Source organism: Staurois parvus, unplaced genomic scaffold (genome assembly GCF_062004578.1).
Source record: "Staurois parvus isolate SC_StPar_1 unplaced genomic scaffold, SC_StPar_1.0 ptg000087l, whole genome shotgun sequence".
NCBI classification, from domain to species: Eukaryota; Metazoa; Chordata; class Amphibia; order Anura; family Ranidae; genus Staurois; species Staurois parvus.
In genome coordinates, this window is record NW_028317883.1 from 1,029,072 (window position 1) to 1,305,333 (window position 276,262).

At 42.8% G+C, this 276,262-nt stretch overlaps 1 protein-coding gene and 1 long non-coding RNA gene across 3 annotated transcripts; one reads left to right on the forward strand and one right to left on the reverse strand.

The window, feature by feature from the left end:
* The first annotated feature begins 3,957 nt into the window (after positions 1–3,957).
* Positions 3,958–233,659, forward strand: SIK3 (SIK family kinase 3). 2 transcript variants are annotated; one of them, XM_089670146.1, is made up of 25 exons: positions 3,958–4,168; positions 105,731–105,847; positions 112,999–113,062; positions 130,760–130,921; positions 144,202–144,326; positions 146,833–146,956; positions 149,170–149,288; positions 149,413–149,523; positions 152,280–152,420; positions 152,515–152,592; positions 154,471–154,580; positions 155,265–155,421; positions 159,579–159,734; positions 160,690–160,760; positions 180,759–180,905; positions 190,450–190,603; positions 194,104–194,229; positions 198,490–198,590; positions 204,682–204,791; positions 204,881–205,202; positions 207,264–208,048; positions 215,797–215,963; positions 217,803–217,938; positions 222,428–222,579; positions 225,391–233,659. In XM_089670146.1, exons 1-24 carry the CDS (start codon positions 4,016–4,018, stop codon positions 222,571–222,573), a joined length of 3,882 nt encoding a protein of 1,293 aa, XP_089526272.1. In that variant the 5' UTR covers positions 3,958–4,015; the 3' UTR covers positions 222,574–222,579; positions 225,391–233,659. The 2 variants fall into 2 exon arrangements, with proteins under 2 accessions (XP_089526272.1, XP_089526273.1); XM_089670147.1 differs by having other exon boundaries at positions 155,268–155,421.
* LOC149468392 (uncharacterized) lies at positions 141,794–143,209 on the reverse strand. The gene is made up of 2 exons (XR_016311722.1): positions 142,985–143,209; positions 141,794–142,059 (listed from the first exon to the last, which is right to left on the reverse strand). It is a non-coding gene; the product is annotated as an uncharacterized LOC149468392 (long non-coding RNA).
* Positions 233,660–276,262: the final 42,603 nt, after the last annotated feature.

Below are 276,262 nucleotides of genomic sequence, written 5' to 3' on the forward strand. Positions count from 1 at the left end.
CAGCTGCTCAGCCATGGAAACCCATTCCATGAAGCTCTCTTTGCACTGTTGTTGTGCTAATCTGAAGGCCACACGAAGTTTGGAAGTCTTTAGCTATTGACTCTGCAGACAGTTGGCGACTTCTGCACACTTTCTACTTCAGCAGGCACTGACCCCGCTCTGTCATTTTATGTGGCCTACCACTTCATGGCTGAGTTGCTGTTGTTCCCAGATGCTTCCACTTTGTTATAATATCACTAACAGTTGACCGTGGAATATTTAGTAGCAAGGAAATTTCACGGATGGACTTATTGCACAGGTGGCAACCTATCACAGTACCACGCTTGAATTCACTGAGCTCCAGAGAGCGACCCATTCTTTCTCAAATGTTTGTAGAAGCAGTATGCATGCCTAGGTGCTTGATTTTTTACACCTCTGGTCATGGAGGTGATTGGAACACCTGAATCCAATGATTTGGAGGGCTGGCCCAAATCATATATGTATATCGAAGGCCATTCTGTATGGGTACTTTGTCTCCCTTTTTAGACATCCCATTCCAAAGCATAGGCATGTTGCCACTAAGCCCTCACCGCCCTTTCCCGGCTTTGTGGCTATAACCGTCTACATTCTTCTAGGAAGGCTTTCCATGAGATTCTAGAGTGTTTCTGACATTATGTGACAGCAACTGGCTCTCAGAAAGACATCATCAGCAGTCACGTCCAGTTCATGTGTATATATTCAGCACAGTGGCTAAATGGTTAGCACTTTTGCCTGACAGCACTAGGGTCATTGGTTCGAATCCCAGCCATGGCACCACCTGCCTGGAGTTTGCATGTTCTCCCTGTGCCTGCGTGGGTTTCCTCCTACACGCCAAAGACATGCTGGTAGGTTAATTGGATTCTGTCTAAATTGGCCCTAGTATGTGTATGAATGTAAATTAGGGACCTTAAATTGTACGCCCCTTGTTAGGGACTGATGTAAAGTACAATATATATGTAAAGCGCTGTGTAAATTGACAGCGCTATAAGTACCTGAAATAAATAAAATATTTTGGGAGGGTCTGGTGCAGAAGTCATATCTGGTGAGCAGCAGGAAGGTGAGAGGGTCCGGACCAAACAACACTCATGGTGTGCAACATGAGAATGCTATAGCAGAAGGTGAGAGAGTACTGAGGATCAGCAGAGCTGGGAGGGCCTGAGCAGGAGATACTAGCAATGTCACAGGTGCTGTGCTGCATGGGAGCAATATAGCTGGAGGAGAGCGGGGACCAGAGAGAGAGAGGAGGAATGGCAAACCGGAGGAATGGCAAACCAGAGGATCAGCAGAGCTGGGAGATACTACTGAGCAGGTGATCTACTGCACAAGAATACCAATGAGCTGAGGATCTGCTGAACAGGGGCACTAATGAGCTGGGGATCTTCTGCACAAGAGTACCAATGAGCTGGGGATTTGCTGAACAAAAGTACCAATGAGCTGGGGATCTGCTGAACAGGGGTAATAATGAGCTGGAGATCTGCTGAACAAGACTACCAATGAGCTGGGGATTTGCTGAACAGGGGTACCAATGAGCTGGGGATCTGCTAAACAAGAGTACCAATGAGCTGAGGATCTGCTGCACAAGGGTACCAATGAGCTGAGGATCTGCTGAACAAGGGTACCAATGAGCTGGGGATCTGCTGAACAAGAGTACCAATGAGCTGAGGCTCGCTCAACAAGGGTACCAATGAGCTGGGGATGTGCTGAACAGGGGTACCAATGAGCTGAATATCTGCTGAACAAGAGTACCAATGAGCTGGGGATCTGTAGAACAAGGGTACCAATGAGCTGGGGATTTGCTGAACAAGAGTACCAATGAGCTGAGGATATGCTGAACAGGGGTACCAATGAGCTGGGGATCTGCTGAACAAGGGTACCAATGAGCTGGTGATCTGCTGAACAGGGGTACCAATGAGCTGGGGATCTGCTGAACAGGGGTACCAATAAGCTGGGTATCTGCTGAACAAGGGTACCAATGAGCTGGGGATGTGCTGAACAAGGGTACCTATGAGCTGGGGATCTGCTGAACAAGGGTACCAATGAGCTGGGGATCTGCTGAACAAGGGTACCAATGAGCTGGGGATCTGCTGAACAAGAGTACCAATGAGCTGAGGCTCGCTCAACAAGGGTACCAATGAGCTGGGGATGTGCTGAACAGGGGTACCAATGAACTGAATATCTGCTGAACAAGAGTACCAATGAGCTGGGGATTTGCTGAACAAGAGTACCAATGAGCTGAGGATATGCTGAACAGGGGTACCAATGAGCTGGGGATCTGCTGAAAAGGGGTACCAATGAGCTGGGGATCTGCTGGACAAGGGTACCAATGAGCTGGTGATCTGCTGGACAAGGGTACCAATGAGCTGGTGATCTGCTGGACAAGGGTACCAATGAGCTGGGGATCTGCTGAACAAGAGTACCAATGAGCTGGGGATCTGCTGAAAAGGGGTACCAATGAGCTGGGGATCTGCTGAACAGGGGTACCATTGAGCTGGGGATGTGCTGAACAGGGGTACCAATGAACTGAATATCTGCTGAACAAGAGTACCAATGAGCTGGGGATTTGCTGAACAAGAGTACCAATGAGCTGAGGATATGCTGAACAGGGGTACCAATGAGCTGGGGATCTGCTGGACAAGGGTACCAATGAGCTGGTGATCTGCTGGACAAGGGTACCAATGAGCTGGTGATCTGCTGGACAAGGGTACCAATGAGCTGGTGATCTGCTGGACAAGGGTACCAATGAGCTGGTGATCTGCTGGACAAGGGTACCAATGAGCTGGTGATCTGCTGGGCAAGGGTACCAATGAGCTGGGGATCTGCTGAACAAGAGTACCAATGAGCTGGGGATCTGCTGAAAAGGGGTACCAATGAGCTGGGGATCTGCTGAACAGGGGTACCAATGAGCTGGGGATGTGCTGAACAGGGGTACCAATGAACTGAATATCTGCTGAACAAGAGTACCAATGAGCTGGGGATTTGCTGAACAAGAGTACCAATGAGCTGAGGATATGCTGAACAGGGGTACCAATGAGCTGGGGATCTGCTGGACAAGGGTACCAATGAGCTGGTGATCTGCTGGACAAGGGTACCAATGAGCTGGTGATCTGCTGGACAAGGGTACCAATGAGCTGGTGATCTGCTGGACAAGGGTACCAATGAGCTGGTGATCTGCTGGACAAGGGTACCAATGAGCTGGTGATCTGCTGGGCAAGGGTACCAATGAGCTGGGGATCTGCTGAACAAGAGTACCAATGAGCTGGGGATCTGCTGAACAGGGGTACCAATGAGCTGGGGATCTGCTGAACAGGGGTACCAATGAGCTGGGGATCTGCTGAACAGGGGTACCAATGAGCTGGGGATCTGCTGAAAAGGGGTACCAATGAGCTGGGGATCTGCTGGACAAGGGTACCAATGAGCTGGTGATCTGCTGGACAAGGGTACCAATGAGCTGGTGATCTGCTGGACAAGGGTACCAATGAGCTGGGGATCTGCTGAACTGGGGTACCAATGAGCTGGGGATCTGTTAAGTGGTAACTACTGCGCCGGGGTTCCGCCGGGCCCTCTGTAACTAAATCATGTCTACAACTTCCATCCTGATAAAGTTCCATCAGCTGTAGAAGGTGTTTGTAGCCGGAGCTCTTTACATGAAGATAATGTTGAGGATTCCTCCATGGCCGATGGGAAGTTGAGTGCTTGCGGCCACACACTCCTCCCAGAGCCCACATATCAGTGTCCCCATCCCGTGTGATGACTGTATGGCAGAATAACAGGAAATGAAGGTTTATTATGAGCGATGAGCCCGGCACACAGCACCGCTGCTAGTCCTGAGTGGGAGGAGCCACCCGGTGACAAGCGCTCCGCACCGCCCCCCTCTCTTCCACTGACACAACGCTCACCCACCAGTCCCGCCCCTCTTCCCTCTGCCGTCAGCAGGCCACGCCTCCGTGACGTCAGGCCGCGGTGTCCGCCGGTCAGACCGGGACTTGCTAGCAAAAAGATGGCGGCCACAGCGCCCGGGGGTCCCGGGACACAACTCCCGCCGCACCGTGCGTCCCCGGCTCGGATTGGGTATTACGAATTAGACAGGACCATTGGCAAGGGCAACTTCGCCGTGGTGAAACTGGCCACGCACATCGTTACACGGGCAAAGGTAAGAACACGGGGGGGAGGTGAGGGGGGCACCGGGCTCCTGTCTGGGGGAGGGGTGCGGGGGACGGGCAGTCATGGGAGGGGGGTTAATGGAGGATTGTGGGGGCTCCGGAGGAAGCGGGTCAGGTGATGGGGGGGTCACATGGACAGGGTAGGCCCCGGACATCGGGGGATCCGGGCTGATCTGCATGGAGGATGGTCATGTGAGAGCCACTCATCTACATACAGTACAGTGTGTATGGGGGGGGAATCACCCAGTGCTGGGGACACTTATCACCGGGGGACCAGGAAGGTGGCACTGCTGCTGGCGTTGTCACCTGTTTATTATCCTGTACCTGACACTACTGCACCTCCCTGACAGCCAATGGGATGTCTGATCACAGCCTGACCCTTCTCACAGCACCTCCATTGATCACACTGCGTGCAGCTGCTCCTCCACCTCTTCATCCTCCTCCTCCTCATCTTCTGCTCCTCGCCATCCTCTGCTCCTCGTCATCGTTATTCTTCCTCTATCATCCTCCTCGTCCTCATCTTCTCCTCCTCCTCGTCATCCTCATTCTTCCTCTTATCATCCTCCTCCTCGTCCTCCTTTGGTCCTCGTCCTCCCCCTGCTGGCCCTCCTCCTCTGCTCCTTGTCATCATCATCGTGCTCCTTGTCCTTTTCCTGTGCTCTTCGTCCTTTTCCTGTGCTCTTCGTCCTTTTCCTGTGCTCTTCGTCCTTTTCCTGTGCTCTTCGTCCTTTTCCTGTGCTCTTCGTCCTTTTCCTGTGCTCTTCGTCCTTTTCCTGTGCTCTTCGTCCTTTTCCTGTGCTCTTCGTCCTTTTCCTGTGCTCTTCGTCCTTTTCCTGTGCTCTTCGTCCTTCTTCTGTGCTCTTCGTCCTTCTTCTGTGCTCTTCGTCCTTCTTCTGTGCTCTTCGTCCTTCTTCTGTGCTCTTCGTCCTTCTCCTGTGCTCTTTGTCCTTCTCCTGTGCTCCTCGTTGTCCTTATCTTCCTCACCCTCATCTTCCTCCTCTGTCACCCTCATCTTCCTCCTCTGTCACCCTCATCTTCCTCCTCTGTCACCCTCATCTTCCTCCTCTGTCACCCTCATCTTCCTCCTCTGTCACCTTCATCTTCCTCCTCTGTCCTCCTCATCTTCCTCCTCTGTCCTCCTCATCTTCCTCCTCTGTCCTCCTCATCTTCCTCCTCTGTCCTCCTCATCTTCCTCCTCTGTCCTCCTCATCTTCCTCCTCTGTCCTCCTCATCTTCCTCCTCTGTCCTCCTCATCTTCCTCCTCTGTCCTCCTCATCTTCCTCCTCTGTCCTCCTCATCTTCCTCCTCTGTCCTCCTCATCTTCCTCCTCTGTCCTCCTCATCTTCCTCCTCATCTTCCTCCTCTGTCCTCCTCATCTTCCTCCTCATCTTCCTCCTCTGTCCTCCTCATCTTCCTCCTCTGTCCTCCTCATCTTCCTCCTCTGTCCTCCTCATCTTCCTCCTCTGTCCTCCTCATCTTCCTCCTCTGTCCTCCTCATCTTCCTCCTCTGTCCTCCTCATCTTCCTCCTCTGTCCTCCTCATCTTCCTCCTCTGTCCTCCTCATCTTCCTCCTCTGTCCTCCTCATCTTCTCCCTCTGCTCCTTGTCTTCGTCCTGCTCCTCATCCTCATTTTTCCTGTGCTCCTTGTTGCCCCTGTTCTTTTCCCCCTCATTCTCCTACTTGTTGTCATCCTCTGTTCCTTCCCATCATGCTCTTCCTCCTTCTCCTCCTCTTCCTCCTTCTCCTCCTGTGCCTCTTGTTGTCCTTGTTCTTATCCTCCTCATCCTCAACCCTCATCTTCCTCCTCTGTTCCCCCCCCTCTTCTTCTCCCTCTGCTTCTCATCCTGCTCCTCCTCTTCGTCCTACTCCTTATCCTTCCTGTGCTCATCGTTGTCCTTGTTCTTTTCCCCCTCATGCTCCTACTCATCGTCCTTCTCTGTTCCTTCCCTTCGTTGTCCTCATCTTCATTGTGCTCTTTGTCCTTCTCCTCCTGTGCTCCTCATTGTCCTTGTTTTTATCCCTCTTATCCTTGTCCTCATCTTCCCCATCTGCTCCTCGCCGTCCTCTTCTGCTCCTCGCCGTCCTCTTCTGCTCCTCGCCGTCCTCTTCTGCTCCTCGCCGTCCTCTTCTGCTCCTCGCCGTCCTCTTCTGCTCCTCGCCGTCCTCTTCTGCTCCTCGCCGTCCTCTTCTGCTCCTCGCCGTCCTCTTCTGCTCCTCGCCGTCTTCTTCCTGCTCCTTGTCCTCATTCTTTCTGTGCTCCTTGTGGCCCTTATTCTTTCCCCCCTCATTCTCCTACTCATTGTCCTCCTCTGTTCATTGTCCTCATCTTCCTCCTCCTCTGCTCCTCGTCTTTGTCCTGCTCCTCGTCCTCATTCTTCCTGTGCTCCTTGTCCTCATCATCCTCCTACTCATTTTCCTCTTCATCCTCTTCCTCTGCTCCTTGTCCTCTTTATCCTCCTCTTCTTCTCATCCTCCCCCACTCCCTGTCCTCCCCTAGTGGTTCCCCCAACACACTGCAAGAGTTTATTGGTTGTGGGGAGTATTAAAAGATGAAAGATTTGCTGTTCGTCCCGGCCCCGAGCTCTCCTGTGTACGATGCTTTGCGTTGTGGGTGGGCCCTTGGGGGCCCATTGTACATTGGCACGGTCTGCACTGACCATCCTAGCGGAGAGATTCTACGGTTTCCTGTGGCTAGGATTGACAGGTGTGTGCAGATGGCTGCGGCCGCTTTGTGTGCATCCAGCCATGATCACAGGTAATCGCAGGCTGTGTGAACAGTCACAAATGGCTACAGCCGCCAGCAGCTTGTCATCGCACTGTACGGGCTCAGCGGCTGCAGATATCCTCATACAGCTCCAGGAATCTGATCCTTGCTGCTGGGGTTTGCAGTGTGGTTAAATGTCCATGTGAATGCAGCCCTATTGAACAAGATGAAGACAGAAGCTGATTGGATGCCACACAGAGGTGCTGCAGCTTTTATAAATTCCCCTCATTGTTTTCTCTTTAGGACCCAACGCATTACAAGGCAATCTGCCTCCTGTCCTGTTTCTGTTCACACCAACATGCTGCATTGATGCACACTGAGAAGTAGGACAGGTTGCATTTTTGCACACTGGACTGCATCATAACATGCTGAGCTGCAGAAGGTTGAATGAATTGTCAATTTGTGACATGTCATTAAAGTTGAAAACAGTAAACGGTGCGATTGTTTCACCTGGTGATTCTGCCACTGACACACTTCATATCCTAGGCTGACAACACTCACAGACTGTACTGAATGAAGGAGCAGTGTTGTCACCCTAAATCTTCTTATTTGGACTGCAGACAGCACCAACTATCTATTAGATAGGGATGAGGGGTTTGTAGTTCTGATAATGGCTGGAAAGGCTGATGACATTGAGATTTCAGCTCGCAGGAGATGACCAGGACACTAGAATTCAGGCAGAATTAACAGGTACTTCTGTACTTGTTGAGAATGTTGTCAGCCTGAAAAAAAAAGAAGAAAACTAATGCAGCCACTACACCCAGGACTGGTATGCTGCAAAATATTACATTTTGGTCCTGGGTAAAAACAGCATTTCTCAGCCATTTTACCCCAGAGGAACTCCTAAAATATCTTTGAGGACTCGGGGAACCCCCTGCTCAGAAAATATCTTCCAGTCCCAGTATGTTAACTTGAGTATTTGAAAACCAGAGCAGATTATTTTACATCAGTCCTCTGCTCTATATAGCAAAAATAATGTCCAGAAAAGAAACACAACCTGTGAGGTTTGTAGTGTCTGTTTACACTACTTGTCAGTGGAAATCTGTCCACTCTGGCGATCAGTGGAGAGGTGACCCCTTGAGATTGGCGATCAGTAGAGAGGTGACCCCTTGAGATTGGCGATCAGTGGAGAGGTGACCCCTTGAGATTGGCGATCAGTGGAGAGGTGACCCCTTGAGATTGGCCATCAGAGGAGAGGTGACCCCTTGAGATTGGCCATCAGAGGAGAGGTGACCCCTTGAGATTGGCCATCAGAGGAGAGGTGACCCCTTGAGATTGGCCATCAGAGGAGAGGTGACCCCTTGAGATTGGCCATCAGAGGAGAGGTGACCCCTTGAGATTGGCCATCAGAGGAGAGGTGACCCCTTGAGATTGGCCATCAGAGGAGAGGTGACCCCTTGAGATTGGCCATCAGAGGAGAGGTGACCCCTTGAGATTGGCCATCAGAGGAGAGGTGACCCCTTGAGATTGGCCATCAGAGGAGAGGTGACCCCTTGAGATTGGCCATCAGAGGAGAGGTGACCCCTTGAGATTGGCCATCAGAGGAGAGGTGACCCCTTGAGATTGGCCATCAGAGGAGAGGTGACCCCTTGAGATTGGCCATCAGAGGAGAGGTGACCCCTTGAGATTGGCCATCAGAGGAGAGGTGACCCCTTGAGATTGGCCATCAGAGGAGAGGTGACCCCTTGAGATTGGCCATCAGAGGAGAGGTGACCCCTTGAGATTGGCCATCAGAGGAGAGGTGACCCTTTGAGATTGGCGATCAGTGGAGAGGTGACCCCTTGAGGTTGGCGATCAGAGGAGAGGTGACCCCTTGAGATTGGCGATCTGCGGAGAGGTGACCCCCTCAGATTGGCGATCTGCGGAGAGGTGACCCCCTCAGATTGGCGATCTGCGGAGAGGTGACTCCATATATTGGATGTCAATGAGAATTTGTCTCTTTACATTAGTAGTCATTGTATGTTGGAGAATAATCTGTCAACAGCTCGATGAACCTTACTTGAGGCCTTGCAAACTTTAATCACAGTTGATCTTTGTTTAGAAGGTTTTGTTTTATGTTGTTGAAATGTAAAGGTCAATTTAAAGAAGATGTAAACCCAATTACTAAAATCTCCTATAATCTTTTAACATATTAAAGTAATTTCAAATAGTTTTATGTCTACTACTAATATAAAATACCTTCTTATCCTGACACGATAGTCCTCGTTCAAGCAATTCCTGGAATAGGGTGACAACACTTTGTCCCTGTATCCCAGTTTTGTTTTTTTGTGGTCATCCTCTCACATGCACACCTATTGAAGACTGCAAGTGGTTGCACTGACCCTCAATGTGCAGGTATGTTCTACTGATGTCTTTAACAAGAAGCCTGCCCTGAGCAATATGTAGGTACTGCTGGAGTGTTGCATATGCATATAAAGAGGCTGCATGAGAAATAATAAAAAAAACAAAAAACTATTTTCTATAAAGGAATCCTGGCAATTGTTTGGCACACAGTGCTTTGCAAGCTACATGCCATCTATTCAGGGTTTACATCTACTTTAATATCTGGGCTTTGGCTTTCATTTTCATACAAAATAATTTATTTAAATACACACTGCTCAAAAAAATTAAAGTAACACTTTTTAATCAGAGTATAGCATCAAGTCAATTACACTCCTGGGATATTAGATCTGGTCAGTTAAGTATCAGAGGGGGTTGTTAATCAGTTTCAGCTGCTTTGGTGTTAATGAAATTAACAACAAATGCACTAGATGGGCAACAATGATATGACCCCCAAAACAGGAATGGTTTTCCAAGTGGAGACCTCTGACAATTTTTTCCCCTACTCATCTTTTCTGACTGTTTTTCACTAGTTTTGCATTTGGCTAGGGTCAGTGTCACTACTGTTAGCATGAGGCGATACCTGGACCCTACAGAGGTTGCACAGGCAGCCCAACTTCTCCAGGATGGCACATGCGCCATTGCTAGAAGGTTTGCTGTGTCTCCCAGCACAGTCTCAAGAGCATGGAGAAGATTCTAGGAGACAGGCAGTAACTCTAGGAGAGCTGGACAGGGCCGTAGAAGGTCCTTAACCCATCAGCAGGACCTGTATCTGCTCCTTTGTGCAAGGAGGAACAGGATAAGCACTGCCAGAGCCCTACAAAATTACCTCCAGCAGGCCACTGGTGTGAATGTCTCTGACCAAACAATCAGAAACAGACTTCATGAGGGTGGCCCAAGGGCCTGACGTCCTCTAGTGGGCCCTGTGCTCACTGCCTGGCCCCATAGAGCTCGATTGGCATTTGCCATTGCACACCAGAATTGCCAGGTCCACCACTGGCACCCTGTGCTTTTCACAGATGAAAGCAGGTTCACCCTGAGCACATGTGACAGACCTGAAAGGTTCTGGAGAAGCTGTGGAGAACATTATGCTGCCTGCAACATCGTTCAGCATGACTGTTTTGGTGGTGGGTCAGTGATGGTCTGGGGAGGCATATCCATGGAGGAACGCACAGACCTCTACAGGCTAGACAATGGCACCCTGACTGCCATTAGGTATCAGGATGAAATCCTTGGACCCATTGTCAGACCCTACGCTGGTGCAGTGGGTCCTGGGTTCCTCCTGGTGCACGACAATGCCCGGCCTCATGTGGCGAGAGTGTGCAGGCAGTTCCTGGAGGATGAAGGAATTGATACCATTGAATGGCTCCCACGGGGACTTGCCTGACCTAAATCCAATAGAACACCTCTGGGATATCATGTTTCATTCCATCTGACGATGCCAGGTTGCACCTCAGACTGTCCAGGAGCTCAGTGATGCCCTGCTCCAGATTTGGGAGGAAATACCCCAGGACACCATCCGTCGTCTTATTAGGAACATGCCCCAATGTTGTCAGGCATGCATACAAGCACGTGGGGGCCATACAAACTACTGGGTACCATTTGGACTAGCCTGCTGCTTCATTTTTTTACTTAGATTTTCAGGGTGTCTTTGAATTCAGTCCTCTGTAGGTTGATCATTTGCATTCCTATCAAGTGACGGGGCATTGTTACGTTTCTAACACATTACCCAGTCCATATCAGTATAGATAACCCAGCATGATACTTTTCCCCATTGAGATCTGATGTGTTTTCAGAGTGTTCCTTTAATTTTTTTGAGCAGTGTATATATTTTATCTGAGTATAAAATAAAAATAAGGCAAATATGAATTACGGTATATGGTAGGATCTTGTGGCTCACAATTCTGAGAAAACGGAACACCATTAAGTCCTAGTCCTAGTGTATTTGCGCTGAGCGTACTGTTGGCGCTTCATAAATACTGTATAATAATAATTTGCGATATTCTGTAATTAAAGTAGGAGTTCTAGCTCCTTAATCCTGGCTTTATGATTGTATTATATACTGGGCGAAAGTGTAATAATGACAGCGGTCTATGTATTTAGGAAATCCTGAATCTTCCGGTCCATTGAAGTAAATTCCTATACTGTTGAGTTACACGGCCCAATGTTTGTGATCTGTAGCCAGTGGTGGCGGATGGGATTTAGTTAGAAATAGCATCCTCCTAGAGAAAAATGAATGGTATGCTTGGTCTAGAGGGGAACTCATGTTCTTTAGTTTAGAATTGAAGGTGAGATCTGATGTTGGTAGAAGTCAGTGGCAGTCTTGTATAGTCGAAGCCGGCCAGGCATTGTTGGCCCACTGCTTGTCCTGTGCTGTTGGGTCCTGAATCCTGCTATTTCCCACCACTGTGATTAGGGTCCCCAAAGTATTACCGTTTGAGAAAGCTGTGCCAAAAAAAATATAAAGATTCCTAATTGCCAAAGCTAACCATTTAGCAATAACTGTGCTTTATAAGACACATGGGAGAGATCAGTGCTGATCACCTGTGTTAGGCGGGTTGTAGCTCTTTACTCTTCTACATTGAGGCCTCATGCACACAGGGCGTTTTTGCAGCCACTTATAGGCAGTTTTTTTTTTCTTTTTTTTTACTGCTTCCAAACAGCCCTCCATATTATCCTGTGTCCATACACACATATACTTTTCGAAGCTTTTAGGGTTTACTAGCAGGATAAAAAAAAAACATGGCCAATGCGTCCGGGAGCAGCAGTGTTTTGGCAGAAATACGCTTGACGCGTCTTAGGTGCGTTTAGCACTTGAGCGTTAATTGATTTCAGTGGCCAGAATAAATTATTATTCTGGCCAATGAAATTAATTAACACCCAAGCACTTGATGCCTGTAAACCCACCTAAAAGTTTTTAAAAGCAGACACTTCAACAAGCGGCAGGTGTTTTTCTGCCAAAATGGCGCTGCCAAGAGGAGGAGCGTAAAATGGGCAGCACAATGGCTAAATGGTTAGCACTTCCGCCTGGCAGTACTAGGGTCGTTGGTTCAAATTCCAGCCACAGCACCTCCTGCCTGGAGTTTGCATGTTCTCCCTGTGCCGGCGTGGGTTTCCTCCGGGTACTCTGGTTTCCTCGCACACTCCAAAGACATGCTGGTAGGTGAATTGGGTGCTGTCTAAATTGTCCATAGTATATGTATGTATGAATGTAAGTTAGGGACCTTAGATGGTACACCCCTTGAATGTTAGGGACTGAAGTGAATGTACAATATATATATGTAAATTGACAGGGCTATATAAGTACCCGTAATAAAATAAATAAAACCTCCTGTGTGGCCGGATACATATTTGTATCTTCAGTACTATACCATTTCAAAAACCTATAGATATTTGAAAACAAAACTCACTTCAGAAAAATGCAACTTACCTATATTTTTTATGAATCAAAGTTTAAAGTCCCCCCCCCCCCCAAAAGAGACTTACAGAGGTGGAAAATGTGTAAACAGTGGCAATGTGACCATAAGGACTTGTTTATCTGCTTGAGATGCATTGTAGAGATGTTGTTATTCCCGGTTCACACTGCTGTTACTTATCATGCGACTTGCAAAACATGAGAATGTCACCAGCACACTACGGATCTCCAAAATGGGTCCAGAACCTTAATCAACGATCAGTTTTACAGCAGAAGACGTTTCGGAGCCTCGCAGGACCTCTTCATGTGACCATGCCTGGATCACATATGTGATGAAGGGTCCTGCGAGGCTCCCAAACGTTGCTTCTGCTGTAATGAACTGATCCTTGATTAAGGCTTTGGACCCATTTTGAAGATCCGTGGTGTGCTGCTGACATTCTTTCATTCTGATTGTCTTCACTTCCAGCAGATAGTCATAGTTAGCTGCAGCCCCCGTCTACATACATAGTCATTTCTACAGGAATGTGTGCGTTGGGAATAATATGCTAGAATCGCGCAAGACCTAAAGTCGCATGACAAGTCAAAACACATTCAAGTCTCAATCAAAGCTACTCAGATCATAGCGACAAAAAAAAAAAAAAGGTTCTTGCACTACTTTTCTGTAACTTTGGTGCGACTTGAGTGTCTTAGACAGCAATGGTAAATCACAAAAGTCGCAAGGAAATTGCAAGCAAGTTGCACGAGCAGTGTGACCTGAGCCTTAGGAACCCAAGTTTGTGTTCACTACTTCTTGTGGTTGAGGAATCGGTAGTAGGCTTTGTGGGAGAGTGGTGATCATATGTAGGCTCGGAGATTGATCTTTGTTGGGTCTTCAGCAGGGTGGTGGTGTGGTTTATCTTGTAAAAAAGGAGCATAAAGGGGGTCTGCGTTGAGAAGGAGGGATTGCTTTGTTGGGCTTCTACAACTCTCTATAGCAGATCGGCAGTAGAATTGTCCACATACTATAGATTCAGGACGGTGTGGAAATTTATGGGTTAGTCATGAGGCGGTTGTATTGATCTGAGTAGTAGAACAATAGTGACGGGTACCATGTGGCACAACGTTTTTCTTCTTGATTATTAAGGACATAGTCACATCTGTAATTTGGATTGAATATTCTAGTAGCATTGATCAGGAGTAAGAACTTCCTATACGTATTTGTTGGGCTTCTGTCCTTCAAAGCAGGACATATGTGGGGTCTTTGGGAGGAATTGGGCTAGTTAATGTGGTCATTATGGGAAGGATAGCACACCTCAATGTTCAGATTTTTGAGTAGGACTGAAATAAATGTCTTGTAGGCGTGTTTAATGTGTATGTATTGCCAAAATGGATTTTTTTGTATTTTGGGTACAGCAAGGTTAAAATCGAATCATGGTATTTTTGATGTCTGTTGTGCTGGGGAGATTTTCCTTTACTTATGTCCTGCAGTCACAACAGGAAATGAATGTAATTTCCAGCTTAGACAAATGACATCAGAACAGGTGTCCTCATTGGATAATTTGTAACCACTTGTTCTGGTGGCAGCCCTAAAATGTTGGTCACTTTTGGTTTTGTTGACTGGGGTAACCAGGACGAATAGAGATGTGAATCTCTCCAGCTGGGACTTGGCAGTAAAAACTTAACAAGACATGCTAAGCCTTCCACACTCTATGCAAAACTAAAAAAAACCTTTGACTTTACTGCCACCATCCAGTGTTTTTCTTCTGCTTGTGAGTGGGTGGCCAGTTTCATGAGTATGTAAGCTCAACATTTCATATTCCTGATCAGTGCCTGCTGTACCATGTACTTGCATGAAAAAGTATCCTGTTCTCTTTTTATTGTTTCCTTTGTGTGAAATCCCTGGTTTTACTACCAGTCCCTCTGCTTTTCTATTAAAAATTGACCACTCTAGGCAAGAGAGCACAGCATGGTCCGTTCTCTAGCTGTTCTGGGAACTCAGCCTGCTCTCCTTCAGGTGTTGGCAACACCCCCAACCGCACAGTCTTTCACTGGGAAGATCGGTGTTCTGCTGTTTCTCTTCCCCTAGCTCTCTATTCTCAGCTGTATAAGGAGCTTCGAAGCAATGTAATCACTTATTCAAAAAATACTTTTTTTTTTCCCTTTTTATATCTATGCACAAATGTGTTGTCTTTCATTTCTATTTTTAACTGAATGGGTGGTTTTACAAAGCCAGGCTGGATATACTTTAGGAAATGTTGCATCTCCTCTGCTTCTTTCATAGCAATTAGCAGGAAAAACCCTTGCTTCTCATCAGTTTCTGCCACCCAGCAGTAATGGTCTCTCCAGTTATTTTGGTAAGTAGCATCCCTTTAGGAAAGGGTTGGAGTGGATGTTGTGAAGACCGTAGCACATAGGTTTTTGGTATGTTAGTTATTTCCCAAACCCCTTATTCAAAGAAAATAACATAGTATATACTGCGATTCCAATTTAGTACATTTGAACTCCTCTTGAAGCGTAAAGTACCGGTAATTGTGCTTTTATTCTTACAACTGTTTTGTTTTTTTATACTGAATTTAGCTTGGAGAGGGAATTAAGCAATTGCTTCAGTCTCCTTCAGTCTGATAAGGGTTGCGTTTTCTAAATAGATCAGAATAGTCCTTTTAGTGAGTATAATGTGTGCGATCCTTGTGGTGGTCCTTCCTAAAATAACACAGAGGTACTTTGTCCCTTCTACTTAATAGGAGCAAAGCTGAATTAGAGATCTGAGGGCCAGGAGTGGGTCATTCTGAATTCCAGATAAAGGAACTATATTCTGGGTTCCTGAAGAACATTCTGTTTTGTACTCGCCTGAACTGAACAACAGTTCTAGGGTGGGAAACGCAGTGGCCTGTTTTCGTATTGCTGTGGGCCAGGCTTTACTGTGCTAGCTTTAGACATTTGCAGAAATAGAGAATTTGTGAAAGCTCCATCTGTATCAGATCTTGTTGGGTAATGTTATGTCTGTGGGCCTTCTCCAACCAATGGCCCTTTCCTGAACCTGTTTGGGTCATGCATGGATGGATTTTCCTGTCCTCTTTACTGTCTTCCCCCAACATAGCCGGAGTTCTCGGTTTTCCATGTGCATGATGTGGGTACAAACATGGAAGTCTTCCCCGTGTGTGGTCATTACTGGTAATAATCATTTGGATGATGGATTTTGCACCTGTATCAGCTCCAATCTAACATTTTATAGGCACAGTCCATTTTAAAAACCTTTGATTTGGATTTCTGCCTAGATAATACCCAGATGCAAACTTAGGTCATGCTAAGGGGGATTTATTTCTGTCGCTTGTATTAAGCCAAAAAACTGTGGCCAGTGGCCATGACTTCTAAGGGTATTAAACCCAAAAACAATGTATTAAATTGCAGCTCACCAGTCCTTCGTTATAGTGGCTGCATTCGTTTCCTTTTTTAGGCTTTTTTTGGCCAGTAAGTCTGTTATTTTTTAACGTTAACAGCCCAAGCCATCCAATAAAAGTGGCAGTTAGAGCGGGGGTCTCCAAACTTATAAAGCAAAGGGCCATTATTGGGAGTCAACAATGCTCCAACTTTGGTATTGGGGGGGGGGGGGGGATAGTTCCCCATGGTTGGTGTCAGTGGGAGAAATATGCCCCATCATTTGGTGTCAGTGGAAGGCATAGTGCCACAGGGGCCAGATAAAAGCAAGCGTAGGGCCACATTTGGCCCCTGGGACACGGTTTGAAGACCATTGAGTTAGAGGTTTTAGACAAACCTTTAATCTTGACAACCAGTAATGTACCCATAGTGATTATATGCAGGCATCATCGTGGTACTGTTTTTTAGAGCCAATGGTCAGCTTTCTTGTAAAGTTCCTAGTGGCTAATTAGCCGCTGGATTGCTTTTACAATCAGCAGGAAGGGACATTTCCACCCAGCCATTTAATGCAACAGTGTAAAAAAAAAGTACAGTGTCTTCCTTCCGGATTCCCTGGCTTCCCATTTGGCCGAGGCACGATGATGTCACTCCCACACATCTCGGCCGCAGCACGCTCTCTCAATGGACGGCACAGTGCACACGTGCCGGTGCTGCTCAAGTAAATATCTCCTGAATGGTGCACGTTTTAGCAGATATTTACAGTACCCACCTTACTAGAGGTTTACCTGCAGGTATAACAAAAAAAAAGACTTTACTTTCACTTTAAGGGCCTCATGCACATCAGGCATTTGCCCAGCGTTTCTGAATGCCCTTTATCCTGGCAGGAGAAACGCAGTGTAAAAAACATGATTAAAGCCGTGTTTTGCAGCCTCTTCTGGTTGCCTTATGGTGTTTATTCTGTTGGTTTATTCTGTTTTTCTGGCAGTGGAAATGAATAAAGGCTCAAGCGCTAAACACACTTATTGTTTAGGTATGTTGGATTTTTTTTCTGCCGCAATGGTCCTCTCCTAAATATTAAGGCATTTTTTTTTCCTGCCTTCATAGGGATTCTAATTGGTCAGCGCCATCACATGGACAGCACTGAGCAATCGGAAGCAGTCTAGCCCGTACTGTCAGCACTGCAAGGGGAGGAGAGAAAGCTGCAGGGATTTCAAATCTCTGGACCTGTGAAGCGGCTTTTCTGTGTCTGACAGCGTGGGGATCGGCAATCTAGTACAGCGGGTTCTGGAGGGATGGGGAGGATGTCCGGTGGATGTCTGGAACCGCTGGAGGCTGGGGGGGGGGGGGGGGGGAAGAGCCTTGGGAGAGGCAGGAGGAATCCAAGCAGCAGCCGCTGATGTCCACAGTGGGACCAGGAGCATGTAGAGATGTTTCCCACACCACTTCTGTGTGGCTCAAAGTCACTATGACAAGCCTTGGTGCACACAGACGCTGGGAGGGAAACCACATGCGATTCAGACAGGAATTACACTACAGCATTCCTAGTCAAATCGCATGCAGTTTTTTTGTAGTAAAATTTGAGCCCATTTATTTTTGTATGGGCGAAAATCGCACCGCAAAGGTTTTGTCTTCGGTATCGGGAGAATTTGCGCGAGTACTTGTGTAAGTACTCGATATTGGCACAGATAGCGATATCAGTGCATCTCTACTAACTGATTGGAAAGTGTTGGCTGGAGTTCAGCTTCAGTGTGTTGGTCTAGTCCAGGGGTAGGCAACCTGCGGCTCTCTAGCTGTTGTGGAACTACATTTCCCATGAGGCATTGCAACATTACAAAACTGACAGTTACAGCTATGACTTGCAGAGGCATGATGGAACTCGTAGTCCTGCAACAGCTAGAGAGCCGCAGGTTGCCTACCCCTGGTCTAGTCCATCTAAACCAGCTATTCTAATACTACCTTCTCCCCAGACTGACAATGCTCCTGTCCAAGGTTGTCTCCATCACTCCCCCATCCAGAATGGGAACGCCTTACCACAGGCCATGTGTTACTGGCCGGATCACCAGGAGAAAATATCGGGAGAAAAACTCCCCTTCTACCTCATTTCCTGGCTGGATGGAGGATGTCTCTCCCACCTGACTGTCCCTGGCCTACTCCTTCCATTTATTAGATGTTGGTTCTTTAGGTCATGGAGGGTCAGCATTACATGTGGGCATTACCTAGGGCAGTCTGCTTGCAAATACAATATGTTATTTGCATTAGGGGTGCACCGAAATTTTGGTGGCTGAAATGCTTTGGCTGAAAACACCCCTATCGGCCGTCAGCTGATATGAAAAAAAAGCACCGATACAGGTGCCGATAAAACCCTGGCCACCGCTCGGTCATTCTCAGCCTCACCAGTGAAACCATCAAACGATCCTGGCGCTGGGCATAGAGATTAGTGAAAGAAAGATGGCCTCCACTCATCTCTATGCCCTTGGAGGACCGGAGCGATGTCACTTTCGGTTACGGCTCCTTGTAAACAAGGACTTTTTTTTTTTTTTTTAAAGCACTAAATCAATGCTTTTTTGATCTAATGCTTTACATTGCAGAGGAGAGATGTGGGGTCTTATTGACCCCATATCTCTCCATAAAGAGGACCTGTCACTAATTATTTGTATCACTATGGCCGTCAGCTATGGCCGTCAGCAGTAATCACTGTATTTGGATGGCGGGAAAACCTCCCACTGTCAGAGTACAATACTGCAGCGGTAGGGATTTACCCAACAACACCGTTGATGGGAATCGAGCGATTTTCTTTCCTTTAACCTTTGATCGAAGGTAAGTAATTTGCATAATGTATGTCCAGCCTAAGGCGTGTTATTTGAGTGTATGTTGACTGAATGTGATGGATTCAGGTGTGATCACAGCAATCCGACTACAGGCTGCACAGACACTGTTCATCTCGTTGGTGATTGCGGATGTCAGAATGGGTTGTCACTATTACCGTTCACTTGATGAGCTTGAAATGGTGCTGACAGATACTATGGTGTGTCCAGCATTTGGAATGCTGACAGTATGTGGTTAACACTGCTCTCTCTTGAATGAACAAAGTTTCATTGTAGAGATCTATGTTATCTACTATGACTGTAGCCTGTGGGCAGGTTGATGTAGACACAGCACCATCCAGCACAGTTATTATGTATGGGGCCTACAGCTATGAGCTGTCCTGCCTGAGTGCTGGGTTGCAGCAAATGGCTGGGCAGACGTTACATTGCTAGAATAGAAGCTGGCTGGTGACACATTGGAGTGCTGAAGGGAAGGAGTAAAGCGTCCCTTTGTGTGTCTTCTTTTTTTTTTTTTTTTTAATCCTCCTTGCTGTATCTCTGGTATTATAAAAGAGTGAAAGCGAATTATTCAGTCGGGTAAAAAAGATATGATGCTGCGGTATTACATCAAATCCGAGATATGTATCTGTCCAAATAAAGAAGTCCTCTGAAAATCGAATGTGTGACCAGAGAAAGTTATACTTTGTAAGACCTATTGCATATCTTTCCACCAATGTCTATGTAGCTGTTTATTATAAAATGCTAAATTGTTTTAGGTCTTACTGTCACTAAACCCACATCATTAAAACTGTCCGTAAATGCTGTATTACATACTAGTCATACTCCCTCAGTCACTAAGGGATTTATTTTCTGTATTTGCAAAAAACCTAGTTGATTCTGCCGTTCTGTCTCCACCTTCTGTCCATGTCCCCACTGCAGTTAGAGATTGTGCAGAGCAGTGTTGGCAGCTAGTGCACATGCTCAGTTTTCAGTGAGTTTCAATACTGAGCATTTCCTCCCTATTAGATGGGAGCAGCCCATGTGACTATAGAGTCACAAATGTGGGCGTATACATAGTGGGAAATGACAGCCCACTTCCTCCCTCCTCCTCCATGCACACTAACCAGCTGAACACAATGAGGTCGGGTATTACATCTTGATAGGTGGAAGCTTCACTTCCCTGTTATTTTAAGACACAGGCTGGAAGGGCATGACAGCTTGTGATTGGCAGACGTCCTCCCCCAACATGCTATTGCCAAAAAATAATAAAGATTTGATATCAAATATATATTTGTATGACAATATAAAACATTTTGATATTATTTAATTTTACTTTGTATCCCAAAGGGTGTTTTTTTTTTTTTTTTTTTTTATTTTGAACATATGACCAGCGGCAGAGGACGAGAAGCTGCTCCTGCCTCTGTTTTCTCTACTGACAGGCTGGGAAAGAGCTGGGTCATGTGACAGCTATATATCAATTAGGATCAAAGGTACTTAGATTTTTTTTTTTTTTTATTAGAATAAAAACAGTGCCATCATTTATATACAGAAAGAGAAGGGATAATGTAAATTAAACAGTGTGCGTTTAGTATCACTTTGAGTGTATATCCATGTAAAGGGCTGGGCTTGTCTGCAGGGGATAAACAGATGTCCTATACATCCATGTGCAGACAGTCTCATTTATATCTATTGGGATGCAGTGGCTGCATGGACACAGCCACTGTTCCCAATTTGACACCTGTGCCGGTATATGTCCTCCAACTCGTACTGTGCCTGTTCAGGGACACACGTGTCAAATTGGGAGCAGGGGCCCTTCACATAGATGTACGAAGTCTGCCCATGTGCCTTAACCCCCTTGGCGCAGGTGCCTCCTGGCCCTTTAAGGAGTATTTGATGTGGGGGGGTGGAGTTTAGTGTCATGTGGCCACCGTGATTGGTTATTACAGTGGTCACATGTTCACAAAGCTCCTGATTGCAAGCTTTACGTGAGGCACCGGTAACTGTGCCGGGTGCTTTCTTTTGGCACATGTTTGTTTACATCGGGTACGCAAATATGCTGCCTCTCGACATCAAGACCCAGTTGCCTAGAGGCCGCTTTTGCATACTGTCGGTGCCGGGGAGTTAAAGTGGTTCCCTGCAATAAGGTAACAAACATTTCCCTTAACTTACCTGAGTCCTATTCTGATCCAGCGTTGTGCCTGGCTGCTGCAGTACAGATCTGTCTCTGTTATCACAGGCACAGAGGCAGCAACGGGAACCATTGGCTTCTATTGCTGTCAATCAAATCCTGTGTGGAGGAGTGTGGGTTGGGGCTGAGTCGTGCTGTGTGTGTCAATAGGTGCACATAGCCCAGCTCGGAATCAAGCCCACACATTTGCCTCCATAGCAAGCGGCTTCCTATGGTGGCACACAGAAGCGTAGGAGCCCAGAACAGAAGGATTGGGTTCGCTCTGTGCAGTACCATTACCGGTAACCATTACATGTTTTAATGAAATAAAAATACCCCTTACAACCACTTTCCGAGAGTGAAATTTAATTGTATGTACTCTAGCAGAAAAGACTGGATTTAGCTCACCAATTGAACTTACTATTATATAAAGTCTTTTATTTATTTTTTTGCTTAAAGTTATCCTATATTTTGATCTCCATGGCTCCTCCCTCCTCCTTTCATTAATATACTAATGCAATTTTGAATGAAATCTTTTTGGTTTTATTACATACTTTATTTTAGACCCAATGGCGTTGCCCAATCGTCTCTGTGGTTATGTATGCAATTTAGGCAGATCATGGCTAGTGGGGGGAATGTCCATAGATTCCTGAAAACGTCTCAGCACTCACTTCAAGAGCCCTTAGTCCTGATGCAGGCAGTGGTCTGGCTTTTCGGTTGGGTTCACACTAGGCTGCAGGCTGTTTGCGGGTGTGGGAATTGATGTGATCCCCCACCTGCAGCCGCATTGCACTTCTCTTGCGAGGGGGGGGGTTTGCTATTCATTCTGAATGGCACCCCAATGCATTTTATCCCGCTGCATGATTGCAAATGTGGGAGCCACATGGAAACAGCATGGTCAAAAAGACCATGCGCTTTCTGTGCAGATGCGTTTCATGCACCTTTTTCCTTGCGTGAAATGCGGGCACTGCTGCCAATTCAAATGACTGGACTGCTGTGCCTGTGCAAACGCAGGTCACATGGCCCACGCTAGTGTGAACTGGGCCTCAAGGGGAGATGTGCAAATATCAAAGTGCCTTGATGGGCAGGTGTCAGGTTGGAGGTGGGGGTGTTGTGCTTACACCTAGGTGATGCTGAATGTCCGGATCTGGACACAGCTTTGTGTGCGTCTACATTTGAACAGTTGTCTGCCTGGCGTTCATTTCTATAGGTTGAGTGGTCGCTGCTCTTGACTCTGGAGGTTGCATCAAAACAGCCGTGTGAAGGAGGCCTCACAGCTCAGGCTGGATGCTAACGTCAGCAGTCATCATCCATGGCATGCCTTGATTGTAGCTGTCTGAGAAACTGGGGGTTCAGTTCCTCATGTATGTAAGGGATGTGCATCTCCACCTGCATGCAACATGGATTTTTGTATTGTGGGTAAAGGTCCACTTTAATTCTCCAGCTGCCTTACTTAGAAAATGCCGGCTGAAGTTTTTATTTTTTTTCAGAAAACAACACTTCTAGCGTAGATTCCCCAGTGATTTCTACAGCTGACCCCTATACCACTACAGGATGCCTTTTGTCCAGGTGATCATTTGTCATCAAGTCAGAAAGTGATGGGAAACCCAAAATTTGATATTTGTCCCCAAAGGAAGGAAAGGTGAGGGTGAGGGCCCTTTCACACAAGCGTTAAGTCTGGATCGGTCTGTCAGTTTTTTCAGCCCGTTCCAGACTGAACCGCAGTGTATGTCTATGAGAATTTACATCCGAGTCCGTTCAGGTCTGTGGAAATAAACTAAAAAGATCTGTGGCCTTTTCCATTGTGCGGACATAAACTGATGGCGTCCGTTCCGTTTACATCCTTCTGTAGACAGTCTTTGCTTTAGTCCTCCGATTACTTTATTCCTCAACACCAAAACAAAAAAAAAACACAAGACAACTGAAAAACAGATCTGAACTGGAGAAGGATGTACAAACTGATGGAAAAGGAATCGTTTTCATGCATGTTTTTATTTTTGTGATGGAACCAATGGCGATAATGTGGTAGGATCTTAAAGGATAAGTTCACCTTTAATATTCAGGGTGTACCATGTTAATACAGCACCTGCCGACACCCCAACCCGATCCCCAATTGTGACAGCGGGCAGGGGTTCTTCTTCCTGGACCTGCTGTCACAATTCATGTGGGTGCACCCACACAGCCACGTCATTCATTCACCGAGTTCTGTGAATGAATGGACTACAAGTACCATCTGCCACCGCGGCTGATAGTTTGTAGTTCTCATTGAACTGTGAGGGTGCTGGTGAGTAATTTGTGGTTCATTGATACTTTTGCTCATCAGTAACTGTCTGCCTGTAACCAGTGTACTGAGAGTCTACAGGACCCTGACATTGCTTTACGGTGCAATGCATTACAGGCTCCTAAGAAAAAATATAAATAAATAAATGCACATTTTTTTACACTTTTTTTTTTTTTTTTTTTAAGGTGAACACAAAGAGGAGTTCCACCCAAAAAGGGAAGCTCCGTTTGTCTGCCTCCTCCCCCTCCCTGCCACATTTTGCACCTTTTTGGTGGTACCTGGTTTCGACAAGTACCCATTCCCTCTTCCAGCTCTGTTTGCTGAGGTGAACTGACCTGGAAGCTTTGCCCCCCCCCCCCCTTCCACAGTCTTCTGGGATGCGCAGTAGGAAACCGGCTTTGAAACCACAAGGCTTCACTGCCGATTTCCCTTAGTCAAGATGGCGGCACCAGCACCTGATAGCCAATTGAAGAATCAACTTGGGTGAGGACACCGCTGGATCCCTGGACAGGTAAGAGCCTTACATTAAAAGTCAATAGCTATAGTATTTGTAGCCACTGACTTTTAATTTTTTTTTTTTTGGGGGGGGGGGGGGACTCCTTTTTAACTTAAAGCGGAGCTCCACCCAAAAGGGGAAGTTCTGCTTTAAGGACTGCTCCCCCGCTCCCCATTAAGGATTGGCACCTTTGGGGGGCGGGCTGGTACCCGAATTTGACAGGAAGGTGTCCTCCCTTCCTGTATTTTTCTGGAACACGTGACAGGTCCCAGAAGGCTACAGGACCATTCATGAAATGCAGCGCTACTCGCGCATGCGCAGTGGGTACCCAGCTGTGAAGCAACAAGCTATCACAGCCCGGGTGCCCATAGTAAAGATGCTGGCCTCCTGGAATCCAGGACGGCCAGTGAAACGGGCTACAGGGGACACACCGAGGGACAGGTAAGTGGCTGTTTTTTTAAAAGTCAGCAGCTACAGTTTTTTTTTTTTTGACAGGTGGAGTGGAACTCCACTTTAAATAGACCTCCTCTCATGACAGCTGTCTGCGAAGGGAATTCCCCTTACTCTGTAGAGATTTTCTCTCACTTCCTGATGTGACTGGTAAAACAAAAGGGGAATCTCCCCAATGGTACACAGAGAACAAAAAACTGACATGGATTTAACCCTTCCCTACCCTATCCAAAAATAAGTTCTGGCTGTCCATGCATGTCTTGGATTGCAGAACTGGATCGGTGAGCTGATGGCAGAGGGGATTTTTAGTATTTGTTCATGTCTGGTGAAGATATTTTTAGAATTAAAAGAGCCATAAATTTGCAAGAATCCAAGTGCACTGATTTGCAATTTTTTATTATTTTTTTTTTTTTTGTGTATTTTTTTTTTTTTTTGTTTATGTCAAACCACAGTTGAGCATGTAGTCTGCTGAACAGAATAAAAATTTTCTTCTGTTTTTTAAATGGGCCATCTGAAATGAATAGTAACATGACATCAGTCATTCGAATAAACAGAATGGGGAAAGAACAAAAAGAGGGCGCACAGGCCTAGTGCATTACCATAAAAAATGTTTAATAAAAAATAAAGTAGGTGTTGTACTCACAAACGACAATATAGTCAAGGCACATCATAGAAGAACAGCTGGATCAACACCGCGCTGAGTAACAGTCCACAATAGGGAGTTTAGACATCCAAAAGGCTGACGCGTTTCGAGGACTTGCCTCTTCCTCAGAGCCAACTGACCAAATGTCTGCTCCCTCTTTTATATGCTCACTACTAGTTAACTAGTAGTGAGCATATAAAAGAGGGAGCAGACATTTGGTCAGTTGGCTCTGAGGAAGAGGCAAGTCCTCGAAACGCGTCAGCCTTTTGGATGTCTAAACTCCCTATTGTGGACTGTTACTCAGCGCGGTGTTGATCCAGCTGTTCTTCTATGATGTGCCTTGACTATATTGTCGTTTGTGAGTACAACACCTACTTTATTTTTTATTAAACATTTTTTATGGTAATGCACTAGGCCTGTGCGCCCTCTTTTTGTTCTTTCCCCATTCAGTATATTTGGATTCCCCCGGTCCATTTGAGGGCAGCAAGGTGTGCATGTTCCAGGACATTCTTAATGTGGTTGTAGCATCGAGTCCATCCCCAAGCGCAGGAGCATTTGTGTTTGCTGGTTCTTTATTCGAATAAACAGAGGCTGCTTGGAGTTTTCCAGGCACCGCACAAACGCTGTATTTTTCAGCAGTTCAGAATTTAGTTGGGGACTTCCTAGAAAACAGAATAAAATACAAACAAGTCCCCTTCATTTTTGATGGCCAGGATTGTGGGGGTTATTTTTTTTTGTAAACTAGGTGAAATGTTTGCCAATGGCTTAGCAACCACCGAGGAGTAGGAAAGGTCTGAGAAGTGAGGGGTTTGCTTTCTGTGTTGCACTTTGTATCTTGGATGTTTTTTCATAGGAAATTACAGGACCCAATACTGTTGTGAAAAATATCCATCTGCAATGTTTCGGAATACGAAGATGAAGAATAGCCAGCACATTGACTAAGGCCTGGTTCACACCTATATGTGTTGCAATTGCTTAGTTTTTCCAGTGTGTTTTGCATTTCTAACAGGTGTTTTTGATGCTTTTTTTATGCGTTATGCATTTTCTTTTGCCAATAGAAAAGTATTGAGTGTGACTTTGATGCAGCTTTACATTCCCTGGCACACAAAGTTGCAACAAAGTAGTGCAGGAACTTTTTCAAAGTTGCTGCAACTTTGAAAATGTTCCTGCACTAATTTCAGGTGATTTTGGTTCAACTTTACACTCTCTGGCAGAAAAGTCACATCAAAGTAGAATAGGAACCTTTTAGAAGTCGCTGTGACTTTGAAAATGTTCCTGCTACTTTGAGGTGACTTTACACTCTCTGGCACTGAAAGTCACATCAAAGTAGAATAGGAACCTTTTAGAAGTCGCTGTGACTTTGAAAATGTTCCTGCTACTTTGAGGTGACTTTACACTCTCTGGCATTCAAGTCGCATCAAAATAGTGCAGGAGACTTTGCAAAGTCGCTACAACTTTGAAAATGTTTCTGCGCTTCTTTGATGTGACTTTATACTCTCTGGTACTCAGTCGCATCAAAATAGTAACATTTTCAAATTCACAGCAACTTTGTAAAGGTTCCTGCACTACTTTGATGCAACTTTGAGTGCCAGAGAGTGTAAAGTTGAACCAAAGTCACTTCAAAGCCGCACTCAATACTTTCCTATTGGCCTAAAAAACCTGCAACAAAATGCATACAAAATGCAACACTTGCATTTTTAGTCCTCATGCACACTGGACATTTTTACAGCTGTTGTTTTTGGCTTTTGGCATTTTTTTCTACAGCCAGTAACCCCCCCAGCATGTTATCCTGTGTGTCCATGCACACACAGACTGGAATCAACTTTTTTTTTTGGCCGGAAAACCCCCCAGGACTAGTGGGTTTCTAGAGGAGTTTTTTTAGCTGTAAAAACTCTCTAATGCTGAAAAACGCTGTAAAACACAGCAAACCTGCGTTTTTAGATGTTTTTTGAGCAAAAAAAAAGGTTTTTTTTTTTAGCAAAAAAATAGTTTTTTGTGGTTAAAAATTTAGAAAAAACTCAAATGCAGCAAAACGCCGTTAAACGCGAATATAACAACGCTAAAAAACACTGAAAAACTCAGGTTTTCAACGTGACTTTACACAGCTAACATTACCAGCGTTATTAAAACGCCCCGTGTGCATGGAGCCTTATAAGTCTATTGCACTAAAAATGCAGTCTGCTGTGGGGAAAAAAGTCCTTGACCCTTTCCAAAAATGCATCAGATGAAAAGACATAGATGTAAACATGTCCCATAATAAACTGTTAAATGGACTGTAGTGCGTTTTCTGCAAAATGCATAGAAAAATACATGGATGTTAAACAAGCCTAAGGGCTCATGCACACAGGGCTTAAAATGCTCAGCTTTCAGAGGCGTTTGGTGTTTTTTTGTTTTTTTCCTGCCTGTGAATGCACCTTTTATGTTAGCCTATGCGTCCATGCACACATGGGTGGTTACGGGCTGGAAAATAACCCCAAAAATATCACCACTGTGTCCAGGAGAGAAGCTGTTGGGCAGATGTGCTGAAACGCGTGTAAATGCTCCTTAACGCTAGATGCGTTTATCTCTTGAGCTCTCATTCCAATGGCCAGATAAATGGATAAACTCTCAAATGCTTGTGTGTGCAATACGCAGCTTTAGGTTTGTGCGTTAAGCTGCTTTCTCCTACCAGGGGTAAAAGGTGTTCCGAGGAGACATACAAACACCCAGTGTGTATGAGCCCAAAGGTGTTGGAGTTCTGGATTGATCTATCCGCATGATATTTTGTATTTTCTCTCTTTAGCAGTGTGGGTTCAGGTGTGCTGTGCTTTTTTTTTTTTTTTTTTTTTTTTGTTCCAATTCAGACAAACCATTGGCATCTGACCAAATGGCCTTGGAAATGTGTGTGCCTGGGTAGACCGCCTTTAGGAGATATCATGTGTGTCTTATCAATTCTACACCATCATCACCCATCTCTCATCCTGAAATATATCATTCCATTCCTGCTTGGAACCGATGATCTCTATGTATGCCGTTTCTTCATTCTCTTTCCTACAGATGCCTGGACACATAACTACTAGTGAAATTATGGTTTGAAGTAGTTTACTGGGGACCATAGTGGTTGTCTGGAAAAGCAACAAGTTACTACTCTTTTCAAATAGTCTTTTTAAAACCGAGCTTGTAATATTTCCTCCCCCTCCCATCCCCCACTCATGACTTTAGCATTAGGATTAACAGCATAACCATTGGTCCCTCCCCATATTCCAGGGTGCTGGGTGTAATCCTGGACTCTGACCTCTCCTTCGGGCCCCACATCCAATCACTGGCTAAATCCTGCCGCCTCAACCTCCGAAACATTTCCAGAACTTGTCCTTTCCTGACCAATGACACCACAAAACAACTTATCCACGCCTTGGTTATATCCCACCTCGATTACTGAAACTCCCTCCTCACTGGTCTACTTTTACACAGGCTTTCCCGTCTTCAGTCTATTATGAATGCTGCTGCTAGACTCATACACCTTACCAACCGATCAGTGACTTCTGCCCCTCTCTGCCAATTCCTCCACTGGCTTCCACTAGCCCAACATATAAAAAGAAAACTACTAACCACAACGTACAGAGCCACCCACAGCATTGTCCCTAGGCACATCACCAACCTCCTCCTGCAGATATCGTCCTCTCCGCTCCTCCTAAGACATCTTGCTCTCCAGCTCCCTTGTCACCTCCTCCAATGCTTGCCTCCAGGACTTCTCCAGAACCTCTCCCATCTTCTGGAACTCCATACCCCAGTATGTCTGGACAGCCCCCAGGCTGTCCATTATTAGGCAATCTTTGAAAATTCGCTTATTCAGGGAAATGTACCCTACCTCCACCTAAGAACTGTACTTGAGTCCCCTCCATCAGATCATCCCCTGCGGCTATCACCTTCCTTTAGATTGTAGATGACCAGGACCCTCCTATTCCTTTTGTATTGTAAGTGTACTTTCCCCCCTTTATATTGTAAAGCACTGCGCAAACAACTAAACAATTAATAACATTTTGAAAATCGTTTCCATCGGAAAGGTCCCGATCTCCTCTTTCGATTAGGACCTTTCCCGATCATGTGACTGCTGTGACAGCGAATCACAGCGGTCACATGAACCTAAAACCCCCACCCTGGCTTCTGGAACCCTTAAAGGACCGGGAGGCGCCGGTGCCAAGGGGTTAAGCACTGCAGCTTACCTGAAGGCAGCATTGCAGTGTGGACAGTTGTTTTCTATGTGCCCTTGCTGTGACTGGTGTTGATCTGGTGCATAAAATTATAGGGCCCGATACAGAGTGAATGGGCCCCAAAGGATTCCCATCACTGGCTCCTAACTCGCTTTTGTAATATTTTAAATGCTCATTTTGAGTCAATAGTTTTCCTCTATAGTACTCTTTAATCTGTTCATCATAGGCTTCTTAAAATGTAAAGTATCTGGCAGATTCCCCTTTTGAGGTTGTGCTGCCTGGTTGTATCTCGGCGTTGCCTTCTCTCTGCCAACATGAGAGCCGCTGTGTAGGGGAATGCAGGAAGCTAAAATTAAAGGAAACTTTTCCTGAGGGAAACTTTTCGGTCTCCAAATGTTAGCTGCCTTGTTTATGTTGACCCTTTTGCTGTAGTATTTTGAGTCACTAATCCATAAAAAGCACGCACTTTCCTAATGTGCATCTACTGTAGTCTTGGTGACTTGGCATTGACGTTAAAGGGACGGAATCTTCCAAAGCAATGGCAGCCGTCATACTTTACTTCCAAGACAGAGCTGTGTTTAAAACGCATTTTTTTTTTGGGTAAGACATGAATGGGTTACATGGTTATCTTTTATATCTGGTTGGAGCTCTACTCAGCCACACCCCTCAATCTGCTCCAAATCACATACTGCACCCCCCCCCCCCCCATCGAAAAATAAGCCGCTCCAGATCTTGCACAGCGCATGCACTGATCCCTACACAGACTCTCAGAGAATAACAGACAGCGTTGAATCCCGTACAGCATGTGTGTGCGATCAGGCAAGATTTCCTTGCAGTATAGGTGGTGTAGCCTTCCCAGGGGACATGTGTGTGGCTTGGGCTTTGTCTTCAGTGCCTTAGGAAAACCTGGAAGTGTGAACCAAGATCATGACATAAAAAATATTTTGTTTCATAAAAAGCTATGAGATGATTGAAAGGCTAAGTTCTCCATTGGTAGCATGTTACACCCTTATGCAGAGAGTAACATGTTGCCAGAGAGCACCTACCCACACTCCCCTGATCTCTCCTTGTATCGGCAGACAGGGGATCCTCCCCCTGAACCCGCTGTCACAAGTCAAAAACTGCGCTGTCACACGGGGCTCTTCCCACACAGCCACATCGGTCGGTTTATGAAATTTAAATGGACTACAAGTCTCGTCTGTCGTCACAGCTTGTAAGTTCTCAGTGAACTCTGAGGGTGCTGGTGAGCACACTTGTAGTTCAATGACTTCCTGCAGTTCAGTAACTGTCTGCCCATATGGGGACTGACAGCTATACGGACAGGAACCTGTCATCGCATGTGCAATGTTTTACTGGCTGCAGTGTAAAAAGGAAAGTAATGAATGCATATCTGTTAACCTGCAAAAATGGTGTGCAATTTCTTAATAATAATTAATAAATATAATTATTATTAAATTGTATTTATTTATTTTACAAAAGGTGAACTTATCCCTTACTATCGGCATATAGAAATGCATGTTCAAGGGTTTTTTTTGCTGATGGGGATCCTCTTTAAAATAGTTGGTATATGTGTGTAGATTTTTTGGAGAGTGTGTTCTTTCTCACCATGTTAGACAATACATCTTTGACACATCTAGGTACACGGGGTTCTGTGCCATCCTGCATTTGGTGTGCCTAGCATTTGGCTCTCGTCTTGGGTTGTGGTTAGCATATCCTAGTCGGGTTTTCAGGTTTCTGTTGAGCGTCCAGAGCTGATTTTAATAAAAAGAGTCTCTGTTTGAAGCAATGTAATCAGAAGTAATGTATTTAGTCTTCTGTAGCCCTCTATGTATTTTCTGTCAGTTGTGAGCATTGAGATAATATTAAAGCAGGATATAGAACCGGGAATCCTGTTATGGCAGGCTGGTTTTATATAGATTTTTGTGATTAAGATGGTTCTCCTTACAGATTAGACCAGAACACTTGGGAAGCACTCTTCCCATCTGTCAGGTTGATGATGACATTGACAATCGTTCATTGCAAAGTAAGAGGTTGCTCTGTGTAGTGATTCATGATTTATCCTTTTTTTTTTTTTTTTTTTTCCTGGGAATGTCAACAAGAAAGTACATATCTGAATGCTTAACTGTAAATGTATTTTTGTCTGTGAAAATTCTAGAAGAGAACACGGTCTAAATACAAAAACCAACTGACTCATGTTTTCTACTTCACACAGTAGTGCAAGCTAAGTAAGTATTTTGGTTCTTCTAAATTCCTCCCAATAAATGTGCCTGTACTGCGCATACAGCCGGCCGTAGAAGTGAACGCCGATTCTCCTGTACATCTACGATTACCACACTTGTGTACTTCACATTTCCCTAAACATGAAATCGTCGCGTTTGGGGAAAATATGCCATACATGCATGTGCAGGTAGGCTCTGATTCAGAAGCTATTATATATTATATTAGTGCGGCCACATACAGCCTTTCATTTGGATGCACGCTCCACCTGTGGCTCCCTGGGTGGAGGAAAGCGCCAAAGATTTTATACTAGAGCTACAGTCTCTAGATGTCCATGGGCATTTATCCTGTGATGAGTATTCCAAGGGTTCCTAGTAGAAACACCTGCAAATGCTTGAGCCAACATGCATACATTGCTATGCGTTTTCAATCTTGAGTGCCTTGCATTTTGGAAGGAACCTCTTCCATTGACTTACAGTGTCTTGAAAAAAATATTCATATCCCTTGACACTGTCCACATTTTGTCATGTTACAACCAAAAATATAAATTTATTTTATTGTGATTTTATGTGACAGACCAACACAAAGTGACACATAATTGTAAAGTGGAAGCAAAATGATAAATGGTTTTCAAAATGCTCTGTAAATAAATATCTGAAAAGTGTGGCGTGCATTTGTACTCGGCCTCCTTTACTCTGATACCCCTAACTAAAATCTAGTGGAATCAATTTCCTTCAGAAATCACCTAATTAGTAAATAGAGTCCACTTGTGTGTAATTTAATCTCCATATAAATACAGCTGTTCTGTGAAGCCCTCAGAGGTTTGTTAGAGAACATTAGTGAACAAACAGCATCATGAAGGCCAAGGAACACTCCAGACAGGTCAGAGATAAATTTGTGGAGAAGTTTAAACCAGGGTTAGGTTCTAAAAAAAATATCCCAAGCTTTGAACATCTCACGGAGCACTGTTCAATCCATCATCCGGAAATGGAAAGAGTATGGCACAACTGCAAACCTACCAAACCGACAGGCCAGGAAGGGAGAGCATTAATCGGAAAAGCAACCGAGAGGCCCATGGTAACTCTGGAGGAGCTGCAGAGATCCACAGCTCAGGGGGGAGAATCTGTCCACAGGGCAACTATTAGTTATGCACTCCACAAATCTGGCCTTTATGGAAGAGTGGTAAGAAGAAAGCCATTGTTGAAAGAAAGCCATAAGATGTCCTGTTTGCAGTTTGCCAGAAGCCATGTGGGGGACACAGCAAACGTAGAAGAAGGTGCTCTGGTCAGATGAGACCAAAGTTGAACCTTTTGGCCTGAAAAGCAAAATGCTATGTGTGGCAGAATGCTAACACTGCACATCACCCTGAACATGCCATCCCCACCATGAAACATGATGTAGGCAGCATCATATTGTTGGGATGCTTTTCTTTAGCAGGGACAGGGAAGTCCCGTTTGTAGCGAAGTCTTTTCTTTTGATCTACAAAATCACGGAGATGTAAATTTTACAGATGTAGCTTAAGTTGACCAGGAGGGCACAAGGCCACAGAGTCTGCTGAGAATAGTGAGGGCAATACTATATTGGGCAAAGAAAAGTCTAGTTTATCTGTTTGTGGTTCATTCAAAGGATGCCTTGACATGCTAGCACATTGCCTCAGCTGTCATGTACTTTTGTGGGTACTGCAAGCGGATCCTTCATTCTACATCAGAACCTCTGCATTTGCTTGTAGAAGTTTATCAACCTCCTAGTATGATGGAAATGTAGTGTTTTGTAGAGATTTTCCCTGGATCAGGTGATTGCAATCTCTTCATAGGCTGCCTCTTCAGGAAGCAGGACAGTGGGATTGCGTTACCTGGCTTTAGAGGATGATTGTATGGTACTTGACAGTTTTTATGTGTGCGGAGGTTTTTATGGCTCGTCCCAGGGGTTTCTCTACTGAAGTAGCCTTCATTCTGTTTTCTTCACTGCTGACTGTTCAGCTAATCTGGAAATGGCCAAAGGTCGGAAAAAAGCGGGCACCTTACTGTCTTTCTTGCTGGATTACATTCTGCTTCTAAAAAAATTATCCATACGTTGTTGATCAGACTAGCTGTTGTCTGGAATACAACTTTAAAGCAGAACTCAAAGTACAGCTATAGGCAAAAATTTGTTTTTTTAATTTTGGACAGTGAGGGAGGGTTATAACCTCATCAGGTATTTTTTTTTTTTTTTTTGCCATCTGTGTCCCATTGGGGAGGCTTCCCTTCACTTATAGATCTTGCCAGAAATCCAATGTCCTTGTCACTTAGGCTCCATGCACACGGGGCGTTTTAATAATGCTGGTAGCATTAACTGTGTAAAGTCACGTTAAAAATGTTTTTCAGCATTCTTTTGCCGGGTTTTTTTAAAATTTTTTTTTTGCTTAAAACAAGTCCAAAAATGCTGGCTTGCCGCGATTTACCACGTTTTACAGCGTTGAGTGTTTTTACATCTAAAAAACTCCTTTAGAAACCCACTAGTTCTGTGGTTTTTTTTTTTTTCGTTTTTTCTTCTTCTCCCCAGCCAAAAAACGTTGATTACATTTTATATGTGCTTGGACACATAGGATAACATGCTGGGGGGTTTACTGACTAGAAAAAAACCCCCAAAAGCCAAAAACATCAGCTGTAAAAACGTCCAGTGTGCATGAGGACTTATGTCGGCACTAAATTATGCAGTTTTCTTTCCTTCATCCACGGGTTGAAGGAAAGAAAATCGTTCGATTTCTCCCATCAACACAGTCAGTGTTGATGGAGGAATTCCTCCCGTTATTGTTTTTTGACAGTGGGAGGCTTCCCTGCTGTCAGAATACAGGCTATAGCCGCTGGCAGTGATGGAATGAAAAAACCTGACAGGCTGGTTGTACTGAAGTCAGTCAATAGATCGACTTCAGTACAACCAGTCTGCCCATAGATGGATTGAAATTCGTCCGGTTCAGCAGGAACCGTGTATGGCTGGCTTTAACGTCAGCTGGAAAGGAAGCACAAAGAACCTTCTTTCTTGCATAAACGAATAGTCCCATCAATCCACCGTGTAATGTAGGTGGACAAAGGCGGACATTCCAGTGTGACAATCATGGCTCCTTTCATAGAGGAGAGATATCCGTGTAACCACAAAGCAATAGAAAGTGTTATTCTAAAAATGACCAGATTAAAAAAGGTAAAAAGTCTGAAAACTATTGCGGCCATCACATATATTGACTTACATTTAATGTATTTCGACTTACATTTTCTCTTTGTTTAGGTACAATTTAATACAAATCGGTCATGTTGGCGTAACATTTTTTTCTGAACTGAAAACAAGTATACTTACCATGGATAGGTGCAAAAGGTTTGAAATAAACTGGAAAGAAAATGTTGAGTGTGAGATGGCCATTTCATTTTGCAGTCGCTCAGATTTTGTTGACATTATTTACCTCCCTGTCCCGTGTACTGTAGACAAGCAGGCTCTGTATTTTAATAAATGTATATTTTAGCTGAGTGACAGAACTTTCATGATCATTTTGGGCCTATAAACATAGACTTTGTGCTCACACTGCTCTGTGATTACAGACCTTCCTTTGTTGCAGTCTTCGGATACTATGTGCATTTATTTCTTTAACCTCTTATTGGTCTCTGCGCTGCAGAGCTGTATCTAGGCTCTGCTAATGTGCGTTGGGCTTTGTTGTGCTCACCTTTCGTTTTCATACTTGTAGTTTAGGTGCTTACCCATGGTTGTGCAGTTGTTTGTCCTGTTTTTCGTTTTTCAGTGCTTTAACATTTTTTGCATTAGATTCTGATCATTAAAATGGTTGTAAACCTCAAACATGAAATATGAACAAAGTGCAACCTTCTGTAGTGTGTATTTGTCACTATCCAAAGCACTGTCATTTCTCTCTGTTACCTAGTTCCTTTGCTATCTGCATGAGTCACTTCTGACCAGTTTTTCCGACACCAAGAGATAAAAAGGTGACGGGGAAGAGAGCTTCAGCACACATCCTGATATTGTCAGCCTCAGCTCTTTTCCTGTGTGCTGTGTGAAGGGCAGTGTCTCTTCACTCCAATCAGCTCTTGGTGCTCTTGTACAGTGTGTAACTTCAGCTCCTTGCCAGTTGCTTTGTGGGTCTGTTGAAAATCATCTTTATCTCTACATTTTACAGGGCTGAAGAGAACAGATGGCTGCAGATAAACAGATACAACTTTTTGTAGGAGGATTTGTTTCATCTCCGTGCATCACCTGTCACTTCACCTAAATGCTTGTTTGGCAGGGTCTGAGGAAAAAAGTGCAAATACATACCTTATTTCTCGCTCCCATAGGCTTTTCTGCTTTCTGTTCCATTCCCCTGAAGACCCATTTGCTTCACTGCCCAGCTGCTCACATCTCATGGTGTCATTATTTACTATGCAGGGCAGCAAGAGACTGCCTACAACCCAGGGCAGAGGGATCGAAGAAAAAGATAAGTACTTGTACCTATTCCTTCCCCATATAGTTTGTGGGGGGGTGTAACCACTTGACCTCAGGAAGGTTTTTACCCCCTTAATGGCCCGACCAGTTTTTGCTATACAGCACTGCGCTACTTTTAAATGGCTATTAAGCGGTCATGCAACACTGTAGCCAATGAAATGTATATCATTTTTTTCACACAAATAAAGCTTTCTTTTGGTGGTATTTAATCACCACTGTTTTTTTTTTTTTTAATTTTTTGCTATATAAACGAACATTTACTGAATTTTTTCAAAAACGTTTTCTGTTATAAAACATATCAAATAAATAAAATTAAATTTCTTTATATTCTTATACATATCTTTGGTTAAAAATAACCCCAATAAGTGTATAATAATTGGTTTGTGTGGAAGTTCTAGCGTCTACAAACGTTGGTATATATAATGGAATTTATGCAGCTATAAACTATACTTTTAATGGTGATGATCAGCGACTCGTGTGATTACAATAGTGTGCAGGCAATCTAGTGCTAACTGACCCTGACGCTATGTGGTGTCACATGTGACGCTAATATAGTGATCAATGATAAATACACTAACACTGTACTAATGGCACTGACTGGATGACGGGTGACCAAAGGGTTAATTGAGGGTGATGAAAGGGCTAAATGTGCCTAACTAGTGTGTGTAAATGTGCTGCTTCAACTTGCTGGGATCCTGCTTTATTCTCTTCCTTAACCAAAAATGATGCACTGAGAAGATCCTGTATCTGTGTTTACAACAAAGGACCCTGCTGTGATTGGCTACAGCCGATCAGCAGGGTCTTGGCTAAAATCATTGGCCGGGACCTGATGACAAATGTGCTGTAGCCAGTGACAGCGCTCCCGCAGACTCAAAAAATGACATTCACGTGTATATATACTTGACTGTGCCTCCACTTTCTGCAGTAAATGTACTGTGGTGGGGCAGCAAGTGGGTAAAAGCAGCCAGAGTTGGGCTGTAAGAGGTTAGGTGTAATGCTTTTACTTATGAAAAGACCTAAGGTTTTGCAGTTTGGAATAACACCAAAGTGCACGTACTTCCCCAAATTCAGAAATATGGGTTTTGTCAGACGGCTCCAACTGGGATTGTGGAAGTGAGGGAGCACCAGGAATATGTGTGCACAACTGAGAAGGTTTTGCATTGTGTCTCTGTGCCATCTGGATAGAGGGGCTGAACTTTGCTTCCTCATGTCAAAACTTCCCCAACTAGTACCTGCACCCCCCTCTCCAATCATGACTGTTGGAGTAATGAACAAGAGAACAGTAGAGGTGTACAAAGCACACATCAACAGAATGCAGCAGAAGCAGGGAGATCCTTGCACTGCACATCATCAGGTGCAGCTTTCTCTCCAGCAAGAAGTGTAAGCAGCAACAGTATGGACATTTTTTGGGTTTTGCTTAGACATAAGTGACACTGACAAAGTAGTATTTTAAGAAGGGAAAAACCAGCAAACCCTTCATGAGGTCTTTTTATTGATTAATCTGCCTGTCCATTGTCTTTTTTTCTTAAAGTGGTAGTCAACTCTAGTTCAAAACACAAAAAAAAATTTCTCCTGCAAGACGAAGGCATAATGTGCTTGTGTGCATCACATACTAGCATATTATGAGAGACGTACCTTAAAACAAAGCCCTCCAGTGGCGCGCTGTCACCGTTGATAGGGCTTCCATCTTCACTCTATCCATCCAGGGTTTGCAGGTTCCCTGCGGCTTAAATGGCTGAGCTATGATGACGTCAGTCACGCGCATGCGCGCAGGAGTCCTTTTTTACGGCACACAACTTTATTATAGGCTTACCTGTAGGTACAAGTAAAAAAAAAAAAACAGACTTTACTACTACTTTAAATGAAGTCAGAGCACCTGGAAGGAATTCATTCATACAGGCAGACTTTACAGGCTTCATAGTGATAATCTCAATAGTAGAAATCAAGCTATGGACTCCGGAGCTGCAAGACAAGGTCGACACCATGTGCTTCCTTCCTCCAGCAAGGAGAGACCTAGTAGCGAATAACGAAGGGATTTTACATGCCTGGCTTTACATTCCTTAAGGTAGTGAAATCTGTAACTCGTGCTTCAGTTAGTAAATAAGATTTTGCTGCTCCTAAAAGTTGAGGTCACATTGCTTCTAATCTCAAGGGCTCACCTTGTGCAGTCATCTTGATTAAATCTTCCAGGGAATAGGTTGTATGTTTTATCCTTTTTTTCTTTTTTTTTTAATTATATCCTTTTAGCCACCATTTAAATAAAACAGATGATTAAGCCCTGGTTAATACTGAATGCAGCTTTGAAATTGTGCGACTTCACATCAAGTTATGACCGAAAAAATTGATCTTTCAAGTTTGCCCATTGTTTTTTTTTTTTTTTTAACCTTTTTTTAATGAGATCCATCCATCTGAATGACTGCTTTTGTTTAAATGTTAGTTGTCAGTGTACTAACTGCTACTTAATAATAAATATGTTCATTAGGGTGGTTCTAAAGTCAAAATGTTTTTTTTACCTTAATGCATTCTGTGCATTAAAGTATAACTAGGGCTAGATTCACACTTACACAGTTTGTTTGATCTGTTTCTGCAGTGTTCTTTTTGATGAGTTTTGCATTTTTGATGGGTTTTGTGTTTTTATGGTTTTTTTTTTTTTTGCCAACTTGTTGCTGAGCAGATTAAGACGCAACAATGCAAAAAAAACGCACTACATACATTTCTGCAACTTCTCCATTGACGTCTGTTGAACCAAAATGCAAAGTTTTGTGTTTAAAAAAGTCCCTGACCCTTTCTAAACAACTCACTGGATGAAAATGCAGAGATGTAAATGTGTCCTATAGGAAATCATGTTAAATGGACTGTAGTTTGTTTTCTGCAAAATGCACTGCAAAACACTTAGATTTGAACCTAGACTAAAGGCAATTTTTAGTTTGGGATAGAATAAGGAAGGATTAGACCCCCCGTCCGTTTTTATTGTTATCTGTGCCCCCATTAACGAAAATCGCCCTCTCCATTTGTCCTGATATTTATTTATTACAGGTACTTGTATAGCGCCATCAATTTATGCAGCGCTTTACGGTATAATGTATCCTTGAAAGTGAAGTGAAAATCCCAAATTTTGGGTTGTCCCAGAAATGTAATAGGGGAGGGAAATCTTCCAATGGGGGACACTGTTTCTGGTGACCAGGGGGGCACCAAGGAATTCTCATAATTTGCAGGGATTTCCTTCCATCCTATTTGGCTATGGGACAGGAAGTGAAGAGAAATGTCTGAAATTGGAGGCAGGTATTCTAACCCTTCCTTTCTCTACCCATAATGAAAAAAGTTTTGCCTGAAGTTCTACTTTAAGGCAGACCCGCTCTCCTCTCATCCTTTATTCACGGGACACAGAGGCAGCAGCAGCCTGCTGTCAGTCAAATCCTGTGAGGAGAGACTGGGGGGCAGGGCCAGGCAGAGCTGTGTGTGTGTCTATGGATGCACACTACCTGGCACAGGAGCACACCCATACAAGCAGGGGCGGACTGACAACTCATGGGGCCCCCGGGCAATAGGGTATCATGGGGCCCCTGTGTCCTTGCCCAAACTCAAAAAAGCCTATGAACAAGGTACCAGGGGCATCTCATTGGGCCCCCTACTGACCCTGGGCCCTCGGGCAATGCCCGAGTTTCCAAATGGTCAGTCCGCCCCTGCGTACAATTGTCCCCTGACTTTAGCGTCGTTTAACTTGGCTGACAGGAGTGCAGAACTAAGTGCACTCCTGTGACCCACAGGAGAAGTATGGACAAAAGATCCTGTTTTTTTGTAAACCTGTTTTGTGTTTTTTTTTTGTTTTTTTACAAGGAGAAATCTGGCCAATCACCTTAAAATCTGTTTGCAGTCTTTGATTCTTTTTATGGACTTTGCTTTTTGTATGTAGATTAGGAAATTGCAGTGTTCGTGATGCTGAGATTTAGTCTTTTAAATAGATGACTGCCAGCGAAGGTGGCTCTTCATCTAAGTGAATTATGTTGTGTTGATGCTGCACTGCAGATCTTCGAATGCAGACATTCCCCACTGCAAGAGGCCCAGTGTACATATATTATTACTATGAAACAATGGCTGGAAGATGGAAGGAATAGGCTACCTGGTTTAGGCTCCATGCACACTGGCTTAAAAATGTGCCAGTGCTCTTGGCAGAAAAAAATGCTGATTTTGAGTGTTTTTGTTCTAGCGTTTAGGAGTGTTTAGCTTTTTTTTCTGCCAGAAAAATGCTTTAAAAAACACAAAACAGGAAATGATGAGCTTAAAAAACGCCTCTAGACCACCTAATCTACATGGACACACAGGGTAAGATGAGTTGCTTCTACTGTCAAAATGCTCAACTCCTCTAGGAGCAGGGTTTGCCTAAGCCGGTGTGTATGCTTTAATTTCCAGCATGGGGGGTATGCATGCAGTGGTCATCCAGGGTGTTGGCAAGCTGCACACAAGTTGATCTGGTCTGCAGTAAATGACGGCTCTATATATGTAGTGCTGAAGGAACTGGACCCCCGCAGCTTGGGGAGGCACATGGGGCCCACAAGTCCATATATACACCCCCCCCTATCAGTTTAACCACTTCCTGACCACCCTATAGCAGAACTACTGCTACAGGGCGGCACAAAATCACATGTATATATGTGATTTTGTATTTCCGGGTAATGGCGCACACCCTACCCTCGACATCATTGGTGGCTACAGCTGTCGATCACCAGGTCCAGGCTGGAGATTCTCCACTGGCACTCGATCGCCGAGGAACACTGACAGGGGAGAGGTCTGTATGTAGACAATACAGAACTCTCCCCTGTCAGCACCAGCATGCTGCTTTGTATGGCTCTGCTCTAGCAGAGCCATACAAAGCGGTGTGCTTACACAGTAAAACACAGCACACGGTTAACCCTTTGATTGCCCCAGATGTTAACCCCTTCCTGCCCAGTGCCATTAGTACAGTGTCAGTGCTTTTTATTAGCACTGTTCACTGGTGTTACTGGGGATGTCAGTGGCAGTTAGTCAGTACCCCCCCCCCCCCCCCCCCAGTGTCAGAATGCCTGCCGTAGTCCTGCTATAAGTTTCTGATCACCGCCATTACTAGTATTTAAATCAGATAAAAAAAAAAATTGCAGCGTGTATATACCGTCATTTAATTTACACGTATTGGGATTTTTTTTTTCTTCTTTAGCAAAGACGTAGCAGAGTACATTTTGGCCTAAATTTATGCCAAAATTTTTTTTTTTTTTTTTTTACTGGATGTTTTATAGGAAAAAGTCTAAATTTTTTTTCTAAATTGTCAGTCTTTTATTGTTTATAGTGCAAAAAATAAAAAGTGCACAGGCAGTCAAATACCACTGAAAGAAAGCTCCATTTGTGAGGAAAAAAAAAGACATAAATTTCATTTGGGTGCAGTGTTGCATGACCGCGCAATTTTGAGTTAAAATAACGCAGCGACGTTTCGCAAAAAATGGCCTGGTCAGGAAGGGGGGTAAATCCTCTGGATGGCAAGTGTGAGGGCAAATTGCTCTTCAGGGCATTTTGTGTGTAGAGGTCCCCTGTGCTGACATGTGACCTGTACACCCCTCGTTCTCTAACACATCTGGATGTCAGAGGCCTGGAGTACATACGCAGTACATGTCCCCTGCCTAGAGGTGGCAGAGCTGTGAAGGAAGGATTATAAGGGTTGGGGGATTTCAGCGGAGGAGGGAATAGGGAGTTCACCTCAGATCTACACTCTAAAGTGACACTAAACAATATCCTTCTCCAAGAAATAATCCACGCACATCCACTATGCAGTGGCCTGTAATCTGTTTTTAATGAAATGGTTTCTGACTGTATTTTTCTGCCTCTTTGTAGCATCCTCTCAGCTCCCAATCCTTTCCTTTTCTCTCTCACATTCGTTTGTTTGGAATGAGTAGCGCAGGTTAGTTTCTACAAATCCCATTGGCCATAGTCCATCTCGGGGGGAGAGCATAGAGGGTGGCTGTGTTCCTACATACAGTGGGACCATGGAGGATGAATGTAGCCTCCCTGCAACAGGATTTGAAGATTTGGAGGGGGGGAGGTGAGTGATAAATAGTACTTTTTTGAATGCGGTAAAAACTTGGCTTTTATAGTTTGCAATTCTGTGAGTATAAAAGTTGGCAAAGTATGTGTGATACATAGGCAGGCTCTCATTTAAAGTGTTACTAAACCCACAACCGTAAAATCTGTCTGTATATGCAGTAAAGCATGCTTGTTATACTCACTGTGGAACCTAAGGGGTTAATCCTCTGCATTGTGTGAAAAGGCTGTTTGATCCTGTCTTCTCTAATCCTCCCCTTCTTCCTGTGTCTTCCTCTTATCTCCTGATTAAGACATATGGTGTGGAGACACTCTGCACATGCTCAGTTTGGTGTATTGCTAGAGAGGTTTTTTTTTTTTTTTTGGGGGAGAGTGCATGTGATCAGCACAGGGCCAATCAGCACTGTCCAGACAGAGGTCAGGGGTCCTGCATCCTCCTAGAGAAATTCCTCCTACAAGCTTTAACTAGTGCTTTGCTGGACACTAATAGAAGTCACAAGACCGCTCTAACTGCTGATGAGAAAAGGTATTTAGCAGTTTATATTTACTAAAATAATTGCATTTCCATGTGTGTACTGTGGGAGACCAGATATAGTGAATGCAGGGTCCTGGGAGAGCAGATATAGTGAATGCAGGGTCCTGGGAGAGCAGATATAGTGAATGCAGGGTCCTGGGAGACCAGATATAGTGAATGCAGGGTCCTGGGAGACCAGATATAGTGAATGCAGGGTCCGGGGAGACCATATAGTGAATGCAGGGTCCTGGGAGACCAGATATAGTGAATGCAGGGTCCTGGGAGAGCAGATATAGTGAATGCGGGGTCCTGGGAGACCAGATATAGTGAATGCGGGGTCCTAGGAGAGCAGATATAGTGAATGCGGGGTCCTGGGAGACCGGATATAGTGAATACAGGGTCCTGGGAGACCGGATATAGTGAATGCAGGGTCCTGGGAGACCAGATATAGTGAATGCAGGGTCCTGGGAGACCGGATATAGTGAATGCAGGGTCCTGGGAGAGCAGATATAGTGAATGCAGGTTCCTGGGAGAGCAGATATAGTGAATGCGTGGTCCTGGGAGACCAGATATAGTGAATGCGGGGTCCTGGGAGAGCAGATATAGTGAATGCGGGGTCCTGGGAGAGCAGATATAGTGAATGCGGGGTCCTGGGAGAGCAGATATAGTGAATGCGGGGTCCTGGGAGAGCAGATATAGTGAATGCGGGGTCCTGGGAGAGCAGATATAGTGAATGCGGGGTCCTGGGAGAGCAGATATAGTGAATGCGGGGTCCTGGGAGACCGGATATAGTGAATGCGTGGTCCTGGGAGACCGGATATAGTGAATGCGGGGTCCTGGGAGACCGGATATAGTGAATGCGGGGTCCTGGGAGAGCAGATATAGTGAATGCGGGGTCCTGGGAGACCGGATATAGTGAATGCGGGGTCCTGGGAGAGCAGATATAGTGAATGCGGGGTCCTGGGAGACCGGATATAGTGAATGCGGGGTCCTGGGAGACCAGATATAGTGAATGCGGGGTCATGGGTTTAGTTACACTTTAAATGTGCCTTTTTGATCCTCACTACAAGTTCACCTGACGGGTGAGTCTGAAGACATGGACACTGCAGTTTATAGTGATCTCAAACCCCCACAACGTTTCTGGTAGCCAGAGATGATGGGATCTCTACTTTTTGGGTCTTTGTGATGCGAGGGAATATTTCGTGTTCATTTCAAGAGGTAGATTTTTGAACTCCAAATACTTGTGTAATGTAATGCTTCCATCATTGTAAATTTGAAAAATCGGTCTTTATAATGAATAATGTTCTAATAAAGTGGTTGTACACCTCAGACATAAAATATGAACAAAGTATATCCCTCTATAGTGTGTACTTGTCTCTCTCCAGAGCACAAAGTGCCATTTCTGTCTGCTGCTTTGTTCCTCTATCAGCATGAGTCACTTCTGACAAGTTTTCCTGACACCAAGAGAAAAATGGTGATGGGAGGGAGCTCCAGCAGATTGACAGCCTCAGCTCTGTTCTTGTGTGCTGTATGGAGGGGGGGGGGGGTCACATTCCTCCAATCAACTCTCAGAACTCTCCTCACTGAGCTCTGCAGAGTGTAATTTAAGCTCTCCACTCCCTTTTTTTTCCTGAAATCTCAGAGAAGCTTTATAAATTCTGCACTTTGAACGTATGTGGAAAAGAGAAGACTGCAGAGAGACAGGTACAACTTATGTAGGAGGATATTTTCATCTCTGTGCATCACCCAAGGCCAGTCACTTCACTGGGTATATGGAAGGGTTTTCATCACACATTAGTATGTTGGTTTTTTTTTTTTTTTTTTTTTATCTGACCTGCCACAGACCTTCAGCAATGTGGCTGCAGTCTTCTACTCTCTGTAAATTGGTGTTTGAGTGGAAAATGAATATCCGAATTCTACAATCTGTACAGTGACCACAAACACATCCAGCTTTAATGCAAAGACTGTAAAAGATGAATTCTGATTGGTTTCTGTTCAAGTATGGTTCCTATAGTTTACCTGTCTCTTGGTGAATCCTGTATGTGGTACTGATTACTCTTCTAAGGTTCATATGCACAGCCGTCTATTAAACTGCCTGAAAGGAGATGTTCATCTTTGAATGAACAAACTACAAGTCCCATCGGGCACCATTGCCACCTGCTGCTTCCAAGCTGACCATCCGTATGAAGGAACGGGCAGAAAGCTGCAGAAGCCTGACCACTGCTCCCCATGATCCACTGATTACAGGTGCAATGCTTTCCAGGGTTCTGCAGGGAAAAATAATAAATGATAAATGTAAAACACTAATTTTCCCAACTATTTATAAGCACACTTCACCTCTACCCTTAAAGGTGTACAAATATAAATACAAATATGCTCAGTGATAATTAATAAAAGAACTTTTCTTATTATAATAATCTCAAAAATCCAAAATCTATAATTTTTCAAATTAAAGTCCAATTTCAAATTAAAGTCCAATAAATAAATAAATACGTGTAGTCCAAAAATTGATTCAAGTGTAAAAAACTCTCCGCTGCTTGCAAAACCTTGATTACCTCAAAAAAACAAAAAAATATACATAGTGCATTATCCTTTATAAATAAAAATTTACATATAAAATCAATCCAATAATATTCACCCAAGTGAAAACACGTGTATATATCAAACCACATACACATGCGATGTACTGTGCAAAACCATGCATGTGAAACACTCTACTGTGCTAAAAACTCATGACACAGGTGCACACTTCTGTCAGGGTAAGGAATGGATACCCTTACCAATATTCGAAGAAATTTATATTTTTGATCTCAATCCACAGAAAATTGTCTGGTGATATAAATCCTTTTAGAGATGTCCTCAGGGTTTGCTTTGTGTGGATTCTTCCACCCTAGCAACTGAGATATGCTTCCACCATATACGCCAGCCAGATACCCATATACAAGGAACAAATCATAGCGTGATACTGCCACATACTAAGGTGAAAAGCTTTTAATTATCCTGCTTACATTAAAAACATCTTTCATCGCATATAGCACATAAAGACCTGTCTGCCATCCGGAATCCGGAGTCTTCTCTGTATTCGGATGATCCTTATTTGGTCCAGCAGATTGTCTGGCTTTTGAGATGATCGATTGACAAAGGGACCTCTGCAAACACTGGCTGGGCAATCTCGAGGACAGAATCAGTCAGCTGGGTTGGCCAATTGACTTTGAATGGCCAACCCAGCTGACTGATTCTGTCCTCGAGATTGCCCAGCCAGTGTTTGCAGAGGTCCCTTTGTCAATCGATCATCTCAAAAGCCAGACAATCTGCTGGACCAAATAAGGATCATCCGAATACAGAGAAGACTCCGGATTCCGGATGGCAGACAGGTCTTTATGTGCTATATGCGATGAAAGATGTTTTTAATGTAAGCAGGATAATTAAAAGCTTTTCACCTTAGTATGTGGCAGTATCACGCTATGATTTGTTCCTTGTATATGGGTATCTGGCTGGCGTATATGGTGGAAGCATATCTCAGTTGCTAGGGTGGAAGAATCCACACAAAGCAAACCCTGAGGACATCTCTAAAAGGATTTATATCACCAGACAATTTTCTGTGGATTGAGATCATAAATATAAATTTCTTCGAATATTGGTAAGGGTATCCATTCCTTACCCTGACAGAAGTGTGCACCTGTGTCATGAGTTTTTAGCACAGTAGAGTGTTTCACATGCATGGTTTTGCACAGTACATCGCATGTGTATGTGGTTTGATATATACACGTGTTTTCACTTGGGTGAATATTATTGGATTGATTTTATATGTAAATTTTTATTTATAAAGGATAATGCACTATGTATATTTTTTTGTTTTTTTGAGGTAATCAAGGTTTTGCAAGCAGCGGAGAGTTTTTTACACTTGAATCAATTTTTGGACTACACGTATTTATTTATTTATTGGACTTTAATTTGAAATTGGACTTTAATTTGAAAAATTATAGATTTTGGATTTTTGAGATTATTATAATAAGAAAAGTTCTTTTATTAATTATCACTGAGCATATTTGTATTTATAAAAATAATAAATGAACATTTTTTTTTTCTGCAAAAATGTGTTTTGAGTATTTTTTCTAAAAAGAACTTGTCCTTTTAAAACCATTTATAAATTTCATACATTTGGAAAAAGATACTCTGATGGGTTTGTAGATGATTTTGGAAGGTATGTCTGCTAATGTACGAAGCGTCCTCCGTTCTCTAATTAAATAGATGCTGGAATATGGGACTCTTGGGAGGCCGCTAATAAATTGAGGTTTTGGTAATGTGCAGGCGGTAAAGGAGGACAATGTTCAGCAAGTCGTATTAAACACATGGCCAGGCCTGAGCTGGTTTGCTGATAATTGATGGAGGTTAGGACTGCTGGGTGTGGAGACCTTTTTGGCATTTAGCTTAGTCTATGCTTTTTTTGTTTGGCTTTGGTTTTAGAAATTCTGGTTGGCCTCAGATTGAAGAACATTTTATTCCAACATCCAGAATTGTCTCTGGTGTGTATGAATAAGGTAGGGATGTAGATTGCAAGCCTCTGTGGTTGATCACAAATTATGTCAATGATGTCTCTGCAGTCTGTAAAGTGCTTTTTAAAATGTTGGCACAATATAAGTGTAGGAAATATTTTCCAGAGAGGTAGCCCAGCTTCCAAAATCTATATATTCTGGAGAAAATATTGTGCCTGTGATGTTTAGTTTACTATTAAAAGTTATAAAAAAAAATCTTATAAAAAAACAAGTTATATATATGCTCTTAGTATTCCCTCCAGCCTGTGCCCCCTCCCCTGACTTCTCCATCAAGATCAATAACACAATCATCAGCCCCCCCCTCATGCCAGGGTACTAGGTGTAATCCTAGACTCCTATCTGTCCTTCCAGCCCCAGATCCAATCGCTGTCCAAATCTTGTAGACTTCACCTCCGCAACATCTCCAAGATACGCCCGTTCCTAACCTCGGAAACCACTAAGAAACTTATCCACTCCCTTGTTATATCTCGCCTTGACTATTGTAACTCCCTCCTCATTGGCCTACCTCATCGCAGGCTATCCCCTCTTCAGTCTATCATGAATGCTGCTGCCAGACTCATCCACCTTACTAACCATTCCATATCTGCCTCCCCTCTCTGCCAATCCCTCCACTGGCATCCCATTGCCCAACGGATAGAATTCAAAACATTAACAATACCATATAAAGCCATTTATAACTCTTCCCCAAATTTCAACACCAATCTTGTCTCTAAATATCACCCAAACCATACTCTGCTCCTCGCAAGACCTCCTACTCTCTAGCTCAGAGAATTAGCCGTCACTTTCCCCAGAGCTAAAGGATAGTTTGTTTCTTTTATCTCTGGAAACAAATTAAAAGGAAACATTTTATCTTTTAACTCCGGGAAATAAACTAAAAAGGTAACTTTCTTTATTTTAGCTGGGTGAAAGTGACAGCTGACTCTCTGAGCTATAGTGAAGAAAAAATAAAAAGCCGGTAAGCGGCACAGACCTATAGTGACAGCGACTTTTTTTTTAAACTTTTTTCTGACCTCCGGAATGGATTAATTGGTTTTCAATGCATCCCTATGGGAAACCACATTTTGGTTTATGAATTTTTTCGCACTACGAAACATCCCGGAGAACGCATTAAATTCGTAAACCGAGGTACACCTGTATCATTGAAGGTGACAGTAAAAGAAAATTTTGGGCTTTCCCCAGAAAAGTAAATGAGGGGAAATCTTTCACTGGGGACACGAATTCTGGTGACCTAGAGCGACCCAAGGAATACCCTTAAATTTTCCGGGATTTCCTCCCATTGCCTGCTTGGCTATGGGACAGGAAGTGAAGGGAAATCTCCAAAACGGGAAACAGATGGCAAAAAAAATCTGGTTAAAAAAAAAGTTTTCCCTATACAGTTCACCTTCCAGCAGGATAACGACCCCAAACATACAGCCAGAGCTACAATGGAATGGATTAGATCAAAGCATATTCATGTGTTAGAATGACCCAGTCAAAGTCCAGACCTAAATCCAATTGAGAATCTGTGGCAAGTCTTGAAAATTGCTGTTCCCAGACACTCTCCATCCAATCTATTTTGCAAAGAAGAATGGGCAAAAATGTCCCTCTCTAGATATGCAAAGTTGGTAGAGACATCCCCAAAAAGACTTGCAGCTGTAATTGCAGCGAAAGGGGGTCCTACAAAGTATTGATTCCGGGGGGCTGAATACAAATGCACACCACACTTTTCACATATTTGTAAACAAGTTTGAAGATCATTTATCATTTTCCTTCCACTTCACAATTATGTGCGGCTTTGTGTTGGTCTATCACATAAAGTCCCAATAAAATACATTTATGCTTTTGGTTGTTACATAACAAAATATGTAAACTTTCAAGGGGTATGAATACTTCTTCAAGGCACTGTAGTTCTACTTTAACACTCCTCTCCCCACAAGACTGACAATGCTGCTTTCTGCTGTGCCCCCTGTGCTCATTCCTCCAGAATGGTGTCTCACTAATACCGGTGGTGTGTTACTGGCCAGATCACCTGATGAAAACAGAAGGATAAAAGCCAAAGAAAAGAAAACTAATGCAGCCACCACATCTAATGATTAATAGGCTGCAATATAATATATTTTGGGTTTAATACCACTTTAATGCAGACCCTACCTCCGACCCTTACCCCTTTGCTTACTACATAAGAAATCTTCCTCTGCTAAAAAGCTGTGCTCCTATAACCTCCTGGAGATCTGGTGCTGGACCGAAAGGAGCCATCTGCACTCCACATACAGTGTAGAGAAGACACTGCTGCACCCCAATGGGATCTATAGATTTTAAGGATCTTTTGGTTTTACCAAGGTTAAAGATTAGTTCTATATATATATATTCATGTACAATATAAATTGGATTATCAAATGTACGGATTCATGAGTGATTTATATTTGGGTTCATGAAATGTGCATATTTATTCTGATCCGAAGTTGATGGGGAAATTGCACAATTTTTTTTCCTACAACCCGTGGCTGCAGGAAAGAAAATCACATTGTCTATAGCCTACCGAATCCTTTAAGGCATGAACAAAATCCTTTGAGGAGAAGATCACCAATTCCAGGACAGCTGGTTTAAAAATCATCTGCGCCAGTGGACTCCAAACGGTGGCCCAGGGGTCAGATGTGGCCTTTGGGTTGCATTTACCTGGCACTATTCCTCCCGCTGACACCATCAATGGGGCGCTATTCCTCCCGCTGGCACCATCAATGGGGCGCTATTGCTCCCGCTGGCACCATCAATGGGGCGCTATTCCTCCCGCTGGCACCATCAATGGGGCGCTATTCCTCCCGCTGGCACCATCAATGGGGCGCTATTCCTCCCGCTGGCACCATCAATGGGGCGCTATTCCTCCCGCTGGCACCATCAATGGGGCGCTATTCCTCCCGCTGGCACCATCAATGGGGCGCTATTCCTCCCGCTGGCACCATCAATGGGGCGCTATTCCTCCCGCTGGCACCATCAATGGGGCGCTATTCCTCCCGCTGGCACCATCAATGGGGCGCTATTCCTCCCGCTGGCACCATCAATGGGGCGCTATTCCTCCCGCTGGCACCATCAATGGGGCGCTATTCCTCCCGCTGGCACCATCAATGGGGCGCTATTCCTCCCGCTGGCACCATCAATGGGGCGCTATTCCTCCCGCTGGCACCAATGGGGCGCTATTCCTCCCGCTGGCACCATCAATGGGGCGCTATTCCTCCCGCTGACACCATCAATGGGGCACTATTCCTCCCGCTGACACCATCAATGGGGCACTATTCCTCCCGCTGACACCATCAAAGGGGCACTATTCCTCCCGCTGACACCATCAATGGGGCACTATTCCTCCCGCTGACACCATCAATGGGGCACTATTCCTCCCGCTGACACCATCAATGGGGCACTATTCCTCCCGCTGACACCATCAATGGGGCACTATTCCTCCCGCTGGCTCCATCAATGGGGCACTATTCCTCCCACTGGCTCCATCAATGGGGCACTATTCCTCCTACTGGCTCCATCAATGGGGCACTATTCTTCCCACTGACGCCATCAATGGGGCACTATATCTCCCACTGACGCCATCAATGGGGCACTATTCTTCCCACTGACACCATCAATGGGGCACTATTCTTCCCACTGACACCATCAATGGGGCACTATTCTTCCCACTGACACCATCAATGGGGCACTATTCTTCTCACTGATACCAACAATCAATGGGGCACTATTCTTTCCATTCAAAGAAAGTTTGGAAACCTCTGATCTGCACAATGGAGATGATGGGTTCTTCAAACCAAATATTGGCTGGTTTTAAAAGGTAGTAACTGTGAGGGATGGACTAGTTGGAAGAGTAGAAGATTCCATTAATAGCTGAGGGCAGGATAGGGTTCCCTGAAGAGATAGGTTTTCAGAGATCGCCTAAAAGTTAGCAGAGTAGGCGATAGATAAAGATAAATTGGGGTAGAGAGTTCAGGAGGATGGGAGAATCTCTGGAGAAGTCCTGGAGACGAGATTGGGAGAAGGAGACAAGGGAGCTATAGTGAAGAAAAAACCCCCCAAAAAACTGGCAATTGCATTTAGAAATCGGCACCGACATACACTTCGTATTGTGAAAAAAATTCGTAAAAAAATTCATAAACCGAGGCATTATTTTCAGTGGATTTTCATTCGGAAACCGAAAATTACGTTAACCGAGGCATTTGTAAACCGAGGTACACCTGTAATTGTAAACAGGAAAAATAGAGGGGGAATCTCCCCAACGGAATCTCCCCAACAGGCGTTTTTATTCTCCTGCACTCTCTCCAAAAAAAAAACAAAAAAAAACGAAAACGTTTTGCCTTTAGTTATACATCAACTGCACCATCAGATTTAAATACAATAACAAATTGAAGCCAAACTTCAGCTCACACCTTATCCATTACAGTAAACGGGCTTTTTCCTTTTGGGATAAAGGTTTTCCATGAATAAATGAAAGCTGACCATTTAACCACCCCTGCCAGTGGTAAATGAATGTCATCCATGTAAACTGATACATTCCGTAGGAGAGCTTGGGTTTTTTAAAAACCACAAACTTGCTGGCTGGATCACCAGATGAAAATAGAAGAAAGAGAGCCTAAAAAGGGAAATTATTGAAGTCATATCTAAAAATTGTTAAGCTGCAGAAAAATAAATGTTTGCTTTTAATACTGCTTTAGGAATTCCTGAATTTCTGTGTCCCAAAACGGATTAAAAAACAATATTTACAGGAAGTATTACAATTTTTATATATATATATCAGGGACGGACTGACAACTCATGGGGCCCCCGGGCAATAGGGGATCATCGGGCCCCTGTGTCCTTACCCACACCCAAAAAAAGCCTATGAAAAACCCACTGAAAGGTACCAAGGGCATCTCATGGGGCCCCCTACTGACCCAGGGTCCTCGGGCAGTGCCAGAGTGCTCAAATGGTCAGTCCGCCCCTGATATATATATATATTTATTTATTTAATTCAGTCTGGCTGGAAAAACAACAAGGTTTTGATTGGGCTTTTCTAAATGTGTCAAGTTTTCTGGGGAATAAAAGATTTACATAGAAACAGTTATTGCAGAGAAAGTGATCTTTCAGGTTTGCCCCTTTTTATTTATTTTGTTCTTTAACTTTTTTGACTTGAGATCCAGCCATCAGAATGCCTACTTTTGTCTACATTTTAGTTGTCATACCTTCCTTTGACTTCCCAGCCACATTTGTCCACCGAAAAAAACTTATAACTGATTTGAAAGTGTACAATCCCAAGGCACACGTTCCTGCATTGAGTAATGGCTGTGTATATGAATGGGTGCTGCAGTGACCGTTGGTTGAACTGAACAAAATCAGCAAGGGAGAATGTCACCATCACACCGAGAATCACCAATATGGATCCAAAAGCTTTAATGAACGATCACATAGTTACAGCAAGGCAACGTTTCAGAGTCTCCCGGGACCCCTTCATCAGGCATGTGACGGTCATTAAATCTTTGAGACCCATATTGGAGATCCTCAGTGTGCTGGTGACATTCTCCCTTATAACTGATTTGAAGCCCATTTGACATCACTGGCTGCCCGAGTGGCCAATATCCGAGCGCCAGTGTTGTCATGTGGGAGGGGAGGAAGTCACATGGTCCCTGTACCTGGAAGTATTGGATATATCTCAAACTGAATAATGGGGGGTCCTAGTGAGCCTGTTATGGGCAAAGCACTGGTTCACGTTCAGTCCAATCTCCGTAATCTGTTTATTTCACAGATTGTGTTGAAATGCCACCACTTGGGCGGGGTTGATCTGCGTTTTTGCCGCCTACCAAGCTTTAATAGTCATTGGATGGGGATGTTTACATGCCACAGGCATGAACCTAAGCAAGTTAATTAGGGATGCACCGAAATTTCAGCCACTGAAACATATCGGCTGAAAGTAGCCCTATCGGCACAAAATTTAGCCGATACAGGGGACTGTGTGTCCTGCAGATGTTAGGGGGGGTGGGGTGGAGAAAGACAGGAGAGGAGCAGTGTATACAGTGACTGGCTGTCACTATATGTCAGTGCCAGTTTTTAAATGTAATTACCGGCTTTTTTTTTTATAGCTCAGAGAATCAGCTGTCACTTTCCCCGCAGCTAAAAGAAACAATGTTTCCTTTTAGTTTCTTTCCCAGGATTAAAAGAAAGAAAAAGTTTCCTTTTAGGTGCAGGGAAAGTGACCGCTAATTCTGTGAAGAAAAAAAAAAGCCGGCAATTGCATTTAAAAATTGGCACCAGCATATAGTGTCAGCCAGGGAGGGAGCCTCTCTGTATACACTGCTCCTCTCCTGCCCCCTCCACTGCTCCTCTCCCCACCCCCTCCCCCCTACAAAGAGGACCTGTTACTCATATGCTATCACATAGGGGACTATTGGTCCCCTATGTGATAGCAATAAAAGTTAGCAAAAAAAAAAAATAATAAAAGTATACATGAAAGTAGAAAAAAAAAAATAAAAAAATTGGAGCCTCCCCACCCCCACATACGCAGACAGTTCGGTTTGGTTTTCAGCCACATGCATTTAGAATTTTCGGTATCCGTTTTGGCACCAGAATTTTCATTTTGGTGCACTACTAAAGTTAACCCCTCATTTAGCGATACTACACATTCAAGTAAATGGGGGGGGGGGAACATGGTTATATCAGGTGGCGAGGAGGCGTCGCATTGCTTCCTCACCTCCTGTCTATGGCCTATGGAGCGCGATCTGAACGTGGATCTGGGCTTCAGAGGCTAGGGAGATTTAGGAGCATATCTAAATCTACCCTAAGGATGAGTTTACATTGCTATTTCACGTTATATGTAATAATATTACAATAAAACAGTATATGAATGGGGTTTTCAATTCTTATTGACTCTCATTGCTGAAAATACCTTTTACAATGTGTGTGTGTGTGTGTGTGTATGTATGTGTGTGTGTGTGTATATATATATATATATATATATATATATATATATATATATATATATATATATATATATAATCTCCATCCATCCCCCCACTATTCGTATTGTAACGGTGTGGTCCAGGTTTGTGAGCTGTGTCTTTATGATTCATAGACTTTGTAGTTTGTCCGTGGTGTTTGCTCGCAGCTCCATACAGAGGAAGACGCAGCATGAGCATGTACTGCTGTGCGTATACAGTACGCCTGCTCTAATATGTCTGTATGATGCTCGGTGCCAGCCGTTAGCTGCATTTATTGTGTGTTTGGTTTCCTGGCAACGTGTAGATCAGATGCTCTGACTCTTCCTGGAAACTGCATTCCTGGTGTGAGACTGACACAGTGAACTGCCTCGGTTTTCCTCCAAGCCTCCCTTAGCTGCTTGTCCCTCACTGCCAGCTGCTGCCAAGGCCGAGGCCTATGAACTAGTGACTGTGGCCGTAGTCGCTCCCTGCTCATCCTGTTCCTAGTATCCAGGCCTTGTGCACACATCGTAAAAACCAAATCAAGAATATAATGAATTGAAGTCTACCACTAGTGACAGGTTTTCTTTTTTTCAGGCATTTTCTTTCTTTTCACATGAAAATAGCACACTTGTGGTGGCTACACTCACTCCACTGTGTCTGTGGAGGGAACCATGGTTGTCACCCAGGCTGGCCTTCACACATTTTCTTCTCCATCTCCATTACATGGGGGGAATTAGTTTACATGAGATGGATAACATTGTGCTTTCAGTTCCGCTCACAGGGAGTCACAAGGACACTACATTTCTGGCAAGATTAACAGGTATTTCCTATGTTCTTAGTCTGATAGAGGAAGACTAATGCAGTTGTTTTTCTTGGGTATTTTGTAGTGATTCACCAAAAATGATTGGCCGAAATTAAGGTTATCTGTGTGTTGCCAGTTTAAAAAAAAACCAAACAAAAAACATGCCAATAATAATTGACAGTGAAAGTTATTTTACATTACTGGATTGTATTTGTTACATTCATATTCATTTAAATTCATGATATTTCAAAATTCAAATATAATAAAATTCTATATAAAAAAAAAAAGGAAAAAATGTTTTTTTTAATAATTGTCCATTTTAGTTTTCAGCCACATGGATCCTGAATTTTCAATTTCAGTCCAGAATTTTCATTTCGGTGCACCACTAATATTTTTGCAGTACTTAATTTTTTTCTGTGTTCTCTCAAAGAATCTAGTTATTCATTCCAGTTCCTATTTTTGACTACTTACAGGATAAGGGGAGGGTTTAAAGCTGAAGGATAAGCGAATACGGTCTAAATACAAAAGTCATGTGAATTCCTACTTGAATCTTGGTATACATTCTATATTTCTTCCAGATCTGTGCAGTAACCCATTGTGAAACTTTACCTCTGTGAAGGAGTCTCATGTAATAAAGTTTGGTTCCTGCCTCTCTAGTCTTGTGCAGGGGGACTGGTCTTGTCACCGCCCTCTTCTTGTGCAGGGGGACTGGTCTTGTCACCGCCCTCTTCTTGTGCAGGGGGACTGGTCTTGTCACCGCCCTCTTCTTGTGCAGGGGGACTGGTCTTGTCACCGCCCTCTTCTTGTGCAGGGGGACTGGTCTTGTCACCGCCCTCTTCTTGTGCAGGGGGACTGGTCTTGTCACCGCCCTCTTCTTGTGCAGGGGGACTGGTCTTGTCACCGCCCTCTTCTTGTGCAGGGGGACTGGTCTTGTCACCGCCCTCTTCTTGTGCAGGGGGACTGGTCTTGTCACCGCCCTCTTCTTGTGCAGGGGGACTGGTCTTGTCACCGCCCTCTTCTTGTGCAGGGGGACTGGTCTTGTCACCGCCCTCTTCTTGTGCAGGGGGACTGGTCTTGTCACCGACCTCTTCTTGTGCAGGGGGACTGGTCTTGTCACCGCCCTCTTCTTGTGCAGGGGGACTGGTCTTGTCACCGCCCTCTTCTTGTGCAGGGGGACTGGTCTTGTCACCGCCCTCTTCTTGTGCAGGGGGACTGGTCTTGTCACCGACCTCTTCTTGTGCAGGGGGACTGGTCTTGTCACCGCCCTCTTCTTGTGCAGGGGGACTGGTCTTGTCACCGCCCTCTTCTTGTGCAGGGGAACTGGTCTTGTCACCGCCCTCTTCTTGTGCAGGGGGACTGGTCTTGTCACCGCCCTCTTCTTGTGCAGGGGGACTGGTCTTGTCACCGCCCTCTTCTTGTGCAGGGGGATTGGTCTTGTCACCGCCCTCTTCTTGTGCAGGGGGACTGGTCTTGTTTCCACCTCCTCCTGTAGTTTTCTGCAGGCTGAGCATGGCGTGTTGATGTCACAGCTAGTTTTACAGGGTAATATCTACGGTTGTAGAGGCATTTTGGTGCACACAAAATAGATTGATATCCTTTGTGGCAACTGAGGGATATCTTTATGTGAGTTTGTGCCCGGAGTTCAGCTTTAAGTAGTTAAAAGATATTTTGAGGGGTGGTTTGGGGGTGATATACTGAAACAAGAGCAGACATAATCAGGAGCAGTGGTGCTCAGTAACCAATCAGCTCCCATCTTAACTGTGTTCAGTTAGGCTTTGAAAATAAAAAATGGAAGCTGATTGGTTTGCATGCATGCTCCGGATTCTTGTCACTGCAGTCTCTGTGAATTCCCCCGTGTCTGTTGTCAGCCCACAGCAGGATTTAAAGTGCAACTTAACCCTCTTTTTGTCATTCAAGGAAGCTGCCTTCTTACTTCTGATTGATCTGCAGTTGCCTGGTGCTGCACATGTGACCAGTGATGACACCAGCCATTTCTATTGTTTGACAGTTTGGTTGCGAGCACAAGCAAATGTGACAGACAGGATTCCCGGTTTGCCAGGAATGTAACTGTGTTTTGCAATGAAGTCAATGGGTTTAGTTCCACATCAAGAGCTAGGAACATTTCTGGCAGATCAGCAGTTATGTTCTGTACTTGCAGGGTCTCTAAAGGGCTGAACCATGGGGAATTGTGCATATGTTGCAGAGATGTACTGCATTTTTTTTTTGTTTTGCCATGGCTTATACAGTATTTCCCAGAAGTGAGTACACCCCTCACATTTTTGTAAATATTTTATTCTAACTTTTCATGTGACAACACTGAAGAAATGACACTTTGCTACAATGTGACGTAGTGAGTGTACAGCTTGTATAACATGTAAATTTGCTGTCCCCTCAAAATAACTCAACACACAGCCACTAATGTCTTAAGCCGCTGGCAACAAAAGTGAGTACACCCCTAAGTGACAATGTCTAAACTGGGCCCAATTAGCCATTTTCCCTCCCCAGTGTCACGTGACTCGTTAGTGTTACAAGGTCTCAGGTGTGAATGGGGAGCAGGTGTGTTAAATGTGGTGTTATCGCTTTCACTCTCTCCTACTGGTCACTGGAAGTTCAACATGGCACCTCATGGCAAAGAACTTTCTGAGGATTTGAAAAAAAGAATTGTTGCTCTACATAAAGATGGCCTAGTCTATAAGAAGATTGCCAAGACCCAGAGAGAGAGATATCAAATTACCCGTTACAAGGTCTCCGGTGTGAATGGGGAGCATATGTCTCCAAATATGTGGACACCTCTCCAAATTAGTGGAGGGTACTGTTTATTCTGTAGCATACAAAGACATGTAATTTATTATTATATTTTTTATTACAGTTACTTATATAGCGCCGTCAATTTACGCAGCACCTTACATATATATTGAACATTCACATCAGTCCCTAACCCTCAAGGGTGTACAATATAATGTCCCTAACTCACATTCATACATACATATACTAAGGCCAATTTAGACAGGATCCAATTAGCCTACCAGCATGTCTTTGGAGTGTGGAAGGAAACCGGAGTACCCAGAGGAAACCCACGTAGGCACAGGGAGAACGTGCAAACTCCAGGCAGGTGGTGCCGTGGTTGGGATTTGAACCGACGACCCTAGTACTGCCAGGCAGAAGCGCTAACCATTTAGCCACTGTGCTGCCCAGTGGCTAAATGTTCCAACCTTGTGGTAATGGTTTGGGAGAGGCCCTTTCTGTTCCCGCACAAGGTGTGATTAGGAGTGTGCAGACACGGGTCTGAACCCACCTGAGCTATCCTGCCAGGAAGCTGCCAGTGCGGATAACCTGTCATAAGTGGCGGAATTCTCCCTTCCCCCCCAACCACATGTATACACATCCCTTGTGTAGGTGCAGCTGCAGGGTGGGGAATCCTTCCACCGCTTATGATTGGTGATCCACACTGACAGCTTCCTAGCAGGATTGTCCTGGCGGGCTCAGACCAATGTCTGGACATGAGATGTGAGCTCATCGCTGATAAAGATATGGTTTGGCGAGGTTTGTGTGAAGGAATTCCTTGCACAGAGCCCTAATGTGTTTCACCTTTGCAATGAATCGGGTTGCCATTTGCAAGTTAGGCCGCCTTGTTCAACATTAGTACCTAAAATCACAATTGCTCCTTTGCCTGAACGGGCACAAATTCCTACAGACACACCATAAGATCTTGTAAAAAGCCTTCCTAGAAGAGTGAAGGATGTTAGAGCCTCAAAGCAGGACCAAGTACATATTGATGTCCATAGTTCTTAAATGTGATGTCCAGTAAACGCATATAGGTGTGATGATCAGGTGTCAGCCAACATAGTATATAGCCACATAGCATTGGAATTGGAACATAGATATGTTATGAAATGGTGTCTTTTGCCATTGTTTCTGCTGCAGCTCCCTGTACGGCTTTGGCTGCACATCATTGCATTACGGTTATTATACTGATAAATTACATTAGTGTGTAAGGCTTCCAGAATGATCATTGAATTAATGTACACATGTTAATGCCTTTCCTACTAGCTGAGGGAACTACAGGCTGTATAATTTATTATGGTTTTGAATTATTTAATTAAACAACCTGATAATTAAGTGTCTGTTTTCACACGGTCCTTCTGGGATTTCCTTAACATTGCTGTGTACTCTTAGACTGAATTACCTTCCAAGTCTCTGGCATGGACAGCATAAACTGATTTTAACCTGTTACTAACTGTACCCATAGCAACAGTCAGCAGCCACGGGTGCAATACCATTAAATATTTAATTGCTGAAATAGATTCAGAAGATAATACATAATATAGGATACAAAATGTGGGTTTTGCCATTGCTGACTTTTTTTTGAAAGTGTGTCCTTCAGGACCTTCTTCCTTATCTTTGCAACAATATTCAGCCACAGACCTGGAACAGTCCTTTACATGGAAGAGATGTCTGGAAGCTTCATACAGTATGTTCTTCCTTTTCCCAGCGTATTCACTCGTCATAGAGAGAAGAAAGGGGCAGGATGACCGTCATGGAGCTTGCACCTTTAAAAGCAAGTCGGAAATTCCAGCTCCTAAATTTCTGTCCTGACCGTTACTTAAAGCAGAATTAAACCCAAAAACAAAAAATGTGTATATTGCAGTTTACCATTTCAAATGTGATGACTGCATTTGTTTTCATTTTTGCCTTTTTTCTTCTATTTTCGCATGTTGATCTGGCCAGTAACACACTTTCCTGTCTTAGAGTGTCTCAGCTCCACTGGAGAAGCAATGGAGACTCCCTTGGACAGCAGCATTGTCAACCTGTGGAGAAAGGTTAATACTAGATATAACAGATTTAGATGGACATGACTAACAATTGGTCGACCTTCAGCTAACATTTTTTAAGCAGTTACTTTTGGGATAAAGGTTTTAGGTAAATTAATAAAATCTGACCAACGTAAGCACCCATGTCAGTGTTAAATGGTTTGTCTCAACCCTCCATCACTTTTGTTGTACAGTTTGGTCTGTTAAAGGAAAATAACAGACTTACTGGCTTGGATCAACAATTGAAAATAAAGGAAAAAAAAAACATATGTAAAGGAAGTTAATGCAGCTACCACAGAGCAAAGAAATGGTAGGCCGATATCTAGTACATTTTGATTTTTGAGTTTAACCACATGAAAACTGGCTAATGTACATGTACATTTCTGGTATACAGTGGTATATTAGGATGATATCTGTAGCTACATCCCGGTATTGTTTTCTGCAGGTGATGCTGCCTATTTTAAAAGTAATCCTAGTAGCTAATTAGCTTCTGGATTGCTTTTACAGGCTGCAGAATGGTCTCCCCTGGCTGCTCTCCAAATGCCTCTCTGGGTTCTTCTGTCCCACTGGAGAGCCCGGCACTGAAAACAGCAGTTTCGCTGGCTTACCATAGATGTGATCAGGGACCAGAACGTCCCCAATCATCTCTGGTATTCAAAACCGATGATTATTTCGTCACTTCTGGTTTCAGTTGTTTGTTTGTTGGCTATTTCCAGCTTGTGAAAGCTTCCAGTCAAACCAATTCAGGTTTGATCCAAAGCTTTCAAGGACAGAGAAAAGATTGGGGTCTAAGAGGACCTGTCACTGCTTATTGTTATTACAAGGGATGCTTACATTCTTTGTGATAGCAATACAAGTGATCAAAATTTTTTTAAAGGAACAGTGTAAAAGTAACACATTTTTAATATGTTTAAAAAAATATTTAAGTGGCCCGTTCCCCCCATGCTTGCACACGGCAATAATTCTAGCACCAGACCTCCTGTAAGCATCGCTTATGGCAGGGGTAGGCAACCTGCGGCTCTCCAGCTGTTGTGGAACTACATTTCCCATGAGGCATTGCAACATTACAAAACTGACAGTTACAGCTATGACTTGCAGACGCATGATGGAACTTGTAGTCCTGCAACAGCTGGAGAGCCGCAGGTTGCCTACCCCTGGCCTATGGAGATTAAGCACCGTAGTTTGATGCCATTCCATGAGCGTGTGCAATTTTAAAGTATGACATATTGGGTATCTATTTACTCAGCACAACATCGCTTTTATATTTTAACAAACAGTTGTTATATTTTTTTGTGCATTAAAATTCATTAAAATGTATTTTTTCCCCAAAAATACTTTTGTAAAACCGCTGCGCAAATACTGTGTGACATAAACATTGCAACAACCACTATTGTATTCTCTTTGATCTCTGCTAAAAAATATTTAATATTTGGGGTTCCAAGTAATTTTCCTTAACAAAATACTGATTTTGACGTGAACTTTTGCAAGCAATGTTTGGGGTAGATGTGTGGGACAGTCTACACTTATATGTTCTACTACCTAACAAGGCCCTGGATTTTTGTGCCTTGGTAGTTCCAAAGTTTTTGCATGGCTGTTACCCATGCCAGTTGCATAGCACTTCACTTTTAATGCAAAAATGTTAAATGAAGGTCTCTGTGTAGGTACACTTGAAAACATATACTTTAATGCACTGTGAATTGCAATCAACTTGTGCTCCATGTCTCCATGCTGTGTTTTGTTGAGAAATCGCTTTGAAAGACACCCCCTAGCATTTCTGGCTGTGGCCATATTGAGTAAGGGCACATGATTCATGTAAATTTACTTAATGTAATCCATCTGCCCTTAGTTCAGGCATGCAGGCAGAAGGGTGTACTTAGCTGAGAGAGCCCCCCCTGAAGATTCCTGGGATTTATGACCTCATTTGCCTAGGCATGGAAACTAGGAAGTAACTAAAGAAATGTAAAAAAAAACTGTTTAAAACATGTAAATATGATATGCTTTCCTATCTATTTACTAATGATTGCAACATAAGGATTCAAAATGGTCAATGTTGATTGGGAGAATGAAGTTCCACTTGAAAGTGATTTTTTTAATAGAAAAAAAAAAACTAATAAAAAAAAACATAGCATTTACAAACATGTCATACTTACCTGCCCTGTACAATGGTTTTGCACAGAATAGCCCCGATCATTCTCTTGGTCCCCCGGTGGCACTCCTGGCTCCTCCGCTATGCCGAGTGGACCATAGCAATCTGCTTATTATGGGGGCAATCATATCTGCTGGCTCCCGAGCCCTGCTCTGTGTGCACCCCCCACACCCTCACTTTTTCAATGGACTGCTGCAGATTAGGAGGAAGAGAGGTGTTGCTCTCATGTGCATCGCTGTATTGAGATTAGGTTCAGGTAAGTATTAGGGGGCTTGAGGAAGGGGGGGGGTGCAGAAACGGTATGCAAGAGGTTTTTTAACTTAATGCAGAAAATGTATTAGGTAAAAAACTCCTGCCTTTAGATCCACTTTAATGCTTCCCTTCCCAGTTGTTCAAATTCACCTTTCCTTTATTTCTGTGCTGCTTACTTCAGCCACTAATCACAATGAACTGCTATGTGTGAACACCGGGCCTAAACCAAGCTACGTGACGTGAGCTGCATACTCCAATACTTTGCCTATGTTACAGAAAGGGCTGAAAAATGGTACAAAAACCCATCCAGTGAGAATGGACCCTTAAGGATTGGTAGTGCCTCCAAACTAACATTTTTATTACTTCTCTCAGTAGCAAGCTAAAGTTCATGTCCGGACTTTGCCCTTTAGCAAATAATTAGTTTACTCTTCTGTTCATTTCTGGGTTGATTCTCAGTTTGGCACTTTAGGAGAAGGAGGTTGGGTTCTCTTTGTCCATGACCTTCATCTGCAGCACACAGATGTGATGTCAGACGTCTCTTAGACCCCTTGTCTGTCCCCTAAAAAAAAAAGGAAAAAAAAAAGCTTTTTAAACAAAAACACACTATATCCACACACTTTTTTTTCTTTCTTTTTTTTATTTTTAAAGCTAAAGTAGGAAATTGGTTTTAACCTAGGATGAAATCACTACACTGATTTTGGACTTCAGATACAAGTTTATTCAGTGTAAAGTTAATTGCAAAGTATGTAGGAAGCCACCGCGTTTCAGGGGTATCTGTCTTGCCCCATCATGAAGGCTTACATAATAAGAACTTGTGTATGCAGACTTGATAGTTGCTACTTGGTTGCTGTTGTAATTGTTGGTATAGATACATGCTCATTGGCTGCTGGCTGTCTCCAAAGACATTTGTTACCGACACAAGTGTCCCTGTTGAATTTTTGCTCTCTATTCTTGTTTTGGTGACCAAAGTAAAATTTTGGATTTTTCCTCACTTTAAGTCCCAGTGACAATGGTCACCAGACAGATAGATTGGGTGGCTGACACTGAACTGAAAATCTCCCACTACCCACTTGAGTGGAAGTTTTCTACTTGAATTCTTATATTCAGTGCCAAGTGCTACTCCCAAGATCTTCACTTTGCGTCCCTGCTCAGCACTGCACTGCTTGTACAGAAAAGCCTCTTCAGTGTCCATCATCTTCTCATTTCCCTCCCTTCCCCCCAGTATTTATTCCTCTGGCTGGGTCCATTTTGGCCACCATTAACTTTTTTGTTTTTTTTCCCTTTGTGCCAGTTTCGGTGACTTTACCGACATGTGCACTGTACCAGTTCCTTACAGATTTATCCCTGAGCTGTCGTATAGATGTACGCCAGTGCACAGAGTGGGGCATGTCTGTGCTTGGAATCTGTAATGAACGTACAGTGCTCTACCCTAGTCCTGTACAGCTGTCAGCTGGGGGGGTTCCCTGACCAAAAGCTAAATGTAAAGAAAGGGGCTGGGTTAGTAGTGATGTCATTGCTGTAGTTTGACAATACCCATATTTTGAGAAATGACAAGCTCACAGGGGAGGCAGACCTGATGAGGAACTTATTCCCACGGCGCAGAGTGAGTGGAGCCTGATGGGGTACAAAGAGACCAGTTCCTCATCAGGTCCACCTTCCTTTTGTTTGCAAACGGTAGTGAGCAGATTCAGAAGCGACCATTAGACTGACTAACATCCATGGATCCATAGTTACTGAGGAAGGAATGGCCAGATATTTCAAACGCTGTGCCGGCATATGGCAGATTCCTGTATCTGTTGTTGAATCCGTCACAAGCATTTTGGTGTGCTGGTCCAACAGAATTCCAAAGAGTTTTTGACACTGTTTATGGATTCCTTTACAATCAATAGCGATTTTGGGTTTGCATACTTTAAGATGGTGTTGCAGGTTCTGATTATGAGCCTAATGTGTTTTTAACAAAAAATTGTTTATATAAACATTTGTCTCACTGATCATCTCAGTTGCTAAGTAGGCAGCATGCAGCAACAAAAGTGTTAATGGTACTAAGCCATGTGTTTCTTTCATTTGCCTATTAAATCCGGTAGGAAGCCAGTGAGCCTTTTATTTGAAGATCTCCACTTCCTTTCTAAGCTAAGAGGCCCAAACTTTGTGGCCTTTGGCAAGCATATACTGTGGTGTCACCCTACTATTCTTGTCTGATGCCAAAGAGTGATAGGAGCCCAGCCTTCAGATATTGTGGTAACACTGTCTACATTTTGAGTATAGAAAAGACTTCTGTCCAGAATCTCCTACAACAGTGGTTGACAGCCTGATCCATGCATTTTCCAGAACCAATATGGTCGATCACATACTGTGACTTTTGCAGAACCAATATGGTCGATCACATACTGTGGCTTTTGCAGAACCAATATGGTTGATCACATACTGTGACTTTTGCAGAACCAATATGGTTGATCACATACTGTGACTTTTGCAGAACCAATATGGTCGATCACATACTGTGGCTTTTGCAGAACCAATATGGTCGATCACATACTGTGACTTTTGCAGAACCAATATGGTCGATCACATACTGTGACTTTTGCAGAACCAATATGGTCGATCACATACTGTGACTTTTGCAGAACCAATATGGTCAATCACATACTGTGACTTTTGCAGAACCAGCTGCAGTCTTGAAAGCTATTTTTGTGGTCACACTAGTACCTTAAAGTGTCATTAATCCCACATCAATGAAAACTACGAATAAATGCTATATTACATGCTGTTCATACTCGGTCACTATGGTTTTTGTTTTCTGTATTCTGCAAAAAAAATCTTGTTGATCCTGCTGTTTTCTGTGTCTCCCTTCTGTCCATGTCCCCACAGCAGTTAAGGATTTTGCAGAGAGGTGTAGGTGCTAGTGCACATTCTGTTTTCAGTGCATTTCTATCCTAAGCATTAACTCTATAGTCACTTGGGCTGCTCAGATGTGATAGTCACACATGTGGGCGTATACACAGTGGTATACTCCCTTCCTCCTCCTCCTCTATGCCCATTAACCAGCTAAACACAATGGGGGTGGGAAATTACATATTGATTGACGGAGGCTTCATCTCCCTGTTGTTCTAAGGCACAGGCTGGATGAGTGTGGCACAGCTTGTGACTGCCAGACATCCGCCCACACCATGGTTTTGCCAAAAAATAATAAAGATTTGATTTCAAATATATATTTGGATGACATTTTAAAACCATTTATTGATATGAATTATTTTTGCTCTGTATCCCAAATGGATATTTTTTTGTTATGGAAATGGATGTTTTTTTTTTTTTTCGTTTTGAACATGTGAGCAGTAGCAGAGGACTAGAAGCTCCTCCTGCGACTGTTACCCTGCAGACAGGCTGGGAAAGTGCTGGGTCATGTGACAGCTGTAGATCAATTAAAAAATGGGTACTTTAGATTTTTTTTTTAATTAAAATAGAGTGCCATCATCCATATACAAAAAGAGAAGGGATGTAAATTAACACTGTGTGTGTTTAGTATCACCTTGTTATTTATGTCATCCACATGCACATTACCGTAAAATGTTAGAAGAGGAAAAAATGTCCTTGTGTTATATTGAAAAGGTTTCCTTTTAATTTTTTTTTCGCTTACTACACATGTGGAGCACATTCAGTGGTTGCTGTAATCCTTCCATTAAATTGTATTATGTTCCTAAAGATACAGGGTTAACTGGAATCTTTAGAATTTCAAATGCACAGGCAGATATACAGAAATGTAGGCCTCATTCACACGGCTGCTGTGTACATGGGGATGTGATGGTGCGTACACTGCCAACAGGGAGCGTACTTCTGCACCCGGGTGTCACAGATGTCGGCATAGAACCAGAACAGCAAAGTCTGCCTTCAGGGCCGCTCATCCATCCCATGTGATTACATGCATGCAGCATGGCATCTGTTAGCCTGTCATTGATTTGTACAGATTGCTGGCTGTGGCTGTACACACACACCTGTGACTCCCGGTCACAAAAGTACTGTTTTTGACTGCGTGTGCCTCTGAGGACTAAGGTCAAATGCTTGCTGCAGAGCTGACAATTAAATGACGATACAAATGCTTATAAAACCCCAACAATAATGTAATGTTTCTCCTCCAAGTAGAATACACGGAGGCCCCAATGTGTTGCTTTGGCAACCTCCTAGATTATCCGCTTCTGACAGATTCTCTGTTCACCAAGGAGCGCCTAAGTGTTCCAGGCGAAGTGATCGTATAGAAGTGTTTGGAGTACAAGATTAAGACTAGCCTGTTTCTATGAAATCCCATGCACATAGCTGCTCTACCTATTACCAGTAAGATGCTGAGCTTCACTCTACAGCCCAGCTTGATTTCTCTTGAATGAGCCAAACAGTGTGCATTGAATATATAGGAAACGTAGCTCATCGATGGTCAACTTTCTTGAATTAGGGTGTCTGAAGTCACAGCACATAATATTAAGTGAATTTTGTGCCCCAGAAACCTGACAGACTGCATACAGGCAACCGTTAAAGACTATGGACTTACTACAAGAGATGGTCGGAAACTGCAAACATGCTTTAGAATTCAGAGACTGGAGGGATGTTTCATAGACTATTGACACATTCCACAAGACTGCTAGAGATTACAGTTATTAATTGGCATTTGGCAGGGACAGGCTACTGTCTGCAAGATCCCTGAGGGCCATAGAGAAAGTGTTAAAGGGGCCACAGATTGGGCTCAAGGGCTATAGCTCTTGCTGGCCGGTAACCTTGCTCCCATGGTGTTCCTCCAGTTAGTAGGCTTCGGAGACTTTACCAAACTGATGCCATGTTTCTCTTTTTTTTAATGGCAAATGCGGGTGGGGAGCTGGATTTTTCCTGCACCCTGTTACAGTGCAGGAGCAGTGGGGGCACTGGACATGCTTTTACATAATTTACCTAAGATCCTGCAATGCTCTGGTTATCTAAAGAGCTGTATGTAAAGCTGGTGTGGCTACTCACTGATAAGGATCTTGATGATGCCAACATCTGTACAGCTATCATTGGAAGTGGTTTTGGCATTGTCAACAGGTTCTAACAAAGAGCCCAATCAAGACGAACTTCACCCTTTTCTTAAAAAAACAAAACAAAAAAAGAACCACACACACGCACAAAGAAAAGTCCATAAGGTGTGTTAAGGGCACCATTCAGAATGCTTGATATTTTTCCCAACAGAAGACTTGGCCAAAACTATTATAAGCTGTCCAAATAGTTATTAGATGTTCATTAGGTCATCATCTAATATCTAGACATAGTAAGAGAAACCTCTTACTGCTGTATTGAGTAAAACGAGGCACGATGTTAAAGCAGACCCTCTGTCCCTTTCTGTAGGCATCCAGGACTTTACTGGGTCTCACTGTGGGATCCAGGAAATCATGAGTGTCCCTTGTGTCACAAGAAGGAACTTCAGCAGTAGCAAGTCCTTGCTGAAGGTGAGATCCAGTGATGTCACCCCTTGCCTAGGTGGGCTCTCTGCAAGCCAAGGTGTATAACAGGAGTGCTCAACCTGTGGCCCTCTGAGCCCTCTGAAGTGGCCCTTGACCTCAGACCGGAGAAGTGCATGTCCAGGGTCAGTAGACCCTTTGATTGCGATCTGAGCTTGCCTACCCACCATCCCAGAGCATCAGAGTGCATCGAACTGGCAGTAAAGGAAGCAGGTGGCCTCGGAGAGGGCAGGAGCTGCATAAGCTGATGCTTCCTCTCTAGTGCCTGCTCTTGTCCCTGGTGGAGTGGTACCAAGTCCACCTCACCTGGGACCTTTCTAGCAGCCTGGACAGCAATGCTGGAGCGAGGGGGAAAAAAAGGTCATTGCATACATTGCACTTTTGCAAAGGACATATTCACACCTATAAGAAGGATACCAACTAACAGGCTGCTTTCACACGGATTACCCCCCAAACTTCAAATGTAAAATGTAACGCAGTGCACCTGCTACTTTCCTGCAGGTTGGCCTCACTGAGCCATAAACTTCTATTATATCCCGCTGGTTTGGTGTGCTTTTTGAATGCGCACCAAAACTTCTGAGTGCATCACACCCGCAAGATATAATGGAAGTCTATGCTAATAGACTATGTCAGTCTATACCCGCAGGAAAGTGGAAGGTGCACTGCACCTGTGGTATGGGTAAACCGCAGCACATTGGTGTGAAAGCAGACATATAGGGGGCTCAGGATAGTAAAGGCTCATTTACATTTGCAGTTTGGGGGGGGGGGGGTGATGAAACCCCATAGTTGAGACATGTTTTTAACCCCCCACCAATCACTGGTGTAGTGTCAGGGGTTGACCCTGCCCATTGCTGGGGTATGTGTGGCTCTCCTGTCACATTCTGTCTTACATTTGGACAGGAGGAACGTTCAGTGGCTGCAGGAGGAAAATGTTCATTATGCTATTCAAAGTATGAAAAATTTTAAATTCTGAACCATTTTGTTTCCTTGTAGCTTGTGACTGGCTACCAAATCACTTAAGTGGTCCTCACTGTACAAAAGGTTGAGCACCACTGGTCTAAGATGGGTATTTTGTACATTTTTTTTTTTACTTAATTTTTTTTATTTTTTATTTATTCAGTTTGTTGGTGGCCCTGTAGATAAGCAGACCTTGCATTTTCACACATGGTCCATTTTAATACAAGTGTACATAGTCAAGGTATGTTATTGACATCAGCAGGCCACTATTAGATATGTATGTCAAGTGGCAGGTTCATTTGGTTATGGCTAAATGCTGATGAAAAATTAATTTTGATGGCAGTGTGACAGACCCAACTGGGACGGGCATTTGGAGGGGGACTATGGGCTAGTCTTCTGCCCACTGATTGCCTATGGAGGAGTCTGAAGTCCGGGGAATTTGTCTGCTTCTCCTTGTCAGAACATGGAGGAGAGCCAGGTCCTGAAACCCTTTGACTGGCCGGGTGTATCTGCTGGGAATATGCCGCCTGAAATCCCCAGGCAGTGGTGCGTCTGTGGGAACATTGGATTGGACAGATCTTACAGATGCACCTTCACCAGCCAGGAATATGGAACTCCTTTTGGGTAAATTTCTTATCTTGACCTAGCTGGTCCTCGATAGCTGCATAATGCAATATTTGCCCATTTTGCCCCAAATACTTCCAACTTTATAATAACTGTTTTATACTATTTCTGCTGAAGATGTGCCCCTTGATATCCAAGATCCAAGCTAGATCTGGGATGGGACATTAGAAATGAGTGGTGTAATGTACTTTATCTGGGGCTGTGGAACTCTTCCTTGGTATCCTGGTGGGCATGCCCTGGCTAATCAGTACTTATTGTGGACATGTTTTCCAGCACATAAACACGGGAGGCAGGGTGGGAATTGCTGTAACATGTAGCCATACTGAGAAGACTTGTCTAGGCGCCTAGCTGTTAGATTAATGTTTAAAGGTTGCTTTATGTTTTTACTGGTTGTACATTTTCTTATCTATGCTAAAATCCCCAAGAGGGGAATGTCCTCCTGGGAGTCTGAAATATGTGTTTGGGTTTCAATAAAGTTATTCCTTAGGATTTACCTCAACATCCTGTCTGCGTATGAAGCTTGGGGTAAAGGGCTGGTATTAGCTATCGGTCTGCAGGAAGGGTTTGGGGGGCAGGAGGCACCGTTTGGCAGAGACATACATTCGGGGTGCCAGGGGGTTTGTCACAGGCAGAACCTGCAGATTAGTGTATACACTGTGAGTTTTCCATTTAAAGTGCTTCTAAACCCTGTCATTAAAATCACATATAAACTTTGACATGCAATTTCATAATTCTTCATAAATATTCAGCTTTCCTCATATTAATACCTGCTGATCTTAACATGAATGGCATGAATTTAGGCACTTCTTGTTTTGAGGTGACCGCTGTCAGCCTAGTGTGGTCCTTTGTTGTAATAATGCACACACTGGGCAGGGATGGTGCACACCACCAGGAAACCTGTCCTGAGAAATGTCATGCAGCCAACGCTGGGTAGAGCGCATGTAGACCCATGCTGATATAGGAGATCATTAGAAAACAAGAGGAAGAAAAGGGATGGAAAGGATGAGAAGTTCTGTATTTAATGAAAAAAGGCATTGGATTTATTTATGATACACATAGCTTTAGCAAACTGTCATGCAGGGTTTACATCTACTTCCAGTGCCTATGATGATGCCGCAGGTACCACAGTCCCTTACATCTCAATGACTGTAGTGCTTGTGGTGTGCTGACCCATTTTGAAAGGGGTTTTGTTCTGTGCATAATATGGTTGGTAAAACCCCATTTCTTAGTGTGATAAATAGGGACAGTTGGAAGGTTTGCATGCAGTAATAAAATGAATGTGGATATGTATGGTTGGCCCATATGTGCTGCCATTCCACAGAGCCCCCGTGACGGCCCCAGTGATATTGCCGAGAGCTGATCAGTTCATTATGCCCATCAGGTTCGTCATGCAGTTGGCTCCATTGAGCTTTAAACTTGTTGCTTGGCACTCTCAAGCATCGCCAGGTTTGTTCCTTCTATGCCAAGCAGATAGGGTTTAAATGAACAGAGTTAACCCTGTGTGTGTATTTTTTTTATTTTATTATTTTGTTTAATTTTTGATCGTTTGGTAACCATAAGTATGAAGAAGCTGGAGTTTAGTTGTAATGCAAAGGTCATTTTCTAGACATTTTGGCCATGACTGATCCAGCTGCAGATGACTTCTTCCAGTTGGCCTCCTCTGTGGCTTAGTTGTTTTGCCGGAGATTCTTTGAAAAACTCATTTTGCAGCAACGAAATGCAGGACTTTGTTTTTCACCTGAGAAAATGGGTTTAGTTACTTTCTCACAGCCACGGAATACGACCATCCGGTACTCGCTGTTATTTATTGCAGCTAAATGATGTGAGCTGCATTCGTCTGACATGCAATGTGGACGCTGCTGGTAGTCCTTTGTAGTGCAGTTTTTTGTAGCTTGTGTTTCTTTCCCACAATCTGTCATTTGGGTTTTCTCTGGAGCATATTTTCATGATTCGTTCTATATTTTTATGCAAAGGCCTCAGGACAGAGGTCACCTTGCATGTATAGACGTATGCTGTTCCCGGGTATGTGAAATATCTACTAGTTCCCCTAATAATAATGTAAGCTCAGTGCCCCTCCTCCTCTCTGTGTTCCAGTGATTCAATGAATAGACTGTAGGAGGTATCCCGTCTTTACATTGATCAGAGAAGGCGGCAAGTGGGAGAGAGCTGTAGGCTTTGTAGAAAGTAAATGAATTCCTGTTTTGAAGGAGGAACCATTCAAGATGGAGATGACCGGTTTGTTACAGTAGAAACTGCTTGAGATCTGCATAACCTGCATTCATTCCCAGCTTGGTAAGATTAGACGTTTGATTGCCCAGATGTTCAGCACTTTTCCCCTTCAGGCTACTCTACCTGTGCGGAATGTGTACCATGATTTCCCCATTTATTTCTATATTGAGTTTTGTGACCTAAAGAGCTGAAGGTCTCAACTTTTAAAGTGATATTAAAGGCAATTCGTTTTTTTTAAAAATTATTTATTTTGGGTACTTATATAGCACCATCAATTTACACAGCGCTTTACATATATATTGTACATTCACATCAGTCCCTAACCCTCAAGGGGCATACAATCTAAAGTAACAAACGTCATCCTTGCCTGCTCTGTGCAATAGTTTTGCATAGAGTGACCCTGATCATCCCGTTCCCAGATTCTCCGCTGTTGTTCCTGGCTTCTTTCTGCCAAATGCCCCCAGAGCAAGCAGCTTGCTATGGGGGCACCCAAGCAGGCTCGCTCCCGAGCTGCTGCTCTGTGTCTATCCACACACACAGCTGCAGCTTAGTCCTACCTCCTCTCTCTCCTCATTAGCTCACTGGCTGTGATTGACAGCAGTGTGAGCCAATGGATCCTGCCGCTTTTACAGCCAATGAAGAGAGAGAGTCCCCAATGAGCCAAGGCTCTCATGCACATCGCTGGATTGCAATAGGGCTCAGGTAGGTATTAGGGAGGGGCTGTTGCACACACAAATTTTTTTTTTTACCTTCGTGCATAGAATGCATCAAGGTAAAAACCTTCAGCCTTTACTACATAAAAAGTCAAAAAGGTATACAATTAGACTAGGTTCACACCTAAGCAGCTTTGAGAGACGCATGTGCATGGGCATGGTGGTCTGTTCATTGGAATGGGCTGCTGCAGAAAAGCGGTTTCTGCATTTTTTTTTTTTTTTTGCAGCTGCAAGAAAAAATGTGCTGTTTTTCCTTTTCTTTTTTTTTTTCTTTAGATTCGTGAGGGTGCCGTAAAAATTAATGGCAGCCGCACTTGTCCTGGAAAAGTTCAGCAGGGTGTGCTTGTGGGTGCTTGTAGGTTTGGGAACAGGTGCGATTTACACTCTGTCCCACACCGACAATCACCTGTATAAGTGTTATCCTAGCCTCAGAGTCCTCATACTAACATCCTTCATTTTATTGTCTTGCCTCCACTTTTCTGTTACAGGAGTCTAAATATCACTGTGCCTTCCCGAGCTGGACTCATTGCACTTAGCTTGCGATCCATGCGTCTTTCCTGCATTGTATTCAAAACTGCTCCTGGGATTTGTAGTAGGTGTTAGTGCAATGTTAACACTCCAAACACAGGTCACAAATGCAGTATATCTGTCTGCACTGGACCACATGGTACAAAACCACCGTGCGCTCCTGTTGCAGTGCGGTTCCAAAAGTAGTGCATGCACTACTTTGGTGTGATGCAGTGCAGTTTGAGCCCATTCTAAATGAATGGGCTCAAATCGCACCACATGGAGTTGTAAATTTGTCAGGAATACAATGTGCATTCCTGTGCGATGCCTAGTGTAAAGCTAGGCTAAGTCATGTAACAGCCCTTGCCTTTTTGAGGATCAGTGATGAGCTTGGGCATGTTTGATCTACGATCCAAACACATGTATGAGAGCCTGCCCAGGAGCAGTCACCTGTACAGGCCAATCATCTGTGGCCAGGGCATTCTCCACCCCACAGCCTCAAGTATGCACACCCTGGCTGCGAATGATTGGCCCATACACGTGACAGCTTATTGGTGGGCTTCTAGTCTGAACATCCCAGATCCTATCAGTAGTGAGGACACTGGAGTGTATCTGTTACTGAGCTCTGCCAGCACAGAGGGCTGGAGTTTGGGGGCAGGAAGCTGCATTTGCATGAGCATTTTAAGGCATTTTCTGCCAAACAGACACAATTCATAACATGTCAAGATACCAAACTTGAAGGCAGAACTCCAAGCAAAAATGTTTTTCCATGTCCTTGCTGCTGATCTACCTTCACTGAATATTTATCTATTTATTTATTACAGGTTCCTTTGTAATGTTGTCAATGTACACAGCGCTTTACATATATATTGTACATTCACATCAGTCCCTAACCCTCAATCTAAGGTCCCTAACTCACATTCATACATACACATACTAGGGCCAGCTTAGACAGGAGCCAAGTCACCTACCAGCATGTCTTTAGAGTGTGAGAGGAAACTGGAGTACCCGGAGGAAACCCACACAGGCACAGGGAGAACATGTAAACTCCAGGCAGGTGGTGCCGTGGTTGGGATTCAAACCCACGATCCTAGTACTGCCAGGCGGAAGTGCTAACCATTTAGCCACTGTGCTGCCCATATGTCCTCCATCTTCTGGTTCACTTAGCAGTTGCTCTAAAAAAAGCTGAAGATTTTCAAATAAAACTGCTAATCCCTTGTGGTTTCCTGTTTGTAAGACCAGCGGCTGCTATGCCTCCTATTCCCAGAGCCACTGGTCTTGGCACGTCTCTTCTGTAGTTCTTCCTCCAGGATTCTGTGATGTATTTCCTCCCTGCTCACTGTAGTGGGTGGAATCGGACTCCTGCTTTGTACCTCCCACCCAGGCAGTGTTCTCAGAATGACAGCTCAGGACACTCTGACTCTGTCCCACTTCCATAGCTTCAGCTGGGGGTCTCTGCACCTCCTCCACTAGTAACAGTATATATTCTACATACTAGGGATACGCCCATATATCGGCGGCCGAAAATAGTCTTTCCAATGGGAAAAAAGGTGCCAATAATGGCCACCGAAAATACGATTTTACCCAGGATTTTGCCGTGATTTTACCTGTAGTTTTGCTGCATTTTTATCCCTGATTTTGCCACAATTTTTCCTGTTATTCTTACCCGCTATTTTGCCATGATTTTACCTGCAATTTTAACTGCGATTTTATAGCGGTTTTACCCATGCTTTTGTATTTTTGACTAGTTTTTTTCTGCGTTTCGTGTTTTTTGAATGTTTTTTGGCCAACTGTTTGCTGGGCAGATAAAAAAATCGCAAAACGCATTAAAAACTTGCCATGTGTGTTTTTGACGCATTTTTGCTGTGTTTTCAATGCATTTCAGGCCTGGTTCACACCAATGCAATTTGTGTTTTGTCCCTTTTGCTGTGCATTTTGCATGTGAGTTTTTGGCACATTTTTTGACTCGTTTTGCTGTTTTTTTTAAAAAAAATTTTTGGGCTAAGGCTCCAGTCGCACTAGGGCAAATCAAAAACGCGCAATCGCATGTTTAGTTGCAATTCATTTTAATGGCACCTCAAACCACAGGGTGTTTTTACCATGATAGCGGTATGATTTTCCATGTGACAAACGTTTCATGATTATGTAAACAAAATTGTGGGATGCATGATGCCCGAAAATGGTCGGAACCTTTTTTGGGCGTCTTGCGGCACCCCGTGTTTTTGTTTGCACGATCGCGGCATGTTTTTTGCGAGGATCACGAGGAACATGCATTTTCTCAGTGTATTTTCAAATCGCGCTGATTGCGCTGGCGATTTGAAATGACCTAGTGTGAATGGAGCCTTATGTCCCGGTGCTTTGTTTCTGTTCTGTTGTGGCCGGAGATGTGATCACATGGCAGCATACAAACAGTGGCCGCTGTTAGAAAAATAGGAAAAATGATCATATTTAGTTCCAGCAGACAACAGTGGATAAACAATCTAATTCTGGGCATGTGGCCATATTTATTCTGGGATTAAAAACAGAATGTTTCTTTTGTGACTGGAGGGTGAGTGATCACATGTGAGGATAGCAGTGGCAGTTGGGTGATGTGTGGGCGTGTTTTCTGTTGAAGTACACAGTCAACATGTACAGGCCTAGTGTACCCGTCACATTCAGTACAATTCCCAAGGGTTGATGGGACGTGTAGTTTCCTGAGAGGATATAATGTAATCCCTGCTGTTACACTTCTTCCTTGACAGAGCAGAAGCTGTTATTTTTTGAATTACAGAGATGACTTCCTGAAAATTCAATTAGACTTTTCTCTTTAATGGTAAGGAATTTCACAAATGTATTAAATGTTTAGTGGTTTATGTAGGGTGTACTAATGGGTGATTTTTTGCCTATCCCAGAGCTCTTCCTTAAAGAGGAGGTCCAGGTTCCCCCCACAAAAATAAGTCAGCAGCTACAAATTCTGTAGCTGCTGACGTTTAATATAAGGACACTTACCTGTCCAGCAGTCAAGTGCTGTTGTCACCCGGGCTAGTTCTTCACTAGCCCTTGAGTTCCCTGTGCCGGCATTGCTAATGAGGGAAAATAGAAGTGAAGCATTGTGGCTCCACAGCTGATTTCCTACTGCGTATGCACGAGTTGCGCTGCGCCTTCAGATTGGGACCTTTTAAAGTGTCCAAGAAGGGGGGGGGGGGGCCGAACTTCCAGCTCTGTTTACCATGGTCGATCAAAACCTGGTACCCCCCAAAAAGTCCCAAATGTGGCAGTGAAAGGAAGGGGGGGGGGGGGAGGCAGACAAGTGGAGCTTCCCCTTTTGAGTGGAGCTCCACTTCTGTGAAGGGGGAAAGTGGTCAGTCACATGATTCTCTACCCTATTCACATTGTCGATAGTACATGGCTGGTCACATTTCTATTAATATTCCTAAACTGCATTTTGTCTTGATGACCAGCCATAATTTTGACCATTGACAGATTGAGTAATGTTGCTTATTTCGTTACAATGGCACCTGAAATTTGGTGGGATGTATTAGGCAGCAAGTAATCATGTTGTCCATGAGGTTGATGTATTGAGAGAACAAAAGAAGTAAAATGGACATCAAAATTTGTTGTGTATGGGACTGTGTAGCCACAGACCGGTCAGGGTGCCCATGCTGACCCACGTCCACAGCCAAAAGCACCTACAATGGGTACGTGATCATCAGAACTAGACTATGAGCAACAGAAGAAGGTAGCCGGGTCTTATGAATCCTGTTTTCTTTCATATCATGTGGATAGCATGGTGCGTTTACATTCCTTACTTTGGGGGGAAAAAGGGCACCAGGATGCAGTATGGGAAGAAGGTAAGCCTACGAAGGCAGGGTGATACTTTGGGTGATGTTCTTCTGGGGAACCTTGGGTCCTGCCATTCATGTGGATGTTGCTTGACACATAACACCTACCTAAACATTGTAGCTGACCAAGTACACCTCTTCATGGAAACGGTATTCCCGGATGGCAGTGGGCTCTTTCAGCTGGATAATTTGTCCTGCCATACTGAAAAAGTGGTTCAAGAATTGAGGAACACGACAGCCAGTTTGAGGTGTTGACTTGGCTTCCAAAATCTCCAGATTTCAATCCCATTGAGCATGTGTGGGATATGATGGAAAATAAAGTCTGATCCATGGAGATCTGCCTCGCAATTTACAGGTCTTAAAAGATCTTCTCCTGAAGCCTTGGCTAGTTTCTACAGGCGGACAGATTTGTTGGATCCAGAGAGATTGTGCTTGTTTTTCTGCATTGAAATGCACATGTATTGTGCACAAAAATAACTAAACGGCTTTACAATTAAAGCAAAACTAGAACTGTGATATTATTACTTTGTTTTGTTGCTGAAATGCTTCTTGACTTCCACAAAAGCTTGTAGGCATTTGAATATGCACAATGGGCCCTCACTACACACTAGAGCTAAGCCTGTCTCAGAAACAAAGACTAAGCTGCTATCATTCAGCGGGTTCTTTGCTATGTTGTTGGATTAGGCCTCATGCATACTGGACGTTTGGCCCATGTGCATCAAATCCAGGAGTTTTCAGGTGCCCAGCAGGCGCAGGTACAGCAATCCAGCTCTGCTGCCAGCAACCTGTCAAACTTTATAGCAGGCTGAAATATGTGGCGTCTGGATGCTGTACTGGGTGGTCCTTGCATTTAGGGTTTATTATGTTCAGGGATGTAGACCTGTAATGTTGGAATTCTGAACTTGGGGGAATATGTCCCTGAGCGCATGCGGTCCTAATGCAAGTACCGCTCAGTTCAGGATAGTATAACTGAAATACACTTTGAATCCCTGCATTGACCTTGTGCATCCCTTTCATTTCTTCTAATATTTTCTTTCCTGTAATCCTCTATTGGGAGAGGAAGGAGGGCCTGCATGCTTTTGAACACAGGCAGTGTTTACATTTGATTGGTTTACAGCCATCACTTGGCACACAGCCAGTATGATTGGCTGTGCGCATTTGGCCTATGATCTGCGCTGTCTAATGACAACTTGATCAATGATTGTGTTTCAGAGGGAGTCTATCATGAACCAGAGCACTTGGGGGAATGGGGTCTAATGGAAGCAGCTATTGTCTGGCTTCACACTTGCTCTGGGCCAGTAAAGGTTAACTTGTTCACTGAATCAATGCTTTGAAGCAGGTACACAAGAACACTTGGGGACTGTCTGCTTTAATCAGGGCCTAATCACACAGGCATTTTGCTCTATCCCCTTTAAGAGGCATTATCAGAAGACATTAGAGAGTAATTCTAAGATATATTGCATTACATAAAAGCTGGAGATGTTTTGAATATTTTCCCAGCAAAAGTGGCAGGCTAATGGAGTTAAGGAATTTTAAAATGTTTTAAAAGCTCAGACCTATTCCAACACCACAAAAAACATGAAGTTAAAATGAACAGTTTCTGACTTTTTTTTTTGGTCCAGTGCCTACAGAACTTTAACCAACAATTACTCTCTGAAGGCTTCATATATCTTCACAGAAATATGCACTCTTCATATAGCAGTGTAGGGTGGTTTTTTTTCTTTTCTTCCTTTTTTAAGATATAGATGTTAACCCTAAGCTGAATTATATACACAATCATTGTTGTGTGTTAAAATATATGAAAGCCCGAGCATTGAGGGCTTGTTCATACCAGCCTGCATGGTGAAATGCGTGCACGCTGATTTACCTTGTGTAAGACCAGTGAGGGACAGTGCATTGCGTTGGGTGATGTTTGGGGATTTCACGCAATGGTGAGGAGCCTTTTTCGTGAGTTCACGCCAGTCAGGAACTGTGTCCTGGCTCACTTCTATTTGCAAGGAAATTAAATGTTCCATAAGATGAATGGTTGCCATTGCATGTTTCCACCATCACTTCACAAGGAAAATGACATTAACCTCCTGGCTCGCTCTTGTAGCACTGTGGCTTAGATCTCACACTCAGACCTTTTGGCTGGTTCCTCTGGCCATTACTCAATACTGCTGTGCTTGAGTACACCTCTCACAGCTCTCTGCTGCAACCACTCTGCAGTCTTTGCCCAGGCCTGGGCAATGGACCTCCTGTCTCCCTGGTGGTGATCTGTAGCCAGCCCCTACATTTTAAGGGCTGTTCGCACACTGCCTGCTGGTTCTCCATAGAACCAGGACACCAGTTTTGAGGCTCATACTATTAGAAGCCTCTGGACTCCAGACCCCGATCTGGAAGATGAAAATCCTGGAGAAAACCAAAAAGTCAATTTTCTTCAAAACAGGCATCCTTGAGAACCCGGTGTCATTTTTACTTATTTTAACCCAATGGCAGGGCACAGTATCGTCACTTTTGTTACACTGGTAAATTATTTGTTTTTTTTTTTTCAAAGCTTCAGTTTGGCAAAAAAAATCTTTTAGTCACATCACTTCCTAGTTATGAAGTATATCCCATGTTGTCCAGGCAGCTTAATCCTGGAGAAATCTTCACTGTAGGAATGCCTGTCCTCTTCCTGGCTCTGAACTCCTAGTGCTGCATTGGTTAATAGCTTCAGGTCTTCAGGCAGAACAGCAGTAAAGATGGTCTGACAGGGAATCACCACCTCCAGCCATCTCAGTCATTTTCCGAGTTCTGACACTGCCTGTAGCATGATCTGTGATTGGGGGAGAATCCTGTGACTCATCATACTCTCTAATTCATTGATTGTGTTAAGCTGGCAATGCAGGGATCCGTTAAATTTCAATCAAGGTACGGGCATCCTGGTTGTATCAACCGTTTTTTTTTTTTTTTTTTTTAACAACCACCTTGATGTTTTTTCCCCCGAATAATCAGTGCTGCTGGCTATAGCCAGCGACACTGATCAGTGTGTTCTGATGGCAGGGAAATTGTGGATAGGGAAATTAGCACATCAGCTGGTTGAAGAAAAAAATATATAATGTATTGCCAGCCTTAATGGAGTGTAATCAGTGATAGAACTTGATACAGGGGACGGGTCCCCGTAGGAGCATCTATACTGCTGTTCTGTCTGAACACCTAAAACTGTTAATTCTTGTAGTAGAAGAGGACAGGTATCCCTGCAGTGGCGATTTTCTCCAGGATTCAGCTGTTTGCACAGCATGGGGCTTTTTTTCATTACAGGTAAGTGATGTGACTAAAGCTGTAGCACTTCTTTGTTTTTTTTAAGCTAATCTTTTGCTTTAACTGTATTGTGTCACAAAAGGACACTTTATTTAACTCTATACATGGCAGAGCTTTGCTACATGTTGTCTTCAGTTGTGCTACATAAAACTACATACATGCATAGCACATAGAACATAGGATATATTTTTTAAGTGACCTTGGGTTAAGCCTGCATAGATCTGCTCCATGAACATGCTTTGAATGAGCCCTTTAACTGTCGATGACTAAAGTGCATGTATGAGCAAGTAGCAGACCATTGTTTAAAAAAATTAAGCATTTTCAGCATAAATGTTTTTCTTTTCTTGGTAATCACTGTGGTTACAGCACTTTGTAGGGTTCCTGGGACCTGAGCCACAGAAACAGAGAACGTGCGGGGTCACATCACTTCTTGATGTTTATGATTGTATAGGACAGGGGTCAGGCAAGGCAAGAGAAGGCAACCAAGTGCTAATATCCTGCAGTGCTGATGGGACCTGATGTGTGAAAACTACGCAGAGGAAACCAGAATGACACCTATGCAAGAAATTCAATTATATTATACATGTACAGACACAAGTGAACTACCTATGTACTGATCACAGACGGGGAAGAAGGGAGGTCGGGGAAACCAGGTATTGTGGGATCAGGCAGGTGTAGAACGTCACAAGAAGCTAGCAGCTAAACGGATAGCAGGATCAGGATATGGGTCCAGGGTATGCAGCCTTAAAGAAGAAACGTGTGTGAATCTTGAGGCTGGGCAGCAGGAAGACTGACTGGTGGACATTGCACTTAATTCAAGTCTGGGGACCTCCATGGCACCAGTGTTTTAGTTGCGGACCTCATGATGTTACATGGGGTATAATTCACAGAAGGTATTACATTGGGAATCCTAGTAGGCTCGTAGAGCTAAAAAAAAAAAAAAAAAAAGACTCTCCTGAACAGTCCTGCAGTCCTTCCATGGTGTCAAGTATGACAGGGTCACAACATTGCTGCTACATTGTCCCTCCAAAATATAAGAGTAAGCTGGTAGAATTATTAGGTAATGATGTACAGTAGAAAAAAATGAGCTGCAGCCTTTGCAGTTTAGTGTAGATTCTCATACACTTGTATTAACCCTTTTGTGGCCATAGGTGGTTTTTTTTTTTAACCACTTCAGTCTCAGCGACATACCGACACGTTGCCAGGTTGAAGTAGTTATGCTGGGATGATGCTTTGGCCAATCAGTGATCACATGAATAATAGTAAACAAGATGTCACTTCCTGACATCATTGCTTACTACTTGTGAAATCTGTGAATGATCACAGAGATCACATGGTACAGGGCTATTCACAACATGTACCATGTGACAAGCTGGGACAAATCACAGCTCGCACAGTTTCTCAATAGCTGCAGGAATGCAGCCAGAGAGGAGGAGAAATTATTGCTTTTACAGCCTTTATGGGTATAAAAGTAATCAGTGTGAAAAAAAAAATCTTCATCATCCCCCAGATGCAGTACAGTGTCACTATGGTGACACTGTACTGCTAGGGTGACAGTATGTTAAAAACAAAACATAAATAATATAAAAATGTAAGAAAAAAGTTTGAAAAATTATAAGGTTAGGTTATAAACTAATTTTGGGTTTTTTTAACTAATAAGATTAATACATTTTAGGCCAAGCTATATGAAGAAAGATTATTTGCAACATTTTGGTAAGAAATTTTTTTTTTTTAATTTTACATTTTTGGACTTTTTCATTTATATAGTAAAATAAAAATCTCAGTGGTGAATAAATACCACCAAAATAAAGTTTTATCTGTCTCAAAAAATGTCATTCAAAGTGTGATAGCACTGAAAGCTGAAAATTGTCCTGGACTGGAAGGGGGTGAAAGTGTCCGGACTTGAAGTGTTTAATGTTAGAACAACATTTAGAATAGTAGACGTAATTATCAGTATCCATTTTTTTCTTTTTTTTTCTTCTTTTTTTTAAATATATGTGTGTGTATGTGTGTGTGTGTGTATATATATATATATTTTTTTTTTATAGTTTGTATATGTACAAAAGGACTGCCATACTTGTTCATTGCACATTCAGGCTGTGTTTCTAGCTTAGTAACAGTGCTTCATTGTTCGCTGTGTCAGTGCAGGTCTATCACTCTGTTCAGATGGAAAACAATAAAGTCTCTGTGTGGCTGAGCTTTTATCTCAGCAATTTTTCTGCAAGGATGCTGATTGCCTGTATATCAGACAGCTGTAGAAGGAAACCATGAATCTCTATAAAGTACAGTCTTATGACTTCGTGCCCGTGTACTGTAAATGTGTGAAAGTCACATTAGTAATTCTTTTAGGGTAAGGTTACTTCAATAACTTTAAAGCAGAATTCCAGTCAAAACTTTAATTTTCCCATGCAGTGGGGCTGTGCCCTCACTGCATGGGTTAAGTGCTCATTTTGTCCAGGGGCTCAGGGAAAAGCTATACTTTCCCCATCCTCTGATCCTTCGGAAAACGGCGCTCCTCCGTTTCCAGCGGTGGATTGTTCCTACCATTCTTACGTTTGGAGCAGGTCTATGGGCGTGATGACGTCAGGAACAGCCCATTCACAATACTGCTAGTGTGCAGGGGGGGCAGGAGTGGCGGGGACTGGTCTTGCGCTCAGAGGATTAGATAAGTATATCTGTTTTCCGAGCCCCTACACAAAAAAGAGCATTTAACACATGCAGTGCAGGCACAGCCCCACTGCATGGGAAAACAATCATTTTTCCCAAAATTCTTCTTTAAACTTTTTATAACCCTATCTTTTACATTTTTACTTTGTAGAAGGGATAGAAGTCAGGTTTTTATTGCTGTCCCTGTCTTCACTAGGGAGTGTCCTAGTGACCATTGTTACAAGAAAAGAAAGGGAAAATTTTGGGCTGTCACCATAATAGGAATAGAGGAGGAAATCTTTCAATGGAAGCACTTGTTTTATAGTAGTCTGAAAGGGGATTTCCCTTACTTCCTGTTGTGTATCGGAAGCAGGAAGAGGATGGAAATCTCCCCAAGAGACTGACAGCAGAAAACTGATAGCTTCAGCAGAGGTAACTCATAATGCTAGCATTTTGCTGACATCAACTTGGCTAAGAACAAGTAGAGTGACTACTCTACTGGAGGATTCCAGGGAGGCCTTGATCACATTTATTTACTACAGGTACTTAGCCCTGACAATTTGTGCAGCGCTTTACATATATATTGTACATTCACATCACTCACTTTCATGCATATACATATTAGATAGGGCCAAGGTACAGCCAATTAACCTACCAGCATGTCTTTGGAGTGTGGGAGAAATCTGGAATACGCAGAGGAAACCCACGCAGGCACAAGGAGATCATGCAAACCTCAGTGCAGGATTGCTATGGTTGGGATTCGAACCAACGACCACTGCCAGGCTGAAGAGCTAACCACTTAGCCACTTTAGATACTACCAGGCTGAAGTGCTAACCACTTAGCCACTGTCCTGCCCTGTTCCATGAATACTTTTTGTTGAAGTTTAAACCCCCTAAAGTGTGCTCACATCTAAAGTAAAACACAAAGTGTAAAGTGAATATTCTCCAGATATCTGAATGTCCTGATAAATATTTAATTTTCCGTATGTTTTTGTATATTTAAAACCACTTGCTGCCGGTCACAGCACATCTATAGAAAATGTTCAGTCTTTTTTTTTTTGTTTTTATATAATAAAAAAAATTAAAAACCCAATGGTTATCAAATACCACCAAAAGGAAGCTCTGTTGGTGTGAAAAATGTATATATAGATTTCACTTAGGTACAGTGTTGCATGACTGAGCAATTGCCAGTTAAAGTAGCACAGTTGAATAGTAAACAAAATACCCTGGTCATGAAGGGGGTAAAACCTTCTGGAGGTCAAGTGGTTAAAAATGTCAAAATACAGACAATCTCGGTAAAGAGAATGTATATATGGACAATGTAAAATGAATTGCCAGGACTGTAACAGCCAGTGACAAAGCCACGTTCTAGCACAACAAAATCTACAGATACAGACCAGTAAGTCAATGACACAGGAGTGTTCTACAAGAACTTTCTGGCCAGAATGTAATGTAAGATTTGGTTGGGGGGGTATAGTCTACTTCAAAGGGAAGGTAGGGATGGGAAAGTAGAGGGGTCCCCTTTTGTAGAAAATTAGAGGAAAGTGTAAGAAGAGGAAGTTGCAGTAGTGCATGAAAGAGCTAAATGGGAAGAAGGTAGACACCAAAGTCAGGGACCTTGTGAGGGAGGGACAGGGAGGACATCAGGGCCACCTAAGTAGGTGTCCTTGGAGTTCTACACCAACAGGAAAGAATACCTTGCTATTGGCAATGAGGGATGGGCATATTGTATACAAGGAGACCATATAGCAAGAATTGTGTTCTTTATCAATGAAAAACTCACCAGTGTTCTTCTAGATTCCCACAAGACATCGATTGGTCAACAGACTTCAGTAAAACAAGTGAAATGCTTTTCCCGGGCTTTTGCTATAGTCTGTTTTATAGCGAATAAAATGTAGGTTGTCAGTTTGGATTTGGTTTTAGTGAGAGCAGGGGGTTTAAGGTGGAAAAAAACCTACCAGAGATCTCTCAGGAAGGAATGATTAAACCGATTCTGCAAAAGATTGAGAACTGTGCTCCAAAACCTGGGGAGCATGGGACAGGTCCACCACCTGTGGAAGATGTTTCTTGAGACAGTTATGCTGTCACATTTTTAGTACAGTATGCCAGATTCTGAAGCATGCTTTTATTGCAGATATCAACCCCTGAGTAAGTGATCTGGAGCTCTGCCCACATCCTCTGCCTTGTTACTGTGATCATTGACCTCAACAACAGATATTGAGGGGATCAATAGGTAGCAGCGGGTGGGTCAGGGTTGGATTCCCCATTAGGCACTGTAGTCATTTAGCTATGTGCGCCATTCATAGAGAAGTGCCCGTCTGAATGAGTAGGTCCACTGATAAGGGGTCTCTGTCTCTGGTTTTGGTGACCAGCGACCATCATACATCAGAGTTCCCCCATACAGCATTCCCCTTATATAAAAAAAGTTCTCATGAAAAAAAAGTATTTACTGTCTTTTATTGGGGGGGGGGGGGGGGAGCTTCAGAATTCTCTGCCTATAGGCTCCTGAGATGTAAATCTGGCCACGTGTAATGTTGGGAACCAGGAAGGTGGTCCGTGACTGAGAATTTGGGGCGCTCTACTGAAAAGCTAAAACTTGTATAGCATTTAGAGGTTCGTACACTACACTGTTCATGACATTTTGTTTTTCTGATTACTGCTGCAGGTTTGCTTTTAACTCCAGATATCATCTTGTTAGGTTTGATAATGTGGTATTTTTATTCTTTTTTTTTTTTTTATATCGGAAATTTCTAGCAGCAAAGATACTCGTTTTTTATTTTAACAAGTACCTAACATTTCAGCCCGTTTGTTTCTGACCCACTTTTTTCCTTGCGGATGACACATTTGTCCAAAAGCTTGGATACCCAGGGGGTGATTCCGGAGTGTGTTGGCATGCTTTTATTTCCACAGAGAAAGCAGGTTTGTAAGAGAATTACACAAACTATTTGAATGACTCACCCGATTCTTTACACCTCCAGGCAACATAGTTAATACCACCATCCCTGGAACATGGCAATGCATTGTCTGCCAAAGTTTCACTACTTCTCTACAGACCAGCTAATGTTTGACGGCTTAGGTGTGGATATGAGTAATATGAAAATTAAAGCTGGATCATTAGAAAACCTGCCATACAAGTATAAGTAAGTGTGTTTGTTGCCTGGACCTGACAAAGGATCCTAGCCTTTGCATATGTTCCCTTTCTAAACCTTTCATTAGAATTTTTCTCCACAGTCACATGCTGCTTTGCTGTTGAGTGAGGCGACACTGCTCCTGAGCTGTGTGTTTTTTCTAAAACTGACATATTACAAGAAACCATTAATAAGAGAAACCTGGAGGTTGCCATGGCTGATGTTCTGCGCATGCTAGGTGCCTGGCTGCCATGCTGACTCTCTGGCTTCCATAGTGAATCTAAACCAAGTTCAGGGTCTCCACTCTGGCAATTATTTCCCCCATTCAGTATATTCCACTGAGGGTGCAGGTCAGGCTCGGAGTCCATCCTGACCTCATAATTCATGAAACAAGGGGAGAAATCTCAGCCGCTGCACATCATACATGGCCAGTGTGTAATAGGCGATGTAACTCCAGAAGTGCCTCGCTAATAATAATAATAAATGCATACATAAAATATCTGTAAATATTCATAGAAATAAACCAAATAAAGTGAAAGTCCAAAAAAAGTGCAAGTGACATAAGCCAAGTGACTGACAGTCACCGCTCTCTGCTCAGAGTGACTGTGGAACTCAGCGGTCATGTGATCATGTTCTGAGTTCTCACCCCTAGAGCTAGCGGGGGACAGATGCTGCATCCACCTAGGTAAGTAGAATAAAAAATAAATAAAAAAATAAAACAAGCTCGAAAGAGCAGGGCCCTCAATCCCCTCATGTTTTGCATTGTATTGTTGTTCTGTCACATGTTCTGTCCCCCTTTGTAATGTACTGCGCTGAGCGAACTATTGGCGCTTTATAAATACTGTATAATAATATTTCTCTTTTAAGGTAAAAAGAGTCGAATGTGCTTGTGTATCCAAATGGTCCCCTGCTCAAAATCATGAGCGTTCACTGGGTTCTGCAGCCAGCCTGCAAAACATCCGAACTGCCCCATCTAATGTTAAAAACGGAGCGTTTTGTTTGTACATATTTGCATATATATCGGTACACCAGGCGGTGGAGCACATGAGGAGTCGTGATCTGCAGCACTAATCAACACTGTGGATTAATTACTTCCATCCAGTTTCATTTGAACCATTTGGGATTGCTTATGTCACTTGGACATTTTTCGGACTTTCACTTTATTTGCTTTATTTATATGATATTTTACATATGCATGTTTTGTCGTCTTTCTTTGTGTGGCACTTTTGGAATTATACTACTTATACCTTTTGTATCGATGTTTGTGCCAGCAGCTTACTAAGCCTATGTAGCCTGATTCAATTTTTTGTTTAGCTATGTAATAGTCGATAGCAGCCTTAGACGTAGGCTGGCCATACATTCTACAATTTTCTTGAGAATTTTGCTTTAGATTTACCCAAAACCATATTATATGAGGTCAAACCTAAACAACACTTTCATTTGTATCCAGTTAGACAGGCCCTTTCACTAAATAGCTGAAGGTAAATCTAAAGGAAATTGGGCAGGAAATTGTAAGAAAATTGTGTAGTGTATGGCCAGCCTAACTTCATCCAGTCCACGCTCCGCCCGAGATGTTTCGCCCCACCCATTGTGTTAGGCTGAGGCTGCTATCACCTCTTACACACTGGCCTTGTGTGGTGTGGTTAAGATTTCTCTCAACGTTTTCTGGATTCCACAGTTTACTTACCCCGAACAAGAATGCAGTTACAGCCTTCTGGCTTTCCTGATATGCATGTGTCTGTGATTGAAGCCAGAGACAGCTAGGGTTGTAAGAGTGAAAATGGTGCTTTTTACACCAGGCTAACTGTATTTTAAAATAATATGCATTTCTGTTTTGGAATATGTAATGATGACTAGAAAAACAGATCCAGTATCACATTTTTGTTTCTATCCCCTTTCTCTATAAAGCATGCTTACATATCATAGATCATTTCTCCTAGATTGTAAGCTCCAAGGAGCAGGGCCCTCCTTTCCCTCTTGTATTGAACTGTATCGTTGCTGTATTGTCTCCCGTTATATTGTAAAGCGCTGAGCAAACTGTTGGCGCTATATAAATTCTGTATAATAATAATTTTTGCTTTATGTTGGGATGCAGTATGTAACAAAAGGTTGAATTGTCAAGCATTTTCTGCCTATTGAATAGAAGTGCGTGTTTTAGGTCCTCGACCCCACCATTTTTCTTGGTCGATGCAACAAAGTTTCTGGCTTCTCTGTGAAAAATCTATTATCGAGAAGAGAATATTTGGAGCTAAGGGGAACTTACTTTTAGTACAGGTGTCCATTACAAGATCGTATGAAGTGTTGAATGAGCTCCATTGGTTGTGAAGATGAATTAAAGACATCACATGTCTATAGTGCTGATGTCCGCTTTATCTGATGGTTTTGGAGCAGAGTAGATGTCCTCAACATTTTGAGCTAGGTTTGGAAACACTTTAGACCAGCCTTTCTTAGCCTTTTCAACACAGAGGAACCCTTGAAATAACTTTCCAGTGCTAAAAATGACTGTATCTACATACACTACTATGATACATTAGTTGGTGGTCAGTAGGAAGAATATTCCTTATATTCGTGGACATTGGGAGGAATTACCCCTTTACAAATAGCTAAAAGATAAACTGTGTCAGTGGGAACTATCTTAGAGGCAGAAATTGCTCTTTGTTCAAGGAACCCCTAGCAACGTCTGGAGGAACCCTGGTTGTGAAACCATGCTTTAGACTGTGCCAAGTATCCCCCTTCCCATTACAGAATTGGCGCAGAAACTCTGAGACTGGACACCAGGAGCATCTCATTGTAATTTGGTAGGACCATGCGTCAAACCATTCTAGGAATTGTATCCATCTTTCCTTTGCCTGTACTGTGTCATATCTGGCATAGCTTGCTACAGTAAAATATGCGGTTCAGAGGCAAAGGAATAACAATCAACAAACCTGGGCAAGCAGGAACGGAGATGCTTGTGACCTGTGCTTGCATGTTTAGAACTTCCCACTATATCACAAAAGAAAAAAAAAATTGGGCTGGGGCTCAACTTACAAATTTGGTTATATTGTCATCTGTTTTTAAATATAACAACTCTAACTGGTAGGTGGTACACCTCTAAAGTCACTTGAGGAAGAAGCAGACACTTACTGAGTGAGATCAGGCAGTGTGGCCACCTACCATGTTGTCAAGTAGTTTTAAAGTGTCACAATACGAAGTGCCATGATATTATGGAGGTTTTACATTTCCATAAAGCAACTGCCTTTAAAGCTGGAGTTAAATCTGCTTATATTTTGCCTTCCCTGTTTCTTCCTCCCCCCCCCTTCATCCAAATGCTAATACGTTTAAAAAAAAAAAAACAAAATAAACAAACTTTTATGTATAACTTTAGAGCCAGTGATTTCATCTCTTAAGTCTGTGCTTCTATATGCAATGCAGACAAATTATGGCTGGTGGGAGGGGCCTGCCGCAAAACTCCTATCAAAGAGCTCTCAGCCCTGATGAAAGCAGTGAGCTGGCTCATGAGATGAGTTGTGCAAATAATAAAATACCTTGATGGATGGATGTCAGTCTAGAAAAGTGGTTGTTGCTACTCAGACTATGATAAGTCTTCTATGGCTGAAATTAGTTAGTGCAGCTGTACTTTATGGATTTGCTGTCATGTTAGCAATAAATAGTTATTTTAGTTTCTGATTGAGTTTGAGCTTTTTTCCTACGCACACTAAATTTGCATATAGATTGCACTAGGAGTCTATGAAATCTCCATAGCTAAAGTGGAGTTCCACCCAACAGTGGAAGCTCCGCTTATCTGCCTCCTCCCCCCTCCGCTATCACATTTGGCACCTTTTAGGGGAAGGGGGGGGGGAGCAGGTACCTGGTTTTGACAGGTACCCGCTCCCACTTCTGGCTCAGTTCACCGCGGCTAACTGGGCCAGACATTTGTGCCCCCCGCAGCCCTCTGGGAAATTTCACAAGTCCCAGAGATTTGCGGTCCATTCACAAAGCGCAGTAGTAGGAAACCTGCTGGTTTCCCTTACTCAAGATGGTGGTACCAGCATCCGACATCCGATTGAAGAATCAGCTTGGGTTGAGGACATCGCTGGATCTCCGGACAAGTGCGTGCCCTAATATAAGTTTACGTAGCAGTTAAATTTAAATTTGTTTTGGTGGTGGGGGGGGGGGGGGGAGAACTCCGCTTTAAAGAATTGCATGAAAAGGGGCAAATCTGGGGAGGAAAGTTCTAGATCCGAATTGCTGCAGCATCCTAATGCACTGTGAAAGGCTTACTCTGCATTCTGAATACTTATTTTCAGTACAGGAGAGGAGCCTGTACAACTCTGCAAGACTGAAAGTATGGCTTGAGTTCAGCTTTAAAGTGGTTGTAAACGCTTATATATACTCTGTGAAATGACTGGCCTCAGGCATTGTTCAGAGATGAAACAAATCTTCCTACATAAGTTGTACCTGTTTATTTGCAGCCATATCTTCTCTACAGCTGTTCACAGTCCATAATTTATACAGCTTGTCTAAACTTTCATAAAGCAAGGGGGAGGGAGCTGAAGTTACAGTGAAGAGAGCTGATTGGAGTTCCCCCTACACATGGCACACTGGGACAGAGCTGAGACTGTCAAGTACAGGCTGTGTGCTTAAGCTCCCTCCCGTCATCTTTCTTCTCTTGGTGTCAGGAAAACTTGTCAGAAGTAATTCATTCAGCTAGCGGAGGAAGGAGGCAGCAGACAGAAATGACATTGAGGGCTTGTTAACACAACATGCAGTCCACTCCCTTTTTTTTTCTGCATCAAAACCACATGGACAGTAGGTTACATGGATTCCAGTGGCAAAGCGCACACCATTGTAGTGCGTTCCAGTACAATCAACAACAGTAGAACTTGCTTCATTTTTTCTGCCAGGAACTGCATTAGAACATGTCTAAACACATAAAAAACGCACCAAAAGCAACCCCCCCCCCCCAGTAATCTTTTGAAAAAAGAGGGGGATTACCGCAGTGGAACACATTGAAACGGATCGAAAACACGCTGAATGCATCAAAAACACATTACAAAAAAGTACATGCAGAAACGCAACCCAGACTGCGGTTTTCTTTTGTGAACCGGCTGTTGGTGCTCTGCATTGAGACAAGTACACACTATAGAAGGATATGCTTTGTTAATAATTCATGTCTGAGGTTTACAGCCACTTTAAAGTAGAAGTGCATCTGTTTCAGAAAAATAATAAATGCGCCTACATTGAGAAAAATGTGCATTTATTAATTTTTTGCATGGAAGCCTGCAAAACCTTGCTGCTGCGATCAGTGGATTGCAGATTTAATTAATGAGCTCCTGCAGAGCTCCATGTCCATACTGCTGTACAGGCTTTCAATTGCAGAGCTGGAGGGAAGTGTCAATGGACTAGAAGTGTGATAATCACTGCTTTTATGTTCCTTAGGTAACTTCAATTCAGGGGTGAGGACATTTTTGAAAAACTACTTGTCCAGGGACTAAATCGGTGCCCCAATCTACTTGTCCAGGGACTAAATCGGTGCCCCAATCTACTTGTCCAGGGACTAAATCGGTGCCCCAATCTACTTGTCCAGGGACTAAATCGGTGCCCCAATCTACTTGTCCAGGGACTAAATCGGTGCCCCAATCTACTTGTCCAGGGACTACATTGGTGCCCCAATCTACTTGTCCAGGGACTACATTGGTGCCCCAATCTACTTGTCCAGGGACTACATTGGTGCCCCAATCTACTTGTCCAGGGACTACATTGGTGCCCCAATCTACTTGTCCAGGGACTACATTGGTGCCCCAATCTACTTGTCCAGGGACTACATTGGTTCCCCAATCTACTTGTCCAGGGACTACATTGGTGCCCCAATCTACTTGTCCAGGGACTACATTGGTGCCCCAATCTACTTGTCCAGGGACTACATTGGTGCCCCAATCTACTTGTCCAGGGACTACATTGGTGCCCCAAACTACTTGTCCAGGGACTACATCGGTGCCCCAATCTACTTGTCCAGGGACTACATCGGTGCCCCAATCTACTTGTCCATCATGACAATCTACTTGTCCTGATGAAAAAAAATTATAAATTTGAACCAAAACCGTATTTAAATCTGAGGGGCTTTATGGCAACTTAAACGTGTAATATTTTTAACATTTCGCTGTTTATCTCCTCCTCCCCTCCCTGCCTGTCTCCAGCACCACATCACAGTGTGATTAGCACTGATTGGCTGCTCGTCAGGAAAGGGGAGTGTCCGGCTTATTCTTTATCCCTTTCCCTGCCAGAGCCGTTTTTTGCATTTTTTGCACACTTTTAAAAAAATAACTTAGGCCTGAAGATTACACAAAAGCCCCAAACATTATATATTATCTGAAAGCAAACTCCCTAGAGAATAAAATAGTGGAGGTTCTACTTTTTTATGTCGCATGATATTACTGCAAAATTTCAGTAAAATATACAGTTAATTTTAGGGCACAAAAGAAGCAATAAATTACCCTTTTTTTGTAAAATATAAAAGATGAGGTTGCACCGAGTAAATAGATATCCAATATGTCAAACCTTAACCCCATGATGCCGACGTAACACAAATATGTGGCCTCACAGAACTGGGCTTTTTTACGTGGGGCCGCATATTTGCGTGCCTGTCTTTCTGCTGGGAGCACAGCGCACTCTCCGCACAAAGACCGCGGTGTCATTGAGAGCCCTGGGTCCCGTTCTAACTATCGCCTCTGATTGGCTATCACAGTGATCAGTCACCGTACAGCCCGGCCCCCTTGTGTTTTTTTTTCTTCTTTTTTTCTTATTTATGAATGGAGGAGACAGGTACATTGTATCTCTCTAACTCCTGGCATAGAGGGGGAAAAAAAAAAAATAATATTAAAAAATAAACACAAAATACCTAGATCAAGGTTTGATCTAGTTCAGTGCCAGGGTAAGTGTTTGGGTATAGGTCAAAGGTCAAGATTAAGAAAAAAAAAAAATTTGGTGTCAGTGTGTTTTAGGTAAAAAAACAAAACGCACACTATTGTTTCTGGGCTGTACTACGGGTACAAACAACAAATAACATACACATATATGGTATCGCTACGATTGTCAAGAGCTGGAAAAGTTATTTTGGGTTGTTCTTTGATGGTAGGTTATGGTAGTAACAAGAAACACGCAGCTAAATTTAAAAAAAAAATTTATTTTTTTTTTTACTATTTTGGGCCAATTTTACTTTGATAGTAAAAAAAAATCAGGAGATATCCATTACCATTTACCACCAAATGAAAGCCCAATTTGTCCTGAAAAAAACAAGGCATAATTCACCTGGATGTACAAAGTAGTTGTGATGATATGTACGGATTTAATAACACGTCAACGTAAATTTGTGCTTAGGTGTTTAGATTTGTTTTACCCTTAGGCGTGAAGGGATTAAATTTGTTTGCGCTTGTGAAATGGCAATGGACTTCAATACCCCATATTTTCTATAGGCAACACTTTTAAAGCCCCCTTATCAATATAGTGTTAGGGAGGAGGTCTGGTGGAATATGGGGCAGCTTGGTACCATGTTATACTCTAAATCTGAGTGTAACATGGTAGAGAAATTGGACTTTGAACAGAATGGGGAACATAGTGCCATTGTACTTAGAAATTGTCAGGGAAGCTGTGTGGCTTTCATCAGTATTTGATGACTGTCCGTTTTATTTGGTATATTTGTTTGATTCTGGAGAGCAGTAGTGATGTTGATGCTGAGTGAAAGCGCTGATGCTTGTTTACCTTCCCAGGATACGTGTAGATGAGATGCATGTCTTGAACTATGTCTCCTGGTTCAGACATGTAAAATAAACAGACGTGGCTTTGAGTTCACAAAGATCAAGAGCGAGTTAGATCTTACACTGGAGAGATGCAGGAAGGGAAAGGATTTGTTTCAAAATGTACTTCTATTTAACCACTTGAAGACCAGGCCTATTCTAACCTTTTTGTTTATATGTAAAAATCTGTATTTTTATTTTCTTTTTTGGCTGGAAAATTGCGTAGAACATCCAAACATTATATTTTTTTTTAAGCAGAGGCCCTACAGAATAAAATTGTGGGTTTTGCAATCTTTTTATGTCACACAGTATTTGCGCAGCGGTTTTTCAGTTTTGGGAAAAAATACACTTTGATGAATGTTAATACACAAAAACACAATATAATACCCAACTGTTTGGTAAAACATTAAAGATGTTACGCCGAGTAAATAGATACCTAACATGTCATGAATGACCCATCCCACCATCAGTAAAAGTGATCTAGTGACTAATTAGCCAGAAGGAACGCTTTTATATTGTAGGTCTTCTCTGGCTCTAAAAAAAAAAAAAAAAAAAAAAAAGCAGCTGCAGCCATGGCCCCTGTATAACCACTCAAACTGCTACGATGTAGCTGTACGTTGTTTGGTGGTTGATTGACAGAAAAAATATTTTCTAGAACCTTTCTTACTGATTGAGATATGACATGCTGTGAAGGATGGCCAAATTCAAGAAAATAAAAAAACCTTACTGAGGCTCCATGCACATTGGGAGTTTTAATAATGCTGGTAATGTTAGCTGTGTAAAGTCCCAATAAAAATGTGAGTTTTTTTTAGCTTTCTTGTATTAGCATTCAGCGGCGTTTTGCTGTGTTTTTTTTTTTTTTTTTATGCATTTGCTAGCGTTTTTTAGAGGGTTTTTTTACCCCCCCCCCCCCCCCATGTTTTTTTTTTTTTTTTTAGTAAAAACAAAGTCCAAAAATGCGTGTTTGCTATTTACCGTGTTTTGCTGCCTTTTTACAGCTGAAAAACTCTTTTGGAAACCCACTAGTCCTGGGTTTTTTTGTTTTTTTTTTTCAGCCAAAAAACGTTGATTACAGTCTGTGTGCATGGATACATAGGGTAACATGCTGGGGGGATTACTGGCTGTAGAAAAATGTCAAAAGCCAAAAACAGCCGCTGTAAAAATGTCCAATATGCATGAGAACTCAAGCACGAGAACATGGGCATTAGGGTCATATAGGCACCATTAACAGATTTTTTTTTTTTTTCCAGAATATGGTGATTTCTTTTCTGATTTTGTATTATGTTATATGGCCAATTTGGACTGTACTGTTGTGTTTCGTTATGTTTTACATGCTAAAAAAAAATTGGCTTCCCTGGTACAATTGTGTTAATTCTCGAACGGAAAAGCCGTTTATACAAACTTTCAGTTGTCATTTTTACACATTACAGATTTCTGCAGATTTTCAGAACTGTACCTGTTTGCTAAATGGGGGAAAATGAAATGTGCTAATGTTTGAGCACCCTGTCAGTCAGTCCTTTTGGCAACATAATCACAGCCTCCGAATGTTTCTTGAGGTTAACTAGCAGTTTTTGCTATTCTTGCTTTTGGAATATTTTTCCTTCTCTTCCTTGGCAAGTGCTTCTGGGTCAGAAATATACTTAGGTTGTCTTATGTGCACTGCATGTTTAACATCTACCCACAGATTTTCATTAATATTCAAGTCGAGACTGTGAAAGTCATTCCAAAAATGTTATCTTTCATCTCTTAAAAATGTTTATAGTTGATTTTGACATGTTTTTGGATGATTGTTTTGGAATAGTCAACCTGCATTTTTTTTTTTTAAGCTTCTGTCTCCTAATGACTGTGACATTAGTCACATTAATGGAGTTTGATTCTTAGGGAAGAATGTATTCTTCTCTACCTGCGCAACATTTTACATGTCTCTAACAGCCACACAGTCCCACAGTATTATGCGTTCACCCCCAAATGTATATTTGTTGGATTTTTTCTCCCTTTTTTAGGGGCCGGGGGGGAGGATATAAATGTATGAGTGTCACATGTAACTAAAGAGTCTAGTTTTTGTTTCATTGGACAAAAGCACATGGTTCCAGAATGCCATTGTCGAAGCAAGCATTTATCATTTTGGGCTTTCAGGATCTCTTGCCATAATGTTCAAGCATGCACAGATATTTGCACTTTATGGAAGACTTACCTCCCAAAGTACACTTCTTCAGCAATGTGATGTCTGCTTTACTCCTTGTCACTCCGTGCCCTGCCATTTTCTTGGCCCGGAGTCCTCTTTTCTTTATTGGCTGGACTCCTTTGTCCGCATGATTGACAGATGCCCAGATTGTACACTGAGCTGTGCATATGGAGATGTCGGTGTACAATTTACATTTAGAGCGAGCAGGAAAAAAGCTTTTATGGCATTTCATTTTAAGAGAAGTTTTATATCTTTTATGTCTCTTCTGCCCTAAAAAACAAAACAAAAAACACTGCTAGAAATTTTTGAAAAAAGAAATGAAAATTGTATTCTATATTTTAAATGTTGACTTTTCCAGGATTGCAAGTATAGATAACGTTTCCATACAGGTCCTATTTTGCTAGCAATTCTACACAATGAACCAGTTCTTACTACTCCCATGACATCTAAACCTTCCTTTATATTTGGAAGCTTTAGTTTGCATTCCAGATCTCCAAGTCATTTTGTCCAAGATCATTCTTGGTCTTCCAGATCTTGATTGTATCTGTTCAGCTTTTTTTTTTTCTTTTTAATAATTCTACATTTTTATAGTGGAAGTACTTATTTCTGTTTATTATTTCAGGTACTTATATAGTGCTGTAAATTTATGTAGCTCTTTACAAATTTGTACACATTAACATCAGCCCCTGCCCTCAAGGAGCTTACAATCTAAGGTCCCTAACTTACATTCATACATATAAATACTAGGGCCATTTTAGACAGGAGCCAGTTGACCCACCTCTATGTCTTTGGAGTGTGGGAGGAAACCAGAGTAGCCAGAGGAAACCCACACAGGCACAGGGAGAACATGCAAACTCCAAGCAAGTGGTGTCGTGGTTGGGATTCGAACAGACAACCCAAATGTGGCTAGGCGGAAGTGCTAACCTCTTAGCCACTGTGCTTCTTAATGGCTGTTTAAGGGCACCTACCCTTCAGGGAACTAAAGAGCACAAATGTGAATGCAATGTGTTTTGTGATGTGCTCATGAAGGGCCCATTCAAAGAGAATAAACTATCTTAACACTGTACACTTCAACTCCTGGTTAAACCCAGTGACACACCTGCACATGTGGGAATAGAGTCTAAGGGCCGCTTCACACTATAGAAGCGAAGTCCAGATGCGTTCCAGATGCGTTCTTGCATGTGCGCTTTTTTACTTGTTCCGTTGTGTTTTTAAAGCATTTTTGAAGCGTTCCAGTGCATTTTTTTTATGCATTCCAGTTCATTTTCCCCCCTCTTTTTTGTCAATTTAAATAGGGACATGTGCATTCCAGTGCTTTTTTGGTGTGTTCCTTTGCATTTTTGATGCGTTTTACTGTGTTCCAGTACAGTTCTATGCAGAAAAAAATGCAGCATGTTCTACTTTATTTTCTGCAACTGGAACTGCGAGCACTGATTTGAACTATGACGTTGTCAACCATACAACCTACTTTCTTTGCATTTTGGATGCAGAAAAAACAGCAACTGAAATGCATGTAGTGGGAACTGGCCTTAAAATTAACCCAGATTTTTCTCCTGTAAATCCTATTGTCGAAAAGGTTAGTATATGTGGAGTTTAAATTGTTAAAGATGTGATTTCTTTTGCTCCTCCAACAGTGATCCACGTACCTTTAACTCTTGCACCACTTAAAGCTATGTTCTTACGTTGGTTGTGGGTGTAACGTGTAGTATTGGAAGTGTGTTAATATTTTCCCTTGCGTGTTTCAAAGTGGAAAATATCAGAATCGCGGTCACTCGCTTGTCATAGGAAAGGGAGTGAGAAACAGTCAGACATTGTCCGAGTCAGATGAAGTAAGTCATGATGGGGTTGCTGTGTTAGTGATTGAAACAAGGAGAGTTCAATTCAAAAATTTACATTAGCTAATGCACAGTTATTCCAACATCACACTTGCTATCCTGTCAGAAGCAAAAAATTGCCAGCACCAGGATAAGTCGAAAATGCTGGGAGAACTCTGTTGCTCACTCCTTGCTCTGCTGAGAACGTTTCAAAATGCAAGTCGGCAGCAGGAGAGCAACACCTTCGTTCATCCAGGTGGCGACAGAGCAACGCATGCTCAGATGTGTCCTCCAAAGCCATCCTGCTACTGACAAGTTCTCACAAATGTGACTTTAGTCTGAGCGCTCACACTGACAGTACTGAGGTGTGACAACAAATAAACTCTGCTCCTGAAATGTCCTGTCTTCCCTGACCTTTCCTGAACGGGCTGTCTTGCTGATCTCATCACTTACTGTTACTAAACCCAGGACCCGGCATTCACTATATCTGGTCTCCCAGGACCCGGCATTCACTATATCTGGTCTCCCAGGACCCTGCATTCACTATATCTGGTCTCCTAGGACCCTGCATTCACTATATCTGGTCTCCCAGGACCCTGCATTCACTATATCTGGTCTCCCAGGACCCCGCATTCACTATATCTGGTCTCCCAGGACCCTGCATTCACTATATCTGGTCTCCCAGGACCCTGCATTCACTATATCTGCTCTCCCAGGACCCTGCATTCACTATATCTGCTCTCCCAGGACCCTGCATTCACTATATCTGCTCTCCCAGGACCCTGCATTCACTATATCTGCTCTCCCAGGACCCTGCATTCACTATATCTGCTCTCCCAGGACCCTGCATTCACTATATCTGCTCTCCCAGGACCCTGCATTCACTATATCTGCTCTCCCAGGACCCTGCATTCACTATATCTGCTCTCCCAGGACCCTGCATTCACTATATCTGCTCTCCCAGGACCCCGCATTCACTATATCTGCTCTCCCCGGACCCTGCATTCACTATATCTGCTCTCCCCGGACCCTGCATTCACTATATCTGGTCTCCCAGGACCCTGCATTCACTATATCTGCTCTCCCACAGTACACACCACATGGAAATACAATTATTTTAATAAATATAAACTGCTAAATACCTTTTCTCATCAGCAGTTAGAGCAGTCTTGTGACTTCTATCAGTGTCCAGCAGAGCACTGGTTAAAGCTTTTAGGAGAAGTTTTCATCTTGCTCTGGGAGGTTGCAGGACACCTGATTGGCCCTGTGCTGATCACATGCACTCTACCAAGAAAACAAAAAAAGCTCTCCTAGCAATACACACCAAACTGAGCATGTGCAGAGTGACTCCGCATGATATGTTTTATCAGGAGATAAGAGGGTGGACACTGGAAGAAGGGGAGGATCAGAGAAGTAAGGATCATATAGCATTTTATCCAATGCAGATGATTAACCCCTTTGGTTCCACAGTGAAGTATATCAAGCATGATTTACTGCATATACAGACTGACTTTACTGTTGTGGGTTTAGTAACACTTTACTTTCTGAACCAATGACTTGGAACAAGCTCTAAATACTACCTTTACTTGGTGCAAGCTTTGTCTAGCTCAGTATTTTAAGACCGAGATAGTCCGTCAACAAGCATTTCTTTTTCATTCATTGAAGGCACAGTTGAGATCTTGATCAATGGTAATTGCACATCTTCAGGATAGAACATTAGGCAAAAAACAAAAGCACAGCCCTTGACAGTGGTCAAACCCCCTATTTGCCTGAGGCAGCTCTGTTTTTAGCCTAGTGTCAAGGAGTATGAACCTATGATCCCCACTTCATATCTTAGTCCCCCGATTTGCAGGATTATTCCTTTTTTTATTCTTTTTCTCAAGACCTGCCATTATCTGGGCTGGGTGACAGGCAAGATGTGTATGTGCGGGTGCCTTGCTGATGACGTCACGCCTGGAGTGTGGTCTCCCGCTGCAACAAAGGAGGTGCGTGCTGTGGGCACTTGCATTCTTCAGTCCTTCTGTGTATAAAATGGTTCTGTGGGATGATGAGTCTGTTTTCATCCTTCTCTTTCCCCCTATATCAGACCTGGGGCATCTAGGGTTCTGCAGTCTCCTTTCGGGGGGGGGGGGGACATAGGGGGATGATCTTTCCCTTGTTTACTCAGACTTCTCTGCTTCCAGGGCGGTCTCTATGCCTTCCTCCCTAAGGACCAAACAGATACTGTCTGGACCGCTGATTTTCACTGTGGGGTCCCCCTCTTTTCATGCTTGCTTCTTATTCTGATATTCTGAGTAGTGCTTGAATGTGGAATATAGCTTGTCATGATTCATGTATCATTTACTTCCTGGAATCCATCTGCCCTTAGCTCAGGCATAGGCTGAGCTGAGAACCCTCCCTCCCCTCCTGAAGACTGCTGGGTTGTGTGATGTCATTTGTCTAGGTATGGATCCAGGAAGTAACTGAAGAAATGTAAAAACAAGTTTAAAACAAGTAAATACAATATACTTTCCTATCTATTTACTAATGCTAGCAACAGAAGGATTACAGGTAGTCCATTCTGATCGAGAGAGTGAAGTTCCACTTTAACAGCCTCTGAAGCTTTGTTAAGCACTCTGTACTGCAGGGTTCATTTCCCCTTGACAGTTTCTGCTGTGTTTGAGTCATCGGTGGTGAATCTTGCCATAACTATGTTGCTGCGTCGTCTAGCTTTGGGCATATGGACTGGCTCATAGTAAGAATCCATCCTTCATTTACAGGATCTTTTCTGGTGGAGCTCTGGGAGCTGTTGTTGGCATCCTTGTCTATTGCAGTGCCAGGCTGGTAGACTTTCCCATACTAATTTTGTCTGTTTTTTTTTTTTTCCTGATAGTCTAAATGCAGTGTCCTCCTGTATATGCATTTCCAGTGCATGCTTTTTGAGGGGCAGTACCCCTGATTTTATTATATCATTCTTGTAGCAGGTACTCCCCTACTCTGCATGGCAGCTGGGGTATCAGCTGGGAGAACCTTCTCCAGCCATTCTAGCTTCAAGGGATCTTTTGTAGTTCCCTTCTTCTACAGCAGTCCTTGTCCTGGAGCCCAGTTGGGCATATTCCTGGGCCTTGCACCTCTGAGCTGTGGTCTAGTCGTCCTCTACTGAAGGTGCATTTACTCTACGCGGTAGATGTCTGTTAGGCCTGTGGCTACCTAGGCAAGAAGCATCTTAAATGCCTGGTTTTTGGTATGTAGCCCTCAGGGGCTCCTAATAAGGGTCTAGTTTGGTTTGTCTTGTCTGCTGTTCTGTACCTATGTGGCTCATGAGATTCTCTTGGATCCTGTGCTAACCTGGTGGCAAGTCCTCTCCTCTCTGTGGGGTGCTTGGTCACCTCCTGTCCAGTATTACTGACAGTCTAAGCTTTGTAACTTTTGAATGATGATTCTCCTGGACTCTGCACTGGATCCGAATCATTGCTTGTAGTACCTGGTGACTTATCTTATGGTTTGGAGCAGTCTGACTTCGGCATACATCCCCAATGCCAAAAAAGTTGGGATGCTATGTAAAATCTGCATAAAATCAGAATACAATTATTTCAAATCTCGTAAACCCCTATTTTATTCACAATAGAAAATTGAAAACAAATGTTCAAACTAAGAAAATTAACATTTGTTAAGGAAAAAACATGTTGATTTTGATATTGATGGGAGGCTTGTATGGTAGGTTATTTTTGTGGTTCATTTTGCGCAACCTTCAATAGTTGATGTTTTATCTTTTCCCTCTCTGAGCCTATTTTGGGATATAGCAGTACTGAGGTCCAAAGCTTTCTTTCTTTTTTTCGTACTGGAATAGTTTGCAGTACTAGTCCAAGTCTGTTCATCTTGTCTGTGCAAGTATCGGGTGCAAGTCCAGGTCATCACTGAAGGAACTGAGAGATGTTGGGGGATGACCTCACACCGATGAACGCAACGTCCTTGTTGTAGCACGTCTATACAGTGTGATACAGCCGGGAGAGTGTGACCTACAGCTAGAGGGTGAGGCTTTCTGCCTTCCCCATACATCATCTCTTCATCTCTTTCTGGCTCCAGTGCGTTGGTTTTTTCCACTATTTCTGTTGGTATATCTGGCTCCATCCAAGTTTGTTGGTGGAGGCTTTCAAGTCTTTAGGGCTGTTTGGTTACATTGAGATGGCTCCTGCTTATTTCTCTTCAGAGGTCTCCTCCTGTGGGGAAGGTCCCGAATCCCAGTGCAGCTTCTACTTCTGTTGGGTGTTTTTTTACAGAACCAGTTTTGGGGTAGTTGTGTTGTTTCCCATCCCTCAATAGACTCTACTTTGGGATGTCCCAATGTTCAGATCAAGATCTCAGCTGTGCCTTTCAATGAATGCAAGAAGGAAAAAGATTTTTTTCTTTTTTTGTCCTCTCCATAAAATCCTTTTCTCTGTGTTCATTGAAAGGCACAGCACCCGCCCTATCTGGTTGTTCTGATACAGTACACTGCTTTGTGATTAAATGAGCTGCCTCTAGCAAAAAGTAAGTTTGGCCACTGTCACAGGCCACCCTAGGCTGTGCTTTTGTTTTGCCTTGTCTCTGACTCCTGAAGGTGGTGCCATAACCTAATGGTCAGAGATCAAGATCTCAGCTGTGCTTTTCAATTAACACAGAGAAAAGGATTTTATGGTGAGCATAAAAATGCCTATTTTTTAGATGGAGATTGAACAATCGCATATTTATCACAACACGGGTTTCCTTTCTGTACTACGTAAATACTGCAAATTGAAGATGATAAAAATATAATTATTATTATTACAGGTACTTGTATAGCGCCGTCATTGCATGTAGCTCTTTACGCGTGTGTGTGTGTGTGTGTGTGTGTGTGTGTGTGTGTGTACAATCTAAAGTCCTTTATTCAGTTTCATACATATCTACTAGGGCCAATTTAGACAGGAACCAACTATATCTTTGGAGTGTGGGAGGAAGCTGGAGGAAACCCACGCAGGCATTGGGAGAACATGCACACTCCAAGCAGGTGGTGCCATGGATGGGATTTGAGTCAATGACCCCAGTGCTGCCAGGCAGAAGTGCTAATCATTTAGCCATTGTGCTGCCCCATCATTTCAAATATGCAGATGTTGAAAATAGTAGGAAGCCTACAGTATCTGAACTAGAGAATCACCCAAAGAAGCAATTCACCAAAAACAATTGGCATTTATTAATCAGCTGTAACGTTCTTTATTTTGTATGTTAATTGGAGGCTATATATGGGGCAAATATTTGCTTGATAATTTGGACGGGTGGGTGAGATCTGTGATCGCACAACGTTCTTGGCAAGAGATCTGTTTGTAATGAGATTTTTTTTAATGAGATTTTTTGTCTAGTGATTCCTAGTTAGAAACCGCCTCTAAACATCCCAGACAGCAGGATGATGGTTTACATTATGCTACATAGCACGTCCTGTATTTTCTCAAATTTATGTACTGCATGTCAAATCATTTTAAAATCCTATATACGTATAACAAACCACTAAAGATTGATCCAAAAACCGTATAGTCCCCCCCCCCCCCCCCCCCACATACTCTTACACTATGAAAACACAGCTCATTTTTTCCCTCATTTCCCCCCTTGGAGTTGGAGAGGTTCTTCATACTGGCCAAGTGTTCAGTATATCACATCTGATAGCATTCAGCACTGTGTACGGCTGTATTCACACTATAACATTTTATGAATGTTCACCAAATCTCATGAAAACATGCATGTTGTACTTTTGGTTCCATTCATTGTTAATGGCACCTCAAACTCAGCAAAACATGCACTTTTATATGCGGAAAACAATCGTACAAAGCTCAAAGATACATAAGCTTCATAGCTGTGTTTTGTTGCGCTTAGGGCAGTTCATTGAAATAAATGAGATGCCCTATGTGTGCAAAAAATGTGCATATGTGTGACATGATTTTGCACGTGTGCATAAAATGTGAATGCAACCTTAAGGTGATGTGGAAAATGAGCTGAGGACAAAGTGAAGGTGCTTGAATTGTTAGCATGTGCAGATTTTATGCCTTCATGCAGAAAGTGGCAGATGGTAAGGGGTTCGTTTATTATATCATGGTTAAGATAGTTGCCTACACAGTGTTTTCATTCTTTATCCTAATCACCCACATGTACATGTCATAGAGCATGTTTGCCGAGAGATATTGAAATACCACCTGAAAGCGTCATTGTATACTGTATGTGTGTATAAATAATATAATGAGACATATATACAATTTTTTTTTTTTTTAAAGCTTTGTATACAAGCTTGAATTACTCCTGCAGCTAAGACTAGGACAAGTAAACATGTGCAAATGAGCCAAGAGCTCCTCCAGCTGGGTGGAAGTGAAAATACAAAAACGTATATGTCAAGTCCTATTTATCCAACTAAAATTTTAAAGTGTTATAAGTCATTTTGTTCTGGGAATAACAAACAAAAAAGAAAAGATATAGGAACAGGGGTATGGAAATTTTTTAAAAAATTACTTGTCCAGGGACTAAATCGGTGTCCCAATCTACTTGTCCCTCATGACAATCTACTTGTCCAGATAAAAAAAAATGTACATTTTAACCAAAACTGTATTTAAATCTGCTTTAAATAATATCTGGGGCTTTTCAAAACAAAAGAGGCTTTATGGCGACTTAATATTTTTAACATTGCGCTGTTAATCTCCTCCTCACCCCCTGCCTCTTTCCAGCACCGCACTCGGGGATGAGCAGGGAGACACCATGCAGTATAGTGAGCACTGATTGGATGTTCGTCAGGAAAGGGGAGTGCCGGGCTTATCCTTTATCCATTTTGCTGCCAGAGCTGTTTTTGCGGGTTTTTTTTTTTTAAATGTTTTTTTTTACTTAACCCTTTTTTCTTCCATTTTTTTTTTAATCACACAGGGGGACACAAAGTTCCCGATGTGGTGATTTTTTTTGGTGACAGGTACTTTTTTTGAGACATCCAGATTCTAAAAGACCCTGGATATCTCACCTGTGCTCCCCTGAATGTAATGCGGTGCTCATTGCACCGCATTACATTCTTTCACGGTCTCAATGACTGGAAATCTGTCAAACGGACCCGGAAGTGACGTCACATCAGTTCCGGGTCAGGACAAGAAGGGGAGGGGAGCGGATGTGTCCGTTCTCCTCCCTCCCCTATACCACATCCCAGTGGCACCCACTGAACCAGTCCCGGGCCCGCAGATGGGCAGGGGGGAGAGGCTGGCACTGTGGCCTGTGTGGAAGTAATTGGGCGGCAGCGCTGCCACCCGAATGCTTCCACTTGACAGGTGAGCCCTACTGCTTGCTTGCAGCAGGACTAAAGGCAAAAAAAAAAAAACCTACCTGCCCGGCTCCTGGAACTGCATGTCCCAGGCATCGTGCGATATGAATTGCACATCCCTGTAGGAAAATATTACTGGACTTCATAAAGACCCGCATGCACAGATTTAGAGAAAGTGTGTCTCGTGCCTTCTAAAAGTGTCTAGAGCAGGGTGGATTTGATTTAAATCGCTAGTGAAAAGGCTCGATTTAGATCATAATTTTAAAAGAGCAACTGTCATCTCTGTCCCGCAGCGGCTCCTCCTCTGTCCCGCTGTTGACTCACTTTGGGACGGCTGGTGATGTGGCAATGACACAACAAAGTGAGGGACGTGGGGGCAGCAGGTGAGTGGATGCTCGCTAACAGACGCTGCTATGATGGATCTAAAATGACAGGTGCTCTTTAAATGTAAGGAATCCGACTCATTCTTGCTATTAGTTAGAATCTTTAATATTTGCAAACCAAATGAAGGGTTCCCTTTTAGAATAGGAAGCTGTGAAGTTAGTAAAGCAGCGATATCCGAACTGATTTTTGATTAATAAGTTAATCACACATAGCTGGAGAACGACTCAAATTCTTTAATTTCATGTTTTTTTTCCTCATGGTTACTATGAAATTGTGTGAATACATCAATGCAGTGCATGTTATCTCAGCTTGTAGAGCTTGGATTCATTGAATGAGTTTACCAAAAATGTAAAAATTGCAGAATGTACAGCCTCATGCTACATAAGTAAGCTCCATTTCATGCTGAATAAACTAAATTATTAATGTTTCTTAAATCGAAAACTATCTTTAGATAGATTACTTCATAAGCATTTTATTAAAATAAATTTGATAAAAAATCTGATGTAAATTAAAAAAATCATTGATTTTTATCCACCCTGGTGTAGAGCTTTTACTTGAATTTGGCACACATTACGCCTCATTAGAACGCCTCTGTTAGAACTGTGTCTGCCAACTTCTCTCTTTGTACGCCAAAGGAGCTGTACTTTCCGAAGATATGAACTGTTGGTATTGTATTTTGAATTTGGCGCATTTTAGAACTGCCTGAATTTGGTGCATGAGTCGCTGTCCGAACCGAAAGTATCACAAATGCTTCATGAATTTACATTAAGAAAAGGGATTAATGCCAGAAAAGTGGCACAGCAGCTTTATTGAATTCCGCTCAGTGATTCCTATGACACACTCTGGTATAAATACATTCTTTGTGGCTTGGGGTGCAGAAGTATTCATTTTTTTTCCTTTCTGTGCTTCTGGTCTACTGTCCCATTTTTTTCAAAACAATAGTCTCAAGCACACCATCATTTACTTTTTCTTTGGCTAGTGTCTGATCTGTTTGGTGCATCAAAGATCTGCCATAGACAAGGCAGCCATTTTTATAGGATATAAAATAGTTTGTTTAGAGCACTTGTTCTGTCTATTAAACATTACGTTTTTTGTTATTGCAGGTTGCCATCAAAATCATTGACAAGACCAAGCTAGATGGGGAAAATCTGAAAAAAATATTCCGTGAGGTGCAGATTATGAAAATGCTTTGTCACCCCCACATTATTCGGCTGTATCAGGTAGGTATTTTCCAGAGACTTTTTTTTTCTTTTGCAAATATCCTTTTAGGGGAATATTACACCTGTGCTGACTTGGATTCTGTGTACTACTCAATAGATGTGCTGTAAGAAACCACTTTAAAAGATAAAATCACTTTTCCCCAAAAAAATAATAAATGCACGGTGGTGCGCATTTGCGGGACCACCGGATCAGACATGTCCATCTGAGGCTCCGTAACATACGGGGAGAAGCAGCTGCATGTAAGCTGCTCCCAGCCCGCCATGCATCACCTCCTGCAGTTTCAGAGCACGTTCCGGTGCCCATCAAGATGCTCCGTGGGGCCGCAAAAGCTCAGACTAAGCCCATTTAAAGGGGCCCTAGCACGGGCCTCCTCCAAGATGGCGGTGGAGCTTGCATCACGGCCGCATACACCACAACAGGCTGCACATCTACAGTCCCAATACACTTCAGATGGTGGGTCTTACACTGACCTAGGGACTTCGCTGGCTTCCCTCCCAAACTGTGCTCACCCTGACCTGCTTAAACAATTCTAGAAAATGCTACATGAAGCCCTGAAGCAGACCTCTGACCACATTACTGATAAACTGTCTAAAGAACTCAGGGAATCGGGGCAACGCACCTCCGACTTAGACCAGTGGGTTGACAACCTGGATGCTACCATACATAATCATTCAGATGAGCTGAAAATCTAACCCTGCAGTCCCGTCTAGAAGATTTCAAAAATAGGGCCAGACGCTCCAATATTCGTGGACTCCCTGAAACCATGACTGATGTCCTTTCCATGGTTTTGGCTCTTTTTCAAGAGCTGGCTCACGCTATACCGATTGAGCTTTCACTGTGCGCTGGTCCCTCGCCACCTGAATGGCCCGCCTCGTGATATCACCAAGTTCCACTATTTCCGCACCAAGGAACAGCTCTTACAAGCGGCTCGCAATGCTGGAACTTTAATCTTCGAGGGCCACAACTACCAGCTAGTCCAAGACCTATGCCCTACTACGATTGCCAAACGTCGAGCCATGAAGCCCCACCTACAAGCTCTACAGCACCAGCATATTGCCTACAGATGGAGCTTTCCTTCTGCTGTCCTCTTCTCCTACCACTCCTGTGATTACACCTGCAGGTCTCCAGAAGATCTCCTAGCTACTCTTCAGCATCTTTAGCTTCAACCACTGGCAGCTCCCCAGGACGGCTCCCGTCGCCGATCGGCATTGTGCTCCCCACAGAAAAGCCGATCCTCTCAGTCTGCCAAAGGGTCAGTTCATATAAGCGAGAGTGATACTCCTCTACAACTCTGGCTCCCCAGGACTCCATTGACTGAGATATGCAATATCTTGATAGGATGATCCAATGCCCTAACCTGGGCCATGCTTCCCAATGGGAACTGCCATTTTTTTCCCCCATTTCTGCATACCCTTGTCACACTCTTATTTACCTGCTGAGTTCTTGTAAAGCGCTTCCAGCTTGACCCGGCTTTCCAGCCAATCACCCTGTATATGACCTTATCAGATGGTCGTACCCAGTAGCAACCTACCACTGATCCTACGTTCACCCGTTCCTTCACAAGAAGCTGCTTTGGATTCCATGCAATCCACAGTGCCCCCAGGCTGACAACCACCGATTCAAGTAGCTGTACTGTTTGGACTATTTCTGGTCCCCCAGACTTACTTCTATGCATTTGTCGTGGGGATCAGGCCGAATGCCTCCGTTGTGTTCCCACTTTTCTACATGTCACTGTTTCTTACTTACACTCTTCCGTGTGACTACCCTTTTCTTTTCTCATTTCTTTATTTCATAACTCTTCTGCATGACCACACCATGCATACCCTGTTCAGGAATTATCTTTTTTTTTGATGATCATGACATTCCACCATGGGACCCTTAAACATTCTTACCCTGAATATGCAGGGTCTTAATGTCCCTCAAAAACGCAATAAAGCCTTCTGATCTGATTTGCAGGAAACGCATTTTACTCCTAACTCCACCCCCACATTTTTTGGCCCACACTGCCCTGGGAAGTATGTTCCCAGGCATCATGTAACTGTTTGTTTCGATTACCTATGACATGTTTTTGTTGTCATGCTAAGCTTTAATGGCTCTTGCAAACAGACCTAATAAATTACTGCTGTTTATACACAGAAGAGGCTTGCAGAAAGATCTTGAGTAAAAACAAGTTTATGTTCTGTAAAGACCATGTGTATGTGCACGTACAGGCGTGTAAATGTGTGTATGTGTATAGGGGTCGAATTCTTTGTCATCCTCTTCTAGCTGTTAAAATATAACTTAAAGGCAAAAAGGGTTTTTTTTTGTGTGGAGGGATTAGAGAACTTGTCAATTTTTTTTGCCGTTTGTGCCCTCATTCAGGAGATTCCACCTTTCTGTTTGTCCTGTTTACCATTATCCTTGAAAGTAAAAGAAAATCCCAAATTTTGGGTTTTCCCCAGAAATGTAATAGAGGGAAAATCTTCTAATAGGGACACTAGTTCTGTTGATCTGGAGGTCCCCATGGAAGTCCCCTAAATTGCAGGGATTTCCTCTGACCTGTGTGGCTATAGACAGGAAGTGCATGGAAATTCCCCCAATTTGAAACAAATGGTGAAAAAAATAAACTGACGGGTTTTAACCCTCCCTTGCTTTATCCAAAATGGGGAAAAAAGTTTTGCCTATACAGTAATACCTCGGTTTATGAATTTAATTAGTTCTGCAGGACTTTGTGTATAGCGAAAAATTCATAAACCGAAATGCCGTTTCCCATAGGAATGCAGTGAAAACCAATTAATCCATTCCGGAAATCCGGAAAAAGTAAACGCTACTAGAATACCGCATGAGTTATTTTATCAAGTCATGCGGTATTTTAGTAGTGACAACCATGTGTTAATGTTTCAGCTGTCATTTAATTTAAAAAAAATGGTGTGGGGGTCCCCCCCAAAATCCATACCAGACCCTTAGCCGAGCATGCAGCCTGGCAGGTCAGGGAAGGGGGGGGGGCGAGAAACCATGTGTTAATGTTTCAGCTGTCATTTAATTAAAAAAAAATGGTGTGGGGGTCCCCCCCAAAATCCATACCAGACCCTTAGCCGAGCATGCAGCCTGGCAGGTCAGGGAAGGGGGGGGGGGTGAGAAAGTGCGAGCACCCCCCCTCCTCAACCATACCAGGCCACATGCCCTCAACATGGGGCGGTGCTTTGGCTCCCCTTCCCCCCTCCAAAGCACCTTGTTGATGGGGACAAGGGCCTCTTCCCCACAACCCTGGCTGGGGTACATAGTCCCAATCAGAGGCAGACTGACAACTGATGGGGCCCCCAGGCAATAGGGGATCATGGGGCCCATGTGTCCTTGCCCAAACTCAAAAAAGCCTATGAAAAAGGTACCAGGGGCATCTCATGGGGCCCCCTACTGACTTGGGCCCTCGGGCAGTGCCAGAGTTTCCAAATGGTCACACCGCCCCTGGTCCCGATACTCATTCACAAAAAGTTTATGAAAAAAGACAGGACATGGTCTTTGACAAGTCCTTGTTTAAAAGAAAAAACTAAAAGAATGTCCCCCGCAGTAGATCCAACATCAATCACAGTTCAGTTTTGGGCACCAATTCACAAAAAGAACATTGTGGAACTGGAGAAAGTACAGAGAAGGGCAACCAAACTGATAAGAGGCATGGAGGAGCTCAGCTATGTTATGTTCTCGCTGCTACAGCTTCTTTTAGACAGACTTGCTCTCTTTGGTCATTCCTGATGGTCCTTATAAAGGACAACTTGTTTCTCATTCCACTATCTTTTGGTGGATTTGGAAGCTCCTCATTCTAGCCTATAGATTTAAGGACAAGGTTCCACCTTTTCCTGTTCAGGAGCACTCTACTAGATAATTCAATTTTTGGGCTCTTTAGCAACAGGCCTCGCATCCTTCTGGTGATGTCACAATGCCGGACGTTGCGGTTCATGGCTGTGAACGGCCAGTGAACGCTTCGGAGCAGCAGAGCTGCCAGCCATCTTCCTCTATCCAAGCCAGCAATGCATCTTGGCTTCTGCAGAGTCTGACCCTCATGAAAATGCAGTTTGGTCACTGACTCTTATTGATGTGACTGTTATTTTGATGTACGTGTGACTTGCCTAACCTCTTTGGTATTAAGATTTTCAAAAGATTACAGTTAGAAGCACTGTTTTCTCTCCGTTTGCATATACAGAGTTGGCTTTTGCTCTCAACCACAGCCTGCCCACAGTGTCTGGACTTTTCCCTTATATATGCCTATTCCATGCTGGACATTCCTTTTATTGTATGGATTATAGCAGTGCTCTCCAAACTTCGGCCTTTGTTTTATCCGATCCTTGGGGCACTTTAACCTCTCACAGACATTAACAATGGGACATATTTCTTCCCACTAACACCAACAGTGTAGCACTATTTTTACTAATCCGCCCACTGACACCAATGATGGGGCACTATTCCTCCCACTGACACCAATGATGGGGCACTATTCCTCCCACTGACACCAATGATGGGGCACTATTCCTCCCACTGACACCAATGATGGGGCACTATTCCTTCCACTGACACCAATGATGGGGCACTATTCCTCCAACTGACACCAATGATGGTGCACTATTCCTCCCACTGACACCAATGATGGGGCACTATTCCTCCCACTGACACCAATGATGGGGCACTATTCCTCCCACTGACACCAATGATGGGGCACCATTCCTCCCACTGACACCAATGATGGGGCACCATTCCTCCCACTGACACCAATGATGGGGCACCATTCCTCCCACTGACACCAATGATGGGGCACCATTCCTCCCACTGACACCAATGATGGGGCACCTTTCCTCCCACTGACACCAATGATGGGGCACCTTTCCTCCCACTGACACCAATGATGGGGCACCTTTCCTCCCACTGACACCAATGATGGGGCACCTTTCCTCCCACTGACACCAATGATGGGGCACCATTCCTCCCACTGACACCAATGATGGGGCACCATTCCTCCCACTGACACCAATGATGGGGCACCATTCCTCCCACTGACACCAATGATGGGGCACCATTCCTCCCACTGACACCAATGATGGGGCACCATTCCTCCCACTGACACCAATGATGGGGCACCATTCCTCCCACTGACACCAATGATGGGGCACCATTCCTCCCACTGACACCAATGATGGGGCACCATTCCTCCCACTGACACCAATGATGGGGCACCATTCCTCCCACTGACACCAATGATGGGGAAATGTTACAGACTCCAGGACATTTTCTATTCCCATTGCCACAGTTCGGCCCCTCTAAAATCTGAAGAATAGTAAAGTGGCCCTTTTGTTTAGAAATTTTGGAGTCCCCTGGATTATAGGACTGAATGACTGGATACCAATGTTCTGTTCACCTTTATCCACCTTTGCATTGTGTAAGTGCTCATTCAAGCTTTGCGTTTGAAGCATCTATTCTTAACCAGGGTTTCTCCAGAGGTACCTTGAGCTGTGAATAATTGATTTCCCATTTGATGGTGCCTTCATAATTCCAGGTATTTTGCCAAATTGCAAAGCCAATAGAATGACACCAGTGATTTATTTTTTTTGGCTGACTTTTAGGGTGGCATTCTGACCACCACTGTAAGTAGGACATTCTTCTTACTGGCCACCAATGTAAGATGGGCATTTTCCTAATGACTCCGGGTGGACTAATCCTAGCAGGGATTCCCTGGCACCCCAGGGTTCCTCTGGGGTGAAAAAGTTCAGAAAAGCTGGTCTAAAAAAATAGGATTTCTTCGCTATCTGTTAAGGCACACTGTACCAGAATCATTAGTGCTTCGTGGGCTTTTCGGCATCAGGCACCCGTTTATGTGCAAGGCTGCCAGAAGGCTGGTTTTTGGTTCACGTTTAAAGTTTTTACCAGGTGATGCCAGTTTTCGGATGTGTTTTTCAAAACCCTTCTTGACCCTTACTCATGTTAACCTGTTAGTTTTTGTTTGTGGTGTTGCCCACCCCTCAGTTGAACTGCTTTTGGATGTCCCATGCTTAAATATTAAAGATCCCATGTCCTGTACTATGCGACTAAGAAAATAGGATTTTTGACTGACCAGTAAATTCCTTTTCGTGGAGAACTGTACAAGACAGGTCCCTCCTACATTGTTCTTTATGATCTTTCCATTGCTTGCTACTAAACAAAGGCTTAGGAAGGGTTATGGAGGGGACATGCGGCAGCTTTTATTTTCGCTGGTATCTTGTCACCTGACAGTATTTGCACATTAACCATGGTGAAAGAGTAAAGTGTTCTATACTGCACTCCAAAAAACAGATTTTTTTTGGCAATTAAAAAAAAAAGTTGTATATACTTAGGCCTCTGAGTTTTCAGCCAGGTAGATGGATGCCCACTGGTTGGGTCAAAGTGGATGTATAGGCTCCTTCCCACAGGGTCCTGTACCAGAAAAGCTGTTGATTTGTGGTGGTGTTCAGCAAATAGAGAACACAAAAGAACATACGTTGTATCAGAAAAGGCTCCTACTAGGGTTTGAATTAAAGCCTTCCTCTCTTCTGAATCCTAGACAGGCTAAATGCTGCAAAGTTACCCCGCATACTAATAAAGACAAGGTAGCCTAGAGCTGCCTGATTTCGACAAAGCTTTTTCCTAAAAATATACAGCATATACATAACTCCTTTTAAGTACTTAAAGAATACAGTGTGTAAACCCAACTTTTCATATTTCTGATATGTGCTTGCTGTACCATGTACTTATATGAAAAATATCTATTTTTTTGTGTGAAATCCCTGCCAGTCCGTCTGGCAGGTGTGGTCAGTTCTGTGTTTGTGCTGGGAACGCAATGATCAGATATGTGCTGACACCTCCTCCATTCCCCTTGCACACTGTTCACTGAGAATATCCGTGTGCTGCTGTTTCTCTTTCCCCAGCTCTTATGCTGCTGTGAACAGAGGATATGTGATCTCTTATAAAAAAAGGAAAAAAAGTTATTTGTGATGTTTTACTATCTATACACAAATGTTTTGCCTTTCATTTCTATTTTGAACTGGGTTGTTTTACAAGGTGAGGGTTTACAATCACTCATTTTGAGTCAACTGATTTTGTTGATTGTACAGTTTCATTGCCTCATCTTTGTGTATTTGCATCATGTCTTTCTTTGATTCATCTCTCATAGGTGATGGAGACTGAAAGGATGATCTATCTTGTGACAGAATATGCCAGTGGAGGGGAGATATTTGGTAAGTCAAGCAGTTAGTATTGTTCGTTACATTTGTTAATACATTTAAAGAATAGTTAATGTCAGGCTTTACTACTACTTTAAACATTTCCTCCCCCCTCCTCCTGCTCATCCTGCATACCCTGCATACCCTGTGTAAAAAGATCTGTGCACATAACCTTTTCTAGTCTGTTATCCTGCAGCTCCAGCTCTCTTGTGTAAAGGAGTGCTTGGCCATGCCTGTCAGTTGCTGGAGCTGTGACATCTCCCAAAGGCAGCCATAGCCTACCTTTTGTCTGTGCACCCTCCTCTCCCCTGCAGCAGTCGCTCACTGACACAGGAGCCATGGCTGTAGGATCACAAGATAGGTAAGTACACAGATCGTTTTTATGCAGGATAGGGAGGAGAATGTTTTTAAGAATGGTTAGTGCTGGGCTTTTCCTGATTGCAGTAGTGACATATATGATGAAGTGTAAGTGGTGTAAGTAAGACCACATCTGGAATGTGCAGATCAATTTTGGGCACCAATTCACAAAAAGAACATTTGGGAAATGGAGAAAGTACAGAGAAGAAAATAAAGAGGCATGGAGGAGATCAGCTATTTCAGAGAATATCAATTTACTGAATTTATTCTCTTGAGAAGAGGAGATTAAAGGGGGATATGATCAACATGTATAAATACATCAGTGGCTCATATAGTGAACTCGGTGTAGAGTTATTCACCCTGAGGTCATCACAGAGGACAAGGGGGCGCTCTTTATGTCTGGAGGAAAAGAAATTTAATCTCCAAACACGGAAAGGTTTCTTCACAGTGAGAGCTGTGAGAATGTGGAATAGACTCCCTCAAGAGTTGGTTCTGGCCAGCTCAGTGGATTGCTTTAAAAAAGGCCTGGATTCTTTCCTAGATACACAGAATATAACTGGATACTAACATTTATAGGTAAAGTTGATCCAGGGAGTATCCGGGGGATTAGGAAGGAATTTTTTTCCCTGCAGGAGCAAATTGGATCATGCTTTGCTGGGTTATATTGCCTTCCTCTGGATCAACTGTGAGTGTAGGATTATAACTTTCATTTTTTTTTTTTTTTTATGGTTGACCTGGATGGACTTTTGTCTTTTTATAGCCAGATTAACTAACTATGTAAGTCCAGGCAAAAAAAAATAACTCCACTTAGTACATCTATGCAATATATACACATTTCTTTTAACCACTTCCCGACCGGCCGTTGTATATTAACGGCCACCCTGCTTGTGCGCGCTCCCCGGGAGCGCGCAGCACCACGATCCGGTGCCCGCTGTGTTCTCTGGACACAGTGGAACACCGATCATTGTACGGAACCTCTGGGCGAGGTCCCGATCATGTGATCACTCACTGGCCAATCAGTGATCACATGCAAAGTAGTAAGCAAGATGTCACTTCTTACTACATCATTGCTTACTACGTGTGAAATCTGTGAATGATCACAGAGGTCACATGGTACAAGGTTATTCACAACAGCCTTGTACCATGTGACAAGCTGTGACAAATCACAGCTCACTCAGTAGTTCTCAATGGCTGCAAGAATGCAGACAGAGAGAAAGAGAAATGATTGTTTTTACATCCTATATGGGTGTAAAAGCAATCGGTGTAAAAAAAAAATCTTCATCACCCCCCATAAGTAGTACAGTGTCACCATGGTGACACTGTACTGCTAGGGTGGACAGTATGTAAAAATAAATAAATAATATAAGAAAAAAATAAAAATTAAAAAAAAATGTTTAAAAATTATAATTTTTGGTTATAAACTAATTTGGCTTAATTTTTTTTTTTTTACTAAAAAGATGACGGAATACATTTTGGCCAAGATTTATGATGAAATATTTATTTTTTCAAAATTTTTGGACATTTACATAGCAAAAAAAATTAAAATCCCAGCGGTGAATAAATACCACCAAAATATAGTTTTATCTGTCTCAAAAAATGGTAAAAAATTCATATGGGTACAGTGTTGCATGACCGCGCAATTGTCGTTGAAAGTGTGATTGCGCTGAAAGCTGAAAATGGCCCTGGTCAGGAAGGGGGTAAAAGTGTCCGGACTGGAAGTGGTTAAGGGGGACATGTGTTTTGTCCATGGAGGGAAGAACAACAGATTCTTTTTAACACTTTCACCCCTTCCTGTCCAGGCCAATTTTCAGCTTTCGGCGCTATCACACTTTGAATGACAATTGCGCGGTCATGCAACACTATAACCATATGAATTTTTTAGCTTTTTTTTTTTTTGAAACAGATAAAACTTTTTATTTTGGTGGTATTTATTCACCACTGGGATTTTTATTTTTTTACTATATAAATGAAAAAGTCCAAATATTTAAAAAAAAAAAATGTTTTTCTTATAAAATTTTGGAAATAAATAATCTTTCTTCAGAAATCTTGGCCAAAATGTATTCGGCTATTCAGACTTTGCTTTTGCTGTATCTTATCTCTGTTTGTTTAATTTCCCATCCCCTACATCTCTTCCAACATTCTGCTAAATCTTTGTTTCAGTACTGCTTAGACCTGAAGAAGGGGACATTCCCCGAAAGCTTGTCCTCAAAATTGTATGTTAGTGCAAATAAAAAAAATATCACGGACAGCACTCAGTTGTTCCCGTAGTAAAGAAAAAATAACCCAAATTAGTTCATAACCAAAAATATTAATTTTTCAAAAATGTTTTTTACATTTTTAATTTTTTTTATATTATTATTAGGATTTTTTTTTTGTTCACATACTGTCACCCTAGCAGTACAGTGTCACCATAGTGACACTGTACTACTTGTGGGGGGTGATGATTTTTTTTTTTGTTACACTGATTTGCTTTTACAGCCTTTATGGGTGTTAAAGCAATCACTTCTCTCTGGCTGCATTTTTGCAGCCATTGAGAAATACTGGGATAGCTGATTTGTCACATGGTACAAGGCTGTTGTGAATAGCTTTGTACCATGCGACCTCTGTGATCATTCACAGTGGGCACTGGACCGCGGTGCCGCGCACTCCCAGGGAGCACGCACAGTCAGTGAATGCGGAGGCTGTTTTATAAACGGCCACCCGCTCCTGCATTGCTCCCGTTCGGCCGTTTATGTATATGGACCGGACGGGAAGTGGTTAATGAGGCCTCTGCCAGCAGCTTAGGGTCACTTTCCTTTGCTCTGGTCAGCTGCTAAGAGCAAAGAAAAATACCTAGTGCTTGGGCAGCACAGTGGCTAAATGGTTAGCACTTCCGCCTGGCAGTACTTGGGTCACTAGTTTGAATCCCAACCACGGCACCACCTGCCTGGAGTTGGTATTTTCTCCCTGTGCCTGCGAGGGTTTCCTCTGGGTACTCCGGTTTCCTCCCACACTCCAAAGCCATGCTGGTAGGTTAATTGTCTCCTGTCTAAATTGGCCCTAGTACAGCAATGGGCAAACTACGGCCCGCGGGCCGTATACGGCCCGGCGGACCTTTTAATCCGGCCCGCAGAGCGTGATACAAAAAAAAAAACAGCCAGGGCAGCGCGCTCAAATGCAATGATTGGCCAGTCTTGCTGCCACTCACATCCTGATAGCCAGTGATTGGCTGTCAGGATGTGTGTAGGCGGGGCAGCGTGACAAACGTGAGGGGAGCTAGGCTCCTCTCACAGTCCGCCCTGAAGACCGGAACGGCGCGGGAAGACGGCGAGAAGAACGCGCGGAGCAAAGGTAAGTGAATTGACACAGGGGGGACTTGGCTTACTACTTGCTACTTACTACTACTATATGAGGGATGAATTACTATAGGGGGAATGAATTACTATAGGGGGGATGAATTACTATAGGGGGGATGAATTACTATAGGGGGGATGAATTACTATAGGGGGGATGAATTACTATATGGAGGATGAATTACTATAGGGGGGATGAATTACTATAGGGGGGATGAATTACTATAGGGGGGATGAATTACTATAGGGGGGATGAATTACTATGGGGGATGAATTACTATATGGGGGATTCATTACTATGCTTACTATGGGGGAATATTACTATACTTACTATGGATGGCATGGTAGTGGCTGGGCCGGCCAGCAGCTAGTCCGGCCCCCGGGTCCAATATATGAACGGGGAAAGAACAAAAAGAGGGCGCACAGGCCTAGTGCATTACCATAAAAAATGTTTAATAAAAAATAAAGTAGGTGTTGTACTCACAAATGACAATATAGTCAAGGCACATCATAAAAGAACAGCTGGATCAACACCGAGGAAGAGGCAAGTCCTCGAAACGCGTCAGACTTTTGGATGTCTAAACTCCCTATTGCGGACTGTTACTCAGCGCGGTGTTGATCCAGCTGTTCTTTTATGATGTGCCTTGACTATATTGTCATTTGTGAGTACAACACCTACTTTATTTTTTATTAAACATTTTTTATGGTAATGCACTAGGCCTGTGCGCCCTCTTTTTGTTTTTTCCCCGTTCAGTATATTTGGATTCCCCTGGTCCATTTGAGGGCAGCAAGGTGTGCATGTTCCAGGACATTCTTAATGTGGTTGTAGCATCGAGTCCATCCCCAAGCGCAGGAGCATTTGTGTTTGCTGGTCCAATATATGAACCCATTGCGGCCCTCAAGTCAAAAAGTTTGCCCACCCCTGCCCTAGTATATGAATGTGAGTTAGGGACCTTAGATTGTACACCCCTTGAGGGTTAGGGACTGATGTGAATGTACAATATATATGTAAAGCACTGTGTAAATTGACGGCACTATATAAATACCTGAAATAATAGTGCTTCAGATATTGGAGATCATGTAACTTATCCCCCATTTTGGCATGTATGATGACGGGCTTTTAAGACGCATAGCACGGTCAGCCTTATGTAAGCCACAGATCAGGACCTTGAGTTTCCACAAGATTTTCTCTTTCATTATCAGCAGATGAACAATGCAGCAGAGTAGTGAGGGAAAGGAAAGGTGGTGGGGTTGGCAAGCATTTCTGTTGTTGTGTGCTGCTAGGCAAATGACAGGTTCTCTTTAGTTTTGTTTAGTTGACGTCTACTTTGCTGTGGTACTGGTAAAGCTGAGCTTTGTTTTTTAGGTTAATTTAATCACTAAAAGTCTGTAAATTCTATTTACTTGCGGAGATTCCCTTGGTAGGAGTATTTTCCAAATCCTTTTTATGTGATGATCCATTTATTTGGTGCAGAATGGGAGCTGGCAGGATGTGAACACACTGTGATGACAGTTGCTCTGGGTGAGTGTACAGCAGTCCTCCCAACAATCAGAGCAGCCGATGAGGCCATGCTACTGCCTAGACATGGTGTAGGGCACAAACAACATTATTGTCAGTCGGGAAAGGGTTAAATTTGCCTCGTGACTGGTAATGAGATACGGGTCCTTCATGCATGCAGCAGCAGCCTGACATTGTAAACAGGATGTATGGTGTGTGGGAGTCATAACATTGTTTAACCCATTCACTGCCGGTGGGGGCTATGGAGGATCACGCAGGAATCTGCAAGAGACATGAAATGAGTCCAGTTCACTATTAGAGTACAGCGTGTAATGCTACATCAAGTCATCAAGTTGTCTTTATCACTTAGTTACATAGAATAACAGTCATGGAATTTCAGCTAGAGTACTGCAGGGGATTAAAAACAAAAAAGAGGGATTAGGAAGGAAACATTCAACTACTACCAGAGTGGCCTAATTTCTGAAGGTCTTAGGGGATCCCAGTGCCCCCATTTACTTGGCTGAACATCATGTTCTGAACCCTCCTTGTTAAACCATCTCTTTGCCTCTCTTGCACCCGCCTCCTGGCTATCCAAATATTCCCACTGCAGAGAAAAACTTTGGTTTTCTTGCATTCCTCCAGCAACCACCCCTATAAATAGGATCAGTGCTCTCCCATCTTTACAGCAATGCAGGATGAATGCTGGACACACAGTTGGCTTAATAAAAGTTGCAGTGAATTGGATCACTTTTAGGTCCTAATGTTGGGGTGTCAAGTAACAGTCAGCTGCAGTCCGCTCTCTGCCAGACTAGTAGCAAGTGTTAAATGTTAGGTCTCCAATGAACTGACAATATGCTTCAACTTGCAAGTAATTCAGATCATTTCTTGAAAATGTTTTTATTCCAGATACCAGAGAATGGAAATGTTAGCAAAATGCCAGGTTCCCCTATCATGAAACAAAGGGAAAAAGTGTGCTGTGGTTAGCTTTTACTAAATAGTAAAGACCAATTTACGTCAGTGAATTTGTAATGCAGGTCCCACCAGATGGAAATCACTTTGAAGCTACTTCTCATTCTTTTCTATAGCCTTTACTTCACCGTGTTTTGCTATAGGCCTGTAGAAGTAGATAATGCCTACAGCAGTTTGCATATATTACCATTAAGTGCAGTGAATGTTATTCCCTGAAGCATGTGACTTAAAGTATCGTTAAACCCAAATCATTATAAATGTCAATACATGGTATAATATATTGTGTTCATACTCCCTTTGCACTAGAGCATTTGTTTTCTATAGATTGTAAATAAAATGTTGATTCTGCTGTTCACTGTCCCTCCCTCTGTCTGTGTCCCCTCTGCAGCCTGAGATTGTGAAGACCAGTTGTTGCCATATCTACTGAGCATGCTGCAGTTTCATATCTCTTCTAAGCTGTTAAATTCCCCGTTTTTCTTTTTATCTGTGCAGCCCCATGACATATGCACGCGTACACACACTGTTAAATGGCAGTCCCTCCCTCCTCTTCCATGTCCTTGTATTGCTAAACATTATGGGGGCAGGATATAAGATGGTGATTGATGGAGGCTTCTCCTTTTTTAGTCCCAGCACATACACTTTATAGACACAGGCTGGAGGGGCATGACACAAGTCTGTGATTGGCAGAATCTTCTCCAGATATCGTTAGTGTAAACAAAGTGAAAGCTATTGTTAAGTCAGCTTAAACTCCGCCTACACCATGTTATTGGGAAAAATAATTGCTTTGAAATATAGATTTGTAATAAGCCTTAAGGGCCACTCCAGGAATCGTACAGAAATGCACTGAACGTTCCAGTGCGACTCACATGTAGTGCAGTGCTTTTTAAACCCATTCATTTTGAATGGATTGAATTGCACTGGACTACACCAAAAGTAGTGCATGTAATACTATGGGGAAAAAAAAACACTCACTGCAACCGGATCGCGTAGTAATTTTGTACCATGCAACCCTCTTAAGGCAAAATCATTGCATTTGTGGCCTGCATTTGGGGTGTCAGAAACGTAACATCGACATCCACTGCAGATTGCAATTGCAGTTACTTTTTGAGTGCGGTGTGGGGAACATGCACAAAACGTGAGTTTCCCGCATTGTGTTCTTGTGTGAACAGGCATTAAAACAATTAGTTGCTATTAATTTGATTCTCTATTCTGAAATTTTTTTTTTTGTGTGTGCGCACCAATCAGCGATGTGCAGACACAGATTCATAGTCCAGTGCTGTTATAGAGCATACATCAGCAGAGTGCTAGAAATGCCTCCTCCGGATCTTTCCCTGAGCATAGGAAACTTCACATGAAGACTGAACAGCAATGATTAAATAAGGTACTCAGATGCTATTTTATATTAAATGAAATGCAGTGGCATGCTCTTTATATATAAATAGAAAGGGTAATAGCAATTAAACATTGTTTTAGTGTCATTTTCTTGTGCAATTATTTTTTATTGGTTTTTCACTTTTTTCGTGTTTGAGGTAATAACAAAGTACAATCATTTAGAAAAGAATGATTGTCAAATAGGCAGTACAAACAACGACACATAAACAGAATAGCCTTCAACCAGAACATTCCCTAATTAGAGTGAGATGAACCTGAGTAAAATACTCAGCTGAGGTAAATCACGGTGGAGAGCTGTGGGAGAGGAAGGGGAGATAACCTCCCAGAGAAGCGAGGAGAAAGGAAACCTAGGAAGCAAAAAAGATGAAGAAAAGATCAAAGAGACAGTATTGAGAGAACCTGAGCGCTAAAATTGGTGCAAACCCAAACTGTATTCAGGAAGTGAAGGATGAGCGTAAGACCACCAAGGGCTCCAAATTTTCAGGAACCAAGGATGAGAGTCATTAGGAATACTCAACATTTTTTCGTGAATCATTAGGGTGATCATAATAGTCCTCACCTCCGCAAACTGAACAGTTGGCTTCTTTAGGCCCTAGCAATGGACCTTTTAGCCGCTATAAAAAGATAGGTAGCCGATCTTTGCTGGTGGGAGAGAAGGCCAGGGAGTGGGCAATGGAGGAGCACATGACTAGGATCTCTACGGTAAGTAGAGTGAAAAAGGGTCAACAATAGACTATATACTCTGGACCAAAAGCCCACTAATCGTGGGCACTTCCACCATACGTGAAGCTTGTCTCCCTGGATTTCGCAACCTCTAAAACAGCGATCGCCACAGGTCAGGTTTGCTTGGGCAATCCGTGCTGGGACCCAGTACCATCGGAGAAGGGCCTTATATGCCGCTTCCATGGTGGTATTAAAAGAACATTTGGCCACAGCTGACCAGGCCCTACTTCAAACCTTTGGGGCTAGTAAGACAGTAAGATCACATTCCCATTTTGAAACATAGGGATGGGGGCGAGGAGAACATGCCAAGAGAAGATGTGAATAAAGTAGAGAGATGGTGCCCCTGGCTCCAGGGGAGTGTTGGCAAACATGTTCAAACAGTGTTTCCCTAAAAGGAAAGATGGAATCACAACAAAGGGAGGAAATCCAATGTCTGAGTTGTGCATAATGATACCATTCTGCCAGTGGAGCTCCATGGACTACGCAAATAGAGGACCAGGAAGGAAACAAATGAGAGTTCAAAAAGTGACATACATGGGAATAGCTGTGAGCAGGCCACCAGGCAAAAGCCTGAGGTTGTGTCAGACCCAGGGGGAATAGGGGACTGTGCAACAAGGGCAGGAGAGGAAGAAAGTTTAGTGTCATTTTAAGGAAACTTCTGCAAGTTCAATTTTACTCTTACAGCCAGAAAGGTTTAGTTGCAGATCTGACACTTTTAGGCTCCATGCACACTGATTTAAAAAACCTGCTCCTAGAGGAGTTTAGTGTTTTGCCTGTAGAAGCAACTAATGTTTTCCTATGTGTCCATGCACATAGAGGCGTTTTTTGAGCTCAGCATTTAGAGGCAGAAAAAAACCTTTCTGTTTTGTGTTTTTGAGAGCGACTTTCCATAGGCTCCATATGTTCACACAGGCTTCAGTTTGTATAAGAGCTGTACCTACAGCAAGCTTTTACAGAGCATTTGCTAAGTTTTCAAAAAGCTGTAGGTAGCTAAGCAACCTTCAGCTCCAGTTTAAGGGTTCATACAAACTGGACGCTCCCTAGGTGCCTTTCTCCTGGAATCAGAAAAACTGTTGACATTGGTAATAGTGTGTACTGGGTTTAGCCTCATCAAGTGCTTGGGCTTGAATTCATTTAATTGGCCAGAATAAATCAATTATTCCAGCCATTGAAATGAATTAACACTTAAACGTTAAATGTGCCTAGCACTAACGCTTCTTTAGATGCGTTTACATGCGTTTTCTTCCAAAACTCTCCTCTCCTTAACTCGATTCTTCTGTGCTCAGGAGAAGAGTATTTACCCTGATGCTCCTAAACTCTGATAAAAGTTTATGTATGCGTGAGTTTAGGAACAGCATCTATGCATGAGGCCCAGGGATAAGAAACACAGGTCTGAATGAGAGTCCACAATGAACATGCAGCTAGCTGGCTTCAGTAAGCTTTAGCACAGCTTAAAACTTGATTAACCACTTCAGTACCAGACTGTAATAGTCGTTTATTACCAAGCAATTCATTCAGTTTTCAGTGCTGTGATGGTTTAACAGATAATAACTCGGTCTTGCAACACTATACCATAATACATTTTATATATATATATATATATATATATATATATATATATAGATATTTTTTTTAAGATGCACAAAGCTTTCTTTTGGTGTACTTAATAACCACTGATGATAATGTATGAAAAAAAACCTGGTTCTTTTACTTTCTGTTATAAGACACAAAAATGCCAGAACACGACGAAGACCCTCAAAATGACCCCTTTTTGGAATGTAGACACCCAAAGATAAACTCATATTTTCAGGACTGCCTTCCCGCAATATCCAGCTGATCCATGGCCCGTACAAGCCCAGCAACATACCTGTAAGTCGCTGGCCTCATCCAGGTACAGGGTGTGCTGCCTCCACCTGCCTACTCCCTCTCATTAGACACAGTGGGATTTGGTCAGCAGGTCCCAGCTAATGATTCATGGCCAGGACCTGCTGATCGGCTGTGTCCATTCACAGCCACCTGTGTTGACAATCAGCACAGGGCTTTGTACAGGGGAAATGATCTTTGATTCTTCTTCCTGGAAAGCTGGGAGGAAGAACAAAGAGATTTCTAGTACAAAGTAGCACATGATACACACGTTAACCCCTTCCCAGTATTACAGTACATTAGTACAGTGACAGTGTATAGTATTATCACTGATCACTATATTAGTGTCACTGGTGGTGTCAGTAAGTTGCCACCCAGTGTCAGATTGTGCACCGCACTGTATCCTAGTTCCACTATAAGCCGCGGAGCACTGCCATTTCTAATATTAAAAGAACAAATACAAAACAGTATCTATACCATAGTTTGTAGATGATTTAACTTTCACATAAACCAATCAATATACACTTAGTAGGAATATTTTTTTTTTCTTACCGAAGACATGTAGCAGAATACGTTTTGGCCTAAATATAAGAATTTTTTTGGGATATATTTTATAGCAGAAACTAAAAAATGTTGTGTTTTTTTTCCTTAATTTTTGATTTTTTTTGTTTACTGTATATGTTAAAAAATAAAAAAGCCGGTGGTGATCAATTACCACCAAAAGAAAGCTCTATTTGTGTGGAAAAAATGATATAATTTTTTTGTTTGTGTACAGTGTTGCATGGCCGTACAATTGCCAGTTAAATTAGCGCAGTACTAGAAAGAGAAAAATGGCCTGGTCATGAAGGGGGTAAAAGCTTCTGGAGATGAAGTGGTTAATTGTACATTAGAGGACACAAGATAGACATACATATACCAGGGGTGCTGAGCCTATGGCCCTCTGAGCCCTCTGATGTGGCCCTCGACATCAAACCATTGAATTGCATGCCCGGGATGGCAACACTGTGATCGTGCTCTGGGCTTGCCGACCCACCAACCCAGAGCACCAGAGTGCATTGAGCCAGCAGCAGAGGAAGCAGTTGGCCATGGAGAGGGCAAGAGCCGCATGAGCTGGTGCTTCCTCGGCTGTCCCAGGTGTTGATATCCAGTGCAATTTGTCTGGGACCTTTCTAGTAGCCTGAAGACAGAGAGAATGCCAGCAGAAGCTGGAAGAGGAAAAGAAGGTCAGTGTATTAAACATCACATACACTGTGCTTTTGCAATGGGCATATTAGCACCTATTAAAGGGTTAACAACTATTAGGCTGCTTTCACACTGATCTGTGTGTGCCGATCAGTGTACATGCGGCTTTCCTGCACTGAGCCATAGACTTCTATTATATAGTGTGGGTTTAGTGAACTTTCTGAAAGTGCACCACACCCACATGATATAAAAGAAGTCAATGGCAAAGCGCAGCGAACCGTCAGGAAAGCTGCGCTGCACCTGCACATCAGTGTGAAAGCAGTGGGCAAAATAATTATTTGATCCCCTGCAGATTTAGTTAATTTGCCCACTTACAAATAAATGAAGGGTCTATAATGCTTTATCATAGGTACATTTTAAATGGTAGAGACAGAATATCAACCGAAAATCCAGAAAACACACAGTACATATGTTATAAATTGAGTTGCAGTTCAGTTAGTAAAATAAGTATTTGATCCCCTACCAACCAACAATAACTCTGGTTCCCACAGACTGGCGTTGTGCTCATGTGGTACACAGATTATTCCTGTCAATTTTATGAAGGTGCTCCTAATGACAACTCGTTATGTGTATAAGACACCTGTCCACAGAATCTTTCTTCCATTCAAACATCGCCTTCATGGGCAAAACCAAAGAGCTGTCAAAAGGACATCAGGGACAAGATTGTATACCTGCACAAGGCTGGAATGGGCTACAAGACTATCAGAAAGAAGCTTGGTGAGAAGGAGACAACTGGAGATTTGCAAGATTTCGCCTCATGGGGTAAGGATGATCATAAGAAAAGTGAGGAATCAGCCCAGAACTACACGGGAGGAACTTGTGAATGATCTCAAGGCAGTTGGGACCACAGTCACCAAAAAAAACATTGATAACACAATATGCCGCCATGGATTTAAATTCTGCAGCACCCGCAAGATCCCCCTCCTCAAGAAGGCACATGTACAGGCATGTCTGAAGCCAATGAACATCAAAATTATTTGGAGAAGGTTTGGGAGAAAGTGCTGTGGTCAGATGAGACCAAAATTGAGCTTTTTGGTATTAACTTGATTCACCGTGTTTGGAGGAAGAAAAATGCTTACTATGACCCTAAGAACACATCCCTACAGTCAAGCACGGAGGTGGAAACTTTATGCTTTGGGGCTGTTTCTCTGCTAAAGGTACAGGCCGATTTTGCCGCATTGAGGTGCCAATGGATGGGACCATGTATTGTAAAATCTTGGATGAGAACCTTCTTCCCCCAGCAAGAACACTGAAGATGGGTCGTAGATGGGTGTTCCAGCATGACAATGACCCAAACCATACCGCCAAACCAACAAAGGGGTGGCTCAAGAAGAAGCACTTTAAGGTCATGGAGTGGCCTAACCAGTCTCCAGACCTTAACTCTATAGAAAATTTATGGAGGGAGCTGAAACCTCGCGTTGCCAAGGGACAGCTAAAACCTTAAGGATTTAGAGAAGATCTGTAAAGAAGAGTGGACCAAAATTCCTCCTGAGATGTGTGCAAACCTGGTAACTAACCACAATTAACGTCTTACCTCTGTGCTTGCCAACAAGGGTTTCTCCACTAAGTACCAAGTCATGTTTTGCTTGGGGATCAAATACTTATTTTACTCACTGAACTGCAAATCAATTTAAAACATTGTTTCATGTTTTTTTTTCTGGACTTTTGGTTGATATTCTGTCTCTATCATTTAAAATACACACAAGATAAAAAATTATAGACCCTTAATTTCTTTGTAAGTGGGCAAACTTACAAAATCTGCAGAGGATGAAATAATTATTTTCCCCACTGTATACAGGAACTGTTCCTCTCGATTTTCCTCTTGCAACCGCTGAAAACCAGCTTCTACTCCTCTCCCTCCCTCCTCCACTCAGTTACTGCAGAAGGAAAATGTTCATTATGCTTTTCACAATAAAAAAATGTAATTCTGAACCATTTCATTTCATTGTGGCCCGCAACTGGTTGCCAAGTCACTTAAGTGCCCCCCCCCCCCTTTTCAAAAGGTTGAGCACCGCTAACATAGACCCTTGGGTTCAGGTGACAGGACACTGAAAAAGCTTTAGTCACTCTTCCTGGTCTCACAATGTGAGACCTTGTTTTTTTGTCCTAAAGTGATGGACTTCCTCTCTCTTATGGAGAAATGATTTGTTTCACTAGTTTATTTTACTTTGAATTTTTCTATTAACTCTTCAGTTGATTCCTCACTGTCTTCTAATTCAGCAATAGAGGCAGTGTGTCCAAATCAGTGCCACCTCAGTGAAACCTTGTGAGCCATACCTGGCTCCCACGATGCAGGGGCAGCCTGTATTGTTGGTTCAGGCACTGAATCTTGCTTCAATGTTAATATTGTCACATTGTGCAGCATGTGTAGTTAGCTGCAGGGTGCTTTACAGGTCCAGGGCTGTGCTCCATCCCTATGGTTGTTTACATATATGATTACTGTGATTGATCATCACAGCAACCATAAGGTACTGAGCCACTTTGATCAGCTCTGTACATTGTTTGTGATTTGAGCTGTCTAATGGCATCTCAGAACAGTCATTTTCTGGCTAATAAAATAAAGCGAGCGCTCCTAAAATAGAAGTAAATAAAAGCAGCTAAAGCACTCGAGGGAATCCGCATCACGTCCTACAAATGGTAAAATATAAAGTGCAGCTCTAAATGGATAATCCTCAAAATATAAGTTTGTTTGAAAGTTCGTTCAATAAATCAACTTATGCGCGGTACCAATCGAACACTTCCCCAGCTATAGATATCTCATAATGGCTTGTGACAGAGGAAATGAGAAATGCACACTCAACGACCGCGCATAGGAAATGCGCATAATGTATCCATCAACCAAGATGTAACACAGTGGGTACAGTATTCCTCAGGGAAAAGTTGTCATCAAGCAGTGATCAGCTGGGCTCAGAGGACTCCTTTAGGATGTGGTAGACCGCCTGGATGTATGGCTTCCTCCTCTGGATGTTGAATGCAGTAAAGGCTGTATTTATGGATCTAATAGCCCCTCAAATTGGGGCCAAAGGAAAGAAAGTGCCAATAGTGTAGTATTTCCAATGTAATTAGATCCATAATTGCATTGTCTGCAGACTCTCATGGGATGGTGTAGGGACTCTCCGCCTGGAATGGCATAGGCCATAGGGGATATCCTTGGCCTTCCTTGTCTTGAACCATTTTTCTGGTCATATAATAGGAAGGTTGGCATATAATAACTTGGCTTGTCATTTTTGTTGCAATCACGGAGCTGATAGTACCCATTTACATTATATTATGTTGGCCCATTTAGAAGCAAACACCAAATATACACACTGTTCAACTTCTAGATCTGTCCACTATAACCCAGATGATTTTTCTGTAAATTTCTACTCATCAGCAAATCCTTCTGTCTTGAAATCTTGAAAATGTGAATAATAAACAGCCCTAAAGGAGCATGGACAAACATACTGTATTTTCCTGTATGTATGGAAACCCTAACAGTGGATTTCTTGTTTGGTCTGGTAAATATGCCATTAAAATGTCTTAAGTGAAAAAAAAACAAAAACATTTTTCGTTGATTTTGCCAGAAATTTTGTGAGCCGATCATTTCATGTACTCTTTTGTCATTGGTATCTCAAGGAGTCTACTCGGCTATCTCCTATGGACTACAAAACACCTCCTAAGCTTTGTTGTGGAGTTAAGAAAGGGGCAGATATTCTGTAGTTTAGCAAAAGAAAACTGGGCAGGGCTGACACCAATTCCTGTGTTTTTTTTTTTTTTAGTCTATAAAGAAACTGTTTCAGTAAGCTACAGGAAATCCCAAGCAGAGTACATTTCTGCCAGGAACAACAGCTATTCTATAATTGCAAGGGATATAACATGTATATGTATAGCTTTAGTTTTGTGTGGGTTGTTTGGCAAACACTGACCTGAATTATATCCTCTCTTGTGTTTTTTATTTAGTCATTTCTGTCCCCATTGGGGAGATTACCCTTCGCTTCCTGTGTTGGTGACCACAAGGGAAGGAGTTCAGAAAACAAAATTATCTGAAGTAGCACATTCAGGGCTAATCCCTGCCCACTGCCATTCCCTTGTTTTTATATCACCCCTTGTTTTATATCAAACAAATAACTAAATCTGCCTCTACCTACTCTTTATTATCTTTTTTTATAGATCATTCTTCTATTGTGAGAAGAAAGAGAGTCTCAAATATAAGCAATAGTACTGTTTACTTTTGTGATGTCCTCAATCACAAGGCACAGAGCCTCTTTTTTGGCTCTGTGCATTGCATTTTCCATATTATCCTCACTGTCTATTTTCACATTTGCTCCAGAACACCACAAAACATTCTGTTCATGAATTTATTTTTTGTATACCTTTTTTCAATGGTGAAAAGTTTTGAGGATGTCATTAGCTTCCTGTCTGGCTATTGCTAATTTGTTACTGGGTTAGATGACCACTGACAGTTGGTTAACCGACAATGGAGAACTGCAAACTTTGTTGTTGTGTGTTTTTTTTTTAAATATGTTTTTGAACCTGAAAGCGGAAATTGCAGCAGTGGACAGGCAAATATATAGTAAAACCGTGGCAGTTTTATCACTTTTGGCAGTAATCTATAGTTTATTACTATATTCAGGATTCTGAATGTACTGTATATTATAAATAACACTTCCTCCTAACCGTGCCCATACATAGATGTGTCCAGCTGATTGATGATGCTTAGCTGCCAGGTCTGTCTACCATGCGTCTGCACAATACAGGACATCTAGCAGGCATCTGGTCTACATTGCAGTGCTCACTATGTTTGCAACCTTTCACTTAAAAACAGTCTTATTGCATAGGAATACTTCAGTCCTCATTCACACAGGCACAGAAGCCCATCCGTACTGAGAGAATGAGGTGTTTGTTGGTCTAGATCTGTGTGCAGGTAGCCAATGTTATTGAATGGAGACACATTGGCTGTATGGACTCACCTGCACATCCACGTTTGAAAGACTTGTAGGGGTGGAATGCATGGCCCTGAATGCAGACAGTATGCGTCCACACTGTATGGGCCTTGGCCCCTGTATGAATGAGGTGTTAGAGAGCAAATGATGAGTTTTCTGTACTGGAGTATCCTCTATGAAATTTGTATAATTTATAATATATTTGTTACTGGAATTACATTTTAATGTGAATTGTGGCTGCATGCCATGTTAAGTCCATTGCCTTATGTGAGCGTGTGATATGAGCTGTATGTATCATACATGGATCTCACATACAGAGACATACATGTTCTCTGTCTTCAGTGTTTCTCTAACACAGCTATAACTATAGCATTTTTAAATCTAGACGGTTTTCAAGTACTTTTTATATGTTTTGATATATTTTAGCATGGCTTTTATGCATTTTTATGTTTTAACGTGCATTATAATATGCCAACAAAGTGAATCTTTTATAGTAGGTGGGACAAAACTATTATGCCATTATGTCTTTTGGGTGGTGGGTACTGAGGAAGGTGTTAGTAGCTTGTACAAGTATGAGGAACTACTTCACCACCATGCTAAAAAATCTTTGGGCAGCAGAGCGGACAGCTAATTTATCACGGTCATACCTATATTTTTTATGTTATTATATAAGAGTTATATTAGCCCCAACAGTTTGCGCAGTGCTCTCCAACAGGAGGGCAGAGACAAAGATACAGTTTAATACAGGAGGAGTCAGAGGACCCTGCTCATTAGAGCTTACAATCTAAAAAGGGAGGGGCAAGTGATACAAAAGGTAATGATTGTGGGTGATGAGCTGATGGAGAAAATAAAAGTCCAGTTGTTAGGTGGGGGCAGGATAGGCTTCTCTGAGAAGGGCTTTTGAGGATCGCCTAAAAGTGGAGATAGTCAGATGGATTGAGGTAGGGAGTTCCATAGCATGGGAGAAGTTCTGGAGGGGAGCATTGGGAGGAGCTAAGAGAACAGTTTGGTTAGTATTTTGAGACAAGGAGGGGGGGGGGGGGGAGAGTTGGGGATGACTTTGTAAGTTATTGTTTGTATTTTGAATTTAATTCATTGAGTGATCGGAAGCCAGTGGAGGGGTTAACAGAGAGGGGTGGCAGACACTGATTGCTAGGGTGGTTGGTATATCATGCAGAGTCTTTGAGTAACTGGATTCAGAACATGCCTTATGTGCATCTAATTTACACACAAAAACCTTTGTTATCCAAGTGTGTCAGTAATGAAAAGTGTAAGTTGACAATTAGGATAGCTTGTGTCTATATGAAAGTTGACTGAAGTTACCCCCCCACCCCTTCAAGTAATTTGTCTGATTCACTTGACTTGTACTTGTTTTTGTAGACTTTAGCACTTACTTTTTTTTTCTCTTTCACAGATCACCTGGTGGCTCACGGGCGCATGGCAGAGAAAGAAGCACGCAAGAAGTTTAAGCAAATTGTTACCGCAGTTCATTTTTGTCACTGCAGGAACATTGTGCACCGAGATCTGAAGGCTGAGAATTTATTGCTCGATGCAAACCTTAACATCAAGATTGCAGGTACACAGATAAAAAAAGGCAAATTGAGGTTTTGGACATTTTAAAAATAATCACTCAAATCTGTGTACTGAAGAATGGCAGATGCTTTTCATTTTGGTAACGTGGCTGCTGGGATGTTGTATCTTAAGTTTTTGTCATCTGCCATATTTCAGCAGTACATTCTCCAGAGCTAACTTGGGTGGGCTTTCATAGTCCATACCTTTATGTCAAAAGATTGGGATGTCTACATGTTCACATTGAAATGATGATGACCAAAATCAACTTATCCAATCATTTATTATTACCCATTATCAGTTTGTCCATACTTTTAGGGGTTTTCTCTGGATTAGACGTTTGCACAAACATGGAGGGTTTATGTGGAAAATCATGAGGCCTAGTCAAAGGCCTGATTTGAATTGCATTGAAATGTTATAGGAGAAAGTAAACGGGGCAGTTCATGCAGGGAAACCCACAAACCTCTTGCAGCTGAGGGAATTTTGCATGGAGAAGAGGTTAAAAAATTTCACAAAGTTGATGTCAAAAGCTGGTGAGCACATACTGCTTACATGAAGACCAGCCTGCTAAAGAGGACAATATTGGCTTCTGAGGCAAAGGGTGTACTTTTTTTTTTTTTTTCTCCAGAACTCACTATTAAATCTATTGATATTTTTGTTATTACAAAGCAAATTTACCTTTGCTTGTATGAATTCAAGTACTATGTGGGCAGTATATGAGTGAAGCTCTAATATTTACCTGTTTTAAATATGCTGAAAACATCGGGGAGGGTGGGGACCTAATTTTTTCACACGACTGTATACTGTCATTCCCCTGTCCTATAAGAGTTCCCATGCTGCCCATTTAGACAGTCTTATCGGGAACTGACAGTTGTCTGGGTTTAGCCAGGAAAGCAGTAAATGTCAGGCACTAGTAACAAGGTGAGTGTCTATGAGAGAGAGGCACAGAAGGAGCTTGTCTGACAAAGGCAATAGTGGCATCTTTACCTGTCTGGCATTAAGCAAGACTTTTTTTACGTTTGAATTGGAGTATCATTTCACTTTAAAGTAAGTGTACCCTGTCTTGTGCAGCTCTTGAACTTGGCTATTGTACATTATGTATTCTACAACTTGCTTTTTGTACAGTTGGTTCCATACAGCCGGGAGCTAAGGAAGACAAGGTGGAGGTGACATCCCTGCAGGAAAGGGCACTGGTTTTGGAAGGAAGCCTGAGCTTCAGCCTTTAACCTAACTGTCCTTACAGTTCACTGTGACGGGCTTTCAACATCTGTAGTCTTGTCTAAAATTTACTCATGATCAGCTTTTTCTCACCTGTCAGTCTATAGTAACCTTATTCAGAATTTCCTCTTTTGTTTCCATGAATATGTGAATTAGACTTTTGAATGCTTAAGCTAAGACACTTAAAGTAGAAGTTCAGCCAAAACCTACAGTGAAGGAAATAAGTATTTGATCCCCTGCTGATTTTGAATGTTTGCCCACTCACAAAGAAATGATCAGTCTAAAAATCGAATGGTAGGTGTATTGTAACACAGAGACAGAATAGCAACAAAAAATTCAAAAGAAATGCATGTCTAACAAATTATGCACTGATTTGCTTGTTCATGAGGGAAATAAGTATTTGATCCCCTATCATTCAGCAGGTCTTCTAGAATGTGGCTGCGAGTAGGTTTAGAGTTAGCTAAGTTTTGGGTGAACTTCTGCTTTAATTTGGTGCATAGCAATTAAAATAACCACGTGGCGATATCAAACAATCAGTCCAGACTTACTAAAATAGCTGCTTATCCTAGTTCCGGAAGGAGTGGCATGACGTCAGCACATAAGGCCCCTCCCAACACGTTTTGTGCACAAACACGTCTTTATGCGCATCCCCAGAAGATGTGCGTGTGCACAGAATGCTTTGGGAGGGGCCTTACGTGCTGACGTCACACCACCTCTTCCGGAACTCGGATCAGCGGCTATTTTAGTAAGTCCGGACTAAATATTTGTTTGATATCGCCACGTGGCTATTTAAATTGTGTGCTGGCTATTTTATAATAAAATACTACACCATATACCTTCGTCTGGGCTCTGTGGTGTGAGCTCTTTTCCATTCAGGATACTTGATTGGCGTCCAGGGGCTTGAATGCTGAAGAGAGTACCTGGGATATGCAGGCGGCCTGGGGCTTGAATGCCAAGGAGAGTACCTGGGATATACAGCATTGGCTATAATACATGCCTTTGTATTGCAGCCTTCTGGTGAGTGCATAGAGGTGGAGGATTGCACACTGTTGGTTACAAGGTGGAGACGTTTTTTTGCACGTTGGAACTTGCTCATCTGGATATACACTATACAGATTGGACACATGTACAGTATATTATAGCACTGTTGATTGATTCTTTATAGTTATTGTATTCATTCAACCATTTATGATATACTGACCTATGTGGAACTTGTCACACCAATTACATTGGAGGTGTCCCTTTTCCTTTTCTTTTTTGCTTTTTGCACAAATATAATGATTGGTGTTTATTTACAGGTAAAATTTATGTTTATGTCACAGCAATATTTATTATAAACGCTGCACTATTCTTTTTCCAGTGTTTTGTGAGCTTGGTGTGTCAACTTTTTTGGTGCTAGCGGCTACTTCCTCAGAGTGCTCACTTTTTTTGCTTTCTTTCTACTTTAAGTTGACCATAGACTGATTAAAATGCGGCCAGTTCAGCGGGGAACAGCTACAGTTGTGGCCAAAATTATTCAACCCCCACTGAAATTGAGTGTTTTGGCCAGTTTGACATTGCTTTTGATCATTCAGTCATCTTGCTTACATTTACATTAAAGAGGCACTTGTAGGTCAGACAAATATAACATAACAGTTATAATGAAATAACCACAAATGTCTTTTCTGTGCTCACAGCATTATCAGTTTTATTCAACCCCCAAGTGACATTCAATCTTAGTACTTAGTACAGCATCCTTTTACAGTTATAACAGCTTTTAAACGTGAAGCATAGCTTGACACAAGTGTCTTGCAGCGATCTACGGGTATCTTCGCCCATTCTTCATGGGCAAAGGCCTCCAGTTCAGTCACATTCTTAGGCTTGCGCACTGCAACTGCTTTCTTTAAGTCCCACCAGAGGTTCTCAATCGGATTTAAGTCTGGTGACTGCGATGGCCACTCCAAAATGTTCCAGCCTTTCCTCTGCAACCATGCTCTAGTGGACTTGGAGGTATGCTTGGGATCATTGTCCTGTTGAAAGGTCCAACGTCTCCCAAGCCTCAGGTGTGTGACGGACTGCATCACGTTTCCATCCAATATCTTCTGGTACTGAAGAGAATTCATGGTACCTTGCACACGCTGAAGCTTCCCTGTACCTGCAGAAGCAAAACAGCCCCAAAGCATGATTGACCCTCCACCATGCTTCACAGTAGGCAAGGTGTTCTTTTCATCATAGGCCTTGTTCTTCCTCCTCCAAACATAGCGTTGATCCATGGGCCCAAACAGTTCTAATTTTGTTTCATCAGTCCACAGAACACTATCCCACAACTTTTGTGGTTTGTCCACATGGCTTTTGGCATACTGCAGTCGACTCTTCTTATTCTTTGGAGACAGCAAGGGGGTACGCCTGGGAGTTCTGGCACGGAGGCCTTCATTACGCAGTGTGCGTCTTATTGTCTGGGCTGAAACTTCTGTACCCACATCTGACAAATCTTTTCTCAGTTCCTCAGCAGTCACACGGGGACTTCTCTCCACTCTACGCTTCAGGTAGCGCACAGCAGTCGAAGTCAGCATCTTCTTTCTGCCACGACCAGGTAGCGTTTCAACAGTGCCCTTTGCCTTGAATTTGCGAATGATGCTTCCTAAGGTGTCTCTTGGTATGTTTAACATCTTTGCAATCTTCTTATAGCCATTGCCCTTCCTGTGAAGAGAAATCACCTCTTCTCTTGTCTTCCTGGACCATTCTCTTGCCTTCACCATGTTTGTAACCACACCAGTAAATGTCTAGAAGGAGCTGAGTATCACAGTCATTTTAAAGCTGCCTAATTGGTGCTTATTATGCTTGATTGCTGCTCGGTGACATCCACAGGTGTTTTCAATACCTGATGGAAAGCACCTGTATGAACCTCTGTTCTTCAGAGTGGTAGTCTTTAAGGGGTTGAATAATTGTGGCAATGAAGAAACCACATAAGAACCATTTACTACTGTATTACATAAACAATTGATGTCATTTTAGTTGCATTTGGGTAGTTACAACGTCCTTGTAGGATTTGATTCTGAATACAATTCCAAATGTACACTATAGTCCCTAAACCCCTTTACAGCATTGGGGGTTGAATAATTTTGGCCACAACTGTACATGTCCATCAATGTGTGGCCATTTCAGCTTGACCGATGTCATGCGTTTGATCACCCTCTGTCAAAGGGACATGCTGGGAAACGTTTTACTGAACAGTGGCTGTAGCTGCCAATGAGTATATTCTGAAAGTGTTGAGTCCCTCTGTCAGAACGCAGAATTCTGACGGGGGATTTCGGCATCCACCTTATTTGTGTGGGTGGAGAAAACTGGTACCTTTTTTTTCATTTTTGTGCTTGCTTGACAAAATTTGCATAATAGAGCTTCCAATGTCTGAACTTACAGTTCTTGTCATTCTGAGCAGTATTACTATTGCAAGTAAACACTATCAATATAGTAAACCTGACCTGGCTTCCTGCAGTAGACGTTTGGTGTATATGCTGGGCTGAGGAGCCAGCGAGACAAAGCTACCATTTGGGGTATGAGTGAACACTTCTATGACAGAATCCCCCTAAACAAGAAGATACCTCAGTGTCATAGAGCCTCGGGACCAGAGCCACGGGTGTATTTACACAAATGCAAACAAGGCATTTGCCTAAGGCTGCATTCTTTAGGGGGGCAGCACTGCCCCCTGGAAGAAGGGACATATGTGTCATGGGGACCAGGTGGGATGCAAGAGAGGCTGCAGGCTGCTTGATGGTGTATGCAGAGCCCGACTGTCATTCCCGGGAATGTCCAGAGCTGTAAAGGTGAGTGTCTGTCTCTCTGTCACGGGGGGGGGGGGGGGTTTAGTGGAAGGTTCTCTTGGGTGGGGGTGGGGGGGATGGGGCAGGGGTGTTGTTGGTCACTGTCAGGCTCTCTCCGCCGTGGAGGGGGGGGGGGGGTCTGAGGGCGGCTGATTTCTGTGTTGCCTAGGGCAGCACAAAATGTAACTACACCACTGACCAGAGCAATGATGGAAGTGGGCAACCTCTGTCCCCAAAATAATCCTATAGTCTTTTGGAGTTCAGTGCTATATGGTATTCTTCAATGAACTGATTGCTAGGCTCCATGCTGTCATGGTTTTTAGCATTTTTCCATTAGTGTTTAGCCGCATTTTTTTGCTTTTGTAGTTTTTAGTGGGTTTTTTGATCAACAAAATGTCCAAAAAGGCCGGTTTGCCGCATGTACCGAGTTTTGCCACATTTACTGCATTTTACCGCTTTTTGCTGCGTTTTTCAGCTTTAGAGCATTTTTACAGCTAAAAAACTCCTAGAAACCCACTAGTTCTGGGTTTTTTTTCTCACCCAGAAAACACCCCTACTAAACAACACTGATTACAGTCTGTGTGCATGAACACATAGGATAACATGCTGGGGATAACAACTGGCTGTAGAACAAAAACGCCAAAAGCAGCCGCTGTAAAAATGTCCAGTGTGCATGAGGACTAACACATGAACAGAATGCTTTGTATGTTAGAACTGCTGCTGTGTTTTTCTTTTGTTCATACATTTTCTTGATTTTTTTTTTTAATGCATGTTTGAATTCTTTTTGCACCATACTTATATAATCATTGTAAATTTATACTAGTTTGGACATAGCGCGGAAGGGTACCTGTTTGCTTTGTATGTTGCTCTGCTCATATTTGATGTACTTTGGTGGTGCTGAAGGATATCTTAAAGCTAAGATGTTCTTCTGAAGTCCCTGGTGCTGATCTATGACTGATCATGGCTTCCCCAATTACACATACTGTATAATTACACTTCTATAAACAGAAACCGTTTTTGTAAAACATCAACACATTGTGATTAGTATACTTTTATTTGGCCAATTGTATTCACAATCTTAAATTCTAGGGGTTGGGTGTATATGTGTATATATATGTGTATATATATATACAGTGGGGATTAAAAGTTTGGGCACCCCAGCTAAAAATGTGTATTAATGTGCATAAAGAAGCCAAGGAAAGATGAAAAAATCTCCAAAAGGCATCAAATTACAGATTAGACATTCTTATAATATGTCAACAAAAGTTAGATTTTATTTCCATCACTTACACTTTCAAAATAACAGAAAACAAAAAAATGGCGTCTGCAAAAGTTTGGGCACCCTGCAGAATTTATAGCATGCACTGCCCCCTATGCAAAGCTGAGACCTGCCAGTGTCATGGATTGTTCTCAATCATCGTCTGGGAAGACCAGGTGATGTCAAGCTCAAAGGTTTTAAATGCCCAGACTCATCTGACCTTGCCCCAACAATCAGCACCATGGGTTCTTCTAAGCAGTTGTTTAGAAAACTGAAACTGAAAATAGTTGACGCTCACAAAGCTGGAGAAGGCTATAAGAAGATAGCAAAGCGTTTTCAGATGTCAATATTCTCTGTTCGGAATGTAATTAAGAAATGGCAATCATCAGGAACAGTGGAAGTTAAAGCAAGATCTGGAAGACCAAGAAAAATATCAGACAGAACAGCTCGCAGGATTGTGAGAAAAACAATTGAAAACCCACGTTTGACTGCACGATCCCTCCAGAAAGATCTGGCAGACACTGGAGTTGTGGTACACTATTCCACTATAAAGAGATACTTGTACAAATATGTAGGACCATTAGTCAGGGGCAGGGGTAGCTCATGAGGAAGCAAAACCTTGCTTCATTAGCGGGTTGGTCACGCCACAAAAAGGCACAGTGCAGAACAAAGCATGGTATGTCCATAATGGGGGAAAAGGTCAGCTGCAGGGAGCCCAGAGGCAATAAAGGCATCTATTCTTTTGCCTTAGCTTGCCTTTTCTGGGCATAACTTGCACAATACAGGTCTTCTTTTTAATCAGTTGCAGCTAATATATCAGAATCAGAGCAATTTATATTCTGATTGCTTCTTGCAGTATTGAGATATACAGTGGGGATCGAAAGTTTGGGCACCCCAGTTAAAAATTTCTATTAATGTGCATAAAGAAGCCAAGGAAAGATGGAAAAATCTCCAAAAGGCATCAAATTACAGATTAGACATTTTTATAATATGTCAACAAAAGTTAGATTTTATTTCCATCATTTACACTTTCAAAATAACAGAAAACAAAAAATGGCATCTGCAAAAGTTTGGGCACCCTGCAGAGTTAATATATTGTACTGCCCCCTTTGGCAAGTATCACAGCTTGTAAACGCTTTTTGTAGCCAGCCAAGAGTCTTTCAATTCTTGTTTTGAGGTATCGTTGCCCATTCTTCCTTACAAAAGTCTCTTCCTTTTCTTTGAAATTTCTGGGCTGTCTGTCACGCACTGCTCTTTTAAGGTCTATCCATAGATTTTCAATTATGTTGAGGTCAGGAGATTGTGAAGGCCATGGCAAAACCTTCAGTTTACGCCTCTTGATGTAATCCCCCGTGGATTTTGAGGTGTTTAGGATCATTATCCATTTGTAGAAGCCATCCTCTCTTTGACTTCAGCTTTTTCACAGATGGCATCAAGTTACCATCCAAAATTTGCTGAAATTTTATTGAATCCATTTTTCCTTCTACTCGTGAGATGTTCCCTGTGACACTGGCTGCAACACAACCCGAAAACATGATTGATCCAACCCCATGCTTAACAGTTGGACAGAGGTTCTTTTCATTAAATTCTGTGCCCCTTCTTCTCCAAACGTACCTTTGCTCATTCCGGCCAAAAAGTTCAATTTTAACCTCATCGGTCCACAGAACTTGTTTCCAAAATGCATCAGACTTGTCTATATGTTCATTTGCAAAGTTCAAACGATGATTTTTGTGGTAAGGACGTAGAAGAAGTTTTCTTCCGATGACTCTTCCATGAAGACCATATTTGTACTAGTATCTCTTTATAGTGGAATAGTGTACCACAACTCCAGTGTCTGCCAGATCTTTCTGGAGGGATCGTGCAGCCAAACGTGGGTTTTGAATTGTTTTTCTCACAATCCTGCGAGCTGTTCTGTCTGATATTTTTCTTGGTCTTCCAGATGTTGCTTTAACTTCCACTGTTCCTGATGACTGCCATTTCTTAATTACATTCCGAACAGAGGATATTGACATCTGAAAACGCTTTGCTATCTTCTTATAGCCTTCTCCAGCTTTGTGAGCGTCAACTATTTTCAGTTTCAGTTTTCTAGACAACTGCTTAGAAGAACCCATGGTGCTGATTGTTGGGGCAAGGTCAGATGAGTCTGGGCATTTAAAACCTTTGAGATTGACATCACCTGGACGATGATTGAGAACAATCCATGACACTGGCAGGTCTCAGCTTGGCAAAGGGGGCAGTGCATGCTATAAATTCTGCAGGGGGCCCAAACTTTTGCAGACGCCATTTTTTTGTTTTCTGTTATTTTGAAAGTGTAAATGATGGAAATAAAATCTAACTTTTGTTGACATATTATAAGAATGTCTAATCTGTAATTTGATGCATTTTGGAGATTTTTCCATCTTTCTTTGACTTTTTTATGCACATTAATACAAATTTTTAGCTGGGGTGCCCAAACTTTCGATCCCCACTGTATTAAAAAGTCCCATACAGGTTTTCTTTATGGAGGATACTATTTCAAGGGGATGAGGGAAATGATCCTGGGAATCCTAAGTCCAGGAGCTGCTCAGGAATTGCTTGGATCTTCCCATCTGCTGTTTTCTTTGGCAGCTGCTAATTTCAGTCATCTGATGAGTAGGATGGAAAGACTGAGTTATTGTCAGAACATCACAGAGTATATCTTGCTTGTTTTTTTATTTGTCTTTCCCAAATTCCATGGAAGCTACAGATGTGACAGGAGATAATGTCACTTTTTTCATGCTCCAAATGCTTCTTGGTTGACCATGAACCCGCAGAACCATGTTTCCTACATTTATATGGCCTAGTTCTTGTGTGTTTGCTTCATATAATCTGGATTCTGAATTTATGTGATTCATTTTTTTAGTGGCTGTTTTGTTTAGACTGATGAAACACTTTCTAACTGTGCAATGAATTTTCTGTTAAATTCCTGTAGAGCTGGAAGATTAACTTCTAGAACTATTTAACTAGCATATTTTAGATAGCCTGGGTTGATGATCATCATTAACTTGCCACTTATTTGTTTCAACTAGCCCCAAATCCTGCTAAATTTCTTTTACTCTAATTGCATTGCATCTTCACAGGGGTCAGTTAAAGGGAATGTATAGTCTTACTAGGATTTTTAGATTTACATGTATTAGTCTTGGTTCACACTACTGCGACCTACAGTGCGACTTTGCCAGGGGACTTGAGTACTACTTTGAAGAAACTCTGAAGCAACTTTTAGGGAATGCCTGGGTAATCTTCCTGCAATGTCGGATCCAAATCACATCAATATAGATGAGGATCCAACTTGGAAGCAGTTTCCATTAAAGTCTATGGGCACAAGTCGGATAGAAGACACCTTGAAGTAGTACAGGAACTTTTCTAAAGTCAGATCGACTTCAGTAGTGCTAATTAAGACAGCTCTCATTGACTAACATGGGATTTCACATCATACAACTTGGGGTTTCCCAAGTAGCGGCAGTGTGAACGGGAGCCTTAAAGTTCAGCTTTTAGCAAATGTCATTGTTTGCAAATATTAGTAAAAATCCCATTTCTTTGTGTAGTTTGTAATTACATATGTACTCTTGGGAACCCATATTTGCTCATTACGTACATAAATTTTGTTTCTTGCTTTGCAATGCTATACAATAGTTTTTCTTTACTGCTCCATGTCACAATGCAAGTCTATGTGTTTGCAGACTAACTGAAAAAAAAATGTATTCGCTGTCTGGTATGTTTTTTTTTTTTTAACCGTTACTAAGAAGATAGCCTTAATACAGCCATCTTTGTCCAAGGCTCAAAATTGCCACGCCTCTACTCCTGTTTCCTGATATGCTGGTTCTAAAGGACGCAGAAGGGAATGAAGAGGATATTGAAGCAGTATTGGAGGAAGCTGCAGAAGATTTTTCTTCCCCAGTCTGCCAACATGTTGAAGAAGGAGCTTCACGCAAAATTCTTGCTAATGTTGGAAACCTCATTGCCTCTGTTCACAAAAGTCTTGGCATTTTGCAGTCTAACTTTGTCTTGCCATATCTCTTTGGATGCAAAGAGACCTGAAAAATCCTATAAACATTCCCTGTACATGAACAGAATATACTTGATTGTACCTCTCTGAAAGAATTTTCACCATAAAATTTTGCTGAACTCCTCTATCCAGTGGAAAAAGAGTTTGCAAGGAAGTGAGCTATTCCTGTAGTTGATCCTGCCATCTCTCCTAAACAAACATCTCACTACAGTTAGGAAATCTAGGATGCTCATAAAGCCTCATTACTCTTGCTGGCCCACCCATTTTACCAGCTCTCACTGCTATTTCAGTATGTCAAACTGCAGCTAACTGCACTAGGACAATGAACAACCAATACAATCCTGTATTTCAGGTTCGTGCTTTTACAGAGCAATTACAGCTATTACCATAAAGAAAAGAAAAAATGCCATCCAAATTGATACAAAACCGTATCTTAATAATATCTCCGACTCACTTATATGAAAGTGTGGATTATAAACCTGATTATACTGGAAAACAAAAAATGGCAGTTGACTAGTGCAGAGCCGCCTGAATAATGGTTAATTAAATCCTACGCTGAGTAATATGTCACTACAAAAGTGAATGCAATAGTGTATTTATTAGATCATGAAAAAGGTTGACAATGACAAGGTGAACATGTTGCAATCATATTACAATCAAATAATTAAAATAAAGAACCGTTCGGCATCTTCAACATGGCTGTATGGGCACAAATAATCGATGTGAGGCAGTAGAGTTTTCCTTCTATATTCATCTGGTGTAAAGTTCCATACTGTTTGGTCTAGAAATTCGTTTTCTTCTTTAGCTGTTCCTTCATGAATATCACAATATAAATAGATGAAATCCTAGGAATTAGATAGTTTATTATTATGAATTCAGAGGAAACAAGGACTGATCATCTATTTTGTTTTCCAATTACAGCTATTGCCTTCTGCTGTTTTTTTTGTGTGGATGCCCTAGAACATGTCATGAGAAACATTTCTAGAATGGCTCTAATTATTATTAACATACATAGAATCTTATGGCTGTAAGTTTGGACACCTGATGCTGCCTGCAAAGGTGCCCCACATGTATTCCTTTTTAAGAAAGACATATGTTTGGGCAGGGACTTGACCAATTGATTAAACCGGTCACAGGTGGGAAGGTTTCACTTCCACAGTGGAAGATTCCAAAACTCCCCTCCTCAGTAGTTCCTGGTGCCTCTAAATGCAGAGCACCTGTCTGCCCCAACCAGGCTTAGACTTCCAAACCTAAGTTCAGCCCTTCCCTTTGGCACTAGGCTTGGCCCTCAAAGGCCACCAAGCCTTCTCCAAAACCCTCTTCACAATGAAGTTAGGGAACATCTGTTACAGTTTGCCTCTCTCTGGGTCACAGATGTCCCATACCCATGGTTTCAATTAATGGTTTCAGAGGGGTACAAAACAGGAGTTCAATACTACTCCCTCATTGCTTTCTTCTTTCAGATCTACCAAAAACTGCCTAAAGACAGTTTGATTTGCAGAATGCCCTGAACTATCTCTTTTCCCAGGTAGTCATTGTGCCAGTGCTGTCACAAGATAACTTCAAAGGATTATACTCAAACCTGTTTGTGGTACCAAATCCCAGCAGGGGTATTCGTCTTATTCAGAACGTAAAATTCCTCAACAGATACTTCAAATTTTTAAGTTTCTTATGGAATCTGCAAGGTCAGAATTGCCTCTCTGAGACAAGGAGAATACATATCATCCATGGACATCCGAGATACCTATCTGTATATTTCCATTTACCCACCTCATTTCAGTGGCAGACAAGCACTTCCAGTTTGTTGCACTGTCCTTCGGCCTATCCTCTGCTCCCAGAGTGTTCACAAAGGTCCTAGCACCTCTGCTTGCCCTTCAAAAAACAGCCAAGTCACAGGCTGTCTAGACAACCTTTTTCTGGAGTGTGCATCTACCTGCCAGCTATCAGAAAATGTCCATAGGACAATTCAGATGCTCCAAGTCTTGGTCTGTGTGATCTGCTCTCCATTCCTCCCTTTGCTTGAAATACTTGGGTTGGGTCCTGCACACATCCCAAGGAAAAGTCTTTCTCATACACAAGTGATACAGTATCTAGGAGACATCACACAAAGAGATAATCTCATGCACACAGCTCACTGTCCAGCAAACTTTCCGGTCCACATCACATGAATGGACAACTGGAAAGCTGATTACGTTGGCCACCATTGCCTGGATCTGGTGTGGTAAAGCTAAACCTCGCTTGGGGGAGGGGAATTGCAGGGACAGACAGAAAAACTAGGAATTTTGGGGTGCCAGAAAAAGATGGAAAGCAATGAATGTTTTTTTATTTAAGTAAATTTATAGGGATGTATATCATGCGTGGGGTGGGGTAAACATTTATAGAAATTGTGGTTACAAAAATCAATAGGTTTACTCTCTTGACCAAAGTAAAACAGGGTATACAAATATTGAAATTCTTCTCCTGCTGAGCCGCTCTAATTTTGATGTTTATGTATATCTTGCTGTTCAAAAGAAGCCGGTCGCTCCCCAAAAAGGGAAGCAGGACATATGTTTTTATTGCCTGACTCAAAAACAGTTTTCAGCTGGTAAAGCAGTATTTTGTGAGTGTTTTGTGTTCTAGTTAAATTGTTCAATTTTTGTGAGTGTTTCCGTGCTTGCAAACTGACGAATGAGGAATCCTTAGTATAGGAGTTGTTTGCTTCCAATACTGGCTGGCCTAACGGGGACAATTTTTCTCCTTTTACTTCTTTTTTTTTTTTTTTGTGGTTTTTTTTACGTTTGCACACATTAATCATATAGGAGCCTCTCATAGTGTCATTTAAAGGCTCCTATTTAATAAATTCAGGAGGAACAAAAAGTTTCAACCTTTGTACTCTGTGCAGGAGAAGATTCCATACACCCAGAACTTTAATATATGGTTATATCCTAGTATGTACCGACTGCTGCAATATAATTGTAACAGTTGCAACTTTTATTGTTTTCCTTTAGATTTTGGGTTTAGTAATCGTTTTACCCCAGGACAGTTGTTAAAGACTTGGTGTGGAAGTCCTCCATATGCCGCACCAGAACTGTTTGAAGGAAAGGAGTATGAAGGACCCAAGGTGGATATCTGGGTGAGTAAAAAATCCTTTGTTCAAAGGGTTATTGGTATCACTACATTGTAATCCTGATTTTGTGTGAGCGGAGCACTGATAAATGCAGGTTACTAAGTTTAACTACTTAAATACCAGCCTGTAAGACCCCTTCGTTACCATCCTTTTTCTAGTGCTGTGATACTTTTGACAAAAAGGAATGCTATATCATTTCTTTTTGGAGACAGAGGAAAGAAAAGTGGACCAAAAATGTTGAATAATCACCTGTTTCCCTTTCTTTATGGTAAAATAAAAATGCCTTCAAAGTGCTAAACCCCCTAATTTTTGGGGGAAATTAAGAAATGCGCTGGTATGGGCGAAAGGGGGGGGGGGGGGGGGTTATAACACTGAGCCTGGCAATGTCATCCATTCCTTCATTAGTTCCTGCTTCCTCCCCTTCTTCCATTGTAAGAGATGTAAACATATAATGTTTACATCAGAGGTACAGGGGTGCTCGGATTGGCTCTGTACTCAATGCCTGTACACAGGTTGGCTCAGTTCACCAGCATCAATGTGCAAAAGAGCCACCTATTTTATCAAGTATGGTTTATAAACAGCACTGGGTGAATAACTGTCCACTACGTTACAATTTTTTAAAATAGTTTTTTAATTGCTTTTTTTTTTTACACAGCAAAAACATACGTCTTAGATTATTCAGTTTGTTCTTAGGTGGATTACATACATCAATTGCCTAATATTGATCACAGAAATGGAAACTTGACTGTTATCCAGTTTTCACTATGTATAGACTTTCCATTAACTAAAGCTGTGGCTTGACCTGTCAATTATATAAGGAAGTCAGGTAGTCCAAAGTGGTCTTATAATTTTATTTCCCCTTGTTAAATATTTAAAGACTGGAAATTAATTTGCGTTGTGATACTTATACAGTACCTGTTTACCTATACAATTATGAAATATGTATTACAGGAGTCTAGATCTTGGGAATTGTAATAGCCTCTGTGAAAAGAAATTGGTGCCAGGTCTGAGATAGACAGGCATGGGCTCCAAAATTTCGTAAATTTTGGGAAATTCCTATACTTAAAAAATAGTTTTTTTTTCTGGCAAGGGTAATCTTGACCTGATTTCTCCATTGTTGGTGGATTTGAGGATGTCCATTGTTTGGTGATTATTTTACGTGCCAAATATAATAACCTGACTATTGGAAAATAGATTCCTGAGGGGATAGATTCTTCATCTAATATGTGTAACAAGGATATACCCAGCTTTATAATGCTCAAGTTTAGATCTTTTTTTTTTTGTTAAAAAAAAATTAAAAAAATCAGCACAAGGGATGATATTTGCATTTTAGTGAGAAGTGTCTCTTGTGCTGGTGCTAGCTGTCCTAGTTGAAATCTTCTATCTACTGCCCCTCCACATCCCTGCAGTGGTAATCACCTAGCTATGTACGGGTTAATAAAACTGCTGGACCTGTCATAGGGATCCTTTGAGAGTGCAAATTGGGTCTACTCTTTCTGCTGCCTCCTTCATTCACAGAAGTTGAACTATAGGTTTCATCAATGAAAAGTTCTCAATGAATGGTGGAGGGGGTCAATGAAAGGTCCTCCCTCTCCACTCATAGGCGCTTCTAACCCTACAGTACTACAGGGAAGTGAATTTATTACTGCCTATATCTCCATTAGTGGAAGCTTAACTAATGGGCACAGATTGAAAAAACTGTCAGTTTTTAGTTTCCTCACTGTATTCAAAACTAAAGATTGACATGACATTCTGGCACTTTCTGTAATCCATTGGACTATCATGTAAGACCCAGAATGCTGAGGGCAGCTGAGAACATGCAGGGAGAGGAAAAGGCTCTGTCTATTGTGGAATAGTGATTCCCTGTAAGGATTAAAGTACAACTAAAGGCAAAACCTTTTTTTTTAAATTTTGGATAGCGTGGAGAGGGATTAGAACCCCATTCAGTTTGTTTTACTGTCTGTACCCCCGTTAGGGAGATTCATCTTCTCTATTTGTTCTGTTTGCAACTATCATTGAAAGTGAAAACAACAGAAAATCCCAAATTTTGGGATGCCCCGAGAAAAGTAATAGAGGGGAAATCTTCCAATTGGGACACTGGTTCTGTTGACCTGGGGGTCCCTAAGGAGTTTCCATAATTTGCAGGGATTTCCTCTCACATGCTGTCTTGGTCAAGGGACAGGAAGTGAAGGGAATTATCCCCAACTGGACACAGATGATAAAAAAAAAAAGACTGACGGGGGTTATAACCCTCCCTTGCTGGAAAAAAAAAAGTTTTCTCTATAGTTCTACTTTTAGGGAATTAGTACTCCCAAGGGTGCAAGAAAACATTGTTATTCAAGTTATGTATGATAATGTCTCTATGTACTTACCTTTACCTTGTACATCCAATGTAGAATCAAACAGTTGATTTGGGTGCCAGGATGGATTTAAGCAGGCAAGCTGGCACTGCTTTTTGGAATTCCACTTCTCTTTATCCTTTTTTTTTTTTTTTTTTATGTTTCACATTCAGAGTTTGGGAGTGGTCCTGTATGTCCTGGTGTGTGGTGCTCTCCCTTTTGATGGAAGCACATTACAAAATCTACGAGCCAGAGTCTTGAGTGGAAAGTTTCGGATCCCCTTCTTTATGTCCACAGGTATGAGTTTTTATTAGTGTGGTTGTTGTCCTCAAAGGCTTTAAACTTTATGAAATTCAAATTAAAAAATCAAGCTATCACTGATGATGTAAACTTGCTTTTGGCATGGAATTCCTAATTTTGAAATTGAGTTTTTTGACCTTGCCTATCTGACCAAGCTATTTTAAAGCTGGGAATACAATAATAGAATTTCGTTTTACACTTTTTATTTTAAGAATGTTCATTTTTAATCATTAGTGAGGTATGATTAACATTTGTTTTTGACTACAGTGATGAGAAAATTTGAAGGAGCAGGATGGAAACATTTTCTTGAATGTACAAATTGTGTGTGCTTTTTCATTTGGTAAAGTCCATTTATTCCAAAATTGAATGTGGAAAGCAAATTAAATCTTGAACTACTTTCAAACGACATTCAAATATTCTGAGAATGTTTGTATGAATTTTGCTAAGAAGTTTCATACAAAATCTTATTAGTGTATACCCAGCTTTACTATGTTAGTTGAACTTATTGTGCATTTACTTTAGCCGTGGTTGGGAGGGTACAACAGCAGCTCTTTTCATAATGAGCAAATGTACATGGCATACATGAACATTGTGAAGGTGTTACCTCTCGGTTTGCGCTCCCTTTTTCATGTGCGTTGCAGAGAGCCATAGCCAGCACCATAGTAAACACCTGCATTCAACACTCTCAGACTTGAGCGGAAGGATTCTTGTAAAGCTTTAAACAAAGCTACTTGTATCTGTTAATTGCTTACCAAAGATTTTTCAGGGCAAAGTGGCGGTGTCTTCAAATAGTCCTCAGGACCCCCCCCCCCCCGCCCCCCCCCCCGGATTTATACTTACCAAGCCACCCTTTTGCACCACCACAACCCTAATTAACAGTGTGAGGCTGTCAGGTTTCAAAGAGCACATGACTAGGCCTAACACTGTCACATTTTGGGGTCTGTGACATCATTCCTATTTATGGGATGACAGCAGAGCTTAGTCTGTTTGGGATTTTGCAGTGGGGAGGCGGTGAGGTAGCATGGCTTGATAAATATAGAAGCCTTGGCTGAGGAGGTGAAGCTGGCTATACTGTAGATAGATCAAAATTTGACAGGGGCCTAGCTGAATTTTGAGCCATCTATGGTCATTCCTGTTCATGAGAGGTTGATCTAACAATTGATTTCTCATGAACAGGTTTGTTGCAAAAATGTGGTTTCAGTCAGTGCTGCAGCCCATCGGCTGCCAATGGACAAGGAGGTGATCCAGGCAGTTGTGAAGCTGAACTAGGAAAATAGTTCAGCCATCATAGATGGTGTCATAGAGATGTTTGGGTCAGAAGACTAGCTGAACTGAATCTGAGCTGAACGGTAACCAAAATGCTTTGTGTTGATTAAAGTGACTGAAGTCTTAAATATTTTATAATAACAAAGATATTTATACTTATCTGCTCTGTGCAATGGAATTGCACAGGACATCCCCAACTCTGTGCAATGGAATTGCACAGGACACCCCCAAACCTCCTCTGGTGCTCCTGGCTCCTCCTCTTCTTGGTGCGCCTCCATAAGAAACTGCTACCTATCATGACACACCCGCAAGTTTGATTCCGAGCCGTGCTGCCTGTGTCCATTAAGACAGACAGCGTGGCTCGGCCCTGCCCCCTCTCCCTCGTCACAGGATTTGACTGACAGCAGCAGGAACCAGTGGCTCCCACTGCTCTCCGCAAAGCCTGTGAGAGTGAAGAGAGGAGGAGTGAAGAGAGGAGGAGAGATCCTCTGCTCTCGAGGATTGCAATGCACAGCTTTGGTTAGAGATAGGGTTCAGGTAAGTATTAGGGGGTGAGGGAGGGATACTTTAACCTAAACATTTTTTACCCTAATGCAAGGAATGCATTAAAATAAAAAAGAACCACTTTAAACAGGTAACCACTAATCTGCATCAGCCTATTTATGTTAATATTTGTAGCTTATGTTTTTAAACATCACTTTTCTCATTAAGGAACTTTATTCTCAGCATATGGAAGGGACAAAAGTATAGCAAACAATATTCTGGTTATGATATATTTTTGTTTTACTATGAAGTAGTATCAAGAAAGTAAAATAAAGGTTGTAGGTATTGAAGATTTATCAGCACACTAATTTGTGATCTCAGTGTACGCAGTGCTGTCTCTCCTGAATAGAGAATGTAATACAAGCATGTGTTGTGATTCTAGCCATTAATCTCTCCCTCAGAATGTGAACACCTTATCCGACACATGCTGGTTTTGGAGCCCAGTCGGCGTCTGTCGATGGAGCAGATCTGTAAACATAAGTGGATGTGTCAGGGAGAGCAGGATCTGGAGTTTGAGAGGGTGAGTGTATTTTACAAAGGCCAACCTTCATTTACTACACTACCAACAGACTATTGTCTTCTTCAGACTCCTAATGTTTGCCATCATTTTGTATTAACTTTTTTTCTTTTGCATCATTTTTCAGTTAATAGCAGAATGCCAGCATGTGAAGATGGAGAGGCAGAGGGAGCCTATCAATGAGCAAGTTCTAATTACTATGGTGGAAATGGGCTTAGACAAAGACCGCACTTTACAGGTGATTGTGCGATTGGTCAGAAATAAACAATCTCCTGTTATCTGTTTAGCTGTTGTCCTTTGTGCCTCAATGTCCTATATAGATTCCATATTGGTTCCTATCAGATCTAAGACCTCATGCACACTGAACATTTGCTTGTCTCCTCTGAAGGCCAGAACTCCTGGCAGGAGAAAAGCTGTGAATTGCACATTATGCATATAGGTGCGTCAAGCATTTGAACGCTAATAGATCCCATTGGCCAGAATGTTATTTTATTCTGGCCATTGGGATCCATTAACATTCAAACATCTCAAGTGGTTTTTCTGCTCAAAAGCTCCCATCCCTAACGCACTTTTGATTTAAACACTCCTCTTCTAATATGCCTGTAAGTACCTATGTGTGTATGGACACACAGACTAACATAGAGGTGCTCGTACAGGCTGCAAAAATAATTGGCAAGTGCCCGTGAAATCGGCATTTTTTAAACCCATTGTGCATAATTAGTTTAAGAATATCTAATATATATAAAGCCAACTTTTGGTTTTATTTGACAAAGAGTTGGAAATAACAAACAGCTAAATCCCTTGCTGTTTTTTGTGTGATCCATTATGAAGATTCTTGTTCTGTAGACATTCTACAGTTTATACCCCTCATTTGGGAGAACAGTTGTCCTTCAGAACAAACAATGACCCTGGGCATATAGCAACCTCCAAGGCTGTCGTCATCCAGTCCTAACAGTTCTTGTGAGGTTGTATACACATATTTGGTTAAGAAAAAGCACCTCTAAGAGTAGCAGCAATTCAATAACATGCTTACTGGGAATTAATGACAGGATAATGGTTTAGAGCCTGAGCCATCCCCTCCACAGCCCAGTGCTCTAGTGAGCACTGCAGGGGAACATCCGAGAACCGGAGACTGACAATCATGGCTCTCTGCTCAAAGTGAAGGGGAGAACTGCGGAATCAGCGGTGTTTGATCGCTCGGTTCTCACTGCAGAGCCTAAATAAGTATAAATATTTTTTCTTGTTCAACATCATTCATTCACACATCTGTGAATGAATAAACTACAAGTTCTGTCTCCCACTGTAGCAGACAGCTTGTAGTTCTCAATGAACTGAGGGTGCTGGTGAGTGCTCTTGTTGTTCATTGATTTTTTTCCTGCAGTTCATTAACTGTCTGTACAGACAGACAGTGATAATGAGAATCTGCAAGAGCCTGACATTGCACCTGTGATTTGCTGATCACGGTGCAATGCTCTATAGTGTAAAAAATAAATGCACATTGCTTACCTGCAAATGATGTGCGTTTATTATTTATTTTATGAATGTATCCCTTTATCATAATTAGTGGTGCACCGAAATGAAAATTCTGGTACTGTAACCGAAAATTCAGGATGTACTTGGCCGAAAACCAAAATGTCTGCGTATGTGGGGGTGAGGAGGCTCAAATTTTTTCTAATGTGTGTTTTTTTATTTTTTTTAACTTATGATTGTATTGCTATCACATGGGGGACAAATAGTTAAAGGTCCTTTTTGTGGGGGGGGTGCAGTGTGTGTAGGGAGGGGACAGGAGAGGAGCAGTGTATACAGGCAGGCTCCCTCACTTGCTGCCACTGATTGTCATTGTTGGTTTTTAAATGCAATTGTTGGCTTTTTTATTTTTTCTTCACTTTATAACTCCTAGAAAGAGCTGTCATTCGCCGTGTCGCTAAAGTAAACAACTAAACTAGCAGCATTGCGATGGCGAATGAATGGCTATAGTGGAAAAAAAATAGCCTGCAATTGCATTTAAAAACTGGAAATGACATTCGGCAGCGGCAAGTGAGGGAGCCTGTCTGTATACACTGTGCCCTCACTGTATACACTGCTTACTTCTTCTCTTGCCTTTCTCTGTCACGTCCCCAACCCTTACCTCCCCCCCCCCCCCCCCCCCCCAATCTGTACTACACTCAGCCTCCCAACACCCCCCTGCCAAATAATCCGTCGGGTCTCTCATTATCGGCACCTAAATCGGCTCACTTTTTTCCTATTGGCAAAATGCAGATAGGGCTATGTTCGGCCGATATGTTTTGGCCACCCAAATTTCGGTGTATCCCTAACCATAATCTGCTGGTACTCTTAGAGGGGCCTTTTCTTTTCTTCAGACAGAGGAAGAAGTAAAGGAAAATCTCTCCAAATTAAAAGGAACTCTCATTTTAGGCAGTTTCTAGAATACGTTTTGCTATTGGAATATTTCCCCTCTACTCCTGTTCCAGGAACAACTCATATTTTTGAAATTCCTGTCATTTCGGTCCCTGTGATAATGGTCACCAAGACATAGGGAGGGTGAATCTCCCAGCAGATACACAAATGGCATTGAAAACCCAGAAGTATAAACCCTCCACAACATATAGCATGTAAATATTTCATATACTTGACAATCAGTGACAATAAATAGCAATCTAGTCAAATGGAACCTGAAACCTTGAGAGGCTAGGTGGGATATACTCCCAAAATATTTGGTCACTGACAGTTTAAATATTGGTGTAAATGGTTTTTAAAAATCTTTTTTGTATATGTAATAAAGTACAATTGTATGATTATACTATACAGTCTCAGACTGATATTTGGCACCTTTTAGTCCCACTCAGATTGAGAGCTTGTATTTCTGGCCATGACTGGTGTTCTGGGAATATCCCTCTTACCACAAAGTTAATATAAAGCTTTAGATGCACTTTTAATTTTTTTTCTTTGTTGAACGTACTTTGAACTCTCTTACCTTTCTTGTTCTCTGATCAGTCTTTGAGGACCGAAGCATATGATAACTACAGTGCTATCTACAGTTTGCTGTGCGAACGTTTAAAAAGGCATAAAACTCTTCGCCTACCAAATCCACCAACTGCGCCTCGCCCTGTGTCCTACCCTGCTTCTCCATTGCAAGTAAGTCCTCCTGTAAAGCTTGTCTGTCACTATTCAAGTGTGGGAAAGTGATCTTCCAAGTGTAGTTGTCTGATATATACATTTGTTTCATTAGGGTGATACAGGTGGCAGTGCCATCAGTATGAATGTGCCCCAAGTCCAACTCATCAACCCTGAGAACCAAATTGTGGAGGTAAGCAGAATGATTAGTGGCTGCAATACCAAGATTTGGAATAGTCTATTATAGCTAGGATCACAAGTCATAACATGAATGTAATGTGCAGAGTTACCAATAATAAAAGGTAGCTGGAATGTCGATTGGGCACTGACATGAAGCTTTTTTCTTGTTCACATCTATGTTGAGCACATTTAAACTAGCGTTTATGATAAGTTATGGAGCTGTTCACACCTCAGCATTGGTCTTGTGTGCATTTGGAGGTACGCTACTTATTTTTTTATCGGAGCAAAATTGGACTTTAGCTCTTTTTTGGAGAGGCAACTAATGTTCAAAATCGGCCCTAAATGTCGCCTTTCCCTCAGACTGATAAATGTGACACAAGGCAGCAAAATACTATGATGTCTTTCTTAAAAAATGCTTATATATTTGTTTTATAATCTTTATATGTATGTAAGCATTTGAAGTGACAGTCTTGAAAAACTCACATGGAGGAACTGTTGAGGCATGAATGCTGTGTCTGAGCATTCTGTGACTAGCTATCCAAGTAACAAGGTTGCCATCATATTTGTTTAACTGACATATCCCAGTTATAGGTCCTAAAGTTAAAGGCCAAGTTCACATTTTTGGGAACATATAATAACTGCACATATTTTTGCAGGAAAATGTGCATTTATTATTTTTCCTTCATGAGTCTGCAAAGCATTACACCCATGATCAGTGGATCAGGGGTGCAATGTCAGACTCCTGCAGACAAGCCCTGCAGTTTTCAGCCCATATCTCTGATATGGGTTGACTGTTTTGCAAGTTGCAGGGCTTGTGAATGAACTACTACACTGCTCATCAGCACCCTCACAGTTCATTTAAAAATACAAGCCATCAGCTGCAATGGCCTGTCGGTACTTGTAGTTCTTTCATTCACAGAACTCTGTGAATTTGTGACACCTCTGTGTGGGCAGAGCCCCACACAGCCACTGTATTTTCAAAATGTGACAGCGGGTGTAGGAAGAAGATCCCCTGCCTGCTGTCACAGGGAGGGGGGATGGAGAGTGCTAGTCTGGAGCATGTTGCACCTGAATTACGTGTGTAACGTGTAACATTTTCTGTAAGGTGAACGTATCCTTTAAGTAAATTCAGTGTGTGCCTTAAAGTGGACTTTGTGTTTTAAAAAGGCAAAATCCACTTATTAAATCAGGCTCCCTTTAAAATTGCTCCATAGTAGTAGAGGTAAATTGCTACTTGTATATAATGTTCATTGCAGTTTAAACAGGGGAAGAGGGACTGGATCTACTAAGGGAGGTTTTTACTGCAAGGTCTGCTTTTAAAGTGACAGAATAGACAAAAATTGTTTTAGGTTTGGATAGAGTAGGGAAGGGTTGAAACTCCTGCCAGGATATTTTTCCACCATCTGTCCACCATTGGGGAAATTTCCCTTTACTCCCAGTCCTAGAGATGTAATAAGGAAAATCTCCCAAAGTCAGGGAAATTCCCCCTCTCTGCAATAAGCATCCCTTTTAGACAATTGTCATGTACCTCTTGTGTGGAGGACAAATCTAAAATGTTGGAGTTTCCCTCAATTTAGAACAAATAGACAAATAATGCGGGCTTTAACTGATTACTTTTAATTCATTCTGTTTGTCATCCTCTGGCTTCAATACTTTTTAGCCACTGGCCCAGAACAAGTATACATATCAAGAATGTCAGAGAAAATGCAGAGCCCATTATCTGCACACATGTTCTAGGTCAATGACTTGGTACTGAAGCAAGAGGCAAAGCATGACACCTTTGTTTTTCTAATACATTGTTTACATGCAGCACAACCCTCTTCTGTACTTTTCTGCTACATTAAATAATGTGCTGTAATAATCATTCTGCATTTTTTCTGTTTAATTTTAGACAAATGGCACCATGAATCTGGACAGTGATGAAGGAGAAGAGCCTTCACCAGAGGCATTGGTTCGATATCTGTCAATGAGGCGGCACACAGTTGGGGTGCCAGATACACAGTTAGTGACATTAATACTTAAATGCAAGCATGGAAAAATTGGGGGGGGGGGGGGGGTGATACATACTAATATGCATGTTCGCATTTGGATTTAATCTAACAACTGAAATTGTCTACTTTTGCTAATTTTGTTGTCCTGTTATTTGGCTGTTGATGGCTTGTAGATTCAGACTTAACTCTTTTTCACCACCTTCTTCCCCTTTGTTGTTGAAAATGTATACCTGCTTTTCGGCATTTTAGTTGTTAGCATGTCATTTTCAATAGTGGTTGCGTATAATAAGCACACTTATATTATATTGTTAATATTCCCATCACACATTCCTGGGTCACACTCAGCAATAGTGGGTGCTGTAGCAACATCCAGAAGGAAACTAACCATCACAGGTCAACAAACTTATTTGCCAGCACACCATGGATCATCATAGTTGTCCAAAAAAGTTTTGTTTTTTTTTTTTGAATGATCACATTACAAAGAGAAATGTGCAGCGTTTTGGAGCTGTGCAGGACCCTTTGTCAGGCATGATCACATATTTAAAAAAATAAAGCTTCTTCAGACAACTTTGATGATCTGTGAAGTGCTGGAAAATGTATGTCAATAAGCAAAGCTGGTAGATTTTTCTGTGACCATGTGTTAACACTCTTATATACCGCACAGTGTGTTTATTGAATATGAAATCTTTTTCAGCAGTGAGGGAGGAGCAGAGGAACTACAGAAGATCATTCCTGGATTCCCACGAGTCACTCCACAGACACCATTCCTTCCAGTGACACAGAACGCAAATACTCTTCATCCACTGTTGCCAATGCAGAACATGCCTCCCAGCGGTCACCTTGAATACAAGGTAAATATAACCTGAACAATTCACAGTGAGGACAAAGAAATATTACATATGTATCTTAACCCCTTCATGCCAATGTCACACAAATATGCGGCCTCACAGAACTGGGCTTTTTTCTGTGCGGCCGCATATTTGCGTACCTGTCTTTTGTGCTGGAAGTGCGCCGCACTGCACGCTCCCAGCACAAAGACTGGGGTGTCACTGTGGGCCCCGGTCTAAAGATCTTTGCACATGTCAAAGTTGCTAAATTGTGCTTAGACGTTAAGATTTGTTTTACCCTTGTGTGTGAAGGAGTTAAGATTTAAAGTGTATTTCCAGTTTTGCAGCTAAATTGGGATGACATCGGCTTTATATTTGTTACATGTTCTCATTCACACAGCATTACTCTAATATAGTAAATATAAGATCATTTAAAAATGATTCGTACTTTTTTAGATGCTGTTTTCTGAGAACTCCAGCACTGAAAAATCTTATTCAATTTCCTTTTTTTTATAAAGCAGTTGGGGAGCTGTTTGTCATAACCGATCATGCCTGTACTATGCCTACAAGTGTGAACTAGATCTGAACACTGTTTGGTCTCTCCCAGCCTTTAAACCTTTACCTGGTGTCCTCCTCACAGCTGCTGGTTCCTTCATGGTCAGTGCCATTCTTGAGCATCCTGGTTGCAGAGGGGAATTGAGGGTATGCACATGACTGGCTCCTGCAGCTCTCAGGAGCAGGGGTGTGGCTTGCATGACTCCGTGTTTGTCTATGAATGCACATAGCCTCCACTGGCAGTTCACATGCACAGGTGTCTCCATTGCAGCTGGCTTGGCAAAGGAGACACCCGCAACAGAATCAGCAGGTAGTGCTTTGGAGACCTGCCAGGCATATAGGAAAATCCTGTTTCAGTGAAGCAGACATACAATGTGTTTGTCTTCTCTGAACTATAACTTTTAAAAATGGGTTTAGCACTGTGAGAGGAAACTGCCTCTCCTTAGCCTTTCTGTTGGGACAGATTCACTCTGAACTTGTTCAGGAATGCTTGCAGCCTGCCATGAACCCTTCTATTAATAAACCTCTAAAGGTTAAGAAATATTTTTTTCAAAATTTCCTTTATGTATGCTGTGTGAATGGGCATAAGCATCTAATAGGGTTTCAATAATTTAACTGCTAAAGTGGAAATATACTTTAAATTGGGACTTTTAAATGTTTTAAAAGTAAAAGTCCTGCCGAAGAGTGGGCGCCGTGAAGTACCTGTTACCATTATTAATCAAGAAACTGTCAAGGAGTGCTGTATGCGCATTATACTTCTCTGACTTGCAGATATCCCAGCTGCTACTGCCTATCATTGTTATTAGCCACTGAGGCTCTCTCAGTGGATAGTGGGACAGTGGCCATGTACAGCTGGCCATACACTGATACAGTTTTTTTTTTTTTTTTTTTTTCCCCCTGCAGCATAAAGCATGGATGGAGAAGTCTCCCACTGTCTATTTTATTTTGACAGCCGGCACTGCTGGCTGTCAATTACCTTAACAGTGTCTGCATCTAATTGGATGCAGATGATTTTTGGCTGACAATTTTCCATTAGGTTCCTTTGATTTTTCAGTTGAGGGATGTTGGGTGGAAGAAGTCAACAGGGCCACTCGGTGATCAAATTTCCAACCATTCCTCAGGAACTGGCTGAAATTCATACAGTGTATGGCCAGCTTAAAAATCATTTTAATGCTTCTTGTATGTACAGCCAAGGCCAAAAGTTTTGAGAATGACACAAATATTAATTTTTACAAAGTCTGCTGGTTCAGTATTTTTAGATCCTTTTTGTCAGATGTTACTATGATATGCTGAAGTATAATTACAAGCGTTTCATAAGTGTCAAAGGCTTTTATTGACAATTACTTGAAGTTTATGCAAAGAGTCAATATTTGCAATGTTGACCCTTCTTTTGCAAATCACCCTGGCATGCTGTCAATCAACTTCTGGGCCACATCCTGACTGATGGTAGCCCATTCTTGCATAATCAATGCTTGGAGTTTGTCAGAATTTGTAGGGATTTTTTGTTCACTCGCCTCTTGAGGATTGACCACAAGTTCTCAATAGGATTAAGGTCTGGGGAGTTTCCTGGCCATGGACCCAACATTTCGATGTTTTGTTCCCCAAGCCACTTAGTTATCACTTTTACCGTATGGCAAGGTGCTCCATCATGCTGGAAAAGGCATTGTTCGTCACCAAACTGTTCTTGAATGGAAGGGAGAAGTTGCTCTTGGAGGATGTTTTGGTACCATTCTTTATTCATGGCTGTGTTGTTAGGCAAAATTGTGAGTGCGCCCACTCCCTTGGCTGAGAAGCAATTCCACACATGAATGGTCTCAGGATGCTTTACTGTTGGCATGACATAGGACTCATGGTAGAGCTTACCTTTTCTTCTCCAGACAAGGTTTTTTCCATATGCCCCAGACAATTGTAAAGGAGGTTCATCTGAGAAAATGACTTTACCCCAGTTCTCAGCAATCAAATCCCTGTACTTTTTGCAGAATATTAGGCTGTCCCTGATGTTTTTCCTGGAGAGAAGGGGCTTTTTTGCTGCCCTTCTTGACACCAGGCCATCCTCCAAAGGTCTTTGCCTCACTGTGCGTGCAGATGCATGCACACCTGCCTGCTGCCAATCCTGAGCAAACTCTGCACTGGTGATTCCCCGATCCTGCAGCTGAATCAACTTTACGAGACGGTCCTGGCGCTTGCTAGACTCTCTTGGGCACCCTGAAGTCGTCTTCACAACAATTGAACTTCTCTCACTGAAGTTTTTGATGATCCGATAAGGATTATTCTAATGGAATCTCCTGCGTTTCACTGTGTGGGTGGTTGCGGCTGTGAGAAGAGGTGTGCTGGTTCCGAGGTGAACCTAGCCTTAGGAAGGACTTTAATTTTTAATAATAATAAAAAGTATGACAGGTTTGCTTTAAGTCTTGTTAGTTAGATTGACATATTTTTTACTTTTTGTTCCAAAATGTTGTTCTCACTGTAAGCAATAAAATGTCTGGTCTCTGTTGAGGTCTGATGACCACAGATGTGGAGCACTTAATCTTTAGCAGCCACCGTTCAAGGCTGTTTTATGAGAGTCGCTAGTGATTGTGTTCCTTCTGGACCTAAGCACCAGAATTGGAAGCAGCAGATTCAGACCTTAATTGGAGGCCTTCTTAATGAAGGTGAACTAAACACTAAGGAGAAGTGATGGTAGGTAGACAAGGTTGTGCCTGGGGTATTGAGCCAAGAATCTAAGCGAAAGGGTTGAGCAGGGCATAGTCATTGACAAAGACATGGTCAGGGCAGATGGCATTCTAGTGAAGTCAAGTCAATGTAGGTGCTCAAATCCAGGGAGTCCAGCTGGTCAGATAGAACAGGCAAGGCAGGTAGCAAGGATTAGGACTAGGCAGGAATCAGCAGTGAAAACAACCTGAGGGAAAAAAGAGTACAGGTAATGGAACTAGAAACACTTCAGGGATAGGATCACAAGACCCAGAGCAGAGACCAATGATACATTATACAAAGTGTCAGAATCTACCCTAGCTTAATGCTATTACTAGCAACTGTAGCATGGTTAGTAATACCCATTTAAAAGAGGACAAACAATTAGAAGATGAGGCCTTACCTATACTTTTGCACGTGCACAACCCACCTAAGCAGATGAAAAAGGCAGGTACAGATTGCAGGGAGAGCCAGACATTAAACTGGCAATGCAACAGGACCCTGAGAGGAAAGCAGACACAACAGCAAATGTAACAGGTGGACACAGGTAGGTTCCTGACAGTAGATTTGCTGACGTGCTGGCTGTAGGTAGAGAGGTATCACATCTTTATTTACACTATTGTAAAGTAATCTTTCTTGTTCCATTAATATATTATTTTACTGGTCCCTAATTGTAGCAATGGGTAGGCGGTAAGGATGGTCTAAAGACCTGTATTGAAACAAGAGGCTGTAGAAGTCCTTTTTTTCTGTTTTCCTCACATTGCGGTTGTCATTAAGCCAAACTGGTCCACAGTTCTTGAACAGCCAAATGGACAAAGCAGGCCTGACTATTGGACACTATAGAAAATGTATATTTCTTTCTGATTAATTTTTTTCAGATTTTAATTTCTAAGCATGTCATTAAAGAAGTTACCGATTGCATTTTTTACACACAGGAACAGTCACTGTTGCAGCCTCCAACCCTTCAGCTTCTGAATGGCATGGGGCCTCTTGGGCGTAGAGCATCTGATGGAGGGGCAAACATCCAGTTACACGCACAACAGCTCTTGAAGAGGCCACGTGGACCATCCCCACTTGTCACAATGACAACTGTGAGTGCTAGATTTCTCTGTTGTTAGATACCTGATTATAGAAAATGCTTACAGATACAAAATAAACTACATACGTGCTGATATTGCATGGGAGTTGGATTGCAGCCATGTTTACTGTGCCTCTGCAAGTCACATCTATGATTTTTTTTTTTTTTTGAGGATACAGTAAACAGAACCATATATGCTCACTGGCCACTTTATTAGGTACAGAATGGGGAGAAAGGGGATTAAAGTGACCTGGTTGGTGCCAGATGGGCTGGACTGAGTATTTAAAAACTGCTGATCTACTGGGATTTTCATGCACAACCATCTCTAGGGTTTACAGAGAATGGTCTGAAAAAGAGAAAATATCCAGTGAGTCAGTTGTGTGGATGAAAATGTCTTGTTGAGGTCAGAAGGGAATGGGTTGAAGATGATAGAAAGGCAAACTAACTCATGTCAATATGAACCAAAATCCCTGAGGCACGTTTCTAACACCTTGTTGAATCTATGCCATGAAGAATTAAGGCAGCTCTGAAGGCAAAAGAACATCCAACCCAGTATTAGCAAGGTGTACTTAATAAAGTGTCCAGTGAGTGTATTTGTTTAAAGTGCATGAGTCAGATTTGGCAACAGTTTTCTGAAGTTCTTGGGTCTGCAATGTTCTGAAAAGTATAGAAGAGATTTTTCATTTTTTTTTTTATAAATAAGTAGCTATGCATATTACTTCCATGTCTTCCTCTCATTTCTATTATTTTACATATGTTTATATTAGTTCATTGATGATGTCTAGACTGCAAATGCTAGAAAAGAGCTAATTGTAAAATGTTACGCTAAACAACTCTGCTCTCAGGATTTAGTAAAAACTGAAAGCAGAGCTTTGTAAGAATTTTTTTTTTTATCCTTTTTTTTTCCACATTGATTTTTCCTTTTATTTTCCACATTGATTTTTTTTTTGTTTTGCTTTGCGTCATAGGCAGTACCTGTGGTTACCCCAGTGGATGAAGAGAGCTCAGATGGAGAGCCTGACCAGGAAGCTGTGCAAAGGTAACCAATACTTCCATCTAATATGATTTTATTTTATGTCCACTTTAAAATGTGCAATTGTATTTCATGGCACTGCGTGCATAGCTGGCAGTACAGAAAGCTATAGAAGCATAAACTCTGACAGATTAATCATACCAGTGTACTTGTGTAATATATTCCAGCAGAATTATATTTTAAGGCTGCCTTCGAAATTTCCACTCACCCCCTCGAATGGGGCGAGTGGAAATAAGGTGGGGGCTAGCAGCGCCTTGACTAGGGGTGTGTGGGGGCGGTGACCAGCAGCGATCTCCTGTATGGCTTTCTATTAAGTAGCTGAAAGCCGCAGGAGGGAGAGGAGGAGAATCGGCTTCCAGCTGCTTCATTGAAAGCCATACAGGAGATCGCTATTTGTCACCGCTGCACAGATCATGCCTGATCATTCTGTTCCTCTCCCTCCCTTCCTTCTTTCCAGCCCTCGCTCCCTTCCTTCTTTCCAGCCCTCGCTCCCTTCCTTCTTTCCAGCCCTCGCTCCCTTCCTTCTTTCCAGCCCTCGCTCCCTTCCTTCTTTCCAGCCCTCGCTCCCTTCCTTCTTTCCAGCCCTCGCTCCCTTCCTTCTTTCCAGCCCTCGCTCCCTTCCTTCTTTCCAGCCCTCCCTCCCTCCTTCTTTCAACCCCTCCCTGCTAGGGGTAACCCTGTATTCTGAACTATCCTTTCAGGCCCTCATCCAATCCCTGTCCAAATCATGCCGCAACAACCTCCACAACATCTTCAGAATATGTTCCTTTTTAACCAATGATACCATAAAACTCTGAATTTACTCCCTGTTTATCTCTTGCCTTGACTACTGCAACTCCCTCCTCATTGGCTTTCCTCTACCTAGGCTATCCCTCTTCCAGTCCATCGTGAATACTGCCGCCAAGCTCATCCACCTTTCCATCCGTTCAGTGTCTGCGATCCCTCTCTGCCAATCCCTCCACTGGTTTCCACTTGCCCATTGAATAAAATTCAAAATACTAACAACAACTTACAAAGTCATCCACAAATCTGCCCCCAGCTACATTACTAACCTGGTCTCAAAATATCAACCAAACTGTTCTCTTCGATCCTCCCAAAACCTGCTCTCTAGTTCCCGTGTCACCTCCTCCCTTGCTCGCCTCCAGGACTTCTCCCGAACTTCTCCCATCCTATGGAACTCCCTACCCCAATATGTCTGGGTATATCCTAATCTATCCACCTGTAGACGATCCCTGAAAAACTTTCTCTTTAAAGAAGCCTATCCTCCTTCTAACTAGTAAACTGCCTTTTATTTCGTCCATCAGCTCATCCCCCACAGCTATTACCTTTTGTATCACTCAACCCTTCCTCCTAGATTGTAAGCTCTAACGAGCTGGGCCCTCTGTTTCCTTTTGTACCAAATTATATTGTAACTGTAATGTCTACCTTCATTTTGTAAAGCGCTGCGCAAACTGTTGGCGCTAAATAAATCCTGTATAAGAATAATCTACAGTATGGTCAGGCTTAATTGTGATTAGGGGCTTTTTTTTATATATAACATGCATAACCTTGTGTTGAGAACAGAGGTTTCCTGTTAGGTATTTCTTTTAGCCAGCTTACACTAAAAGGTATGGAGGAAGGTGTTTAATTTGGTTTAATTTGCTCTTCTGCTGTGAATGCCATTCCTGGTATGTTATATGGCCAGCGAGGCAGAGATCGACAATGGGACACATTCAGAGACGGCCCCTTGGACTCCACCTCCAGAAAAGACTTATTTTGTGACCAGAAGGAATGTACTACATAACTAGATTTGAAGGGCAGCATGTACTAACACTTTACATTGAATTTGAACATGCACCTCTCCTAGTGGCAGCTTAATTAGTTATGCATCAACCAGTGGAACATATCTGTAAGAATGCCGTCTCTTCAGTATGGAAAGTTTTGAAAGGTTGTATGTGCCACACAAGCTTGTATAGTCCTTATTTTGCAAAAGCCAATGTGTTTCGGGGGCTCAGCATTCCCCCTTTGTCAGGGCTTCACACTAGACAGTAAAGAAAACACAAAAATTCATTAAACCGTTTTAAAAGCTATACTGTACATGTGTACAGTATGTATATCAGATACATTCTTATTAGATCCTAAGAAGACGCATGCCATTGCATAACTGAGAAGTATAAAAAAAAACCTAAATGGGGTTTAGAGTGCAAAATGTGGTGCAGCTGTGCATTGAAACCAATCGGCTTTCGTTTTTTTTTTTTTTTTTTTTAATGCTTTAATTGAGCTAGCCTAAGTTAGAAACGGATTGGCTACCATGCACAGTTGCACCAGATTTTACACTCTACAGTTTTAGTAAATCAACCCCCATGTGTTCTTGTTTTAACCACATGACCTAATTTTTTTTTGCTAATCAGAACTGCGCTACATTAACTGGCAATTGCTCGGTCATGCAACACCATGTGAAAAAAATTATACGACTTTCATTTGGGTACAAATCGTGCTTTTAGTGGTATTTGGTCACCTTTGGGTTGTTTATTATAATTATACAGGATTTATATAGCGCCAACAGTTTGCTCAGCTCTGTACATTATAATGGGAGACCGTAAACGAGACAGTACAGTAACAACACAATTAAATACACGAGGGGTTCGAGGGCCCTGCTCCTTGGAGCCTACAATCTAGGAGGAAGGGGATAGTGGTACAGGAGGAAATAGCTGTGGGGGATGGAGTGGTATGAAGAGTGGAGGAGATCGGCAGTTAGCTGAGGGTGGGGTAGGCTTCCCTGAAGAGAAGGGTTGTTTATTTTTTATTATATAAGCAAAGACAGACCAAAAACTCTGGGGAAACCCCCCCCATCCTCCCCGATATTTTCTAATGTCTGTTATAAAATATATTCAATAAAATCAAATTTCTTCATAAATTTAGGTCAAAATGTATTCTGCTACATGTCTTTGGTAAAAACCAAGCTGTGTTTTGGGGGACACTATACTAATGGGAACATTAGTATAGTTCTGAACGTGATCAAGATACTGATCCATACAGAGACTAGACTAGTAATGCTGATGATCAGCGACTTATACTGTGACAGTGTGGTGGACAATCTGGCGTTAAATGACACTGGGTGGGAGGAACACTCACTAACACTGCTGTTTCTAGTGACAGTGATCAGTGTACACTGTACTAATCACACTGGCTGAGAAGGAGTTAACATCAAGGGGCAATGACAAATCCAGCACAAGTTAGCACGCGACTTTGCGCATGTGCACCTGAAAACCAGGAAGTTCACCGCGATGTATGGGTATGTTGCAGTGCCTGGCTGTACCGCTCACTAACAGTAAATGTACTGTTAGCAGGCAGCAAGTGGTTAAAACCACATATATTGAAAGACTAGTTAACCCACATCATTGGAGCTGACGCATACAGCTGATTGTCAGTCTAGTTAATATAACTTGCATTTGCAGCTACAGGATATTTACATTGTGATTTAGTCACTTCAAAGAGAAACTCTTTTATAATTTAGTTACATTATATTTTCTACCGTCTGTGTAAATTTACCGGGTAAAATGTCCCTTATGGTGTTCTGTATTCACAAGCCTGGCTAAACGTAATGGAAAAAAACTTTGGTAGGTAGTACAGTTTGCATATTTTCCAACTGTACATTTAGCTCATTTTCCTGCAGTTCCGTTATTATCATTTGCAGTTTGTTTAACCTCTCACAGAATTACAGAGCAAGTAATGAAGTAGGTAACCATACAGTCATTCAAATATTTCATGGCATTTTAGAAAAACCTGAATAAGTAAGAAGACTAAATGGAATGAGTAGTGTACATGAATGGTCCACCAGATAGCAGCAATGTTGCAAAACCAATTTTTGACATTTTGGATTTCATGTATAGAGTCTGGGTAACCCTAATGAGATTAGACTCTGAATATTATCTGCTAACTTGTACTGGAAATCGAAGCTTATTATGTGACTATTTGAAGCTTACAGCACGTTTGCTTTCAGAATCTAAATACATTAGGCCCATTTAATGTGAATCTGGCATGACAACAGACATTACTGTACATATATAACAATAACAAAACTGTTTCTGTAGACGCAGGGAACGCTAGAACTCAAATTCATTATGTATACAACCCTCAGCTTAACCTCCCCAGCGGTAATCCTGAGTGTGGCTCGGGGTTAATTCTCAGTACCAAAAGCGGTAACCCCGAGCCACACTTGGGATTACACTGTAGAGTGTGTGTGTAGTGTAACTTACCTTGTCCCTGTGATCCCCCGATGTCCTCTGGCCTATACCGGCATCCGTCTTTCGGGTTCCCTTCCCTGTGAGCGCCGCAACGCAGAGGGGTGGAACCGGTGGAAGATTAAAAAAAGTCAAAACTTGACACACACACACAATACATTGTAATCTGTTAGGATTACATTACTGTATCAAACCATTGCACCCTAGTGCTTTGTCCTGTGCCCTGCCTGCACTTTTACTGCTCTTTCTGCCTGGAAACTTGAGAACGTCCATGGCATCCAAAAAGCATCCCTTTAGGTCAAAATGGGTTTTAGACCAGCTAGAGAACAGTCATAGTGAATTAGAAACCCTTGCAGAATTGAGTGATAGTGATTCGTGAAGAAATTCGTCATCAGGCACTGAAATTTCCATGAAAAACAATGTACCGCTTTGACATTCAAAAATATTCAGACCGCCAGGGAGGTTAAAAGAATGTTCCCTGGCATTCCACATTACAGTGCAGAAGGACTGACTATTGAGATTGAAGTACCTTCACTGGATTGAGGCATGCCTAAGGAGGATCAGGGCTTTCAGTCTTTTTGAATCCTTGAATTGCATATATTCAGGCCGCTCAAGCTTGATAACTGTTTTGGTTAGATATCTGGTTTGATTCAGTAACTATTGCCATTATAAAAGGGAATCTTATTATTGGACTCTCTGCATTTCGTTATCATCCATTAAGGGATGTAGGAATTCCATTACAGTTGGGTTAAACTGCCACATACAGGAGGTTGGGACATTGGGGGGAAAAAGAAAATTGTTGCAAGTGATCAGTCATAACCGCTCCCCTATCGGAATGCTTAGGTGTTTGCAGGTGTTCTAGGTGGTTGGATATTTTGGTTTTCGGCTTTGCGGGGAAAAAGTCTTATATTTTCTTTTCTTTTGCTAGCCTCACTTTTAGTTTTTATCTGTTTATTAACTTTATGCAACATTAACTTTTTTTCTTGACTTCACTCAAGAATTCCACAACTCTGCTTGAACTATTTTGTATAGCATCTCTCAGTATATTCTCAGCAACGGCTTTGGAAAGCTGTAATTGGGCCTTGCTGCTTCGAATCTCAGCTTGTTACCTTTATGAAAGACACCTGGTAGCCAGAAATCCTGCTGAATGATAGGGAATCAAATACTTATTTCCCTCATGAACATGCAAATCAGTGCATCATTTGTTAGACATGCATTTCTTTTGAATTTTTTATTGCTATTTTGTCTCTCAGTGCTACAATACACCTACCATTCGATTTTTAGACTGATCATTTCTTTGTGAGTGGGCAAACATTCAAAATCATCAGGGGATCAAATACTTATTTCCTTCACTGTAGCAAGGTCAGTCGGGCTGAAGCAGTGGGAATTACCCCACCGCTGGTACCATTGGGCACTGTTTTAAAATATTCTCACATCTTACAGTAACATTTTAAGGTTGAGGAAAGTGACATTGTGAATGCTGATATCTCCTAGGTGGAGTGTTGTGTATGCACACTCTGCGCTTTTTTCCCTTCTTTCAGCCTAAAGGAAGCACCATCCTGCTTCTGCTCCTGCTTCTCATGCATCATGTAGATCATCCAGTCTCCTTCCACTGCCAGCCTACAGTGAATTGGTCATCAAGTCTTGGTAACATCCCTGATTAGCACCAGCTGCTAGAGTTGTGATGCCTTCTGCAATATTGGGCCTAGATGTTCTCCGCTATGCAGTGCAACATGTCTAGTCAAAGATGCACAGAAGACAATCCCGCTGCAACAAGTGACCTCAGCCCATGTTCTTCTACTGGTTCTGTCCTGTTAATCTGGTATCCCCAGGATAAAGTGATGCTTCTAATCTGGAACGTGTGTGTGTTTTCCAAGGATCATCTGACTCTGTTTTCTTTCAGAGAGTTTTGCCTGTTCGAACCTGCTTTTGGAACTGTCCTTATCAATGCCACTGGTGGGTTGAGTGTGTTCCTGCTTCAATGCAGGAGGGGAATTGAAGGAGCACAACGACCTTAAGCGTTCTGAACTTTCCTCCCACTCAGAGGACCTGCAGAGGACTTTGAGCACTACAACTTAACTCCTCTGCTGAGCCTTCTGCATGAGCGTATGCCCCTACTTTTTAAGTAAGGGGGGATTTCTGTTCATTCAGCTGGGTTCTGGGACATTGTACCTCCCAAGCATTTAGGCATTGAAGTCCTCCCCAGTAGCTATCAAGCAAAGGTAACTGTTTAATAAACCGTAATGGCTGCATTATCACAGTTTATCCTTTCTCTGCACATCACTTTTTTTTTTTTTTTTTTTTAATCACTGCTGGAGCAAAGTTTCCATCTGTAGCTAAATTACCACTATGATAAGTAGCAGTGAAATGTCACCACAATGTGCAGAGTAAAGGCTGGAAAGAAGACCGGGTAAGGCTTTGCAAGGTTGAAAATAGGCATGAGAAGAAACCTATGATCCTGATAGGGTCAGATTACTCCTCCTTCATGTGTGAGTCACAAATAAACTCGCATAGCTCCATATTAATATATGTATTATATAAAGCCCCCTACACAGTAGAAATGTTATATTAAAGCTTGTGAGAGGCAAATTTGCTTTTTTGCGCAGTCTTTTTTTTTCTTCTTCCAAATGTTGCAAACACTAACATTAACCTCTTCATCCCCAAAATGGGCTCATTCACGGGCTTCATTGAACTGCATTCATCTGCATAGATAAGTTCATTTCTGTGTGTCTGGTTCACACCATAATGCTTTGCTGAGGTACTTTGTGTTTGGTACAGTGCGTAGAATGCAGCACAGTGTACCTCACCACATGCCACCACATCGAATGTTGCAATCTGTTGGATCTCCTGGTCCACAAGGTTCACATTCCTACAGGTGTTTTATTTGCTGTTAGGTATCTGTCTGTTCAGCATCTCCTAATGTACCTACTCTTGTAAGTTGTAAATGTAATGCAACTTAATTGCGGAACCATTAGCAGCTCTCACAGTCCAAGTCCTTCTGATGGACCTTACTTTCGATGGCCTTTTCCAGGTTCACTGGTACCTTTGTTTCTCCTAAGACCAAGGGAGTTCAGAAGGTCCCTTCTTGGTTGACCTTTGCTTTCTTTTTTACCTTTTTGAAAAATGGTACCTTCTCTCTTCAGAGTTTGTGAAGTATCAAGTATTTACCCTTTTATTACAATCTTTTCTTAGTGACTTTCATCCATTTTCAGGCTACTTTTTGCAAGATTGTTCAGACTATTTCACAGCCCTTTCCTCATTATGGAACCTCTTACCCTGCTTTGAACAGTCTCTTTTTCCTGTCTGAAAAGTGAAACACCAACACTCGTCCTTGGGCTTGTAAATCTTCTTTTTCGAAGCCGTGGTCTACCACTTTATATTGTGTATCTCAGCCATATGCATAACATGCACCACTTTTAAGTCCTGGGACACATTTTTGACCCACAGTGACCATTTTGCATAGCTCTGCACTCTGTAGAAGGTATGCTGCCCTACCCCTGACTTTGCGTCCATCTTGAGCACATTGCTCTTCTGTGGACAGGCACACTACAGTGCTAGCTTTTACTCTTCTGCAGTTTGTGGCTCGGGTCTCCATAACAGCAACCTTAGTCCTGGGACACAGGATGGCTGCACCCTTTTCTGCTTTGCAAAAATAGTCTCTGCACTGATTTGAGGTATTATTTTTATAGATTATTTAATTATTTATTTATTTATTTTTTCTCACCCCACGTTTGTCACTTTTACTTATGTGTGTGTTTTTCTCACAGGATGGAGGGTGTGGGTCCTCGGGCCTGCCCTGAAGTCTAGGGGGAGCATGTGTAGCCTTTTGGTTCCTTCCTCCCCTGTCCCTGGGGGGTTTTCTCTTCGGGAGAGCCCCCCGACCAAGTACTGGATGTCCGGCTTCGGCTGGACATAAGGAAAGGTGGTTCACCAGGCCTTTTGGCCAGGAGGACCAAACGGGAACCTTGTCCCTGTCAGGAGCTTCGTGCCCCGGGGGATCAGGGTAGTGGTCCAACCCCTTCGGGGGTAGGTCAAAACACACCCCTAAGTGCACTTTTTGTGTGGTGTTTTTGCACTTGCACTTTTTTGTGAAACACTTACGGGTTTTTCGTTCTAGTTTGCACGTTTGCGGACTTAAAAAAAAACAAAAAAAAAACGGGATGCTACAACAGAAGGGCAAAGGAGCAAGGGGGGAGGCAATAACATACTGTCATCAGGGCCATGATGAGGTTATTCAGAAGTCCTATAAAAACTACTTCTGGTACTTTGGACCTTAGTTTCTTTACCTTGGAGTCTCCCTCTATTTTTTCTAGTACCCTCTCCATTCCTTCTCTTTATCACGGGAGGAATTTTCTGTCTTTTTGACAGACCTGATGGGGCAAGCTCTCATAGAGTCTACAAGATGTGCAAAGCATAAACACCACCAGTCAGCATCCCCTGCTGAGTCATTGTCTGATTCGTCCATAGTGACAATTTTGTTTACAGATAATGGAGGGGAGGAAGATGAAAAAGTGGAAAGTAAATCCTCGGAGTCTGAGATCTTCTCCCTGGTGGATGGGCATTCTCCCTCAATTTCTTTCAAACTAAAATCAGCAACTAAGATATGATGGAGTGCTGAGCTCCCTTGAGGGTCTGGCTTCGACAAAGCCTTTATTCCATACGGTTCAATTTGAAGATGTTCCAGTCTTCAAAGGCACAGTGGGCAAGAGGTTAGAAGCTCTCCTTAGAGCATCTTTTGCTTTGTTGCTCTCGACCATGCAACTGATGCTGGTGGCTTTAACCATTTGCCAAGCTCTGGCTATCTGGGCCAGGTGCGTAATTCACAACCCAGGATTCATCCTGATGGATTCCTTAGTACTCCATACATTGGAGCTCCTTTTTATAGCATTGTGCTGTGTAGATGGTTTGGCGGAAATCCCTGTGCCAAATTTTTCACCTGCCTCTTATGTTCATACAGATGCCCAAGATCTTTATCTGGAAATGGTTTACAGAAACACTTTGTAAGAAAGGACAGTTTTGGAAAGGATTCCGTTTAATGGAGATCGAGATCTCTAGAAAGTCACTTATTTTGAAATCATGAGTGAAAAAAGCACCCAATAAGAAGAAAGCTTTGGTGCCCATGGCAGTCTGTCAAGTCCTTCTCACAATGAAGGGGCACTTCCACAGTTACAAGTGAGTAGGTGTCTTTTGTCTTTTTTGCCCACCTGAACTCAGGGCATTTTAGATCTATGGATCCAAGAAGTGGTGTCCCATGGTTACAGGCTGTAGTTTTGTTCTGTACCAAATCTTGGCTTAATGTCCTCTGACTTTCCGGCCTTTCTGGTGAGCTGGCCCTCCAGGCTGCCTTTTATCAACTCAACTCTTAGTGAGTGACTGTGTCAGTTAACTCCAATGATCGGTTTCAGGGCTTTTATTCAAACCTTTTTATGGTTCCAAAGCCCAATAGCCCAAACTTCAACGCACAGGTTTTCAACGCTTTTTTGTGGGTCCAACAGTTCCAGATGCAAATGGCCTGGTCTGTGATTGTATCACTGCAGTAAGGGACTTTTTAGCATTGAAAGACATCAAGGATGAGTATTTATTTTTTTCCCTGCTTTGGTGGTTTTTGCAGTGGGCGAGTAGCACTTTCAGTTTGTTGCTTTTTTTCTTTGACCTGTTCACAGCCCCTTGGGTCTGGCTGTGGTGCGTAACCTGATCTTGGTGCTGCTATGCTCTCAGGGAATCCACATTATCTAATAATGGGAGGACTCTCTTGAAGGATCATTCTGCCCTGGCAATCAGAATGCAGTGGATGATGTGGATACTTCAGAGCTTGAAGTGGATTCTCAACCTACAGAAGTCTACGTTGGATCCAACCCACCACTTGGAGTCCCTGGGCCCAGTCTTGAACGTGGCTCTAGCCTCAGATGTTTCTGCCACGCGATCCAGTGTTGACCAAGGCCCTGTCTGGTCCCTGCATTCAAAAAAGCATCCTACAGTCCAATTTTGCGTGAGGGTACTGGGCCTCACGATGACCTCTTTTGTGGTAGTAATGTTTGCCCAGTTTTACTCCAGGCATCTGTAGCTCAGTGTGCTGACTGAGTGGAACAAAGCCAGGAAATCTCAGACTTAGTGGCTGACCAACTCTGTGCTGATATCAGAAAAGACCTTTCTTCCATTAACCTGGATGGCTGTCAAAAGAGATGCCAGCATGATGGGCTAGGGGAGGTGTCCTAGTAACAGAAACAGTCCAAGGGAATAGATTGTTTGCCAAATTGGGACAGGTTTGTGGCCAGAAACAGGGATCCAAAGGCCTTTGCAGTGGATGCACTGGTGAACCATGGAATCAGCTCTGGCCGATATACCCCTTCCCTCTGGATTCTTCTGTGACTGCTTCACAGGATCGAGATGGAAAGCATTTTGGTGATCTTTGTGGCACCAGTTTGGTCCATAGTGACGTGGTACTCTGACCCCTGGAAGGTACAACATGGGAACTTCACATGGTGTCATGTGGGAAGTTTCACCCTAGAGGATACACCCTGGACCATATGCTGTCCTTCCTCCAATCTGGGCTGGAGCAGTGTTTTGGCCTGGAGCACCCTGAAGAGGCAACATTGGCCATTCTGTTTGAGCTGGACTGCTTCCAGGCATTTTGACTGTAATAGAATTCCTCTATTCTGCCTTGGACAGTAAAGTAAATATTTTTTTTGTCCTTAAAGTAAATCATTTTCTTTTTGTCTATTGTCAGAAGGTGATGTGGTCCCTCTGTGTTATTGGAACTATGTAATGCTTTTTCCCAAAATTAGGGCATGCCGGGTGGAGGAGGGGCTATATGGCGACTTATTTCTTTTTGCAAGTGTTCCAACCTCCAGTAGATGGCAGTATAGCACAGCTGTGAAAGCATTCCTCTGTCTTATTGTACCAGGAGTAGGAAATCTTTGGCACAGTAAACAGTAGGATAGCTTGGATCAGACGCTACTTAACTCTGCAAATTGGATTTTGTCATCCAGCTAATATAAGTACGGCATAATTTGTGAGTAAACTAATCTTTTTAAAAAGCACATGGTCTTTTAATATGACCTATTGTAGGCTCAATTCACTTAACTATATTACATGTTTTTATTTCCACAACATTGTCACTTTCCTCTAATCACGTTGCTGTTCTGTTAAATGGCCAGCTCAGATGAGACGTCTGTTATATCTTGCCTTACCCGTTTACTATTACACTTTAAGAATACTTTTTTTTACATCTCAATGCTGAATCACAACCCTGATTTTCCCTAGTAGGAAGAATTAATATTTGGTTGGATTGGACTTTAAGCTTTGCAACATTTGTGTGATAAGCTCTGAGACTGTTTCTTTGAATCGGTGATCCACACATACATCAAACTACCGTGTTTCCCCGAAAATAAGACATACCCATAAAATAAGCTGTAGCAGGAATTCTAAGCATTTGCACAATATAAGCCATACCCCGAATATAAGACATAGTGATGGACGGGCAGCCCTTCTCATCTCCCCCATTGTGACAGCTGCTATCTCAGAGGTGAAGGGAGGGGTTACGGGCAACCCCATCAACAAGGTCGGATCCCAATCATTCTGTGCTGCAAGTTGATTTATAGTGGGAGACAGTGAAGAGGTAGAAAGTGAAAGTAAAAGTCTCCTCAGTGAAGTGAGGAGCAGGACGCTCTGCTTTAGGTACCGTATTGGGTGTTCTCAGGGGGAAGAAGTAAAGCTGTGCCTGCTGTTTTACTCAGCACTGTGGGTCTCTCTCCCCCAGCACCAACCAGCAACAGTCTGTGGGTCTCTCTCACCCCCCACAAACACCACTAAAGCTGCTGCTCCCCAGCACTGACCAGCAACAGTCTGTGGGTCTCTCTCACCCCCCATAAACACCAGTAAAGCTGCTGCTCCCCAGCACTGACCAGCAACAGTCTGTGGGTCTCTCACCCCCCACAAACACCACTAAAGCTGCTGCTCCCCAGCACCAACCAGCAACAGTCTGTGGGTCTCTCTCACCCCCCATAAACACCAGTAAACTGCTGCTCCCCAGCACTGACCAGCAACAGTCTGTGGGTCTCTCTCACCCCCCATAAACACCAATAAAGCTGCTGCTCCCCAGCACTGACCAGCAACAGTCTGTAGGTCTCTCTCACCCCCCACAAACACCAGTAAACTGCTGCTCCCCATACTTACCATACTTAATAAAAATAAGACATTCCTTGAAAATAAGCCATAGTGTGTCTTCTTGAGGAAAAATAAATATAAGATAGTGTCTTATTTTCCGGGAAACACGGTAGTAAACTCGTACAACCAGTAAGCATGGTCTTAGCCTGACACTAGGAGGCGTACTTGGACAGCATTTGTACACATTTGAATTTCTTTCCTTCTCCTTTTGCTGTTTGTACTGGGCAAATGGTGCTGACAAATTCTATAGCATACTGTTGTCTAGGACGCTTTCAGTCTGGTACCCTTACTGCTGTTTTACTGATGCATACATGAAGTGGAATTGAGATTGAACTGACTAAAGCAGAACGTCCGTTAAAAATAAAATGATAAAAATGAACAGCCCATTAAAACATAGAATAAAAATAACGCTTTGGCTGCATTATTAAATTTCAACGCAGAGAATTCTTCTGAATACATTTGTCCTGCTATAAAATGTTCTTGGTTTGATTGCCAGCATCACTTCCTTTGAGCCCAGGTGGTCTTGGACCCACTGCAGCCTGTGACTGGATAGTGAAAGGAGAAGCAGCACATATGAGTTTTGTCACATTACTTTCGCTTATCAGCATGCTTCTTGTGGTTGCAAGAACTGATTGGTGCCATGTGCCGCTTCTTCCTCTCTTGCTTTAGCCCTGCTTGCATTTACGAAGTGTATTTAACTGCCTCCTGCCCGCCATATAAGGAAATGATGGGCGCAAGGCGGTTCTCTCGTTCTGGGAGGACGTCATATGACGTCCTCCCACTCTAACCGTTCGTGTGTGGCTCCGGGGGGCGCGCAGCACAGCGATCGGTGGTGCGTTGTGTCCCTTGGACACAGCGGATCAACGGAAAGAGCCGAAGACTTCGGCTCGGTTATGTGATCAGCTGTGTCCAATCACAGCTGATCACATGTAAATAAGGAAATGCCGGTTATAGGCATTTCTCTCCTCACGAGCTGTCAGGCTGATCTAATGAGTTTGATGCTGCAAAACACTCAATGGTTTATATACTGTATATTTCCATCTAACTAAAATATACTTGTAATTATAACATTATTTACATCCATTAATGAAGATTTCACATCTAACAGTCCGCCCCTTGTGGCCAGTGAAAAAATGATTTATGTGTAATCTTCTTTAATATTCAGAATTTTGCTGTTACCTTCTGAGTAAAAAAAAAAAAAAACTCTTTGAAAAGACTATTTAAATTCTCTATATCTACAGACCACATTTCTGCATCTCAATATCTGTAGTCCATATCTTGTGTTGGATGTAATAAGTCCATATTAATAATAAGAGACACAACCGAAAAACTGAGGATCTTGTTCCTCAACAGTCCCATAATATTAAGTCCTTAATGCCGTTTAGATCTCGTTGCACTTGCTTCTGTGACGTCCTTCCATGGTGATTTTTCTTTGGTATACGTATGCTTTCTTATTGTGGGCACAAATATAATAATGGAAAACACAGGTTTCCTGAAGAGTACTTGTAAGACAGATTCATTCAAAGTGATGATTATCTAGTACTTAGTACTTCTGATTATTATGGACCGTTGTTGGCAATTGGTATAGATGTACTGTGACATACTCATGAGACCCTTTTACATTGCCACATTAACAATTTGGATGGATATCATCTTCAGCCAGTTTCTCTGGGTTGAAAACACCCTCTATCTCCATCCATTGTCATAAGCCTGCAAGTAATTCCCCACCTTCTGCTGATGCCCACTGTGTGTTTGACCCTTCACGTCTCCATTGGGGATCTTGTTGCCATCGCAACTCACCACTGTATGCTTTTACTGGAATCTGTGTCCAGTTATACAAACCCTGATGGGCTAAAGCCTTGGCTGGTGCCAAACATTTGTGCACTGAATTCTGTCCTTGGCTACTGGGTGTAGCTAATGTATGAGCCATGGCTTTAGCAGGCTAAGTTGAGGTCATACCTTTAGCAGGCTAGGGAAGAGTTCTCAGAGCTGAGTAGGCAGTTTCATATAAGCAGACCAAATAACTTAATTTCCGAATACAGAGAAGTGTGATGTCACCTGTTACTTGTGGCTTCAGGAATAATCCAAATAAACTACACTTAAGTACAACTGTACTATACTATACCTGCTAATGGCCAATCACTATGAATCTCATCTCAAGTCCCAGTATAGCTATATGATACTCCAGCAATGCCCTTTGAACTTAGTTATGGCAAAAACCAACAAATAAACAAAAAAAGAACGTATATGAGGACTGATGGATTCTAGGACTGTAGAGAGGATGTCATGTGAGACGTAGAGATAGAATGGATACACAACTGTTTCTTAAACCTGGTGTTACTTTTGTTGTAGTTGGCAATAGTTTAATGACCATAAAGGAACTTCACTACATTTATATAAAATATTTATTCAATGTTGGAAGAAAACAAAATGCTGGAAATTCACTTAAACACACAAAAATAATGTAAGGCAGCTTTAATATTCTATAATAAACATTTAAAAAAAATAAATGCTCTACCTGTGCAATTTCAAAATGTTCTCCATATCCCCCCTCCTTCTTTTTTTTTTTTTTTATTTCGCCATAGCCAAACCAAACAACTTAAGAAGCACCCAGGAAGAAAAATAGTGCTAAAAGGATAGACAGAAAAAAGAGCAAAAAAAAAAAATAACAAAAAGGTACAGATTTAATGCTGACTAAGCATGACATTTATCCTACACCTTTCTCATTAACTTGTTAGAGTATTGAATCTGTATTTGGTCTCAAACAAAATGCACACTGCATTACAAAAAAAAAACCATTGCTGTTATACAGTGATTTAGCACAAGCCACTCCTCTCTTATAGTGAGTAAATTGATCCATTTTAAACTCACTTTGCAAGGCAGGGACACATTAAAAAAAAAAGTGGAGAGAGGGGAAAAAAAACCCTTTTATTTTAGGGTTTTAGGTTGTCCCAACTGCAATTCAGTGGCTTCTCCTTAAAACAAACATAAAAAGTTTGCTATGCTTTAAGGTCCTCTTTTCCGAGTATTTTGCTTAGTCTGGGTCAGGTCTGTATTATCCGTCAATGTTTTAGTATTTTTCCTAAAATACAAAACTCAAAAACCATCAACCCCTCACTCAACCTCTGAGATGCTCCCAATGATTAAACTAGTAGTGAATGCTTGGAACTAACTTCCAGCAGAGGTAATGAGTCCATTTGGAAGAGAAAAACAAAACAAAGACACAAAAATACTAAATTGACAAAATATCATCAAGTGCAAAATAACATTATCATGTATTTCCCCAGTGTCAGAGTGAATGAAAACTTCACTCTGAGCCACAGGAAAGAAAAAGAAAAATACAATGCCTACATTTTCTGAGTTATTGTGATTAAGATGATATATCTGTGCACAAGTTCGCTAGCAGGTAAGATTGAAAAAAAAAAAAGTTTGTACCAGTACTGAGCTCATTAGAAAGGGGACAGAACAAAACACACATAAAAAAGTAGATGCATGCGCATAAAATTGATCACATTTCTAATTGATGGCCATCAAACAATGGTGTGTTCACACCCCTGAAATAAAAATTTTTTTACACATGATCTCCATGTTTGTATCCCTAACCTAATATACTTTACCTTTTGTTGGGTATGTGCATTTATGTATATAGACATCTATATGCATACACCTATCTTTATATGTAAAACATCTTTCATGAACTCACTGAACCTGAAAAATATAACCTAAAAACAAAAGTTATTACTCTTTTCCTTTAACACACAAAGAAAGTGAACAGTACAACATTGTTACATTTGGTCCCTGACATTCACACTTTCCTCCGGTGAAAATAAAATACTCAGACCATAGACATCTGAATCACACATTATATCTGGCATTTCATCCACTGTTTCCACATTGCTTGTATTCAAGTTTTGTTCCCAGTTAGGTGGAGTCCTATCAAACAACATAGATATGTTGGGGCTCCTTCCTGTATATTCTGTTTGAATGGGACAGACTGTTTTTTGTAGAACCTTGACCATTTGGCCAAACTATTTTTTATTGCATTCATTTCTTTCCTGCACTGTACCCCTCTGCATGGCATGCTTCATATTTTACCTTGAGAGTGATATTTCTATCATTTTATTGCTATTTTCTCAATTATGAATATTAGACTTCAGTAGTTCAATCTCTGTTTTAAGAGCACTAATTATGGTATTTAATTCAAGCTCCCTTAGAACAGATCTTCTGTGCTGTAATCTTAAATCACTTTCTACAGAATTTATGCAGGCCATAGTCGGGTCGTTTATCGGCCGAATTTTCTGCCGATAAACAAAAAATCGGTTGTTGCTAGCAGCGATGCTGCCACCAGTGTCCACAAAAAATGGCCGTTTTTCGTGGATTTTCCAGCATGACCGATAAAAGTAAACAAGAAGATCCGCGAAAAACGGCCGATGGTATTGCCCCACTAACGGCGTGAATATCGGCCGATTTTTCATGCGGATGAAAATTCGGCCGATAAACAACCCGTCTATGGCCTGCCTTACAGCTAAAGTGAAACCTGATGCTATTTGCCTATGACTGGTAACTGGGGCCATGTCTATTGATCTTATCTTTGGGGACAATGTCATTGTTATGGTGCCTCTTTTTGTTTGAAAAGGTAGCCAATTCTCTTGCATTGTAACTTGCTAGACAGGTATTGTTTGTATTCTCAGGATATTCTTTGGGTTTTAATGACTTGGACCTTCTGAATACATGGGAAAACTTGTGCATACAGTCCATAATGTATGTATATGAGTCTTTAAAGGGATCCATGAAAAATCAACATTTCATTTAAATTTAGGATGGGCATTCGATATTAGAAGGGTTTTGTACTCTGGGTCTTCTCTGTGGCCGTTTCTCCCTTTGCCTAAATGGTAGGCTGACCATAGCCTGTTTGCGTAACAAAGTGGATTCTCATTATTTTCCTGCTTTGTTCTATAAGCTGCTTTTAAGCCTATGGCAAAGGGATGTAATACTTCTAGCAATTCATCTACAGTTTCACTGTAATTTGCTCTTCCTTCTTTAACATGGTCTGGTAAGCAAAGCCATGTGTTCACTTCAGCTGTTAAAAGCAAGATTTTTATCTGGTCACTTGAGTTGGTAACTCCTAGTAATTTACATTATTGCATGAAATGCTGTGTGCACTCCTGGCAATAGTTTGCCAATATTATTAGCTACAAGTAGCACACTTTCTAAAGACTGCATGTGCTCACTAGCCATCTTTTGTGCTATGCTGGCAATTCCTGTTGATCTGCATACACGCCCTTTATAAAATGCAAGAAAAATCTTTAAAAAAGTAGACTGTATCTTTGTGCATAGAAATTGATTAGAAACTGCACCACCCAGCTATTTGTTATAGCCCATGTCTGTATCTAGCATATAGAGCACCCAATGTTCCTTCTTAGCATTCAAATGAAAACCTATCCTTAGTGTGCTTTCGTAGATATTGCAGCCCCTTAAAATATTGCTGAAATAGACCACCAAATTTGTGTCCCTTCGTGGTCGCCATCTGTTGACTAGGTTACGTGTATTTGTGAATACACCCCAATCCTTGTAGGAGTATTTACATATATCCAGCTAGATCTGAGAGTTCCTACACAAAAGAGATAGTTCCATCTGCAATATACATTTATTGATAGAGGTACATAATATATACAAGTTACACGCTAAGCAGTATTTACCACACAATGTACAGTTTTTAAGTCTCTTGACTTCTACGATATTTGCAGTTTACCCACAAAACCATGTTTAAAATACAATGTACAATACAAGTATGAAGTTAGTTTACTTCTCAACTTCAGGTCTAGTCATCCTGCCTGCTGTGTGTGTCCCATCACAATGAGACCCCCAGCTGGGTGACCAGGCCTTACCCCCCCCCCCTCCTTTCTGTACTGTGGCCAATATAATGCTCACCAATTGGACACTGTACCTAGCCAATGTATATTGGGCACAGCATGATTGGAAGTTCAAAGAAGGCTGCTGTTTACCACTTATGTGGGATGTGCTAAGGGGACGACAAAAGGCCAGAATTTGTAGTGGAAAACTCTCTCTCTCTCTCCTCTCTCCCTCTCTCTCTCCTCTCTCCCTCTCTCTCTCCTCTCTCCCTCTCTCTCTCCTCTCTCCCTCTCTCTCTCCTCTCTCCCTCTCTCTCTCTTCTCTCCCTCTCTCTCTCTCCCTCTCTCTCCCCCCTCCCCCCCTCTCCCCCCTCCCCCCCTCTCCCCCCCCTCTCTCCCCCCCCTCTCTCTCCCCCCTCCCCCCCTCTCTCCCCCCTCCCCCCTCCCCCCCCCCTCTCTCCCCCCCCCCTCTCTCCCCCAGTATGGAAGCTAGAAAGTTTGATGCTGCAAAACACTTAATGGTTTAAATACTGTATATTTATAAAATATACTTGTAATTATAACATTATTTACATCCATGAATGGAGATTTCACATAAACTCATTATCTAACAGTGGGGACATGATGATCAGTATGCCCTGGTGATCAGTGTAGCCCCAGCAGTGCCACCTGCCAGTGCACATCAATGCCACATATCAGTGCCGTCTATCAGTGCCACATATGAGTGATGCCTGTCAATGCCCTTTAGTGCCACCTATCAGTGCCCATCACTGCAGCCTCATTAGCGCACATCAGTGAATGAGAAAAATCACTTATTTACAAAATTTTATAACAAAAACTAAGAAAAAAACATTTTTTTGAAACTTTTTAGTTGTTTTTGGTTTGTTTAGCAACAAATAACCCAGAGGTGATTAAATACTACCAAAAGAAAGCTCTATCTGTCTAAAAAAAAATATAATAACAATTTCATATGAGTACAGTGTTGCATGACCGCGCAATTGCAGTGATAGCGTTGAAAGCTGACAATTGGCCTGGGCAGGAAGGGGGTATAAGGAAAGTGGTTAATAATGTATAAAGGATCACAGAGCTGTAATAAATTGGGTCTTTATCTGCCTAGAGTTCAGCTTTACATTGGTTCTAAAGGTGGAGGGTTTTTTACCTTAATACATTCTCTGTTTTAAGGCAAAAAAACCACCTGTGTGCAGCTCCCCCAGACCCCCTTATAACTACCTGACCTTGATCCAGCGATGTGCAACAGCTTTCTCGGCTCTCTCCCTCCTCATTGGCTCAGAGCCATTAGCTCCCACTGCTGTCAATCGCAGCCAGTGGGGAGGGAGCAGCTTTCTATGAGGCACTCATCTTGGGGGAGGAGCCAGGAGCACCAGCGGGGGGACCCAAGAAGAGGAGGATCAGGTCTGCTGTGTGCAAAAACCATTACACAGAACAGGTAAGCATAACAGGTTTGTTGTGTTTAAAACCTCATTTCCAATCACTTTAAACTACGGATGTGTTTTGGGTTGTATTACAACGTGTGACACCCAGAGGAAACTTGGGCAAACACAAGAGTAACATATAGACTCTTGTACTTCGAAAAAGTGTTTTCCTGAATTAACGTTTGTGTGAAATTGTTATTGTATGTGTTGGGAGCATTCCTTTTTTTTTTTTTAAATGCCAACAATAATCAGCTTATATTTCACGTTAATGCTGCTGTGATTTATCAGAGAACTTTGTAAGTGTAACTAACCAGTATTCATGTATTTCAGGTATCTTGCCAATCGCACCAAGAGACACACATTGGCCATGACTAGTCCTTCAGCTGAGATTCCTCCAGAACTACAGCGTCAATTGGGGCAGCAGCAGTGTTTTAGAAACAGAGTTTGGCCCCCTCACCTTGCTCCTGACCAGCACCGGTGAGTACATACCAGCCATAAAGCCTGGAGAATCATTGAAGTGATTAGCACAGTATAGCCAAAACAAAATCACAATACTTCTTGGGTAGCAACTCACTGTGTTGAAAATACAGATTGCATATCTGCTGCGGGGGCCTCTCAGCTTCAGGGAATACTTAAATGTGGGCAGCACAGTGGCTAAATGGTTAGCACTTCTGCCTGGCAGTACTAGGGTCGTTGGTTTGAATCCCAACCACAGCACCACCTGCCTGGAGTTTGCATGTTCTCCCTGTGCCTACGTGGGTTTCCTCTGGGTACTCCGGTTTCCTACTACACTCCAAAGACATGCTGGTAGGTTAATTGGCTCCTGTATAAATTGGCCCTAGAATGTGTGAATGTGAGTTAGGGACCTTAGATTGTACGCCCCTTGGGGGTTAGGGACTGATGTGAATGTATATAAGAAGCAGAGGGTGCACGGGCCTAGTGCATTACCTTTAAAAATGAAATTTATTATAAATAGTAAAATACTCTCAGAAAGAGGTACCTCCTCGAAATGCGTCAGTCACCAGCTATCTAGGGGTTTACAGTCCCCCACCAGACCACTTCCAGGGGTTTTGGACCACATTGCATCCTTTGTGACATGCTTTCCATTTGATTTTATTTCTCTTGTGAGTATTTTACGATTTATAATAAATTTCATTTTTAAAGCTAATGTACTAGGCCCGTGCGCCCTCTCTTTGTTTCTTATATACAGTTCTCTTTGGATTTCCCTGGTCCATTGAGGGCAGCAAGGCTTGCATGCCTTTCATACTCATGTGCGGATTTTGACATTGTGGAGTCCTCGGTCCAGCACAGGAGGACATGCATGCAGTTGCTTTATTCTTCTTACTGATGTGAATGTACAATATATACAGTATGTAAAGTGCTGCAGAAATTGACAGCATTATATAAGTACCTGAAATAAAAATGTTTAAAGCTTTTGATTGGGGACTGGGATGGAGTAGTGGTTTTCTTTTTTTTTGCCCCATTTCTGGCCCATTGTAGAGATTTCTCCCTACTTTCCATCCTAAGGACACAACAGGAAGTGAAAGAAAATCCTTGAAGGGAAGAGAAAAGCTCCTGGATAGTTGTCAGTGTCCTGATAAGAAAACCTCCCCTCTATTACTGTTCTAGTGACAACAATTTAGGACTTTCCCTCGATTTCAGTCACAGAACAAAAATATGATGGATATCTCCCCCTCTAACCCTTCTCGATTTTATCCTAAAACAAAAAAAAAAGTTTTTGCTTTAGGTACACCTTAATAGTGAGCACGCAAATCCTTCCATTTACAGAACAGAGGAGTACAGAAGGCTTTGGTACACCTGAATCTGAACAGTATGGTCACAATGTCAGGTCTTGCACTAGTGTCACATCTCATTAGGAACATATTTTATGCCACTTTTGAAATTCTGCATTTATAATTCAGTCTGTAATTTGATCCCTGGTTTGTTTGGTGTTTTTTTTTTTTTTAGTTTTTTTTTTAATCTGCCTTATCTGGAATTTATGTTTTGTTCATTGCTATGGTATTTTATTGATTGGAGTACAAAATGCCCTGTGTTTTCCTGGGAGTCATGCGATGGTTTCCTTACAACCTTTGGCCAGTGAATGTATACGCAAGCATGCAAACTTTGTTCAACTCCCGCTGAGTGCCACGCTGGAGCAAATAGAGGAGGGGGTGCAGTGTTTTCTCAGCACTTTCAGCTGGTGTGACCTTGTACTAAATCCTGGCAATTCAGTGGCCTATGGCATTATTTCCCCTAACCTCTCAGAATATTTGTTCTGCTATAAGAAAACACAGGGATGTTGTTAGCCTTAAATTGCAAAATCTCTGAAGGAGCTGTTTTAAAGAATTTAATTACGATATCATTTAAAAAATTTTTTATTTTCAGTAGTCGATATCTGTAAACTGTGTTTTAGGGCTCGTTCACACCATACGTGCATGAAAACTGATTGAAACCGACATGCAGATTTCACTGCAGAGACCTCAGTTTGCATCAGTGAGTTTTATACACATTGCAGATTCCTGCGCAGAAAAAAACGAATTGAGGCAACATGAAAACTGATATCTCTGCAAGTGAAATCTGCACATCAGTTTCCATCAGTTTTTCTGCACGTATGGTGTGAATGAGGCTTTAATAAGTCATTAAACTGAAGAACAATAGTGCAGGTTTTTAAATCTGAACTCCAGACAGATATTTTAAAAACACAAATTCTGTTAAGAATTTATTAAAAATCATTGGAATGTATTTGTCTTAAAGCGAAGTTCCACCTGAAAAAAAATAAATGTCAGCAGCTACAAAAACTGTAGCTGCTGACTTTTAAAATACAGCCACTTACCTGTCCCTTGGTCCAGCGGTGTGCTCACCATGACTGGTTTCATCGGCCGTCTTCTCTCCTTGGCGCTGGCATCTGCAGTGTGGGCACCTGGCTGTGACAGCTTGCGGCTTCACAGCCGGATGCCCACTACGCATATGTGAGAAGCGCTGTGCTTTGTGAATAGCCCCCGTAGTATTCTGGGACCTGTCACGTGTCCCAGAAGACTACGGGGAGGGAGGGGGGAGGACAACTTCTACTTCCGATCGCTTAGACAATCACAGCAGAAGTGGGCACCTGTCAAATTAGGGGACCTGCTCCCCAAAGGTGCCAATCCTTAATGGGGAGCGGGGGACAAAGGCTTAAAAGGGAACTTTCCGTTTTGGGTAGAGCTCCTCTTTAAAGAGGAGTTATAAGAACAGGTATGCCCTGAGGATTTTTGCTCACTTCTTTTTCTGGTGACAAGTCAAACCTTTGAATCTCCCATCATGCTGTCCCAGAGATAATGGTCACCAGGATAGATTCATGAAAACAGTAATCAAAACTTGAATCTAACCCTTCCTGCTCTATCACAAAAGTGGCCTTTAAATGCACTTTACATTTATTTTAATCACATGTGTTTTCCTTTCCCCTTGCAGCAGCAGGTTGGCTGTGCAGTCTGGCAGAGATGTGTAAATCACAGGATTTGGTGGACAAAAATAAAAATCCTTTGGCAGGTTAAAACCAATCCCATGTAATTTATATAAATTCCACATTTCGTTTTCCCCCTGGTGTTACAGCAGTGAGTGAACAGTCTGTCTTCAGATATTAATGTTACCTGCTCTGTCTTGTCCTCCTGTTTTGTGTTAATATAAAATACAAATTCAGGCACATAAATGTATGGCTTAGCAGCTGGCAGCTGTTTCCCATACCATGTTTTTTAGGGTATTAAATCTGCAGGACAGTTTGTTCTGTTGAAAAACAACAGACTTACTGGCTAGATCACCAGGTGAAAATAAAAGAAAGCAAGCCCCTAAGGGCTCAATTACACTTGCTTCGACTAGCTTAAAGCTTCATCGTGCTTTTTTGATTTGTTTTTGATGCTTCAGGGATACTTTGTTTATGTTTCAATTATGCTTTTTTTTAAACTTTAATGAAGCGTGGCAAATGCCCTGTGTGTTTGCTGATTTTCTGTTTTGTTTTAAAGGGTCCCAGTAGAACCCCGGCTCACTAGTACCACCACTCAGCATATCCCCAGCTCGTCAGCACCCCTGTTCAGCAGATCCCCAGCTTATCAGTGCCCCTGTTCAGAAGATCCTCAGCTCATTGTTATCCTCGTTCAGCAGATCCCCAGCTTATTGGTTTCCTTGTTCAGCAGATCCCCAGCTTATTTACACCCTCATTCAGCAGATCCAGTGTTCAGTAGTAACCCCCAGCTCTGCTGATCCACCTTTCTCTCTGGTCCCCATTCACCTCCTGCTATATTGCTACCATGTTGCATACCACATGTGGCATTGCTAGTTTCTCCTGCTCTGGTCCCCCAGCTCTGCTGATCCTCTGCCACTCAGTCCCTTCTCTCCAATCCAGCTCACCTTCCGTTATAACATTCCCATGTTGCACACCACGTGTGCCATCTGCTAGTTGCTCAACTTCAGTCTGGACCCTGCTCACCTTTCTGCTGATCCACACTGCACACCAGATGTGATGTCTGCACCAGACAGAATTTATACACAAGTGGGAAGTGACTGCTGATGATCTCTTTCCTATTCACTTGTTGGTTTCCCAATGCATCCTGGGATATCTCATACCTGCAATACCTCCATAACAAAGTGAAGCTAACTCTGAATAAAAGCCCCTCAAAAGGTGCAGGTGCTGTTAGTGAGCTTTGCTATAGAATTCTATGGAGGCTTTGAAGCACCAATAAAGCGACGTGGGCTATAATTTTTGATGCAGAGCAAACGCAAAGTGTGAACAGGACTGTAAGCTAACAGTTTTATTTAGTGATAGGCTCTTTGTTTGGCATTCAAAGTGCTTTAAAAAAGCGGGTCCAATACCACATTTTAAACCGGTGTAAAAAAGCCCTAAAAATGGAAACTAGTGCAGCCACCATATCTAAGCATTGTAAGCTGCAGTGTAAAAAATGTTTGCTTTTGGGTTTAATATGGCTTTAGCGAAACTGCATACAATGAGACATGATGCCAACATGCTGAAAAATTGTTTTAAGGTTAAAATGCACTCCCAGAGCATGTCTGAATTTGTCAAAGCTAGCATAACAGGATTCTTTGTAAGCATAAGATTTCATCTACAGTTGTGTTCACAATAATAGCAGTCAGACATCACTAACCTGATCAATCACTGTTTTTGGTAGAAATGATATTTCTACATGGCAAATAATTTACTAGCAGGTGTAGTAGAGTAATAGAAATCCAACAGACCCAACAGTCATGACATGCATGCTGCTGATTCTGTGTAATTGAATCACTAATTGAAAGGGGCATGTTCAAAATAATAGCAGTGTGGAGTTCTATTAGTGAGGTCATTCATTCTTTGAAAAACAGGTGGCAATTATTGCCCTTATTTAAGGAAGGAAGGCAGCAAATGTTGTACATGCTGGTTACAGTGCATTTCTCTCTGATATTCTGAGAAAAATGGGTAATTGCAGACATTGTTCAGAAGAACAGCATACCTTGATTAAAAAGTTGATTGTAGAGGGGAAAACATCTAAAGAAGTGCAGAAAATGATAGGCTGCTCAGCTAAAATGATCACAAATGCTTTAAAATGGCAACCAAAACCTGAAAGACGTGGAAGAAAGCGAAAAATTACCATTCAAATGGATAGAATAGCCAAAATGGCAAGGACTCAGCCAACAATCAGCTCCAGGAAGATCGAAGAAGGTGTAAAGTTACCTGTGAGTACTGTTACAATTAGAAGACACCTATGTGAAGCCAAGCTATCTGCAAGAAGCCCCCGCAAAGTCCCACTGTTGAAAAAAAGACATGTGCTGAAGAGGTTACAATTTGCCAAAGAGCACATTGACTGGCCTAAAGAGAAATGGTGCAACATTTTGTGGACTGATGAAAGTAAGATTGTTCTTTTTGGGTCTAGTGGCCGGAGACAGTTTGTCAGACGACCCCCAAACACTGAATTCAAGCCACAGTACACTGTGAAGACAGTGAAGCATGGTTGTGCAAGCATCATGATATGGGGTTGTTTCTCATACTACGGTGTTGGGCCTATTTATCGCATACCAGGGATCATGGATCAGTTTGAATACATCAGAATACTTGAAGAGGTCATGCTGCCTTATGCTGAAGAGGAAATGCCCTTGAAATGGGTGTTCCAACAAGACAACGACCCCAAACACACCAGTAAATGTACAACATCTTGGTTCCAGACCAACAAGATTGACGTTATGGCGTGGCCAGCCCAATTCCCGGATCTTAATCCAATAGAGAACTTGTGGGGTGACATCAAAAATGCAGTTTCTGAGGCAAAACTAAGAAATAGAGAAGAACTGTGGAATGTAGTCCAATCATCCTGGGCTGGAATACCTGTTCACAGGTGCCAGAAGTCGGTTGACTCCATGCAACACAGATGTACCGCACTTCTCAGAAACAGTGCTTATACAACTAAATATTAATTAAGTGATTCAAAGGAAAGCAAAATCTTCAAACATTTTTCAGTTTATATAGTGAATGTTTGAGTTTGTAAAGAAGAATACAAACACTGCTATTTTTTTGAACAGTCTAATATTCACTTTTCTTCAATTTTTTTAGAGGAACAACACAAATTTGATATATTTTTCTTCATGTTTTGATTTGGAATAGAATGTGTAGTGTTCCCAATGCATTTGTGTGTATGGAAATAAAAGCTATTAGAAGGATTTTGAGCTTTATTCACTTTTTTCAACACACTGCTATTATTTTGAACACAACTGTATTTCAGGTTTGTAAGGGGAAAATGAGGATGTTTCCTATGTAGATTTGTGGTGCATGTCTGTTGTTTCTGAATACAGATAACAATGAGCTTTTGATAGCTAGGTTTACAGCTAAACTGTTTACCAATATTGTGTTTTGCTATATCAGCAGGAATAGTAATTCTTAAAGCCTAATGCTGGAACTTACAGAAAAAATACCCTTGCAATGCCCCCCCAGCCTCACTTCAAAGGTTAAATGCTTATGTAACATATGGTGTAGAACAGGTATCACTAAATGGCGGACTGGGGTCCGGATGTGGACCGAGTCGCTGTCACATCCGGACCCATACAGCCCTGCCATTCAAGAGCCTTTTCTTCCCCCATCTGACTCACGGTCATCCTCACAGAGCTGACAGCCGGAGGTAGGACAGTTCTGTATGGAGGGTGGGAGCTGCCTGAGGTTAACAAGCAGATGATTGGTTGCTAGGATGAAGGGCAGTCCTAGCAATCAATCACTATCTGTGTAAGGTAGGACAGTGGAGGTGGTGGCAAAATTAAAGGGGCTAAGGACCATTAATGTGAAGGGGGGCTGAGGACTGAATGTGGGGGGGACTGATGACAGTAATGTGGGGTCTAAGGACTGTGGTGTGTGGGGGCTGAGGGCATTAAAGTGGAAGGGGCTGAGGACAGTATTATGAAGGGGGGCTGAGGACAGTAGCATAGAGGGGGGCTGAAGCCAGTAACATGGGTGGGTCTGGGGACAGTAATGTGGGGGGATGATTTAAAAAGGGCCAGAGTACACTTCAGTGAAGGGGGCAGAGGACAGTACTGTTGGGGGTGGGGGGGGGGGGGTGGGGGTGCGATTTGATGTCAAGAAAGTGTGAGAACACTACTGTGAAAGGGGTGGAGGGGGGTGATGTAAAGGGGGAGCTGAGGACACTCTTCAAGGGTTCTTTCTGTGGATGAGGAGGGGACTATGACAGTGCAGTGGGGACTGAGGACACTGATGTGACAACAGGTTCAGATCTGTACATGTGAATTTGGTGCACATGTTGTCGGTAGGTCAGCACTACCTGCTAGAAACCTGAGATAGTCCCTGACCCTTTTTTTCAAAATCGCACCACAGCAACACATGGTTTGGCGCACACAAAAATGTACCACAGGGGCCTACCTGAGATTCGGACCTCTGATGCATGCACATTTTATTGCCTGGACCTTGGTGAATTTTAATTCAATACCCCTGGTGTAGAAGAATGAGGTGATATACTTACCTTATTCCTCTCTTTGGTGTGTGTTGTTTTTGTTCTGCTTCTTCCTGACGCTCCGGGCTGTGGGTGGTCCCTTTCTGTCGTCTGGTACAATGGTGTTCATTATTTCCGAGGGGGCCTTTGCTCTATACTGGATCCCAAAGTTCTTGGGTCTTTCCATAATGCACATATTTCAACAACATGGAACCTACAAAGTCAGTCATAGCATTCCTCCATCTGGGGGATTTCATTGCCTCTGGGGACATCAGTGGTATCTATTCACATATTTCCATCTTTTCAGGGCATCAATGCTACCTGCATTTTGCTGTGGGCATGCAACCCTGCCAGTTCAATGCCCTTCCCTTTGATATGTTCACTGTACCTCTGGTCTTTACAAGCTGCTAGGCCTGTACTTGCTGTGCTTCATTCACATGGAAGTCTCATACGGGGATTGCCTAAATGACTTCTACTGAGGAAACCGTTCAGATGCTTTCAGTCAACACTTGACAAAATTCTACAAAGGTTCTGGTAAATCCTGATCCTCCAGAATTCAGCACTGATACTAGCTCATCACTTGGAGTATCTGAGCCTTCTCCTGCACACTATTCTGTACAGGTTTTTTTTTCTTCCACTGGATGAACTGCACACTTACCCCCCTTTCGTGTGTGGACTCTGTAGTCTGGGAGCCAACTGTCACTCTGACTTGAGTGAGGGTTCTGTTTTTAATGGTGGCCTCCATCTAAGTTGATCTTTATGCCCTCAGGGCACTCCATTCCGTTGCATCTCAACATTTTGGCTGCGTGGGACCCCTCAGTTGGACTCTTTTTGAATGTCCAGAAGGTTTAAGGCTTCCTTTGTCCCTCATTGGACAAGAAAGAAAAAGGGATTTTTATACTTGCCATAAAATTATTTTTTTGGAGTCCATTGAGGGAAATTCATTTATTATTGTGAGCCAAGACCGTTTTATTGGTTGTGACATTTACGGAGTCAATACCAGCAACATACAAGATTGGTGTAATCAGATTGGATGGTGTATGGCAGTCTGCATGAGTTTATTGGGAATTAAAAGCTATTGATGTACTTTCTAAATGTAAGTGACTTACTTTCTGATTTTGCCCACGTATCAACATTACTACAGTGTGGGAGTGTATTCTTTTTTTTTATCATTGCACAATTCCAAGTTTTGATACATAGCTGATATACTAGTTGAAACTTTTAAAGGCACATCACTGGCAATGTATATGATCAGCTTGATTGGATAATGTATGGGATTCTTCATGAGTTTGGTTAACGATATATGCTTACTTTGACCTTCCTTTGATCTAGAAGGCCATATTTGGTGAGTGTTTTTCCATGAGGTGATGTAGTGGTGATTGTATATCAAGAAGCAAATCTCTACATTTTATCACATGTATACATTTAGGCCTCATACACACTGGACATTTTCTTGAACTCTTTGAAGCCTCCTCCTGGCAGTAGTGTTTTGGCCAAAAAAAAAAAGCCGAACGCTTGTGAAAGTGTGTAATGCGTTTGCCCACATCAAGATTTTGGACGTTTAATTAATTTCATTGGCCAGAATAAATAATTTACTCTGGCCACTGAAATGAACTTTCAAGCACAACTCCCCCCCCCCCCCCCCCCCCCCCGGCTTACCTTTAATGCACATTTAGACACGTTTACTTGTGTCTTTTTCTGCCAAAACTTTTTTTTTTCTGCCTCTAAACTCTCCTGCTAAACGCTTTCAAATGTTTGTGTGTGGATAGAAACAAAGGATAAAATGCAGTTTGAAAGCAGGAAAAAAATGCCAGATGCCCCTCCTAGGAGCAGCTGTAAAAATGTGCAGTGTGCATGAGGCCTTATTGTTTATAAAAAAAAAGGACTTTTTTGTTCACATTCAGCATTTTGTAGGAACTGTTTAGGCACTGTTTTTATTTGTCAATTGGTGTTTTAAGTGGTCGCTTTTCATTCACATTTGCTTTCAGGTTTTATTTTATTGATGCAAATTTCACGTAAATTGGGTGCAGTGTTACCACAATTTAATTCTAAAGACTGAATTTGTCTGCTTCCAGTTCCATGTATAAAGACTCGAACACTCTTCATCTTCCTGCTGAACGATTCTCCCCAGTACGTAGGTTCTCTGATGGAGCTGCCACAATCCAGGCCTTTAAGGCTCACTTGGAAAAGACAGGGAACCAGAACAGCAGCATCAAACAGCTGCAGCAGGTATCATTTCTATTTGTATATTGTCTACGGGCTAACTGATCGTAGCTCAGTTACTGTTATTGCCACACACCGGGGACATTTAATAAAGCAGTTACTTATCAATGAATGTGCAAGTTGCTTGCAGAAATGTTAGCATTAATCTTTTGGGTCTCTTGTGTGAACAGTCCCGACAGTTTTATAGTTGCGTGATAGTGTGGAGAAATAGCGTCTGTCTGGCTCTTTTCTCAGTTGTACCGTGACTACCAGCACAAGTGTAGTCAGGAAATTTAATCTTAGAATTGTCACGGAGTGTAGATGTGCTAAGGAGCACTTTTGAAATGGAAAGTTGTGTTCAAACCATGCATTTTACATAAGAGTAACAACAAATTAGCAACTGCAAACAATAGGACAGTTTTGATAAATGTCCCTATTTTGTTTTAATATCTTTCTAATATAGAGAGCGTACATGAAATGTATCACTTTACTTTCTATAAATTCATTTTGTAAAGCGCTGTGCAAACTGTTGGCTCTATATAAATCCTGTATAATAATAATAATAAATGTATGCCTCTTACTGTACTTATAACACAAGGTTCTAGTTGTCAGTACAATACTGATTTTGTGTCTGCAGAAATGTTTCTGGGTGGTTGCCGGTGTAATACACATTGGGGGTTATTTACTAAAACTGCATGGTGCACAATCTGGTGCAGCTCTGCACAGAAACCAGTCAGCTTTCAAGTTTTATTGTGAAAGCTTAATTGAACCAGCTGAAGTTAGAAGCTGGTTGGTTACTGTGCACAGTTGCACCAGATTCTGAGTATAAGTAAATCCCCCCATTTTGTCTGCGCACATATTAACCGCAATCATAAATGGTCCCACATAGGTTTAAAGGTCAACTGACTGCTTAGCTCATGTTATATAATCACCTGCAGATCAAACCTAAATACTTTCTTAGGTTTATATCATGAGCAGGGCAGGGGGTGGTAACTGATAGTAACCAATCAGATCTTACCTTTTATGGAGTCATGTCAGCTGAGAAGAGGTTTTTGCGCCTAATCTCCTGTACACTGCTTTACTGGATGAACATTCAGTATCTGTATAACTACAGTGTATCCAGAAAGTATTCACTGTGCTTCACTTTTGCCACATTTTGTTATGTTACAGCCTTATTCCAAAATGGATTAAATTTCTTTTTTTTCTCAACATTCTACAAACAATACCCCATAATGACAATGTGAAAAGTTTGATTTGAAACCTTTGCAATTTATTAAAAATAAAAAACGACAAAAACCACAAGTACGTAAGTATTCACAACCTTTGTCATGACACTCAGAATTGATCTCTGGTGCATCTTGTTCCCACTGATCATCCACAACTTGATTGGAGTCCACCTGTGAGAAATTCAGCTGATTAAAAATAAAAATCAAAAAAAAGCACATGTACATAATAATTCACAGCCTTTGCTCAATACTTTGTTGAAGTATCTTTAGCACCAATTACAGCCTCAAGTCGTTTTGAGTATGATGCTACAAGCTTGGCTCACCTATTTTTGGGCAATTTCTCCTATTCTTTGCAGTTCTTCTCAAGCTCCATCAGGTTGGATGGGGAGCTTCGGTGCACATCCATTTTCAGATCTCTCCAGAGATGTTCAATCGGGTTCAGGTCTGGGCTCTAGCTAGGCCCACTCCAGGACATTCACAGAGTTGGCCCGTAGCCACTCCCTTGTTAAGTGGGCTGGGTGTTTAGGGTCGTTGTCCTGTTGAAAGATGAACCGTTGCCCCAGTCTAAGGTACAGAGCGCTCTGGAGCAGGTTTTCATCAAGGATGACTTGCTTCATTCACCTTTCCTTCGATCCTGACTAGTCTCCCAGTTCCTGCCACTGAAAAACATCCCCACAGCATGACACTGCCACCACCATGCTTCACTGTAGGGATGGTATTGGCCAGGTGGTGAGCTGTGCCTTGTTTCCTCCAGACGTGACACTTGGCATTCATGCCGAAGAGTTCAATCTTTGTTTCATCAAACCAGAGAGTTTTGTTTCTCATGGTCTGAGAGTCCCTCAGGTGCCTTTTGGCAAACTCCAGGCGGGCTGCCATTTGCCTTTTACTGAGGAGTGGCTTTCGTCTGGCCACTCTACCATACAGGCCTGATTGGTGGAGTGCTGCAGAGATGGTTGTTCTTCTGCAATGGTCTCCACTTCACAGAGAAACGCTGGAGCTCTTTCCGAGTGACCATCAGGTGCTTGGTTACTTCCCTGGCTAAGGCCCTTCTCCCTTGATCGCTCATTTTGGCAGGGTGACCCGCTCTAGGAAGATTCCATTTACGGATGATAGAGGCCACTATTCTCATTGGGACCTTCAATGCTGTAGAAATGTTTCTGTATCCTTCCCCAGATCTGTGCTGTTATACAATCTTGTCTCGGAGGTCTACGGACAATTCCTTGGACTTCATGGCTTGGTTTGTGCTCTGACATTCACTGTTAACTGTGGGACCTTTATATAGACAGGTTTATGCCTTTCCTAATCATGTCCAATCAGCTGAATTTCCCACAGGTGGACTCCAGGATGATCAGTGGGAACAGGATGCAGCAGAGATCAATTTTGAGTGTCATGGCAAAGGCTGTGAATACTTATGTTTTTTTTTTCATTTTTAATAAATTGCAAACATTTCAAAATGAACTTCTTTCATGTTGTCAGTATGTGGTATTGTTTGTACAATGTTGAGGAAAAAAATGAATTTAATCTATTTTGGAATAAGGCTGTTACATTATAAAATGTGGCAAAAGTTAAGCTCTGCGAATACTTTTTGCATGCACTGTAAGTAGAATAGGTGCTGAACTTTACATGTATACACAGCTCTGTACTAGGTAACATTTAATGATATATAAATGACGTTTCCCCTCCTTTATCCTGTGCAATAGGCAAGGAGGAAACTGCAGGGGAGGGAAGGCATAAAGCACAAAAAACTGATCCGATGGAGTAACTAGGGCATCTATGGCAAAAGCTTCACATATTCCCACCCTATTGCCACCTTACACCACATATGCTTGCTGTTTAATAGTTCTTACAATCACATTGCATATAGATTTTGGCCTATCAAAGGGTATCTGCCATCTCTGTTAAGGTAAGACCAGTAAACCATACAGTAATGCATTGATTTCATTCATTGCTGCCAGACTGCATCTGTGGTGATTCAACTGCCCAACAGGAGGCAGTCCTTAATCCTGTCAGTTACTAGTCCCTCTGACCCTCTAAGAACCATCATTACTAGGGTACTTGCAGACAGCCATAATGAAGACATGGTAGAAGTGTTAACCATTCCATAAATTAATAGTAAATGATGGGTGAAGCATGCTGCATAAAAAATGGGATGTGGCCTAATGATTAATAGGACAAGTACTTTAGCATACTCTCAGTAAAAACTTTCACAGTAAGGGTTTGAATGGTTTGTATTCCTAATGTATGCATCAAAAAGCATGCGTGTGTGATGTGATAATTGGATGATTTTTTTCACAATTATAGGAGTGTGAGCAGCTTCAGAAGATCTATGGTATAACCATGGATGAGAGAACTCTGGAACACACTCAGCAGCAACATGTCATGTATCAGCACGAGCATCAGCAGCATATCCTGCAGCAACAAATCCAGGTGCCAACTATGATAATGATTCGACAGCATTGTCTTGTATCACCTTCTGTTTGCATTCGTATTTACATATTTTATTCCCTGTGTGCACCTTAAGTTCCTGACTTTCACTTTTCTTCACCCTATTTATATGGAGACCAGGGCTGCCCACTCATAGCTTCACATTTGTATTTTTTGCTTCTTATACAATACATACAAAAATTATTCATACACTTGCAGTTTACTACTCAAAAAACAGTGTTTTCTTTAATTGTATATCGTAAGACACAGAGGAGTTCGTGTTCATTGCTACTTGGGTTATCTTTCCACCTTTAACATGAATGGACACTGGCCACAAAATGACAGGGATTGTTAACTTGGCTCCCATAAATTTTGGCCTGTTCCGAATACTCCTGGTGCGACAGAGCCCCCTGATTTATTTGAATAAGTCAGGACAGGAGGGACTCTACCTGGATGGCCTGTAATTCTGCATGTCAGGGCTGGATCCCGCTGAAAGCAATCTTCTAGATACACTGGAAGGGTGCTCTTCAGGCCCAAGGCAGTGATCCCCTGGAGGGGAAGTCGTGTCCCTGAGGGTACTGCAGAGGCATGTCTTTCATAATGAGTCGAGATTGGGCCTATTGGCTCTGCTACATGAAGTGGTGAGTACCTCTATGCTATGTGGAGCTGGCAGAAGTGTTTCCCGCTGTGTTTGTTCAGGCTTGTCCAGCAAGTGCGTGCATGTGTGTGTGATTACGTAATTTCACATTTTCACCATTTTCCTGGTTTTCTTCTGCAGACAGCACGTGATGTCCATAGATTACAAACTGGAGTTTTGCTGCTTTCCCCCTCCAAACTTTATGCAGTCAATGCTGTCTTCAGATTCCTAAATAAAAGTTTACTTTGCTGCTCTGGAAAGACTTACGTTCCAAGGGATCATCACACTTTGACAGAGTAGAGTTCTCATGGCTTCTATTCAAACCTATTCATGGTTCCAAAACCAAAAGAGGAGATCTGACCTATTCTGTACCTCAAGGGTTTCAACAATTTCCTGAGAATACAAAAATTCAGGATGAAGTCCAACCGGTCGGTGGTTGTTTTGCTTCACCACAGGGACTTCCTGGTATCAGTGGATATCAAGATTCTGGAATCGCCTACGGTTTCCACGATTTTCAGTGGAGGATTGCCACTTTGAGTTTGAGGTGTTTCCTGTCCTTTTGGCTCTTATAGTGTTTATAGTGTTTATTAAAATGTTGGCTTCCATTCTGGGGTGGTTGAGATCCCTAGGTATCTCCATTGTGGCCTGTTTCTCAGGGAGAAATTGGCTCAGAAATTGGCTCAGAAGTTGATGTCAAAAGACTGTACAAGTCCCGAAGAGGTTTGTGTGGGTGCTAACTCTTTAGAAATCGGCCTTGGTTCTAACACCGTGTCTGCAGTACTTGCGTTTAGTATACAGCACGTGGAAAGGTTCTGCTTCTGCAGAAAAAAATCCCTCTATGAACCCAGGTGGAGTCCTTGAGCTTGTTCATTTGAAAGTTTCAGTTTAGGCTGCATGGAGATACTAGGGAAGATGGTACCACCTTCATGCCCGGTTTCACTCCAGAGTTTTAGAGCTCAATAACCTGCCAGTATGGGACAAATGTCAGGAGTCCTTGGATATGCTTATACATTTGACTTCCAAGACCAGGTCAGTTCTGGAATATTGGTTATCCACAAAGATGCTGGATACCAGGAAATTCTTCCAGTGAATTGGAAGGTCTTGACGACAGATGCCAGCTTGTCAGGCTGGGAAGGTGTTCTGGGGAACCTCCCAGTTTAGAGATCGTGGTCATCAGAGGAGCAGAAGTTTCCCATCAGCATCTTAGAACTTTGGGTGATTTGGTTGGCTCTCCTACTCTGGTCAGTCTACCTTGAGGGTCTGCTTATGAGGGTGTAGTCTGACAATGCCATGGCTGTGGCATGCATTCAGGAGGGACAAGAAGTCATGTTGCCTCTGATCTTGTCTTGGGCAGAACTTCATAGTTTCTCTCCCTGTCGTCCACGTTCCTGGTGTGGAAAGTTGGTAGGAGGACTTTCTCAACTGTCAGTAGCTGAATGAACGAGAATGTCCAAATTCAATAACAAATTGAAGCTTTTGCCATAGATGCCCTAGTTACTCCATGGGATCATTTTTTTGTGCTCTATGCCTTCCCTCCCCTGCAGCTTCCTCCTTGCCTATTGCACAGGATAAAGATGGAGAGCAGTCTAGTGATTCTGATTGCACCTATTTAGCCAATAAGAGCTTGGAATGCAGACATTGTATATCTTTTAACAGATAAGCCATGTGCTCTTCCAGATCAGCCAGATTTGTTGTTGTAGGGTCCATTCTTTCATCCTGCTTAATGGTTGTTGGTTTTGACTGCATGGCTGTTGAAGTGTAACTCCTGAGGGACTGGAGTTTTTCAGACTCTGTAATCCCTACCCTTCTCAAGGCTAGGAAGTTGACCCACAGGAAGGTCTACCTCCATACATGGAGCTTCTTACACCTGGTCTGAGACTTTTAAGTTTTGTTGCTGACAGGATGTGTTGTGGGGCATATTTTGGTTTCTGTCCAGTCTGGTATGTAGATGTCTGGCTTGTAAGTACCATCAAAAAACAGATCTCAGCTTTGGCTATACTTTTTCACAAACCTATTGCATCTCATTCTTCAGTTACAGCCTTTGTTCAGAGTGTTACGTGGAGTGTGCAACCCCCCTTCCCCTGTGTCTATGATACTCTAACTTGGTCTTTTATTTTTTGCAGACTTCTTCTTTTGAACCTGTCTCAAGAGATTTCCATGTCAATCCTAAAGCACAATTTTGCCTTTTGGGTTGCCATTACCTTGGCTCACAGGGTTTTGGAGTTGGCTGTGCTTTCCTGCGAAGAAGCCCTTTCTTGTTCCTCACCAGCATTTGGTGGTGTTGAGGCCTCAGTCTTCTTTCTTAGCTAAGGTGGTTTCTTCATTCCACCTGAATCAGGTCATTGTGTTGCCATCCTTTTACCCTAATCCTAAGCATCCTATGGGGATGTTTTTGAGTTTATCTGAAGCCTACAGCTTTGTTTCGATAATCTAATTCCCTGTTTGTTCTGCCTGAGGATCTTCGCAAGGGTCAGACTGCTTCTCGATCTTCTATTTTTAGGTGAATTCATGAGCTCATTTCTCAGGCCTATGGTTTCAAGGGCAAGGTTCCTTCTTTCTCGATTAAGGACCATTCCACCAGAAGTGCCAGTACATCCTGAACTTTTCATTATGAAGCTTCTGTTCAGTTGTATGAATGCCGCCTGGTCGCCTTTTCACACATTTACTAAGTTTTACCAGGTAAATGTTCATGCTTCTGCAGGACACCAGTTTTCGACAGAAGGTCTTCAGGCAGCTTTATTTTGCAGTTACACGTTTTCTATTTTTGGGTTGTCAATGTGTTGGCCTTTCTGTTGTTTTGCCCAGACCTCAAGAACATCCCAAATAGTCATGGATATGAACTCCTCGGTACAAGATATACAATTACAAATTAAGGCTTAGCTGAGCTATGAGGTGTTATTCTTGAGCGGTCTTCCAGTCTTTTTTAGTCAGCGTCGGTTCACCTGAAGCTGACAGCTTAACCTAAGTCATCATAAATATGAGGACCTGTGTCCTTTGGTTTTCTCCAAGAAAAAGATTTTACAGGTGAACCAAAAATCCTTTTTTTATTTTTAACCTACTTCATAAGTTAGGAGCCCTGGCAAGCTATATCCACATTGGTTTCATTTGGTTTGGGTAAAGAAAGTGGTTGTACAAAGATGCTGTTCTAGTACAACCAATTCTATTGTATAGAGAGCAGGCATTGAGTACCCCATAAATTTGACAACATTTGAGATGTGACCACATACAGCCAAAAAGATAAGTACACTAGAATAAAGGGGGCTGCCATTAGTGAAATGTCCTTTGAGAATACTGACTTCCATACTTATGTTCTGATTTCCAGTGTTGTATGAGTTGCTGACCTGGAAACAAGTGTAGAGATAAGTAGCTCTGACACTTATTTACTGTATGCTTGTTGCAGGACTGTGACTGAAACATACAGAAGTCAGACACAGTTGGGCATCTAGTATTTTCATAAGGAGCCCTGGAATGGCGTCCCCCAAACTTCTGTTATGACTGTCTCGCTTTAAGTTCTGGGCAACTGAATCTGCTTGTGCATAGCAAGCTTTGCACATCCATATGGACCTATCTCAATAGTACAATCCTGCAATAAGGTCAGAAATAATCAAATCTCTTTTGTATTTCAGGACTGTATCCGTTCTGCACAGCCATCACCTCCTCTTCAGTCGGCAACCATAGTAACAGCCGGGGAGAATCAGCCAGCCCTGCTTACCCACCAGCTTCAGAGGTAATGTCTCCTTCCCCCTAGGTGAACTGAGAACTACAAGAGTTTGTGGGCATGTAACTGTGTGATGTGTATTTGTAAAGTGTTATTTTTAATCACCAAAAAAGTTAGTCTGCCATTAAAAAAAAAGCACTATAAAAATGTATCCTCCAGCCTCAGGATTGTAAGGTGCTATTGTCCTGCTGTAGGGAGTGCAAGGGAGGGAAAAGGATCGCCGACGCTGTGCACAGTACTTGTGTGGTTGTGGCGGTTAGACTTGTAAAAAATGTTTTCTTGCCCAGGCTGCACAACGCAGATTCAGTCTTTAGGGCAAGGTTAAATTTGATTGGTGGCTGAAAGAATGTTGAGAACATATTTACACATCAAACCTCTTGTCTTTGTCATTCTTCTGTGATCTACACACGCAGCAATTTTCTGTCCGTGTCAATCACTTTCAAACAGTTGCAAGTGCAAAAACAATCGAACTGGTCAAGGCAACCTACCACCAACCTATTATATATGTATATCACTATGAAGGGCCAGTGCAAAGATTCATGTCTACTCTGGCGTAGGTAGCATTTTTTTTAAATATTTTTATTTTATTTTTTTTCTTCATTTTTATTGGTATCACATAGGGGACCACTAGCCCCCTATGTGATAGCATATAGATGACAGGTTCTCTTTATGAGACATCGAGGGTCTATTAGACCCTTTCTCCTTTGTACTCCACTATAGCTGATGGAACACTGATCGGTTATCAGCTGTTTCCCCGGGCACTGATCCAGGTGATTGACAGCTCCAGACCAGAAAGTGACATCATAAACGGCACTTCCTAGTCTGTGCACTGGGGGGAGGCTCAGTGGATGGATGTCCGCTGAGCTTCTGCCGCCCTTTACAACGACACCCGCAGTTGGGACAGTGGAGCCCAGTAAACATGGCGGGGGCACGGGGTTAGGGGCATATTTCGGAAGTTGTAGAAGTGATTGGTGGTTGCACATCCGCTTGTATCATTTCCACATTGAAAGCAGACAGTCGGCTTCACTAAAGAGCACACGCTTGTGTCTGGAAGTGTGTTAACACACACGTCTGTAGCATGGTTAAAAACCCGAATCCCAGCAAGTGGCTGGGGATTCAGATTTTACCCCCCTTTCTCCCATCCTGGTGCCATAAGGCAGCTGCCTTATGCTGGCAATGGCCCTGGCCCTGAGCATGGCAGGGATTGTGATTAGATATGTTGATCATTTTTGCAACTAAATGTTGGTTGAAATTCCATTGACATTTATCTCTGTATTACAAGTGATAGATTTATTACATCCCCTCAGTCCTCTAAGTGCAGCCCACCTGGGATAACTTTTCTGGGCTGCATTGAAAGTGATGGACAACTTCTCTAAGGGCTCATGCACATGGTTGCATTGGGGCATATTATATAAATGATGCCAGTATTTTGGCACCATAGAGCCACAAGTGTTGCACACAGCCACATGCACAAATAATTAACATGATATGGCTGCACAGAGGCATATGCAGTTCTGAGCGAGCTTTAAATCAAAATAATTTTCCTTATCTGTATATCACAGGTCATAGGGTTTCTTCAAAATTATGACTACATGGGTTTTACTGCCCCTTACAGGTGAATAGACACTGGTCAAAAAAGGGAAGACTTTCCCGCCCAGGCGAAATCCCTTCACTGCCTCAATTTTGGGCTGGTGTCCAGAAGTCTCTGAAGATTTCTTGCTTTGGGCATTTGCCTATGGGTTTACTGCCTGTTTCTGTACACTTCGTCTGGGGAAAAGGGAAAGGGCTGTATCTAAGTCGGTCATCTATGACTCTGGAGCTAAGAGGGGTGGTACTTGAACCCCACTGCAAAGAAAGATTGGGAATGGACCTTAATATTGTCGGTTGGCACTGGATCCTGAATGCAGCACTGACCAGAGTACTAGTATCCGGTAACGTCGCTGGCATTGTGTTCTACAGGTCCAGGGAGGTGGTCCATGGGGGAAGCCATGTCCCTGAAGGTCCCTTTGTGCCATGCCCAGCATGATGAGTCAGGGCTTAAATATTGTCCTGTGGCTTGGAATGGTGCCCTAATTTGTGGAATCCTCCATTGTGAAGCCTCCATTACTCCTTCCCTACTGCAGGGGCACTTGAGAGGTGTGCTGCTGGTGTAGGGGCGACTGTTTGGCCAGGCTGTGTGGAGAGTGTGCTGCTCTTTTGGATCCCCAATGCACTGATTGCACACAAGGAAACACCATACAAGTCCTCCGCTTGCAAGGACTCTCCTTTCACAAATTTACCAGCACTGGCAGTAGGTTCCCCTACCTAGGTGCATTTGTAAGTAATTAGGGCAGTCTATACTGTGGGTATGCTAATCCACTAGGTGTCTTGCTGCAAGCAGACACTCCTCTATGCCTGGGTTGCCATTCCTGTTCAGAAGTAAGGCCTGGTAATCCTCAACAAACCATGGCAGTACACAGGTTTGAGGGAAGGATGAAGGGGTGAGCTCCCAAATACCTTTCACTGGTGGGGAGAGCTTCCTGCATAGTTTGCCCTGTATTTGTTCCCCTTAGTGTCAGATGAGTCCCAAATCCCTGCCTTTATCTGGTCTTTCCATCATTCTGGGTCTTATTTTTCCAGTTCATTTGTATCCAGGGAGGAAATTGAAGCAGCCATTTCTGACCTACATGACTAGCTCTCAGGAGTTCACTAGGAATGCCTGGTTTACGAACATGGGTGCTCTCTCTTCCTTTCTCCCCTGCTGTGGGCTGATGAAGTATTAGAGGATCATCCTTTAACCATTTCAATACCGTGCAATTTTACACCTTCCTGCCCAGGCCATTTTTCACGTTTCAGCGCTCTCACACTTTGAATGACAATTGCGCGGTCATACAACATTGTACCCAAACTAAAATTTTATCATTTTCTTCACACAACTAGAGCTTTCTTTTGGTGGTATTTAATCACCGCTGGGGTTTTTATTTTTTGCTAAATTAACAAAATTTTTTTGTTAATTTAGCAAAAAATAAATAAATAATTTAATATTTTTTTTAAGATTTTTTTTTTTATATTTTACTATGACCAAAGTAGTACAGTGTTACCATAGTAACATTGTACTACTTTGGGGAAGTGATCAGTATTTTTTTTTTTTTACACAATTTGCTTATAGCAAAGAATTACTTTGCTATAAGCAAGCATTTACCTGAATGAAATCGATTCATTCAGCTTTTTTTTTTTTTTTTTGTGCTTAGCTGTGATTTGGTCACAGCTAATCACATGACATGTGCATGTGATTAGCTGTGACCATTCACAGCTAGGCACTAGTATACAATGGATGGCATGAATGAAGCCATCCATTGTATACAACTGTCATGTGACCTGCTGTGATTGGTCACAGCAGGTCACATGGTACCTGCAACGGGGGCCGGTACTCAGATCTGTCATCGGCCGTGTCCGAGGTACGCGGCCAGTGACAGATCACGCTGCTGCGCCGCTCTGCATTAGCGCAAGCTGCGCATGTGCGGGAGCACGCCAAATGGTGTGCACCCGAAATACAGCAGCACATTTGAAGCCGCCAAACGGCCATTGGCCGGGCGGCTAATGGTTAAACAAGGATGTGAAAGAGATGGAAATTGGAGAGGATTGGGGCTCTTCTCAGGAAGAAGGCTTATTTTGCCTGATATGAGGCTTGAAAGGTTTACCTCGACATTAGGTCTTGGGGCACATTTTGGCTTTTCTCCAACCTGGTCTGGAGGTTTCTTTAGCCTTGAGTACTATCAAAGTTCAGATTGAGCCTCAGCCATCCTCCTCCAGAGACCCGTTATGTCTCTCTCATTGGTAAAGGCTTTTGTGCATGGGATCATGAGAATTGTTCCACTTGTCTGGTCTCAATTGCTGTTGTGGGATCTTAATCTGGTATGGTCTGTTTTACAACATGCTCTATTTATATCTCTTTGCCATTTCTTTTGTGCATGATGACCTCTTTGTTGGCCATTACTTAAGCTTTAAGGGTCTCCGTGCTGGATGCACTCTCCTGTAAGGAACTGTTTCTGGTCTTTTACCAAGATAAGGTAATCTCATCTTTCCACTTGAACCAGGACATTGGGCTAGATTTACTAAAACTGGAGCACTCAGAATCTGGTGCAATTGTGCATGGTAGTCAATCAGCTGCTAATTTCAGCTTGTTCAATTGTGCTTTGACAATAAAACCTGGAAGCTGGTTGGTGTCTGCGCACATAGGTACCAGATTTTGCACCCTCCAGTTTTAGTAATTCTTCCTCATTATCTTACTCTTTTTGCCTTAATTACAAACACCATAAGGAGAAGGTTATGAGCTGAGGGCAGATGGATTCCAGGAAGTAAATACTACATGAATCCTCTGCCCTTACTTAAGATGACCACAGCTATAATTGATAGAGCGGTGTATTTCAAAGCGATTTCTAAGTTAAAGCACTGAGATATGGATGGATGAGTTTGCTTTACTGTAAAGATTAAAATGAATTGACATTTTCAGTTTGTGATCTTCAGATACAGTTTTATTTTCCACTTTAAGGTCTTACTTGGTTTACAGTTAAGGTCCTTTTTACCAGTGTTGTGTACCTTCTGGGTGATTCAGCATGAAACTTCAAAATTGTAAGGCTGATACCTTGTACTTTGTTCACACATCAACAAAGTTTTACCAAGAAGATGATCTTGTAATTGAACACAAGTTTTGGACAGAAGGTGGTTCTGGGGGTGGTTTGGGCTTGTTGCTGTTTTGCCCATACCTACTGTTCAATAATTTAGAAGGTCTCAAATAGTCAGGAATTTAAAGAAATTCTGTATGCTGTAAGGTACGATTATAAGTTTAGGCTTTTTTGGTTTGCCTGTAAAATTTGTTTCTTGAAGTACATCACAGGACACAGTGACTTCCCCTGTTGGTATGGTTCCTCATTGCCTGGGTGGAGAAGCCTCTTTTTTTGGCCAATGTGAATTCACATGTAGGTGGCAGCATAACCCAAGTAGTTAAAAATATAAAGAGACCTTGTGTCCTGTGATGTACTGCAACAAAAGGATTTTACAGGTAAACCACAAATCCTAATTTTAAAAACCTGTTCATACAGTGGGGCAAAAAAGTATTTAGTCAGCCACCAATTGTGCAAGTTCTCCCACTTAAAAAGATAAGAAAGGCCTGTAATTGGCATCATAGGTATATTGTATATTGATGAATTAGCGGCATTAAATTGCTAAGATGAGCCACATTAAGGCAGTTATTTTCTCATATATGTAAATGAGAAATGCTTACAGATGAATTTTAGGCATGGCAGTTTTTATGTACATTACATTGGTCCAAGCTGTGTCATACATATAGGATCCCTGCCCAAGCTAGATATCACTGTAGTGGGCACCCTTACTACAGTGATCTCCAGTAGCTCTGAGGTTCCATGCCAGGAGCTGCCTTGCTGCATTGTGAATAAAGAAGGCCCTTTGCTTGGCACAGCTGCCATTCAAGAAACACTTTGCATGTTCTCAATTATTTCAAAGCATTCTATGATTGGATGAGGTTCACCTCATTCAATTAAAGAACACTTTGCAATCATTGAGAAAAAGGAAAGTGTCCTGAATGTCTCCCATGCTGTGCGAGCAACCTCCTGTGTTTAGTAAGCAGCAGTGCAGCTGCTCAGCACAGGAACCAGATGCTAGTGGCAATTACTGTAGTAGAAGTGCCTACTACAGTGATCTCAGCTTCCCTGGGTATCCCAGAGATCTGGCATTTGCATACTTACATTGGCCAAAGGTAGGAACTGGTATACCTGGAATTCGGTTTTAAAGCCTGTAGGTTCACTTTAATATTATGGGAAATGCACCCACCACTGGAAATGGGTGAAAGGTGTCAGAATCGGATGGCTATATTTTATTACTGCAGCTTTTATTGACAGTATGCATTGTCCGGTACATACCCTGTATGTACTGAGTCCTGAGAGCTGCACAAGCTAGATTACTCGTACACAACTTACAGTAAATGTAACTGAGTCCAAATTGAATGTTCACTGGAACACACCTGTATACAGCTCAGTCTGTTCTACTAATACTTAAGAGAGGCTTTTTGTGTTTTAGTATTTGATATTCTCTTTTCTTTCAGACTGCGAATTCAGCCTTCAAGCCCTCCTCCAAATCCAGCCAGCAACCACCTCTACAGACAGCCAGACAACAGTCCTCCGCCATCCTCCAGTGCCATGCTCCAGACACATGGTATCTTTTCTTATGTGATTAGCATGAAATGATATATTCAGTGGTTGGTTCTAAGTCATTAATGGTTTGTTTCTTTCCCCCCCCTCCAGGAGCCCAACCTTCCACTCAGTATCAGGGGATGCCTTCTCATAGTGGTCTTTACCAGCCCTCTAGCAGTGGCTCCCCTCCACCTAGCATTACACTGCCTCGCATGGGCATTCAGCAGCAGCAGAACCAGCAGCAATCTGCACAACAAGTCACCATCCAGGTGCAAGAGCCATCAGACATGACTGGAGCTTCGCGGGCTATGCCAGTGAATCCTTGTGCCAACCACATGCAGATGCAGCGAGCCTCGATTATGGCTTCTTTGAGCAGCTACACCCACAGACCATTATCTAAGCAGCTGAGTGCTGACAGTGCTGAGGTGCACAGGTAACCGTGGACAGAGGAGGGTGGATTTATGGCAGAAGAAAAAACTGCTGCCTGTAGTATTTGAATTATATTTTCTTGGTTCTCTGGCTGATTAAATCAGAACTCAGATGTTTGCAAAAAGAGAAAACATGGCTTTGTTTTCTATCTTTTAGGTTTGCTTGAAAATCGTTACCTGATACTTATTTAATTTATTGACTGTATAGTGTAGTTTAGTGTATTTTAATGGTGTGGTTTTTACATATTTGTGTGTATGTATAAGACTCAAAAAGGATCGCCCAAGTAGTGTAAAGTTCCATAAAAGAAGTTGAAACATGGGAGACAGTCACATGAAGTAATAAAATCCAGCATGGTCTGATATACAGTACTTTCAGAAGTACCCAGATGGAGTTTCACTGTAAGGGAATCAGACTAAAGGTCCCCAGTGACTGACCACACTGTAACAGAAATGGTTTTGGGAGTGGGCCCTTCTCTTGGTGGTGTTTGAAGATATGTTTTCGGTGGGGGCACCAAATGAAGATCCCAGCTTTCCGATTCAACAAATGGACAAGTTTGTGTCCTGCACCAGAGATATTTTGGCTATTGCAGTGGGTGCACTGGTGACTCTTTTGGATCAGTTTTCTCTGATTTATGCCTTTCTTCCACTTCATCTTCTTCCTCACCTGTTACCCAGGATAAAGCTGGAGGATGTTTTGGTGATGCTGATCATCCTGGCCTAGCCAAGAAAAACATAGTATGCAATCATTGTAGACCACTTAGCAACCGAGCTGTGGACTCTTCCAGAATGGCTGGACTGCTTCCACATTTTCGATCCTGCTTTGCAGTCTCTGGCTTTGACAGCGTGGCCATTGAAGCCCAGGTCCTGTTCTCCCTGAAGGACCTCATAAGGGTCAGATTGATTCTAAATCTGCTATTTCCAGGTTGATTCATCAGTTTATTTCTTAGGCCTATGAGATCAAGTGCAAGGTACCTGCTTTCCTGGCGAAGAAACTAAGATTTTTGGTTTACCTGTAAAATCTTTTTTTAGAGTACATCACAGGACACAGAGATCCCTGCCTTCTGGCTTGTGTCCCTCGTTGTTTGCTTAAAAAAAAATCAACACTTAAGCCAGCCAAATACGGTTGAAATCATGTATTGGCAGGCTGAATGAATTCAAGTTGATCGATCCATCAACCTGGGTACAACCAGCCGGCTGGATTTTACATGCGATTATAACAGCCGCTAGCAATAATCACTGTGCTCTCCCAGCAAGGGATGGCTTTCCCCGCCAGGAGAACAGATTGGATTCCCCCATCCACACTGACTGCAACCAATGTTTGCAGGAAAGAAATTCGCTCCGTCTATGGCCTGCTTTAGCTAAGCTGGGAGGGGTTATGCCTGGGTGGGATTCCTGCCTTGTTTATTTCTGTAGTTCATGCAGTAATGACTATTAACTCCTCTGTGTCCTGTGATGTACTCCAAGAAAACTGTTTTAAAGGTAAGCCAAAAATCCTAAATTTTATTTGTATACATTTTAAATACATGTAAAGCCACACTACTGCATCTATGCCAAATTCTGTCTCTAAACTATCTGAGCTTCCAGCTTGGGAGAATAATTGGGGCGGGGGGATAAATATATATATATTTTTATTTTATTTGGAGCAGGTATGCCTTGGTGCAAATCTATTGTCCCTAACGGCCCAGCAACATGCCAGAAGCCCAAACTCACTGAAGGCAGCCCCAGTGTGTGTCTGTTCGAATTCAGCAAAGCAAAAATGGCAGTTGCTCAGATCCCTTTTAAAACTAGTAAAAAGAACAGTGTCTGAAGTGTTCTTTTTTTTAAATTTTTTTTATGGTCAACATGAAAAAACATTTAGCATATATTACGCAATATGTTATGTTGAGGCAAATGTTGTTAAAATGTGTATTCTTTGGGGTATAGTAAAATAATTCTTCAGCTTTGCATGCATTAACATCTGTTAAGAGCAACAAGCACATCAAAGGAAGTAGAGCAAAAATAGTTAATATAATTAATGATATTATGCAGAACTGGTATAGCCATAATTATTTGTTCTTCTTTTTTAGTCTGAATGTGGGTCGTTACTCTCCTTCAACAAATTATGACCAGACTCACCTGCACCCTCATGTGTTTTCTGATCAGCAACGGGCTCCCCCCACAAGCTACACTACACAAGGAAGCGGGGGGTACACCCCATCTGGTAGCACTGGTTATCATCAGGCCTTGAAAGTTCCTCAACTAGAACAGTACCCTTCATTCCCACAAACCCCCCAACAGAACTACACTGCATCTGCTCTGCAGCAGGCCTTGCTCTCACCCACACCTAGCACGTATACAAGGCACCACCAGCAACTTCCGCACATGCTTCAGGGTCTGTTGTCCCCACGGCACTCTCTGACTGGCCATGCAGATGCACGCCTGCCTCCTGCTGATTTTATGCAGCTTATTAAACAACACCAGCAACAACAACAGGAGTTGAATGAACTGTTCAACCAGCACCTGAGTCAAGGAGACACAGGCAACCTTTCCTTCCAGAGTCCCCCTGAAACTTATCACAATCTTCTTCAGATCCGAGCACAAGAATGTATGCATCAAGCAACGCCTACTCCTCCACCGCCCCGATTCCACCCATCTATACTACATTCAGAGAGCATGGAGGAGGACTGTACTGGAGAAGGACATAGGATGGGTGAAGGGGAGACTGTCAGAGGATTAAGCAAACCCCATCAAGAGACTGGGCATGGGGATTCAGAAACTCTTCTAGGGACACTGGCGCTTAGAGAGCATGAATTGGGGACGCAACAGTATCAGCCACAGAATTCGTACAGTGGGACCAAGATGACCAGTAGAGGTAATTGGAAAGGGATAAATAGCACCAACTGCCTGCTAACTGGTTATTTTATAGTAGATGTAAATCCTGATTGGATGATGTTTAATTCACTACAGTTATTAGGTGTCATACATACGGGACGTACTATAGTGTCCGCCTGTGCGAAGGCTGTGTTTACATGCGTGGGAATGCGCAGGTGTTCTGTGCATCCCTGTTCAGGCAGTCTCAATTGGGTCAGAGCAGCTTCACGGACACGGCCACTACTTGCAATTTAACATTGGTGCGATTGTCCCCGAACTCACACTGTCTGCATTTGGGCCCATGCACCCTCACAGATATCAGGCGCTGTGTCCCAATTGACATTGATGGGCCTGCCTGTACGGGGATGCATTGAACACCTGTGCAGGTAAATACAGTCTTTGCACAGGTGTACATTATAGTACTCCCCATGTGAACAAGACCTAAAAAGTAAACCATTACCATTTTTAAAAATAAAATACTTTTCAGTAGGCATGCACCGATACCATTTTTTAATTTTTTTTTTTAAGCACCATGTATGAGTACCAATCCTTTTTTTATGGTACTCGCCAATGCCAGTTACCGATACCTATTGCCTTGGAAAGGTAAGTGGAAAAGAAGCTGTGGGTAAGGGGTGGGTAAATCTGGCTATGGTTGGGAAAAGGTGGGGGGGGGATTGGGGTATGGTAGTTGGAATGAGTGTTTGAGGGATGGGATGGGTGGACAAGGCTGGAATCCTAATGCCATATGGAAAAAACCAAGGGAAAGACCTCAAAGAAAGTAGTGATCACAAATGGTAACATATTAAAATTAGTGACCGGGCATTCACCAGCTGACAGTGAGTCTGCATCCCTTAAGAGCGCTGCATAGCTCAGGTTTTTCTTTCCCTTTGACAGTTTTATTAGCCAACTTGTCACACACATGGGAAATATGTTTGTATAGAGCCAAAGGAACTTATGGTGTCCTGATATATTACCGGGAAAGATCCTTGACGAAAGGAATGCACAGCTCATACATAATTACCCCCACTGCGGTTACAGTGACTTGATGGGCTGTCAGGACTGGAGAGCTGAAGAAACATAAGGGGTTGGGTGGAGTATGTGGGAGACAGCGGGCAGCTGTGACAGATGGAGAAGGGAATGACAAGCCTGCCAGATTTAGTTAGCAGTGGTGGATGACCGAGCTGGAGAAGGTAGCTTTTGTGGGAGGGATTCTGAGTGGGTGAGTGACAGTGTTTGACAGTTGTGATAGGGCTTGTTGTTTGCAGGATGAGGGAGAGGGATGAGTCAGCGGTTGTTAAGGACACGGCAGCCTCGCTCCCTTACAACAGATAATTGACAGCATTCTTTTGTTTACATTTCAGCTGTCAGCGGTTAAATCCTGTTGACGGCTGAAAGAACCAGACTTTGGAGGTATCTGTATTTAGTATCAGTGCCTTTGTACAAGTACCGATACTCGTGCAAATGCTTCGTGTCGGCACTGATAATGGTATTGGTCCAACCCTACTTTTCACACTTCTTTCATCTTTTGTTTTAGTGCTGTAGGATTCCTGCAGCTTCATCAGCCCTGAACATCACTGATAACTGTACAGCATTTTCAGGGTGGGATTCCTGATGGGAATAAGAGGACCATGTCTGTGCTAGAATAAGAGGACCATTGTTGTGCTAGAAAGTCCAAGAGCATCCCATGTGCAGCTTTTGTGCAGAATAATGCAAGTTGTCTGCAAGTATTTTTTTGGTAACATGCATTCATCTTGCCATCAATTTTCACAAGATTCCCCTTGCCTTTAGAGCTGTCACACCCCCAAAACATCAGTGAGCCACCACCATGCTTCACAGTGGGGATGGTATTCTTCTTGCTATAGGCCTTGGTGACCCCTCTCTAAACACAGTGCTTATGTTTGTGACCATTTAGCTCTATTTTGGTCTCTTCACACCAGATTGCAGTGTACCTGAAGCTGTGAGGCATGTGAAGGTGTTGTCAGGGATATTATAACTGGGCTTTTGTGTGGCATTGGAGCAGTAAAGGCTTATTTCTGGCAACTTGACCATGCAGCTCGTTTTTTTTTTTTCATTTTGTTCAAGTGTTGTCACATTGTGCTCCTTGAAACAACCACACAGTTGTTTTCGAGAGCCGCCTGTATTTCTCCTGAGGCTACCTGTGGGTTTTTCTTTGTATCCCAAGCAGTTACTCTGGCAGTTGTGGCTGCAATCTTTCTTGACCTACCGTACCTTGGCTTGGTATCAAGAGATACCTGAATTTTCCACTTCTTAATAAGTGATTGAACAATACTGACTGTCACATTCAAGGCTTTAGGATATCTTTTTTTTATATCCTTTTCTATCTTTATAAAGTTCCCTTACCTTGTTACGCAGGTCTTATGACAGTTTTTTTCTGCTCCCCATGGCTCAGTATGTAGCCTGCTCAGTGCATCTACATGAGAGCTAACAAACTCATTGACTGTTTATACACAGACACTAACTGCAATTTAAAAAGCCACAGATGGGGAAATTAACCTTTAATTGCCATTTTAACCTGTGTGTGTCACCTTGTGTGTCTGAACCAAGGCCAAACATTCCAGGGTATGTAAACTTTTTTGATCAGGCCCAGCTAAATGCAAACTTTACTCATCCTATAATACGTAAAATACTTGCAAGTTAAAGCAGACTTGTCTTTCTAGGGTTAGACAGATTAAAGAAGAAGTAAAGCCAAACCTTTTTTGGCTCTACTTCTATGGATTACAGGAGTGCAGTTCTTTCTGCACTCCCGTGATCTGTTTTCAACCAACAGCAGGCTGAAACCCACTGTTGGCTGACGTCACAGAGCCAGTCCAGGCTCTGAAAAGATCCCAACCATATGGTGGGGATCCACCCAGAACCCTGGACCATCACCTGGCTCAACCTCCTAGTAATCCGCCGAGAGCCTGAACCAGCCCCTCCTGCCCCCTCCACTGCCCAGCAGAGAGCTTGAGGCTGACATTCCTGGCTTTCTGCTCAGAGCAGAGGGGGAGAACTGAGCAAGCAGCAGTGTCTAATCACTCAGTTCTCACTACAGAGCTGACGGGGGACAGATGCAACATCCACCTAGGTTAGTGTATTTTTTTTTTTTTCTTAAAAGCCATACTTCTCTTTCAATCTTCCATCACTGTCATTACCAGAACTGAGCAAGCAGCGGTCTCTAATCGCTCAGTTCTCACTACAGAGCTGATGAGGAACAGATGCAACATTGGATCAAAGCTGCATCCATCTAGGTTATTCTATTGTTTGTTTTTTTAAAAGCCATAATTCTCTTTTAATGTTCCATCACTGTCATTACCATTTTCTCCGTCACTTCTTCAGATCTGTGTCTTCTTAATTTGGTAATTAGGAGGCCACTGATCATGATGCAGCTCCTATGTGAACATGCTGGAATTGTATTATCCTGGCACTCTTACAGATATCAGGAATGGGTTGAGTATGTACTTTGCAATGGGCATGTACCTACCTGTTGTTTATTTATTTTTTAGTAAAGATTACCTACATGGAATATTAACTATTTCTGCAGCCAGTGACCTCACTGGCGCATGCTCACTGCGCTCTGAAGGGATGGCGTACTCCGAGATCCATCCTTTCAAAACATTGTTCCGCAAATGTCTCTCGAACGCATGGGAGTGTTGTCATCGCTGCTCGACCATTTAAAAGGCCAGAGCCTGTGAAGTTGGAAGCCCTGTCAATGGTGACGGCGTATCACTGGAAGGATTGACTTGCAGGGAACCGGATTTGTTTTTCCCCAGATTTTACAACCACTTTAAGACTCCGTTACATTTTATATTAGAATCCTGAAATACAGGGTAGAGAAGGATTTGTACTACGGGCAGGAGATTCCTCTAAGTAGTTCAAAATACTGAGTCTTTACTTAAGAGCTTCATTATACTTGTAATGTAATATATAGGTTGCATCATCATTCTTCAGGCCAAAGAAATAGGTCTCCTTTTTATTGTTTGGCTGATTACAGTTTCATGGTTATTTCTCAAAGGCTGTAAAATAAAATGTCTACTGACCACTATATTGTGATAAAGTGTCATATTTCCCAATGTGACATGTAATAATGCAGTTATAATGTAATGCAGTTTTACATGCTACTTGTTTCTTATCCTTTAACCCTTTGCCGACACCTTCCAGCAGCCCTTTACTATTATTAATGTTGGGAGGTGGAATTCCTAATCCTATTACCATTGTGATTGGCTGTCAACCTGATCACATGATCAGGAGCCATCCTACCAGCTCGTGATCATAAGCGGTGACTGGGAGCTGTCAGTGACAGCTAGTCAGTGTAGCGTGAGTGCTCTCCGCACACAACAGCACAGCCCCATGAACTCATATGTGTGGCAGCCAGGCATTAAGGCACTGTTCACACCTTCACATTTCAACACGTGTGTCATAAAGCAAAAAAACAGATGTCATAGGAAGCAATGTCATTCAATGAGGCAACGCAGAACTATGCTGTGCTGTGCAGTTTGAAAAAATGAGGTGTGTCTGTTTTTCCTTTGCATTTTCATGGAAAATATATGCAAATGTGCTACAACAGACCTTAAAAATGAATTATAGAAAAAAGACAAATGAGGACATACAGTGGATATAAAAAGTCTACACACCCCTGTTAAAATGTCAGGCTTCTGTGATGTAAAAAAATGAGACAAAGATAAATAATTTCTGAACTTTTTCCACCTTTAATGTGACCTATAAACTGTACAACTCAGTTGAACAACAAACTGAAATCTTTTAGGTGGAGGGAAGTAAAAATAAACTAAAATAATACGGTTGCATAAGTGTGCACACCCTTAAGCTAATACTTTGTTGAAGCAGCTTCTGATTTTATTCCAACATTCAGTCTTTTGGGTATGAGTCTATCAGCATGGCACATCTTTACTTGGCAATATTTGCCCACTCTTCCTTGCAAAAACATTCCAAATCTGTCAGATTGCGAGGGCATCTCCTGTGCACAGCCCTCTTCAGATCACCCCACAGATTTTTGGTCGGATTCAGGTCTGGGCTCTGGCTGGGCCATTCCAAAACTTTAATCTTCTTCTGGTGAAGCCATTCCTTTGTTGATTTGGATGTATGCTTTGGGTCATTGTCATGCTGAAAGATGAAGTTCCTCTTCATGTTCAGCTTTCTAGCAGAAGCTTGAAAGTTTTGTGCCAATTTTGACTGGCATTTGGAACTGTTCATAATTCCCTCTACCTTGACTAAGGCCCCAGTTCCAGCTGAAGAAAAACAGCACCAATGCATGATGCTGCCACCACCATGCTTCACTGTGGGTATGGTGTTTTTTTGGTGATGTGCAGTGTTGTTTTTGCGCCAAACATATCTTTTAAAATTATGGCCTAAAAGTTCAACCTTGGCTTCATCAGACCAGAACACATTTTCCCACATGCTTTTGGGAGACTTCAGATGTGTTTTTGCAAAATTTAGCCAGGCTTGGATGTTTTTCTTTGTAAGAAAAGGCTTTCGTCTTTCCACTCTACCCCATAACCCAGACACAGGAAGAATACGGGAGATTGTTGTCATATGTACCACACAGCCAGTACTTGCCAGATATTCCTGCAGCTCCTTTAATGTTGCTGCAGGCCTCTTGGCAGCCTCCCAGACCAGTTTTCTTCTCGTCTTTATATCTAATTTGGAGGGACGTCCAGTTCTTGGTAATGTCACTGTTGCACCATATTTTCTCCACTTGATGATAACTGTCTTCACTGTGTTCCATGGTATATCTAATTCCTTGGAAATTCTTTTGTACCGTTCTCCTGACTGATACTTTTTAACAATAAGATCCCTCTGATGCTTTGGAAGCTCTCTGCGGGCCATTGCTTTTGCTGTAGGATGCGACTACGAAAATGTCAGGAAAGACCTACTAGAACAGCTAAACTTTTTATTTGGGGTTAATCAGAGGCACTTTAAATAAAGGCAGGTGTGTACTGAGTCCTGCTTAATACGATTTTGAATGTGATTGCTTAATTCTGAACACAGCTACATCCCCAGTTATAAGAGGGTGTGCACACTTATGCAACCACGTTATTTTAGTTTTTTATGTTTACTCCCCCCCAAATATTTCAGTTTATCTTTCAATTGAGTTGTACAGTTTATAGGTCACATTAAAGGTAGAAAAAGTTCTGAAATGATTTATCTTTGTCTAATTTTTTTTACATCACAGAAACCTGACATTTTAACAGGGGTGTGTAGACTTTTTATATCCACTGTAGATGGACCCACTTTTGCTGCTGCATATATGCGTTTTCTGGAAGGAATAGATTAAAGTAGTAGTGGTCAACAAACTTAAAGGCGGTGTTAAAGTGCAGTCCATAACATCGCCAAGAGGCCACACACAATCAATGAATGTAATGTTTCAGAAAACTATCCGATATATTGCAGACATGTAATGTGAGATATTTAGACTATGGGCATGCTACAAGAGATGGTCAGAGACTGTGAGCATATGCGGTATGGACAGGCTTTATTGGTGTGACCAAAGTTAAAACTGAACATAACAATAATTGCCCTTGTTGAAGGGGACCTCAAGAAGTATATCAGAGAGAGAATACTTTGTATTTATCTGAATTATATATACAGCTGTACTTCGGTTTATGAATTTAATGCGTTCTCCGGGATGTTTCGTATTGCGAAAAATTCGTAAACCAATAGGAATGCATTGAAAACCAATTAATCCGTTCTGGAGGTCAGAAAGAAATTAAAAAAAAAATCACTGTCACTATAGGTCAGTGCCGGTTTTTAAATGTAATTACCAGTTTTTATTTTCTTCACTATAGCTCAGAGAATCAGCTGTCACTTTCCCCCCAGCTAAAAGAAAGAAAGTTTCCTTTTAATTTATGTCCACAAGTTAAAAGAAACCATGTTTCCTTTTAGTTTGTTTCCCAAGATAAACAAAGTTTCCTTTAGCTCCAGGGAAAGTGACGGCTAATTCTGTGAGCTATAGTGAAGAAAAAAAAGCCGTCAATTGCATTTAAAAATTGGCACCGACATACGCTTCGTATTGCGAAAAAAAATCCGTAAACCGAGGCATTATTTTCAATGGATTTTCATTTGTAAACCGAGGTACATTCGTAAACCAAGGCGTTCATAAACCGAGCTACACCTGTACTGTGTTTTTGTCTTTCTAAAAACGCTGCACATAAAGGAAAAAGGACGCACCAGAAATCCAGTGAGCTCTGAACTGCCTGTAGTAAGCTGACAGCGCTGCCTCTGCTTAAGTGTTTACCAAGCAGTGTCATCAGCCCGTTCTGATTTCTCCTTCCATTAAATACAGAACACATCCACCTCTTCTAGGGTAGGTGTTCTGTTGTCAGGGGAAAACTTAGGAGACCTCTGTCATCATACCCAAATGCCAGATGGCCAAAGCTCCAGCACTTTCTGGTAGTGTTGAAGCTTACCTGCTCAGTTTTCAAATATCAGTATTTTTGGTGCAAATTTAAGTGTTGGTAGTCCTCTTCACAAACTGATGGAAAATCTACTTACCTCCACACGTATGTTGGTTACAGTGGTTTGAGCCTTTTGACTGTAAGAAACCTCAGTTTGTGCTACAATTCCTGCTTGCCACACTCCACTGGTGTCCTACTTTTAGGATATAAAAGGTAAAGCCTTATGGGGAATGTGTCACCTCTGCAATCACGTTGGCCAAACAATGTGTATGTTTAGGGCTTCATGACTACAATCCAGCAACTACATGTACTAATCAGTTTCTTTTTTTTTCTATTTAAGAACCAGGTGCTACGGTGAACTGCATGGACAAAGTTTCTCCTCCTCATGCCATGGACGTTCCAGACCATAATGGTGTCCCTTACTCTCCCAGGTCGTCAGTTAGTGAGCATGCTCGTTCCAGGATGTTGCAACGGCACCACACCATCCAAACTAGTGATGATGCCTATGTATGTATTTCATGATTATAATGTGAGGGGCTGTATACAGATATTTTCCTGAAGGAGCAGTTTATAAACGAAGGGATTTTGTGTAATGTGGAGCAATTTGTAAATATTAACTTTTTTGTATCATTATTCTCAAAAGAGAGGTTTAGGATTTTTTTTTTTTTTTTTTTTTAATTTAAATTATACTTACCTAGGTGGAGGCAGCATTGGTCCCCCGCTGGTTCTAAGGGTGAGAACTGAGCGATCAGACACTGCTGATCGCTCAGTTCTCTCCCTCCACACTAAGTAGAGGGCCAGGTCTCTGGGTCTGCCAGTCTCTGTCTCTCTTCTCCCCCCCTTCCTTTCCCCAGCGCTTACTGGAGCACTGGGCTGCGAAGGGTTCTTTCCCCAGCCTGGACTGGCTAAGTGACATCAGCCAACAGCAGACTTCAGCCCACTCTCAGCTGAAAGCAGGTCACAGGAGTGCAGAATGAACTGCACTCCTGTGATCCACAGGAGAAGTACAGCCAAATGAGCTCTGGCCGTACTTCTCATTTCATGGTCTTCTTGCTCTTATGCAGGGTGTTTGGGTTTCTTACATTGGAAGTACAGGGGTTAGACAAAAAAAACAAAAAACGGAAACACTACATAATTTGCAGGTGTGAAAGTGACAAAATGTTTGCATTGAAGGTGGAAGTGATGTAACATTCTTTGGCTTCTGCTGTGTGACGAGACACCTTGTTAACAGGTGGGAAGCCTCATTTCGTCATTCACTGCCTGCGCTGCTAGTGATACAAAGTCATGTCAGAGCTTACTGAGCTTCAGAGAGGGCACATTGTTGGTGCCGCTTAGTTGGTGCCTCTGTGACTGAAGTTGCTGATTTATTTGCCATGTTGTGAGGTACAGTACCAAAGGTTATGACGGCATATGCTTATCAGACGACGTTTTCCTGGAAACTGTATAAGTGCGGTCGACATGGTCAACTGACCGAAAGCAACAAAAGGACATTGCTCAGGACTGTGACTCGGAATAGGAAAATTGCTGCAAAAGTGACTGCAGAACTCAATCTCAGTCCCAAGAAAACTGAGTTTGAGCTCTGCACGGTTTCCCGGAAACTGTGTATGCCGTCATAACCTTTGATCCTGTACCTCCCGACACGGCAAATAAATTGCCAACTTCAGTCACAGAGGCACCAGCTAAGTGGCACCAACAATTGGTTCTGTTTTGTAGCTCAGTAAGCTGACATGACTCCATATTGCTAGCAGGTCACGCAGTGAATGACGAAGGTGAGGCTTCCCAGCTGTTAGCTAGGTGTCTCATCACACAGCAGAAGCAAAAGAATGTTGCATCACTTCCACTTTCAATGAGAAACATGTCACACCTGCAAATCATGCAGTGTTTACTTTTTTGCCTAACCCCTGTATACTCTAATGGTGACCACACATGCATCAAAACGTGGTCATTCGTCATCACACATTCAGTTGATCCTTCATTGCAACTAAATTCATCAAATCTAATAAAATGTGCAAGCTAATGACCCTCTATTTGATTGTTTTAGTGGACTCTTGAACGACTTTGATTTTGCTAAGTCGATTGACATTTATTCTACAGATTAAAGGATCGCTTGTAATCATTTAGACTTAAGATTGATAATCGGCATATATGCTCAGTGGTTTCAGTTGATTGCAAAGTGTATATTTTATCATTCATTTCATTTATCAGTAATTTTAGCTGGTGATAAATCACTTGTTTACAAATTGCTTGCCCCAGTAGACCTGTGGTTAAGGAATGGCTTGTCTGTTGTGGAGCCATCTTTGTTTAGATACAGTGTGGCTTTACTTACTGCTCCATCTGTTCTTCCAGGTGCAGCTGGACAATTTGACTGGCATGAGTTTAATGGCGGGTAAGGCTCTAAGCTCTGCACGCATGGCAGATGCAGTTTTGAGTCATTCTTCACTTATGGGAAGTCAACAGCTCCAGGATGGCGAGGAGAGTGAAGGTGCGTAGACAAAAGCTGCCTCTTGCCTATTTGCTTTTTATTGTTTTAGTTCTGCAATCCCTCTTTCCCAGCTTGCTCCGCTGTATGTGTTGCTTCTTCCAATAATTGAATGGTTATGTTGTATTACGTCATTCTTTTTGAATTTATTGCTGATTCATCAGTTGTGTTAAGTTGTTGCCACCTGTGTAATATGTATGTGTGGCATGTGGGGGGTTAATAGCCCACCCTTTTTCTGCCTTACATATGCATCACTGAGCGGCCTATGATATAAAGACAGCTCTTGGTCCCCGTTAAATATCAGTAGCTAGCGGGACTGGATCCCAAACATGTAACTGCTTATATAGTTTGGTTGAAAAAAGTCCATCCAGTTCAACCCACACAAGAGAAAAAAAAACACACAGACAAAGAGAAACCTCCATATACAGAATTTAATACTCACGGTTGATCCAGAGGAAGGCAAAAGACCCCAATAAAACATGATTCAGTTTGCTCCAATGGGAAAAAAGAATTCCTTCCTGATCCCCTGAGAGGCAATCAGATATTCCCTGGATCAACTTTACCTATAAATGTTAGTATCCATTCTGTGCATTTAGGAAAGAATCCAGGACTTTTTTAAAACAATTTACTGAGCTGGCCAAAAGGAGGGTAAGACAGGAAGGCGCTTCTAAGTGCAGTATATCCAAATTCACTTTAATGACAACGGTTAGTAACACTTACAAGGTGGCAGTAAAAACAGGCTCTGTATGATCTGTCATGATGAGGGGCTCTATCCACTGTGCGAGAACCTGCTGTGCCGGCCAGCAGCTGCAGGGGGAGCTGAGAATGGGGTGTCCAAGATGGCCGCTGCTCTTCCGAGGCTGCTGGAGCGCACGCTGTCCAGGGGACCGCAAACCGGAAGTGATGTGGAACGGTGACGCATTTTGGAGCATGCACAAAGCTGGTTCTTCAACACTGTTACCAAGAACAGAGGAGAGCCAAATAAATAGGATGGAGGGATGGGAATAGGACGGCTTGGGGGGACAGAAGTTCCCACCTCCTGAAGACCACAAAAGAGTGTGGACAAACTGGGAACAATATAAAATACAGTAAGAGAAGAAATAAATTAACCACTTGCCTACCGGGCACTTATACCCCCTTATTTACCAGGCCAATTTTCAGCTTTCAGCGCTGCTGCACTTTGATTGACAATTGCGCGGTCATGCAACATTGTACCCATATGAAATTTTGATCATTTTTTTCTCACAAATAGAGCTTTCTTTTGGTGGTATTTAATCGCCACTGGGCGCTTTACTTTTTACGCTATAAATAAAAAAAGTGCAAAAAATTTGAAAAAAAAACAAACATTTTCTTTGTTTCTATTATAAAATTTTTCAAACAGGTATTTTTTCTCCTTCACTGATGTGCGTTGATGAGGCAGCACTGATGGGCACTGATAGGCACTGATAGTCAGCACTAAAGGGCACTGATAGGCAGCACTAATGAGGTGGCACGGATAGGCGGCACTGATAGACAGCACTAATGAGGTGTCACGGATAGGCGGCACTAATATGCAGCACTGATAGGCGGCACTGATAAGTGACACTGATGATGGGTACTGATAGACGGCACTGACTGGCACAACCCCTGGGCACTGACTGGTGGCACTGACTGGTAGCACTGCTGGGCTGCACTGGTGGGCAGCACTGGTGGGTGGGCACAGGTGGGTGGCACTGGTGGACACAGGTGGGTGGGCACAGGTAGGTGGCACTGCTGGGCACAGGTAGGTGGCACTTCTGGGCACATGTGTGTGACACTGCAGAGTGGCACAGGTGGGTGCACTGCTGGGCATAGGTGGGTGATCTGCTGGGCACAGGTGGGCGGAGCTAGTGGGCGCACTGCTGGGCACAGGTGGGCGAAACTTGCGGGTGGCACTGCTGGGCACCGATCATCAGGGCACTGATCATCAGTGTCCTGATGATCGGTGCCGATCCCCGCTCTGACAACTGCCGGTTCTCGGCAGTACTTTCCTCACGATCTGACAGCGTAAGGAAAGTGCAGCCGAGAACCGGCACTTGCATTTCCCTGTGATCAGCGTGTCATTGGACACCGCTGATCACGTGGTAAAAGGCCGCTGTGATTGGCCTTTTACCACAGCACGTGATCAGCTGTGTCCGTAGGACACCGCGATCACGGAGATCGCCGGTTGCGCGCCCCCTGGGGCGCGCAGGAGAGCGCGTTCTGGGGGGACGTCATATGACGTCCACTCAGAACTGGCCGGCCGCAGTGAAGCCGTCAATCGGCTATCTGCGGTCGGCTACTAGTTAAAAAAAAAAAAAAAAATTTATATCCTATTTATCTTTATTTCTTCCCTCTTATTGTATTTTATATTGTTCCCACATTGTCCACACTCTTTTGTGGTCTTCGGGACGTGGGAACTTCCGCCCCCCCCCCCCCCCAAGCCGCCATGTCCCCCGGCCCTCCATCCTATTTATTCGGCTCTCCTCTGTTCTTGGTATCAGTCTTGGAAGAAGGAGCTTTGTGCATGCTCCGAAACACGTCACCGTTCCACATCACTTCCGGTTTGCGGTCCCCTGGACAGCGTGCGCTCCAGCAGCCTCGGAAGAGCAGCGGCCATCTTGGACACCCCATTCTCAGATCATACAGAACCTATTTTTACTGCCACCTTGTAAGTGTTTCTAACAGTTGTCATTAACCATTTCCAGTCCGGACACTTTTACCCCCTTCCTGCCCAGGCCAATTTTCAGCTTTCAGTGCTGTCACACTTTGAATGACAGTTGCGCAGTCATGCAACACTGTACCCATATGAATTTTTTTAGCATTTTTTTGAGACAGATAAAGCTTTATTTTGGTGGTATTTATTCACCGCTGGGATTTTTTTTTTTTGCTATGTAAATGAAAGTCCAAAAATTTTGATACATAATAAATATTTCATCATAAATCTTGGCCAAAATTTATTCTGTTATCTTTTTAGTAAAAAAAAAAAAATAACCCAAATTAGTTTATAACCAAAAATTATAATTTTTAAACTTTTTTTTTTTATATTTATTATTTTTTTTTAACCTACTGTCACCCTAGCAGTGCAGTGTCACCATGGTGACACTGTACTACTTGTGGGGGGTGATGAAGATTTATTTATTTTTCTTTTTACATGGATTGCTTTTACACCCATAAAGGCTGTAAAAGCAATCATTTCTCCTTCTCTCTGGCTGCATTCTTGCAGCCATTGAGAACTACTGTGTGAGCTGTGATTGGTCACAGCTTGTCACATGGTACAAGGCTGTTGTGAATAGCCTTGTACCATGTGACCTCTGTGATCATTCACAGATTTAATACATAGTAAGCAATGATGTCACAAGTGACATCTTGCTTACTACTCTGCATGTGATCACTGATTGGCCCAGCAGTGATCACATGATCGGGACCTCGCACAGAGGGTCCCGCACGATGATCGGTGTTCCACTGTGTCCGGAGGACACAGCAGGCACCGGATCACGGTGCTGCGTGCTCCCAGGGAGCGTGCACACGCAGAGGGCGGGGAGGCCGTTTATAAACGGCCACCCGACCCTGAACTGCCACTGTCTGGCCATTTATACTGCACTTAGAAGCGCCTTCCTGTCTTCTCCTACTTCACATACAGAGTCTGCTTCAACTCCCAGAAGTGCTGCCCAGTGCCTGTGTTCTAGTTCATCATCTATCACTGCCTGACATTCTTCCATCCACAGCATCCTCCATTGATGTACCCTACATACATCTATTGAGCTGGCCAGAACCAGCTCCTGCGGGAGCCTGCAAAGCACTGCCCCTGTTATCAGTGGATCACAAGTGCAATATAAGGCTCTTGCAGATACTGCCTACAGCTCTCTGTGCCTATGGTTTGGGCAGACAGTTACTAAGCTGCAGGAAGTGTCAATGGACTACAAGGGCACTGATCTGCACACTCGCAGTCCATTGAGAACTATAAGTCCATCTGCTGCAGTGGCCGATGGGACTTGTAGACTGTTCATTAACAGATCTCTGTGAATGAGTGAGGCAGTGTGCGGGCTGAGCCTCACAGCTATGCTGAGTTTAAATGTGACTGTGGGAAGAACCACCCCTACCTGCTGTCACAGGGGAAGTGACTCTGGGGTGAGGGGGCTGGAGATGACTAACAGGTTACATGTTACAACCTAAATAAGGGTGTAAAATAATCCTTTATTCCTCACCTTTACTGGAGGTTAAATGTCAGTGCCTATTCCTTCAAAATGTAGCCAGCACTGCAGGGAATCTGAGGCAGCATTTTCTCCTGGAAATATAAGCATTTCTGCCCTTCTGTTCCTTGTCTTTCCTACAAAGACTAGTGACAAAGTTGAGCATAGTTTCAGTTGAAAAGAACTGGCCATTGACTGAACACAGGTACACAAAATGAAATATTGATGTGTACATGTAATAATTACAACAAACATTTATTGGTTCTTTTTTTTTTATCTGTATGCCTGTTGCCTCTTTACAGACTGTGAGAGAACTCCAGAGGATACAGATTTACCTGTTATTGGAGACAATGGACAACATCTCTCCACCTCTTGTTACCCCACAACCATGCTGCTGGGGTACAAGCACACCGATATGAACTTCAGTATGGAGCAAGCCGGCGTGTGAGCAGAGGTATGATTTTCATTTAATGCATTGCTTGGAACTGAGATGAGCTGGCCATGCACACAAATTACAGGCAATTACAATTACTTCACACCTACCAGTGTTGATTGTTTTATGACTTCCCTTCTAGGTTGCCTTGATTAGATAAATCATTTTTTCAGTTCCAAGCTGATTAAAAAGTTGTGGGTGCATGAAATCAATCACACGTCAGCATTATTGAACCCCTTATGTGACTGTTTCTTTTGAGACTTTTTTTTTTTTTACTATTTTTGGCTTGTCTGCTGGAAGGTGCATTGATGAGTTCAGCAATTTATGGGAGGTGTATATAAACTCTGGCCTTATTCTGTTTGCATTCATTGAAGTTAAAACAGTGTTTCTTGTAGGTTCAACCAAAATCTGGGCATAATTCCCCAGACCATGTGTGAAGCTTGTAGGGTGCATAAGACATCATGAAGTTTGCTGTTCTCTTGTATTAAGCCCATCTACTTCATCCTCTGCGATGCACCTTTACGTCGCAAGGTTGAACTGGTTATAGTTGGCAAAAGGCTGTAATTTAAAAGCGATCCTAGCGATCCCCCGTCGCTTTCTGCCGGCTCACCATAGCGATAATCAAGGACTGCAACATCCCAAATCATCTCTATGGTATAAGAAACCGGAAGTGATGAGTATTTTGTCACTTCCAATTTCCCCGGGATGTAACCAAGCCAATACTGGTTTGTGAAAGCATTTGATCATATCGATCAATGTTGTTCATCCCTTGTGATAGCCATAAAAGTGGTAAAAAAAAAATTAAAAAGGCATGTTAAAAATAAGTAAATAAAGAATTTTAAAGCTCCTTTGTCCCCCCATGTTTGCGCGCAAAGACGAACGCATACACAGGTCGCATACACACACATAGGTAAACGGTGTTCATCACACTGTGATGTAGCGCTGCAAACAGTATAACCAGAACAATAATTCTAGCACCGGATGAACAGGTAACCTGTAATAGCTCTTAAAGCCTCTTCTATGGATAATTTAATGTACCATCGTTTGTTGCTGGTCCATGAGCGTGCACAGTTTTAAAGTATGACATGTTTGGTATCTGTTTACTAATCTTTTATATTTTACCAAACAATTGGGTTTATATTGTGTTTTTGTGCATTAACATTCATGAAAGTGTATTTGTTTCCAAAACGATTGCATTTGAAAAACCGCTGTGCAAATACCATGTGACATAAAAAATTGCAACACCCGCCATTTTATTCTCTAGAGCCTTTGCTTAACAAATATATAATGTTTGGAGTTCTTAGTAGTTTTCTAGCACAAAAAATGCAGATTTTTATGTGTACTGTAGGAGAGGAATGTCAGAATAGGATTGGGATGACATGGATAAGGAATTTGTCAATATTGTGCAACATGCCCCCGTTGACTTGGTGAATCCTGCAACACAAGCTCATTTCTTTTTGTTCAGCAATAAAAGTTCTCTGGTATAAGGGTCTTTATGGACACCCTCTTAATCAGTTTATAATCTAGAATACGACACTTTTCCTGAGGGACTAATGCTACTTCTCACAAGTAAAAGCCATCAGCTCTGCGTTCTCTGATCTGGATGCATGGGGCCACTTGGCAAAACTCTTTGTAATGCATGTAATAGGACATATTATTCACTGCTTTTAAAACCCGTTGTAGATGTACATTGTGAACATGTTTCACGGTTTTATTTGTGAAAGGCTGTGGTTCAGGTTAGTCAGTCATTTTGTCTGAAAACATATGTCAGATTGCTGCTGGGTGCTGCAATATTTGTTTCAGGATGGTTGTGGCCTCCGCAATGCTCTCTGATATTCCTGTGCATGTGCGGTACACCTAATCCTTACATCGACTCTGACTGCAGAGAGTAAGAGCTTTGTTTACATTTGTTTAGTCGTGTGACTATTGCATGGCTGAACAAATGAAAAACAAACCCTTACCACTTCTGCTAAGTCCTGGGAGATTGCCCTCTGCCATGTCATTACAGAGAGCTGAGCTCCTCACAGACCGGGGAGGGGACAGGAATTTAACACCATCAGAATTGTCAGCTTCTTGTGGGACTTAAAACACCTAACAATAATAATAATAATAATGTTATCAAGAGTTTTAATAAGATGGGGGCGGGGGGTTTGGATTTTGTAAGTTTACATTTCAGAGAAAAATTGAAAGGAACTTGTTTATTGCATGTCTTTGCAAAAAAATAGGCAGGTTTTTTTTTTTTTAATACAACATTGCAGCTCCGAGATCTAAACTGCTGACAGACTTTAGATTATTTGTGTGCCCTCCATTTACCTGACATGTAAAAAAAAAAAATGTTTTAGATTACTTTTACACAGGCAGTGGTAAAAACAGGTGGTTGATCCACGTTTTACCTGCAACTCCTGACCATCCAGCTAAAGGCGGACATGATGCTGCTCAGATGAGTACACACTGTGCAGGCACCACCTTGGTTGGCTCACGGTGGTAATATGGTCCCGTAATGCAAAATCCTTGCCTTGGCAAAGAAAAAAAGAGCCCTTTAGAGGAGATTGTAGAATCGCCTTCTGATTGCCTGCAAACATCCTCTCACGAAAAGTGATCCACCATGGACCGCTTTACAGGGGGGTGTTAAGCACTGCGGTGGTTGTGCAAGCAAATAATGCACTCAAAAGCAGAGATGTAGATAAAACCTACTCGTGAAACATCTTCACAAACATTGTGAATAAATGAAACTATTGACTGGTCTTTTTTTCTTTTGATTTAGGAAGTGTCAGGTAATCTCTGACGCTTGTTTATTTAACACACTAAAGAAAGTTCAATTTTGTCTTACAGGTTTTCTGTCGAAAAATCGAGGGTCCCATCTTTCTGAACACCAACAGTATCTGCAGCTTTAGCGCCAAATTTCATTTGTATTCTTTCCCTGAACTGACTCGCCGTACCCCACCCCATCACGGACGGATTCTTGGATTGCCCCCCATCATTTAATTTGTTTTATTTTTATGTACTTGTTTAACCCTTCCTCCATTCAGGAGTATGAGGCTTCAAAAGCAAAAGGCAGGGATTAGTCGTGGGGAGGGGGGGGACACCCACTTGTTTAATGGAGAACTATCTGTGAACTTGCCACCCTTGCAGGCATTAGCAGAAAAGGAGGAGGGATTTTATTCAAAAGGCGCTTTTGGGGGGAAAGGTAGCATTGGTGGGGTGGGAAAAATTTGGTTGCTGAAACATAGAAACACCAGCACAGAATTCTATATAAATGTCTGGCACCTATTGTGGCAAGAGAGACTGCAGCCTCACTATTGAAGCTGCTGGTTCCCAAGCAGGGACGTAAGACACACTGTAGCCTGTGGGTAACCAGTGGAAGAGACTGGTGTCCAAGGGTGGTATGGCAGGAGTGACTAGTGCCGAGGGTGGAGTTCTTTTTAGAATATAAGTGACAGCAGGTATTCCACAATCTACACTAGCTTGTTTTTTTTATGTTCTCTGTCTAAGTTTTTAGGTTGATATATCCACTGGGTCTGGAATCTTACTTATCAAGCTCAGTTTTTCAGAAATTGCACTATTTTTATTTGAACCAGTATAGCTGAGAGCATTTAGGTTTCTGTATCCTTCCTAAGGTGAATAAACAAAAAAGCCAAAGAAAAGAAAAAAAAAAGGCCTATCCCTTCACAGTGGATAGGATGTATGTGCCATTTTATTTTGCAATGTACTATTTTTATAGCTTTATTGTGTAGAAAGTAGATTCCTTTCCAGCATTGTAAGATTTCATTCCTTATAGCCTGTATCCTCCCGTTCATGGCCAAATTTCAGAGGATTGTATCTTTAATGTCAAAGCATATGTGGCTAAGTCGCATGGTATAAAGACAAGATTATGTGATTTAAAGAAATTAAAGCAGAACTTCAGAGAAGTAGAGCAGTCCTGTATTCAAAACAATGAAATGCAAGCTGCTATAAAAACATAAAAGGTTTCTTTTTAAATGCACTTATTCCCCTCCACCCTAGTAAACAGACTGAGAGTGGATGGCCAACACCATGAGCCAGGTAAACTCTGCATTTCATGGTGCTGCTTTTCCAGCATGGTTTAGACACTTAAGGTGGCCATAGATGGGTAGTATTTCTAACGGAAATTCTTGGGAAAAGAATATTCTATGACGTTTGTTCATTTTTCATATCATTAGTGGGGTCAAATCAGCATTTGTTTTTGACCGCAGTGACAAAATTTGAAGGAGCAGGATAGAAAATTATTCTCGAACAAACAAGTTTTTAACAGTGTATGTGGTTTTCATTCATTCCAAAATCATATGCTAAAAGCAAATAAAAGCTTTTGAATTTTCTGAGAATTTTCGTACAAATTTTCCTAAGACTATAAAGCGGATTTTAATAATGTTGACTACATAGTGTGGCAGGGATAGCTGAATTGTCAATTTTGACATGTACAGCTTACATATCCAATTCAGCGTGTATATTTCATAGTTTGGCTGAAGCTCTGCTTTAATATCTGATACTGGAAGCAGCATCCTATTGGGATAGTACTCAGTCTGCCAATACAGAATGCACTGGCACACAAGCATTGTGTTTTGTGTATAGGAAGGATTAAATACATAAAGACTCTGACAAGCCTATGAAGATATTATCTGAAAAACACTATATCAGTGCTTGAAGTCAGAGTGAGTTTCTTACTAGTCTGATCTAGTAGCAGTTATTGTTTTTACTCAGTACTTTTAAGTACTATATCTTGGCACCATTTTGCACACGATAAAGCTGCTGTCGTTGGAAGATGTATTTTGTAGTGACAATAATGAGATGTGCCATGCCCAACTGTCAGCTCTTCTTTGTTGTAGTTTTTATCATTTTTGTGTAGTTTTTTTTTTTTCTTTTGAGTATTGTATCTGTTGCTGTAATTATGGCTGTTCTGAAATTTAGCATAAACAAACGCCCAAGGTGTCTAACTCCTCCTGCCTATCCACCCTGAGAGAGACAAATCCCACACAGTGCCTGTGAGGCCCTTGGGAGATTAGGCCTGGTGCAATATGCTACTTATTTTACATATGATTATTTTTATTATTGTTTTTTTGTGTTTTGTCTGTCATTCATCATGGTCAGAATTAACCTACAGTATGCCTGGAGAACATCCTCTCCATGTGGCAGCCAGTGGGTTAAAGCGAGATCTTAGTGTTCCACGTGGAGTGTGTGTAGGGACTGTGTACATTTGTATGTATGTGTAAATATGTCTGTGTATGGATGTATATATATATTGAGCGTGAATTGGTCTGTATAAAGGCATTTGCTCCTAGAGATTGATCATTATTACTGGTGAGCAGTTTTTTTTAAAACTTCTTATATAATCATACCAGTCTGGTTGTGCTTTCATTTATCTCCGTCACCGCCTAATTAATCAGTAAGGGACTTTATACCCAGCTGATCTGTAACCAGCTCACCCAGGGAGAAGAGTTCAGACTGCATTGGATATTTTGCTGGTAAGGGTTCATGTTTGTGACTCCTGCTTTTAAGCCATAAAAGCAGGTCAAGTATCACTGAGTGCAAACAAGACTTTGTCCCGGTAATACCGGCCACGATGTATATTTTATACATCACACGCACAATGGTTCCTCATCCTCACCTCTGCTGCCCGATGGTTATCAATCTCCAAACTTCCATGTCTGATAAGCCCAGCAATTATCTCTTGTCTGATTACTAGCAGGTTATACTGCTGGAAACCTTACATCTGCTTACTGTGCTGTCAGCTGTGGACAATTATATCCACCTTTACAGCCACCTTCAACACCTTTTGTGTTTTATTAGAAAGCTATCCATAGACTTAAGAGTAACTCCACTTTCATAGGAAAAAGCAAAGAAAAAAAGAAAAAATAGCATATTCAATTGCCACACAATATGTCATATTCTAATTTATAGTGGTTCTAAAGGCTGCAGATTTTTTATTCTAATGCATTCTTTGCATTAAAATTATATTAAAGGCATATCTTTTTTACTTAAAAATAACAAACATGTCATGCTTACGTGCTCTGTGTAATGGTTTTGCACAAAGCAGCCCCGATCCTCGGTTCCCCCGCTGGCACTCCTGGACCCTCCTTCCTGCCTAGTACCCTCATAGCAAGCAGCTTGCTATGGGGGCACTCGAGCAGGCTCACTCCCGAGCTACTGCTCTATGTGCCCATTCACACACTGAACGTGGCTTGTCCCTGCCCCCATGCTCTCCTCATTGGCCCACTGCCTGTGAGTGACAGAAGCCAGGGCAGGAGACGATCACTACCACTGATGTATCAACCAATGAGGAAGGAGAGACCTGGGAGAGCTGAGGCTCTTGTGCACATGGCTGGATCAGGTTCAGGTAAGTTTTTGGGAGGCTGCTGCACACGGGTTTTTTTTTTTACCCTCATGTATAGAATGCATGAAGGTAAAAAACCTTGAGCCTTAACAACCACTGTAGGGTAAAAATCCTTCAATGCTCAACTCTCCCCTCCAGCACTCCCTTATACTCACCTGAGCCTGATCTCGATCCAGCACTGTGCATGAAAGCAGCGGCTCTCTCCCTCCTCTCTGGCTCATAGACAGCAGTGGAAGCCATTGGCATCCGCTGCTGTCAGTCACAGCCAGTGAGGAGGGGGTGGGGCCGAGCTGCACACTGTGTGTAAATGGACACACAAAGCAGGGCTCAAGAGAGCCTGTGTGAGTGCCCCCATAGCAAATGGCAGAGGGGAGGAGCAAGGAGCACTGGTGGTGGACCCAAGAAGAGGAGGAACGGGGATACTCTGTACAAAACCATTGCATAGAACAAGTAAATGTAATTTGATATGTTAAAGAATAAAAAATTAATGTTTACAATCACTTTAACGTTATTATAAAATACCTTTCATTTTCAATCTGCAGCACTGTAATTTTCTATAAAATGCAATATGGCAATCTGGAGGCATTCTGTACACAGAAATGTGATTGTGTGATTGGCTTATTGATTTTCCCAAAAGTCTGCAATCAGTCAGATATTTGGCATCCCCTGCAATGAAATACTCCTAAAGGGAATTAATGTCTAAAGGAATGCAGACCCTGCAATTTTCCTCATTAGAGCTTTACAAGTGCAGCAGCTGATTGATAATTATGAAGTCACTCCCATACACATTCATTTTTGTACATGAACACCGACCAACAAATAGCTATTTCTTCAGAATATTGAAAAGGTAGGAATCTGCAACACAGTTTGTTAAAATCCTTGCAAAGTACATAATCACCCAGTGGAGAGTTACTCTTCAAAACAATTGTTGACTAATAACAGATTGTAAAATACCTGTATGAGCTGCCAATTGGCAAAATAATCATTTTAACACCCTTTCACTCTGTCTGAGATAGGTTTGGTTTCGAGCATGTCTAAAACCCCGTACAGACGAGGAAAATTATTTTTTTTTGCATGCTAGTTTCATATCGAAAGTGAAGAGGTTACAACAGAAAATTTGGAAGTGATTTTTGGATGAAAACGAAAAAAAAACCTGAAAATCATACAATCTGATAGCGTACAAAAAAATTTTCATTCTTGTCTTTTCAAATAATTTCGGACAAAAGCTGTGTACTAATGGTCAGATTATTGTACGATCACTTTCGATTATTTTTTGTGCAATTTTCTGATTGTGTGTATTAGCCTTAAGGAGGGTATAATCATGTACAATCAACTAACATGATTGCAACTTTTATGGTCCCCTTATGTCTATGGCTACCTTGGAATATCTCTTTCAATCTCAGTAGTGATGCTTCTGTTCTCCTCTTTCATAAAGATTACAAACGTGAGTTTTTATTTGTAGCTTTTAAGCCTTGCATGTATTACCTGCCCATGGTTTGGTTTTAAATTGCATAAAGCATATCAGACCTAATATAAAGATAGCAACGTAAACAAAACATTGTCACCCATGGCAATCAGATTTCATAGGTGAGACTATGAATACATTTTATTGCTTTGGGAAATCCAGACCCTTCTTCTTTGATTTTTTTTTTTTTAAACCAGGCACACCAGGAGTGATGACATCTGTCATGTGATGCGGCGTATGTGTAATCAGAGAGCAGTCTGGGTGGAGCAATATGTCTTTATATACCCCAGTGTGTGTGTGTGTTGTCCCTGCACTCCTCACCAATTCATTTCAATTGTGGCCCAAAGAGCCTCTCTTTTCTCTTATAAACACAAATATCTAAACAAAGGAATATATATATATATATATATATATATATTTATTCATGTTCGCCCCTGCTAGTCTGAGCAGGCTCCCTCTGCATATCTTTCATTTGACATAAGAAATGTTTTTTTTTTTCATAGCTCATTGTTCTTGTTTCCCTAAATGTTGTTATATAATTATTATTATTGGTAATAAAAAAAGAAAGAAAAAAATAACTGAAGTTTGTGTTTTAAGAGGGTAGAACATATAGGTCTGCATGTGGGTCCTCACTCACTTAAGTCCATCTTTGTGTTTGTTTTTACATTCGATGTTTATTGTTTAAACTTTTTCTCTTTTTCTTTTCTAAAATCTGTGATCATTGCACTTAGCACAATTTTAGTTTGTAGAGGGCCAAATGAACTTGTCCATAGGGGAAGGATTGAAGTAAAAGGTTTAAAAAGATAAACATAGTGTGCGATTACCCTGTTGTGAGCGGTTTCCCTGCAGAGTTAAGAGAGCAAATACTTAAATGAGAGCACAGCCCAAAACCTTTGATTTTAGTTTTGGATGTATGATGATTAAATCTGGACTCCAGGCAAAAAGAACAGACACCAATTCATGCAGCTCTGTATTTGTCAATAATTGTATTTTTTAAGGCAAATATATCTTGGTATCAGCCTCTTGCAATCCACTGTACAGCAGAGCTCAAACTAGGAGACAGAGAAGCAGCACGAGGAGCTCATCAGCTGTTCTGCAGTGCTCATATGGTGGCAAGAGGCATGCTGATGGAAAAAGAGAGCAGAGTGACAGAGAAAAGTTCAACAGTGTGCTGCTTCTTTTTCTTTCAAATTACATGCTGGAGTGGGAATTTAGCTGCTGCAGCAGAGAACAATCAGGTTTGCAGGCTGGCCATGGTATATTCATCTCAAAACCAGATGAACAGAGATAAAAATCCTTTGGCAAGTAAAACATCGCCTATATACAGTATGTATTTTATCTATATGTTTAGCTGTTCACATGCAGTTCAGCTTTAGGATTCTTTTTGTAGTGGCCTGTCTCCAAAGTTTAAATGGTGCCAGTCCACATGCCAGTCCTCCAAATATAAGAACAATAATCTTGATTCCAAATCTTGAAGACTATCCACCACCAACCTTAGAGGGCCACACTGAGGCCTCGTTCACACCATGTGCTCAGATATGATTTTTTTTTTTCTGCATCTGTCTCCAAGGGCACAAAGAAAACAATTGTTCTCTATGTGCCCTGTTCACACCACAACACTGGTGCCATGTGCAAATGTTTTTGTGCAGAATATGCATCATTTACACATCTTTCTGCATAGAAAGACTCCCATGACCCCAAGATTGGTGTGGACGGAGCACAAATCTTTTTTACAAATATTGGTGGTGGATGACTTGTTCTCACACTGCTGCTCTTCTTGGATAAAGAATATATCTTTAAACTCTTGATATTAGGAGTGCTGCCATCTTTCTTTTTGCCTGTTTTTTGTTGTAAGGTGTGCAATGTAAGTAGGTACATAACCTTCCAGGTGTAGGGAGAGATCATCAGAGAGGACTTTCTTTAGATATTCACTCTGAGACAACTTCATCCTTCTAAACCAAATTGATTCGTTTTGGCCATTGTTCTCATTTAATATTTGACATTTATTCTGGTCACACATTTCTTTTTTTGCTTGACAAGCTGGGGATTTTGTTAACTTTCTGACATGAAAACAAATGTGTCAATACAGCGTTGTAGTGGTAAGTGACTTCATTCTTGTGGGTAATCGAATACTAACGGTAATCACAATAATGCCAAAAAAAAGCTCTTATAGTTAGAAAAAGCAGAGGTGTTTTTTTTTCTTTTTATACTGATGTGCCTACCATATCTATGAAATATTTACAAGTTATCTTCTCCTTTCTAAGATGCAATGGTACGGGGTTCAGGCACCCAATGATTACATTGTGACATTTGCACACAGTTTCTGTTTGCTGCCTCAGCATTGTTGCTATACCAAGCAGCAAAAGATGGGATGAGCAGTTGTAAGGGTTTATGCTTGTGTGTTATGACATTCAAGACTAAGGGGGCCTTAAATAAACCTCCAGCAGTACCAGTTTAAATATGATCGAAAATGATCCTTATTCTTTGCCTTGGTGATTGGCTTACTACTTTTTCCAGAATTTTTTACTGATCTTATAAACAAATGGCAGGCTTCCCCTGCAATGTCCTTTTAGTATTGTGCACTGAGAGTTTCAACTTTGAGATACTTATATGGAGTGCTGATCTAGAGTGACATCAGTAGAAGCAGTGTCTGCTATCACAGTCCTAACACTGGCTACATGATTTACGTTCTAAAAGCAGCCCCCAATGTGAATTTAAAGTGTGTCAGAACATTATCTACGGAAAAGAAACACACAGCTTTGTAAAATCCTTACATAAAATCAACTTTTAATTCCTCAACAAAGCTGGAGTTTCAATTTAAAGCCCATTTACCTGTCTTGAATGCATGACAGCCACATTCCAGCAACCTCTGATCTAATTATTGGATTGCTTCTTGAAGTAATGGTCGATATTCTGTATCTTTGATTTGCATGCTTTTTATATGCATCCTTTCTCTTCCTGGAAATTTTTGTATCATTTTTTTTTCTCTGTTTAAAGATTTCTGTTATTTTTATATTCTTGGAAGATATGTTGTGTTTGCTTCTACCGGAAAGTGGCAAACATTCCCAAGAATTAGCTTACTTAGAACAAACTGCAGACATGTCAAACAAGCATTTGCTGAACATCAACAAATGTGTTTAAAAGCTCAAACAGACAATCTTGGGAGTTTAATGGACTTGAGACCTGAACACTTTTGTGATCGCTCACTTTTGTGAGTGTTGGAGTAATAAAAATAAATTGCCTGTTGTGGAATCTCCTGGCAGACCTAACAGAGAGACACCAATCAGACATCTTACCTTTGCAATATAATTATTTTGAAGAAAATTTGGTTGGTGACTGGTTGAATTACTGGTGTCATCCCAACTTTTTAGCAATCAGTCTCACTCCAAACCCAGAGAGAGGAGCACAGTGTTCTGTTTTCCAAAGCTCCTTTTAAGTTTTAACTATAACCGCAAGGGCCACTTCAATCCGGCAATTCTATTTCCAGTGACAGAAACATTTAAACTCAACCTGCATTTTCCTACGAAGTTGTTACCTGAATCAATAATAGAATGTTCCAGTAATAATTGAGCTTCTACAGAGAAGCTGTACAGAGATGGTCCAGTTTCCACTAGTGATAATGGAATATGAATTTCAATAATTCTGCTGCTGGTAAAGTATTGCCGCTGAGAGAATCACCCTTGGCCCATGAGGTTATTATGAGGAAAGCCAAAGGAACCAAAACGCCCACCACTAAAATACTGTGAATTAAATCTCCACCATTTCAACAGGAGCTTTTTACTGTACATGTGGGAACTTGTGTGAAAATACTTGTTTTAGGAAGAAATGTATTAGATGCAGGAAACAGACCAGGTTTTCATTGGTTGACATTGGATACAAGCTTAATCACTCACCAGCTTATTTGCCTTGGGGCACGGTTTCCAGCTCCAACCTCCTACTGCAGTCATTACAGTGTAGGAATTTACACGTTTTGGTTTTTTTTTTTTTTTTAATCCTTCTAGTTTACGTTATGGAGAATGCAGGAACAATGGAATGGTGAGACCCTCACAGAGACCATCTTTGAAACCCTCTTTATTAAAAAAAAAAAAAAAAAAAGCTGTGCATTCTACAGAGGTCATCTCATTGAATGCTTTAGGGAAATGATGACTTGATTTTCTCCATCAGTGGTATTATTAGCCATAGCCCAAATATACTGTCCCATCTTTCCCAGGAAATCCCAGTATCAGTCATTTTTGGTCTGATGCTTTGATTTTCAAAATTGTAACCCACTATGTCAAACATAGAACCCCACAGTAGACTTCAAAATGGTCCTAGAAGCACAGAATGCAAGGCTGTCATTGACGGTAAGGTCCAGAGTCTAATGTCAAGCAAGCAGTTTTGCTCCAGGAGGAAAAGCTTAGCTTCTGGTTATGATTATCTAAGCCATATTAAAAAAAAATATATAAAAAATCTTTTAATGTTAACATTCTAAAGAGATCAGGAAAGTTGCCGCCGTCCTAAACAATGTTTTTAACAGCTCCTTTTTGGGTGAATCAATTTACAAAAATGAAAAGTACACTGAATCCATCTGTGACATTTTTGTTCTCTAAATATATAAATATCAATTCGATATTAGGAGTCGCATACTGTGATGTTTCAATTGCATAGTCATCTCAGCTCTGCATCTATTGGGGAAAAATAGAGATCTGTGGTCAAAAATTGCCAAAAGGCTGACATCGTTCCGACAGAGAGACCTTGGGGTGTCTTATAAACCGTATTCCCACAGTTGGTAGAAAATGATACCAAGACAAAGGCTTAAGTTTATAGTAATAAAGCACTGGGAACACAGGTTCTTTATGTAATGATGGGTCTTCTGTCCCCATTTGTTTTTGGTAGGAGCAGGGGGAGAGAACGTGTCACAAGAGGATTTTGTCCTGACAGTTGTGGGAAGTGGCTATTTGTCGCTGTGTACTCCTGTACTTTACTACTGGCCACTGTACCATCAAAGCATGTCTCTCCTGTTGTTTTGCTAAAAATATGGCTAGAAGAGACCTCATGCTTACCTACATAATTACATTTGTATACCTTTACATGGGTACAAAACAGAATTGGCTTTAAGAAAGTCTGACAAGCAGATGGCAATAACCTCTAAAGTCAAACTCAAATGCAAGTTGCATGGCTGTCGTGATTCCTCTGAGTTAGTGTTAGCCACAGACCTAGAACAAGTGTGAAATCAATTACTGATTGGTATACTTTCATGTAGTGCCTCTAAAAACATTGAAGTCAAGGAACTGACTTGATAACCAGTCTCCTTGCATTTCAGTAGGAGGTTCACAATATGATGGTTTTGTGATGGTAAAAATCTATTACAGAATAATTCACGATGCTTCCCACCTGGATTGTGGGAATAAATGCAGTCTCGCATAATGTAGTGCATTGTGACCTCCGCTAATGCAAAAGTGTGTTTGGGGGGGTACCTGCAAAAAGTTTAGGGAAACTGCTGCAGAACATGCATTTTCATAGGTGTATATTCAGGGTCTGCCAAGAAATAATAGATGAGAGCTATTTGGATATCTGAGCAGCAAGATGAACACAATGGCTGCCAGCATGTAAATTAGATTTGTCCAACTGATAGTCTTGTTAGGCAATTAGACGCACACTTAAAAAAAAAAAAAACTTGCCTGATTTTTCACTGGTACTACAGCATGTATATCAGGTTAGTTCTCAGCATTTTAGAACACCTGACTCCCAGGCTGTAAAGGTCAACCTAGAAATAGCCCCCCTAAGTCCTATATTTGGTTTGCTAATGGGATGGTTGGCTTGACTGACTTGGAAAAATGAAGTCCGATGCCTGCCATTTTGTGTGTCAACAGCTTTCCAAGGCCATTGGACTTTTGGCTGAATCACTTTTGGCTGCAAGTCTTTAGGTGCAATTTATTACCGTTTTGCACTTCTGGATCCTGCAATCCTTGACAATTCCTGGCAATATTACTCTATGTCCATGTTGTTGGATGTTGTTCATTTGTGAACTGTAGGTTCTCAATTGGATAACAGTTTGGGGTTTTCTGCTGGGTCTTTCTAGGATATTCCTGCTCTTGACTAAACCATTTTTGTAAATTTGGATGTTTATCTTGCTGAAAGGTGAACATTCACTAAAAGCTCTATTTTTTTGCTGACTGAAACAGGGTTTCTACTAGATTCCATACCACCCTCAGTCCTGAACAATTTTTCAGTGCCTTTCAAAGGAACACACATGCAGCATGGGACTGTCACCACCATGCATCACTGTGGGGTTAGTGTTTTTGAGGCAATGAGCAGTGTTGGCTGTGTGGCACACAATGTTTTGTGCTTCTGCCAAAAGGGATCATTTTGGTCTCATCGTGCCAGAGGAGCTTTTTTCACATTGGTTCATCTCCCATGTGCCTTATGGTAAAATGCAAATGGGATTTGATATTGGACTTTTGAATAATTCAGGCTGTTGATAGCCAGTTTATAGTTGATATAGTTTAAAATTGCAGTTAAATCCATTTTAATTCCACATTGTAACACTCAAGAGGAAGTATACTTATGCAAAGCTGTGTACATTTTTTTTTCTTTGTTTTGCTGTAAGGCTGAATTTTAGGAAAACCACTAAATGTACCATTGAAAATACAAATGTGAACCAAAGGATTTTTAGTGTTCTGCAGCCACTCTTGTGGCAATTCTGGCAGACTGCATGATAAAATGGTATGGAAGTCCCCTGTATTAAATTTATATTTTTTAAATAAAAGTGTATGTATCTTAAAAACAGAACAAAAAAAAAAAACGGGACCAGTTTATAAACCTATATACAAATTTACCTATATGTAAAAAAAAAATAAAAAAAAAATTAGATTGACCAAAGATAATTTATCGCGACATTGTTTCTTTGAAGAACATTTCCATGCTAGCGCCAAAGTTTGCTTGGGAAGCTGCATGGTGAATTTTAAATCCTATAGCTTTAGGCTTTGTTCACACTTACGTCACAAATTTAGCCTGTATGTTTCATAAATGGCATATCAAACCAATGTTTTCTGTGCCCTTGGTTTACGAATTTAATCTGAATGACACCCCAGCTATTCTCCAGTTAATAAATTGTATTGCTTAGGTAATATTGCAGCCTAAAAAATGTTGAGCCCCCTTTCTCTGGGGTAAAATGTTTATTCTACAATTGTTATAATCCATGAAATAAACACAGTATGCCCCTTGAAGAACAATTAGCTCAGTTTCCTTTGAGCCTGACCCATTAAGAATCCCTTTTTGCCTGACAGGAATGGGAAAACGCAGTATACCAACACATTCTAGATTCTAGGTGTGAACAAGACTTCTAAAGAAATGTTGACGAAAAAAATTACTTGATTTGCCCCGAAAAGTAGAGGAAGCCACATTGTGTCAATTAGGTACATCTAAACCGATTCACTGGCTCCTACTAGTTAATTATGTAATTTATAATGCCAGCTGATTTGGGGGAGGGGGGATAATACAAAAACAGGAAGGCAGTCCACAAAGCTATGTGGCCAAAGTCAAAGCTTTTATTTATATAAAAGCAATAATACAACAGGTCACTACTGTCATTTTTTTTTTTTTGTAAATTAGACTTTTATTTGATTCTCCAGTATAAAAAGAACACGTTTGCAAAAATAATTCACATATACATATTTCCATTTACCCCAAAATTACCCCCACCCACCCTTCCACTTTTCCCCCAACCCATTTTCCCCTTCCACCTCCTCTTTCCTAAACTATATCTTCTCTCATATTTATGTATCTATCTCTGATGCTGCTCTCTCTCGGATTCTCAAGGCTCTCTCCTGACTTCTAAGCTTCCCTCTCAATTCCGACCAGTTCCATATATCTTTCATAGGTTTTAAATTTCAACCAGCTCCACCACGTTTTCCTTTAATTTTCCATTTTATCCTCCTCCATGGGACATAGCTCCTCCATCCTATAGATATTTTCAATTTTATTTATCCATTCGTTAATTCTTGGTGCTTCAGGACCTGCCAAAACTTGGGAATCAAACCCTTAGCCTCACTAATTAAGTGATAAAGTACCCTATTTTTATATAATTTCGCGGAGGGCTCAAGGTTATAGAATAAACACCTCCACGGCAGTCATCTTGATGAATTTTGCACCAAAAACTGCTTGATGATAAGTCTTGTGGCTAAGCACCCTTCCATGTGAAACACATCAAGGCAAATGCTGTAACCCATTGCATTCATGATTTTACATAAATAAAATTGACATTTGCCACGTAGTTCCATGAACTGCTTCCTTGCTTGTGTGCATCTGGTGACCTGGGCTAGGCTGGGACTTTGGATGTTCTGAGTTGGTGTTAGATATCTGGTTCTCCCCAACAGCAGTATTGTTTTTTCCTCAGCAAATAAAGTGAAATTATAGTTGAGCAGTAAAACTACTGAAAAAGGGGCTGAGTGCTGTTTGAGTTTGAAAAAAAAGCTCATGTTCTCTTTTCAGGCAGTTATATTGAGATTTATGGGGACAAAAACGCTCGCTTCTGCCTGAAAAGTAGCTCAGGCTCCATTCTATGGGTGTTTTGAATTGCCACGATTCTGCCCTCAATTGAAAAATGGTCTGCCAATGTAACTTGTATAACATTCATTTTAATGGAACCTCAAAACGCGGTGGAGTTCTGCTGTGATTGTCGTGCGATAAATAACTCTGCAATCGTAGCAAACCACATCACATGAAGCGTGTTGGCCAAAAAGGAGCTTCTTTTGGACAACACGCAATGCGGATTGCCGCAATTGCAGTGCGACACGGCAGAACCGCACTGCATTTTTAGGCGCCATTAAAATGAATGACATTTGAAAATTGTGTTGTGCAATTTGTCATGTTAGCAGAGCATTTTGAAATCGCAGGCAGAATTGTGGCAATTCTGCCCATAATTAAAATGCCCTTGTGTGAACGAAGCCTCAGATGTGAACAAAAGGGCTATTGAAAACGAGGTTTTTGCTTGTTGAGTGTTTTTGAGCTTGGAGCTACAAAACACTCAAGTGAACAGTTTACATTTGTGTTCTGTGGACAGGAAAGAGTATTTTGATTGTAAAGTTAAGGTCTCATGCCTATGGGCGTTGAAAAGCTGCAAATATGCTGGATGCCCTATCTGCATGTGTGGGAAAACACCGATGCATTGAGGCATTGGTGTTTACAAGAGCACATTCTGCCATACAAGTGGCTGCATGCGACCCCTCTGCTTTCCCTGGGCACAGGAGTTTTACGCCCAGCTTATTTTCAGCCTCTCACCATTTGTGTGCGTGAAGTTTTAATTCTGTTTTTGGTTCACCTAAACTGGAGCACTTAAAAATGGCAACCACCCCAATTTGTGACTAGCTTTTAGGGCCCTTTCACAGTGATGAGTTCCCATTGACTTCTAATGGAAGTTGCCTTTTTTGGTATGCTTTTAACCACTTGACCTCTGGAAGATTTACCCCTCTTCCTGACCAGGCCATTTTTTGCAATACGGCACTGCGTTATTTAACTGACAATTGTGCGGTCATGCAATGCTGTACCAAAATGGAATTTATGTTCTTTTTTTCCCCCACAAATAGAGCTTCGTTGGTGGTATTTGATCACCTCATAAACAAAAAGACTTAGAGCAAAAAATAAAAATTTTTTTTTTTTTTGCAAAATTGTCAAACATATCCAATAAAAAAAAAATATCCAGCACACTTACGAGCTACCTAGCAAAAAAGAAAAACAATTGCGCTGGCCAAAAATTTTCATTAAAAGATGACAATCCCATCCTTCAGGCAAATATGGGGGAATATCTTTTGTTTGCTGATCGGGGAAACAGTTGTTTAGATCACAAAAATGATCACTATTTTTGTCTATTGATGACCCAGCTGCCCCTTCTCTATTGCACTGACTTTAAATCGTTATGACAGCAAGATTACACAATCAGATTTGCTGCCCTGAGTGAGGTTGGTTTTTGCATCCTTATGATGTTTGTTCTTGGCACTGTTGTTTTTCATCGTGAAGCTGGAACAAGTATAAAACCTGAAGCTGTAAATTATTTGAGACTAAAGCACTTTTTTTATTCTGGTTAGAATAGGGATTGGATAAAACCCCTTTCAGGCTTTTTTTTTTTTTGTTATATCTACAGTATGTCCTATGGCAAAGTTTTCCATTCACTTGCTCTCCTTTAGACATAACAAGAAAAAAGAAATCCTTCTAAAGTAAGGAAATTCCTGCTTAATTTCTTCTGTGTTCTTTGCTGAGGTGACAACCCAAATGTGGATTTTCCCTTTCATTTAGTCCTGATAGGAAGAGTCACCGCTCTTTGTCCTGCTTATCATTGTAACTGAAAGTGAAAATGAAAACCCAAATTTTGTGTTATCCCCAGAACAGTAAGAGGTGAAATCTTTCAAAGGGACACTAGTTCTGGTGACCCTGGTGCCAGAACTCTGCAAAATACTGGCACCAAGTTGAAAATGGACAAAACTAGAGACTGCCTTCTTATCTATGTACAGTAGGTTGCTTTTACATATTACCCTAACAAACATTTAAGACACCCATAAGGGTAATCAAAGAAAGTTTTTGGCGTATGGAATTGCCTGATCCAACAAGCTTATTTTGCTTTACGTTCTTCAAATCTTTCTAAAGACGCAGCATAGATTCTTGTTTTCACTTTAATTCCCTGTGACCTAGTCCTGGACTTAGTTGAACATGATAGATTCTAAAGCGAGGATAGGCAACCACGGCAATCCAGCTGTGGTGAAACTACAAATCCCATCATGCCTCAGCATCTGGGTAATCATGGCTGTGGCTGTCAGTTTTCGTGAGATTGTTAGTTCCACAACAGCTGGCTTGCCGAAGGTTAACTACCTCTGTCCTAAAGGGTAGTTTGCCTACGTACAGTACTTTTTTTGCATCACTCGTGACTGGATAAGTCCTATGCTGGCTTTCTTACATCTCCGGTTCTCTAGAGGTTAGATCTCCATACCATAGCTTCTGGTTCATCCTTCTGTGAAAAAGAGTGATAGTCTTTCTGGATTCTTTTTTTTCTTTCAGTGGCATTGTGGGATTGTCAGATCTTGTTACGGATTTTTTTTTTTTTTTCTTTGCAGTAGTGACTTTGCCCTTAGTTTTTAAAGTTTGGTTGATCTCTGACTTGTAATGTCGAGCACCCTTTGTTACCACCACGCATCTTCAAAAAAGCCTATAAAGTTAGAAATATAGGAGCAGCACTTGCTGATATTTTGTAGACATATTCTGAAGGGCTTTTCATTTTTATCCTTGTTGAGTCAGTGACCTGGAAAAATCATGAGCTTATAAAGTGTTGGGTTACCCAATATGCAGATGCTTTTTGTGGTTCAGTTCTTTTTTTAGTAATGAGACAGTTTGCAATAACGGCCCTGGAGCTTACACCAGCAAAAACAAATTGGTGTGCAGCTTTCATTTTGGTCTTCTAATAGGTTCTATCCCCCCTTTGCACAAGGAGTGTTATTAAAGCAAACCATAACGGAGAGAAATATGGATGCTGCCATTGCTGACCACTTTTGGAAAATCTAGTTTCCTGGCTATTAGAGATGACTTAAACACTTTGAGTCATTAAACTTCACCTTTCATAACATGTTATATGTTACACCTATATTCGGGTTGTAACATGTTATAAATGGACCAATCCCCCGCACTCCCCCGATCCCTCATTGTGACAGCTAACAGGAGATCTTCTCCCCCCACTAGCTCTCACAATTGAAAAAAACCATGACTGTGGGGCTCCGCCCACCTGACCATGTCACTCATTCACAGTTTTCTGTGAATGAGAAAGGTACAAGTTCCAACAGGCTTTGCAGCTATCGGCTTGTACTTCTCGGTGAACTACCACAGCTCTATGGTGACCCATGGTGGTTTGTGGAGTCTTCCTATCAGAGTGTATCTACTTGCCCATACGCTGTAAGGACACACACAGATACACTGACAGGTCTTCAGGAGGCCTGCTTGGCACCAGCAGTCTGCTGATCACTGGTGCAAATGCTTTAGAGGCTTCAGAAACCAAAATTAGTAAATGCATTTTTTTTTAACCGCAGAAAAATGCATTTCTTGTTTGTTAAAAGGTGAACTTATCCTTTAAGCTGGAGCAAATCAGGGATGGCTGAGTAAAGCTAATCAGCCTTATCTGTATGTTTTTTCTGGGTTAACTCAAAGTATTGAAGCATTGAGGGTCAAGAAATGAACTAAAGTTGGTTACAGATATCATCCATACTATGCCCCAGGCAAACATTTACAACGCAGAGCTTTTAACCATTTATCACATGATCAAATCAATAAACCTGGTTTCCTTCTCTTTAATTGAGGACTATAGGAATTAAGAGACTGTTGTGTTAATCTGCTGCCCAAAGGAGCAGCAGATTTCTTTTTTGCTAGTGTCCAGGAGGATGGCTGTTTTTGCTCTGCTAAGAAAAGTCTAACCTTTTCTGCTAGCTATTTTTCAAGGTTTTGCTTGTTGTTTGTTCAAGATTACTCTACAAGCTGCTTGAGCTGGACTCTATATGCAGCTAACTAAATCACAGCTTCCTCAGCAATAACTTTTAATGCTGTACCTGGACCCCCCTGAACTGGGCAATTGTGAGGCTAGCCTGAATTGTGACTTTGGGCAGTGGACTCTGTGACACTTTCTAGACTCATTCTATTAGCTGCAGACGCTTTCTGGGTCCAGAGTCATGGCAAAGCCTGAGGTGTTACCCTTTTTCTGACACCTCAATTTGTAAGTACCTTGTAAAGGCCACACAACAGGAGCTACCTTGTTACCAGTGCCACTGGGCCCCATTTGAAATCCTCACTTTCCATCAGTTTACCACAGAAGGGGTTAATGATGAGGGACTGAGTGCTGATGTCATCCAATGGATGGGGTGTCACGCATGCTCCATGGTGTTTTCTGCCATTATTGGTTGAGGAAGCACCTTCTGTCCATGGTTTTGTCTCTGCTGCCAAACTACAATGACCTTGCCACTTCTGGCCATCTGAATCCCTCCTGCTACTAGCATTTGTTTCCTGAGTATTCAAGGCCTAATCTTGTACTCTGAACTACATTGCACCTGCTTTAGAGAGTAACATGTCAGATCCTAGAACAGTGCTGCTATTCTGCGTTTCTCCAGCTCACAATCCAGCTTGGTGCTGCCTGCAGTACACCCACTGAATGACCTGACACTGACAACCTGGAATTTTGACCTCTGCTTGAGGCTAAGTCATCATCTGAGTCTTCTGTTTTGGCCTGGCCCTTCCCCTGCTTTATCCCAGCAGGATTTCAGTGCAGTCATGGAGGATTTTAGGGCCAAATTGCAATGTTGATTGCAGCCTCTGACATAAGCAAGCTTTTGCGACTTTTCAGAATCTTTATCTGAGCACCCTGTGGTGTTTGCTGGCCCTGAGCCTTCAGCCTCTGAGACTGTCTAATGCGGAGTCTCTTAATGATAGTACATCTGAGGCAGTAGCCTCTTTCAAGCCAGTCCTACTTGCCCAATTCTACACTAGACCTCTTCATTACAACATCCTGTCTCAGCCTAATCCTGAGACAGATAGCCTGGTGACTAAGGGAATCCTGGTATTTCTGGAATTACGGTTTCATGGTAGAGCCTAATGACAGATGCTTGGCTGTTGGGGAAAAATCATGGACACTGTGTGGTGCAGGGGACCTGGACTCTGGAGTTATCTTGTTTCTCAATGAGCATTTTGGAACTTCGACTGATTTGGTTGTCCCTGAATATCCTGACTGTGTAGTCGTTTGATGAGGATTCAATAGAACAGTGCTATGCCAGTGGTGTATATCAATCACCAGGGAGGAACCAGAGGTCTTGCCTTGGCAGGAGAGGTAGAAAGGAGAATGTCCTGGGCAGAACTTCGTGTTCTAGCATTTTCTGTGGTTTACATCCCAGACATGGACAGTTGGCAAGCAGACTTCCTCGGTCAGCAGTGCATGGACCCGAGGGAATGATCGCTACACCTGAGGTGTTCTAGGACAAATGTCACAGATGGGGGGATATCAGATGTGGACCTCCTGTCCTCCAGGTTCAACAGCAAACTGGCCAGGTTTGCCTCCAGATACAGGAATCCCCCAGCAGAAACGGTGGGTAGTCTGGTGGCCTTGTGGGTTTAGTAAAACCTGACATAGTCATTTCCTCCTTTGATACTCCTTTCTCATCTGCTTTGCAGGATCAAAGGTGGAGGTCATTCCACTTATAGTTTTGAAGTGGCCCAGGTGATCGTGGTACTCCAACCTGATCAGACTCCTAGCATCTGATACTTGGGCTCTTCAGTATTGTCTGGATATTCTATCCCAGGGACCAATTATACTATCCTGCTTCACAGTTGCTGGCTTTAATGGCATGCCTGTTGAAGCCTAGGTTCTCTGGGACAGGGACACTGCTGAATCTGTAATTTCTACCATCAAGGGTCAGATACCACCACCAGCAATCATCCAAAGATGACAAGCTTCTCATTCTTTGATTATGACTTTTGTATAGGGCATCTTTCATGTGGCTTTCCTTGTATGCTACCCTGTGAGATCTGAGCCTTTTTTTTTAACCCTTCAGAAAAAATGCCTTTTTAGCCTACCAGGGATATTTCTGCTCACAGTCTCACTCGCAAGGTTGAGTTCCTTATAGCCATCACTGCAAGGTGAGTGTCGGAAGAAAAACCCTTTCTGGCCTTGCACAGGAAACAAGACATGTTCAGGCCACGTAACTTCTTAAGTTAGTTTTGGTCTTTTACCTTAACCAGGACATAATCTGCCCACCTCCAGTTTATCAGAAGGGATCCTCCTTTGCTTGGATGTAGTTTGTGTTGTGCATGTCTGCCCAACAGCTACTGCTTTTATTAGAAATTCTGACTCTTTACCATTTCCGATGGTCCCCATTAACAGGAACCTGCTTCTCGTTCCAATTTTTCTAAGCAGAATTTCAAGGCTGCCACTTGGTCTTCTGTCCACATGTTCTCCCAGATTTTTCCAGGCCTCATTTTATGCCAGCTTCAAGTGTAAGCAATTCCTGGTGGCTTTGTGAGTGAGCTACAGGCAATCCCCAGTTATGTTTTTAAGGGGCTGGTAGTGTTTTGTTGCTGTTGCCCACCCCTTAGACTGCTTTTGGACATCTTGACAGTCTCTGAATTCCTATGTCCCTCAATAAACAAGAAAGACAAAGGGATTTTTGTACTTACTGTAAAATCCTTTTTTTTAAGTGCATTGAGGGGCAAAAGTCCCAACCTTCTTTGTCTATGATCATGTTCTTTGTACTGCTTTTCTACAAACTAAGGCATGCTTAGAGAAGGAGGACCAGGCTGGCCAAAATGTTTTTTTTTGTTTGTCCGTATCCAAATTTTCCTGCGGGCCAAAGAATTCCAAGAAATAGATTTTACAGTAAGTACAAAAATTCAATTTTAAATCCTAATAACCCACAACATTGTGCTGAAGAAAGACTAGAAGAGTGGTGAGCTTTTACCAAAATACCATTTTTATAGCAACTTGGTCCCTTTGGTTCCTCAATAGTGTTTTCATTTGATTCAGAATCCTACAGATGACCTTGTAAATACTGGTAGTTTCTGCTCCGTTGTTTATTTGCATCCAATACATGCAGGAATCAGCTGAATGTAACAAAACTGCTCTCTTTATCTGAAGTATGTCTAAAGTAATTTTGTTTTGTTTTCTGGTTGATATTTTTATTTCTTTTAGGCTGGACTAGAAAAAAAACCTATAAAAGATGTATTTAAAATGGCTGTTTAAGTGATTTTTTTTTTTTTTTATTTTTTTTTTTGAGACGTCAAAAAATGATTTTTTGGAAGTGAATTCCTGAAAATAAACTTGTGATATGCAGATAAAGCTCGCCCGTGTCCTGTTCTTTTCCATTTGATTATTTCATTGATATATACAGTACATAGTCTATTGCATGGGTGAAATACATTCAGTGTAGGCATACCTTTTGGTCCATGTTGGTACAACCTATATATCACTCTGATGGGAAGAGCCTAATAGCAACAAATTAACCTGTGAACGTGCAATGATAGGTGTGGCCTGAGTTCTTCATGCCACATTCATTTAATGTAATACAGCATAATATAAAGCAGGTACATCATTTTGAAATGTTGGAGTTAGACTTCAGACATTAATGCTGAAGATCCAGTTGAAAAAGAGGGTAATACCTATCAAAAAGACCTGCCAAAATCTCCTCCCAATAACTGGGTGTGTATGGCGCGGGAGAGTTCCTACAAGTTCTCACCAGCAGAAGCTACAATACAATGAACAATATAAATAATTGACGCTGAGAGAAGACAATACACCACAACACAATATTACAATATGAAAAGGTAAATGTTAAAAACTTATTAAAAAGGTCCATAAAGTCCATGTTTAAGCACTAATTGGTGGCAGCTCCCCATAGAGTGAAGCAGGCTCGGAAATATGAAGGAAACACAAGGGGGCGCAAGCCTGAGTGCAGAATGACAAGTTTATTGGAATATAGCCAAATTGCTACTCACAAGTAAAATGGGTATGTAGGCATTAAATCCACTCCCCAAATAAACCTGTACAGAGGCCGGTGGTTTCTAATGTTGCCCGGGTCCCCGGAGTAAGATGTGGATGTAGGCCGTCAGTGAGGGACGCCGTAACTACTGTGGAGCGCACAGAAGGCTGGACCAAAGCGACGATCAATGGGGATGCGAGGACAAGTCAGGTGACATGTTTTAAAGCTTCCGCTTTTTCTTCAGACCTAATAGGGTGTATCTGTGTATGTGCAGAAAAGGTCCCCATACACCGTAATAGACAGTTAGGCATGCAGTCAGAACATAACTAGAGATGAGCGAATCGAAGTAGCCGAAGTGGAATTCGAGTCGAATATCGGAAAAATTTCGATTCGCGCCGAATCCGAAAAATAGCCTAATTCGGACGCGCGAATCGAAATTTTTCCGAAAATGGCGGCTGACATGTGCGGCGACGGAGCGGGGATGTCTGGGAAGGCGCGCAGACAAGGCGCGCTGACCCATAATGCATTCCTCAACGACATGTGATCGCATCAGCCAATCAGCAGCCAGCCAGCTAGCACTGTGTAATGGTCGAGCTATAAATAGCGGCCATTTTGGAATTCTTCATTTGCCTGCAGTCATTGAACAGAGGCAGACCGCTCTGTATTAGGGACAGGGACAGAGTTAGGGCCACAGAAACGATACTTGGGGACAGAGAAACGATACTTAGGGACAGAGAACTATTACTCAGGGACACAGAATTGTTAATTAGGGCCACAGAATCGTTACTTAGGGACAAAGAAACGCTAGTTAGGGCCACAGAATTCATACTCAGGGACAGACAGAATTGTTACTGAGTGCCAGAGAATTGTTACTTAGGGCCACAGAAACGTTATTAGGGCCACAGAATTGTTACTCAGGGACAGACAGAATTGTTACTGAGTGCCAGAGAATTGTTACTTAGGGCCACAGAATTGTTACTCAGGGACAGACAGAATTGTTACTGAGTGCCAGATAATTGTTACTTAGGGCCACAGAAACGTTATTAGGGCCACAGAATTGTTACTCAGGGACAGACAGAATTGTTACTGAGTGCCAGAGAATTGTTACTTAGGGCCACAGAAACTTTAGTTAGGGCCACAGAATTGTTACTCAGGGACAGACACAGAATTGTTACTGAGGGCCACAGAACTGTTACTTAGGGCCACAGAATTGTTACTCGCACAGACACAGAATTGTTACTCGCACAGACACAGAATTGTTACTGAGGGCCACAGAACTGTTACTTAGGGCCACAGAATTGTTACTCGCACAGACACAGAATTGTTACACAGGGACACAGAACTGTTACTGAGGGCCACAGAACCGTTACTTAGGGCCACAGAATTGTTACTCGCACAGACACAGAATTGTTACTCGCACAGACACAGAATTGTTACTCGCACAGACACAGAATTGTTACTGAGGGCCACAGAACTGTTAGTTAGGGCCACAGAATTGTTACTCGCACAGACACAGAATTGTTACTCGCACAGACACAGAATTGTTACTGAGGGCCACAGAACTGTTACTTGGGGCCACAGAAACGTTAATCAGGGACACAGAATTGTTACTGAGGGCCACAGAACTGTTACTTAGGGCCACAGAATTGTTGCTCGCACAGACACAGAATTGTTACACAGGGACACAGAACTGTTACTGAGGGCCACAGAACCGTTACTTAGGGCCACAGAATTGTTGCTCGCACAGACACAGAATTGTTACTCGCACAGACACAGAATTGTTACTCGCACAGACACAGAATTGTTACTCAGGGACACAGAACTGTTACTGAGGGCCACAGAACTGTTACTTAGGGCCACAGAATTGTTGCTCGCACAGACACAGAATTCTTACTCGCACAGACACAGAATTGTTACTCAGGGACACAGAACTGTTACTTAGGGCCACAGAACTGTTAGTAACAATTCTGTGTCTGTGCGAGTAACAATTCTGTGGCCCTAACTGAGGGCCACAGAACTGTTACTTGGGGCCACAGAAACGTTAATCAGGGACACAGAATTGTTACTGAGGGCCACAGAACTGTTAGGGCCACAGAATTGTTACTCGCACAGACACAGAATTGTTACTCGCACAGACACAGAATTGTTACTGAGGGCCACAGAACTGTTACTTGGGGCTACAGAAACGTTAATCAGGGACACAGAATTGTTACTGAGGGCCACAGAACTGTTACTTAGGGCCACAGAATTGTTACTCGCACAGACACAGAATTGTTACTCGCACAGACACAGAATTGTTACTGAGGGCCACAGAACTGTTACTTAGGGCCACAGAATTGTTACTCGCACAGACACAGAATTGTTACACAGGGACACAGAACTGTTACTGAGGGCCACAGAACCGTTACTTAGGGCCACAGAATTGTTACTCGCACAGACACAGAATTGTTACTCGCACAGACACAGAATTGTTACTCGCACAGACACAGAATTGTTACTCGCACAGACACAGAATTGTTACTCAGGGACACAGAACTGTTACTGAGGGCCACAGAACTGTTACTTAGGGCCACAGAATTGTTACTCGCACAGACACAGAATTGTTACTGAGGGCCACAGAACTGTTACTTGGGGCCACAGAAACGTTAATCAGGGACACAGAATTGTTACTGAGGGCCACAGAACTGTTACTTAGGGCCACAGAATTGTTACTCGCACAGACACAGAATTGTTACTGAGGGCCACAGAACTGTTACTTGGGGCCACAGAAACGTTAATCAGGGACACAGAATTGTTACTGAGGGCCACAGAACTGTTACTTAGGGCCACAGAATTGTTACTCGCACAGACACAGAATTGTTACACAGGGACACAGAACTGTTACTGAGGGCCACAGAACCGTTACTTAGGGCCACAGAATTGTTGCTCGCACAGACACAGAATTGTTACTCGCACAGACACAGAATTGTTACTCGCACAGACACAGAATTGTTACTCGCACAGACACAGAATTGTTACTCAGGGACACAGAACTGTTACTGAGGGCCACAGAACTGTTACTTAGGGCCACAGAATTGTTGCTCGCACAGACACAGAATTCTTACTCGCACAGACACAGAATTGTTACTCAGGGACACAGAACTGTTACTTAGGGCCACAGAACTGTTAGTTAGGGCCACAGAATTGTTACTCGCACAGACACAGAATTGTTACTGAGGGCCACAGAACTGTTACTTGGGGCCACAGAAACGTTAATCAGGGACACAGAATTGTTACTGAGGGCCACAGAACTGTTAGGGCCACAGAATTGTTACTCGCACAGACACAGAATTGTTACTCGCACAGACACAGAATTGTTACTGAGGGCCACAGAACTGTTACTTGGGGCTACAGAAACGTTAATCAGGGACACAGAATTGTTACTGAGGGCCACAGAACTGTTACTTAGGGCCACAGAATTGTTACTCGCACAGACACAGAATTGTTACTCGCACAGACACAGAATTGTTACTGAGGGCCACAGAACTGTTACTTAGGGCCACAGAATTGTTACTCGCACAGACACAGAATTGTTACACAGGGACACAGAACTGTTACTGAGGGCCACAGAACCGTTACTTAGGGCCACAGAATTGTTACTCGCACAGACACAGAATTGTTACTCGCACAGACACAGAATTGTTACTCGCACAGACACAGAATTGTTACTCGCACAGACACAGAATTGTTACTCGCACAGACACAGAATTGTTACTCAGGGACACAGAACTGTTACTGAGGGCCACAGAACTGTTACTTAGGGCCACAGAATTGTTACTCGCACAGACACAGAATTGTTACTGAGGGCCACAGAACTGTTACTTGGGGCCACAGAAACGTTAATCAGGGACACAGAATTGTTACTGAGGGCCACAGAACTGTTACTTAGGGCCACAGAATTGTTACTCGCACAGACACAGAATTGTTACTGAGGGCCACAGAACTGTTACTTGGGGCCACAGAAACGTTAATCAGGGACACAGAATTGTTACTGAGGGCCACAGAACTGTTACTTAGGGCCACAGAATTGTTACTCGCACAGACACAGAATTGTTACACAGGGACACAGAACTGTTACTTGGGGCCACAGAAACGTTAATCAGGGACACAGAATTGTTACTGAGGGCCACAGAACTGTTACTTAGGGCCACAGAATTGTTACTCGCACAGACACAGAATTGTTACTCGCACAGACACAGAATTGTTACTCAGGGACACAGAACTGTTACTGAGGGCCACAGAACTGTTACTTAGGGCCACAGAATTGTTACTCGCACAGACACAGAATTGTTACTGAGGGCCACAGAACTGTTACTTGGGGCCACAGAAACATTAATCAGGGACACAGAATTGTTACTCGCACAGACACAGAATTGTTACTGAGGGCCACAGAACTGTTACTTGGGGCCACAGAAACGTTAATCAGGGACACAGAATTGTTACTGAGGGCCACAGAACTGTTACTTAGGGCCACAGAATTGTTACTCGCACAGACACAGAATTGTTACTCAGGGACACAGAATTGTTACTCAGGGACACATAATCGTTTAATTAAAGAGTATGTCAGACAACATGCAGAGGAGTGGCAGAGGAGGCAATGTTTTAGGAGCGAGCAGACGTGGCAGCAGAGGAAGGGGTCGAGGCAGCACTATTCGCAGCCAGAGGCCAGTGCTCCCGGTGTCATCCAGCGGTCGTGTCTCCACCGACAACCCTGCCGTCATCAATTGGTTGGCTCGGTCGTCTTCCTCTTCCCAGGTCACCTCTGACACCTACAGCCAACGGTCGGTGGGTACGTCAGACACAACCGTTAGTTGGCATGGCCCGGGAGCAAGCCCACTGAAATCACGTGTCCTCTACCTGCCCCTGTCCTTTGGTGTTCCCTCACCAAGCGAAGTATCGCATGCTGTGGGCTCAGCCCCACTGTACAGTGAGGAAGAGCTAACAGAGGGCGGTCAGGAACGGGGGGAGACATCCGCCTTTTCAGCAGCCAGGCGAAGAAGTAGTGGCGAGGAGAGTGGCCCGGTAGCCGGTCTAGAGACAGGTCTGTCTCCTGACCCAGACGCAGCCGAGGGGGCTAGTAGTGAGGCGGAGACCCTACTTGATGATGAGGAGGTTGATCGCACTTGGCAGCCTCGTCGTCATCAGGCAATTTCTTCCACATCATCAGGAGAAGAGGGTGGCAGCTTGGCAGTGAGCGAAACAGTCGGTGGGTTGCCCAGGAGACAGCAGCAGGGTCGCAGCAGTGTCAGTGGAAGCAGTGTCAGTGGAGCCAAACGGCCACGGAGTAGAGCACCAGCTCCACTGCAGCCTACCACCACGGCCAGTAGTGGTGCCGGTGTGCACGGAGGAAGCAGCAGTCAGCCAGTGAGGAGTATCGGGGGCAAAGTTTCCTACTCGGCGGTGTGGCAATTTTTTGTCAAGCCGCCCGAGGAAGTAAACGTAGCCGTATGTCGACTATGTGGCCAGAAAGTCAAGCGTGGCCAGGGGGCCCATGTTGGGACTACAGCGTTGCAGCAGCATATGCAGCGTCGCCATTTGGTGGCCTGGGAAAACCGTGATAAAGATACGGCGGTTCTGCCCGCCCCAGCCCCCGCTCCATCACCCGCTCCGTTACTTGCTCCGTCACCCGACGTCAATCGCCCTCCATCAGCCAGTCAAGCCTCCAACACCTCTGCTGAGGGGAGTTGTCGCTCGTTGGCATCTTCCGCTCGTTCAGATGCTCCTTCTCCTGCTACTCCTCTTCACGGATTCCGTCAGCAGTCTTTCTTGGAATCCGTTTCCAAGAGACAACAGTTTGCGAGCACGCACCCGACGGTGCAAAAGCTGAACGTCCTCCTGTCCAAGTTGCTGGTGCTGCAGTCCCTCCCTTTCCAAGTGGTGGACTCAGCACCTTTCAGAGAAATGATGGCTTGTGCCGCGCCGCGGTGGAGAGTGCCAAGCCGTAATTTCTTCGCCAAAAAGGCAGTGCCAGCCCTGCATTCACATGTAGAAGACATGGTGGGCCAGTCTTTGAGCATGTCGGTATCTGCCAAAGTGCACGGCAGCGCCGACGTGTGGAGCTGTAACTACGGTCAGGGACAGTACATGTCATTTACGGCCCACTGGGTGAACGTGGTGCCGTCACAGCCGCACCAGCAACTTGGACAGGTCACGCCGCTTTTGCCTCCACGTTTGCACGTCCTTGGTCCGGCAAAGATGTCCGCCTCTACCACCTCTTCTTCCGCCGTGTCCTCAGCCGCCACCCCCGTGCCAAGTCCCATTACCCGACCGGCATATCACATGTGCAGGGCGCAACGGTGTCACGCTGTTCTGCACCTGGTATGCCTTGGCGAACGTAGTCACACAGGGGAGGAACTTCTGAGTGTAATGAACAGAGAAATCGACAGATGGCTGTCTCCGCGCAAACTGAAAATCGGAACCATGTTGACCGACAACGGAAAGAACATGGTGTCTGCTCTGCGTCAAGGAAGGTTGTGCCATGCGCCATGCATGGCTCACGTGTTCAATCTGGTTGTCAAGCGGTTCCTAAAATCCACCATCCCACTGCAAGACATCCTTAAAATGTCACGTAAACTTTGCATGCATTTCAGCCATTCCTACACCGCAAAGCACACCCTCCTTGAGCTGCAGCGGCAGAACGGAATTCCACATCATCGCCTGATCTGCGACGTTGCAACAAGGTGGAATTCAACCCTACACATGTTAGACCGCCTTTACGAGCAGCGAAAGGCCATCACCGATTTCCTGATGTTACAAGCGGATAAAGGTACTCCCCTGTGTAACTTCGATGTCAGCCATTGGCAGCTCATGCGTGACACCTGCCGCTTGCTCAGGCCCTTTGAGGAGGCCACGCTATTCGTGAGTCGGCAGGACTATGGGATGAACGACGTCATTCCTCTGTTGCACGTCCTTGAACAAATGCTGTTAACAATGGCTGGTCAGGGTGCGGTAGACGTGGCGCACAGATCTCAACGCCACATGACCCCTGTGGGGGCAGGACAGGAAGAAGAGGAGGAGGTAGAGGAGGACATTTGTGCTCAGGAATTATTGAGTGAAATGGGTGGGTTTTCCACTCAGCGGACAGGAGTGGAGGAGCAGGAGCATCTGGTAGAGGAGGAGGAGGAGACAGAGGACCCAGACGCACCGTGGCAGTATGCTGTGGAGATGGAGGCAGGGAGTCCCTCGCATTCCTTGGCACAAATGGCCCATAGCATGCTCGGTTGCTTGCGTAGCGACAGCCGAATAATAACCATCAGACAGAGGGATGACTTTTGGCTGTCCACCTTGTTGGACCCTCGCTACCTTTCAAAAATGGTGGCCTTTTTCACACCTGCTGAGAGGGAGGCCAAAATAACGTACTATAAAAACCACCTATGTAGTCAGTTGGTCTCTGCCTTTGTGCGCCAACGTCCATCCTCAGACACTGTGGGCCCTGTGCGCTCGCGTTCCGCTGCCATGGCAGCAGGGGAGGGGTGGGGTGGTAGGAGCAGTGGCAGCTCCACCAGCAGCGGCTGCCTCAGTCTGCAGTCGATGATGAGTAGCTTTCTTCACCAGCGCAGTGAGGAAACTACTAACCAGCCGCAGCAGCAGCAGCAGCATCAGGTGGACCTGGAGCAGGACCTCAAACAACAGGCTTGGGCCTACTTGGACAGCACCCTGCCAACCGAGGTAGACAATCCCCTTGACTACTGGTCAACGAAACTTGACCTTTGGCCCCAACTAGCTGAATTTGCCCTTGAAAGGCTGTCATGCCTGGCCAGTAGCGTGGCATCGGAGCGCGTGTTTAGTGCGGCAGGAGGTATTGTAACTCCGCGGAGGACACGACTGTCCACCCAAAGTGTGGAGAGACTCACGTTTGTGAAAATGAATCAGGCGTGGATTAGTCTGGATTTCAAACTACCAGTTCCTGACACAACTGACTAAATCCGCCATGAATCATGCCTCAAACATGTGCCACTTTGAGGTCTCCTCACACACTGCTGGTGTGTTGAATTTTTTGACATAGGGTGCTGGCAGATTACGGGCCTCCCATTGCTGCTGCCAGGCCCCTAATCTGCCATGGGCCCCTATACCGCCTCCTCATGCTGCTGCCAAGTCCAGGGTCTCTCATGGGTCCCTGTACGGCCTCCCATTGCTGCTGTCTCCATCGCCACACTCTGCCATGTGCCACTTTCAGGTCTCCTCACACTGCTGGTGTGTAGAATTTTTTGACATAGGGTGCTGGCAGATTACGGGCCTCCTATAGCTGCTGCCAGGCCCCTAATCTGCCATAGGCCCCTATATACCGCCTCCTCATGCTGCTGCCAGGTCCAGAGTCTCTCATGGGTCCCTGTACGGCCTCCCATTGCTGCTGTCTCCATCGCCACACTCTGCCATGTGCCACTTTCAGGTCTCCTCACACACTGCTGGTGTGTAGAATTTTTTGACATAGGGTGCTGGCAGATTACGGGCCTCCCATAGCTGCTGCCAGGCCCCTAATCTGCCATGGGCCCCTATATACCGCCTCCTCATGCTGCTGCCAGGTCCACAGTGTCTCATGCCATGTGCCACTTTCAGGTCTCCTCACACTGCTGGTGTGTTGAATTTTTTGACATAGGGTGCTGGCAGATTATGGGCCTCCTATAGCTGCTGCCAGGCCCCTAATCTGCCATAGGCCCCTATATACCGCCTCCTCATGCTGCTGCCAGGTCCAGAGTCTCTCATGGTTCCCTGTACGGCCTCCCATTGCTGCTGTCTCCATCGCCACACTCTGCCATGTGCCACTTTCAGGTCTCCTCACACTGCTGGTGTGTAGAATTTTTTGACATAGGGTGCTGGCAGATTACGGGCCTCCTATAGCTGCTGCCAGGCCCCTAATCTGCCATAGGCCCCTATATACCGCCTCCTCATGCTGCTGCCAGGTCCAGAGTCTCTCATGGGTCCCTGTACGGCCTCCCATTGCTGCTGTCTCCATCGCCACACTCTGCCATGTGCCACTTTCAGGTCTCCTCACACTGCTGGTGTGTTGAATTTTTTGACATAGGGTGCTGGCAGATTATGGGCCTCCTATTGCTGCTGCCAGGCCCCTAATCTGCCATGGGCCCCTATACTGCCTCCTCATGCTGCTGCCAGGTCCAGAGTCTCTCATGGGTCCCTGTACGGCCTCCCATTGCTGCTGTCTCCATCGCCACACTCTGCCAAGTGCCACTTTCAGGTCTCCTCACACACTGCTGGTGTGTAGAATTTTTTGACATAGGGTGCTGGCAGATTACGGGCCTCCCATAGCTGCTGCCAGGCCCCTAATCTGCCATGGGCCCCTATATACCGCCTCCTCATGCTGCTGCCAGGTCCACAGTGTCTCATGCCATGTGCCACTTTCAGGTCTCCTCACACTGCTGGTGTGTTGAATTTTTTGACATAGGGTGCTGGCAGATTATGGGCCTCCTATAGCTGCTGCCAGGCCCCTAATCTGCCATAGGCCCCTATATACCGCCTCCTCATGCTGCTGCCAGGTCCAGAGTCTCTCATGGGTCCCTGTACGGCCTCCCATTGCTGCTGTCTCCATCGCCACACTCTGCCATGTGCCACTTTCAGGTCTCCTCACACTGCTGGTGTGTAGAATTTTTTTGACATAGGGTGCTGGCAGATTACGGGCCTCCCATTGCTGCTGCCAGGCACGTAATCTGCCATGGGCCCCCGTACCGACTCCTCATGCTGTGACGTTGCAACAAGGTGGAATTCAACCCTACATATGTTAGACCGCCTTTACGAACAGCGAAAGGCCATCACAGATTTCCTGATGTTAAAAGCGGATAAAGGTACTCCCTGTGTAACTTAGATGTCAGCCATTGGCAGCTCATGCGTGACACCTGCGCTTGCTCAGGCCCTTTGAGGAGGCCACGCTATTCGTGAGTCGGCAGGACTATGGGATGAACGACGTCATTCCTCTGTTGCACGTCCTGGAACAAATGCTGTTAACAATGGCTGGTCAGGGTGCGGTAGACGTGGCGCACAGATCTCAACGCCACATGACCCCTGTGGGGGCAGGACAGGAAGAAGAGGAGGAGGTAGAGGAGGACATTGGTGCTCAGGAATTATTGAGTGAAATGGGTGGTTTTTCCACTCAGCGGACAGGAGTGGAGGAGCAGGAGCATCTGGTAGAGGAGGAGGAGGAGACAGAGGACCCAGACGCACCGTGGCAGTATGCTGTGGAGATGGAGGCAGGGAGTCCCTCGCATTCCTTGGCACAAATGGCCCATAGCATGCTCGGTTGCTTGCGTAGCGACAGCCGAATAATAACCATCAGACAGAGGGATGACTTTTGGCTGTCCACCTTGTTGGACCCTCGCTACCGTTCAAAAATGGTGGCCTTTTTCACACCTGCTGAGAGGGAGGCCAAAATAACGTACTATAAAAACCACCTATGTAGTCAGCTGGTCTCTGCCTGTCTGCGCCAACGTCCATCCTCAGACACTGTGGGCCCTGTGCGCTCGCGTTCCGCTGCCATGGCAGCAGGGGAGGGGTGGGGTGGTAGGAGCAGTGGCAGCTCCACCAGCAGCGGCTGCCTCAGTCTGCAGTCGATGATGAGTAGCTTTCTTCACCAGCGCAGTGAGGAAACTACTAACCAGCCGCAGCAGCAGCATCAGGTGGACCTGGAGCAGGACCTCAAACAACAGGCTTAGGCCTACTTGGACAGCACCCTGCCAACCGAGGTAGACAATCCCCTTGACTACTGGGCAACGAAACTTGACCTTTGGCCCCAACTAGCTGAATTTGCCCTTGAAAGGCTGTCATGCCCGGCCAGTAGCGTGGCATCGGAGCGCGTGTTTAGTGCGGCAGGAGGTATTGCAACTCCGCGGAGGACACGACTGTCCACCCAAAGTGTGGAGAGACTGACGTTTGTGAAAATGAATCAGGCGTGGATTAGTCTGGATTTCAAACCACCAGTTCCTGACACAACTGACTAAATCCGCCATGAATCATGCCCCAAACATGTGCCACTTTCAGGTCTCCTCACACTGCTGGTGTGTTACATTTTTTGTCATAGGGTGCTGGCAGATTACGGGCCTCCCATAGCTGCTGCCAGGCCCCTAATCTGCCATGGGCCCCTATACCGCCTCCTTATGCTGCTGCCAAGTCCAGAGTCTCTCATGGGTCCCTGTACGGCCTCCCATTGCTGCTGTCTCCATCGCCACACTCTGCCATGTGCCACTTTCAGGTCTCCTCACACTGCTGGTGTATTCCATTTTTTGTCATAGGGTGCTGGCAGATTACGGGCCTCCCATAGCTGCTGCCAGGCCCCTAATCTGCCATGGGCCCCTATACTGCCTCCTCATGCTGCTGCCAGGTCCAGAGTCTCTCATGGGTCCCTGTACGGCCTCCCATTGCTGCTGTCTCCATCGCCACACTCTGCCATGTGCCACTTTCAGGTCTCCTCACACTGCTGGTGGGTTCCATTTTTTGTCATAGGGTGCTGGCAGATTACGGGCCTCCCATAGCTGCTGCCAGGCCCCTAATCTGCCATGGGCCCCCGTACCGACTCCTCATGCTGCTGCCAGGCCCGTAATCTGTCATGGGCCCCTGTTGTCGCTTGTTGGCATATTCCGCTCGTTCAGATGCTCCTTCTCCTGCTACTCCTCTTCACGGATTCCGTCAGCAGTCTTTCTTGGAATCCGTTTCCAAGAGACAACAGTTTGCGAGCATGCACCAGACGGTGCAGAAGCTGAACGTCCTCCTGTCCAAGTTGCTGCTGCCAGGCTCGTAATCTGTCATGCGCCCCTGTACCGCCTCCTCATGCTGCTGCCAGGTCCAGAGTGTGTCATGGGCCCCCGTACCGACTCCTCATGCTGCTGCCAGGCCCGTAATCTGCCATGGGCCCCTGTACCGCCTCCTCATGCTGCTGCCAGGTCCAGAGTGTGTCATGGGTCCCTGTACGGCTTCCCATTGCTGCTGTCTCTATCGCCACACTCTGCCATGTGCCACTTTCAGGTCTCCTCACACTGCTGGTGGCTTCCATTTTTGTCATAGGGTGCTGTATGGCCTCCCATTGCTGCTGCCTCCACCGCCACACTGTGGCTCCACACTCTGGTTTTGGCCCCGTGACTGCCCAAATGAGTGAAGTGTGCGGTGATTCTAAGATCGACGGCACTCATCTGCATGTCATACTGACTGACAGTATTATTTCTCTTCCCCAGCAGACTCCAAGGGCATTTAAATTAAAGGTACAGTGTTCAGCACTAATATTAAGTCTCTCTGAAGCCTAGAAACACCCTTTTTTAAGTTAAATTCACAGCGAATATATTCGACTCGAATCGAAATTTTTCCACGAATTCGCCGAATCAGTCGAATCGAATTTTTGAATACTTCGCTCATCTCTAAACATAACCATCTTTCATCATCTGTGACCACCATTTCCCTAAACCCAACCAGTTGCCTAAGGGGACTACTCATATTAGGCTGGGGAGGCAATTGGCAAAAACCTCATGGAAGTTTATGGTCAGCAATGTATAGCAAATGCACAACATATAACGTAGCACTATTTTATTTATTTATTTATTACAGGTACTTACATAGTGCAGTCAATTTACGCAGCGCTTTTATTTATATATATATATATATATATATATTACATTCACATCAGTCCCTAATACTCAACGGGTGTACAATCTAAGGTCCCTAACTCACATTCATACATACACATATAGACAGGAGCCAATTAACCTACCAGCATGTCTTTGGGGTGTTGGAGGAAACCAACGCAGGCAAAGGGAGAACATGCAAACTCCAGGCAGGTGGTGCCATGGCTGGGATTCGAACCAATGCTAGTACTGCCAGGCGGAAGTGTTAACCATTTAGCCCCTGTGCTGCCCTGTTTCTTCTAGGCTGCTGGTGTCTGTGGGTGCCTCATTGACTAATCGTTAGCCACATCAGCCAGATTTGGCAGCTTCCAATATTTCAAAGTAAATCAGTGAATGTTTGCTTGCCATGCAATACTTTGTACATTACATAGTTTATTGAAAAAGTTCTAAGGGCAATGTCTTGCATTGGGGGGAGACCTTTTCAATTTGACATACTGCTAGTTGGCCTATCAGCCCCAAAATATTTACAATGGTGCTTGCACCCTACTTGCCCTTCTAAGAACTTTGGACATTTAGGTCAAAGATTAACCTAGATGACCTCCTTCTGAGGGATTCAACTCCATCAAAACTATCTGCAAACGTCCAGACAACTATACAAATGCTTTATTTATTTTTTGCCTAGTAATCAACCTTCAAAAGTTTGCTTTCTGGCCCTCCCCCTCATCTAGAATACTTGGACCTCATTCTAGACACAGCCCAGGCAAAGTTTTTCCTTCCAGAAATCAATCTTGCTCATCGAAGATCACATGCTCAGATTGTCAGGTTTCAGTGGTAGCAAGCCCTTGTAGTTCACTAACTCAGGGTTCCCAGGGAGCAGAGTCTAAGCCTGCTTCTTCACCAGAGACCCTGAAGGTGGGGATGGCCTTGCAGCAAGTTGGAACCAGGTTTCCCAGCTGAGAACACCGAGTCTACTAGCATGTACAGAGTACAACAGCAGGAGACTGAAGGAAAAACCAGGAGACAAGACGAGGTCAGGGCGGGTGGAAGCCAAGCATAGACAGTAGATGAAGTTGGGATCAGTACATAGATAGTCAGTCAGAATATACAAAGTAGTAAGCAGAGAACTGAAGTTACTTATACAGCTTGGCCTGCACTGAGCATGTGTATACAGTGGGTATAGAAAAGAATCACCTCCCCCCTTTAAAATAATCACATTTTGTTGTTTTGCAGCCTGAAATGAAGATAGACGCAGTCTCTCTTTTACCCAGCTATATTTACTGTATTTAGATTTATTTAGTGTAACTTCTAACATCCAAGTGAAAAATATAACCCCAACATGTCAGAGAAAAAAATAAATAAATCACTGCATTGCAAAAAGGATCACCCCTCCTAAAAATGACTTGTAAACTCAATCAGGTGTAGCTAATCACCTTTTCAGTTGCACACAAAGCCATTTGACTTACATCTGTGGTAAGCTGTGGACATTTTGATTAGCTCAGCATGAAAAAAGCTTTCCTAGAGCATTTCAGGCCCTAGTAGTGCAACTGAAGCAAACAATCAACTATGGGTGGCTAGGCACTGTCAAAAGAACTCTGGGATAAAGCTGTGGACAGGCACAAGTCAGGAGATGAATGCAAAAAAAAATTCAAAGGCTTCATCAATGACTAGAAGCACAGTGAAGTCTATTATTAAGATGTGAAAGGTGTTTGGTACAACACAGACCCTCCCTCGATCATCACATTGCTCCAAACTGGATGAGAGCCAGGAGGAAACTGGTCAGAGAGGCTACCAAGCAGCCTACAGCACCTCTGAAGCAGTTGCAGGAATCTTTGATGACAATATCACAAATTCTCCACAAATCTGGTTTGTATGGGAGGGTTGCAAGAAAAACAGCCACTCCTCAAGAAAGGTCACATGCAGTCATGACTGAACTTTTGCCAAAATGCAGCTTGAAGATTCTGAGGCCACACGGGAAAAGGTGTTATGATCAGATGAGACTAAAATTGCTAATATCCTGTTATGGGGGGGTGTTTCTCAGCAGGGACTGGAGCACTTGCCATGATAAAAGGAAAAATGGATGGGCAAAATACTGTCAAATTCTTGTGGAAAATCTGCCAGAAAGTTGTCAATTGGGAAGAAGGTTTACCTTCCAACATGACAATGACCCAAAGCACACAGCAAAAATTACCACACAGTGGTTGAAGGAGAAAAAGGTGAATGTCCTTGCATGGCTTAGTCAGAGCCCAGACTTTAAACCCCAGGTAGACGTACACAAGGCTGGAATGAGCTACAAGACCATCAGCGAGAAGCTTAGTTAGAAGGAGACAACTGTTGGAACGATTATTCGCAAATGGAAGAAATATAAAATAACCATTAATTGCTCTCGGTCTGGAGCTCTATGCAACATTCCGCCTCATGGGGTAAGGATGATCATAAGAAAAGTGAGGGATCAGCCCAGAACTAAACTGGAGGAGCTTGTGAATGATCTTAAGGCAGTTGGGACCACAGTCACCAAACAAACCATTGGTAACACAATACGCTACCATTGATTGAAATCCTGCTGTGCCTGCAAGCTCCCCCTCCTCAACAATACACATGTACAGGCCCATCTGAAGTTTGCCACTGAACATTCAGAGAAGGATTGGGAGAAAGGGCTGTGGTTAGATGAGACCAAAATTGAGCTCTTTGGCATAACTCGACTTGCCGTGTTTGGAGGAAGAAAAATGCTATGACCCTAAGAACACCATCCCTACAGTCAAGCACAGAGGTGGAAACATTATGCTTTGAGGCTGTTACTCTGCTAAAGGTAGAGGCCAACTTTGCAGCATTGAGGGGCCAATGGATGGGGCCATGTATTGTAAAATCTTGGATGAGAATCTTCTTACCACAGCCAGAACACTGAAGATGGGTCATGGATGGGTCTTCAAGCATGACAATGACCCAACACATACTGCCATGGCAACAAAGGAGTGGTTTAAGAAGAAGCACATTAAGGTCATGGTGTGCGTAGCCAGTTTCCGGACCTTATTCCTATAGAAAATTTAAGGAGGGAGCTGAAACTTCAAGTTGCCAAGCGACAGCCAAGAAACCTTAAGAATTTAGAGAAGATCTGTAACAAAGAGTGGACCAAAATCCCTCCTGTGTTGTGTGCAAGCCTGGTAACCAACTACAAGAAACATCTTACCTTTGTGTTTGCCAACAAGGGTTTCTCCACCAAGTACTAAGTCATGTTTTGCTTGGGGATCAAATACTCACTGAACTGCAACTCAATTTATAACATTTGTATCACGTGTTTTGTCTGGATTTTTGGTTGATATTCTGTCTCTATCATTTAAAATACACCTATGATAAAAATTATAGACCTTTCATTTCTTTGTAAGTGGTCAAACTTACAAAATCTGCAGGGGATTAATTTCCCCGTTGTAAACAATCATATAAAACAAAGAAACACAGGGCACCTCCATCTAAGTGTATACTGTGTAACTGTTGGCATATAATATAAACATATATGTACTCATGCTTTTCAGGGTCCCTGCCCCTTTGTCAAACCAATTAAGTGTTTTCATTGGTTTGACAAAGGGGCAGAGCCCTAAGCCACTCCTCCTAAGTCTTGACTTCATCTCCCGAGGATTGCTCAAGGTTTTAATGCCAACAATTACAGAGTGTACACTCAGATGGAGGCACCCTCTTTGTGTTTCTTTGTTTTATATGTGTACTAGGTTACTCAAGACCTGTTCTTAGGGGAGCTGCCACTTTTCTCTTTTGAGTGATCATCACATCACCAAACTTTCCCTCCCCTGGTATTTATCCTGCTGCTCTTGTGAGGTTTCAGCAGTGTCATAGGTTGTTATATAATATAAATTATCATGAAATTCCATATACTGCAGACACAAGTGTATCAATAAGCGTGATACCAATCAAAAGCAAAATATTGATCTTGAATAAACTAAAACACCATTGGAAAAGCAGAAGATTCTGGTGGTGGGTATCTACCTAGAAGTTTCCTAATAAAGCTTAACTCATAAACTAAGATACAGTGGGACATGGTGAACATACCAAATACAGTACCTTCCAAATACCGTATTTTTCGCTCCATAAGACGCACCTGACCATAAGATGCCCCTAGGTTTTAGAGGAGGAAAACAAGAAAAAAAATATTCTGAACCAAATGGAGTACTAAAATATTTAATAAAACATACAGAATAATGTTTCAACCATGTAACGTGAACAGCAGTCAACAATGACATTTAGAACCATCATCACTGTCATTAACAAATGACGACAGGTTTGAAGGAATTGCTAGTAATGTGTCCTTCATTGTTATGAGAGCACTGTAGCTGAGAACATTACCCCCCATGTACACAGCACAGCAGCGCGGCCACCAGCACTCGCTCCTCCCACGGTATAACATGCTCATTCACTGAAAGGCTGGCCTGGCACCAGGGCTGTCTTTAATATTGATTGGGCCCTGGGCAAACATTTTCTGGGGCCCCTCCCAGGAGATGACCAGAGACTGCGGACATACTATAGGAGATGACCAGAGACTGCGGGCGTAGTACAGGAGATGACCAGAGACTGCGGGCGTAGTACAGGAGATGACCAGAGACTGCGGGCGTACTACAGGAGATGACCAGAGACTGCAGGTGTACTACAGGAGATGACCAGAGACTGTGGACACAGTCCAGGGGATGACCAGAGACTGCGGACAGTACAGGGGATGACCAGAGACTGCGGACACAGTCCAGGGGATGATCAGAGACTGCAGACACAGTACAGGGGATGACCAGAGACTGCGGACACAGTACAGGGGATGACCAGAGACTGCGGACACAGTACAGGAGATGACCAGAGACTGCGGACACAGTACAAGAGATGACCAGAGCCTGCGGACGTAGTACAGGGGATGACCAGAGACTGCGGACACAGTACAGGAAATGACCAGAGACTGCGGACACAGTACAGGAGATGACCAGAGACTGCGGACATAGTACATCATATAAAGTCCCAACAGGGCCCCTCCACCCAGAATATCAAATGATCTGACACCATACATCAAGGAAAAGGACTACAACTCCCAGCATGTCATTTTTAACTTACAGAAGGCAGGGGGCGCACTGACCTCCGAGGACAGGCCACACCAGCAGACAGGACCGGACTGCAGAGCAGGGAGCACACTATGGACACATGCCAGGAAAGGGGAGGAGCTGTAAGGACAGGCCACAACTGCAGACCGGACTGCAGAGCACGGAGAGCAGTACACAGACATGCCAGGAGCGGGGAGGAGCTCCGGGGACAGGCCATACCTGCAGGGCGGACCGGCAGAGCTGGGTTCGGTGGGGGACTGCCTGCTATGAAGAGCTGCGGGGTCAGCCCGCTGAGAGATGGGATAAGGTAGGGAGAACATCAGTGACAGGCTGCAGTGGGAGGGGACAGCCGCTGGCCCTAACACGGCGGCGGTGATAGGTGGAGGACTGTCAGTATACGGAGAGAGAGAAGGGATAAGGCAGGGAGAGCATTGGTGACAGGCTGCAGTGGGAGGGGACAGGCTGCAATGGGACGGGACAGCCGCTGGTCCTAACACGGCGGTGGTGACAGGTGGAGGACTGTCAGTATTCGCTCAATAAGACGCACAGACATTTTCCCCCATATTTTCTGGGGAAAAAAGTGCGTCTTATGGAGCGAAAAATACGGTAATCTATGAGAGTTATTCAGAGTAATACTAAAGATAATCCAAACAAGGACAGATATGGTTGGCGTGCTGTTCAAAAGTTGATAACCCTTAAAGTAGGCTTCAGTAGCTGTATAGTTAATATCTGTCAGTATGTACTCAATTCACTCATATGGGTTATTGACTAACCCGCCCTGGAAATTAGATGTCCTGTGTGGGAAGCATTGGACGTGGCTGTTAAACACAACCTTAAGTGCCTGTTCACTCCTCACCTGGTTGCCACCACACACGGTTGACACCATCTGAACCAAACAGGTTTATCTTGGTGTCATCAGACCACAGGACATTGTTCCAGTAATCCATGTCCTTAGTCTGCTTGTCTTCAGAAAACTGTTTGCGGGCTTTTTTGTGCATCATCTTTAGAAGAGGCTTCCTTCTGGGACGACAGCCATGCAGATCAATTTAATGCAGTGTGCGGCATATGGTCTGAGCACTGACAGGCTTACCCCCCATCCCTTCAAACTCTGCAATAATGCTGGCAGCACTCATACATCTATTTCTCAAAGACAACCTGGATATGCCGCTGAGCACTTGCACTCAACTTCTTTGGTTGACCATGGTGAGGCCTGTTCTGAGTGGAACCTGTCCTGTTAAACCGCTGTTTGGTCTTGGCCACCATGCTGCAGCTCAGTTTCAGGGTCTTGGCAATATTCTTATAGCCTAGGCCATCTTTATGTAGGGCAACAAATCTTTTTTTCAGATTCTCAGAGAGTTCTTTCCCATGAGGTGCCATGTTGAACTTCCAGTGACCAGTATAAGAGAGTGAAAGCAATAACACCAAATTTAACACACCTGCTCCCCATTCACACCTGAGACCTTGTAACACTAACCAGTCACATGACACCGATAGGAAAAATGGCTAATTGGGCCCAATTTGGACATTGTCACTTAGGGGTGTACTCACTTTTGTTGCCAGCGGTTTAGACATTAATGGCTGTGTGTTGAGTTATTTTGAGGGGACAGCAAATTTACTTGTTATACAAGCTGTACATTCACTACGTCACATTGTAGCAAAGTGTCATTTCTTCAGTGTTGTCACATGAACAGATAGAAGAAAATATTTACAAAAATGTGAGGGGTGTACTCACTTCTGTGTGATACTGTATGTAACACCCTGGTGTAATACTGTTTGCAGGATGTTAAATGGAAACAAGATGGTAGTGTCCTGCAGCCCAGTTATACAGAATCTGCAAAAAACCTTTGTGGGATTCGTAGGCTGAGTTTGGAGGACTTCACTGTCTGACAGGGAATTAACAAACTACAGTTCCCACAGGAGCTGGTGGATGGGTGGAGGCAAATAAATACAGAATACCAAATTAAAAAAGAAAAAAGCGCCACTTACAAAAAACACCAAAATGGCAGCAGCATATCCCACCCAAAATAAATTTTGGCAACAATAATCCTAATTAAAAGGTATGCGCTAATAACAAACTTATACAAAGGTGTATATCATCATCCAAAAAACATTAGTGTTTTAAATAAATAATTATAGTGTCCAAACAAAAATTAGTGTCCAAAAAAAAATAATATATATCTCTTCAGTGACTTGAACCAATTGTGAAAAATCCACAACCAAAGGAGATTAAATGAACTCACCAGAGCTAATGGCTGGTCAGATTATAAACCAGCAACAGCGCTTGTGCTCTGGGAGCAATGAACCCGATGTCCAAATAGATATGGTGATGTTTCAGATACTTCCAGATAATAATAATCACAGACAAACAACTTTGCAGCCCAAGCTCTTATGATGAACTTCTCCACTCTTTCTCATACCTCCATGAGAGCATGCAGTACACTCAGGGACAAAAAAGAGAACATAATGGTGCAATACGTGTTTTTCATTTATCTTTTTAATAAAAAAGGTATAAGGAAACTCACAAACAAGGTGTCCAACAGACACCAGCTTCAATCGCAAAAATGGGTTGAGATACAGTTAACGCTCACCGCAGATCTCTCCCATACAGCACAGACCAGCAAGGCTCTCTAACGTCCACATCGACGTGGATAGGCGTGGCCTACTCGATGTTTGTCTGTGATTATTATTATCTGGAAGTATCTGAAACATCACCATATCTATTTGGACATCGGGTTCATTGCTCCCAGAGCACAAGCGCTGTTGCTGGTTTATAATCTGACCAGCCATTAGCTCTGGTGAGTTTATTTAATCTCCTTTGGTGGTGGATTTTTCACAATTGGTTCAAGTCACTGAAGAGATAGATATATATATATATATATATATATATATATATATATATATATATATATATATTTTTTTTTTTTTTTTTTTGGACACTAATTTATGTTTGGACACTATAATTATTTATTTAAAACACTAATGTTTTTTGGATGATGATATACACCTTTGTATAAGTTTGTTATTAGCGCATACCTTTTAATTAAAATAAATACAGAAGCCTGGGAACATGAGGACAGGAAGTGGATGGAGAGAGCTGGAGAGCATGTGTAAGGAGAAGACCATGCAGGATGTTGGAGGTCAAAGCTGGGCCAGACCGCAGAGAATAGAGAAATTGCCGACCGCTGACAAGTCTGGCGGAGAGTCTCGTGAGCAGGAGAGCCAGAGTGCTGCTGTCCAGAATGATCTCTGAAAGAGGAACCATGAGGAAACAAGGGCCCCCGTCCACAGAGAGACCATCCATCACCTGACAAAGCCACAGATCATGTGAGACAATTCCATACTGAAGCCAGTTCCACATGACATTACCAACTCCAGTTACTTTCTACTCAGCTTGACTACCATTGTTTCTCAAGTTACACATGTTAAGGCCCAAGTTGTTAAGTCTACTAGTTACTACACTTCTAGCATATCCAATCACAAGGGTCTACTGCAGTATCTGACCTCCAGCCCATGCCCAGCTGTATTATTGCTCCCATTATAGTCTGCCCTATTTGCTAAGGATCTCCTTCATTGCTGCAATTTGCCACAGAGGTCCAAGGAAGAACTATTTTCTACAGAATTGTTTTCCTGCCTATTTTTAATTTCTGCCAAATTTTACACCCTGTGTGTATTAAACTGGTACTGTTCAAACTCAACATCACTTAAAGGAGTAGTTTCCTTTCTTTGTGTTCACCCTCTATTAAATAACTTCTGCCTTTGCCTGTGGAGCGCCGTGGTAGTTCATGGAAGCTTCCTGTCATTATATCTGTTTGTTCGTACATCCCGTATGGAAAGCAGATATTCTGGCAGGAGACATGCATGGCACCAGTGATCCACTGATCGCTGGTGCAATGCTTTCCATTCTCCTTTAAACAAAAATAATAAATTCACATTTTCTTATACCTGCAAAAAAATGTGCATTTATTATTTTTGTCCAAAAGGTGAACTTTTCCTTTAAATTCTGAATTGCAGGACATCTAGAACTGATTGAGATTGTGTTATGTTGTGACCCTTACTTGAATTAGCTGTTATGGTATGCACATATTTTCCTGTTGTTTTATTGTGCTTACGTTTGATCTCAATACAATCAAAATATAAGTTCACTCTTAACTGTGTGTGATTCTAGTTTATGGTCGCAGCCAGATGATTTTTCCTGGCTGGAGGTTTAAGGTGGTGTCAGCAGGGCTTGGGCTTCCAGAGCGGGGTCAAGAATGACAGGGAACCCGAAAATTACTCAGCGGCCCCTGAGGGGTTATTGCTACATAGAGTATATTTTCCAAAAGACATTTCTTTTATATTTTCCTTTCCTAGCAGGTGACTGTAGCCATATTAATGCTCTTGCGACAGAAACAATTGACTACTGTCTGTAATACTTTTTTTTTTAATAATTACATTTTTATTAACCAGTTCCCTACTGTGCTATAGCCAAAGGACGACTACAGTGCGGTTGTCTGTTTCTGGGATGACGTCCATGGATGTCATTACAGAACACGCCCCCTATGCACCTCAGACCGGCGCCGCTGGTGCATGGGATACAGTAATTCATGGGATACGGTAATTGGCCAATCACGATGCCCTTTTACCACATGATGAGCTGTGTCCAATGACACAGCAGATCACCGGGTAAATACAGTTGCTGGTTATCATCTGCATCTCACGCTGTCACAGCATGAGGAAAGTACTGCCAATAACGGTCAATTGTCAGAGAAGTGATCAGCGCTGATGATCAGTGCACTGATGATCAGTGCCGCCCACCTGTGCCCTGCAGTGCCACCCAGCAGTGCCACCCACCTGTGCCCTGCAGTGTCACCCAGCAGAGCCGCCAACCTTTGCCCATCAGTGCTACCCACCTGTGCCTAGCAGTTCCACCCATCAGTGCCAACCACCTGTGCCCTGCAGGGCAACCCATCAGTGCCACCCACCTATGCCCATCAGTGCTACCCACCTGTGCCTAGCAGTGCCACACATCAGTGCCACCCACCTGTGCCCTGCAGTGCCACCCACCTGTGCCACCCACCTATTCCCATCAGTGCCACCACCTGTGCCCAGTAGTGCCACCCATCAGTGCTGCCCAGCAGTGCCACCCAGCAGTGCCACCCACCTATGCCCATCAATGCCACCACCTGTGCCCAGTAGTGCCACCCATCAGTGCTGCCCAGCAGTGCAGCATCATCAGTGCCAGCTCATGAGTGCCGCATATCAGTGCCTCCTATCAGTGCCAATCAGTGCTGCCTATCCATGCCACCTCATCAGTGCCCATCAGTGCTGCTACTCAGTGGAGCCTCATCAATGCACATCAGTGAAGGAGAAAAATTACCTGTTTGCAAAATTTTATAATAGAAACAAAGAAAAACTTTTTTTTTCACATTTTTTAATTTTTTTTCTTTAATCAATTGTCAGAGAAGAGACCGGCACTGATGATCAGTGCCCATCAGCGCCGCCCACCTGTATCCGTCAGTGCCACCCACCTATGCCCATCAGTGCTACCTACCTGTGCCTAGCAGTGCCACCCATCATTGCTGCCCATCAGTGCCACCCATCATTGCTGCCCAGCAGTGCCGCCCATCAGTGCCCAGCAGTGCAGCATCATCATTACCAGCTCATCAGTGCCTCCTATCAGTGCTGCCTATCCATGCCACCTCATCAGTGCCCATCAGTGCTGCCACTCAGTGCAGCCTCATCAACGCACATTCGTTAAGGAGAAACATAAATTACCTGTTAGCAAAATTTTATAATAGAAACAAAGAAAACATTTTTTTAAATCTTTTTTTGTTCATAGCGCAAAAAATAAAAACACCCAGTGGCAATTTAAATACCACCAAAAGAAAGCTCTATTTGTGTGAAAAAAGAAAACATTTCATATGTGTACTGTGTTGCATGACCGCGCAATTGTGAGACAGCGCTGAAAGCTGAAATTTGGCCTGGGCAGGAAGGGGGTAAAAGTGCCCGGTAGACAAGAGGTTAAAGAGCTTACAACAAACAGAGTTCCATAGAATTGTGAAATAACAATAACAAAGAAATAGCTCATAGATGAGAGGCATACAGTTGTGGCCAAAATTATTCAACCCCCAATGCTGTAAAGGGGTTTAGGGACTATAGTGTACATTTGGAATTGTATTCAGAATCAAATCCTACAAGGACGTTGTAACTACCCAAATGCAACTAAAATGACATCAATTGTTTATGTAATACAGTAGTAAATGGTTCTTATGTGGTTTCTTCATTGCCACAATTATTCAACCCCTTAAAGACTACCACTCTGAAGAACAGAGGTTCATACAGGTGCTTTCCATCAGGTATTGAAAACACCTGTGGATGTCACCGAGCAGCAATCAAGCATAATAAGCACCAATTAGGCAGCTTTAAAATGACTGTGATACTCAGCTCCTTCTAGACATTTACTGGTGTGGTTACAAACATGGTGAAGGCAAGAGAATGGTCCAGGAAGACAAGAGAAGAGGTGATTTCTCTTCACAGGAAGGGCAATGGCTATAAGAAGATTGCAAAGATGTTAAACATACCAAGAGACACCTTAGGAAGCATCATTCGCAAATTCAAGGCAAAGGGCACTGTTGAAACGCTACCTGGTCGTGGCAGAAAGAAGATGCTGACTTCGACTGCTGTGCGCTACCTGAAGCGTAGAGTGGAGAGAAGTCCCCGTGTGACTGCTGAGGAACTGAGAAAAGATTTGTCAGATGTGGGTACAGAAGTTTCAGCCCAGACAATAAGACGCACACTGCGTAATGAAGGCCTCCGTGCCAGAACTCCCAGGCGTACCCCCTTGCTGTCTCCAAAGAATAAGAAGAGTCGACTGCAGTATGCCAAAAGCCATGTGGACAAACCACAAAAGTTGTGGGATAGTGTTCTGTGGACTGATGAAACAAAATTAGAACTGTTTGGGCCCATGGATCAACGCTATGTTTGGAGGAGGAAGAACAAGGCCTATGATGAAAAGAACACCTTGCCTACTGTGAAGCATGGTGGAGGGTCAATCATGCTTTGGGGCTGTTTTGCTTCTGCAGGTACAGGGAAGCTTCAGCGTGTGCAAGGTACCATGAATTCTCTTCAGTACCAGGAGATATTGGATGGAAACGTGATGCAGTCCGTCACACACCTGAGGCTTGGGAGACGTTGGACCTTTCAACAGGACAATGATCCCAAGCATACCTCCAAGTCCACTAGAGCATGGTTGCAGAGGAAAGGCTGGAACATTTTGGAGTGGCCATCGCAGTCACCAGACTTAAATCCGATTGAGAACCTCTGGTGGGACTTAAAGAAAGCAGTTGCAGTGCGCAAGCCTAAGAATGTGACTGAACTGGAGGCCTTTGCCCATGAAGAATGGGCGAAGATACCCGTAGATCGCTGCAAGACACTTGTGTCAAGCTATGCTTCACGTTTAAAAGCTGTTATAACTGTAAAAGGATGCTGTACTAAGTACTAAGATTGAATGTCACTTGGGGGTTGAATAAAACTGATAATGCTGTGAGCACAGAAAAGACATTTGTGGTTATTTCATTATAACTGTTATGTTATATTTGTCTGACCTACAAGTGCCTCTTTAATGTAAATGTAAGCAAGATGACTGAATGATCAAAAGCAATGTCAAACTGGCCAAAACACTCAATTTCAGTGGGGGTTGAATAATTTTGGCCACAACTGTATAGGTACATACAATGTCAGTGCATAACAGTGAATTAGCCATCATTTTCAGACAATTGAGTAGGCAAATCGGAAACTGAAAGATCCCACGGTTCCCAAACTGCTTCAAAGATGGGGACAGAGTTAGAATGCAAAGCAGTGAGATACTCCATTCTTCTAATCTCTGCTTCACCAATTCTGATCGTGTAGGAGGCATAATAGAAAGCCAATGCATGGGAATGGTTCTCCTCCATGATACTTTTTTTATTTGCACTAACATGCAATTTTCAGGACAAGCTTCCTTAATGTTGTTCCTAGAACTCTTCACTTTGTTTTTAGAATTAAACATTTGTGACACATTCTTTGCCTCCTGTTTCTGATGTCTAGACAAGCAGGTATAGCTTTCTATGTGTGGTGTGTGCTCCAACCATTTTTTCCCATCTTAAGGGTCATAGAGGACATTCCTTTCGGTCTCTGAAGTTTTAAGCAACCTTTAGCCTGAGCTTTCTGTAGCGCCCTCCTAGGTAGCTAGAGTTCTAATCTTCAGTCAGAAGGGCTGAGTAGCAGCCCAGGTGTGATAGAGGGGTCAAATTGTGGGTAGGAGCTGAGAGGCTCTACAGACTAGCTCTCTGAGACTTCCCCCTGCTCTGGAACTTTGGAGAAAGATCTAGAAGCAGTGGGTGGAGGTGGGAAATGGCTGGTCTGTACTCTCAGGGGATCCTGGCCAATCCCCAACAGGAGGCTTTGTAAGGGACCAGGACAGCCCTTAAGAGTAACCGAGCCTGCTCAGTAGTAGTAGAGTTCAGGTGGGAGAAAAGGAAGTGAGGCTGGGGAGCAAGAGCCTGGAAGGGGCTCAGATAGAGAGGGGCTCGCCTACAGGCAGAGGACCTTGAAGGGAGGAAAGCTCAGGACAACAGCCCCCAGAGCAAGGAAGTGCAGCAGGGAAGGAGAGGCCCAGCTAGAAGGCCTGATAGCACGCCAACCCACCAGCAACACAGGAGAAGGGGTGAGTGAACCTGCACCCCCTGGGCCAGTAAGGGGAAAGAGGCACTCTGGTAGGAAACTGGATTAGCTTTTTACCCAGGACTGTTCACACTGCAGTGGCAGGCACTGGATCCCAGGGATTCACCTAACACAGCTGGATGAGGAGAAGATTCATCTGGGGTCTGAGGTGGTACTACAGGAGATGCTGGCTAGCTCTCTAAAAGAGACTTTTTACTGCAAAGACTTGTACATAGTTCCTTAGGAGATTGTCCTTTGTTGCCATTACATTTGGACATCCCATACTCCCCCTCACCCAATTCAAGTTCAATTCCTTTAATAAAACTTCAAAAAACAAGCTCAAGGACTGGTTACTGTCTCCTAATGCAAGTCTGAGTGAAGGAAATGTGTGTTGCCTGGCTTTGAAGGACTATAGGGGGACCCCTAAGGGGTTAGTGCTACATGTCCATTCCATCTGTTCACTAATTGGTTCAGTACAAAATTACATGGTTTGCTGCTCAGCTGTGAAACTCTACAAAGGTTCTACTGCTTCCAAAACAAAACTAAAAGTTTAGGGTTAACACTTCAAGATTTTTAGTTAATCATCAGAAGTAGGTCTTCAATTATATAGTCAGCAATACATACAAAACAAATAATTATTTTTGAGTACTTTCAATATTTGAACACTTCGAATGAATTCTGTAACATGATTTTTCACTCCCATTTTACATCCATGATGTGGCATATTATCGCTTTAGTTATGATCTGTGTAAGGCAACTGAGTCAGCAGCCTAACATTCTTACTAAATCAATAAGATAAAGAGAAAATCTCAGTCACAGGGAAAGCAAATTATTTTTATAGTCAGACTGAATGGAATACAGAGATAGAAGAAAAATGAAGAGCAGTTCCTGGACAAACACAGCCTGCATATGGAATAATTATATATATTCATCCATCTTCCCATCACTTCTGACCAGCTTCCCTGTCCCTGCTAAAGACAAGCATACGGAGATTTATACTGAGATTAATGTACACTGTACACACAAGTGAACTCTATGTTCTAATTAGTTGACTTCTGAAGGCAATTGGATTTATTATATTTTAATTTGTGGTATCAGAGTAAAGGGGGCTGAATACAAATGCACACCACACTTTTCAGATACTTATTTGTTAAAAATTTTGAAAACCATTTATCATTTTCCTTCCACTTCACAATTATGTGCCATTTTGTGTCGGTCTATCACATAAAATCCCAATAAAATACATTTGGTACATGGTTGTAACATGACAAATGTGTAAAATTTCAAGGGGTATGAATATTACACTGTATGTCTTTTTCTTTTTGTTCATCATTGTACCCTTGCACGTCTTCTCTCTGGAAATCTGAACTTCTGTAATTTGTAAACATTTGACTGTACCTTTGTAATATCTCCTGCACATCTTGTAAACCAAGTGCCTTCCAGTTATTATCTGTACCTTGTAAAATTCAACAAACACATTTAACAAGAAAAGAAAAAGAAACCCAAAAATATAAACGGTGTTATACAAGTTTAAAATAGTTTGTACTAATAAATTAATAATTATTTCTTTATACATACAGTTGCAAGAAAAAGTATGTGAACCCCTTGGGATTACATGGAGTTTTGCATGAATTGGGCATAAAATGTGCTCTGAACGTCATCTAAGTCACAACAATAGAAGAACACAGTCTGCTGAACATAATACTACACAAACATTAGATGTTGCCATGGTTTAATTGCACATAACATGTAAACATTCACAGTGCAGGGAGGAAAAAGTATGTGAACCTTTGGACTTAATAACTGGTTGACCCTCCTTTGGCAGCAATAACCTCAACCAAACGTTTCCTGTAGTTGCAGATCAGACCTGCACAACGATCTGTTTCAGTGTAGCAATATTCTTGGGATGTCTGGTGTGAATCGCTCTCTTAAGGTCATCGGGTTGAGGTCAGAACTCTGACTGGGCCACTCCAGAAGGCGTATCCTGTGCTGTTGCAGCCATTGTTTTGTTGAATTACTTGTATGCTTTGGGTCATTGTCCTGTTGCATCACCCATCCTCTGCGGAGCTTCAGTTGGCAGACAGATGGTCGTACGTTTTCCTGCAAAATGTCTTGATAAACTCTGGAATTCATTTTCCCATCAATGACAACAATCCGTCCAGGCCCTGAGGCAGCAAAGCAGCCCCAAACCATGATGCTCCCTCCGCCATGTTTTACAGTGGGGATGAGGTTTTGATGTTGGTGTGCTGTGCCTTTTTTTTCTGCACACATAGTGTTGTGTGTTCTTCCCAAACAACTCAATCTTGGTTTCATCTGTCCACAGTATATTTTGCCAGTAGTGCTGTGGAACATCCAGGTGCTCTTTTGCAAACTTCAAACGTGCTGCAATATTCTTTTTGGACAGCAATGGCTTCCTCCGTGGTGTCCTCCCATGTACTCCATTCTTGTTTAATGTTTTCCTTATTGTAGATGTGTCAACAAAAATGTTAGCATGTTCCAGAGATTTCTGTAGGTCTTTAGCTGACACTCTGGGATTCTTCTTTACCTCATGCAGCATTCTGCGCTGTGCTCTTGCAGTCATTTTTACAGGATGACCACGCCTAGGGAGAGTAGCAACAGTGCTAAACTTTCTCCATTTGTAGACAGTCTGTCTTACCGTGAACACATGAACATCAAGGCTTTTGGAGATACTTTTGTAACCCTTTCCAGCTTCATGCAAGTCAACAATTCTTGATCGTAGGTCTTCTGAGAGCTCTTTTCTGCGAGGCATGGTTCACATCAGACAGTGCTTCTTGAAACCAGTAAACCCAAAACAGGTGTATGTTTTTTAAGGGCACGACAGCTGTCAGCAACACTTCCAATATCATCAGACTGATTGGAGTCAAGGTTGGCTCACTCCTGGCTCCAATTAGCTCTGGGAGAAGTCATTAAGCTAGGGCCTCACATACTTTTTCCTCCCTGCACTGTAAATGTTTACATGTTATGTGCAATTAAACCATGGCAACATCTAATGTTTGTGTAGTATTATGTTCAACAGACTGTGTTCTATTGTTGTGACTTAGATG

What these genes read in the sequence shown, in the direction of transcription:
- SIK3 (XM_089670146.1), top strand. Translation starts at nt 4,016, where the DNA reads ATGGCGGCCACAGCGCCCGGGGGTCCCGGGACACAACTCCCGCCGCAC. An exon ending in CAGTGGAGGGGAGATATTTG is followed by an intron (nt 113,063 to 130,759) that starts GTAAGTCAAGCA and finishes TCTCTTTCACAG; the next exon opens with ATCACCTGGTGGCTCACGGG. An exon ending in GTTGGGGTGCCAGATACACA is followed by an intron (nt 154,581 to 155,264) that starts GTTAGTGACATT and finishes AATCTTTTTCAG; the next exon opens with CAGTGAGGGAGGAGCAGAGG.